The 260,920-nt window shown below is 38.1% G+C and overlaps 5 protein-coding genes and 1 long non-coding RNA gene across 30 annotated transcripts; 4 read left to right on the forward strand and 2 right to left on the reverse strand.

Moving 5' to 3' along the window:
* Positions 1-8,173: 8,173 nt before the first annotated feature.
* Positions 8,174-42,791, forward strand: FAR1 (fatty acyl-CoA reductase 1). Of its 8 annotated transcripts, none has more exons than XM_052694366.1 (13): positions 8,205-8,314; positions 16,948-16,984; positions 18,131-18,325; positions 20,200-20,375; positions 24,261-24,440; positions 26,150-26,327; positions 27,340-27,384; positions 27,499-27,617; positions 28,186-28,253; positions 29,709-29,880; positions 35,846-35,975; positions 38,061-38,188; positions 39,966-42,791. In XM_052694366.1, exons 3-13 carry the CDS (start codon positions 18,137-18,139, stop codon positions 40,126-40,128), a joined length of 1,548 nt encoding a protein of 515 aa, XP_052550326.1. In that variant the 5' UTR covers positions 8,205-8,314; positions 16,948-16,984; positions 18,131-18,136; the 3' UTR covers positions 40,129-42,791. The 8 variants fall into 8 exon arrangements, with proteins under 8 accessions (XP_052550324.1, XP_052550325.1, XP_052550331.1 ...); XM_052694367.1 differs by having other exon boundaries at positions 8,216-8,276; XM_052694369.1 differs by having other exon boundaries at positions 8,269-8,291.
* A 120-nt stretch (positions 42,792-42,911) lies between these two features.
* OVCH2 (ovochymase 2) lies at positions 42,912-83,803 on the forward strand. Of its 3 annotated transcripts, XM_052694358.1 has the most exons (22): positions 42,912-47,142; positions 64,328-64,439; positions 65,562-65,671; positions 66,444-66,535; positions 68,959-69,131; positions 69,339-69,434; positions 70,023-70,174; positions 70,836-71,031; positions 71,868-71,891; positions 72,958-73,048; positions 73,153-73,286; positions 73,569-73,709; positions 74,517-74,647; positions 75,036-75,129; positions 75,956-76,087; positions 76,497-76,577; positions 77,228-77,414; positions 78,790-78,859; positions 79,411-79,606; positions 80,020-80,171; positions 80,538-80,706; positions 81,145-83,803. In XM_052694358.1, the coding sequence occupies exons 2-22, from the start codon at positions 64,349-64,351 to the stop codon at positions 81,165-81,167; spliced, it is 2,535 nt and encodes an 844-aa protein (XP_052550318.1). In that variant the 5' UTR covers positions 42,912-47,142; positions 64,328-64,348; the 3' UTR covers positions 81,168-83,803. The 3 variants fall into 3 exon arrangements, with proteins under 3 accessions (XP_052550318.1, XP_052550316.1, XP_052550317.1); XM_052694356.1 differs by lacking the exon at positions 81,145-83,803 and having other exon boundaries at positions 80,538-80,759; XM_052694357.1 differs by lacking the exons at positions 42,912-47,142; positions 81,145-83,803 and adding an exon at positions 62,918-63,166 and having other exon boundaries at positions 80,538-80,759.
* Positions 83,804-84,484: 681 nt separating this feature from the next.
* LOC128086113 (NADH-cytochrome b5 reductase 2) lies at positions 84,485-104,940 on the forward strand. The gene is made up of 10 exons (XM_052694372.1): positions 84,485-84,763; positions 84,841-84,984; positions 85,423-85,495; positions 87,165-87,271; positions 88,274-88,403; positions 89,798-89,881; positions 90,581-90,666; positions 91,394-91,493; positions 92,149-92,350; positions 103,657-104,940. Exons 1-9 carry the CDS (start codon positions 84,500-84,502, stop codon positions 92,319-92,321), a joined length of 1,161 nt encoding a protein of 386 aa, XP_052550332.1. The 5' UTR covers positions 84,485-84,499; the 3' UTR covers positions 92,322-92,350; positions 103,657-104,940.
* PPFIBP2 (PPFIA binding protein 2) lies at positions 93,333-185,856 on the reverse strand. Of its 16 annotated transcripts, XM_052694331.1 has the most exons (28): positions 167,719-167,736; positions 167,200-167,297; positions 153,877-154,091; positions 137,464-137,556; positions 133,523-133,636; positions 125,238-125,369; positions 120,047-120,238; positions 118,204-118,296; positions 115,727-115,835; positions 114,540-114,572; positions 112,850-112,911; positions 111,480-111,555; positions 109,684-109,790; positions 109,253-109,317; positions 108,741-108,801; positions 107,105-107,146; positions 105,714-105,858; positions 103,648-103,786; positions 102,978-103,106; positions 102,276-102,426; positions 101,997-102,108; positions 101,239-101,327; positions 100,107-100,229; positions 99,327-99,452; positions 98,309-98,497; positions 97,732-97,902; positions 96,063-96,128; positions 93,333-95,457 (listed from the first exon to the last, which is right to left on the reverse strand). In XM_052694331.1, exons 2-28 carry the CDS (start codon positions 167,261-167,263, stop codon positions 95,386-95,388), a joined length of 2,970 nt encoding a protein of 989 aa, XP_052550291.1. In that variant the 5' UTR covers positions 167,264-167,297; positions 167,719-167,736; the 3' UTR covers positions 93,333-95,385. The 16 variants fall into 16 exon arrangements, with proteins under 16 accessions (XP_052550291.1, XP_052550292.1, XP_052550307.1 ...); XM_052694332.1 differs by lacking the exon at positions 167,719-167,736 and adding an exon at positions 185,740-185,856 and having other exon boundaries at positions 93,333-96,128; positions 100,101-100,229; XM_052694347.1 differs by lacking the exons at positions 114,540-114,572; positions 120,047-120,238 and having other exon boundaries at positions 167,719-167,735.
* Positions 109,786-115,866, forward strand: LOC128086122 (uncharacterized). The gene is made up of 2 exons (XR_008209243.1): positions 109,786-111,350; positions 113,571-115,866. It is a non-coding gene; the product is annotated as an uncharacterized LOC128086122 (long non-coding RNA).
* An 8,736-nt stretch (positions 185,857-194,592) lies between the features above and the next one.
* Positions 194,593-203,628, reverse strand: OLFML1 (olfactomedin like 1). The gene is made up of 3 exons (XM_052695737.1): positions 203,236-203,628; positions 201,934-202,222; positions 194,593-196,980 (listed from the first exon to the last, which is right to left on the reverse strand). Exons 1-3 carry the CDS (start codon positions 203,359-203,361, stop codon positions 196,202-196,204), a joined length of 1,194 nt encoding a protein of 397 aa, XP_052551697.1. The 5' UTR covers positions 203,362-203,628; the 3' UTR covers positions 194,593-196,201.
* Positions 203,629-260,920: the final 57,292 nt, after the last annotated feature.

Here is a 260,920-nt window from a genome sequence, read left to right on the forward strand (position 1 = left end):
ACGGTTTACAATTACAGTGACATTCAAGCTCAAATGAAGTAATCGCGCTCTGTTTCAAAGTTAATCACTTTCTGTTTCAAAGACCTTTCCAGAAATTACTATAGGCAACAAAAAAAGTACCTGCTGGAAGCAAAGAAAGTCAAAATAAGGTCTGTCCTCTGAAAAGGCTGTGATAAAATCATGTTGGATGGATTTTATTTATACCAGATTCATGCTCTAACTTCGTAAATAGTATAATCACATGCATCTTTTCCAATTTGATTTTTGGGAAGGCTCCTATTTGCCCAGTGTGTATGTTACAATAGGTTAAGTGTATGTGACAACTCAGCTGTCTAATCTTGAAAATTACCTTTTAAACTCTTTGATGCACTCTCATGCCAAGCATACTAACTTGTATGGTCTTGCGCTGCTGCTGAAGCACTGACATAAGAGTACAGATACACATTTATAAAGCCTATGCATACATGTATACATACAAATATAGATTTTTTGAAGCATTGGTAAACAACGAATAAGTGTGAAAGTCACAAAATTATTTTCTTGTTTTGCTTGTTATTTACCCACTTCTCCCATGACAGCAGCCACCTTTCTACTTGCCAGCAAATTCAGATAGTTACAACCTGAAGCCTTAAGAAAATGATACTCCATGTGAATCTGCATCTAGGGAAAGGGATGTGCTTTTTGCATAGCAAGATTATCCCATGGCAGCATCAGAGGATTGCTAACCTCACAACAGCTGCCAAGTTTGAAAAGAGTGTTGCGTTGTTAAGTCTGAGTGAACAAAGGCGCTGTTTTTGAAAACCAACAATGACAACAACACTTTGGGACCACGCCGTAGAGAGATGCTGCTATGACAAAGAGCATGGAGGGACAGGAGTACCACACCAAGCTGGCAGCTCTTTTGAACTTCTTGCACTCTCAGTACCATGCTCACTATGGAGACACATATCGCACATGGTCACACAATGGTCACATCGTAGGCAAATGTTTATCTAGCATTGTTCTGAAGATCTAATTCCAAATCCCATATAGACATACTCTATAAGGGATTTCTCTTTATCTTTCTCCCCACCACAACCAGCATCAGCAGCTCCCTGAAATAGTGTGTCTGATTGCACTTAAAATAATTATAGTGCTTTCTGAATTATATCTTTAAGGTGGAGAGCATGAGGCTTAGTGGAATAAGTAGCAAATGAACTCAAAGCTGCAGTGAACTGATACACATTGCTTATCTGATCACAAGACTATAGACAGTTCTTTGTGCTATGCCAGCAGCCCAATTTGGACAGTTGCATGGTATGTAAAGTGATGGCCAGTGATCTGGATACACCTTGTCTGCACACAGAGGTCATACCTACTAACTATTCCAGGGAAGACCTGAGCAAGCAGTTTTTTGACCAACTCTTCATTCATCTCAGGCTACAAAAAATAAAAGATGCATCTTTCTGTGGGAACTTCTGTTCTCTCTGGCTTACCCAGGCATTTCTGCTTTCTTCCTCCCCCACTGCAGATGTCTTTTGACATTCAGCATTTCCCTTCCACAGATATTCACAGGGGGATTCACAGGAGACACCTGGGTCACCATGCTGGCCATGACATCAATGTAACTTAGCAATTTCTCACCTGTGCATATTCCTTTGATGAAGAGGGACCTCAGCACTGAGTACTTCAGTCTTCTGATCTGCTTGTCATGCCAATACAGTGTTATCAAAGAAAGGGTAAAGTTCCAACAAACACCAACAAACTGCACATTTCTGAAACAGTGATAATATGACTGATGAAGTGGTGCCATTATATTTCATGACTGAAAGCATGAAATGTCTGACTTTGACCAGGGTAGACAGGAAAATATGCAAATTATTTTGAATGTAGAAAATCAGAAGCAGTCATTAAAATGAAAAGAAATGTCTTCGGAGACGGTACCATCAAGGCAACATGTTTTAAACTGTCTAATAGAACAACAGCAAAATCACAGAATGGCCAGGGTTGGAAGGGACCTCAAGGATTATGAATTCCAACCCCCTGCTACAGACAGAGCACAAAAATTATGCCACATGCAGGGCAAAAATTATGAAATAATCATTGTGAGCAATAGACAAAAGCTTATGTAATTTATGTAATTATAGAGATAGACAACTCTGTTCAGTGGTGAGTGGAGACAGGACAAGGGGAAATGGCCAGAAACTGCAGCACAGGAAGTTCTGCACCAATGTGCGCAAGAACTTCTTTACAGTGAGGTGACGGAGCACTGGAACAGGCTGCCCAGGGAGGTGGTGGAGTCTCCTTCTCTGGAGATGTTCAAGACCTGCCTGGATGCCGACCTGTGCGACCTGCTGTAGGGAACCTGCTTTGGCAGGGGGTTGGACTCGATGATCTCTGGAGGTCCCTTCCAACCCCCACAGTTCTGTGATTCTGTGATTCTGATAAGTGACTGTGCTTGTTTATGTGAACTAGATTTTGATTAAGTTTCGTACTTTCGATCTCTGCTTTTAAGTGAAGCAATGAAAATGCAATGATATTTGTATGTATTCATGCGGGAAAAAATAAGATTCTGCCATAGCTGATGGCTGAGCAGCTTAAGGCCTAAAAGACAGAATAATGCCTTGTGAAAAGACCAAGCTGTGCAAGGCCAGTATTTTTAGTGAATCTAGTCTTTCAGTGGATGTTTTTTTTTCTTCTCTTTATTTTTTATTTTATTTTGAAGAAGTTGATGCAAATGAAATATACCAATATAAATGGATTTTAAGTGAAGTCATATCTAATGACTATAAAATATATGACAGACTAGAGAAGTACCAACACTAAGTGATGGTCATCTGTTGAAAAAAAGAAGATGTCTAATAAAGTATGGAATCAGCAAGCTGAAAAAGATAGCTGAAGTGAACAATATCAGGCAGAGTACCTTTCTAGAATATTCAGGTACTCCTGAAGGCTGAAGCAAAAGAAAATTGAACGAAATTTAGTAGTACTGAGTATTAGGCAGTGAAATGAGACTGTTATGGGACTGCTGAATGCTGGAGGCTTGTTTGATGGAAATTTACACAGAAGTTGTACATGTGTATACAAATGTGATTTTATGAAGGACATGTATGCAAACGTGATTTCATGCAGCTATGAAGGATAATACCTAGAAGAAACATTTCCAGTACAGGCAAGGAAGTACCACTCAGCAGTACAAAGTTACACGTTGCTTTAATCGCTATACATTTTTATAGTCACTGGGCTAAAGAAAGATGAAATGAAGATAGAAAAAGTACAGATCAGAGCTACAAGAATGACTAGGAAAGTGGAAAGCTTCTTTCATGACAGAAGACTAAAATAAATTATTTAACTTATCAAAGCAGGTGCTGTTGCAGAATATGGTTACTCTTTATGAATTCAATAGAGAATGAATATTAATTGGGATAAATATATATTTAAAATAAAACAAATATGTAAACATTTGAAGAAATAAGGGGTATAGCATGTTCATGTTTTGTTTGGAAATTAGAATGAGATTTCTAACCATCAGAGGAAGGAAAATTTGGAGCCATCCTGTAACAGGAGATGATGCAAGCAAGACAGCTTTATTTGTGAGAATAATTATATCATAGATATATAATGTGGTCTTCTGTAAAAGCACAGGTTGGCAGATGATACTTAATAGGGAAGAGAAGATAATAAACCAATTAAGTGACCCGTGAGATCACCTGTTAAAACCGTTCTCCTACTACCATCGCTACCACAAACTAAACCGTATCTCACAGTTCCTCATCCAGGCACCTCTTGAACACTGCCAGGGACGGTGACTCCACCACCTCCCTGGGCAGCCATTCCAGTGCCTGACCACCCTTTGAGAGAAAAAGTTCTTCCTCATGTCTAACCTAAACTTCCTCTGATACACCTTGTGGCCGTTTCCTTGGGTTCTGTTTGTTGCCTGGGAGAAGAGGCCAAACCCTTCCTCATCACAGCCTCCCTTCAGGAAGTTTAGAGTGCAGTGAGGTCTCCCCTGAGCCTCCTCTTCTCCAGACTAAAGAATCCCAGCTCCCTCAGCCGCTCCTCATAAGACTTGTGCTCCAGACCCCTCACCAGTTTCGTTGCCCTTCAATGGACACTGAAACTGAACACAGTACCCAAGGTTTGGCCTCACCAATGCTGAGTACAGGGGGATGATTACCTCTCTGCTCCTGCTGGCCACAGTATTTCTAATGCAGGCCAGGATGCCGAGGTACCTCAGCAGGCTGCAGAAATAGTCTTGCATAAACATTATCAAGTTAAAACAACAGAAATGCCAAGTCCTGCACTTGGAGAGGAAGAATTTCATGCATCTGTACAGGTGGCACCAACCAAGCGGAAAGCAGATTTGCAGGAAAGGCGCTGGAGTTCTCAGTGGACTGCAAGTTGACCACGAGCCAGCAACATGCCCTCACAGCAAAGAAAGCAAACAACTTCCTGGAATGCAGTAGCAAAAGCATTGCCAGCTTGATTCTTCCCCTTTACTCAGCACAATAAGACCCTTTTGGGTCACAATACAAAAGAGACATTCTGGAGCAATTCAGTGAAGGAACATGAAGACAGTGAAGTGACTCACATGACTGACCTGTCATATTAGGGGAGGCTGAGGGAGGAGCTGCAACTGTTCAGCTTGGAGAAAGGAAGGCCCAGGGGCTATTTTAGCAACACCTATATGTTACAAAGAAGACTGAGTACCAGTGTGAAGAAGATGGAGCCAGGCTGTTCTCAGTGATGTCCAGCAACACAATGAGAGGCAATGGATACAAATTGAAACACATGGAATTGCTATTAAAGAAAAGAAAATTAAATGCATAAACAAATGAATTCAACTCCTAATGATATATTTCAAGTTACCAATCCAGTTTGAACACCTATACCTATAATGTGTAAATACATTTAGGATTAAATTTTAAAAACCACCCAGAATGAAAAATAAATATGATCAATTGATTGATTAGTAAAATACAAAAGCGCTTGACCAAACTCAGCATTATTTCTTCAGATAGTAAAATTTTACTTGTAATTCTAATCAGTTGTAATACACAGCTGAAAATAATTTCCCAGACTTTTCCTGAACCGGTTTAACTAGTTTTGGCCAGGCTCTTTTCTATGAACCTCAAATTAGGAAACAAATAGTTTTAACTATATGAATTAAAGTGTTCCGTATTTCATAATAAGCTCTGTATTTAATATCACATAATATATATATAATATCACATAATATATATAATATCACATAAAATACAGAAGCAGGTTTGCAAATTCTAGCCTATGTATCCATGACTGGAATCTGTTCATGCTCATAAGGTTGTCAACACCTTCTGTACATACATCCCAACGTAAGTATCCTATCAGCACAAGCACAAATGAAATGTTACAGAAGTGTAAATTGGCCGAACAGAAGTTGCCTGTGTTCATACACCTGGCAGCATGGAAAGTAAAAACATATGCTGACTAATCCTTTAATTAAATGGGTTGCATTATCCAAGAAGTATAACTGACACAATTAGTTCACACAAATATAGCTCACACAATTCGTTAACTTGTGATATATACATTCCTTATTTTACACAAAAAACAAACCCTTTGTAATATGTCCACATCTTAATGAAATAAAGAGACATGACAGTTTGCATACAAACAGTTATGAGGTATTTAATGATGAAGGTATGCGCAGAGATTTTCTGTACGAACAGTGTGTTCCTGTAGCATGACCGTTTGTAGTGATACTTCATGGTTTTGGTATTTGTCCTCTCTTGCTTTAGCCAGTAGCATATTTTTCAGTTTCCAAAGCAGGGAGATTGGAGAACCTATCTGGGGAGTGAAGTGTAAAATTAAAGATCAGCAAAAGTTATGAAGTTTTTACAATTTGTGGACTTGCTTATAATTGGAGAGATGCAATGAAATGCCCGTAGAAGAGTTCCTGTCAGTGAAATAACATGCAGCTATTGGTCAGAAACCAAAATGGATATAAAGATACAATCAAGGTCTCTCTGTCCATTTGCCCCCTGACTGTATGTGTTTCATACAGACACAAAACCAAGATTTGGCTTTTCAAGCTCTCCTATTTGTTTACCTATAGATTATAGATAACCTTCTGTTATACGACTTTTTTTTTTTTTGTACTAGATAACAGTTCTAAATACTTTAAAACACCTTTTGAAATACAAGCTAATGCAAACCCGTGGTAGTTTTTTTGTTTGCTTTTTGGGGTTTTTGGGGGGGCAGGTGAGAAGAGTGGTTGTTGGTGGTGGAAACTGGTAATTTACTCAGCATTCCCAGACTAGAGCATGTTTGCGTTGATGTTGCCTGATTTTTTTTCTGTAATAAAAAATTCACGTTGCTACCATGTATAACCAGTTTGGTAGGTTCCTCGAAGCAGCCATATGTTGCTGTATTTAAATGCAAATGCATCATGATACCATGATGTCACTATGATGTTTTCCTGTTCATAAATAATTTAGGAGAGATAAATTAATTGTGGCTTCAAAAGAACTGTCTGGAAGAAAATCACATAATCAGGTCGCACAGTATCCTCACAATTTTGGAGGCTTTTGAGATGCTAGAAAAGTTTAACAGCATTGTGAACTCGCATTGCATCATTGTGATAGTTGTGTTTTTCCTCTGTTCTGCCACTAAATTTGCTTTAAAGTTCTGATGCCAAAACAGTTTTATTATTATTGTTATAGATGACAATTTCCTTCCTTCCTTCCTTCCTTCCTTCCTTCCTTCCTTCCTTCCTTCCTTCCTTCCTTCCTTCCTTCCTTCCTTCCTTCCTCCCTCCCTCCCTCCCTCCCTTCCTTCCTTCTCTTTTTTTTCCTTTTTTCTTTCCCTTCCCTTCCTTCTTTCCTTCTTTTTTTCCTTCTTCTTTCCTCTCTTTTTTAAAATATATTTTCTTAAGAATACATATGCGCTGAAAGTAATCCCTCAACTGTATCTGCAGGCTCTTAGGTACTGTGGAATAGAAATGGAAGAGCTTCATCCCTGCAGTCCAAAGGCTACAGTTTGTTAGGATTTCAGTAGAACAAGAAAACCATTAGTACCATAAGGACAGCAAAGTCCTTATCACCTTAACATCTACCTTAACATCAGGACTCTGAGAAATGTGAACTCTGATCTGTGTGCCAGTTGCCTGCATTTCCTATGTGACAGCTGAACAGCTCATTGGCTTCAATGAGCAGAGTTCTCCGAGGAACACTGTTGTTGAACTACTGCCCACTAAGAGTTATGGTAAAGAGCTCAGAGTGATGTGATTCTAAATCCTCTGTCAACAAGGTATGTTTTCATACTTAGAGCAGGTTTTTACTTATATGTACTAAATCAATCATGACGGACTCATCTAAGAATGAGGAGAAAGAAACTGACTGGCTGCTGATTGTGTGAGTACACTCCCCACTCATGGCCTAGATCAGGCAGAAACTGTTTTGAAAAAGTAACATGCAGTTGCAACAGCGAAGTTGTTGTTGTGTTAAGAACAGTTCTCATACAATAATTTGTATGGATGGTAATCTGAATTAATACTGGTTGGGCAAGCTTATATTGGGTGTTTCCTAACTTTCTGAATGCGTGATTTTTTTTAAACTGTTATGCATCTCCATCCGTGCAATACTGCATTGTGAAACAGCAGCACACCGTGACAGGCACGGCACGACGGCACGCTGCCATGTGCAGCACAGCGGTATTTGGTAACGAACGGTGAGGAAAGCGCTGCACAATGGTTAGCAGAGGTGCGATGCCTATCAGTAACAGCGCGACGGTGCGGGCACTACAACATACGGCACGGCACAGGGTCTTCGGGCAGTAGCTGCACTTGCAGGTGTAATGCTCAGCGTTTGCAGGTGTAATGCTCAGCGTCTCCCTAGCAGTGCCAGGACGCGGCGTGCTGCGGCAGGGCCTCGCACGGAGGCCACCACACAAGCAGTTCGGCGCCTACCGCGACACCGCCCCAGCAGCCCCTCAGCGGCAGGCAGGTCGTCGGCAGGGAGCGCGCGCAGGCGCGCGCGCGGACATCCCTTAGCGGAGGCCCGCGCGCAACGGTGCCGAGCAGCGGCGCCGAAGAGACCGGGCGGCCATCGCGCGGCGCCGCACCCCCCGTCCCTCCGAGGCCCTGGGTGTGGCTCCCTCACGCCGCCAACCCCCGGCGTCCTCGTCCCTCCGAGCGGCGGAGCCGAGAGCCAATCGGCGGGCGGGTGCCGTGTGCGCAACGACCAACGGGAGCGGCCCTTTTAGGACCACTGTCCGGGTGAGGCGCGGGCCCAGGGAGCGCGCGCTCTGGAAGAGAGGTAGAGAGCGTCTCGGTGAGGGCCGCCGCTCGGAGCAGGTAGCGGCCGCCTCGGCTGCGGCGGGAGGTCGGGGCGGGGCCGGCGCCCCGCGCGGCCGGGGGTCGTTCCATCCCCCCGGGAGGGGCAGCCGGGTGCTTCCGGGAGGCTGCTGGCGTGGGGGGGGCAAACTGGGAGCGGGGGGCGGCACGGAGGAGGCCGCGCTTCGGGGACGCGCGATGGCCGGCTTGGGCGCTTAAAAAAAGAGGGAGGGGGGGGAAGGAAACCAAAAAATCTCCGGGCGGCTGCGCTCCCGCGTGGGCGAGACCAAAAGCCCCGGGGCGTGCGTCGGCCCGCTCCACCTGCTGCCGGGTCTCTGCCCATCGCTCCGAGAGCTGCTCGCGGGCAGCTCGGCCTCCTTCCCTCCGGAGCAGCCCCTACGGCGCTTCCCCTTTCTCGGAACCGCCGCGCTTGCGGCCGGGAAGCGGCCTCGCAGGGAGGGGTCACGGGTTTGTCGCCCTGTCGGAAAGATGTGGGGGAAGAGAACTGAAACGTTGCCTCGGTCGGCGGTCCCAGTTGCGCTGGGTCGTGCGTGAGCAAAGGGTAGCGTCAGTGTGTGCATCAGCCTCAGGCTCTGAGCTTTAGGGCCCTTGTGGGGAGGGGGGAGCGTGGATCTTCCGGAGTGAAGAAGCCCTGCTCTATAGGGATTGGCAGCAAGCCTGTAATTGAAGCCAGCTGGAATCCCATGGAAATAGAATTTAATTTCATTTAACCTACCTTTGGCACCTGAAAGGTTTTGATATTTTAATAACATTTAGTAGTAACTGAAACAGAATTAGATCACACAGCCTTTTGGATGCCTAGAGCAGCCATCTGTGCCATAGCAAGCTTAAATTTCCCCTGCTCCAGTCTCTTGCCATTTGTAATATGTTATTGAAAAATAACTTGCAGGTTATGCATTAATATGTTTCTAAGATCAGGACTTCTCACTTTTTCTGCCCTATTTTTAAATTGCTAGAAGTCACCGCTTTCTCTACCCAGAAACTTTTAAAACGGGCTATGAAAGATGAGCTGTGTGGTTCTGCAGTAGTTAGAACAAACAGTAAAATTAATATGCAAATCTAGCACCGTAACCATTTACTCTGTGTACTGGGCCTTAATGCTGGAATGCAGGGCTAATCACTTTTTACTACAGAGAGTAATTTTAACAGTAACAGCAAAGCATGTAATTATTTTCCGTCTTGTGTCTCTGATGCAGAGGTGTGTGTTTGCTGAAGACTTTTATTTTTCTGTAGTTAGAAAAAAAAAGAAAAACCCTGCTTATTCCTCCTCAGCACCCGATGCTTGAAGGAAAAAAAAAAAGAAAAGCCGTGAAGCAGAATCCAAACGTGTCTGATAGTAAATGCTTTCTACTGTCTGGTACTGGGTGTTCCTCAGATTTTGTTATAAATGTGTGGGATGTCTACTAGCTAGATGTGAGCACAGAGCATCAGTGTTAGCTTTCTGGAGTATCTCCTGATGATATATTGGAGTAATATGTGTTTTGAAATGGCTACACTTACAGATCTTCTGGAAGTTTAGAAGATGGAAATGTCTGTCTGTAGAACCTTCTAGTCCCTAAGAGGATGAGCTAAGGCTCATCTCCTGTTTCCTCATGATGGGAAAACAGTGTCCCGTGTCATCTTCCTGTTTTCAAGTTCTAACACTTGTAAGATCTTACAGTTGCAGTTCTATTGCACTGCGATTGCATGGAAGGGATCTGCAATAAGCTAAAAGGGCTAGGTGTTCCTAGCAGCTGTTTGGGAAGTTTAAGCAAGTGCTAGAAACACACTAAGAGTGGTTAAAGACACTGCTGTATCATTGCTGTGAGTTGAGGTTTTTCTGGCTTCCTAGCCTGAAATAACATGTGAGGTACTGTGTTTCCTTTGTTCTGGTGTGGCTGAAGAATTTAGTGTTTGAGGGTGGTCTGTTCACTAAAACATGCTTTATTTTGTCTGTAGGAAGCAAGAATTGCCACTGAGTAAAATGAAACAGGAAAAAAAAAAAATAGAAACTGTTATGATTAAAACTTGAACTTTGATAATTTGGTACTCTGTGGATGGAGGATGCACTTTTTGTAATACTTGAATGGCTGAGCACAATTAGTACCTTCATGTATACCCATGCTGCTTCTCCTGGTTGCTAATTTTGAGTCTTGCAGCAATCTGACTGTAACGCAGTCCTCCAGCTAAGCTTTATTTAGCCTCAGCAGTTTGGAAGTATGAAAATGGTCCTAGCGAATGCTGTCTTTCTGAGTAGAGTAGATATTCTTTTATTACTTTTTTTTATAGCTCTGAATGTTTCCAACACAGATTCTTGTGAGGCTTTTATAAAACTCTTCTTGCCTTTTCACAACTTTTCAGAAACCTTTTTCTATGTGTGACTCCATTGGCGTCCCTTATTGCTTTCTTCCTCAAGGAGTGGTTGGCTATTCTTAGCAGATCTTGCTAAACTCCCATTTTGTGTTATCTGTATGTACACACACCACACCAACTTTACCATTTCATTGTTAGCTTGATGTTTGTGGACTTGTAGGAAGTTGTGTGCAGCAAGCATAGCATATAGATCCAGGTAAAAGGTGCAAGGGTGTAAGTAGGATTTAAAAGCAGAGTGCTCAGTCATTAGATTCAGGTTTACTGCAGGGGTGGAATAAAATTCTCAGTGCTTCTAAAGTGGGAGAGGCTTTATACATCCTGTTTAAGTGGTGTTCACTTTGTCATGTTTGTGGGGTAGGTCAGCAACCTGCTGTCAGAATGTCCTCTAACTGTGTGTGTGTGTGTGTGTGTGTAAGGTATTTCTAAATGTACAAAAGCTGTGGAAAAAGCTTGCAGTTTTGTTCTACTTGTATTGGAAAAGACCATGTTAAACTTGTTTTTCATGAGTATGTGAAGTGATTAGGCTTCAGATAGAGCCTTCTGGAGCCTTCATGAAATTACTTTTGGACTTCAGAATAATTCTTAGGAACTTCTACAGGAATGTGATGGGATATAAAAGATCTTTACTGATTTGCACTGGAAAGCTATTGACTTCAATCATGTTAAAATGTTATGTTGCTTGACTGCAATTTTGTATGAGGAACTTTGACTTGTGATCTTTACTTCAGAGGCATTAGAAGTCAGCATTTGGTGCAATGTGACACTTGAGGATTTTATTGCAGAAGTATAGTTAGTGAATTAGTGTTCAGCATGCATACGTACATGTTGAATAAAGCATAGCAGGTTTTTGTTCCTGTAAGTCTCTCTTAAACTGGCTGAAGCTATTTTAGCTGAGAGAAGTCAGAGCATCGCAGAAACTGATTGTGCAGGACTTCTTGGTTTTATTGTTTAAAAAAAAAAAAAAAAAACAACCAGAAAGCATGGAAAGACCTGCAAGTGTTCATTTCTAGGACTTCAAATTTTTTATGTGATGTCTATTCTAATATTTGATTGAAACCTTCTCACTCTATACGTTGTAATTTCAAACTAATAAGAAATAAGAGATTGGTTTATGTCCTTTCTCAGTGAAATATCCTGACTGCAAATGCTATGTTAAAAACAAAAACTAATCATACGCGTTAGTGGGAGTATAGGCAGTACAGGTGGCTTATCTTGATCTAGTGATGTTTCAGAGTAATCTAGAATGCAATTTTGGGGCTGTTATTTTTTTTTTTTTTCTCCAGTCTGATTGATGTAATGAATGTAAATTCAGGTTTTAATTATCTGGACTTGTCTTACCTATGAAAGTAGATGAACTGGTGAACCTGTTTATGTTACTGTTTTTTCCCTTCCTTCCCTCTCTCTACTTATTGTTTTGTTTTCCAAAATATTTTGAGGAATCCTCACTCCCTCCCCAGTGAAATGACAGCAACAAATAACAACAGGAGCCATAATACTACTGCTGCTCAGGCTTTTCCTAATGGGTGCCAGGTCTGAATATCAAAACAACGTGCATGAAGACTAAACTGGTGCCTCCATTTCATCTTTTTGATGTAGTATCTAAGAATTCAACAGGCTTGCATTCCAGAGGGTTCTGTGGTAGTCAACTGTGAGACTGTTACTCTATCCACTAATGTTGCAGGCAGACTCCTTGGGCAGGTTTTACTAGCTTCTCAGTGTTAACTGGAAGCTGTGATTTATGCCAGTAAGAGCTATGATTTGTGGAACTACCTTGATAAGCAGCGAGACTTTATCTTGTAATGCTGTCATATCCGAAAGTGCAACCAAGACATCTGTGTTGACTGACTTAGATAAAATGATCTCAAGCTGTGGTCCTTTTCAGAGAACTCTGATTCTGCCTGTTTTTTAACTCTGCTGGACCTATTTGAAAGCTCTTTGAGCATAAGTCTTAAGAACAGTTCTTCATGAACTGGAAATACAGTATGTTGGTTGTTCTTCATCTGTACTAGTATGTGCTTCACTGCAGTAGTATGATATTCTGGACTGATGGCCTTCTGTGCAACTTTGAGGAATGAAGTTAATTATGCTGAAACATATTTTCTTTTGATGTGCACTTGAAGGACAAACTCAAATGGTAAACAGTTCAGAAAAACATGAATTTCTAATTTAATTATAAAGGGATAGTAATAGCCTTTTACTCAGTTGCATTAAACCAATGCTTAGAAGAATTTCAATTCCTTTTCAGCGGCCTTACTGTAAAAGAACTGTAATTAGAGCGAAGCTTAGGAGCTCTATTATTTTCTGGAACAGAGTGCTTACTATTAGAAAGTCATTTTTTAGTCAGCCGGTACAGAATCTCTGAATAGAGGCATAAGTGGTTCTGCATTTGCAGTGAAATCAGAACTATGGCTTGAGAAGGCATGTGAACACGCTCATAGGAAGTATCTGTATAACCACATGCATCAAATACCTCTAATGGTAAAGTTCTGCTGGTGACACTACAGGTTTGTGGACTGAAATGATCTGAAGTAGGTGTATCTTTTCTGGTAGCAGATCATCTCTAAACATTTTTGGGGTTGAGGAATAGAGCTAGTTTGATGTATCTGTAGCACAGTAATTCTCTAGTATACCTAGGGAGTGTCAACCATGTTTGCCATACTTAGTGTACAGCTTTGGGAAAGTGTGAGATACTTGCTATCTAGCATACCAGCAGACAGAATCCCAAGAACTGCTAGTTACTATTAAATTTTGAACCTGTTTCGATATTGTTTGAAAATGTAGTGGCTATAATTAGCTTCCAGACCTGGCAATATGTTTCCCAGATCCTGTAGATACAATAAATTCTCTTGTCAGGTTTATCCTGGAGATGACTGTGGCTTCTAGCTAGTGTAGAAAATAGCCTTGCAGAGAATAGGTAGGAATGTTAGTGACAGCTGTAAACACTGGTAAGTATGTTGCTTTTCTAAGTGCAGGAGAGGTCTCAAATCTTCAGATTGTGCAGTTTGGAATAGATACACTTTAAAGTGAACTTGCACCAAAAGCGGTGTCCAGCAGGAAGTACTCTGTTCCGCTGTTACAATCTCTTCTCATCTTCCAGAACAGTTATCTTTCACAGATAAGGTTTCTCAATGGGTATAACCTTGGACTGTGTAGACAAACAAACTCACCTTTGGTGATATGCTCATAGGTATTGTCCGAATAGGGGAGATCAGTGACCCTTGTGGTTGTTGAAAAGGTGGACGTAACTTTTGATAGCATTCATTGATTTACTTCTGTGGAAACAAGGCATCAGATGCAATGAGTTGTGATGTGACCCCAGCTTGTCTTTCTGGCATAATCTTGTTTAGCTGAGTTAAATATTACTTCCTTTGCTGCCTGAATCTATCCAGTTCTTAAATTTTATTCTGACTTGCTACAGTGTCCTTGAAAATGGCTGTGGAATTCCTAGATGGCACATTGGCCTCCCAGTAATGTTTTTCTGATACAAATGTGTAATTAGGGTTTTCACAAATGCTGTATTCAGATTTGATGTCTAGGTTTTATTGCCTGAATATATAACTAGGATAGAAGAAATGTCTGTCTTCCAGATTGTTTTTGTGTTACACTGTTGCTGGTTCTAGATTCAAGCAGTCACGGGAAGATGAGTTTGCCAGGCTCTATTTTGCAGAACTTTTGGTTTGTTGCTAATGCTTGAGAGTTGGGAAATAGTTATTGTCTCTTTCCTGTGACTGGATAATCTCAGTATGATTGAATTTGGAATGAGTGTCTTGCTGACCTAATGTTTGGCAGTGATTAACTAGAAAACAGGCCGTTTATCCTCAAATGAGGACATAAGTGCACACTCCTATTTGCTGGGTTTAGCATTCAGACATTCACTGGAACTGCAGAAGTCTGTCTTGGCAGATTTGAAGGCAAGTCTTTAAGCATCTTGATCTGTGTTTGGACAAATCTGAGAATTGCCCTTGTTTTGAGTGTCATAGAGACCTCTTTGAAGCAGTGAGTTAAATATTACAGTAGTTGCTCTGGAGGCAAACAGAGCTGCCGTTGTTTGCTCCATAATAGCTGTTGCTCAGTCTTGGACACAAGAATTGTTTTACAAGATGGGGGATGTTGGCTAGAATCCAGTAGGTGTTTTTTTTGGTTTGCTTTTTACTGAAGTGCTAAGGGGTGTTTGATGCCTTAAAGGGCTGCACGCTTCAGATGAGCTGGATCTTCAGCCAGCTTTGGTTTAAACCAGCACCTATGAATTCATAAGTATGTCAACATCAGTTTCTCTGTGGCATTTTTAGTGTAAGCTTCCTCGCTAAGGCCAGTTTATCTCTACAAGTCATCCAGTGATCATGCCTTTTCTACACCAAGAGTTCTTAAGAAAACTCTTAGTTATTCTTTCATCTGCCCAGTGTTTTTTTCCCTTAGCTGTTGTTACTTTCTAGCTCAAAAAGCAGTTACAAAAGTTTGGATAATTTCAAGTGTACATAAGGCAGTGTTGTATTTAACAGAAATATCTGGCATTGTTTGTAGAAGGTGAGGTCAAGAAGTCATTGAATAAGTGGTGAAAATACATATTGCTAGTTAGTAGAGAAAGTATAGCTGATTTTGTGCTGGCGACAACTCGGTTATAACATGGAAGATTGCTGACATTTCAACCTTAGGCTGAATTTGATTCTGCTGTGTTGTTTTGCAAGGTAGGTATCCTTTTTGATCTAACTCCAGCCTGCTCTGTGTTAAAAGCGGAACTCAGCTTCTTCTGGGAACTACATTTATTTCTGAACAGAATTTTGAAACATGGTTATGATATAGTACTTCCGTAGTTCAGTAGCTGGCTTTAAGCAAAGGGTAAACTGCTGAGCAGAGAAGAGCTTTAAAAGGCAACACAGCTAATGTATCATACCTGTGAGATTAAGTCCCTTCTGAGTTCAAAGGTAGTTGTTGCCAGCAACGCTGCATTAACTGGCATGTTGAGATGAGCTCTCAGAAGAGGTGGGGAAAGATAGATTGAGAGTGGGAACATTCTTTCCCACTCCTGCAGTTGAGTTGACTTTTTCTTTCTGGGAGGTTTAGCCAACCTGATCTGTGTTAGACTTTCTCCAGTCATCCTCAGATTCCATGCATGGTTTTTATCCTTGAGTCAAACACGGTGCTTCTAGGCAATTTATTCACAAGCCCAGCATTTATTCCTATAATTTGGCAGCAGCACATGCTTATTAAAAGATTAGCAGTTATCTTTTTCTAGCTGGAAACTGCAAGAGGAATACAAGTAAGAAAAGACAGAGTTAGTGTAGAAAATTGCTATGAATAAAAACTACCAAAAGCTGTAGTTGCTGGAGAGTAGAATGAGGGGAGACAGTATAGAGTTGCTCAAAGGAAATAGTTCAGTCAAGAATCCTTAAAAAGTAAACAAGAAAATCCTGTGAATGTTGGTGTTCTTGCCTCTTAAGTGCAAGTACTTGAGTATGTTTGTGTGTTTCTTCCTAGCAATCAGATTTCATCATTCTTAATCATAGCTGTAGGTCTACATGTTGTATAGCTTTGCTGTTCTGTAAAAAGTTTCAGGGGAATAACATAGGTGTTTTTTATCTGATGCAAACCCTTTGGTCAGAAGAGTGTTGTGAGACATAACTGAGGCAGGAAACTTTCTGATGTGTTCTGGCTTCTAGTTTTCATTATATCATATGACTTAAAATATTGTCAGGTTTTTCAGCCAGCTTAAAGCTGGTCCATAGCAATTGTGACTATTTCAATATTTAAATGTTGTTACCAGGTAAAAGGCATGAAAGATATGAGTAAGTAACAAGAATTCTTAAGAACTACAGTAAAATGGTATCTTGGTGACAAAATTGGTACAGTAAAGGGTGCATGAGTGCTCTCAGAGGAAACATGTCTTATCCTGTATGTAGGAACAAGCATGGAGATTTTTTTAGGAATAAATGGGATTGAATGGTATGTTCAAATAGCAAAAAATCAAGAATTTAGGCATACGTGAAGTCATAAGAAGTCTGTGATTCTGGAGCCCTGGTGAAGACAGTAGGACTATGTCTTGAATTAGATGGGAAAAAATGGCTCCAAAGGTTGTCTTACCTTGTTTTCTATTCCTTTATTGTGGGTGGTAAGTCTGCAAGTATGTGGTAAATGTGAAAGGTGGGTGTGTGGGGGGACCTATTTACAGTAAGCTGATCTCATCAGCCTTCACAGAACAAATTTTGGATGATGTCCTGTGGCCATTACAAATAGCAGTGCTTAATCTGTTCTAAACTTGCTACTGTGCCCCACAGTCCTTTTAGGTGCTTCCACAATAATTGCGGGAGTACGTGTTCCCTGGTAAGTTCCTGCCTGCTATTTAGAAACAGCAGCAACAAAAAAAAGACTACAGCACTTCAGAAGATGCATTCTCATATTCTTGAGTGATAGCTGAGGAAAGGCTTTCATTCTATTCAAGCATTCAGTGTTGCAACTCTTAACTCTTAATATTTTCAGAAACACTCTCTTTGTAGGATGTTTCTTTTAACATCATGGACAGAACGCATAAAATGTTTTCTGTAGTGTTTTGAGTGTAATGGTTGATGTTTGCAGATTTACTGTAGGAGACTACAGCTAGACTTCTGCTATATCAGCTTGCTATTTATAGCAGTTGAGTTAGATTAATACACTGTGGTGGAAATATAGCCACATGCTGTAGTCTTTTTTAGTTAAAGCTAAGCCATTTTAGGATTTTTTTTTTTAATTTATTGGTATATGGGGCTTTACAGAATGACTTGAAGTTGGCTGAGGCACAGGTTGAGGTCTTTAAGGTCATGGTCCGAAGACCACATTGAAAAAGCATTGCATTTATCTTTAGAAAGTCTTCCTATTTACAGTATCTAGAACTAGGAAAAAATCCCACATGGTTGACTGGGAGAGGAAAAAAGTAATATGTCTTCATGTAATCAATAGAAAAAGACCAGCAGATTTTATACTAAGCAATTGACTTTACCTTCTCTGTGGCCACACATCCATCCTTTGAAGACTCAGCCTGACATTGACAAGCAGTGCTGTTGACAGACAGTTCTCCCTGTCTTTTGTCAGTGTATTTTAAGTATCTACTCGTGATTGTATTTTAATGATATGACCTTTAGTTTACGTGAAACAACCACTTGTCGTGGCTGCATGGCCATGGCCATGCACATAGAGAGACTGAAAAGTGAGCTGTTTTCTTAAATGGAGTGAATCTTCAAGGAATTGAACGAACTGTGATGGGGCAGTTTTATGATCTGGAATGACTGTAGTGACTCTGTGGGACTCTGTGGAATGTGGTGGGGAGGAAAGAACAAGTTTTTAAGTACTGATTACTAGCACCAATATCTGGTAAGCTTTTTTTTTTTTTTTTTTCCAGGTATGAGGTTGAATATTTGCTTCTATGCAGTTTGTACCTTATATAAATGTGAACTTCTGGAAGTCCCACAATATATATTTCTTTTTTATCTTAAGGTCATAATGGTTTCCATACCTGAATATTATGAAGGAAAGAATGTTCTTCTGACTGGAGCTACGGGCTTCATGGGAAAAGTGCTTCTGGAAAAACTGCTCAGATCTTGTCCTAAAGTCAAAGCAGTGTATGTATTGGTAAGACCCAAAGCAGGGCAGACACCAGAAGCACGAATAGAGGAAATAACCAGCTGTAAGGTATGTATCACTTTCTCACAGCATATTTATTTGTCCTTCTGAATCTTGTTCCCATTTGGTATGAGAACAACTTTGGTTTGCCTAAAGCAAAATGCTGTTAAGTGTTTTTTATTCTAACAAACCTAAATGCTAAGACCTTATAGTGTAGTCCTATTTCAAACATTGCAATACTTGATAGCAAGCAAAGCCAATAATGGGAAATTATCCTGTATTTAAATTAAGAGTAGGTTGTTCAGCAGTATTGGGAAGTCAAATATCTGAGTTAAAACATGTTAAGAGAATGTATAATCACATGCAGGAGGTAGTGTAGCCTGGGAGTAGTATGGTTAGGTTGAGATCCTCCTTCAGATGGTCTCAAGTCATTTTTCTCCTTCTGCCTTGTTTTCTTTAATGTAAGATGGGGTTTAATGCTTGGAGTTTTGTTTTTTTTTCCGGTGTGCTGTTGGATCTACTGGTAAGCAAAGAGATCAACAGGTTGTTTTAATTGTTTTTTGAAAATAGAACAGAGATGTTTGCCTGAATAGTTTATTACAGATCTATTAGTTATTTGTATTACCATAAACCTGTGGCAACAGAGTAAAGGCACTGAAATTCTGTGCTACAGAAGCATCAAATTACTAGCTAAGTGATTTTCTCTGTAGATGTGTGGACTGAGTGAGGGTACTTTCCTCCTGAGAAGAATAGCTACTGCATGAGTGTCCCACCTTTTTGCTTTCCTGGGCCACGCTGACTGAATAGAAATAGTCTTGGGCCACATATAAAATATATAGTATAGTTAATGCATGTAAGTAACAAAACTTTTTTAAAATGTATTTTTGTATTATAAAGTAAAAAAGACAAAATCGCAAAGCTACTGGGGTATTTCACTCTAGTTCTAGTGCAGCAATGTCTTGTTCAGTGGAAGCAGTTGTGATCACAGTCTTTAAGTGCTACCTTGGGTACTTTGTCTTTTAAAGGTGAAATCTCTTGCTTGGGAAATTGATCCAAAGTTTTTACTACTAGATGCATCTTACATTCTTACTTCAGTGTTACTGCTATTGAATGGCCCATGTGCAATTAAGTAGGGCCTGTTCTGATTAAAATTTCAGGTGCATTTAGCTCCATACTCACAGTACTCTTTTGCTCAGGATAACTTGCATGCTAATTATCTGCATATTAAGCTGCATGGTTAGAATCCAGTTAACCATGAGGAGGGTGTATGATGAACACAGGTGTGGGTGAGAGATGTGGGTTGTTGGTTTTTTTTTGCTACTTAAGTAGTTGACCACCAGTTTGATAAGAATTACTCAGATACTCTAACATAATGAGGCCTTTAACCCTGTTATTTTCTCTCTTGATTGGCTAGAGAAGCAGGTAATTTTTCTGTGTTTCTTAATCTGGAAGTTCCCAAAATCTGGCATAAGTCCAGGAATATTTTTCCATAAATGTTGGATTTTTTTCAAGCTTAACAAAAGCTTTCTAAACCTAAAAATTAAAATAACTTGTGCAGGTTCGTAGTCCTCCCTGCTGCAAGGAAAGAGAGCAGTGCTAAGACTGCTGCCTAAAAAGGCTTTATGTTCTATTGTCTTGTAGAGGCTATTCCTTCTGACATTCCGAGATATCTGATTTCCAGGATAGGGATGACTATTAGAAAATTTTTATTTGAAGTCTTACTGCTTTCTGTGTAAAACATGCAGTACTTCTGGTTTTGCTGTTTTGGATAAACTAGGTACTAATGCAACACAGAGTGTGTTCTTGGGAAGTCAGTAGCATGTTGTAAGATTGCTAACTTGTTAAGATGAGTATGTAGACAAAAAGTGTGGCTTTTCAGTTATAAATCATATCTTTGTTGGCTATCAGTTTGAATTTTTGTTCCTATGTTTGTTTTTTGACAGCTCTTTGACAGGTTGAGAGAGGAGCAGCCAGACTTCAAAGAAAAAATTGTAGTGATTACAAGTGAACTTACTCAGCCTGAACTGGACCTTAGCGACCCAGTCAAGGAAAAACTTATAGAATGCATTAATATTATATTTCATTGTGCTGCTACAGTCAGATTCAATGAAACACTAAGGTGAGTCTACAATTCTGTAAGGTCTAGTGTGATAAGCTGTTGGTATTCAGAGGAAAGGATATCTTCACAGCCTTGCAAATGTAGTGGTCTGATGTGTAACTTGTTTTTCCCTGTCTGGCCAATTTAAAGATTAGTATCTGAAGTAGAATCATTTCCCTAGAACTAATATTTAGCTACTGGGTTTTATTCTTCTTTTCTTAAAGAGATGGAGGTACAGTATTTAAGTTTGCATTGTCAGAGATTAGAATTGCAGAACTCAATATGACCTTTAATACAGTGTGAAATTCTAGACACGGTGACTATTAGTGCATAGAAATGAAATGGATAATTTCCTTTTTTTTACTCTGCTGAAGGCTCCCTTATTTAACTAGAGGCCTTTGCCTAATCTTCAAAGCCCTTCTTGAATGGAAGTGGTTGAGAAGAAGCTTGGAGATACAGTTGCTTTTCTTAGTCTTCCTTCATGCATTGCTCCAATTTCTGGGAGAGCTGGAGAGGATGTAAATGAGCTGTAGCTATATAGTGTGTACTGTGTTCATTACTCATACTGGAGTTTGTGTGTAAGAGGGAATACAAACAGTTCCAGTACTTGATTTATTTCCTTGAGGAACAAAAAAGCAGATTAAATAACTTCAGAAAGTCATTCAGTAAGAAGAGTGGAAGTTTGCAGAGGTTGGAATAGGGAGAATTAGAAATCGGTTGAAAACTGCAAGTGCAATAGCTTTCATCTTGTACGGAAAGGAACTGTACTAAGGAAATAATACAATAAAGGCTCTCAAAAGCAAGAAAATTCTTCTGAAGCAGTGTATGGGAACTGCTGAGTCATGGCCTGAATCTCTGGTTGATCACCTGAGGTGAGCAATGAGTTAGGCAAAGCAGATTATAATAACAAAAAGAGAATAGATAGAAAGCTTACTCGTATCCTGGGCTCACTCACAAAACTGCAGCAGAGCAGATCTCCAGAAGAGATCCTTCCCCACTGGCAGTCAGCTCTTAAATGGGTCTAGGAGAGGTGCAGCCAGGCTCCATCCCTTCCTGCAGCACAGGTGAATTGCCTTCACTGTGCTCCCGTGGCTGACTGCTTGCTTGCCTCAGGTGATCAGTCAGAGGTTCAGGCCGTGACTCAGCAGTTTCCAAACAAACAGATATTATGATCTTGTGGTAAACAGCTCAAATTTCTATGAAGAGAATGTTGAGTTGTTAAAAATGATGGCACCACCTCTCTGAAAGTTCTGTCCTGTATACTGGAACAGTAGAAGGTAGCCCATTTTTATCACTGCTCTACTGCCTTAGAATGCTAGGGAGCTGCCAACCTGTCAGAGGCCTAAAGGAGTCTGCAGCAATTTGAAAGTCTAGTGAAATGGGCTTTTGATGTAGTTAAGCCTCTGGCAATTTCCACTCGAGGATGCAGTGCACTGTTTACACAGCAGAAAATGAACACTTATTAGGATGGGTTTGGGGCTGGAGAACCTAGCAGATGTGCCAGAATATTTCTTTTTTTTTTTAAAATCAGCCTTCATCAGATCTTTATTAAGAGGAGTAAATGATGTAAAGTGGCTTAATACCGTAACGTGGGAGTTACCTCCTTTCTGGTGGTATTACTTCCTGGGTCACTTAATGCTGGGAAGCTCACTGCCTTTCTTCCAAGGAAACTAACTTGCTGTGGCTGCACTTTCTGTTTGAGACTTCACTTGATAGAATTAATATGTTTTTAGAGGAATATAGTAGTTGCTCTTTAGTCATTATATAATAAATTGGGCAAAAACTTACATAGCATGTGCTTCTTCCAATGGGCTTCAAAATAACTTAGCTAGGGGTCAGCAGTAGGAATGAAACCAAGGAAGTGAAATACTTGAGGCTTATTTTGAAACTCTTCCTAATTTGCCTGAAAGCTGCCTGCATCACTGTACAGATATTATCATTAACTTTTTACTTGGCCCTCCTTAAAGAGGAAGTGAGGACTAAGAACAACAGAGTAACTTATTTGGAGGTAATATTTTTGAATGGTGTTTATTGCTTTAGAACAGTTCCGTGGCTGCTGTCCCCTAATGTTTCGGTGATAATATGTGATAAAGCAGCCTTAATCTTGTTTTTCCCTCCCTAAAATAAACATTTTGTTAATGTAACACTGTGGGGGAAAAGGTTTGGCAAAGCTTGATTTAGCAGCATTCTTGAATCTTAGTTGATTAGTGTGTTGTATACAAGAATGCTGGCTCCCATAGTAAGTTCTGTAGACTGAAGAGAATATCTGGAATCACAGAATCACAGAATTGTAGGGGTTGGAAGGGACCTCCAGAGATCATCGAGTCCAACCCCCCTGCCAAAGCAGGTTCCCTACAGCAGGTTGCACAGGTAGGCATCCAGGCAGGTCTTGAACATCTCCAGAGAAGGAGACTCCACCACCTCCCTGGGCAGCCTGTTCCAGTGCTCCGTCACCTCACTGTAAAGAAGTTCCTTCGCACATTGGTGCAGAACTTCGTATGCTGCAGTTTCCAGCCGTTTCCCCTTGTCCTGTCTCCACTCACCACTGAAAAGAGTCTGGCCTCGCCATTCTGCCCCCCACACCTTAGATATTTATAGACCTGGATCAGGTCCCCCCTCAGTCTCCTTTTCTCAAGGCTGAACAGACCCAGATCACTCAGCCTTTCCTCATAGCAGAGATGCTCCAGGCCCTTCACCATCTTCGTGGCCCTCCGCTGGACTCTTTCCAAGAGATCCTTGTCTTTTTTGTACTGGGGAGCCCAGAACTGGACACAGTACTCCAGATGAGGCCTCACCAGGGCAGAGTTGAGGGGGAGGATCACCTCCCTCCACCTGCTGGCCATGCTCTTTTTAATGCACCCCAGGATGCCATTGGCCTTTTTGGCCACAAGGGCACACTGCTGGCTCATGGCCAACCTGTCATCCACCAGGACACCCAGGTCCCTTTCCGCAGGGCTCCCCTCCAGCAGCTCATGCCCCAACCTGTACTGGTGCATGCAATTATTCCTCCCCAGATGCAAGACTCTACACTTGCTTTTGTTAAACCTCATCTGGTTTTTTTCTGCCCAGCTCTCCAGCCTGTCCAGGTCTTGCTGAATGGCAACACAGCCTTCAGGCGTGTCAGCCAATCCTCCCAACTTCGTATCATCAGCAAACTTGCTGAGGGTGGCCATTATCCCCTCAATGTATATAAATGTATATAAACGTATAAAACAATCACAGAAGTTGATCATTAAGGTGTTTTATGATGTGGTGCAAAATATGTAAGAGACTAGGTATATCTCTATGGCGTCCTTAAGGGTGCTGTTTTTATGAGAAGCAGTTAAGTTAGAGAGATGGAAGTATGTGGTATGGTATTTCAATCCTTTTTATTTGTTCTTCTTTTCTTTATGTAATCCTTTTGTGCTACTGAGTCTTCAGCTGTCCTACAAGAAAATGCTAGCCAAATCCAAATTATTAGCTCTCTAAGCCTTCCTCCTGAGGTGTTGACTTAACTTGAGCTAGGAAGTTTAAAGCTGCTGTTAAAATTGACAGCCATCTCATACAGTAGCTGGGTGTTCTGTTGTATCTCTTTTTCCTTTGCATCTTCTGAAAAATTTACTGTATTAGGGTTTAGCTTGAGGAAGCCAAAAGTATGCTGACTTTACCTATCTTACCAATAAGAACAGGGTAGAACTTAAAGTATCCTGAACATTGAGAGAAATTTCTACATAGACTGTGTCATATTTTTATGAGCAGAAGGTTATGATACTGTACATGGGGTAAGGAAGTAAGTCAGGAATGTTAGAAATAACACATATATCTGTCACTAGGTATTTAGGAAAGAATTAGTGGATTGACTCGTTTTTTCTTTATGCGTTTTTTGTGTATTGCTTTTTACTGATTAACTTTCTTTTTAATCAACAGAGATGCCGTTCAGTTAAATGTGCTTTCCACAAAGCAGCTCCTTTCTTTGGCACAGCAAATGACGAATCTAGAAGTATTCATGCATGTTTCCACTGCGTATGCATATTGCAATCGAAAACATATTGAGGAAATTGTTTATCCACCTCCTGTTGATCCCAAGAAGTTGATGGATTCTCTTGAGTATGTGTTATGCTTTACTAATCTAATTCAGGAATCTTTATTTGCTTTCTAGTAGTGAAGTATCAAACAGCTAAGAAAGAGAACCTAAGAAACAAGTTTGTTGTCCTGTTAATCTGAAGTATGACTGACACTACCCTTTTCTGTAAAGGAAACAAGCTGAGATTTCAAGGTCACTTAAAGCTGAGCTAGGTATGGAGTAGAGTAGTATTGAATCTTGTAAGGAAATCTTGTCATTTAAAAAAAAAAAAAGTGTTGCATGATATGGAATGGAGTCTGGAACATAATAGAGATCTCTAGGTGATAAATAATGCATTTATTCTCTAAGCCTCCAGAGTAAGTGGGGTAAACTGAGCTTCTTGTGTGCTGCCACTGGAAGGAAGTTTTTGCACTCTGTCTTATTAGCCCTGGAGCTTGTGGAATTATGTGGCTAGGCTGTCAGGAACCCCTCTGTCCCAGCTTGCTTTAGAGATGTATGATCACTTAACCCAACATTGGAGGTAATTCTGGGACTTGTAATTTTATCAGCTTTTTAGCTTATTAATGCTGGGAACCTCACTGTCCCTTTTCCAAAGAGGTTTTTGCAGAGGCTCTTCAGTACAGAAGTATAGAGTATAATAAATGAGTGAATCAGACAAGAACTTAACTAGTTTATGCTTCTTCCAGTGGACTTCAAAACATGCAGCCCTTCTCTCTTTTGCTCATGGAGTGAATTTTCCGTTTCAGTCTGTATGCTCTTTTAAAATACAAACAAGACATCACAGTAACTTTTATTATAAATAGCAAGGATTTTTTAAAAACAAGCTTTTATATTTAACTAAGCTTATAAATATACTGTCTACAGTATACCCTATGAAATGTTTGCAGAAGTGTTTTGGAACTAGCCACGTGTTCTGGTTTGGAAAAACAAGTTTCTGTTCTTAATATTTGCACTCAGAAGCTCAAGTTTTATAGTTTAATTTAAAGCCAAATGAGCATGAAAATCAGTATTAGCAGTCTTATGTAAGCTAGTGATAGTGTCAATAAACCATCCTAACTACACTGCTGTTGTAGGCTCTCATATTAAACTTTCTTCCTTAAGCTCTTCTTTCAGACCAGTTCTGTAAATATGCAGTTGTTGTTAAGAAAAATGAGTAGAAGACGGGCTTTGTTACACTTGATATTTTTCTGTCATCTTTCAAAAATTAACCTTTAGTTTAAATAAGCAAAAATCCTGTCTCTTTCATTTTCTTAAATTATATTTTGGAAGCTATAGATTTTTTTTTTTTTTTTAAAGCCAAACCCTATATAATCTGACAGCAAATTCTGATAAACAAATACTTATGGAAATGTTTTACAATTTCTAAGTTTAATGTGAAAGTATGTGACTTGCAGAATTCAGTGGGAGCTGGATTTAGCTTCAGAGACTCAAGCTGAGATTTAAAATATACAGATTTAGTGTTATCTAGTGGGGTTATTGCAGACACAGGAAATATGGAACCGAATTGTTAATTATTACCTATGTTTCTTTGCAGAATTTCTTATTTGTGTGTGTTTATGCAGGTTCTTGGGAAGTGCTTACACACTGTTTTTCCTGGGTGATATTTTGAAAAGATGGGATAGAAGTTTTACTTTCAGAAGTCTTTATTTATTTAGATTTCCTTTTTTCCTCTCACTTTCTCCAGTGAAACAGCATACATTTATTTACACTTTCTTTTATTTTGTTTCTTTAGGTGGATGGATGATAGCCTCGTAAATGATATTACTCCTAAGCTTATAGGTGACAGGCCTAACACCTACACATACACAAAAGCCTTAGCTGAATATGTAGTACAGCAAGAAGGTGCAAGACTAAACACTGCCATTATAAGGCCGTCTATTGTTGGTGCTAGCTGGAAGGAGCCTTTTCCTGTAAGTTATTGAGTTTTCATCTGTCTGTCTTGCTTGTAAACTGTAGTATGTACTGACAACTTGTGTGTGTAGTGAACTTTGTAGAAGAAAACCTTTTAGATTTCAGAGCTGTGGCTTGATTTGCTTCTGGTTAACAGCTATGATAGAAAAGACATCAAACAGGATACTTGCATGTATTGGATGTGTAGGGATGTAAATTACTTCTAAATGTGGAACAGCATACTTATGTCACAATGGGAGACACGATTTCACATGTAAAAATCTTTTGCAACCATTTTCCTTCTTGAGGGTGCTTTAACATGTCAATAGCTATGAAGTGTCACTAAGGAAAATAGGGTGTGTGGCACATAAGACAAGTGGAGTCAAAACACTGAACCAAGCTTCGTAATGGCAGGGAATGACATGCATTGTATGTATTGCTCTATACTATATATTGATATATGTATAGTATAGTATTTATGCTATATGCTTCCTCGTGTATGGGAGACACTGCTGGAGTAGCTTCAGTTCAACTAAATATTTCTTAACTACTCAATAATACGTATAATTGACACCACAAATCTGGAGTATGTATGTGTCAGAACAATTCGTACATAATGTCTAAATATTGGCTTTAAAGTTAAGTGAAAATGTTCTCTACTTGGAAAAAACAAAACAAAACACACCAAAACCCTCACAAGAGTTTGCAGTTTTGTTGGCAGCTATTGGACTGAGTTGATGGAAGTTTTCTAAAAATATAAATATAAAAATATAAATATTTGGGACATAAACGTGTAGTGCATTTTATTAACTGTAAGAAATAAGCAAATCAATAATTCACTTAAAAGGACCAGTAAAACTACAGAGACCGATTATCTGTATTATAGGATGTTATGTTACCTGATTTTACTTTGGGTGAGCTTCATTTAGGTGTATGAAAACTAATATGTCTTTTGAGTTAACTTGACAAATTTTCACTTAAAGTTGTTGACTTTGCTAACTCAAACTTCTTCCTCCCAACTGTTCACGATAGGGATGGATTGATAACTTCAATGGACCTAGTGGTCTCTTCATTGCTGTAAGTAATTTCTTAATATTAAATTACTTTAAAAATATTTAAAAATTCTTCCATTTAGAAGCTTCGTGTGTTTTACTGGTGCATTTTTTTGTCTCTTTATTTTGTTTTTTTAAGGCAGGAAAAGGAATTCTTCGAACAATGAGAGCTTCCAACGGTGCAGTAGCAGATCTTGTTCCAGTAGATGTTGTTGTCAATATGACACTGGCTGCAGCTTGGTATTCTGGAGTTAATAGGTACAGCAAGTGACAGTAAAGATTGCTAAGTGTTTTGAAGTGATGGTACTAATCATTCTGATACTTAATCAGTGTTCTGCTGTTCCCACAGGATAAAGGGCTTTAAGATTCTAACAGTGTTAGTCCATCAGTGTGTAACTTAAAGCGATGATTAGCACTTCATAGTGAAGGGGAAGATAAGACCTATGATACTACTGTATAACCTATACTTAAGTAATTCTTCCTGAGCCTTGTTGTGACCATTGTAATTTACAGTAATTAGAAAAAGCCTTCTGTGGTGGAGAAAATTGTTCACACACAGTGTGTTTGTATACACGCATATGCATATATATATATATATATATATATATGCATTAGTTAAAGATGGATTTAAATACTGGAAGAATTTAATAGGAAGCAAAAAAACTAATATGAGGCTGACAATTTGTTTTAAATAATTTATGTTACTGGTTAGGTTAACTTCAGGTATGATTTTTGGTGTTATGGCAGCTTTTTTCCTCCTCTCCCATCTTCCTTTTTAAAAACTTATTTGTTCTTTAACTTATTGGTTGTTTTTTTTCTCTTCCAGACCAAGAAATATCATGGTATATAACTGTACAACAGGTGGCACCAACCCTTTCCACTGGAGTGAAGTTGGTATGCCATGTTTTTTTAATAAACTTTAACAGAAAACTAAGGTCAAGTTGGGGAAGGGGAGGGGGGAAATCAGTAGGTCATGTTGCCTTTCTGTTGTTGAAACTAGTATAATAGCCATGCCTCTCAATTTTGCAGCGCATTGTGCTTTTTCATTCTCTTCTGTATTTTGCATGGTTTTTTTTTTTTTTATAAATACTTTTATTATGTGTGCTTGATGCTGCCGCAGCCTGATCTGTGCAGTGTGGGTAGTACACAAAGAAGAGCACTGCTGAGAGGAGAAGTAGTGATTGTGGATTTAATGCCAACCTGACTGTAAACACGTGGGTAAATAGTTCAAAATTAGAAGTACTTTGTGCAGCTGCATAATTGAGAGGTATGATAGTAGTTTGGCACTTGAAGCTTCTTGTTTCTAGCTTCAGGTTGTTTGGTTTTTTTTAATGGCTGTTTTAATTACCTGACAGTTACATGAGACTACTTAAGCAGAGGGAAAAGACATCTTTAAGAAAGCATGGGCACCTATTTTCAACTCTTAGATATTCTGACTAAAATGTAACCCATGTGCCAGGAACTCTGTAGTGGTTCTTATAATAAACACCGTGCCAGCAGGTTTACCTTGCTAAACATTTGTTAGCTCTCCAGTTTTTAGAAACAGAGTTCCTAAGGTTAGTTTATTTTCTTCTCTGTATCCTAATTACTTAAATCCATATTATTTCTCTTGACTACTTTCTTCATGCTTTTACTTACTTTTGCCCATTTTATTTATCTATATTTATAAACCTTATTGCTTCAGCTCAACTTGGAAAATTGCTGACTTCATTTATATCCTAATTTTACTGGAGTGTTACACTCTATAAGTAACAGCGTAAAATTGCAGGAGATGATTGCAAAGACCAAGTGAATTTCAAGATAACTGTTAAAGATGTGCATGTCCACCATGCACAGAATTTTCAGGTTGTCAAATTTCAGTTTCTCAAAGTCCAGTCCTAACAGCGTTTCATAAAAGTGATTGAATATGGCAACTTGTAGGAAGTGTAATTTGAAATGCGCTTGAGATGTTTGCCTAATCCTCAGTCTGTTTTCAAAAGTATTTTTATACAAGTCTAGAAAAGGCTTTATGAAATACAGAGGAATTTTTAAGTAGCTTTATGTGCTATATTATTAACTGAATTCTTGAAATCAACTTATTGTGTAGGGAAGAGGAACAGAAAGAGAGAAGCTATAGTAAAATACTACTGAAGATAAAAGCATAAAAGGCCTCTTGATAATAACATGAACCAGTTTAACAGTATCTTAAGTTAAAAGCTTAACTGTTTTAGTTTTTGTGATTTGTAGAAGAGCGAGGGTGGTTATTTGAATGGCATACTAAAGTAGGTATTGTACACTGTAATATTCTCTGAAAACCATTGAATTTTACATGGTTACTATCAAAGCTGTTACGCAACTTTTCTTTCTCAGAGTACCATGTAATTTCTACTTTCAAGAGGAATCCTCTCGAACAGGCCTTCAGACGGCCCAATGTAAATCTAACTTCCAATCACCTTTTATATCATTACTGGATTGCTGTAAGCCATAAGGCCCCAGCATTCCTGTATGATATCTACCTCAGGATTACTGGAAGAAGTCCAAGGTAATGATGACTAGCTCTGTCTTATCTGTTCCTCTGACTTTTAAACAAAGCTATGCTTGCAGTATGATGATGTATATTCATTGTCTTCTCCTGAATGCTTTGTGACTAAAACTCAGCTTTTTTTTTTATCCTTTTGTCTCTGAGAATAGGTCATTGAATTTGAAGTGAGTTTTAAACTTTCTAGCAAAAAATGAGGATGTTTTGTTGAATATTTTGTTTGGGGGGGTTGAGTAGTCAAGGTAAAAAGAATATAAAATACAGCAAATGTTCGTTCATAAACGATAAGTATTAAAAATATGTTGATCCTTATTTTTTCCTACAGCATACCACCTATATTTGAATTACAAGACAAATCCATTAGATGGTGCAGTAAGGCACCCTAGCATTGTTCTTTGTTCCAATCCTCTTTTACATCAGTATCGGACTGCAGTTCGCCATATACTGCCTGCAATTTCGTATGATGTGTTGCTCAAATTGACAGGTCATAAGCCATGGTAAGAAGGACAGGGCTAGAAGTGTCCTTGTTGGCAAGGTGGTGGAGGCTTGTGAAGAGGATGTGGCATGGGTTCTGTCTAGATTTACTAACTGTGAGCAATAACAATCCGTTGACTGCATTTCCACTCTGCAAAGTGGTTGGCATTAAGATTGTTGTTGCTTTTATAAACTGAAAATGGAAGGGAGATCACTAATAACTGCAAGTTATTCTTGTATATGATACAGACTGATCTGGTATGCTTTGTATCATCTCAACCTTCCATTCAGTTTATAGTAATTACTAGCTGGCTAACTTCTGCAGTGGTGAAAATAGCGTAATCCTGCTAAATAGGCCAACCTAGATTACATAGAAGGAATATGTGACATCACTGCAATTTGTTTCAGATTTTCCAAGCCGTATGATCTTAACTCACTGTATATATTATGTTTTCAAAAGTATTCGTCTTCAGACTCTAAAATCTCCACTGTGGTGACAGTGTATTAAGACAAGTGAGTATTCTTTCATTGTCTGTAGTCTAGGTCTGTCTTAGGAGGGGAAAAAAATCATATAACAGGTTTGGCATTGGATCAATAAAAGAAGCCATGTAAGTGGTTGGTAAGAGAAAACTTATAAACCAATCTGGATTCTTTTGTTCCCGGCCTACTCAGTGGTGTAATACAGCAGCAGTAGTGATGGGAAGCTGTGCCTGTATGGTAAGCTCCCCGTGTCATTTAAACTCTACAGATCAAACAAAGGCTTTCAGTGTGAGTTCTCAGCTGTTTTGATTCTTCAATAATATCAATATTTTTGAGTAATTTGTAGAGATTCCCCGAAAGATATGAAGATTTTATCACTTGCTAAAAATAACTGCTATAAAAACCAACCTGCTATCATACAAGCAGGAAATAATACTGCTAGAATGTTGTCAGTGTTTAATCAGTGGGATAGTAACTCAGATCCAAGGCAATAAATGTTAACACGTTGTTTAGATCGCTTTTACATTTGTAATGTTGGAAATATTGAGTCTTGTTTTTTGTTCCTCCTGGAGCTCTTATTTGGACACCAAACACACATTTTAGAACCTTACTCAGTAGTAGTGTAGTTGATGATGTGGAAAGTTTATCTTCCTGCCTGTGAAGTATTAGTGAGTTCTAGCAGTTGGTTTAGTATAGTTGTAGGTGGGCAGGCTTCCTACTGTGCACAAGATCTCCAATTTGTTGGGGAAAAAAAAAAGTTCAACTAAATTTAAAAAAAAAAAAAAAAAAAGGCTATAAAGTTTAATTTTGTTGCTTGGAGAAAAAGCTGTAAAGTTTGACACCCAGTACATTTAAAGGAATATATGTTTAATGATTCTTAATTAATTAATGTTTCTTTTTTTGTTTTTAAGCTTTTTTTTTTTTTTTTTTTTAAATGAGAGCCTGTTTTAGGACAGTGTAAGGGAACTTATTTAAATGCAAAGGAGACGTGGGGTTTTAAGTCCTAATGGGCCTCTTGTGTTATTGAATAACAGACAAAATGGAGCCAGATCTTTATTCTTGTCCAGCTTTGTTTCTAATTTCTTGGCTGTAAGTATTTTGAAACCTGTTTTAACTGGCACATTGGAGAGAACACTGGTAAAGGAGTGTACTTTTGCTGCTGTGGTCTTGTGTCTCATTGACCTCTGATTTTAATTACCAGGTGACATGCATTAGGAAACCTCTTAAGCCTTGGAAACACAATTGGAGATTGTTGAATTTGTTATACTGCTTTTAAAGAAGTAATACTTCTATAATGCGGAATGAGGAAGGGCTAGCTTAATCTCAAGTGCAACATTTATCCACCGTGATTTAGTATGAATGATTTGACTGGTATAGTAAAAAGGTGATAAAATTGGCACAAGCATTTCTGAATAACCAGCTTGACTTCACATGGTACATAGCCTACCCTCTCTCTGTCTATATACACTTCTGAGATGTTTATTGCATATGATGTAGAAAAAACTAAATAACAAAATTAACACAGATTGAACTGCACTATTGCCATACTGTCAGGATATTTGACTGTTTCTGAATAAGAGACAGTTAGCAGGTAGAACTAGATCAGACCTAGGACCACTTGCAACTAACAGATTATGCTAATAATAATTAAAAATTCCAAAAATAACCAACAAACAGAACGATTGTTTTATGAGGTTTTTTTGAAGACTTGGCTTTTTGAAGTCTTTTTGTGATATGAAATTCATCTTCTATGCAGTACTTGTAGAAGCAGTTAAAGTTTTTAGTGAGAGAGGAGATTTTTTTTAATTACTTTTGCTTCCAGTTAAGCCTTCTTCTATTTAACAGTTCTGTATTAATAACAGTTGAGGAAAATAAAGAAAAAAATGTATGTAATGTTCCTTCTAAATTTTGTGAGTGTTAAAACTACAGTAAGGATTGAATGGCATAGTGAGGATTTAATCTTTCAGATGGCTGAAGACTTTTTTTAGTTATATTTGTATATTTGTATAGTATAGTTATAGTATTGTGTAGTTATATAAATAGTGGTAATAGTCTTCACTGTCCAAGTTCGATAGCATTGTCAGTGGTTTGCTGTGTGTACTTAGTTGCATAGCACGGCTTATTTGTCGTCTAATAAACTTTAATATAAGGCGTAGTAGATGCTTCCAATTTTGTAACGTTGCATAGCACTTGTAACAGCAGAACCTTATTATAAAAAGCTCAGTATGTTTGAAATATTTAAGCACTTGAAAATAGGCACTCAAAGATCCTTCCGATTAGTCTGGAAGATTACAGCAATATTAAAGCTGTAATTGAGGGATTTTTTTCCAGCAGTTCATTTTCTGTTGCTACTTAGATGGCTGAAGAGAAAGTGGAGCTGATGAATTTGGGGAGGTGTAAAGAGAATTTTAATTAAAGCTTACTAAGATTAACATAAACCACCTTCAACGTAGTCACTGCCTCTTGGGAAGACTTTGAAGAAAAATTGTGCACTTTCAGGAATGAGAGCTGCTAGGAAAGAATTCCAGTTAGTCTTAAACATCAAAGCTTAAAGATAAATGACAACCTGTTTCATTTGACAAATGGGGAAGCTTGCTTAGTGTAGCTCAGAGAAATCTTAATTTTCTTCATCTCTAATACCTTGTGCTGAGCTTTGAATATTGACAGCACGTACATCTATTGAAGGATCAATCTGTATCTGAGTTCAGAACTTTTTAGACCTAAGTCAGTAGGTTGTATTTAAGACTTGTTCAAAATGCAGTTAAAGCCTTAAGCTGGGCTACTTTTTATTTTCTGGTGTAGAAACATGCCTCCTAGAATTGTAAATGCTTGATTTGTGTAAGTGTTGCTTCCATCTTTTAATTCTTAACATGTGATTTCTAAACCAGTTGTATTTTGTATGCATCTTGCTCAAAGGACATTAGAGACTGGCTGAAGGCAAAACTCTGGCTTGTACAGTGAATGCCTTATGTGTTGCTATACTGACTTGCTGACTGCTCTTAGTATTCAGTTCCATGTTATCAGCAGGTCTGGTTTTTCTGTCTTCAGTTTGTAAAGAAGATGTGATACAGTGTTTGCTGCCCTGACTGGTTATATTTTTTATACCAAAGAACTGTAGCTAATTGCTGTCTGCGGAACAACCTATGAACTGTATTTTTAAAAGTTCTATTAAATATTTTACGTATTCTTCTTTCAGTTATCTGTATATTCCTATTTGCAGGAGAAATATGGTGCTGTTCAAGTTTTAAAATACCTTTACCAAAAGGCCTAGTCTGCTAGAACTATTCAGGCATCCACTAAATTACTTGCTTTACTGACATGTTTGAATGTAAGAGGTTCCTTTTTTTTCTTTTTTTTAAAGTAGTTTCTTGTTGATTTAGTGCGAGTTAATAAGCTGTTGCTGAGGAGGTTGGTCTTCTGCCTTCCCTTAGCCGCAAGCTCCTGCCACTTCCCTCTTGTGAGGTCTAGCAATTCAGAGAACAGAGACATTTATTTTGGCTGATGTAACAAGAAACTAGCCCTACAAAGAAAAGGAACAGTCTCCACTGATGATATGAATCATCAGCTGATTCTGTGGTCAGTCACTAAATTCAATGTGAGAGAGGGAGAGAGGGAGAGAGAGAGAGCGAGCAAGTCTGCAGATGAGGTAAAAGAATCTTCTTTGGCTACCTGAGCGGTATGTGTTTTTATTTAGTTAGCTTCGCTATGCGGTATAACATACGCATAAGCAGATAGAATAACATTCTGTGTCTTAGAAAAAAGAGATAAAAACAATGTTTGGCCTGCACCAAACTTCAAATTTACATTTATCTGCTCAAATTTTCAGTTACACTGTTTAGCATTTTGCAGGAACACAAATTATACTGGGGAAGTGTTTGTACTTTTTGTGCATCAGATATGCTCTGCATTTTCAGTCATCTCTATCATTTTTATTAGTCCATTAAAATCAAAAAAGAGGCAGTATTAATATTCACTTAGAAGTGAGATACTGGCTGTTAATGTTAGTTGTGCAATGCAAAATATGTTGGTCAGGTGACTTTCTGAGAATATGCTGTATCTGTCCTAGAAGTATGAATGCACTTAGGCCACTTTCAGAGAAAAAGAGGTGACTTATTGCTGCTGTGAATTCTTTTGAACAAAGCTTAGCTTCAGAAAGCAATTTCCTGTTATTGCTGGGTTGTTCTGCTTTCTTAGCTTTTTCCACACACCACTTTTGTATCTGCTTAAAATGAACAGTGTGTCCTGCTATAAGGAAGCAGTTCTGTCAAATGAAAATACCTCAAGTCCCCAAAGCAAAAATGTAGTAGCATTTGGATATGTGAGTACTAACTACATACTAAAATTAAGTGACCATCTCTAGCACTGTAACGCTTGCAAAATTCCTGCATTTACAGCAGGAAAATTCTTTCACATGAGACTAAATAGCTCACTTTTTGGGTTTACTTCATATACTCTGATTAAAGGGAAACTTGCCCAAATTGATTCTTATAGCATCGTTTCTCTGTACTGTGAGTTATATTCTTGCAGAATTGCAGTCTGCATAATGAAGCATAATGGAAGGTATTTCTGCATATTTTGAAGTAACCTGGAACTGATCGCCTAAGTAGCAGGATCTGCTGTGGTCTGTCCCTTTGCTGTGGAAGCTGTAGGGGTTAAGGGGAAAAGCTGAATTTCTGTTTATTCTAATCATTGATCTTGTATTTTGTTATTGATAATAACAAAACTGTTTAAAGACTTGCATAGTGTGCCAGAGGACTAGGGAAGCTTTCTCCCTTGTTACATGAAACGTGCTCTGCACTGTGCAACTTGGTTTTAAATACTTTCATCAAGTTAATTGTTAATTTATGCTGAAGTGAAAAGCATTAAATATTATACTATGGGGTTTTTTTTTATATACTTTAATGTAGGGGAATGGAGTTAGAGAGTAATGAAACTTACTATCTTCTGGTTTGTTTTTCTTGTTTGAACTCATGTTTATTGCTGTAACCTGTGCATTCCATTCCTTGGACTGTAGGATGATGAAAACAATAACACGTCTGCATAAGGCAATGGTATTCTTAGAATACTTTACAAGCAATTCTTGGATCTGGAATACTGAAAATATGACTATGCTAATGAATCAACTAAGCCCTGAAGACAAAAAGGCAAGTAGCTGTGTGATGTGAATGGGGAAACTGAAACTGAAATGCAGGTGTACTGGTTTAAGATAAACTGAATTGGAAATACCTCTTACTGTAATGCAGAATAGAGCATGGTGCTGAATTGATTCTGGAGATTCCTGCCACGTCTTTTTGGATGTATTAGGTTGTCTGTATGTTTATCTCTTATAAGCTGAATCAGCAATGTCATAAGAGATTACAAAGGGCAGGACCTGTCGCAGAAGACATGATAGAAAAGACTTTTAGGGTGACTTGATCTTGTACTCAGGTCTTGCTCTCTGTATCAACCAAGTGATTGAGCTGTTAGGCTTGACTACACCATGAATAAAACAAGGCTTTGTTTTATTAGCACTGTCTCTTCTGAGGAATAGGAGTAGGTTTTGTTGGACTTCTTTGCTTTGTGGTTTTCAAACCAGTAACAACTTTCATACCTCAGCAAGACAGCTGCATATTTAAATCCTTTCATTTGCTGTCTGATTGAAATTGCTCCATGCAGAGGGGTAGATGTGCCACAGAAGGGATACAGAGAAGGTGGTTAAGGAAGAAGGAAAAACTGTTGTTGAGCAGAGGGTCTGAGTAAGTGTGAATGAAATTTCTCGTAAGAGCTGTCTTACTGTTCTTGCAGTCTAGCCCTTCTGCCCTTCTGGATTTTGAAGGTTAGTTTTTTCAAGGTGGAGTTTTTATGCTTAATAACAGTGCGTATATAGTTCCACTGGGTCTCTAACTATGCTTTTATAGCATAAGCTGTAGTTGATTTCTGACTTGGCCTGTTTGGTGTAATTTTGCTATGTGTCACATTTTTCAAACCATAGTCAATACAGTATTGACAGTAGTTAGCATTAGATTTCTCAGCTCTTCTCACTGTTTGAACTCTTTCTGATCTTTCACTACATTAAAGAAATTCATTACAGTGAGTGCCTATAGCATGAGCTTACAAACTGGAAGGGATTTGTCAGGGAAGGCAGTAGAACTTTCAGAAGCTATAAGCAAGCAGTCATGTTAGTTCACAATTTCACAAGACAGGCCTACTAGGCAGCTTCTTATGGAGCACTGTTTTGAGTATTTTGGTTCAGAATCTGTGAGCTTATTGTCTTTATTAGAAATTACCTGGCTATTGTGGAATCTTTTGAGATGACATAGATACCATTGAGAAACTTGAGTTGTGAATGTTCCACAATAACTTCTGTAAATGTTCATGTGGTTGTTTGTAAAACACAGCTGTACAACTTCAAGAACAGTTAAAAACTGCATTTATCAGTGAACAGAGTGTTCTTATTCTACAGCATATAAGAATTATTTCCTGGCTGAAAAAGAAACATCTAATAGAAAATAGTTACAGAGTGGGATTCTGTATGGACAGATGGAATAGCAGTGCACTTTGAAAGTGAGGGAAGAACATTACTGATGAGGAAAAGACATGATGTGATGGAAGTTCAAGAGATTGTATGGGAAGCTGGTAGTTGAGTTGCAAACAGGATCTAACTCTATATCATTCTTACAGTTAAGGAGAAGAAAACTTGAATTTATTTGCAAGGAAGTCAACTGATCATAGAATCACAGAATGGCTTGGGTTGGAAGGGATCTCAAGGATCATCAAGTTCCAACTGCCCTGCCGCATGCAGGGCCTCCAACCTCCACATTTATCACTGGACCAGGCTGCATAGGGCCTTGAATGCCTCCAGAGACACAGCATCCCCTGCCTCTCTGGGCAGCCTGTTCCAGCACCTCATCACTCTTATAGAAAAGAACTTCCCCCTGACACCCAACCTAAATCTCCCCTCCCTTAACTTAAAACCATTTCCCCTTGTCCTGCTTTTGTCTACCCTTGTAAAGAGTTGACTCCTCTCCTGTTTGTAGGCTTCTTTTAGGTACTGGATGGTTGCAGTGAGGTCACCCAGCAGCCTTCTCTTCTCCAAGCTGAGCAAGCTCAGCTTCCTCAGCCTGTCTTCAAAGGGGTAGTGCTCCAGCCCTCTGATCATCTTTGTTCTTTAAATTTTTATCAAAAATAGTATTTTTTATTTATTTTTTTTTTTTAAGGCAATTAACAGTGAAAGCTTTTGTTTTATGCAGACTTTTAATTTTGATGTTCGACAACTACATTGGGCAGAATACATGGAAAACTACTGCATGGGAACAAAGAAATATGTGTTGAATGAAGAAATGTCTGGCCTCCCTGCTGCTAGGAAACACTTAAATAAGTATGTATTCATTTTTATGGTTTTATTCTGTTTTCCTGTGTTTCTCCTGTCCACGTCAGGTTTTGCTTTTCAGTTTCGTGACTTAGCTGTTACAGCTTCTGTATAGGTCTGCTGGGTTAGTTCTGTCCTAGTTTAATTGTCTGAAGCAGTCTATAGTTTTCTTCATTCTTTTGCTGGTCTTGTATTATTCTCACTACTAGTAATTCCAGTATGTCTGGGATCATTGCTATAGTTCCAATTGCTAGTATATACTGTGTAATCTATACCTCTGATTTTTAATAAGGGTCCATTTTGGAAGGCCTAAAAAAAAGTAGACAGTTAAACAAGATCAGAATAGCTTGTGCAATCACAGAGAGTTAATACAACAATCATGGTTTACTTTGGAAGCGTGTTCTGTGGAAGCAGACAAAGGCATGTATGGACCCCACTCCAGGGCAGGAAACTTCAGTGTTCCTTCAAGATGGCTTCTCTTTGCCTCTTATCTGTGTGTTAACTCCTCCACTTAGAGTGTGTTGTTACTGTTCAGATCTTTATTGGCATAGACAGACGTTTTTCTTCTAGATGATCTTCTGAAGAGATTGACATGAATGATTTCAGTGTTGAGAATTTTGGCCAAACTTGCCTGCGCTATCCTAAGAGATGGCTGTAAAGGCCACATGTGGCATAGCAATGTGCTAATCTGGTTTTGATAAATAGTCACTTTAGTTCAGGTATGCTGTAAGTGTGAATGTCACATTTGTAGGCAGCTTATGGGAATTTTGGATTTAAATGCCATTCAGAAATGTGCTGGAGTTATTCTTTGTACAAAGGCTTATACCAAAATAACATGAGAAAATAGTCTTGGAATGCCATCTGATCATCTCAATTCTGTTTAGAGAAGGATTATGTTGCCTGAGGGTTAGACTCCAGCATATCTTTAGTCCAAGGTATTGTATTTGTCTCTTTTGTTACCATTTAACACTAAACTCTAGCTAATCTGAAGTTGAGAAGACTATTTTCAATACTGACAAGATACAGGAACCTAAGGAAACTGGCTTCTCTAGGAAACTGAGCAGAATACTTTCTTAAATATAGAAGTGGTCTTTTTTTAATTTGTGTAATATGGAAGCAGACTATATTTGCATAATTAAGCTATGTAGAGTAAGGCCTGGGCATAAGATCTAGTATGCCTGTACAGCTATGTAAGTGAGTATTTTCGTAGGGTTGCCTTAAAAATACAAATTGGCATGGTCTGCTGTATCAAAGAGGTCTCTCCTTTGTCTATGCAATTTGTGCAAATTCTGGTTTATTATGGAGTTTCTATATTTACACATGAGACAATAGCAAAAATTCCCAATTGCCCTAAATATGCAGTATGCCCTAAATATTATGTTTCCCTAATTTTTAAATATCCTTACCTGAGAAGAAGTCTAATGTTGCAGTGGACATCATGGACTGTATTTCATGAGAAATTTTCTCATGTCTCTGCTTGTTCAGTTTTAAATACACGGAGGAGTGAAGATGATAGTGTTAAATAGACTGGTTTGAATTTATGGATATTATTGAAGCAGATGTATATTTATTTAACTACAGGACTGACCTTTTAATTTTCATGTGTTTCTCTTTGAACGGTAAGCTGTGAAAAAGTCTGCTTGGTCCTCAACTGACTAGCTTCAGACACTAACTTAATATGACTGGAATAGTGTGTCTTGAGATGAGTAGATAAATGTTTTTTGTTTTCCCCTGTAGGCTGCTCTATCTTGGCTTTTACATTTTCTTTTTTTTTTTTCCTTCTTAGGTTAAGGAATATACGCTATGGATTCAATACAATTCTGGTGATCCTGATTTGGCGCATCTTTATTGCAAGATCACAAATGGCAAGAAATATCTGGTACTTTGTGGTTAGTCTGTGCTACAAGTTCCTCTCCTACTTCAGAGCCTCCAGTACTATGAGATACTGAAGAACAAGAATTTAGCATTAGGGCATCTATGCATATAGCAGCAGTCTAACTACACAAAGTCTGTTACATGTAATCATCTCACATTTTGTAAAAACATTATTTTAAATTGGAGTGCAAAATACATAGTATGGTGTATGTAAAGTTAGTTATATATCTTCCTGAAAACAGAAAATAAAATGTTCAAGTGCCAGGCTGAATTGACTTTAGGCAAGTATTTAACTTTTTAACCTGAGCAGAACATTTTAGACCACTGACCAACGTAACTGTGCAGTTTGGGACATTTTTGATTGAAATCTGCCTTAACATAATTTTATTTTTATTCCACATTGAGAAAGGTGAATATTGATACAAGATTTGCTAGTTACTGTAGACCTATTTATTTGAAATCCTGCTAAATTGCAAAGGGTTTTACAGTCGCCGCAGTGCATAAATGCTGGTGGATCTCCTGGAAAAACTATTTTTGCCACTTCTTGTCTTCTCAAAGTAAGATTGTAATGATGACTACTTGTCTTTACGAGAAAGTCCCCTCCCTTTGTTACAGAAAGGCCTTTTGTGTGATCTGGTTTTAGGTGTGATTCAGTTTCATGCTCAAAATTGACCCCATCCTACTTGAGTTTATGTCAGCATGACCAATTTGCTTTTCTGAAAGCAGAATTGATCCTATCATTGAATAGATAAAAGGAATATAGCCCTGAGGGGGGAAAAAGTGATCATTCACCATCCTTTTTTTTTTTTTTTTTCTGTTGGTAACACAGAGCCAGCACTTGATTGTTACAGTTCTGACTCCAAAACGTAAATGTATTTGAAAGGAGTTTATTATGCTTGATAGTTATTCATAGTACTGGTAACTGTAGTTGGACAAACTGTAGGGTTTTGTTGAGATATACCTGTTCGTAAATTTCTGCATGGTGTTAGTGAGTACTTCATGAATTCTTGAAATTAAGCGATGAAAAATTCCATGCATGCGTAACACCATTGCCTAAGCACTCTTTCTCATTTTTGCCCCAATAAAACCTTTGTTTTGCTGGGCAAGCAGAACAAGAAGCATCGTGCTTCAGAATGGAAATATCTTAACAGTTCTTCTATGATTTAGCTTAAATTATTAGGTTTAAATATGAAGTGTTTTGCTGCGTTTAATTCATTCTGGTAGGTAAAACTCATCAAAATAGCAAGTTGTAAGAAAAGACTGAATTCCTGTTTAAGGCAATAAGTAAAGGTCCCTTGAAATTTTTGTTACATAGAACTCTACTTAAGAACAGTCATTTTCCTCTTATTGATGCACTGACCAGCACCCTTGCCCAGTGTTTTTCATTAAAATCAGTTTATACTGTATGTTAATATGTTCTTGAATCTGCTTGAAAAAACAAATAATGACTTAATTACACAAGAGCTAAATGATACTTGCCCTTGGTAGTTGTCCTATTTGAATTAAGTATGTAAAGAACTTATTTTGCTATTCTTGTGGAAACTCCTTACTTTAAGGAGAACACCTTTCATGCAGGTGTATATCTCATTTTGAAAAGACAATGGCTTCCTTGTTGAAGCTAAGTATTCTGTAGTAAGTAGTTAAGCTGTAATTCCTTTTTAAAATGATCTGTGTATGTGTACACACACGCACACACACACACACAGCTTGTGATGAAAAGCCTAAATGGTCTAGGACCACACCTTGTGTGAGAGACCTCTGGCTGTGGCTGAAAATAAATTATGGCTTCTATGACTGAGGATGTTACACTTTAACTAATGCATTAAGTGTATTACATTTTTAGTTACCTCTCCAAGTACCTTACTAGACCTGAAAGTATGCTTAAGCGTTCCTGCACTGTAGACTTTTTCAGAGGTGCCTACAATCCAATGATGTCCTCATCTCATGTTGGCATGTGACTGAAGTTTGCAAAAAAGACAAGTACATCATTGTCCAAAAATAATTTCTGTGCAACAACTCAGTTAAAAAATTTGTTTTTCATAGTCATTTCTCCACGTGATACTTTTAACATTGATCTCTTAATAATGCAAACTATGAAGCCAATGAATTGATTATTTCTGGTTCATAGCTGCTTAGGAATCTACTCTTTTGAATATATAACTGGAGGAAAGGACACTTCACTTCTACTCTTTAAGCATTTAACAGTTTAGAAACTCAGATTTTTTTCTCTTTGGAGTCCATGGTTATCTGTTGACTATTGGTATCTTAAACTCATCAGTCATCCTATTTAATTGATGATAGATTTAGTGTCACATTTATTACGTTACTTATGTTGCTTCCTGTGGTCAGTCTGTGAAATTCTAGTTGAACGTACTGTTTTCTTTCCATATCAGGACCCTGTTCTATTGCAGTTCTTCAATGTTTGCACGTAATAAATGTTGGTCAGAAATAGACTGGAACTTTGTTTTGATACAGGAAGCTGGATTCGCTGTACTGAATAGCAAATGACAGGAGGTATTCCAATTGGTTAAGTAAGAAGAGCAATTGAAACAACATGATCATTTAACAGTTACAGGTATTAAAATTTGGGACCAGGAAAAATTATTTTCCTGTAATGTTTTTCTGCTGTAGGAACAGATGTTCAGAAACAAATGCTAAATCTGTGAGCTTTTATAAGACAAACAGAAATATTGGGTGCCTTTGTTTGTAAACCAAAAAATAAACAAATCGCTGAAAAGTGTTGTGTTGATTGTATTTTTGCCCTCTAAGTGTTTGTTATATTTCTGCATGTTTTTAGTGTAATTTGTGGAAAGTAACTGAATAGCATGAATTCTAGTTTTTATACTCATGAACATTTTTTTCCCTGATGAGTCTTTGAAAATCAAGTTAGTGACAGACTTGATTTTTTAGTAAAAAAAAGCCAAACAAAGCAACAATAAAAAACACAGAAACAAATGTCAACTTAAACTTTGGTGAGCTGATATCAAAATGCATGGTGTTTGGTCATAGAAACTTTATTTTAAACTTCAAATAGCTTTCTCTTAGCTTTTTTTTTTATTTGTAATATCAGTTACGTGTTTATTTAGATGGCTTCTTTTTCACATAGCTTAAAAGGGCACTTTGGATTGGCAGTAGCTGGCACATGGATTAATATTTCAAGGAATTCTAAGCAATCGTAGCTGTTGCAGCATTTTGATTCGGTGGTCGGTCAGGGGAAGGTAGCATTAACTTCGTGCATTACCTAAATTGTTTGTTTTTTTAACCTCCTGAGTTGCTTCAGATAACTTTGTCCACCTTTCTGTCTGGAGTTGATTGTAAGTTAAAGGCTACTTTAACAAATATGACTCACTGAGAGATAACCACTAATTATGCATTTGGCTTCTCTGGAATATGGGATAATGATGGTAATGAATGGCTTTTAAAGTGTGTGTGCGTGCGTGTGTTCTTACATCAGTTATATCCGTTAACTGCAAGAGTAATGTTTATTATCAGAAGCCTTTTATTTCATTCTAACAGAATTATTTCTTTCAGAAGGTGGTAATTTTCTAGTTATTCTAGCTTAGGAAAAACTAATATCCTCAGGTAGAAGCAAGGCCTCTTGTTTCTGTGTGGACAAGTGGGGGGGAAAAAAAGCATGGCCTTTTATTATTGAAGCACTATCAACTTTACAAATGATTCTTTGAGGAAATAAGAAATTAAAACTGTTCCTTGATTAAAATTCACCATGCACAGAAGAGAGGAATAAATCATAAGTTGTTTCTGCCTCGTAAGTTAGGGCATACAGGAGGACATAGGGGATGATCTTATCTGTGTTGTAGACCCTAGGAGGGTCAGAAAACAGTTATGTTCGTGTATTTGTCAAGAAACACCTGTTTTACTAGTTCATTTCAGTGCAAATTATTTAATGCTTAGCCACTACTAGCTTTAAGGATCACGTCTGTCTTAATTCAGATTCGAGACAGTTTCATGTACCTGAAAAATTTTATCCATATGAAACTGTATCTCAACTGTTTTTTGTTTCCTGATGAAGTGGTCTCAGAACTGGAGACATAAATAGCTTCAGGTTTAGACACCTAACTTGGATGACATTCAGCAGTCTGAAGTGAGCAGCCATGATTTCCTTTATTATATATAGGTGTTTTCTCAGTGTGATTCAGCATCATAAGGCACATGCTTAAAACAAATAAGGATTTCTCAAAAGCAGTCATACTGTAGGGTGTGAAAATGAAATAGTTAAGTGATGGGAGAGAGCTTAGTGCTGTCAGAATTTGTTCTTACTTTAACAGGAATGTGACACTGTGGCTGTATTGACACTGCATTGTCATGTGATGCGTGATTTGCGTTATATGTTATGCTTACTGTCCAAGCAGATAAATCAGACAGCAGAAATTAATTGTGACTTGAGTGGTACCTGATGACAAACTTAATGTACTTTCCTAGGACAGTGCTCATTCCAGCTTAAAGATTCAGTCTTGAACTGGGCAGGGGCAGCAGTTAATGAGATTCTTGTTTAGAGTGATGGTGTATGAGAATCTGCAGAGTCTGGAAGGTGAGATTTTCCAGTTTACAGGATAGAAATCTTGCAAGTTATTTACGTGATATAAAGGGCAGCAGATGTCCTTCAGATTCATATTATCACTCCCACACAGGATGTTTTCAAATAGGCTTTCAAATAAGCTCTTGCACTAATTTTGAACAAATTGCCCAGGCTAGAACAAGACAGCTTGGTAGCTACTGTATGTCCTCTGCAGGAAGAAATGAGCATTGTCTTGCAGTTCACTTCCTTGCTTCGTGTTCCTTCTAGGTATTTTGTTAAATGCATGTAACTCTTAAATTGTAGTACACTTAATAGTTGCATATAATTACACATTATCTGAAGTTTTCACTTAGAAGGATTTGTTTGATTTTGTTTTCCAATTAACTTTCAAATCCATTTCACCTTTTCTGTTTGATCCAGGCTCTCCCAGTTTTGATCAGATCTACTTTTAGTTGTATAAAATAAATATTTTTCAGAATGTTATGCCTAGTAACTGGGAAAAGAATTCAAGACTAATTTAGGCACAAGAAGCCCAAACTTATTGAATTGGATGAGCTTTCATTGAGTAAACTGAATTAACAACATAAGCTAATGCTCACTGATAATGTGACATCAGGTAGATCTCTTTTCGGAAGCTATGATGGAGGACTTAAAGATTTTCCACTGCATTCTGTTTATTTGCTTGCCAGGCTCTTGTCTGTAATCAACTATTTAACACTAGGTAGCGCCTTTCTCCTCTGTATCATGTTGCAAAAATGACAATCCAGAAGGCTGCTCTTGTGTTTGGATCTTAGGCTTACTCTCCCTATGCTGAGCGGGCACTTCTTCTGGGCTCCTTGGTTTCCTCCCCCACTCAGGTTCTGCCATCAGTTCCTCTGTTCTTGCTACCTACTCATTTATCTGACCGTCGCTATAGTGCTAAGCCTACTGAGATTAAAAGATTGTATGCTTTATTAATGCCAAGCACTGAATGTACTAGGGAAATGGATGGGCCACTTTTGTTTCTTAAAGAATGTTAAATTCTGTTTATTGGAAACAAATGGCAGATTTCTAACTCCTGTGTGACTACAGTGATCAGTTGAGTTATGTACTTATAAGGTCATGTGGCAGGACAGGTCCTGCATCTTTTCAATCCATGTATGTGGTTCTAAGCCACAACTAATATTTCCTTGTCAGTGACACCTGTGGTTTTCCTCTGTTAAATATTTGATTTGGAAAGAAAAACACGCAAGGTAGCTTTCACTCTTTGTGACTCTAATTTAAAACCAAGCCTATTCATTTTTAATAGGAATCTATGGCACTTAAGGACTAGTAAGTCAGTTTGTGGGTGAATTAGCTGCCACTGTGCTGTTTTCTGTGTTTCATATGGCTTCTGCATTTTAGAGCCAATGTGTATTTAGTGCCTACACATCTCTTCGAAGAGTGTGAAAGGACTTGAAAGTAGACAGAATATTAGGTTGCTGAATTTTGTTCTCCAGTAATATTCTGTGATTTGTTTATAATAGTAACAATATTAAATCTCTGATTAGAGAGAAGTAGAACACTCCATTTTTCTTCAGTGATACTGCTTTTATCTTACTCTCCACTATTAGACTGCAGAGAGAGGAAATAAGTGTTGGGGGAGTCAGTTTTTCTCAGTGGTTTTGTCTGCTTTCAGAATTATATGTAATCCTATTATTTTAATCATTCTCTTGGAAACTTGGACTTGGTGTTTCACTTGACTTTTTGAAATGTCAAGAGTTATTACCCTCTGTGTCAGCAGTGATCAGTTTAACTGGCATATAAACTGAATGGTGAATCTGGAAAGCAGATGCTCTCTTCACTCATTTCACAGGTGCTTGGCATGAAGTTTTAGTAATTGACTTTTTAATGTCAGGCATCTCTTAGGATAAGATGGATATGCAGTGGCTTGCCTGAAATCTCAGTCTCTTCAGGCACTTGATGTGGGGAGCAGAACAAAAAGCCTATCCAGAATAACCATGCTAAAAACAAAAGTCAGTGTTACCTGCATACTTAAAGTAATACTGTTTCAAAATCTGGAGATTTTGTTATCACATTTTCTGGATTTTTTTTCACAAAAGATATAAAACATAAGGTGATGACTTGCATCTCGATGAATGTTGACTGCATTTAAAGCACAAAATCTGCTTTCGGGTCATCTTAATTCTTCTTCCTACTTATGCAAGCATTGGTATTCTCCTGTTTGTGATGAATCACTGTAGAAACCCAGGTGGGAGTGTTTAGAACAGATAGTCAGCATGTGTTGTTGCAAAAGACACAGGTATTTTACATAATTAACTGCTTGGGGCATTCATGAAGAACAAGAAGCCCATCTGGGCCTTAAACCATGGTGAAAGAATGGGCTGCCAATTCAAAGTGAAATCACCTGTTGCTAATTTTCCTGCCTAGTTTGCCTTCCATTCTTTTGATGTGATCGTCAGGGTTATTTGCTATATCTTCATGATCATTCTTTAAGAAGCTTTTCCTTCATTGTTGGTGTTTCATAAGGTTCCCTAGGAAGTTAGTCTGGAGATGGAACGCAGGCTTTCAGGTAAGACAGAAGCAGGAAATAATTCAATTTCTTAGAACAGAAAAGGCTGAGCTGTTGCTCTGAATAGCAGCTTGTTTGAACTGACCCACAGTAAACTCCTTACTGATCTGTCTCTTCATCTTTTCTGTCTAATCTGTTCTCCCTTTCATGCTTACTTGTAAACAGTTGCTTCCAGGTTGTTTGCTGCTGCTGCTTCACTGCATTTAATTAAATCACTTATCCTCAAATACAGGCTCTTTGGCAACTATAGTTCTCTTGATTTAAGACAGCTTTGCTGCATACTTTTTTTTCTATTGGAGTATACATTATGTTAGCTGGTATTCAAATTCATTTCATGGTCTTTGAGTTCTGCGGGGCTTCAGGAATATTCTGCAAACTAGACTGCAGTTGGCTTCCTTTACATCATGCTTTGCCTACTCAGTGCCTCAGCATCCTTGGGTAGCAAGTTCTAAGAACAGGAATTGCTTCACCGGGGAAGCGGTGATACGAGTTCCTATGCACACAGTCACCCACCCTTGAGGTAACTTTTTTCCTCTTTTAATGTGAAATGCGTATACTGGAAAATTACTTTTTTTTTTTCAGTTATATGTAATATGCTGTCTTTTAATTGTTGGGTTTATAAGACTTCTCTAACAACATATGTGGTGCACATGGCTTCTGTTATTCCATCCCCTGGATTATTTCTCTTTTATTTACACTCACTGCAAATAGACTTTGACAGAATATGATATAGCACAAATATATGCACAGCAGATTCAAGTAGTCTTGTTTCTTCAAAAATATTACTTGGGTGTGTTGGTTAAATTATGAACATAAAATATTAATTTGCAAACATACAATAATTTGAAAAGTTTCTGAAGTGTGTAAATGTGTATATGTCTCAGCCTCCATTTGCTTGTGCATACACGTAAAGATCAATATATTTTGCTAGTTTTTCTCTACTTTTCTGGCTTGTTCAGTTACTTCTGATTTGCTGTTTTATCAGTGACTATTTCTGGAGATGAGAGGAAACACGTAAACATTGTGTAAATAGCCTTCTGGTAAAGCAGACAGTGCCTCTGATACCTTGTGTGAGATGTTAGGGACCTGGCTTTTGCCAGAACAGTCAGTGTCCTTTTGCTGCGTTGTATGAAGGAGCACTGATTCTTCTGAGGAGAACATCTGAAGCTAGTCCAGGCACAGCATTATTTTAAATTCTTTAGGGCTGCTAATTGATGCTCTTAAGCATGCATCTGTTTTCCTCTTCTAAAGGAAGCCTTTGGATCATCCACAATTGATACATGCTACAAAGATGAACAGTTAATTTATTGGGGCATCGGAACTGAAGTGCAGGGTGCACAGCTTGTCACCAATCTCTCCAGCATGTTGATACAATGTGAAGAATGGAAATAAACCTTTTATTGCAGAAATTACTTTCTGAAGCTCATCTGAAGCGTTTGGCTTTGCCAGCTTTTGAAAGTAAGCATGTGTGCATAAGATAAAAAAAAATTGAGAAGTGGGTTAGGGAAAAGTGTTATTTCATTAAAAAGGGTTAAATAAAACTTGTATAACTTGTGGTATTATTTGCACATGTTCAAAGGAAGCTGGATGAAGAATCTTCAGGTATTTCTACTGTCCGTCTCTTTAGGTTATTAGGTATGACTGCTCTTACTAAGTTATTGTGAATACTGATTTTTCCTCCTGCAGGAATTGGTTGTAGCTCATTAATAAAAATTGCTGGAAGATAGTACTTTGTGGGCTTTTTAATTCTATTCTTCCAAGGCAGTGTTTGATGGAAGATAACTATAAAGAAGACTGTAATTGAAACAATGATTGTCTGACAGGTATTGAGCCAAAAACTCCTGGCCACAGGTTGAAGTGTCTTGGAGCTGAAGTGTCTTGAATAAATGTGTACCATCAATAGGTGCACAGAGGTTAGGCTAAGTAAGATTATCACTGTGGAAAGATAATAAATGGAAAATGCTCACTGATGTTGTAGGCTTGCAATAAACTCCACAAGGAGCGATCTCCAGGAAGAGATCCTCAGTGCCAGTCAGCCCTTAAATTGGGTCTAGGAGAGGTGCAGCCAGGCTCCACTCCTTCTGGTCACACAGGTGAATTGCCTTGACCTGTGCTCCATGGCTGACTCAGTGCTTGCCTCAGGTGATCAATCAGAGGTTCAGGCTATGATTCAGCACTTCCCATACAACATGTGATGTCTAAGCTCCGTTTAGGTTTGACTGCTGTATCAATTTGAACTGTGTGCATTAATAAGCTTAACAGAAGAGCAAGGTACAGTATGGTAAGGAAATACTGCAGTTGTTGTTAGTACTTAAAGTGTAAGATTCTTTGTTTTTTTTCTGACATTACTCTTTCGCCTCTTTTAGAAGAATGGCTGTGGAGATTAGTTTTTGGAAACAGTAAGAAACAGCAGATCCCAGATCTACCTCAGCCTGGCAATTAACTTCAGGAAAAAATTAAATAAGATTCAGGAGCCTATTTACAACTCTGCATTAAGTCATCTTTATAGTCGGTATTTTTTTAAAGAAATTTAAGCTTAGCACTGAAAAGACAATACCAGCTCTTTCTGTAGTTTTGACAGGCAGTTGTAGTTGAGTTAAATAATTTCTATGACACTAGTGGACACAAGATTGAAACACTAACCCAAAATTAATCACTTTTAAATAAGTCATGTAATTTAGAGGATGATTTATTTTTGTGCAAGCCCTAGAATGTGTGTGTGTATATATACAGATATGAATGGCTTTTCAATGTCAATCTGTAGCAAAATCTTAAATGTTTCAGAGCAAGATGAGATAATTTTTGCTGCTTCACGAAAGTAAAATGTTTATAATCTGAATTTCATTTCGAGTATGTGAAATAGAGTATGCAGTTTAGAGCTATACATGGCTTTTTAATATTGAAGTTGAATTGTTAGCACAGAGACGCATGTTCATAAATTCTGCTCCAAAAAATTAAATTTGGAATGAGAGAGGATTAATACAGCCTGGAAAAAATTGAAGTGTAAGAACTATTTCCATGGTATTGTAAAGATATGTAGGATGTAGTCTATTTACCAGTGAGTTTGAATGTTATTGTAAGTGGAAGAGTGAGAAAAGAGTGGCAAGTTCAGTTACAAGGTACTTTTTTTTTTTTTTTTTTTTTTTTTTTTTTTTTGCAAATGTATGAGAACATCCTAGGAGCTTGTAACCTCACACCTTTTGAGAGGAAAATCTTTTTTTTTCCTGCAGTTTGAGTTGTTTTCTTTTAAAGCAGAGTTGAATGCACAGTGAAACAGAAATTGAAAGGGCTGTACACCACGGATAATGATATTGCTGTTGTTTGTGGGTTTATGAACTCTTAATTCATTTCAAGTGAGAGAGCAAACCAAAGAAAGAAATCTTCAAACAGAGAACCTACAGTGGACAGTTGTTACAGGCAAACTGTTAGGTAAGCAGTGATAAACAGTCTGACTGCATGCTGATGACAATTACTGTGTGCTCTGCTTTGAAAACTTAATGATATATCTGCCCTAACATTACCACTCCAGTGGTTGCTGTTTGACATTTTGCTGTTAGATGCTTGGCAATCTAGGGGCTTGGCAAACAGACTGGGCCCGATTTTGATTTTAGCTGCAGGATCACAAGCTGAAAGAGGGAACTGAGTCTTTAGGGGGTTTGAAACAAATATTGCATCATGGATGTTTCACAATGCAGAAGCATCTCTTTCATGCCTGCACACAATTAGTATCTTGTTGGAGAAGAAGGTTCTGATTAAGGGTAATTTTTCTGAGAGAGGGTAAAAATGACCAAGCAAACAGCATGGTTCAAATGTTGCTTGAGGTTGGTGGCCTATTAAAACTGTTTTGGTACCTAGACAACACTTAAGTTTATAGGCATCTTTCTTGACTTTAAGAATCATAAGCGGCTACAGAAGACTTTATGGTAGTGAAGACTGTAGCGTTTGCTGGGAAGTTGGTGTGCCCAAAGCAGTCCTGTGGCAAAATAGAGTTTTCTCTGGGCTCAATTACTCTGCCAAGGAGTCAAGGCAATTAGGGATCTTAAGGAGTTTTAGATAATAGCACTTCTGGGTGTTCAAATGGTCACAAATGAGCGTGTAAAATCATGTGCAACAGAATAGTGGCATTGCAGAAGCTCTGAATTCATATTGTTTTTTCTCTGATGAGGTTAATTTAGCTGTTGTGCTATTCTGACCTTTGCAGTGGCATTCATGCAAAGGGAAACCTAAGAAATGAAGTTCTGGCTTTAATTGTCTCCCATAATAAAATTTTGTGTAGCAAACTCAAGATATTCCAAGATGAGAATGTGAGGATGAATGAAGGTGCAAAAGAAAACATCTGAAGTTTAAGAAAACTTGAACTGAAATGTTCTCAGGGTTACTGCACACTTGTGAAGCTTAGACAGTTGGTTTGTGTATTTCAAGTTTCAATTTTTTTTTTTCTAGGAAGCAAAGGAAAAAAAAGAAAAGTAAAAATGTCTAGGCTGAAACAGCTCACAAGTAAGACTGTAAAAGCACAGAAAATCAGATTTTACATGGAAGCTTTTCTTTGTGTGCCTGGTGTTACATCCTGGTACATACGGTATGCTTTGTGGCACAGCAGTGTCAAACTTTGATTTATCTTGAGTTTAAAAATTACTCAAACACACACCTCAGTAACCAGTAGTTCCTTGCATGATTTTTTTTTTTCTTGCTTGTAACAATTGAAATGCTAGAGGCTACTTGAATTAACTCTTCATGGTCTTAGACCTGGAATCCTTCCGGTGAGATGAGGGATTGAAACTGCAGAAATCTTTTTATTTACTTTTTTGCACGTGGGACAGTTCAGGACTCCAAGGAATATATTAGTTGCATGGAAGAAATCTAAAATTCTAGAAAAACAACGTGGAAAGTAAACAGCTCTTTTCATCTTTCTGAAAAATTCTGCAAAAATGCAGAATCTGCTAGAAAGGAGTTCCTTGTTGATACATGTAATTGAATGTTAATGGCAGTTCTTCCATTTGCTGCGTTTTCTCGTTCACTGCACTGAAATGTCTCCTGTTTTCAATGTCACGATTTCAGTGCTAGGAAACCTTTTTAAAGGGTTACTCTGAGCATAAGTTGTCTCACTGATATTTAACATACCTGGGTTGCAGGTTTATCTAAGCTATCTTTTTTTTTTTTTTCCCATCATCCATCCACCACCACTGGATTTTTCTTTTTTTTATTTTGAGAAAATAAAGGCTATAGTTTCTTTTGACCTCTGTTCTGGAGAAGGCAGAAAGTTGATAAATCATGAATTACTGATCCAACCCCATGCATATTGCATAAGCGTAAGGAACAGTGCAACATCTGATGTATAGTAATTCAATATAACCTAGCACAGAGTGGCACAAAATTACAGTATTCTGCAGTATTTGTGAGCTGCAGTATTCTAGGGGTTTGACATAGCACTTTCCTACATGAAAAGCATTGCATTGTGTATGAAGTTGTGAAAGAAACACTGCTATTCAGAGTTTTTCAGCTATTTGTCTGTAGGGAGTTAGTATTTGCTGTCTAGGGTGTTTTTGTTTTTTGTAGAATTGGACAGAGATCTTGCCTGATCAGCACAGTGCTGCTCACAAATATGTGGCAAACCCCCATGGTAATGAAGTTTAAGTTGAGCATGTGAAGAAAGAACATTCACAAATTCACTGTGTTCAATCTTGTTTACATCAACTTAAGAATAAAGCTTAGTTGTTTTCATTGAAACCTGTGTCTGTATTGGTTGAATTCGTTGTTTTGAGCTTCTAATAAACATACTGACCAGTCTCCGATTTCCACATGCCACTACACCAGAAGTGCTGTGTTCTGAAGGAATTGTTGATATTAAACCTTAAATGGACAGTTTTTCAGTTGTTCTGAGTGGAAAAGAACTTAGCTGCTTAAATTAATGCTGACTGTGTGGAATGTGGTGCATCTCTGATTTAAAACAAAATGACACTTTGTCTTAAGTGTAGTGTTTTCTCTTGTGTTCTGTGATGTTCATTGAAGGCCTTTGGTTTTTTTTACTGTATTGCTTTGAAAAAATTGGCCAGTGTTGTAGTTCAGTTTTCAACATTCTGAATCTTCATGACAGCACTCAAACTCCTTTAAATTCATTTTCTTAAGATCCTAAGGCTCTTCTATCACCTTTCTGTTGCCATGTGCTGCTTGGAGCTTGTTCTGTCATTACAGATGTGATAGTGATCTTAAATCCTCAAATTCTGATGTCTGCCAATTTTTGCTGACATAGTTGTAAGTTATCCTCTCCAGCAGAGGTGAGGAGGACCTGCTGTACATTCATGTCTCCACTTCACAGCATGCATGACCACACTTGTGGTATAAGGCAGAATTTTATAGTAGCTCTTATTCTGCTCTGAGAATAGACCCAGAGTATTTGAAAGAAGCTGTATTTACCGACAGTTCAGCAGCCTTGGCATGCTCAAATACCTGTGCTTGTGCTTCCCAAAGCTCCTGTCCAAAGGAAGACCTCTAGCTGTCTTGAAATCATTAGATATTCACATATTGAGACTTCAGGGTTTTTTTTTTAATGCACTTCTGCTTGGTTTAAAAGTAAAAGCAGAGGCCTGGACTTCGTTCCAGATGCCAGTACTTGTTGCTAGTTCTTTTTGCCTCATCTCACCACAGTTATCTCAGCAAACTTGTGTTGAGTTTGCACATTGAAAAAACTGGTTATCTTGTAAGACAGATTTTTTTTTACTTCCTGAAAGTCTTATAGCTCCATCTACCATTGCAGAGATAGAGCACTTCTTTGGCTTTGGTACATGTTTGTACATCCTCTATCTTTTTCATTCCTCTGTGCTATCTCCGGGCAGTAGAATGTACTTTGCATGTTTCACTGAAGAGGAGTACTAGTTGTTCATTGCTAGTTGGCAGCAGCTAAGCAGCGAGTACCTCTGGCAGAAAATACTACATGTGGTTGTAGTGATAGAAGCAGCTAGGTAATTGGCTTCCTGGAGTAGAAAGCAAGTGGGAAAACAGGTATGTTAATGCAAAGCTAACTTCAGTTTAACGCTTCCAGGAAACTCCAAATATGTTGTGTCAGTGTACGTGCATATACTGGGTGGATCCTGCTTAGATCGAGTGGGGAGGGGAGAAGAGTTTGTGAATTACTGTCCCTTGCAGTTGGCATAGAGAATAAGATAGCAAACTGAAAAAGCCATAGAGAAATCAAAGACCAAAAACCGTTGACTGTGTCACTGTTATTTGTAACAAGGTTCCTTACAGTTACACAGTATTGCAAAGATCTTCATTTTCCTGAAGCCCTTTTTTTCTGCCATCATGAAAGCAGTGTTTTTTTTTTTTTTTTTTTTTTTTTTTTTTTTTTAAAGCAATTTAAAAAAGATTCTTTTAAAGCTTGTTAAGATGTTTTGAGCTAGATTTTTTTTCTCTCTCTGATGTTATTTTCGGTATTTCCCTGGGTTTGAAGTGATTTGGTTTTGCAAGACAAAAGTTTCCCTTGCATACTCTTATATTTCCACAGGTAACTTTGTTCTATGTGTTTGCTGCAACAGGCAATGTGAAAATCAATTACCTCTAACAGAAATGGTGTTGCTCTGCCATCTTATGGTAGAGCTGAAAACAGAACATACTGCTGGTTTTGGCTGTGTTGCAGATTTCTTTGGCTTTTTCTATGACTTTTGCAGTCTTTTGCAGAAACAGACAAATGAAAACCTCACCACCAGTAAAAACAAAAAGGAAAAAAAAAAAAAATCCTCTTTGCAGCCTTCTGCCTGGAAATCAGCCCTGACATTCTCAAATTTACCTTTCTATGGATCTGGCACAAAATGAGGAGTTTTATGAGTGTGCTGCTTTCATGGCTCTCTCCTCTCTTCTAAAAGCACCTCTCAATCTAAGTCAGAGCTGAATGCTGTCTGCCTGTTTCTATGGTTCTTCCTATGCAGTATTTTATACTGAATTTAAAAAAAAAAAAAAAAAAAAAAAGTAATAAAAGCTATTTAGTAATGGTGGCCAAGTAGGAACAAGAGCAAATAAACCATGGTTACTTTCTGCAACAGGGGAAGCTGAAAAAGAGAAAATACAGTGATTAGGGCTTCCTTCTGCTGTTTTAAGCGACTCTGACAATTCTTCTCTGACCTGCTATCATTTGGACCTGGTTCCATCTCTGTATTTTTACAGCAGTGATACCTGCAATTTTGGATGACCACTTCTGAACTTAACCAGGAATCTGTCCTGCTGAAGTGATGTGAAGTACAAATACTGCAATAGCAGCATATTCTTGCTAAATGCACTACATATTTATCTTCAGTATATTTCTTAGGAAATACACAAAAATTCATCGCAGTCCAACAGCAATTAGATAGGGCATTAATATATTTTAAGCCTATTTCTTACTGTTGTCTTAAGTTAAATGTTTCTCCCACGTACTAAAGTCAAGTGTTAAAATCTGCATTCCCTTTACTGTCTAAAAGTCAGGTAAATGGTTTTATTTTGGACCATGCATCTGCATAATAAGAGATGTAGGGTTTGTTTGGTGTAATTATGTAGCTGACTAATTCTCCCTTTATACCTTGCTCTATTATGGAATTTTGAGCCTTATTAGAAGAAAAAATATAGCATGAGCTTGCAAGCAAAAGTTTACAGAGTAAGAGCCCCTAAAGCTGGTGAGGGAGAAAGGTGGAGTAGTTGTCTTGTTGATTTGTTTCATACCAGTGGCAGAGGAGAGATTAGATGTCTTCTTTTTGCAAATGAAGAGCTATTGCACGTGTTAATTATTAGCGTGTATCTTCTTTATAGGATCAGGTGTATAATAAAAATTATAATGAAATCATAAAACAGACATGTTAAATGTCATTCTTAAGTTCTTATGTTCTGAAGTTGTTTGTGCTTCATGATAAAATGCTAAGGCCATCATAGAAATACTTAATCAGAATGAATGTTTAGACCTCGTAAATCTGTGTCCAGCGTCAGCCCAAACATGAGAGAAGCAGTGAACAAAGTGAGAGATGATACATGAATAGTTGAGTATTTGTACAAGATGTTGAATATACAACTCATACAAATGATTCCTATCATGAGAATGCAAGGGAACAAATTTTAAATCTCAAGTCTGTTATGCATACATATAAGCATATTTAAGTGGCTTAAATAATTATACTGGAAAGCATTCTACGTCACTGGTTGTGCTGAGAGGACTAAATTAGATTTTTAGGAAAAGAAAAAAAATCCCACCCTATCTAAAAAGCCTGTTTGGATGTTTTTTTTTCCTGCTAAATATGCTAAATGGGACTAGCATCATTTCAGCTGTCCTCCTCAAAGCATCGTGTGGTATGAAAGTGTGCTCGTTAACATATGTACTTGTCTTGCAATAGGAGCTGTGTGGAGGCTCGTCTTTATGCATGCAGTCACAAAGATGGATTGTGGTAAGACTGTGGGGGGATAGATGGACTTGACTGCAAAGCAGTGCAGACCAGTTAAGGCAGCTGGTGGGAATGGAGGGCCTGTTTCTCTAGCGTTGGCCATATTTCTCATACTGTTGACATGCCTGCTGAGTGAGGAGAAGAACGACTGTCTGCCCTTTGTCTTGATAATGACTAACTTGTACAAAGCCTCGTGAGCTCACATTTATTGCATTTCAGACTTCATTTTCCTGGACCTGATGAGGGTGAGAAAGGGCTAAATATAGATCCTGGAGATCTGCAGAACAAAGCCAGTAATAGCTGGTATGTTAGCTCAGCATAAGGCAGTACAATTGTGTGAAATAAATGCCTTAGTGTTCCTATGTTTGTTTTATTTACGTTTATACTGAGGAGCTCTCATTGTGCTTGGACTGTTTCATTAGAAATAAAACATTCCTGAGGGGATGCCATAGGTTTGGGAGCTAAGCAACCAGGATCCTCTGACCCGCACTGACTTGCTTAGTATGTATGGCAATCTTTGAATATTGCAAGTTATGCAACTGCATGCAGTAAACTAAGCACAGTCCTGTTCCCTTTCTCTTCCTTTGTCCTTTCCCAGTTTATCAATTATGCTGTTGATGTAATACTGAATCCTATCTGAAGAAAGCTTAGGCCTCTATCTTAACATGTGCCTTTTTTAGCGCACGCTACTACTACATTTGTTGACATTGCTCATCTTGTTAGATTTTGTTCTTGTTTATTTTGGAAGATAAAATCACTATCAGTAAGAAGGCTTAGCTTCTAAGTAAAAATGTATTTCACAGTATTATCTACTGCAGGTACAAATAACCGAGCCTATGTCTATGATACTTGTGTACTGCTGGGTTCTAAGAGCAGGAAAACAGAGCTATTGTGAAAAGTAGGAGAATGCTAGCAGGTATGGTTTCCTTTGGTTCTTGATTTCCAATTGCTTTTGTCTAGTATAGCAACTATTCTGCTTTGCTTTGCCTCATGAAGAAGAGCTTAACGCATTTCTCTTCCAAAGCTTCTCTCTATCTTTGTGTGGGAAATGTTTATATCTGGAGAACAAATGACCTGGGGAAAAAAGTCGTGGGGAATTTCTGTGGGCTTTTATTCTGCTGAGCATTCTTTTGAAGGAACTTGATATTGTACAGTTTGTTTTGTGCCCTGACGGATCGGCTCAAGAATTTAGGAGAGTGTAATAAAAGTAAAAACACTGTTTAAAGCTAACCTTTCTTGCTTTACTGCTCCCTCTGAGTTCTTGCTTTAGTTAATTAGAAGCAATAAAGCTTAACTGAGCGTCTCTCTGTGAGGCAAGAGCATTGTCCCTTTCGGTTGTGCTGTAATGGGCACACAGTAGCATGGGAGGATATGCTTAAAGCACAGAGTCTTAGAATGTAGTCTACATCTAAGGGAATCTGATAGATCAGGGTAAGGGGTGGGTGTAAGTAGTGCAAGGGTGGTAGTAACTATCCTCTTTGAGCTATGGAGATATAGGGTGACTGTACCTTCTAATTCCTGTTATCCGGCTGAAAAATTATGATGATGCTTTGTTCTTTCAAGGATCTTTACATCTTAAGAAAAAGGGCTTTGTAATTTCCAGTGTGGTGGTTGATACTTCAGTGTTGCTGGACATTTAGCTGAGATGCAATTGCTATCCAGAACCAGATAAGAAGTCATAATAAAATCCAGTTTCCTGGTTGGTTTGGGTATTTTAAACTGTAAGTGGAGAGAGGAATGGAAAAGGATGAACTGATCTGTCTAGTGCATGCATTAATTCTTCATTGTGTTGGTACAAGCATTTAATTTCTGAGTAACAGCTTTGATCAAGAAACCAGTCCAGCTATAAATGGAAATGCAGGTACATGAATAAAGATTAATATTTAGCTCTCCACACAGCTTGACCAGATCTGAGACTAGCACAAACAAAAGAGCAGCAACAAATGCTTCCATTGGAGACTGGTGCAGCTGCCCTTCTGGTAGCAACCTAAACTTATGTTAGTTTAAAGCAGCCATGAACCTACAAGAGTGTGAAAGACATCTTAATTTTTGGATCACTTGTATTTTTTTTGCATTTTCAACAGTTACTGTTTGTTGTTGGTATAGTAGCAATCAATCATTAGCACTGTTTTTATTAATAAATGGACATTCAGTAAATTCAGAAGTCTTAGATGAAAACTTGTCTCTAGCCATTTCTGAGGTACTAATTTGCTTAATTTTCAGTCAAAATTTGGCTTCCCAAAAGTGTCCTAACAACTGAAAAAACATTGGTATGAATCTTTCAGGAAAATTAATTCATAGCATTATGAGCATTTTGTAGCAAAATTTTAGTTTTCTAGTGTTTTAAACAATGTTTGCCAAACCTTGCTATATTTGTAAACCATAAAAAATAGCCTTACTAGGAGCTCCATGGTTGATGTGCGAATGTTGAGATGAGGTTCTGTTGTTTGCATTAAGCAAGAGGTCAAATTAATTTTGCAAATGAGTTTTGCTGGTCAAAAAGTACACAAAGCCCAACCACAGAAACTGAAAGTGTAATGAGATACAATGGCATGGTACTCCCAAGATGAGACTATTTGTAGAAGGGTGTTGTCAGCGCGTACTGCAACAGAAGGGGAAATATATTTGTGAGTATCTGAATTATTTAATGTTTTAATTCTGGGAAAAGAGGATTTCAAGGAGGGAATGCCTTCAGCTTTTCATAGAATCACAAGGTTGGAAATGACCTGCAAGATCAGCTACTCCAACCGTCCTTCCACTACCATTGCTGCCACAAGCTACTAAACCATATCACAGTTCCTCATCAATCCCAGCTCCTTCAGGTGCTCCTTGTAAGACTTGTGCTCCAGACCCCTCACACCAGTTTTGTTGCCCTTCTCTGGACATGCTCCAGGGCCTCGGTGCCTTTTTTGTAGTGGGGGCCCAGAACTGAACACAGTACTCAAGGTGTGGCCTCACCAGTGCTGAATACAGGGCGATGATCACCTTCCTGCTGGCCACACCATTTCTAATGCAGGCCAGGATGCCGTTGGCCCTCTTGGCCACCTGGACACACTGTTGGCTCATGTTCAGCCGAGCATCAACCAACAGCCCCAGGTCCCTTTCCTCTTCACAGTCGTCCAGCTGGTAGCCCTGGAAGTGGAAGTGCAGGACTCGGCACTTGGCCCTGTTGAACCTTATCCCATTCACCTCAGCCCAGCGATCCAGCTTATCTAGATCCCTCTGAAGGGCCTCCCTACCCTCAGGCAGATCAACACCGCCTCCCAGCTTGGTGTCATCTGCAAACTCACTGAGGATACACTCAATCCCCTCATCTAGGTCATCAATAAAGATATTAAACAAGATGGGCTGCAGTACCGAGCCCTGGGGGACACCACTTGAAACGAGTCACCAGCTGGACTTCACTCCATTCACCTCTACCCGCTGGGCACAGCCCTCTATCCAGTTCCTTACCCAAAGAAGGGTGTACCTGTCCAGGCCACGGGCAGCCAGTTTCCCCAGGAGAAGCCTGTGAGAAACCATGTCAAAGGCTTTGCTGAAGTCTAGGTAGACTGCATCAACAGCCTTTCCCTCATCTACCAGTCTGGTCACCCAGTCATAGAAGGAGATGAGGTTGGTCAAGCACGACCTGCCTTTCATGAAGCCATGCTGGCTGGGCCTGATCCCCTGGACACCACATACATGCTGTGTGATCGCACCCAAGACGATTTGCTCCATGACTTTTCCTGGTACCGAGGTCAGGCTGACAGGCCTGTCGTTCCCTGGACCCTCTTTATGGCTGTTCTTGAAGATGGGAGTCACATCAGCGAGCCTCCAATCCTCCAGGACCTCTCCAGTTAACCAGAAACGCTGATAGATGGCCGAGAGCAGCTCGGCAATCACCCCGCCAGCTCCCTCAGCACTGAGGGTGCAGCCCATCCGGTCCCATGGACTTGTGACAGTCCAGGTGGAGAAGGAGCTCTCTGACTGTCTCCACCTGAATCGCTGGAGGTATATTCTGAGTAGCATCCCAGGCTTCCAGATCAGGGCGTAAAATGCCAGGAGGTTAATTGGTTTGCCTATTAAAGGCAGATGTAAAGAAGGTGTTGAGGCCCTCATCCTTCTCCTTATCCTCAGTGGCCACATTCCCTGATGCATCAAGTGAAGGATAGAAATTCTCCTTGGTTCTTCTCTTACCGTTGGTATATTTATAAAAGGATTTCTTATTCTCTTTTACTGCAGTGGCCAATCTGAGTTCAAGTTGGGCTTTTGCCCTCTTAATTTCCTCCCTGCATACCTTATCAACTTCCTTGTAATTTCCCCAAGCAGCCTGTCCCTTCTTCCAGAGGACATAAACTCCCTTTTTCTTCCAGAGTCTCAACACTAGTTCTCGGCTCACCCACGTTGGTCTTCTCCTGCAGCTCTCCTTATGACATTCAGCCTGTTCTTGTGTCTTTAAGATTTCCATCTTGAGGAATGTCCAGGCTTCCTGGACCCCTTTACCCTTAAGAAGTGACTCCCAAGGGACCCGTGCTGCAAGTGTCCTGAACAGGTAAAAGTCCTCCCTCTGGAAGTTCAAGATAGTACTTTTGCAGGTCACCCTTCTGACATCTCCAAGAATAGAGAATTCTGCAATTTCATGGTCGCTCTGCCCAAGACAGTTCTCAATCTTCATATCTCCCACCAGTCCTTCTCTGTTAGTGAAGAGCAGATCTAGCAGGGCAACACCCCTGGAAGGCTCTCCTACCAGTTGCATTAGGAAGCAACCTTCCACACGCTCTCGAAACCTCTTGGACTGCTTCCTCTGTGCTGTGTTATATTATCAACATACATCAGGAAACTGAAGTCTGCCACAAGAACAAGTGCTGGAGATTGTGTGGCTTCTGCAAGCTGCTCATGGAATGCCTCATCCATCGCTTCATCCTGATTAGGTGGTCTATAAAAGACCCCCTACAAGATGTCACCTCTACAGGCCTTCCCACGATCCTTACCCATAGACTCTCAACTCTGTCATTCCGAACTCCAAGCTCTTCAACAACATATTAAAGACAGTCTTTAATACAAATGGCCACACCACCACCCCTCTTTCCTCCTCTATCCCTTCTGAAAGAGCTTGTTGCCATCCAATGCATGGTCTTTGAAATAAGATGAAGTCTTAGTCTGAAACAAGCGAACGTAAAGTTAATCATTCTCAGTGTGTCTGTTTTTATGTGTAATTTGTTTGTAAGTGTATTAAAATTGAATGATCTCTTTTATTATTCTTTTCAGGTCTTTGTATGCATATTAAATGCCTCTTGGTTTTACAAAAATGCTAGAATTGTGAGAGTTAAACTGGATTTTCTTGTTACATTGGAAAGAGGCATAATATGTGTCAAGTGATTGGAATTACAGTAGATCTAAATTGGTATAAAATAAATTTGTTTGAAAATTGAAATTAATGTAAAACTATCAAAATTTAAATAATTTAATCCCTATTAAAACTAAATTAAAACTAAAACTGCTTTCACTAGATTTCTATTTCCCAGGAACTACTGGATTCATAAATGTATATATATGAAAGCGTTTATAAAGCATAATATTTAATCAATTATGTTTTTTTTAAGATACAAAATTATTAATTTTATAGAATAAATAGGTTTTCTGGTTTTCTAGCAGTGGCCTTGTAACAAGTCCAGAAGATCAGTGAACCTTAAAAACACATTTTTCATTCTGGTCTTGTCAGCGGTGAAGAGCAAAGGGGTCCTTAAGGTATTCAATTACAAGGGCCCCTCTGAAAGTAATGCCTCCTATTTTATTGTGTTGGCCCATGATGCCAGAGGTGGATGTTGGTGGTATGGCAGTAGAACTAGAACCTTCCCACCAGTATTCTGTTACATGTTGTTGTGTGACAGATGGCACTGACATGGAAGTGTGAATGAAGCAAAGGTGTAGAATTGAATTCCTTCATGCATGAAGAAATGTCACCCATTGATATTTATCAACACTCTAAAATATTTATCTCTACATTTGTAGAGACCAACCAGTGAATGTGAGTGCAGTGACACACTGGGTGTTTCAACAGTGGTGATGATGAAGATAGGTCACCTCCAAGGGTATAGACTTTTACAAGCATGACATGCAGGCTTGTGTTCATTGCTGGCAAAAATGCGTAGGTAGTGATGGTGACTATATTGAAAAATGTTTTGTAGATGAATTTGCTCTATCAAATAGTGTTATTGTGCTCTTTGTATCTGTTGTAATTTCCATGGAAATAAATTATTTTTGGAATAACCTATGTGCAAAGATATGAGCTGCTAACAGGACGAGGCCAGCCCTACACTGGGATTCAGAGTAGGTGAGTGGTTGGGGATTGTCGTAAGATTTGACCTTTGCCTTTGTTTCAGGAGTGATGCTGGCAGTGCTGCTTGCCAAAGCTGTGAGTTTTAGGAGTAACAGAAGCAAGCTAGTGAGAGAAATAGGTAAATCATTGTTGTCTCTGTCTGTGCATACTGTGTGAAGATAGCTTCAGGGGGAGAAAGATTAAAAAGAATAAAATGAAAAGAACAAAGAATAGTTAGACAGGAAAGCCTGTCTCCCAGGCAAGAGACAGGTTGTACAGAACATGCCATTCTGTGCTTTTTCTTCCTGATCTCCTGGGCTGCTGCACAGTAAGTGTTGCCTCTCTGCCATAAATTTGAAATGAAATGATTGTTTCTGCATTTGCCAGTGGACCAGATGTTTGTATTTCTTATCAATGATCAGACAGGTGTTGTTTGCACAGCATCATTGCTGAGATTTTTTTCTTCTTTCTTTCACATCATCCTGTTGGATGGCATCATTCCAAGGGATGTCACTGTGGTGGATAATCAGAGAACTTTGCAGTATACAGAACTGATACTGGGGATTTGAGGCAATGTTTTCCATGACAGATTTTGTATTCTGTTGCTTCCTATGAGTTTGCTTATTTGGGGTAAAAGTTGGTTTCTGTTATCCTATTCTAAAACTGATGAGACAAAACTTTTAAGTGGCAAATTCACAAGGTATGTTATCTTATGGTTTCTATTTCAAATCTCTGACTGTAACTGCTAGTTTGTTCTTTATTTAGGATTCAGACAGCCTTCTAGGAGACTTGCACTTAATTTGCTATTAAAATGCAACTTAGTCATCCAAGTGAGTTGGAACTGGTGCTGCTGACTGCAGCAATACTGAAATATTGAAACGTTTTTAAAAAGCTAAGCCCTGACCTCCTTAATCGCTTTTAAAAAAGGAGAGATAACACTGCTTCTCTGAAGAAAAAAAAAACATACTGTGACGCAGAGAGCTATCTTTGTACAGCAAGAGCTATTTGTGTGTCTCATACAACACAGCGTGCTGTCAACCAAATTACAATCTCTTGTTGTGTTTCTCAGACTAAGAAATTGGCTAAATATAAAGTATGCAGGAAATATAAAGTATTGCCTGTTCAGGAGCTATAGAAATTGTTGGGGCAAATATCAATCGATACTTTGTTCACATGTGTTTTTCTGTGTTTAGGTCAGCCTGGTTAAGTGTTGCTAGCAGAGCACACAATATCTACTTCTGTTGTTTGAAAAACAAACTCCTAGTTTTGGGAGGGGGGTGAATTTTAGCTGGTATTTTACAGCAAAGACTTCTGTAATGAATTAAGTCTTATGAAAGAATCATGCTTCGTTACATTTGAAAAACTTACTTATGCAGTCAAGTGCTCTATGGCTGGATTAATGAGTAACTTCTACCTCAATTAGTTGATGTTCTCCTGCATTGCAATATTTGGGCTTCTTTGCCACTATAAAAACTCTCCTTGTTTTCAGACTGTCACTTCAAACCCCAAGATGTGCATTACTAACAGTGAGCTGCTGTTACTCCTCATGGGGGTTATTTGTATTACAGAGTCCCGTGCTGTATCATACACTCTTCAGAAAGGTAGGATCAAAGTTTCACATCTGGCTTTAACAATTTTCTACACGCTAAAGGTTTTGTTTGTAGGCAATGACAGCAGTGACTGCTGAAACAAAGGAGCTGCAACAGTTTCACCCAATGGGATTTTGATCCTGAGCGGTGGTAGATGAAGTACAAGGTAGTGTTAGAATAACTGGTATGGTTTTAATTCCCTGGTTTCATTCCATTCCTCTTTTTTAATTCCTTGGTTTTATTCCATTCCAAGTCTGTAAAGTAATGTTATTTTTAATGAGTAATTTTCAAGCAACTTCTGACTGATTTATTGATGATTCAGAATGAGTAAAATAAATATGAATTATAAACAACCAAATTAACTACTCTCAAAACTGCAACAGATTAATGAAGGTCCTAATTTGGCAAGTTACCTGTGGGATGCAAATGAAATATGAGTCTTTCCTTACGTTGTCTCAGATCTTAAGATCCAGAATATACTTCATTTTGGCAAAATTATTAAAATTGCAATTGTTCTCTTTCCTTTGTGAAGAATTACTGATCTACAGCAAACTAGAAAAGAAAGCACTGATTTTATGCTTCCATTTTAGATTTGCAGCTTGATTTCCTTCCTAAGTTCTGCAGACCACTTTCTTCATTGCAGAATTCTATTCTGGCTGTCAAAACAGATATGGTATCTAAAGCATTATAATCTACTCATTTCAGCAGTCCAACATATAGCAGCATGTCTGTCCGTGCAACATTCTCTTGCTTCATTACAGAGCCATACAGGTGAAACTGATACAGCTTACATAGGAATTTCTCATCCAACCAATGATGATTTTATTTTTTTCCCCCATTTTTAAACACAGGACCATATTCTTTTTGGTACAAGCTAAATCTCTGTAAAAATGTTGTCTTGTGGTCCTTTTTTTTTCTTTCCTCACTTCATATTTGCACATGGCAGTGCAGTGACTTATCCCAAGTGTGGATTTAGGCTGGGCAGCTCATTATAAACTGTGCTTCCTGCCCTAGTAGAGGCACTGCACCTGACCTATGTTTCAGGCTGTGTCTTCCAATTGTATTTTGCTCAAAAGTGGAAAAAATTAAATCTAGATTAAATCATTCCTTCTTTTTCTTGTTTTTACCTCTCAGATCCTAAGTGCGGGCAGAAAGTTCGTGAGACAAGACCATGGAGTGACTTTAACCTTTTCACTCGGATTGTTGGGGGGAACCAGGTGAAACAGGGCTCACATCCATGGCAGGTTTGCAGAAGAAAATGTGGTTTTATCTTCAGAACAAAGCCCTTCTTTCTTTGTTTTTACAGAAATGAGAAAAGAAGAAAACCGTTATACTTTGTTATACTTTGTACTTATTTCCACTTAGAATGTATCACTGAGCTCTGCTCTGTTTTTCAGTGGAGCAGAGAGGATATAGATCTGTTATGATCTATGACAAGCCTTTGCTTATCATTTATTATTTCATCATTAGTTCTGAAAAGAGTGTGTTTAGATTAGGCTGTGTAAAGAGGCACGAGTGAAACTGGTCAGAAATAAAAGAGCACCTCAGCACCCCAACCATTGTCTAGGATCACAGACTTGCAGTTTGGAAGATGGAATACCTCACGAAGCTTGGAGTTTTCAGTTTAGAATGAATTGGATAAAGACTGTGGTATAAACATCAAAGGCTCTCTCATGCTCTGATTTGCCCAGTGACCTACAAAGGAAAAATTCTCAACTTACTGGTAACCTTTACACAATCTTGAGTAATTCAGTGAATTGGTATCTATTACATGCATGTTGTTTTTATCCAGGTACAAAGTCACAACCAAGGGAGACAGCAAAGTTTAGAATCACTTATGCCCAAGGAACATGAGAATGCCATCAAAATCTGTTTGACTGAAGTGCTGCATGAACCTTAGCTATGTGAATCTTTAAAGAATACCTGCGTACACAACTCTGTCCTTTCTTTCTCAAGTGCAGTCAAAGCAGATGTAAAGATCTTGTGTATTTAACATGTCGTCTTTATGTGAAACAGGTTTCCTTGAAACGAAGAGAAAAGCATTTCTGTGGAGGCACCATTGTTTCTGCTCAGTGGGTGGTCACGGCAGCTCACTGCGTCACAGACAGGTATGGATGCGATCCATGGATCACACTGCATTGTGGAGCAGGCTGCAGGCTCAAAAAAACGTTGAGTGTAAAAGCTTGTATAATGTAGTGTCTTTTTCTGGAGATTGCTCATGGATGCTGCTCTTTCATTTGTAACTAGTATTTTCCACTTTTTATCAGGAAGGGAGAAGTACTTTTGAACATTCCATAAATAAGAATAAATGGCCTTTCAATTTGGATAGAAACTGATTTTGAAATTGTAGATCACAGAATCGCAGAATCACAGAATTGTAGGGGTTGGAAGGGACCTCCAGAGATCATCGAGTCCAACCCCCTGCCAAAGCAGGTTCCCTACAGCAGGTCGCACAGGTCGGCATCCAGGCAGGTCTTGAACATCTCCAGAGAAGGAGACTCCACCACCTCCCTGGGCAGCCTGTTCCAGTGCTCCGTCACCTCACTGTAAAGAAGTTCCTTCGCACATTTGTGCAGAACTTCCTATGCTGCAGTTTCCAGCCGTTTCCCCTTGTCCTGTCTCCACTCACCACTGAAAACAGTCTGGCCTCGCCATTCTGCCCCCCACACCTCAGATATTTATAGACCTGGATCAGGTCCCCCCTCAGCCTTCTTTTCTCAAGGCTGAACAGACCCAGTTCACTCAGCCTTTCCTCATAGCAGAGATGCTCCAGGCCCTTCACCATCTTCGTGGCCCTCCGCTGGACTCTTTCCAAGAGATCCCTGTCTTTTTTGTACTGGGGAGCCCAGAACTGGATGCAGTACTCCAGATGAGGTCTTACCAGGGCAGAGTTGAGGGGGAGGATCACCTCCCTCGACCTGCTGGCCATGCTCTTTTTAATGCATCCAGGGTCCCATTGGTCTTCTTGGCCACAAGGGCACACTGCTGGCTCATGGCCAACCTGCTGTCCACCAGGACACCCAGGTCCCACTCCACAGAGTTCCCCTCCAGCAGCTCATCTCCCAACCTGTACTGGTGCATGGAATTATTCCTCCCCCTATAGAAGTCTAATATCATGATAACCTACTTAAGATTATCAGGTGATTACAATATTTTTTTTCAGAGGTAGAAGCTGGCATTATATATTCAATTAAATGGTGAATAGTCAAGTACTGATCTCTTGCATACTGATAATTCAGCCTATGCTCTAAAAAAAAATAATTAACTAGGCAAGGTTTTGGTTGTGCCTTCACAGAGATTATAATGATCTTGTAGCCAATACTTTGTACTAATGAATCATTTGGAATTATAAATTTGATCTTTATTGGACATGGTATGTGATTCCATCTTGGTTAAACTACCCAAAAACTGAAGCTTGTGTTAACTGCAGAAAGACAGGCAGTAACTGAATTACTATGAAGCCTCTTAATACAGTAAGTCATCAGACTGATGAATAAATTTGAAGCAGAATAGTAAATTTGTCATGGTGGCTTGTTGATTTTTTTGTTTTGTTTTGGTTTGGTTTTTTGATTCCTTGCTACATGTTGGCTCTTGTGAGGCCTCATCTGGAGTACTCAGTCCAGACCTGGAGACACCAGTACAAGAAAGATGCAGAACTCTTGGAATGGGTCCAGAGGAGGGCCACTAAGATGATCAGAGGGCTGGAGCACCGCTTCTATGAAGAAGGGTTGAGGGAACTGGACTTGTTTAGTTTGGCAAAGAGAAGGCTCTGGGGAGACCTCATTGTTACCTTCCAGTACTTGAAGGGAGCATAAAAACAGGAGGGGGAATGGCTGTTTACAAGGGTGGGTAGTGATAGGACAAGGGGGAATGGTTTTAAACTGAGACACGGTTAGATTAGAAATTGGGAGGAAGTTTTTTACTCAGAGGGTGGTGACACACTGGAACAGGTTGCCCAAGGAGGCTGTGGACGTTCAATTCCTTGACGCATTCAAGACCAGGCTGGCTGTGGCTCTGGGCAGCCTGGTCTGCTGGTTGGTGACCCTGCACACAGCAGGGGGTTGGAACTGGATGAGCATTGTGGTCCTTTTCAACCCAGGCCATTCTGTGTTTCTACGATGATTCTATGTTTTGAGTTGGTACTAGGAACCCGAAGTCAGGATTCACAACATTTTTGAAACATGAACTGCGAATGCTAGAGAAGTGGTCTTAGATTTTTTTCTGTACTTCTTCCACTGGAGAAGCAGTGTGATCAATCAACTTTAAACACAAGAATAGGATCTCGTTCTTTAGCAGATCACTTAAATATAGATAGGAGTGAAGCAAATCTGATTTTTTCACTGTTCTTGTACCTCCCAGTTTCTAATGTAGGGCTGATTCAACTCGTGTTGACTGCACATATTATACTCTAAAATCTGAAGATGAACGGTATTAGATACCATTAGTAAAACTCTTCTGTTTACAAACAACTACATTTTCCCTTTCATTTTGAAGATTCTGTAGTTGAATTTTTATTTTGCAATTCTTACAGGAACCTACTCAAGTATTTGAACGTCACTGCAGGAGAGCATGACTTAAGAATCAGGGAGAATGGAGAGCAGACACTGCCTGTTAAATATATCATTAAACATCCAAACTTTGACCCACGAAGGCCGATGAACTATGACATAGCCCTTCTTAAGCTGGATGGAACCTTCAACTTCAGTAAGATCATATTTATCTGTGGCTAAAATAAAGAAGCAGCAGCACAGATAAATTATCAAATGATAGATGAAGTTTTAAATGCCATAGAAATAATTCCCTTTTTAGAAAGTGAGAAATAAAACACGGGATTTTTTGTTACTTTTTTTTTTTATTTATTTTATGATGATGCTCTTTCAAATAGTTATCAAGAAATGTCATGTATGGCAGGTTCATCAGTTTTGCCAGCATGTCTTCCTGATCCAGGTGAAAAATTTGAAGCGGGTTATATCTGCACTACTTGTGGCTGGGGCCGTTTAAGAGAGAGTAAGTTACTGGAATTTTTCTTTGACATTCTGATTTCACAGTGTTTTTGTCAGTCATTCATTCCTGTGTTCTTCCCTTTCTTAAAATGGGCAATGAATTGTGAAGCAAATCCGTTATCTGCATAGAAAGCAGATACAGATACTGTCTTCAGATCAGTGAATGTTTTCTTGTCAGATTTTCTTACTGAATTTTAGATATTTTTTTTAGAATCCTCTCTGTTCCAATATGCAGTGTTTATTTCTGAAGTTAAGAGCTTGACTGCATAAGCTGTACAGAGACCAGAAGTAACTGTCAACTGGGAATAAGCTTATAATCTCAAATTCGAATCTCTGCGGGCTTCTGTCTATCTGTTAACTGTTTCAAAATGGATCACAAAAATATATGGACCTGTATATTATGCTGGAGACACTTTGAAATTTATTCAAGTAAAACTGCTTGTATATGCAAAACTGTATGTTTATCAAAACATGCTCATAGCCATAGGAAGATATGGAGCAAGTTCTCAGTGTGTTTTTCTTTGTGTATCAGCAGTGACATTAAAAGTTCACCACTCAGTATTTCATTTTGAACAATTTTTTTTTGTTCCAGATGGAGTGCTCCCTCAGGTTTTATATGAAGTCAATCTACCAATTCTAAATAGTAGGGAATGTTCAACAGCATTGTCAACTTTAAAGAAGCCCATCCAAGGTGACACTATACTGTGTGCTGGATTTCCAGATGGAGGAAAAGATGCCTGCCAGGTCAGTTGAACAAAGAGCCTTGTGTACTTGAATTGTTTCTCAGAAACTCAAGTTTCTAAGCGCCTAAGTGAATAAATGTAATTTTGTATTCTATTTCGATGTGTGAATTCTTTAAAAGCATCTATATGGGAGAATACACTTAATTCCATGAAACTATTTTAATTATTGTGTGAATTGCACAACAGGTTCCTGACAGCAACTTCACAATGTATCCCAGTGCTGTGATGTTTAGGGCTTTTAAACTTCAAAGCACTTGATAAAAACACTGAGTAACAAATGTTCCTAGCGCAGTATGCAGGAAGTTAGAAAATACTGCCTTGGAAAACAAGGGAAAAAAAAAGAAGATTCCTTGTCTTGGGAAAATTTTAAAATGACAAAACAAACAGTCTCCTTGCTCCTTTTGTCATGAGTAAATGACAAAGAAATTCATCTCTCCTGTCATCACAATCCTGACTAAACACAATAAAAAGGAAAGTCTTTTTTTAATGTTTTTTTTTGTTTGTTTGGTTGGTTGGTTGTTCCTTTTTTTCTTCCAAATGACTTCTCCCTGTGTGGCAGGTTTATTGCTACACTACAAAAGATGACTTAACAAACTCTTCAAGGCTAGCTCAGTGGTACCCGTGCTCTTTTTGTGACCTGTGAGTTTTGGGGGTTCTTACAGGGAGACTCTGGGGGTCCTCTCTTGTGCCAACGTAAGCACGGTGCCTGGATTCTCGTTGGTGTGATTTCCTGGGGGATGGGATGTGCTCGTGGCTGGAGAGGTAATGAGAAGAAGAAACATTATGAAAGAGGGTCTCCTGGAATATTCACAGACCTCAGTGCAGTGCTTTACTGGATTCAAGAAAATATGAGTGCTGGTATTGAGTCTCTATAAAAATTTCTCTCTCACCTCTGTCGCTTTTCTGTCTCATAATCATATTTCATTTAATTTTACCGTTTTCAAGATATAGTACTCATATTTCTCCCACTAGAAACTGGCTTCAACTGATGATTAGGAAAAAAAAAAGGACCTTCGTAATGTCAAAGAAAAATGAATAGGGTTTAGTTTCTGAAAAATATGTTCTCAGTTAAAGGAAAATAAGAGAAAGGCAATGTCTTCTCTATATGAATTTACAATAATGGATCACTGAGTTTTCAAGAAAAAAAAAAACAAAGAACACCAAAATTACTATAGTAACTGAAGATTATTGGCTCCAATGAGCAGCAAAAGTGATTTGGTAAATGGAATGGGCAGTCAGTTCTCAGTTGCATTATGCTGGGTTTCACTACCCACTTTTTTACACCATAGCACTGGTGCAAAGAATCTTGACTGTTACTGCAGTCAGGCTTAGCATCTCTGTGTCCCTGGTAATAAGGTGGTAGTTGGATTCTGCTACCCTACCTTGAGATGTGTAGTTCATCAGGTATATACAGAGAGAATGCTGCTCAGACTGAGAGGCCTATACATGTATTATTAATTCTAGATGTATCTTCTCTAGAGTTGGTTATTTAGAAGCCAGCTTTGGCTGAACTTGTAATTTTGATTTCAGCCATAGTTTACTGAAGGCACGATGTCCTCAAGAATTCAAACTTTCATCAGTGCTAGCTGTATAAACCTACTATCTCACACTGTTAAAATAAAGCCTACACTGTGAGTGAGAAACTGTAATAACACTTTTTTTTTTCACTCCCTTCCCTACCCCTCTTTCACTAGATCTGAAAATGAAAAGTTCTACACGTGAGTAGTATTTTTTCAACATTTTGTATCTGCATTAGAATCTAACCAGCCTTCTCAAATAATCTCATATGTGATCTGTGAAGAAAAAAACCTATTTATAGTATGACTTATTAATACACTTTAAAATGTATACTTTAAATACATAGGGGTTTTTTTCTAGCTTAGTAAGGAATTTCCTGAAGAAAGATAGTGCATATGTGCAGGTGACTTCAAAAAGGAATTTCCCTTAAGGCAGATAAGTATAAGGCATTAATTTATTGAAATGCAAATAGAATTAATGGGGAAAAAATGTAGGACAGAACCTCAAGCAATGCATGAAATCTAATTAATGATGTTGGTTCTGTGTATGAAAGCACAGATTCTAAACAGAAAACATCAGGTAAAATTGATAGTAGTTTCTGCTCATCTGTGATGAATCTATCTACTTATCTGGTGTCTATTTCTGTGAATGGAATGTAAAAACAAACAAACAAAAAATTGTTTTCATCTATTCCTGAATATAATTTATTTAACAGCTGAGGTTATATTTTAATTCCGTGTGTGTACTTTGTTTTTGTCTTGCTGGCTTACCTTGGCAAAGAGAAGGAAAGGCAAAGAGGAGACATTTTATGGGTATCTGTGGTTTCTAGCAGTAGTCATCCAGAGAAAACCACTTTTGCTTCCTCCAGTCCCCTATTGTACTGTTGCAAAAGTGTTCTGCTGCAAAACAGCTAATAATTTTATTACAAATGGTCAGCAATAAAAGCATAATCCTGAGGTATGTGTTTTTCCTGTCCAAAAAATCCTGATACCAAAATCATCATTTAACAAATACTTTTGTTAAGGTGATAAGAAAGCACCACTGTTTTTACAGTGGCAGAGCTTGGCTTTTGCCTCTAAATTATGTGATTTAAAAGTGACTTGTTGTCATTTCAAATAGAAGAGAGGGAAGACCTAACGTAATTCTGCCATCAGAAACAAGGTACAGATGAACAGTCTTACATCCCACAATATTATCTAGATGTTTGGTGTAACAGAGGATTGTGTATGTGTCAAACCTGATTCTTGTTCTAACTCTACAATGCAGCATTTTGTAGTGTTCAGGATGGCAAGCTCCCAGACAGTGAAGGAGAATTAAATTTTCCTGGAAGTTCTGAACAGTTCTATCAAAACCATCAGTGAGTAGACAAAACACAGATTTCACCAGAAGATCTTTCTGGTACCTGTGTTGTTGTTGTTGTTTTTAATTCCAGTTTTGTGAATGGGAGCATTGTCATTACAGGTTGTGTGTATGGACTCTGTTTGTATCAGAAGGAAATTATATATTGCTTCGTTTTTCCCACTTCGATATAGAGCTGGAAACGTTTTGCGAGTATGATTCTTTATCAGTCTATTCAAAAGACAACAGACTTGTTGGTGAGTTGTTGGTTGCTGGTGAGTGAGTTTTTATTCTATAAAATAATGTCAGTGTATCCTTTCATTCGTTAGAACTGTGTCAGCATATGGATTGCTGATGTCAAGGATTTTTAAATGTGCATCTTTTATTTGTGCTAACGGATTAATTGGCAATAGGAATAGAAAGACGATTTCTTTTTCAGCTACAAAGTTTTATAAGCAAGTGCTAAAAATTGTACAGCAGAGTTTTCTCAAATGAGTGAAGACTTTAAACAGTGATTATTCTCTGAAATTTTGTTTCAGGGAAATTCTGTGGAGGAGATCTTCCATTGCCTATTTTGATTGGGTCCGACAATATAAGGCTGAAATTTGTTTCTGACAACAAGGATCATGGAACTGGTTTTTCTATGACTTATAAAGCTCTTGCACCACGTATCCATCCTGGTAAGTCTAACTCAAAGAAAGCTTCTGTGATTTTTCCTAAGCAGATGCCATTGTGAACAAGGTAAGTGTGCTTTGGCTGATGCGCGGCATTGTGGAAAAACTGAGATGCCAGTAAGAGATAGGGACAGATGCTGCTCAGAAAAAAAACCTCCTGTTACTTTGCCTCTTCCCTAAATCCTCTAGAATGATTTAATTTCCTTCTCCACTTACAGACAGTTTTAGAAATTAATAGCTAAATTTCCAGTGAAAGCTACTTTCAATTTTGCTCTGCAGAGTGGTTTATCATCACTAGGGGGCAGGTACAAGCGTCATCTCCTGAGTCTGGACAGTACTTACAAAAACAGACATCTGTTGTTTCTACTTCTGCAGCTTTTTCAGTCAGTTTAATTCCTTTATGATCTGCAAGCACAGGGAGGAATCCCCTCTGGGGGGACTTGCCACTGCTTAGCAAGAAAGTCATACCTGCTGATTCCATACCTCCACTTTCATTTCCAAATAAAATTGGCAAATGTTCTTCTGACGTGCCTGTGTCCTGCACTTCTATCACTCCCACACAGGTAACTCACTCTGCAGCACACTGCCTGTATCACAGGGGACGTGCTGTAGTCACGATTGAACGTCTCTTCTGCCTGGGAACAGATTGAAAACATTTTGTTGTGTTTTTCTTGCAGAAGGATTTGGCTTGCTGCTGTTTTCCTATTTCTGTGTGAAAGCACCACAAGAGGTTTTCTGGGTTTCTTTTTTCCCTGTTGTATGTGTGAATAGTTTAATAGGTGCCTCAATTTTTGTTTCTTGATGGATTTCTAGATTCTGGCTGTGAGTCCTTAGCTGTCCTTTTTGAAGAAGGAGTGTTGCAAAGTATGCACTATCCAGAGCACTACAGCAATCTGGCAGACTGTCAATGGATTATTTGTGCGCCAGAAGACCATGTAATAAAGGTAAAGGATGTGCCCTTCTTGTGTTTGTGGAATGAAAGTGGGCATCATTTAGTTGACAAGAAAGCGTGCAGCTAAAGACGAGCAAGATCCAGCAACATAAGCTTGAATAATGCTGTTGGACACACTTGAGAGAAATCCCTTTCTGTCCCAAAAGGCAGATAGGTTTGGACTTCTCCTTTGGGTTATAGTAAAATAGGATTTCCTGGTTTAGACTTTACCATGATGCTTTCTTCTATCAAATTTAATGTTATGTGAGGGGCCTGAACACCACAGAGATTAGACTTTAAGAGAATTCTTGAGATTATTAAAGACATTATTTAGAGCTTTGAATTCCAGTTCGTGAATTCAACAGGATTCACTTTCTTCTTCTTCTTTTTTTTTTTTAAAGCTTACATACCAGTCTTTTGAAGTAGAAGAGAGTGAAGATTGTTCTTATGATGCTGTTACTGTGTATGAAGATGTGGAAAAAGAAGAGGAAATTGGTTTGGCTTTTAATTTTGGCATACTTTGGGGACCTATTATTTCTGTGACTTTCAGTAGCCTTCTTTTACAGTGTAAACTGAAATTTACCTCCAGAGTCTCAGGTGTTGCTGCAGGTACTAGTTTCAGTACCTTGAAAGTGCTTGCTTGTATTGGTTCTTCTGTTCCTTTTATGGAGACAAAAAGTCATCTAGCAACAGTTGTGTGCATTTACATTCTATATGGAATGCAATCTGAATTCATGTCTATTTAAAAAATAAAATGGAGGGGGGAGAAGCATAAGGCTGTCATTTGTTTTTATAGTAAATAAATGATGCCAGGCAGAAAGCACCCAGGACTTCACCCTTTCAGCATCCAATTCTTCACTCAAGATGAATGTTCATGCAATTCTCATACAATGCTTAGCTGGAGATTCCTTTGGCTTACATCAAAAGAAGGAAAGACTTGTGCCACTCAAGTCTGATACTGGTACTAAGGTTAGCACTGGCAGATGTTAGTGTTTCAATGCTGACAAGGAAACCCAAGTTTCCAATGTAATCTACATGCACTGGCAACCTACGACTACAAGTGCTGCCATAATATCTTGTGAAATAATGCCAAGAGTCTCCTTGTTCTTGTGAGATAATTACTGAACAAACTGACAGAAATAGTAGAACAATTGTTCAGCCTCCATTGGCTTATCTGACCCTCTCTTGTGCACAGTTTTGGGTTTGTTTTACCCTCTCGTGTAACAACTGGAATGCACATTCTGTGTATGCACTGTTGAAAAAGGTAAATACGAAAAACTACCTTTTAATCTTGTGTGAACCTTTGCTTTCTCGTTTTTAGCTAGATCATGTGGGTTTCTCCTACCAGCGCCTGTTCTAAGCTCCTCTTCCATGATGCTGGTTGTCTTTCACTCTGATGAAACAGAGAACTTTGAAGGATTCAGAGCTACAATCACTTTTGTACATGTTACAGGTAATAGAATTCTGTAACTTGGGAGGCTGCCTCCCTAGGGCAGCAGAAAGGGCTCTGCAGTGAATAGTGATATTCAGAATGATTTTGCTCTAGGAGATTTCACCTAATGCATTGTTTCGGTGAAAAAATCTTTATTGTGATCTTCTGAAGGATTGAACAGAGGATCAGATGAGTGGGTGAAAAAAAACAATGAATCTCCCCCAAACCTCAGGGTTTGGTTTTGTGTAAAGTATTCCGGTACATTTTAAATGGTTCTTTACTACCATGTGAAGTTGTATTAACATAGATTCCCCAGGTACAAATCTATTCCTTCCACAGAAATGATTATAAAGGAAATAAAAATTATTTTGCAGTTTAAAAATATTATTCGGGACAGCCTGCTAACACAGTTGCTGTTTTCATTTGTTAGATTTAGATACCTTGGATTCTGCTGGTGTGCAAGTATTTGAAAATACGAATATGACCGAGGAAGAACTGCAGGTTACAGCAGGTTAGTCAACCTGAATTCTTATTTCTTCATGGGAATGTGAAGTACCTCTTGGACTGCAACTTAAATGCCATTTTCTCCAAATGTTTCAGAACTGCACTCTGCATTGTCTCAAGATGTTTCATTTTCGTGCCAAGGAAATAAAAAGATGCATAGTAATGTTTCTGTGTTTTAGCTTTCAAATGACAGAACCTGTTTCTCTTGTTTCCTTCAGCATCTTGAATTATTTAGAACAATACAATGACATTATTTCAGCCTGCAAGTCAAAATACACACTGCTTTATGGAAGATGAATGCAAAGACTGCAGGATAGCTGGAATTAATAACTGAAGTTTTAAAGCTTTTTTTGTTCTTGCCTCTAGTAGTTTATGAAGAATGGAATATGTTTGCATTCATTGTAGATCTGAGACTAAAACTTTTGAAGTGCCATAGGTTGCTTTCACCTCATTGATGCTCGCCTTTGGCAAAAAGCAACTCCTTGTGCTATCTCTAAACATGTGGGTAATTTCTAAGGAGAGAATTTGAAAGATGTAGAAAAAAGCATTGGGGGGGAAGCCTGGCAGTTGTGGTGTGGCTCATAAATGAGCTGTTCTTTGCCTCATCAATCTTAACCTCTAAAAAGCTTCTTGAGACATTAATCTTTTCTTTTTTAGATGATGTTTGTGGAATGCCTTCAAATCAGCCGAGATTCATCTTCAGTAGGATAATTGGAGGTGAAGAGGCTGTACCACACTCATGGCCTTGGCAGGTCAGCATACAAATTTCAGATCAACATATCTGTGGAGGAGCAGTTGTTGCCAAAGAATGGGTTGTCACAGCTGCTCACTGCTTTAATTCTAAGTAAGTACACTTGGATGAATCCTCTGGGAATGTCTGCATTACACAATGAATCTCTGCAGGGTAATATTTGTGCCCGGGGAGATTGGCACAGTATTCTTCTGCTCCATACGCGTGTACTACGATTAGTGTGGCTACCTAAGAAATAACCTACTTGGTAGGCTTGGTTTTCATTCAGATTAGTCTGCAGAATATATGTCAGGATACTTGTCATCCATCAATTATTCTTGGAGAACTTCTCTCTGGATCCTTTGTAAAGGAGCATTATTTCCTCAAGATTTTAAGAGGACACAGAAGAAGCTTTTGTGCCCAGAGTTGATGCTATTTCCTTACTAGGAAGCTATCTATCTGTTAGTTCAGATCACATGGATGTTTTTCTGTTTTTATGGACAGAAGCCAAGAAGGTACTATGTGTGACTTTCAGATTCTTTAAAATATTTTCTAAAATGCAAATTGATTATTCTTCTTGTAGGCTGAACTGACTCTTTTCCAGTTTCAAATGAATCATAAATACATTAATTTAAACTTCATATACTTTGGCTCTTAAGTCATTGAACTTTCCTTTTTTTTTTTTTTTAAATCCTCCCAGGATTGATGGTAACTCAGTATTCTGATTCAATTTTTAAGTAAGTTGCAATTACTGAAAATGAGGGTAAAATTTCAAAAGCCCCAGATGCCAAATATGCTCAGATATCTCTATTTTCTGTTGGAACTTGAAATGAAAATGCTGTTTTGAAATTTGGACTTTGGCTTTTAGGTTTCTAAATATCAATTTGCAAAATATTGTCAAGAGCATTATTGTAGTGTGGTGAAAGTATGGCTTTAAGAGCCATAGTATGGAGGATTTCTCTATTGCATGTTGCAATCACATCAGAATTTGTGTATGTGGCTTAATGTGATTTCATCAGTGAGTTACGACACCTTTCAATGTGTGAGAGGGTTTTGTTATGAAAAGAGAGGATGAAATATTTCTGTTGCATTTGTTCATATCATTTATTTGATGGTATGAGTTATTGTGCTTTAAGTGTTATCTATTTTTCTCTTTATGATAGAAACCAGCACCATCCCTGGAATGGTGCTGGCCACGATGTGGAGGCGTTGAGTTCTGCAACAGGCAGCTTCAGTCTTTATGAACCTGATCTTTCTCTTACCTCACTGTTTGAGGGATGCCATGGCCTCATCACGAGAATGTTTCATGCTCTCTTGAAGTCAGTAAGAAGATTTCCATAGATTTTCATGCGAATGTTAGCCCAGGAATATATAGGGCTTTCAACCTTATTTTGGATGGGGGAGATTATAAGAGTCTTGCATTTTAGGAATGTTGTTATAACAGCCTGAGAATGTATTTATCCCTCCTCCCCCTCTTTTTTCTTTTGAGGGAACTCTTCAGAAACTTATGGATGGTGGTCACAGGAATTCATGATCTTACAGAGCAAGAATACAGACAGGTAATTAAGGTTCAGCCTAATAATAAAATGAAAATAAATCTTGCCAAATTATTTTTAATGTAAATGCACCTCTCCGATTGCTTATGATGCAGCAGTCTTTCAATCTGAATGCTGGTCTTAATCTGCACTTGCACAACAGTTTTTATGTGACTGCCAGGGAACTTGTATCAACACAAACCTGTGTAGTCATCAGTAATGAAATCTAAACCTTGGCATCCCAAAGGGTGCTTGAGTGAAGAGTATATTGTCTCTAGTACAAAGATAGAAATAATAAGGGCTAAGGGCACAGTTTTCCTGTTTACTCAGACTGGACTAATGTTTTTCCAAGAGCCTCTGCCTACACTCGCTGAATGGAGTTTCCTGCACATTCCCTGATTCATATCTGAGAGCCGTAATCTTGACTTGTTGACGTAAGGAAGTTGGTAACTTCAACAGCTGCTTTTAGATGTTTCTTTCTCCTCAAGCATCTTGCATATATCCTGAAAATTTATAAAACCAACAGCTTAAATTCCCAAGTCATTGAGCAAATGTCAATGTCCCTACTTTCCTAGAAAAGATCAGTAAAGCAATATATTATACATCCGAGCTTTAACAAGATCACTATGGACTCTGACATTGCTTTACTGCAACTGGCTGAGCCCTTAGAATTCAACCACTATGTGCATCCTGTGTGTCTCCCTGCGAAGGAAGAAGTGGTTCAGCCCTCCAGCGTATGCATTGTCACAGGGTGGGGAGCACAGGAAGAAGGTACGTAGTCTTTGCCATTTTGAGGGTTGAGCAGACTGTGTCTGTATTTTATAGTTTGTTCCATGCTGCAACATGAATTCTATCTGTATTTTTGATTCTTGGATTCCTGGATTTCACTTACATGAGTTCAGATGGTCTTGCATGGAAATGAGTAGAAATAAAGCAATCAGTTTGAAAGGAGGAGAGTCAAGCTGTTTTCTGGAAGCCTTAAATAAGCAGACTGTATAAATGATATAATTTATATACTGTATAAAATCTAGAGATACGTAGAGGAGAGCATAGGAGAGGAGTGCTGTACTAGAAGAAAAAAGCAAAGGGAATAGGAGATATTTATCATTCTTTGTGGTAAAAGGTGAGGCGGACATTGTATCATTAATGCCTCTGCCAGTTTCTAAAATGTCTTTTATTTCAAGATAGGGAAAAGAATAAAAAGTTGCACCAGCTGGAAGTTCCCATCTTGATGCTTGAAGCATGTCAGACCTATTACATAAATCTTCCGAGTAGAGTGACTCAGAGGATGATCTGTGCTGGGTTCCCTCTGGAAGAAGGCAAGGATTCATGCACAGTAAGTGGCTTTCTAATACTTGGAGTACAGCCAGATGGATTCTGAAAAAGAGGAGTATTTAAAACTCACTATGAGCTGTTTTCTTGCAAACAGGCTGTAGATCAGGCATATCCAACCTGCAGCCATCGCTCAGCAAGAAATAACCAGCACTGTTCTATTAACTCTGCTTCAGCTGAAAGCAGGACAGGAAGTGCAGTGCAGTGCCAAACCATGTTACAGCATGGCATGTTGCCATGTTATGCTATATGGCATGTTTTATGCATGGCTAAACACGTGAGCAGCTTAGACCTATTTTTACCAAAGTTATCTTTTAAAAACTTAAAGAGTGCTTTTAGATGGTAACCACATTCCTTTGTCCTTGTACAGGGTGATTCTGGTGGCCCATTAGTTTGTCCTTCAAAAGATGGCTCAGGATTTTACACCCTTAATGGAATCACTAGCTGGGGCTTGGGCTGTGGAAGAAAGAGCTACCCAGGAGTATACACAAATGTTGGTGTTTTTGTGGACTGGATCAAGCAGAGCATTAACAGTAGCGGTATGTATGGAAACAAACAAAAACAGTTCAATGAATCTTTTGGCTATTGCTAAATACTTTGAGGCTATCTTTATTATTTATTTGAGGATACCATTTTTATACTTGGTCTGCCTAGCACTCCCTGAAATTTAAGCTGTTTAAAGTATGTCTGGTGAGCGCTCAGAAGTAGGTGAATCTAAATCAGTAGTCACTTCTGAAAACTTTATTGGTGTGTTGTTATTCATGTCTTTTGTGTTTTTCCTGCTGATGAACAGTGCTCATCACTCTATGGTTTTCATTACTGCTGCTTTGCTGCCATATTTCTTAAGGCTAGCAAAGGTGAGGAGGTGTGAAATGACACGTGGCAACAGTGAGTCCACTTTGATAAGTATACTGACAGCCTTCGATGATCTTTGCAACATCTATCCTGTTTTTTTATTTGCTTTTTTCTTTTTGTAGATCTGCCCGTTTTCATGGTGTAACTGTCAAAAGAGTTGTGATGGACTACACTGTAGAACGCTTCCAAAGTACAAATGTCACTAAAAGCAATTTGGTGAGAGCGTATTAGTTTGTGACTGCTGAAGAGATCATGGAGTGGCTGATACTTACCTTGATCAATTTACTGCTTATTTTCCTGATTGAGACCTCAACCTTACATGTGTGTTCTTGGGATATACATAAGTTACTTACAGGTTTCTGACACTGTCAATCTATACTAGAAGGAAGGATAAGTCACCACATACTGTATGTCAAGCATGCACTCAAATGCAGCCCTGGAGAAAACAAAAATCTATGCAAAATAGGCATGTATGTTAAACAACTGAAGTCAGTTATCTTTCCCTAAGGTCAGTGAGAGTGTTAGTTCTGGCTCTGAGGAGACCCAGGCAGTGGTGGTACATCTTTAAGGATCAAAATAACACTGTCTAGTGATTAGTCGTGTAAATCAATCCAATTGCTTGGAAAATAGTATTTTAATATGCACAAACGATGGTCCTTAGAAGCCTGATCTGACTGACTTGTGTATCTATTATAAGAATGATTTGACTACGTTATTTTCCTGTTACTGTAACAATTTTTCTACATGTAATTGTGCCAAAAGAATTTTGGTACTTGGGAAGGTGCCACCAAAAGCAGAATAGATATAACTGTGTTCAAAACTGCTTGGGCTTTTGGGATGTAAGGAAGGTTCAGTAGGAGAGCCTGGGTCACTCACATGAGAACCTTCTGGTCTGCCTACCTGGTGGAATCATCCATCGATGTGAATCCCCATGAAGAAGCCCAGCTTGTGTATAAGATTGTGCAAGATTTTACCATCTTGTTAGATTAGAATTCCAGTGAAAGGCATTTTTTGGGCATTAAGTGACTTGTTATCAATGTAGGAAATTCAACACAGTAAGGGCTGTGCTTGGTGCAAACACTCATCTCTATGACCCACAGCTTTTCAATAACCTGGGGTACTGAGTATGTTTCTCGTGCTTGATCTAAGGTTTCCCTTACATCAACCATGGTCCCATTTTAAATGTTTTAAATCAGTTACGTACAGTATGTTATTTTAGGTCTGTTAATCTTAGCAGTGGAAGTATTGACAGAAATCTGAAGGAAGCCTCGATGACCTGATGAAAACATTTATAGCGTGGTGTTGCTATATTCTGTTCCAAATTTCTGTATTGAAGAAAAGTTGGTGTTTTGATTAAAAAGTAACATCACCTTTTCTGGATAAGAAAACTTCCTATTTTAACAAATTGCTTGTTGTTCAAACAGAGGTGTTCAAAAAGACAGGTGGTCCAGGCCAGCAGCCTCTGGCAGCATGCAGTAACTGGCAAATGTCCTAATTAATCTATCCGTATAATCAAAGAGGTACTGTGTAATTCACACGCTTCAAAGTGAGCACATCTGCTTGTAAATAGCAATTTGTTTAATGCCTAAATGGCTGCTTGCACTCGAAATTGTGATGATAGGCTCCAATTAGATTTGCAGGCTGTGCTGTGCACGGCTGTAGGTTTAGAAACTAGATCAGTATGGATAGCATAATAGGTGACGTGAGTATAATCCTTTGACTCAATGGCCTGGAAAACAGCTAGGAGGGAAGTAAGATACCTTGTCTCTGCTGATATTAGTGGCAAAACATTTTGTGTCCAGATGTAAAGTCCTCAGTACAGGAGAGATGGGGACCTCATGAAGCATGTCCAGGGGAAGGCCACAAGAATGAAAATACTGCATGGTGAGAGGACGAATTCAAAGATGCATAAGGCATAGTTGTGTTATTGACAGAGTATGCTTGTTCCATCTCCGAGCTCTTGGAAGGGACTCCTGAAAAGGAAAGGAGGGGAAATATCCTTTGTGGTTTTTCGTTGTAGAAGTTTGTTATTGTTTGGTTCTGGGGGGAGTTGCTGTTTGCTGATGCATCAAGTGTAACTGCTAGAAGTTGGGGTGCCTCATCTCTTGGATGTGGTTCTGTTTTACTTAATGGGAACAGGAGGACTTAAAGTACCTGTGAAGTTGTTTTTCTGTTTGTTTGTTGTTCTGCTTATTAAACAAATACAAGAAATAACTAGTTTTTAAAAAGTGCAGAAAACCAACCCTAAACCAAGAAAAAGCAGCGATGGGGGAACTGCAGGTGGTATCTGCTGCACCCCTATTGAATGCAATGGACATATGGATAGATGCAGAGCTAACATCACTTAAAATGCCTTATGTGTGTTAGGAGCCCTATCTTCCTGTATTTGATTTGATTATTACAGTACTTATTTTTACTTGGCTGCATGACGCCAACCTTTTGCATTTCTGCTGGTGGTTTCTCAGGTAATCTCATTTTGCTGTTGTTATATCTTTCTAGGCTATTGAAAACTTCAAGGATCTTTTATCAATAAAAGAAGCGTGAACTGTTTTGGGATGCAAATAAAATCTGATAGAAGAAATTAAAAACAATGCTTTCAATTGAGTTAATGCAGTGGGATTGTATTTTGGCTTGGACTCTTGTGTAAATGTTGTACACTTTATTCTGACCTGTGGAACAGCACTCAGAGACTCACAGAGAATATGAATGTAAGGTAGTTTTATTAGATTTAAGGTTTATACCTTACAATATGCAGGCTCATAATACTGCAAACTGAAAAAATGCCCAATCGCTCTGGACAGTGGGTTGTTCTGTTGTTAACTAATTCCACGAATGTTTTCTTGTTTTTCACTTCTTCTTGGACCTGTGCAGTGTAGTGTTTGGTCCTTTTGTGTCTTTTGTAGTGATTGGTCCGGTTTCTTACCTGAAGGCGTTAGACCTGGAATCCCAGGTATTTTCTACTTCCCGTCGTACCACCGACAAGCGAAAGCCTTGCCCCGTTTCTAGCAAGCCCCTCCCAAGTCCCGCCTACACCGAGCAAGCCACTCCTTAATTAATTAATCTCCGCCTTTTCTAAGTAGGCCACTCCTCAATCTCCGCCTCACCTCCCTTTAGCTATTCTTATGAAATGTAAGTGTGGAGCCCCTGTTCCCGTCCCCTCTTCCCCCCCGTACACCCCTGCCTACAACCCCCCTGTACAGGGACCACGCTGGCATCTCTGCCTCCAGTCAATTCCTTAGCGGTTGCAGGAGAGCTCCCTGAGCCCTGCAATTCAAAGGTAGGCTGCTGCTGTAAAATGTCAGCAGGGCTCCCGGAGTGCTTAAAACCTGGACGTACACCTTTTGTATTGTTCTGTGTAAAATGTCTTCTTTGTAACATGGCATGGAAGGGAATTTGCAGACTTCAGGGAGGATGTTTCCGTATGAAAACAAAAGGCTGCTATCTTTGGTTGTGAACCCCCCACTGTCTGCCGACAGTATGCACTGCGCTACCTGGCCTGGAGGAGCTGACTGCTGTCGCTTTGCAGGCAGACGGCGGCACGCGGCGGCGGGCCGGAAGCCCCGCGCTGCCCACTGCGTTCTGCTGGGCACGGGGGAGGAGCAGAGCGGTGAGCGCTCGCCACGGGAAGCGCCGTACGAACACGAGGCACTGCGAGGCGGAGCCCGGAGGCAGGCGGGCGGGCGGAGAGCGGGAGAGTCGGTGCGCCTGTCGGCAGTGACCGCCGCCATGGAGCCGTTCTCGGTGAGCGGCCCGGAGCGGGGCCGGGGAGCGCGGGGGGTGGACCAGGTGTTCCCTGACCGCTGCCCTTCTCCCCGCAGGGTATCCCCGCGGTCGTCGCGTTGGTCGCGGTGGCCGCGACGGCGCTGCTGCTGCTGCTGAGAGGGGCGGGGCGGGGGCCGGGCCGCCCTGTCACGCTGCGGGACCCGCAGGCCAAATACCCCTTGCCGCTGGTGGGCAAAGAGGTGAGCGGTGGAGCGGCGGCGGGGCCCGGGGTTGCGTTACGCGGGGCGGAGCGGCGTTCCTGGTGGGTCGCTGCCGGCGCTGTGGTTTCCCAGGAGGGCCGGGCTCCTCGCTGTGTGCCTTCAAGTCCTGTCTTGGAGCTCCGTTAAACCCGAGGCTTCCGCGGAGTGGCTCCGCAGCTCGCGTTGTCCTGCCCTGCCCGACCTTTGGCCATTGGCAGCGCGGGTGCTGAGGGGGGCCGTGCAGCTGAAGGGGACAATTCCTTGATCCTAAAACTCAGAGTTGTCTAAACTTCGTTTACAAAGCTATTTGAGCTGCTCTTGCTGGCTCCTGGCTCCGTGCTAACAAAGAACGGGCTCCTAACTCACAGTGTGGGGTAGAGCTGAAATCAACAGCAGCGGTGTGTTGGCTTCATTTTGAATTTCGTGTTTTTTAAATAGGAGATCAGCCACGACACTAAGAAATTCCGGTTTGGGCTCCCTTCACCAGATCATGTCTTAGGATTACCCGTAGGTAAATACTTACAGCATTTAAATACATCTATTTTTGAGAATGAGGATTGTTAAGCTCTTGAGTTTCTGTGCTGGAATTTAGAGCTCAGCTGGAGTTGAGAGCTGCACCTGGAAGCTGCCATGTCAGAAGGAAGCGCCAACTGGGTTTCCCAAAGAGTCACATTTCAGATTTTCTTTGTGCTCTGTCCTGCTTGTGTTACATGGTGTGGTGTAGTTCAGAACAAGAAGGTGAAATGCAGGTGAAACTGAACCAGTCTGAGGAAATTAACCCCGCTCAAGATATAGGCAAAAGAGGTACCCGTCTGAGCTTTTTACAACTCACTTCTGTTCTGCTTTTCTCTCGTGCTTGAGTTTGTCAGGTGTCCTCAGGTTTTTGGCAGATGCAATCACACCCATGGATAAGGAATAGAATTCTTCTGCCTGGAAAGACTGTAACAATTGTATGCACATCCCAGTGGAAATTTATATCAAAGATGTTGCAATGTTCAGAGCTGTTTCTGTGCATGCACTGAGCTTTGACACAGATACGTGTACAGCTTCATTTCAGACTAGGATTGGCACAGTCTTCTTTCTCATACTCTGAAAGTGCGATGGCATTGAACCTTGGACCTTGAATTAATGGTAATTTATGCAGAACCGTGTTGTTGGCTGATATGGCATATGGAGCCCTGTTTGTATTGTCAGCTTTCTTGCTGTATGCATAAGTTCCAGTTCTGTGCTGTGGGCATGTCCTTCTTGCATGCACCTGATCAAGCACCAGTCTTTCTTCAGGTTCTCTTTAGGGTCATATGGGACATGGAATTGAACTAACCATGTTAAATTGGCAAATTGTAAATGCTTTGGCACGTGCTGCCTTTTATTTGGAGTTCATTCATTAGAAATTAGGAATATGATACTGGAATTGTATGGGCTGGATTCCTGCCTCCTACTTTTACCAAGATCGTTTTGCTGAAAGTCTTTCTGCTACTGCTGCTTCTGCTTTGTGTTTTTAAGTACAGATCAATGCTGCTGCTTGTGAAGCTGGGTGGCAGCAAATGCTGTGTTTTTATTAGCTAAATACCAAATCTAAATACAGAACAGAGCATCCTACAAGGCAGGTACCCTCTACAACCAAGCTGTGTAAACTGGAGAAAAAATATGGGAGTTATGGCTGTGAAGATTGTTTTTTTTTTTTTTTTGTTCAGCAATACAGATCTGGTGTGAATACATAACAACACAGGATAACACAAAATAACATCAGTTGGTGAAAGCCAAACTTTCCAGCCTTGGCCGTTTGCTTATTACCTATAGCAACCTTTGCATAACAAGAACTCCCTGGAACTGAACTAAGAGAGATTTACCCTTTCCATAATACATACAGTTCCATAATTTCTAGTGGTTGTAGAAAAATATGCGCTTCTTGTGTTGGCTCTTATTTGAAGGTGAACTGCCTGAGAATACGTGTGCATGTGTGTGCCATGAAAACAATAATGAATTATACAGCTTTTTAAAGGTCCTTTTTCCAAGCTAGATGCAGTGCTTAAGGCTACATGTTTTATCTTCCACTTGGATTGTAAAGATTAACTCCACTGTTGCTTCTGCTTTGTTTTTCTGTTTTATCGTCTTTGCCAAATAATATTTTGAAACCAGGTAATAAAAAAGCTCATTAGATTGTAATTCTTTCTCCATAGGCCAACACGTTTACCTTTCTGCAAAAATCAATGGCAATCTGGTGATCCGAGCCTATACCCCAGTTTCCAGTGATGAGACGAAAGGTTATGTTGATTTAATTATAAAGGTAAATTTTAATTTCTTTTAATACAGATGAATTGCTTACTGGAAGGAAGGGAACTATTTCATTTTAGTGAAATAGAGTTTATTTTAATTGGTTGCCTTTCAGATAGGATGACTGCATGGCAAACTCCACCTGCTCACAAATAATGAGTTGTGTATCTGTTGCATGTCACAGAGAAATAGTAGAGGCGAGGGAGATGGAGCAGGGAGCTGGCAGTACTGCAAGAACTTCTCAGTTTTTGTTTGTGTGGGCTTTTTTTTGTTTGTTTGTTTGTTTGCAATGAACAAATAGCAATTGCTCTCCCTCAGGCTGCCTTATGCTGCTATTATTACTCACTGCTGATACCTGAAAGAAGGAACATGTTAGTAAGAACTGTCTTTTGTGACCCTAGAGAGAGAGCAATTATATGTCTTAAGCATCAGAAGTTGTGCTAATGGTCTTATTGAGAAAATGGGGTAAGGAAACAAGGAAAATCTTATAAACTAGGGATGCTAGATGATTTGATCCCAGGTCTTCTGGATTTTCCAGTTGTTTTCTAAGACATTTTGCACTTAGGCAAAAAATCTGGGCTTCTTTGTTCTCTCTGTTCTTCATGTTACATATACAGTGAATGGTTATTAACTACTTAATATTTATCACGCATCTTGAAAAGCTGAAATGCTAGCATGTGGCTGAAAGCTCACAGCAAGAAAAGATGCAGTAATGCTATTTTCAGAAGGCGTGCTTACAAAAATGGGGGTAACGTAAGGTTCTTGTTGGAGAGATGGTGAAAGGAGGGTATAATCTGCTTGACACGTGTTCTAACTAGCCTGGCTGTTTGCATAGGGTGTTTTACTTACTTAGTCTGCTTACTGTTGCACAGCATGACAGGTAACTGAACAAAGAATTGTTGCAATCTTTCTTCCAAATGGTAAATGTCAGACCTGCAGTGCTGTGATCTTCAGTATATCATTCTGACTCCACGAAAGCTAATGGCTGATGTCATAGAAATGCTTGTTTTTATAGGTTTACTACAAAAATGTGAATCCTAAGTTCCCAGAAGGTGGGAAGATGTCCCAGTACCTAGACAACATGAAGATTGGAGATGTCATTGACTTCAGGGGGCCAAATGGACTGCTTGTCTACAAGGGGCCAGGTACTGTGACACAAAGTTGGGAGAGCAGAAGGGAGGAACTTAATTAGTTATTATCAGAGGCGTTTGATAAACTGTGGTTTGCAGAGAAACTACTTTGAAAAGTACAGAGAAAATCTACGCTTTCTGATCTTGCCCGAAAGCCCATCAGAGTTGCTTATGATGGGAACAGTACTTAGTGTTTGCAGAGTAATAGCTGGTTGTTGTCTTACTCCTGGGACCATGTAATTAAATCTGAAAGATCTGCTATTGCGTATTACTAAGAAGGCTGCACTGGAAATCCCTCGGATATGGACGTGGAGAGAGATGTTCCAGATACATGGCAGGTTGTAGCCTCAAATGCCCTCTGAAAATCTTGGCAGTGTTACTAAATAATTTATTAACTGCCAGCCAGCTCCATTTAGGTATTAAACTGGGTCTGAACTGGCCGGGAGGAAGTCGTCTGTTCAAAGAAATAATCTTTGAAGATGCTAGTAAAAGGCCAAAGGATTTTGTATTCATCTTGACTGAGAGGCGCTGTGCACTTAATATTCCTGCTTCAGGGGAAGCAGTGCTCAGCACTTCCCTGGATCGTGGCCTTTTACAATGAATAATACACTGATGAATCAGTTACATCTCAGAGGACTTGAGTGGTGTATGTTTTACAAACGTTCCTTTCATCTCTGATTTGGTTGCTATGAAGAGTAGTAGCTAGGAGAGCTGGTTACTAGTTATAGATTTCTTTAAAGATTATTGGAGTATGTCCAGTGTCTTTTATGTATGATACTTCTCCTGGGCTTTTCTCTTGGGTGAATACAAACTGTCTGGTTTTGTAACAGTTTTAAAGTGACGATGCACTCAGGCATAGAGCAGAAATCAGCAAGGTCTTATCACAGGACAGTAAAGGCAGTCACCTAACTGACTGCAAGCAGCACAATGATCTCCTTAAATGAAAGCAAAAGACAGAAATGAAGTTCTTGATGAAAGGATGCAAGGATTTGATTATCTTTGTGGCATCTTGCTTGATGCTGATTTAATACAACTCCTTTGAAAGTGGACACACAGAAATGGCTGGATCCATGGTGTAAATGAAGATGATGAAGGTGGCCTAATAAACTTTTCTGTCGAGGCTATGGTTACCTTTAGCTATCACCAGCTTTTGCAGTTGCTGAGTGATGTAGTCAGTGATAAGGGAATTCCTGAGTCGATCATAAATGATGCTGGGTAGCTGGGAAGATGAAGCTAAGAGTGTACAAAGGCTTCTAGCCTTTATGCTCAATGCTGTGCTGAGCACATTTAGCATGTCCAGCAGATCTGCCCTAATTGATTGGTAGGCAGTAGTAATGTATTCCCATGGAAGTTGTATCTGTTTTTGTTTAGGAGTTAACGTGTCTATAGGTTTTGAATATTTCTTTTAGGTACCTTTCTGATCAAGCCTGATAAGAAGTCTGAAGCACAGAAGAAGTTTGCAAAGCATGTGGGGATGATAGCTGGAGGAACAGGTACAACTATTCTCATCACAGCAAATGTCACTCTGGAGAATTAAGCGGTCTTCAGGGATGCTTGGGAGGAGTCTAATGCGCTATACTTTGGTAGCAGAGTGCTTCCATGAGCACTAAGCTGCTCTTTCACACTGCTTGCATGTATTTGGTGTTTGGATCCATCTGGGATAAAGAACATATTTGAAGTGTTGAGTCAGTTGTGTGTTTTAAGAGTTGTGCACTTACTGGATCTCCTCTCTTCTGACTCCTGTTACGATCAGAATCTAACTTGTATTTCTTTTTATACATGAGTGTTTGGTGACACTGAAGCATTCCGGCAGCTTGAGCTCTGTGCCGAGGGTTAGCAGCTTCTTTGTAGTTTTAGTCTCAATTTATTGTGTGACCTCAGAGAAGTCCCTTTACACAGAGCTCCAATGTCAATGACAAAAAATATTTTAGGAGAATATCCCGCAGGTGAAATCAGTGTTCTCTTATCACATCCACTAAAGACGAAAGCCCCAAAATGCACTGTGGTTTTGTTTTAATCTTCATCTATATGAAATAACAAAAACCCTTCAACTTCTGCATTTGGCACAGAGTAGAAATTCAGTGTGCAAAATAGGCTCCCACTGAAGACCAAGTGAAGTCAGCAAGAATATTGTAAGTGCAGCTTTATGTAGATTGAAATATTTGCATTTTTAACTGCTTTGTTTTGAACAGGAATAACCCCTATGTTGCAGCTGATCCATCATATCACAAGTGATCCTAAGGACTCTACAAAATGTTACCTCCTTTTTGCTAATCAGGTAAGTGTGCTGATGCATCCGTTTGTCCTTTTATGGCCCGCCTTTTTTGCTGGCTTAAGTTTTTGAAGCTGCTGTGACACAGAAAATACTGCTCTACATGCTTCATATCTTTCAGTGTCTGTCTGATCTGTAATTTTGGCTGAATGTGTATGACAAAATGTGACCTGAGATGGCGTATTTAGTATGATCAGCATAGATAGGACCAGAAAGTAGTTACTAAATAAGTTCTTATTGTACTGTCTTGGATTAAAATGATTTAAGAAGGAGAAAGTGAATTAGAAAAGTATTTGCAACTATTTACCAATACTGTATGGTGCTGTTGTAATTTCAGTGATATTTCAGTTGTTTTGAAGATGGCTCATAGTTTCATTCATACTCCGTAATTCCTGTATTGGAATAAATTGTGAACAGATTGTTGCTCCTGCTAATCTTCCTCCTTGACTGATTGCAAAGAAACAGGACTTTGTTCTGTTTAATTCTGTTAACCAGGGTTAACAGGAGCTAGTTGTGATTCAGAAGTTGTTCAGATTGACATCTTTAGAATTGTGTTTAGGTGACTATTAAGTCTCATATTTGGAAGCTCTTAATCTGTAGTGATAGTAGCCTGTCATGCAAAGGGAAAGTTTGAATGAGTTTCCATTGCATTTGTCTTGTTGCATGCTAGGTAAGCTCACAGCAGAGGCTATATTAAGGTGTTTTAGAGCTAAATAGCAGTCTCGTTTTGCAGACAGAAAAGGATATATTGCTCAGAGCTGAGCTAGAAGACATTGCTAAGAGGCATCCTGATCAGGTCACTCTCTGGTATACGCTGGACAAGCCTCCACAAGGTAGGCTACTGGTACACACTGGACGTATGCTTGCTCTTGTGAAAACTGCTGCTGTTTTCATAACAGCAGTATCTTTGTGTTGATAAATCAGTTTAAAGCACATATCTTTGTGCATTGAGATAGTGGGAAGAAAAGGATGCTTTGTTCACTTAAAGTAGCAGAGGTATTCAATGATACTGCTCCTTGAAACCACCTAGCATTTCTTTTTCACTTTTGTAACAACACTGCTGTCATCACCGAGTTTGTAACCTTACCAGTCTTTTCTAGAGTTTTCCAAATGTGTTGAGTAGCACAGGTCTGAATAATCTGCCCTTGTACTGCTGTCCTGGGTGACCTTTCTCTCCTGGAAGAAAGCCTAATTTATTCTTCATGTTTATTCCTGGCTGATATCTAATTTGTTTAAAGCTGTCATTTATTCATAGGCATTCTTGTCTGAAAGTCTGTATAGTCCCTTTTCAGCCAGATTCTTGTTATCCATGTGCTTACTGTCCTCTTTAAAAGGAACCACAGGGTTTGAGCAAAGTGAGAGATGGGTCCCTGTCTGCTTGCAGTGATGGTGGCATAGCTTCAGCTACTTTGTGACAAGAACATATGCAGTTTAAAGAGATTTCAGACTGTGCAGAGTCAGATTAATAGTTTGATGTGTTTGTTTCAGATTGGAAATACAGTTCTGGCTTTGTCACTGCAGACATGATTAAAGCCCACCTCCCTTCTCCTGGCAGTGAGACGCTCATTCTTATGTGTGGGCCGCCACCTATGATTCAGTTTGCATGTCAGCCTAACCTGGACAAACTCGGCTATCCCAAGAGCATGACATTTTCTTATTAACAGTGATGTCATCCAGCTCTTTTTCTTAAGTAAGTATTGCATATTTTCCTACAGGAACAACTGGTATGTAACTGTGCAGCATTTCTTAATTTTGTGTGTGTGTGTTTTAATGGCATAGTTTAATTTCTGTGAGTTTTAACTTCACAGTGACCTTTCTCTACTAAGAGATGTGAAATTATTTTTCAATCTAATTCATACATTAATACGAAATGTTAGACCTGCAGTTCTAAGAAAAAAATGTGTGTAAATTGAAAAGCAGGACAGTGATAAAATGAGTTGTTTGTTGACATGATACGGTATTTAGGAGAGGGCTGTAAAAACTGGAATAGGATGTGAGCACTTTGTAAGTAATTAATTCATTCTGGTGAAGGTGAGAACAAGGAACAGTGTTTTCTCAAAACGCTGTTCTGCAGCCCTTTACAAGACTTTAAACAAAATGCCAACAGTATGTCACTAAAAAGCATCTAATCAAAATTTAGGTAATATGTAATTGCTTATTACTGTAATAGTAGTTCTCATTCATGTGGAAGTTATTGAGAAGGATTCTGTAACATCATGCTGTTTTCTGATGGCCTGAGTGCTTGTTGTTGTGGCCATTCCCTTTGCTTAAGAGAAAGCACGGCTTCTTCCTTCCTATTGTAAGCCTTGCTGAGTTGGTCTTGCATTCAGCTGTACCTTTTCTGAGTATTCTTACCATGTAGCGTTGAATTTTTAGTCGTCAGTGCATGCAGTACTGCATATTCATTTTCAGAAATTAGTTCATGCTGCAATTGCTTTAAGGTCTGAAAAACCTCAAAGACAGTAGACTTGATTCTTCAGTTGCAAACAACTGTGCTTACTAAATATTTTAATTCCTCTGAAGCAAAATAAACCATTTAGTAGTTAAAGCTTGACTTAGCGAAGTTGTAGTAATAATGCAGAGGAAGTCACAGACATTCACAACTGCGATTCTGTCACTGATAAGAGATCAGCTACCTCTGTTTCTGTTAGAATCATTCCACAGTCAGGAAGTAATAGAAGAATATTCAGAATTTATTCATAACAGTCAAAGGTTTAAGCATGTATGCCTGTGTTATAACTAGGATTTCTTACTATATTAAAAAAGGAGATATTCACATCAAGCTTAGCACAACACTACAGTGAGTTATAAATACTCCCTCAAAAAAAGAAGGGAAAGCTGCTTGGAATAGCTCAGTGAGACTAAGGCTGCCCCTGCCAGAGCAGTTGTTATAGTATTATGACTAGGATGAATCTGATCAGTTAATCTGACAGGGTATTTCGTGTGTCTGTTAGTATATGCCCATACTAGTGCTGACTGCACTACATTGCCAGAGCAGAGGGGGCATGTTTAGTTTGTTCACGTGCAGATTCATGTATCGTTCCTTTGGATTTTTATTTACTTAATTCTTCAGTGACTGAAAAAAAAATCAGCCTTAATTTTAACATTTTGGGCATGCTCTGGACAGCACCTGAGATTTCCTATTTATTTTGGAAGGTTTGTGGCTAGGAGTAGCCCACCCTTGGGCTTATGTTAGTAGATAAACCAACATCTCACAGCAAGAAAGGAGGAAGTAATGCAAACCATGCATATTCATAAAAAGCCTTTTCTTTCCAGTTGGATGGATTTCTTTTTTGGCATTTCTCTGTATAAGATACAGTGTTAGTTATTAATTACCTTATTAATACATAAAAGGCATGTGCTATCAGATTGCACAAGCAGTTGCAGCTGTGAACACAACACTTTCACCCCTGAACTGCCCCTTGCGTAAGTAGGCAGAAGCTGCATTTCCCTGTCACAGTACTGCTGTCTTACCTACCTCCATGAGATTGCTACAGATTTATTTTGTCAAAAGAAACAAGTTTGCTTTACTATAGTCCTTGATGTGCCCTGGTCATGTTTTACATGTGACAGAGCAATAGTGTTGATTTCCCACTGCTAAATAAAACACTATGTGAAAATCTGCCTGTAGCTGGAATGAAAGGAGAACTGAAAGTCTAAAATAATATGACCAGTTCTTATGCAAATATCACAGTTTCTACTACCAGCTCCAATCCTAAAGGCTGTTTACAGGCATATGTTTAATTAGCTTTAACTTCTTATAGCTCTTATAACTTATTCCTTGTCTTCCTGAAAACTGTGCTGCATCTTATATCAACCAGGTATTATGCTGAGTGTTCTCTCTGAATTGTGTGGATTGTTCAGAAGGCTTATGAGCACCCTGATGCTTCCACATGTGCCTCAGTACTAACCATTTTAGACAAAACAGGAAATTACAGGAAAAGCCCTATCAACACTTCAAGGCCTACAATTTAAAGCAATCACACAGAAAATTTTGTTGCAGAGTACAGCAAGCATCATCCTAGTATTCTAGTTATATTTTGCATGAATTATTTTGCATTAGTTATTTTGATTGTGCTTTGAGTTAGCTAAAGATTTGTGAACAAGCCATCTTGATTGTCACTCTCCTGCAAGGGCTTGGTTGGATACAATTACATTTTATTTTTCCTATTCTAAACCATGCTTATTGAACAACAAAAAAGGGCAGGGTATATTCTAGTGAAAGGGGGGAGGGTCCTTCTATGGCAAAGTATCTCTGGCATGACTGCAGTAATAGTGAACCATGACAGGTGTGCTTGCCAGCACATCTGAATTGCTAGGTGGCTCTGATTAGTCCATGTGGTATAATAGAATATTAATGATTCCTGCATTACAACTTAATTATAAAAATTAAAAAAATATATATAAAACACTTTTTCTATAGCAGTACATAAACATACCATGTAAAAGATGATAAAATATAAGGGTAAAACATACTGGCTTTCCAGACTCTGCATAAAAAACAACTGTGTAGCACTTCTTTCAGCACCTCTTTTACATAATATTATGTGGAAAGAGTGCAGAGGAGTTACCTGTGAAGTGTTGCCCTGCTAGCAATACTAAATACTATGTGGTGTGTGTCACTAGAGGAAAAGAGGTAAAGCTTTTCTGTACCACAGCATCAGGCTTCTCCTGGCCTGCCCCAGGCAGGCATGAGGTATTAGTGGTCTTGGTCACGCTGAAATATCATCTCCAGTCTTCTAATGTCGGTGTTAAAAATCTGCTGTCGTTTAGCATTTCATCTTGGCTTAACATTGTCTGAAAAAAATCACAGCAGTATTAAAACAAGTAGACATAGTCTACTCTATGTCCATAGTTTAGACAAATAACTATAGTTTAGAGAAATCCAACTGTAATGAGATCAGATTCACAACAGAGGGGGTTAGAGCCACGCAAAATTAAATTGGAATCTCCCAAATGGCTGCTTTAAATAGCAAAAGTAGAAATTTTCACACAGATGTGTGGCATTGTTCATACACCTTCAGTCAATTAACTAATTTAACAAAAATGGACCAACATGGAGTCAGGAGTACATAGTTATTTATTTCCCTGTGATATTTTCTCTCTTGTACATCTTCAAGTCTTACCTCTTTGCCAGTCCTTGGGAGGGATGCCTCTTACTGTGTCACAGAGATAAAATTGGTGAAAACTTACAAGATGCTGAAGTGAAACTTAATTTCTAGTAAAAGTGATTCTTTTTTTGAGTGTCCATGCATGCATATAGCATGCAGCCAAGCTATAAAGGAGGTGCATAACAAGAGTAGTGACCCACTTACTCTTAACCACCACTAGCAATACACAAATTTCACTGAGTTGTAGCAGATTACATTTGTGACTTCAAAAGGAATAAAATTGGTACATACCGTAAGATTGCTTATGCCTTGAGAAAAAGCCCCTATTTGCTTTACTGTTCCTTCTGAGTGTTCCATCTGTAAAAGTATTCAGCAGCTAATTCAATTCAGACAGTAGGTGCAATGTTATTCACTGTACATGCATCATGGGGAGGTACCTCTGCCTTGACAAAGGGAGATGCTGTAGTTTTAAAAGCTAATTTCAGCACGTTTCCAAGTTGCATGTGAATAAAAATGTCTCCATGCTGTAGAGTGTATGAAAATGCATTAACAAAGGATTAAATCCTGATTAAGAGAACTTATTTATGGAACCTGATCTGTAATTTAGACAAGAAAAGGAATAGCATAAATAACTATCAGCCAAGAGTAATATTTTCCAGAAGATGAAACACGTAATTCCAGTAATAGAACTGCCTCCATAGGCAAGCAATAACAATCCCACCTTTGCTTACACAAAAAGGCTATCAGTACTAGGGCACTGAGGTTTTGCTGTGTGACCACACTAGAAATCAGGCTTAAGTTGAAGGCCACTCTGCTAGTGAAAAATAGAATATTTCTGTAACGTTTGAATAGCTCTGTGTTGTAAGCTGTCAGCTCAGAGTTAATGCATTTCCTTTCAACTCTTAATTGTGTAAATGGACATCCGTACTAAATTAGCGTGTATATTTGATTGTCAGGGCTTACTACTGTCACCATGTAGGAGCAGCTCTGGATTTTTACTATGGTGCACACTAAAAAAGACAACAGTTAGATAATGAAAACAAATGAGATGTTAGATGCAGTAAACCATGCAAATGACAGAATGACTTCCACAGGATTAGCGATTTTGTGGCCATTTTCTCACTGAGTTTAAAATGTTTCACTATGGTCACTGGAATTAGAAGGCTGTACCCCAGCTGCCTCTCTGTGGGTCTTGCATGTTGTCAAGTCCACGCAAGCCTCTGGTAGCTCCGTTTTTCAGGGTTTACATTCCTTTACACAAGAGCAAAGTAGAGTAGAGTTTGGTGGGTTTTAATTTTCATCATTTATGCAATGTCTGGACACAGTTTCATTAAGCAGTTCACTACTAAATGACAAAAGTGAATTATTTAAGTGTTGGTTTATTAATAATTTTGTTCATTACTGAGGCCATTGTTTCCATGTCTACTGTTTAAGCCTAACTACTTCCCATGTACATAATGAAATAATGCAGTTGGAATCCTTGATTAATCTGTTAGAAATCTATGATCCAGTTGTACTTTAATATATAACTCGATAGTTCTGTACAAATTAGTCCAAATAAACTTATCACATTAAAAACTGCCCATATAAAGAAAAAAGGTGTGTGCCATACTCAGTTTATGAAAGCCGGAAGTACAAAAGTCTTCTGTTTACTGCAGCCTCTACCTTAATTGCCAAAATACACTGACTGTGGTAGTGTAAAGGTGTCAGGTTCCTGAAAAAGGGCTTGAAGATGAATGAGTTCATTGTTATGTTGATGGAAAAAAAAAAACCAAAAAAAAAATCAAACACACCTTGACATTCTTAGTATAGAACTCTTTCAAGTGTCCATAGCCAGTACTTTCTCAATGAGTTCATGCAGATACAGCAAATACTGTTATATGCTAACATTTGATTATTTGCAAGCTTTGGAATGCAGGAAGAGGATGAGATGAGAATGGCATCAGTCTGTTTGTCCCACCTGATCCAGTTCCCTATCAGTGAGTGGACTAAGGCCTTTGTATCCAGTGTAGTTCTTCTGAGTACCATTTGTAGCACCTGGGTTTGTATCCATAGGACAAACATAGTCCGTTGATTCATCAAATTTCTTTTTTCTTAAATTTCCAAAATGTGAAAATCCAAGTTTCTTTGGCTAAAATAAAAAGAAAGCAAGGATTAAACATGAAAAATAAGGTTATTCTTTAAACATTCAATATCCTTTCCTTTTTATTTACTTAGGTACTGTAATTCTTCAAATAGATAGATTCAGAACTATATACATTGAATTGTTTACAAAGTGGGGAGTTACAGTTCATTTTAAATAAGTTTAAGTAAGTTCCCTTCTAAGAAAAGAGGAGATTGCATGCTCATTTCAGAAACAAATTTTAAAAGATAACTGCAAATTAAATGCCTTGGCATCTAGAGTTAAGAACAATGTAGCACTGCTTCTAGAACAGATCTTTCCCCACTCACATATGCAAGTTCTGTATTGTCTTTATGAGAAGTGAAGTAGTAAGGCTGAGATGCTGTGATATCTTGTTTTGAAAAGCAGCTCGTACCCGAACTTTGGCAGTGGTGGTCAGAGGTGTGTATGCTGTTGACTCCGTTATGTCCCTTTTTTCTTGCTGTGTCTCTGGCCCAATTAATACATTAAAATTGGTTGTTAGGTGGCGTCGCAGTAGGGTCTTCTGAGGTGGAATATTCAGCAGCATTGCCAGTGTGTCACCGTTGAAGCGAGGTTCAAGAATCTATTAAAATAGGGTTTTGTTTTTTTTTTTAATAATATGGTTAAATATTTACAATAGTAAATCATTATGGTCCTTAGCAGAAGGATTTCTTCATTCCAGCTGTCCACATTAGGCATTTTTAAGTCAGTAGTATTACGACTTTCACTAGGTTTGAATAGGAAATGTGTGGAGTTAGACATTAAAAAATGCAGAGTGTAACCAGACAAATGCCAAATTGTATTTATCATCAACAGGGTTGCTTTGGGGATTTTTGAGCTCTTTTTTTTTTTTTTTTTTTTTTTTTTTTACTACTGTATTATTATTCTAAAAACAAACTTAATCTTAGTACAATTTTTTTTCTATTTATTTTTTTCAAAAAATCTGCAGCACATCAGCATCACAGTATTTCAGAACTCTTGGCTTTTCTAAGCTACAAGTTGTATTTTGGATCAGAAAAACTCTTTTCAGGCAAGACAAATGTGAGTTCAAAACAGTTATTTCCTGTGGCAGGGTGTTAGCATAATTTTATTAAAACTGCTCCAAGGAACACTCAGCAATAGAGTAATTTTCTGACAGTACAGGTTGTTGTTCTCTAATGTACTGCTGTTGCTGTTAAGCATACACAGCTCAGCATTGATATCTTAACAGTTGCGTTGCTATTTAAATTTTCTTTTGTAAAATTAATATGTACAGATGCAGAAGCTTTTTAAAATGCCTGATCATGCTTTTATTTTGCAAATGTCCACTTGTGTTTCTTGCTACGTGACGAGAACAAGATAAAGTAAGGTTTGCAATACAGTCTTGTCAATTCTTCATAGATATGTAGTAGGATGTTAAAAAGAATTCTTACAATGAGGCCACCGTGCACTCCACTTCCTCGGAGGTTTGGTGCATATTCTGCCAAATCAACTGATCTGAGCCATTCCATCACTCTGTGATTGGACCACTGCACCACTTCAGAAGGTGAAACATTGCTCTGTTCAAGTAACCAGAAAAGATGGTGACAATACAGCCTGGTCTGTCACAGCGTGTTCACAAAATGAATCTTGAGTTTAGATGAAAACATTGTTCCCTTCTCAACACAGAGGAGCATTTCCTCTTTCTGTTCAAGGCATCTCTTAAACATCCTCTAATCTGGTGGTATGTATTAGTCTAGGACAGATTAAACCTATGTACAGCATCAAATTCTAAAATAAGAGTACCCATGCTAAATGTAAAAAAACCCAAACATTTTGAGAAGAGCATTATTAACAAGGCTGTCATAGTATCACTAAGAATAAGCTCTGGTAGGTAGAGTGAAAACAATATGCAGTCTTTTATAATTCAATTAAGGCAGCCAAAAAAGAGCATTTCAAATAATTCGCTCAAAAGTTGAATTAACATAACTGAGAAAGTAATTTTAAAAGAAAGATGCATAAGATTCAACTAAGTAAGTAGCTCAATCACTTGTGAACTGAGCAGGTTTTTACTATCAGAGAAGACATGTTATTTTCCAGAACAGGAATGCAATGCAGCTTCTGATTTAGAGGCAATTCCCTAAAAGCTGTGATTGAGGTATTATTGTTCATGGAGTAATAATAACAGAGTAATTAATGCTTGCATAAATGAAGTTACTTAAACATACTTTTACCTCCTCAACTGGTCGTCTGCGTAGACAGTGGGGGTTAAAACTGTTGATGTGCAGCACATGAATGGCACACTTAATACTCAGATGATGCAGCTGACTGGTGACTTTTAGAAAGAGAAGGTCGTTCTGTAAAGGAGAGAGTCTTTTAAGCAGCACAGAATACATTCAAAAATAGTACTTTTGCCAAGAAGAAAGATTTCAAGCTTTGTATGTAGTTTCTGGTTTATAGTATTGTACCATATTAACATGGTTAAAAATGGGAAGAGAGTTTATAGCCAGTTAAATAAAACCAAGGCTCATGGACAGTTTTTGATCATGCTGCAGTGGGATCACAGAAGCTAGCAACTCATACTTGGCATGGACCAGTAGAGATCATACTTCTGTGGCAAAGGTTCTGCAAGCAGCTTAGACATGGTTCTGTTTTTGACTACTGCTAAATTATGTTACTGTGATGTGATGAAAATACAAGAACATTTATCTAAACCTGGGCAGGGAAGCTGTACAGCTAACTTCCTTTAGGAGAAAGTTTTTCACTCAGAGGGTGGTGATGCACTGAACAGGTTGCCCAAGGAGGCTGTGGATGCCCCATCCCTGGAGGCATGTAAGTTCAGGCTGGATGTGGCTCTGGGCAGCCTGGTCTGCTGGTTGGTGACCCTGCACATAGCAGGGGGGTTGAAACTAGATGATCATTGTGGTCCCTTTCAACCCAGGCCATTCTATGTTTCTGTTAGTAAACCTAATGGGTATATGTATTGTATTGTTTGCTGCTAATTTGATGAGAGCTGTACAAGTTACTGGATTTGTTCTTTACCTTTAATTTACCTAATGTTGTTGATAACTTAGTGAGGCAAACAAAACATTCCAGAAGCTGTATGTAAAATAGGTCATTTTACCATCAATTATTTTGTATGATATTGAAAGAGAAACGTCTTGCAGAAGTCAACTGTAACACTGTATTACTAGTCCTAAGGTGCATAAAACAGGTAATCTTGCACTAAACAGTACATAGAAATTCCTACCTGCACTGCTTCTGGTTTGCAAAAAAAAAAACAAACCAAAAAAAAACAAAAAAAAACCTTGTAATTCTTTGCTCACTCTGAAATTCAGAGTTTGGCAAAAAAAGATTTTAGCTTACCACAGTTAAGTACTGCAACATTCTCCCATCAACTCTGGATTCGTGAAACTGGTCTTTGTACTGAGGTAAACCAATATCATCAAGCCAGCCTGTAGATAGAAGAACAATGGTGTACCCAAATTTGTATCAGTGAGAATGAAGCCAGCTTCCCCTGAGAGACTCCAGTAGCTCATTCTACCTATTCACTTTCCAAAGGACAGCCTCTTATTGGGAACCTTCCAGCAGCCAACAGCCAGCTTTGTCAACAGTACCTCTGCTGTATTTTAAGTATGTACTTTCTGCAGTGTAATTTAGCCCTTGCTAGACCGAGACCTCGCACCCCTATTTGTATTCCTTCCCCCTCAAGAAGGATGGGCTGCCTGAATCACGTGCATGTTTAAGCAGTCACCAGCCATCTTTTTAAGAGTGCTAAGTTTAAACAGGACAAGTTATTTCATGGAATGATGATTTTTGTGTTGTTCTGAACATTCAAATAGGCAGTTTTATAGTATGAACTTTCCATGGGAACTCTACTGTTCAGACTGAAGGAAAGTTGTGGAACAATTTGTGAAATGTGGATGCCATCATGAGATTATTACATGATATTTATTAAATTTTCCACCCTGTGCTGTTATACACTTGAGATTGTGCCAAAAGACCATACAGTCTATCGGAGAGAAAAATTCATCTGATGATTGATCTGAAAATACTTCTGTTTTTTGACTGCTATTTCCCTATAGTAAAGAAACACAAAATTTTCTGAAGAATTTTTCACTTACGCGTTACCCAGATATGATCGAGTTGTGCAGACTTCTCATCTTGTTTTGTGTTTATTGATTTAATGGCCAAAACTAATTTCTTCCTGTGCAGTGGATGCTTTATTCCCATTTCCTGTAATAATAACCATTAACAAATAGTTTGCTTTGCCTCTGACCCTCTTCATCTCATTAAACATCTATGAAAACATTTCAAAAATGTAGAACTGCCTATTATTGGTAGGGGCCTAGTTATACAGAAGCAACTGGAGTTTGCTTAAGTGAAACAGGTACAAATATTACCTTTTCCATGTCCTGAGGTGTTGCAGTTAACAGTGTATGGCCTGAAGTCACCCACTGCCGGGCAAAAATGACGTACTGCCCAAGACCAAAGTCCTCAAGCCAATTACAAACTCTTTCAGTACTCCACTGAGCAAATGGAGCATTGTAGTCACTGAAAAATAAAAGAACTCTTTGAAATTCATAAAGGAAAGATGATGGAAATTATGAGAGACCATCGCAAACTAGAGGAGATACTACAGGCCAGTTTCTAGCACACTTTATTCTGTGCAGTAATCAGCTCTAGCAGCCATTCTTGCAATACATGCTGTGGTGTGAGTATCCTCTTAATTTGACTGCCCAGCTTCTTTTTCTGGTCATTTGCAGCAGGGCAAGAAGAGGATAAAAGTTTCAAATAGAAATGGGAAAGGACAGAAAGAGGTAATTGCTGAATCTTCATGTCTGCAGATATTCCTACAGGAGATGATGAGAAATTTTCTAAAGACATTTTTTTGCTGCTACCTGCAGTTGAGGGAGTGCAGATAAGCAAACCGCTTGGGTTACGCTTTCTACCAGAGAAATTCTTTCCAGTTGTAGAATTCCATGTGTAATTAAGTATGTTAATGCATATTTCACAAAAGGAACATTTTACCGTTCAGTATATTTAACAATACCATATAATAATCTGTGTTAAAAAAAAAAAAAGAAAAAGAAAAAAAATGTTACTTTTTTTGGCCTTTGGTTTCCTTTGATCTGGATAACCGAGGTCCAGCTGTTGCACGGAGACCACCCCTTCGAAACTCTGCCAAACCCAGATCGTCTGCAGGGAAGTTGCCAGACTGAGTTCTTCTTATTCTTTCAAAACAAGAGTGCCAAGACAGTACTGTTAGTGTCCAGCAGCAAAGTGTTTCATACGGAAACTATAATGACAGCTGGAAACTGTATTAATCTCCCTGTAGAGCACAAACATCTGATTCAGGCAGCAGCTGATGAAGGAGCAGGCAAACACTGTCTAGACTTATCTCAGAAAAGAAAGAAAAGCTTTGCAAAGCAGCCATGACCCTTCAACTCAAATAATAATTCACAGAGGTCAGACTTGTAAATGGCTGCAGTTCTGAAGTAGATAAAAGGCACACAGTAAAACTTGGTATTCTCAACTGTCAGCATAATTACACAGGAGAACATGTTATTTCTTCCAATAGCACGGCACTCTGAACCTTTCCCTCCACTTTCCTCCAGCCGTGTATACAAAGAGACACAACTACCCATACAATCAGAGAGCTGCTTTCCCTCCTCTTCCTGAATTTTATTTTACTCTTGCTGTATCTTTTCATGAGAACCAAATGAATTCTCAGTTTGAAATGCTGTGATGAGGAACTAAAAAACATTATCTTACTTTCCCCAGATTTTCTTGATTCCTTTTGGACTCTTTCTGTTTTCTGGAGACAGTGGAGACTGTGGACCTGAATCCATTCCCAAAGAAAGAGGTGAAAGATCATCTGAAACTACTGTACCGTCCATATTCTCTGTTTCTCCTGGGTTAACAACAATAATTGTCAATAATTAGTACAAAATGTGACAGAGTTGTTATACGGCAGACTAATACTTAAATTAAAAAAATATAATAAAGTACAGATACCTATAAAAATGTTCTTGTATAAAAACAATCTTAAAAAAAAAAAAGAAGAGTAGTTGTACCTTTGATACAAGTAAAGGGTATTATAATATTGTAATTTCAGTGTATTTTAAAACCTTAATTCCTGATCTTGATCTGCTGTTGTGTTTCCTATTTTTAATACCAAAATTCATCCATCAAAATCAGTGGGAATTTTACTGTTGACTTAGTGAAAGTAAAATAAGACCAAGAATAAATATCTTTAAAAAAAAAAAAAATCCCATCTGAATGCTATACAGCTAAAGATTTTCTTTCATTTCAGTATTACACTTAAGGAGTTCAGTCTGGATTGCCCACACAGTGTCAGTATTTTACAGAGAAGACGAAGGGAGGGAAAAAGGAAAGGAAAAAATAAGCAGCAAAATTCACATTAAAAGTTTCATCTTGTTTAGATACGATACCTAGCACGGGTGCACTGACACTCCTGATGCGATCTTCCAGTCCCAAGAAGCAGAAAGTCAGATGAAGAAGCAAAGAAGATATAAATCACCAGCAAAATAAAGTTACAGAAGAGCAAAGTGGTAAGCTAGTAGTAAGCTAGAGTAAGTAGTAAGCTATTAAAAGCAGAAACAAAAAGAAAAGAAGCTGTTATGCTTGACATCAAAGGGATTGTGCATTGGTGTGCACAAGCCCCAGGAATCCTGGACCAGTCAAAGAGATAGGAATGATCATTTATATTTCATCAATTCTTTGGCAACTGTAACACATCAAGCATATACTACTGAAATAAAGCAATGTCTAAAACCATATCAAATTTCTGTGAAATACAGAACTGGAAGTATAATATACTGCATGTGGAAGAAACAAACCAGATTCTGGTAATTCAGTGCTTTTAAGAACTCATTGCTTGTTTCTAGAATAACATTCTGCTTTACAAGATTCCCCATCCTTTGATCCTGCATGTAAAAGACCTAATAGCATGGCCAATAAATTATCTGCTAACTATTAATGAGGATCTACAACCTTGTGATCACAGAAAAACTACAGAAAAAAAAAAAAAGAAAACAACAAAAACCAACAAAACAATCCACCAGCAATCTATTGAAATCTTTAAGCTATACTACTTAGTGGTCTTAGGACCATGTGACCTTACCAAACAAATGAAAAAAACCATCACCAAAAAAATCCACAAACCAGCAAACAGCTGTGACCCCACAACAATTAAAAAAAAACAGATTTTTCCCTGAAATGTGTACATTACTGTTGGTTATGCTGTAAAATGTCACACATTAAAATGTAGCGAGAAGGGAACTGGGAGACTTTTCTTTTTTAACATACAGTCTAGCATAAATGTGCGGTTTTGTTTCCTTGTTTTTTAAGAAAGGCATCAACAAGCTCAGGATCACTGCAAGTAGACAAAAAAGAGGACTTTATTCCTAATACGAATATGTTTGGATCACCAAAAATTCTAATTTTCAGTAATAGATTTTTTGGCTTTTAAGAACGCTACCTTCCAAAAAAAAAAAAAAAAACCACTAAACCAACAAAAAGTCTCTTCATTACACTGCCACTGGTATTTGCAAATTATAACATCTGGTGCAAAAAGAAACAAATGCTCTAAAGTAAATCCAGCCTTTATTCTCTAGCAAACTTATCTAAAATACTTATATATTGTTAAAGGAGCAGAGCTTTCCTCACTGAATCATCTGAACAGCTCAGTCCATTCATGTAACACAGCAGGTTACACAGTGTGCTATTTCCCCTTGTTGGTTTGCTTTTTTGCCTCTTCCGTAACCCCCATGCTGCCTCTGAGAGGCACAGATACATACTCAGATACAGATACATACTCAGGCCCTGGATGCTATTGTACTCAGTGTCATTCGTGTCAGGTGCATTTGACTCATTATATGTCCCCTGGTCTCCATTCTGCGTGGGTCGAGGAAGTTTTCCTGGCAAAGTTTGATATTTGCTGCCTTTCACAAGTGGCTTACTCTGCAGATTTGGTTTTTTAAGAGGAGAAAAAAAAATAATCACTCATTGCATTTACAGTCTGGCACACAATAATTTGAAAGTTTAGAAAAAGCATTTTGCAGTTTACAGTTCTAAATGACACCACCACCCTTCATGGTCCTTTTTACAGATACTCAATTTAAGTCTAATAATCAGCTGCCAAGAAGTTCTAGGTAAGACCCAGCCTTCTCTTCCCTTCTTTTCCCCTTCACCCAGACTTTAAATTATATTAAACAATAATATATACTGAATATTTCCTAGTTTCCTCATAAATATTTTTCTAGCCACCTCCGCTTCCTTCAGGACCCTGACACCACATAACAATTCTGTCCTTCCAAGGCTAACTTTGATAGCAGCATAAATGCATTTAGTCATTTCCCAGCCCATTCTTTGCTGTCACATTTTCCTTTACACTTCACCTAACTGCCTGTGTTTTGGCCTTACAGATGTGTCTCAGTTTAAGCCAAAGGCATTTTGATAACTCAAATTTGGTCAGACATTTTGCCCATCAGTATTAATGACATACAAAGAATCAACAATGAATTCAGGATACAGAAATTTAACTTTTGTAAAAGCTAAGTTACAGGAATAGAGAGTTTTTTTGCCGGAAAAGAAATGAGCCTGCACCTCCAATTATGGCAGAGGTGTACATTCAACATGTGATTTGAAAGCAGCACAAAAACAATTAGTATTCCCCTATTTAGTAACATCATTTAACTGTTTTGGAACACCTCGATCAAACTTGTCTGGGACAGGATAATACATAATTACTGGTCTATCCATTCTTGTTTCAAGGCCAGAAGTTATTTCAGTGATTCTATAATCACAGAGCAGATTCCTCAGTTTCAGGGACTGCGTGTCTGACCCCTGCTCCTGTTTTGCCAACTGCAGTTTCACAACTGTCCCAGCTTGTACCAAAGATTACATGAGTAGAGAAACTTCATACTACTTTTATCAAAGATTAGCACTGTGTTTCCTGATGCTGACTGACTTCCAACCTTAGATACCCAAAAAGCTTGGTTGAATAAAAAACATCACCACCATCACACAGAAAAAAGAAAAAAAAAAAACCACTACCAAAACCCAAACAACTCTTCAATCCTTACCCCCACTTTCAAATTTTGTCAGGTAGCTGGACTTTACAAACATTTTAAAAGGGAAAATGAAGTGAAAACACAGCCACGACATCACAGCAGATAAATGTTAAAAGAGTTTACAGTTAATATACCTCTTGTTCTACAACAGGCTGTACTGGTTTTCCATCTACATACTACGGAGTTGCAGGGAGAGTAATTTCAAAGTTTTATGGAAAAAAGCAACAGACAAATGTTAGTATTAATATACATACACACAACATCAACTGTACTTGATTACTATAGTGATGCTATTTAATGCTATGACAATATGTTACAAGGTCTGATATCTCCTCATTTTCATTATGCATTTAATATTAAAAGCATAGGTTCAAAAGGTTACAAAATTTGTGCCCAGTTTACGTTCTGCTTTTAAAAGGATTTCAGTATTTCGGGGCTTCTGAGGGTTTCCATTGGACGTGCATTGAGCTGGGAATGTGACATTCACATAACACTTGAAACAATGTGAAAGTGACTGACATAAGAGAACATAGGCAATGCTGTATGTATCCAGCTGAAACCATAAAAAAAGAGCTGTGGTAAAAATGAAGTGATAAAAAAAAACCAAACAAAACAGCATGAGGAGGTCAGAATCACCAGAATGTTTCATCTTACTGCTGGATGTAATTAAAATTTGAATCTTGTACAAAAAACAACTCCAGAAATGGTGTCGTTAGCACAAGTTCCACTGGACTCAGTGAAAGGAGCAAATTCTGGGCTGAGTCAGCAAAATAATCTTTGTTTTGGCTAAGTTGTGACTAATTCATATTTAGTCAATCACTTATGTGCATAGGGAGGTCTGTTTCACTAAGAACCTCGCACCTAAATGAGGGCACATAATTTAAATGCCCTGATAAACATGGGGCTCACTGGCTATGGTTGTGCCATATCTTTGATTTCAGCCTGATCTTATCATAATGACAAAGGTTTTTCAACTTAAGACAAAAATAATTTAAAAGTTATGAAAAGAAAGCAGACCTTCATAAATTCCACATGGAGTAAAGTGTTAGTTGTCATTCTGTCGGTCCTGTGTGCGACCACACTCAAATGAATGCAACATAAATTTCAAACATTTTATTTGGTGATTATCGTTTTTAGACATTTAAGAACAAATTTAATGAAATTTGAAGTAGGAAAACAATCATATTACTAGGGAATGTGGTTATTATCCTTTTTAAATGGCATTACTAAGTATGCATAATTCGTGTTAAGCCTAATTTTTGTACAGAAAATGTCAATAATAGTTTCACAGATTTTATGTGTAGAAGAAGCTTCGGTGTACACGACAAAAAATAAAACCTCTGGACCATAGCATAAGGAGATTTTGTAAATTGTGAAGTCTTAATTCTGGAATTAAGCCATAGAATTAACAACAGTGCTCCTGTTTTTAATGAAAACAGCATTGCTGTCATCTTCAATAATGCCATTTATATCAGAAGTCAAAGTTAGGGAGTAACACTCATAGTTACGTGCAAACACTCAAAAAGAAATCCTATGTAAAAATGCATGCCCATTCTCAATACTTTTTGATTGCTTTCAAGTTCTGTTGTCTTAACATTTCAGCAAACAGGAAATCAAAATTATCTTAAAAACACCTTTCTTAAACAAAATGTTATACAGTTCAACAGAATGGCTCCTCATTATCATTATAGTTATACTTCTCTTAAATTAATTTAAATTCTCTTAAATTAAAACTTTTATCATAGAAATTCTGAGTACAAATAAACCAACCTTTTCCAGGGATTCACTCTGCAAGTCTTCTAAGCTACTTGACTTTTTTTTCTGTGGAACCCTTAAAATAATAAGAGGCAAAAAGACCATAATAAATATAATATGTTACATCATAACTCTCTCATGACAGTTGTTGTATATCACAATTTCTTTGTCTAGCAGATAACTCACAAATAGATTTGTTTGTACCCTAAAACTCACAGTACTGGGTTTAAAACATAGTGCTGACATAGATGAAGTCAGAAACGTGAAAAAGACTTTTAGTCAACAATGAAAGGCAACAAGTATGGTGACCAAGTTCAAACCATAAATGACTTTTTAGAAGCTCTGAAGCAAAAGTAGATGTTAATAAAGCTCTGCAAACACCATGCAACATTAAGGGCTTTTAAAAAGGAATTTTAAAATGGAAGGAAAAAAGTTGTTGAAGTGCAGAGAGGACTAGATGCAACATTCAAACAGATTAAATAATGTAGACTTCAGACAACCTGCACAAAAAGTAAGAATAGCCTTGCCTGATTTCCGTAGTTTTGTGCGTCACTGGAGATAGCAAAGCTGGTGACAATTCTCCTGCAGAGGCCTATGCAAAATAGAAGTATCATGCCTGTAACTCTGGTGTCTTCATCTGAACCTACAGTGAGGGTGGTGAGGCACTGCCACAGGTTGCCCAAAGCTGTGGTGTAAGCCCCGTCCCTGGAGACACTCAAGGCCATGCTGGATGGGGCTCTGAACAATTCCACCTAGCAGTGGGTGCCCCTGTTCACTGCAAGGGAGTTGGACCAGGTGGCCTTTAGAGATTCCATCAAATTCTAAAGATTACCAGCAGGCACAAAAATTTAGCAAGGTCCAAACCCGTGTCTGCATTACCTCTGCTACAACAGAGAGACCAAGACAAACAACTTGAATTTACAGCAGAACCTGCTTCTAAGACATCTTTACTAAGTACCTCTGCTTTAAATACTTCTCCTTGAGGATTATTCAAAACATTCAACTTCCTTAAAGTTGCCTCAAGTTCTTCTTCACTGCCACCAGAGACAATTCTGTCCGAAGAGCCTGCAAGCATTAAAAGCAGAAATGGAGATAAACAGGTAAAAATACAACATTTAGGACTGTATTTAGGCTATCTAAATACTAGTTTCTAAATTCCACTTTTTGACTTCATCTGATGCACATAGTTCAACCTCAGCCACTTCACTCTACATGCCTCCTTAGGGCTCTGACTTGTAAGCAAGGTGATTTGTATTTGAGCAACAATACAACACAGTCATCTGTTGTGCTCTGCTCAGAATACATGAGCTGATTGTGAACCACGCTAACTCACAGTTTCATGTTCTGAGGCAAGATCAAGTTGGTACCATTTTCTTTCTCACACGATGTCACTTTATAGGAATTATGTTAGATGTCAGATGTATCATAAAGCAGTGTCCTATTCTCAGTTTGAGAATAAACATGTAAACGGTTTTTTTTTTCTGGGTATCTTGGAGTGAAGCAAGGTTTTTATTCTTGTCAAATGTAAGAGGAGGGAAAGGGCAGCAAAACTTAATGTATTAATTGCAGCTCTTTTTAGCAATATGTCATGTACAAAGAAGAAAAGCATCCTCATAACAGATTCCTTGTGATGAACACAAGTATAAAAAGCATGACATGAAGGGAAAAGTACTCCCAGATGGATGGCTGGTGGCTAATCACTGCTGCCATTCCTGAACTGAATGGGAGTGTAGAAATCTCAATATCGGATGCCATTAAAAGTTCATCATCTGCTAAGTTCTCCTGGTTTCACTTTACACTGTAAGAACTTGCTGTTTGTTACCTAATGGCCATAGAAATAAAGCATCATGCAAACATAAGGCCTATCTGTATACTTTAATTCATCTGCAGGAGATGATTAAAGTGTCATTTTAATTTTGAATCACAGATTCCAGAAGGGGATATAATGCAATCTAGCAAGACTACTTTAAACTTGTGCCTTTAGCTAACTTGACTGAACTATCCTAATTGCTTGCGTGTGTCAACAAATTATTTGTCAGCACAAGCATTCTGCTCAGTCTTCTTCACCCTTTCTTCTATAATTCCTTCTCATGCAACATCTACAGCCCTTCATTATATGGATGTAGGTGTTCTGCAGTCAAAGCCCGTTGCCCCATTGAGGTGTATAGAAAAGTATTTTAAGGAAAGCAGTGCTGACTTTGGATTGCCTTGACACATAATGAGTAGAACTGCAGAACTTCAGACCTGACAGATGAGCAGTGCACACAGCTAAACAACCAGAGCAGTCATCTCATCAACCATCATTCTTTCATATTCTATGATTCTGAATGATAAACATAAATAGCAGCAAAATTAGGCCCAAGAAGGAAATTACTAGTAACTGATGTTGAACAAAATTTAGGTAAAGTCTTACGGAATTCAGTTTCTCTGAATATTAATGTTGTAACTAAATCCTCAAATAGCCTTGATTTTTATTTATTTATTTGTTTGTTTGTTTTTTTTGCAGTGAACACAGGCTAAAAACCAGGAAGGCAACATCTACCAGCTAGAGACAAAAACACATAAGCCTGCTCAAGCAATAATGTCGCTCTCTCTACTCTTACAGCCCTCCAACACGATACAAAGGTATGGATAATGAACTATATGAACTATGTAGAATTATTCATGTATATTTTAAAGCCAACAAATAGTAGTCATAGTGGATGCAGTTTTTAAAACACTCAGAACCAGGAAATTATTCACAAGACATTCTACCTTGAGCTGCAATCATTATCTCCTTGACCCTCCTGTACTGGCTTAGCAGTAGCGTTAACTCCTCTATTCGCCGGTCCTGTGAATAGCATTAAATGAAATTTAGTTGCATATTTTCTGCCATAATTAACACAAGAAACCATTCTTAGAGTTATTGAAAAAGCTGTTGAGAGATACTCCCTTTAGGAAGAATACTTTATTTTGCAACATTACTGAGCGTAATAGCTCTGCACTGAATATTTATGAGGCTGTGGGTAAACCATCTGACGACTAATTTAAACACTACATTATCCAAATAAATCACCTTTGTTTCCCTGTGAGTATATCCAGGTATTAGCTCATAAAAACACCACCTTATGTTCCCTTCAAATGTTAAAATCTTAGACAAACTTGGAACAATTTTGCAAAGCAATGATGCTACATCTTATTTTCTAGATGTAAATTCTAGCTTTTTTAGTGTTTGAGATACTAGATACTGTCTCACTGATGCTCTCCAGAATTAACATTGCTCTGTCAGATCCCCCATTTACTGTTTTTTAGGGATGTATGTTATTGTCATTACACCTTCATTATATATGAAGGTGTCACCATCAAAGAAAAAGCTAATTACCTGGTTTGTTATCATAAAACAAGAATTAAAATTTTTTCAATTTAAGCAAGGAAAAAGTACTACAAAAATAAAGAACATTTTATGTAATCAAGTCAGTGGTACCTGAAGGTCTTGCACTTGAGTTGCCCAATTAATGGACTAACAGCATAGAGGTTAGAGAGACCAAAGGCATATTTGCTATTTCAGTGGGTTTAATTTTGCATCCCCTAGTTTTTTATTACTCCTCACACCTCTTTTTTTTTGTTTCGTTTGCTTTTAAACTCATCCTTATTTTAAACATGGCCACATTTTATTAAAAGATTTTACTTTCTTTTTATATCACAATCTGATCTGGGCATACCATTGCAGTTCAGATCAAGTTTGAAAGACTAAGAGCTACCTGTGCGACCTGGTGTAGGGAACCTGCTTTGTCAGGGGTGTTGGTCTCAATGATCCCTTCCATCCCCTACAATTCTGTGATTCTGTGAGATAAGCAAACCTTAGAGCCTTTCTCGCTCTAGCAGAAAACAAGAGATTTTGCTCATTACAGGCTTTGCTTTGCTTTCTGCTCTTCTCAGGAATCCCATGTACCTAGCAAGTTCTGTGACAAGTTAGCAAGGTCAGCCATGCTTACTATTAAAAACAACCTTCTGGCACAGTCTCATGGGATAATCCAAAAACCAGGGCACTATCATAATTAAGGGAAGCAAGTTATTCAGATCTTTACACAGATTCAAAATTATAATTTCACCTTTGTTACATAGAAAGAAGATTATTTTCTCACCTTTTCTTCATTTGCAGCCAGTAATGATTCCATTCCTATCTTCAACCGTTGTACTTCTTGATCTAAAAATGTGATCAGAAAAATTCTTTCTATATTTAATCTAAACGGTATCTATTTTGCAATACTCTCTCTTATGTTCTTACAAGTAACCCAAGCCATGTAAATTACTTTTAATTTAAAGCTTTTGAAAAGCTGAACTATTTAAAGCACCACGGAATGTGAACATGCTGGGTTTGCTTGTAACAGTCTACACAATGCTTGGGAAGATTTCATATTCCCAAATTCCCGTAAGAGAAAAAAAAAGAAACAATGAAACTTATTTTGCAAAAATGAGAGGGTGTTTGCTGTTCTGTATTTATGGAAATAAAAGTAAACATGACTGAAAATTAATTATATTCCATGTCAGAAAAATATTATCCAGTTTATGAGAAGTCATTCAAGATCCTTCTTTGAGACTTGAAAAATAGCAATAATTATTTTCATATTCTCTAATAAGGAAAATTTGTAAATATTTTTTCTGAAAATGTCTCAGTGTAAATAACTGAGTTAATGTCTGCATCAAGAAGTAATACATAATTGCCTTACACAAGATAGCAGTACAATACAGATTCAGAGGTTATTAAAAATGTTGTACTCAGTGACTGAAACTTTCTGAAAACTGACAAGTACTTAATGACATCATCCAACTTTGCTGAACCACATCCTTTGTTTTTTTCTTTAGATAATATTCGTATCAGTTCCAACCTGCTTTGAAACAAGTATACATGATGGAGACAGAACTGCGTTGACATTAGAACAGACCCATTTGTTTCACAGAACACTATGAAAAACAGATGTGGAAGGCATGAAGTCAGAGTGAGGAAGAAGTCAACAGCATAAAAAAACAGTTTAAAATGTTCTACAACTAAATGTTGGTATAAAACGTAATCAATCATTTTCCAGAACTGTAATTGTTTTCTCTGGTAGTGATTCTGAGAAATAGGCACTTTGTAATGATTACATTTTAAAACACGTAAAGGAACTTCGCAACATTTCTCTTTCAAAAAAGAACACTTAACAACACAAGGCATGCTCAGACAGCCAAATCAAAAACTGAAGCCAGCAGACAGTGGGCAAGCAATTGGAAAATGTTTAAGAAGGCGTTACAAATCACAGTGCTGCTCATTTCAGCTCATAACATAGACTTCAAAAAGACCTGGTGTTGAGGTATTGTTAAGCACACAAAGCAAACTTTACTTAGAATATATTTATAAGAATACCAACTATGGAAACAGATTTTCATTCAGACTGATTTTTATTTTTATTTTAATTTACTGCTCTGATTAAAAACAGACAAACAAACTCAAATGCTTTCCTTTGAGGAAAAAGGCTTTCAACTGAAGCCATCTTCTCAGGAATTATAAAAAGAGGTAAAGGTGAAGTGTAGGCTTTGTTAACCTTGACAATGTCAGTTTGAAGTCTCCAGCCATCTGATTAGTGAGCTTTTGATTTATTTTCTGAAGTGAAATCTTACTGAACAAGGTAAGTAGCTGTCTGCTTGCAGCAAGCAATAAAAGCAATTTCTCATGTATATTAGAATTAGACTGTCAAATCTAAACAGACATTGAATTACTGCTGCAGAATGCATTTGAGTTACAATTTGTGTGGAAGGAACAGTAAGAAAAAGCCACAAGTGAATTGCAAGGCTTACGGTTTTTTTTTAGCCTTCTCTTATAAACTTCCTCTATGGTGGTAAATGGTGGGAGTCAAATAAAATATATAGAAAAATATACAGAAAAAGCACAGATTAGATAAGGTTTGCATTTTAATGAGAATACACATTCTAGTATACTAGAAAGAACATTATTTTTCTACTTTATTTGAGAAGACTCCTGAAAATCTGATGAATTGTTACAATTTTTTTCAAAAGCATTATTACTGCTGCATACTGTCTCTTTTCAAATATAGTCTAAGTGTTTTCCTTAAGGTAGCATGAAGAATCTGTACAGACTCTTCTCCCACTGGATTCAAGCTGAATTGCACCTATCTTCAGCGTGAACTGGACAAGACACACTGCTAGAAGCTGAAAGTTGCTGAGCTCTCAACTTGTTGGCATACAGCTACCTGTCCCTTGAAATATCACAACTTGAGAACCTCATAGAAAATACAACATTCTATTAGTAGGAGAGTCTGCCCACAATACAGTGTTGTTAGAGGAAGTAATATCTAGTTAGACATGCAGTATTTCACATGCACAAACTCTGCAAATGAATAAAATCAGCGCTAGGTACATGTTAAGGTTTCACAGAACAGGACTGTCACTGCTTCCGAATAAACAACAGTCAAGTGAGCACTAAGAATGAGGGAGCACAAACCTCCTGAAGTCTCAAACAAAGGCACTATTTGTAAACAATAGGTAACATCCACAAAAAATTTAGTGCAGCTATCTGATACACCATGGTAAACCTGCACACAGATAATCCTGCACTAAGAGTCAGTATTGTGGATGAAAAAGTTCACTAATGTCATAAAGCTCACAACTGACAGAAGCTGTAGGAAGACTGTGGCATCACTGGTTGTGACCAAAGGGTAAGCAAACTGATCAATCTGTTATTCACCTCTATCAAGTATGCAGACTTAACACAGAAATCTGTGACACGGTCCAGAACAAAGGAAAGATGTGCATTAACAGATGTTTCAGAATGTTAAATCATTCCAACATTATACCTCGCTACTATTGAGACTGTTTGTCTTAAAAAATGGCAACTGTCAAGATTTCTCAAAGTAACTTTGAAGGTATACACAAAAATATATATTCCTTTTGAACAAGAACAACTCTTTGAAATTATAAATAGAATCCCAGTTGAAAAAATTTCAGTGGAATTCCCCTCCTCTTACCTCTTTCTGCAACTTCGCTATGTGATGAGGTCCTAGATAGCTGACATTGTAAGCGTTCAATTTCTGCATCTTTGAGAGCTAATTGCTCCTGAAGCTGGGCTATCTCAGCCTGAGAGTAAAACAAATTCAGAATAACATGATTATGTGTTCTCTGTGATTTTTTTCTCATGAACTAGAAGATTTGTAAACATAACACTACTTTGAATTAAGTTCTTTTCCCAGTTTGGGACATTTCATAAACACTATACAACCTGGTGTTCTTCTACAATTCCTTTCACAGAAGATCCATTTTACAGTACAATAAGCTCTCAGAGAAGAGAGGATTGTGAGACAGGTAACATTTTCAAGGATTCATGTATGTAAAGAAAATACAACACAACAAGAAAGCTTTCAATACTACACTGCTGATCATGCAATATTGACTGTGATAGGGCAACTCTTGAGTTTTGCATGAAGACCACTATAAGACAGCAAAGCATTTTTTTTTTTCATATATTGTTTTTTATTCTAGTTACTACTTCATATAACTTGGGAAAAGTGATTCTTCAGCTTAAACTACAGTGACTCATCCCTTTTTTCTGTTTATGATAAAAACTGTCAATAGCATCCTTTACTACATCAGTAACTAAGTTAAGATCTTCTTCAGCAGCCTGTAGTCCTTTACATTGAATCATTGCATTTCCACCAGCAAAAGCATCAAGAACTTGCTTCTAGTTTAAAGAAAATAATTAAAATCCACTAATGTATGACTAGTCTTTCAAAATATTAAAATAATTAAAATAAAGGCAGAAAAATGGAAGACACCGAACATCAGCTGGACAGGATAAAATATAGACTAAAATATGGACTAACACAAACTTTCTGTTTTTAAACCAAGAAAGAAGGAGGCAGCTGGATGGCAGGAAGAGTTCACCACAATCCTGCCTGCAATCCCTTGTGGAACAGAGAAATCTGCCTTGTTGCATCTCTGAGGGGCTCCTACACTTCCCAGTGACTAATGTGCTTTTTATATCCAGTCATGGAAATACTCCAATTCCTCATCTAAGAAGCTGAAGCAACAGAAAGACAAAGCTGCAGACCTCTTAATACCAGATTTGGATACGCCTCTGCTGGTCTATTTGACCTCATAGTTCTCTTAATTATTCTCTTTTCTTTTAAATTTTTCATTCCTGTCATCTCTGTAATTATTTTTCTTCTTCCTCTCTTTTTCCCTGTACTCTTTTTCTCCCTTCCTATTCTGTAACTTCTCAATAAGTGTTACTATTCATTGTTATTTTTGCTCTGTTTCTACCCTTAATCTTCATGTGTCTTGGCAGCTGACCACATGCTGCTTAACAAAATATTTTCCTCAAGACTGTTCATTGCTGACACGTCAGAGGAGACATTTTCATGGATATAAGAGCTTTTAACTTAATAAATAAATAATAATTAAAATTAGAGCAAAACATCAATATTCATCTAAGAATTCTCAAAAGAAATGTTAATACAGAAAACAGCTATGTGTCATTTCTGGATCAAGCTTTCAGCTATTACAATCACAACTCAGTTTAATAATTTAAAATGTTCTTCCACGATACAGCCACTCAGAAAAGTCAGTCATTCATACAAACAGTGATTATAGCACTGCATGTATGAAAGGTAACATGATGACAGAAGTGTTCCTTTGATCTAAAAAAGGGCTAAAAATTCAAAGTAACTAAAGTGTAACTGTTTAACAACCAGAATGTTCAACCAGAAAAAAAAACTACTGGCAAAAATGGTCAAGTGTGTCATATTAAGTTCCTCTAGATTGAATACAACAGCTTTCCAGAAGTTAAGGTCAACACAGGTGTAAGCAGATACACATGCTCTCTGATACCGTCACAAAGTCAAAGTACGTGGTCTACTGGTGTATTCTGGGTTTAACATCTAATAATCACAGAATGGAAGGGACATCGAGGATCATGAATGTCCAACCCCCTTCCACAGGCAGGGCCGCCAATATCCCTATTTAATACTAAACCAGGTTGCTCAGGGCCCCATCCAATCTGATCTTGAACACCTCTAGGGATTGGGCATCCACAACCTCTAATAAAATTCCATGGTAAGCAATACTCATCCAATTTTGCATGTTTCTTCAGTCTAGAAAGCATATTCTGCAGAGACTTGTCACCATTACACAAAGCAGGTATCTTCCCAGAACAAAATGCCTTTAAAAAACAAAAAACAAAACAAACAAAAAAAAAAAAACACCAAAAAACCCCCCAAAAAAACGAAGGTGTAGGAGACTGGAAACTGCAGGGAGGAGGGAGCAAAAGGCACAAAAAGAAGATACAAAAACTGTTCTCCAAAATACTTACTACACAGACCAAGGAAACCCTGTTTTATAGTAGGCATTGACACTGTCACAAAAGTAAATGATGATCATCAGGAAGTGCGTATATCCCTTTCTAACTGAAGTAAGTCTGTCATTAGTAAGTGCTAAGCATTCTCCTTACTTTAGTTGCCTTTAATTTCCACTCATATTGATTTCTTTCATTTTCCAGTTCTTCCACTTTAATTTTGAGGTGTCTGAGTTCCTGTAGCAAACCCTGCAAAGGAAAAACAGATAAATATAAGATTACTCAGGCAGATATTAATTCTCCATGGTTATGGATTAAAGATCATGTACTAACCATGTAGTAATGAACACTGAATTATCAGATATAAAAGCCGTGGTTTCGTCTAGCCAGATAACAACTATTTTGAAAAGAGAGATTATTCTAAGGAACAGTTTTCTCTAATTCTCTATCAGAAATTATGAGCAAATTTCTTGGTCCTATTAAGGAAGACAGCTAACGTGGGGAAAGCTGACCTTGGAGAAAATGAGCCCACAACTACAGTCTCATGCAGCATTAACTATTGCTTTTTCACTTGTTTGCTTTTGCCACCATTTCAGAAAACAAGCAGAAGCATATGAAGCTCTAACGTGAGTTATTTCTATTAAAGCGACAGTCCAAAGGAACACTTAAGCTACTTACCAAGAAAAACAATTCAGATTACATAATGCTTGTTTTCTGGCACTGAATGCCACACACGTATAGTGTGTGTATATGACTATCAATATAATACTTTCTGCATGGATGATTGCAACCTGGCAAACAGAGTTGCTGCAGAACAGAACTGCAGCAAACTCTTGTCTATTCCTCTGACAAATTTTCCCTTCTCCCTTTCCACCAGCCATATCTTAGTGTTCACTCTTGAGGACAACACAGTGACGCACTGGAACAGGTTGCCCAAGGAGGCTGTGGATGCCCCATCCCTGCAGGCATTCAAGGCCAGGCTGGATGTGGCTCCGGGCAGCCTGGTCTGTTGGTCGGCAACCCTGCACATAGCAGGGGGGTTGAAACTACATGATTGTTGTGGTCCTTTTCAACCCAGGCCATTATACGATTCTGTGATTCTCAATAGAACTTCGATGAGACCAATGAACTGAAGAATGGAAAAATTCGGAAGCAAAGCCACGTTTTGGAATCTTGTATACTACATGCATCACACAACCACAGTATTATCTTACTAATGATCATTGTGAATATTAAAAATGGACTTTTTAAAGCCAGATCAATATCATTCAACCTTCATTTTAAGCAGTTTATGCACAATAGCTTTTGTTTTGACATCTGGCATGATTTTGACCAAAAACAGCTAGGATCTACAAAGTAAATTTAAGAACGCTTTTCTCATAACTGCTGATGTCAGAATCAGTAAAAATGTGTCAGATCTGCTATGTTACAGGCACAGGGAGATAAGTTTTTATAGGATATACTTCAAATAGACTTACCTGAATCTGCATTTTATACCTGCGTTAAGCTTTTAGATATGCAGAAATGAATAATGATCAGCATTCAGAGGACTGGTTAGAATGATGTTATTGTGAGGAAAGTTAACAAACTATCAAACCATGCTACACAGCAAACAAATCTCAGCGAAGGGAAAAATAAAAAAGGCTGAGAAGGGGAAAACCAAGCCAACCAACAAAACCACACCAGTAGCATAGGCCTACAAATAAGATGCAAATAATATAAAACCTGAGAGAGGTGATGGTTCTTATGGATATCTGTGTTTATGTAGATAAGAGTGCAATGATGACCAAATTTGTCCTAGTGACTGGGTACAAGATAAGGGGGCAAGGTGTCTAGGTTTTTTTGGTTTTGTTTTAGTAAGTTTGACAACCACCTCTCTCTTACTCCTACTCATGAGAGTCAGAATGATTAATGTCACTAATTCACAACATAACCCTGGTTAACATAATTTAGTTTCTGCAAGAGAAGAGGCAATACACAGGCTGCTGCTAATGTATACCTCTTGTACATCACACTGAGAGCAATTCTTCTGGCTGACAGTCTCTACCACTGATGTTGGGCTAGACTGAGGACCATTAGGTGTCACACTGGATTTCCTATCTTGGGATTTTCTTTCTTGGATTCTACTATTAATTTCCAGCTGCAGTCTACACATCTGCTCCTGTAGCTCACTTATCAGGTTCACTACCGACTGAAAATATGGGAATAACAAAAAAAGACAGGTGAGAAATAAAAATGCAGACAATATGCAAAGAAAGTATTGGTACAGCTGCAGCACAGATAAATACAGAAAGAATATCAGAGGCAACCTAAAAAGACAACGTGTTCCCTTTCTGGTAAAACCCGAGAATGGGCTTTGTATAGAACGACAGATTAAATAGAACAGAATCTATGTTCCAGACCAATACATGACTTCTCATTTCTTCCAAATGAATTAAATTTAATGAGATTAATCTATCTCCCACAGGAGTAAAGAAGTTTTTAATGGACAAAAGACAAAGTGTATATACACATTTTTATTCTTCATTATCATACATATAAGTCTTGTTGTAATCCCAACTCTGCTGATTCAGTAACTTCAAAGCTGCACAGTGCCAGAGCATAAACTGCAAGAACCGGGCACTGCTTCAACCAGGTTAAGTATTGAATTATTCCATCTCAAGCTGCACCAGCAACCACAGACTACTTCAAATATTCATAAAGATTCTCTTTCAAAAGCTTACATGTAAGTTAGCTAAAATAAATTTACATCTATTAAATATTTTTGAAAAGCACTGTGCTTAAAATGAAATTCAGAATAGCAGCTGCAAATATTTCCCTTCCTGCATATCACTCTGAGTCAGGCTCACAACATTTGATGCTCAACTTTTCTCATCCAACAAATCTTTTACACACCTAAATGAGGATTAAACTCCTTAAAAAAACCCAAGAAGTTTAGTTGGTGCACTTGGCTTCAGCACACCAACTCTCTAGCACCCAGTGTTTTATAAGCTGAGATGCTTTTCCAGGGCTATTCAGTTAAGAAAAAGATAGTTTATTTCATATGAGCTCACCTAGACGAAACTACATCCCTTGTATTTTCAGTACTGCCACTTCGCAGCAACACAGGATATTGGTGAGGAGTGCATCCCTGCAGCTAATCCATCCTCTTAGCAGAGCACTGCAAAGCAGAACACTCTTCATACTTGCTGCATGTATAATTTAAATGCTATCCACAATCTTTCCACCTTCCATGCTTTGAATTTGTTTCTCTTCTGTCGTCATTTCCACACTCAGACACCTCACTGAGGAGCAGAGTCCTTGTGGTACATATCTATCTCCTTTCTTTTAAGCACCACTTGTCTTTGTCAGTAAGCGCCATTAAACAATTTGTTAAGCCACTGGTCAAACAAGATGCACAGACTGGTAATTGCTCTGGTTGTAGCACAGTGAGAGTTCAGAATCACAACTACTGCTGCCACTTTTCTACCTCATGTTCACAAAGGCAATGGGAAACTCTCTGCATCTACACAGACTTCCTTCAGGGAACACCTGGCAGCATACAAGTGGCAGAAAACTTTATTCTTCACTGGGATACCTTAATCTTTTCCATAAGCCTAACTCCAGAGGCAATGTATGTCTCACAGTTGTTTTCAGTTTCCAGATAGAAATGTCTCCTTTTTTGAGATTCTTTCACGGCATGATAAATTATTAATATTAAAAACCCTGTCTTAAACTTGATTCAGTTGAGGCAGCACAATCAACTGCACTGCACAGTGCTGTTTTGTCAAAGACCAGAAAGAATTACTTGGCTTGCTGACTCAAATTTCTCTGAAATGGCAAGTAATTGTGCACTAGATATTTATATCAGAAGTGTCGACACAACAGCCATAACACGATTTCCAACAGCATATAGCAAACTTCAGATCCTCAGCACAAAAAAACCAAACCCCACAAAACTTACCACATTAAAATAAAATATAGGAGGAGAGAATAAGGGCTGTTAGCAAGTTGAAATGGGCACTTATTCTTGAGGCCTCCTGGTAGCAATAGGTCATCTCTATTGCCCATGTTTGGGTAAGGCAAGCTGCAGATAATCACTTGATCACTTGGGCTGCAGATAATCATTTGATCGTGTTGCTCTCTCAAAACTTGCAAACACTGAGGAAACATATTTCCAAGATTTCTAAGTTTCCTCAGGTAAGAGAAGTTACACAAATGCCCTCGGGTGGGATCTCAGAAACCTTCACAGCAAACAAGACAACATTATTCCACATACAGGGAATTCAAGTGACAAAGGCAGGAGTGAGACCATCCACTTACAAGTAGCTATTCTCCTGGCTCCTGTGTTATAACTAAATGCCATTATAAATTTAGCATGTGCATTTGAAGAGCCAAAGACAAGTGGCATTCAGACATGAAATTAATACCTTTGAGAGCCAGATACTCAAACTCTTTGCTGCTAACTATAACTAAAACTAAACCACAGCTGCATAAGATAAACAGAAATGAATCTGATTAAGACTCATTAATATTTAGAAAAATATCTTAATTTGCTTTGTTTCTCCTCAAACCAACCAGAAAAATAATTATATGGATAAATTCTATGTGACTGGAAACAGCTGCCGTGAAATGAACTGACACAAAATTAAGAGTACAAAGGAAGTATGTTTTAGCTGACTTGTTTCACAATTTCACATCTTGTTTTAAACTTTTATTAACTTGCTATCATACTTAGAAATGGCAGTTAACCATAAATTATAATTAATGGGCACCTTAACATTTTTTGAGTTCAAGATGCCTCTGTAACACGTGGTAGGGTGAAAGCAGTACTATTCTGATAGTAAGAAAACTATGAAATCACTGTTCTGCTCACCTCTGTCAATCCTAATCTTAGTTTTGAAAGCAGCAACCAGCCAACTGCACATAAGAGAAAGGCTCTGTCACTGACAGCTTCGTCCCACTTGTATTAAAGTATTAATTGCAATTTCATTTGACATATTAGACACTGAAAGAGCCTGTTGAAGTAGCCACAACACTCAGAGATACAATTACAGGAAGATTAATTTCATTCAGCCACTATCAGTTTGGAGAACAGTGTCACCCAAGAAATTAGGTTACCCCAGATTCTTTGCTTACTTAAGAATAGATTACTCACTTGAAAGTCATAGCGAGGCACTGAAGGCTCAGAATGAATTTCAAATGACACTAAAGGCATGAAACACAAGCAGCATTTGCAGTCCAATTGTATTAAGAAAATATAATAATAAATTTCACTGTGATGTTTGAAACTATGGTTGTATTGAGAATTAACAAAATATAATTAAAAAAAGATAGTAGTAAAGGGAGCTGAAGTTGATAGAGTAAAGCATTAGAACTCAAGTAAGCATTCAGTTGAACCCCCTGTTTATCTTGAAAAATTGGATTACCATTTACTTATGGCAATCTGAAATAAATGTATAAAAGAGTTCAACAAGCAAACTGAAAATGCTTTTTATTTCTTCCAGTTTTAGTTATAAGACTCATTTTCCTTGCTTTGTATATGTAGGCTTGCAACTTTCAATAGGCCAGAAATCTAATCACTTCTCGGGGCAATCAATAATTCATAGAATACTTAACACAATGATTCTCAACTTTTCCATTAGGTTAGGATCCTTTTCCATCTCAAGAGGGCATTTCCTATCACTTAAAAATACAACAAAGCTTCCAGACCAATAAAACTAAACTTCCATCCTAGTAGGCTACACGTCCTGCTGCAGTAGCAGAAGAATTTCACAGATCACAGACTCACCTTCATCACAGCCCTAGGCCTACTCAGCACTTAGAAATACTGTCAATGCAAATGCACTGAAGAGCTTTGTTGCTTTCCAGGAATTAGACTGTGGATATCCTGAACTAATCCAAACAGCTTCTTCCTGGTACTCAACATGTAATGGGAAGTGCTAAAGGCCTCTCAGAAAGATAGCAGCTGAAAACAGGCTCCCACCTGAAGCAAGTACATGTTGCACAGACCTTTTTAGATTTCCAGGTAGTATGACACTACTCAGGCCTTCCGTACACAGGACACTAATAATTATGGGTGAAAGAGCATGAGAAGGCCATGGATAGCAAAAACAGCAGCTGGTGCCTCTCTGGCTTGTAAACTGCCAGAAAATGCTCTCTGTAAGCAATCTTTGGATCTCTAAACAAGACTTCAGAGGACAACTAAGTCAAAAAACAAACACACCCAAACTTATGTCACTGCAGGTAAATTACTTAGAAGAATACTTGATAAATGACTATTAACATTACAGAGAGCAATCTGTTTTCTAACACTGCCTGTATTACAGTTTCTTTTAAGGCAACATGGAACAGTCTTTTTTCAGTTACCGAAGCATAAATCTTGGCCAACCCACAGCCCTACTAATCCTTTCCTGCCAGGTAACCCTACCAGTTTATGTGGTCTCTCTACAGGAGATGGCACTTCATCTGAATTACTGTCTTCCATAATCCGTTACCTCTCCAGTTCCCACCTGCTGCTCACTACACAGAGGTTTCAATGGAACTGTGCTCCATCAAAAAAATAGACGTTCATTTTATTCCCATTTCATACTCTCTTCCTTAGCTAACACAGTGAAAAATAAAGCTGCGTTGATATCCCGAACTTTCCAGTTCTAAAGGAGAAAAATGATTAGAATTTCTCCCAGTGCAAGTGATTTCCAACCCCCGCCCCACTAAATATTTGTTATGTAAACACAAGGGAAAGGGATTATTTGAGGAAAATACCCTGCTCCTTGCCTGTCTCTCCCAACAATGATGAATATATTAAAATTACTGAGGGCCTCTGCATACAATTTTCTGTAGCATTCCTGATACTGCTAAACTTACCGTCTTCTCTGTCAAGAAAACATGGAAATAGATTCAAAAAGATGGCTTCAAACAGCCATGCCTGTGGAAAGGAAAGAGTTAAGTGAAAAAAAAACAGTATGCTGCTGGAATGGACTTTGTGTCTTGATTAAAGCCAAACAGCAAGCTCTGAAACATAATGAGAGAGGAAAAGAAACCACATCCCAAAAATGCATAATCATATTCCTCACTGAATTCACAGGACCAAGAGTACAGATCGGGCTCTAAGAACGAGAGGAAACTGCATGCTGTTTCCAGATCAGCAGATGTATGACCAGAGACAGAGGACAAAAAAATAATGAAAAAGAAAGAAGCAAGAAGCTCACCTCAGCTTTGTTCTGTTTCTCTTCGTATTCACTCTGTTCCTTTTCCATGCCAACAAGCTTAATCTTCAAGTCGGAAACTTCAGCCATTAAATCTAATTTCTGAGTCTCTAGTGATGTTCGACTTAGCAGCTCCTGAAAGCAAAACAGAATATTTTCCCAAGTTATTTTCATTTAAACACTGACAGAATGCTGCATGATTTGCTGGCAAACTCATAGGTCTCTACCCCTTTGTTTACACTTTCAATACAAAAGCAAAATGGTTCTCTTCTTCAAAAGCCACAATCACTACTACTTTACCATGCAAAATGTGCTTAACACTGCAAGTAGAAAAAGTAGCTAAAAGAGTTCAGAGTGATCAACTAGTTCACATGAAAGCAAATTTCTCTCTCCCTCTCCTCCTGTTGTATATACTCTGAACTGTTTGAACTCTGTTTCTCAAACTCTGCAGTTATTTTCACCTACATGTTCTCCTGTGTTAATCACTAAACCACTGTCCTCCTCCTCACTTCAACACAACGTCTGGCACAGAGTCAATCCCTGTGCAAAACACAAAATCAGAGAACAGTACTAAGGCTGAACTAACACAGTGCTACATAATGCCATAAAGACCTTCAGATGACACATTACAGAATGATTGACTACTTTCTAAAACACTCAGACTAAGCCATGTCTTAGTATTATAATGCAAAGTTCTACAACATTTTATCACGTGTTATTCAGCACAGGATGTACTGAAGCACAAGCACTGAACCAAAACCGAGTACCAGTGGGAAGCAATATTTCTGCTGTCAAGCTAACAGTACTTGAAAAGTTAATACTGTATAGCAGTTAGTAACTTCACAAGAATACCAACTTTGGAGGGAACAGTACTGAATGAGAAATGGTGTGACATAAATGGAACCTGAGTGCAATGTCTAAACTGACTAACACCATAAGCTAGAAAACAACCGACCATGCTTGTGTGCCCTGAGCTCAGTTTTCAGATTGCAGAAATAGGCACACTTGGTGGAGACGATATCACCGTCTTTGGAAAACATTCCACATTCACCTTTATTGCAACTTTCAGTTTCCAAGAAAGCCAAAACCAGAACATACTATCCAAAATTGCCTCTCTTGGTCTCTAATTTCAAAATGAGAAATCCATTCAGAACTTTAAGTCTTACAGAACATTCAATACCTAACTTTCCAAGTGCCTAACTTCTTCTGTAAAAGATCTTAGGTTTCAGAATAGAGGCAGGTTGCTCCCAAAGCCACAGAATGTGTCTTGTCTTTCACATCACTGTTGCTGCTGCTCAGACGCACCACCCACTGCACCTTACTTTGCCAACATCCACCATTTGATCTCCATAAACATTCTGCCAGTATTGACAAACATCAGTCAGTACCAATTTTTTTTCATGGAAGAATTCAGTAACACACTTGTGCTCCTCCTGCACTTCCATGTCAGACACCATTCTGTCAGACTGTCCCTCTGCTGCCATCTGTCACACAGCAACAACCTCTACTATCATCCCACCAAAATCCGCCTCTGATGTCATGAGCCAACGTGATAAAATAGAAGGCATTTTTAGAGCATTCTTCATGTATACTAATTTTTAGCTTGTTTTGTATTTTTAATTAGATGGTAATCCATAACTGACATTGATGTTTTGGTCATATTAAGCATACTGACAAATTTCAGTAGATTCCACTTTGGATTACATGGAAAGTGATTTAGAATTTGCATACTTATTCTGGATCTGTACTAATGCTACTGAGAGTTCAGGAGCTGCCCTTTTGATCAGCACCCTTTTCTCATGTCTTCCTTCTACCAAGCTATGTAATGTGTTGCATTACCACCCTTTGGAGCCAAGGAAGCCACAAACCTTATTTTAAAAATGATGCCGTTAAAGATCACTTGGAACCCAAATCTGCTTTACATGTACATTGTTTTAGTCTGCTGGGGAATACTGCCCAAATTAGAAATGGTACTGAACTCGCAACTGCATTACAACACCATTTATCTAAGCCACCCACTATTCCCAGTGTCATGCCCACTCCTGCTGACACTGACAATGGGATTTGTGTATGGGTGGAAAAATAAACAAACGTAACCCACCCCCACCTTTTTTTTTTTTTTTTTTTTTTTGACCTTGAACAGAATAAGTTAAGTAACAATCAAGATCATTCAGTTCTAAAAATCAGCCACCTAGTGAAACCCCAGAGCTAGCTAAACTCTACTAATATGATTTCAAAAACAATTATAAAACAAACAAACAAACAAAAACCCTTAACATTCCAGGAATACAGGACTACTTCTCCACTATCTTGGACAAATTCCAGAGGAATATTCCAGCCTAGACTGGAATGGGCTCTGTGCAGCTGGTAACACAGAAGACTTGCAGAGATTAATATACAGCTGAGATATAAATGAGAATTTGTATATGGAAATAGGGACAAAACATCAAAGAGACTGGCAGGATGGGGTGACTTTAGCCTCACTGACAGGCTCTATTCACTGTTGAACTGAAATAACATTTAGACTACTCTTTTTTTTCTTTGACATTGATGTAGCATTTGATGATGCAAGGGGAAGATTTCTTAATAAGTCAAGGAGACAGCATCCATCTAGACATTTTCAACAACAGAGCTCCTTTGAGGTACTGTCTGGTATTAATGCTTAGTTTTTCAATAGACTCCTAAATTAAATTTGTTTGTGCAACAAAGAGTAATACCTCAGTCCTCTCCTGAGTTCCACAGCTCCATGTGAACAGTAAAGGTGCTAACTGGGATGACTGAGCATGAAGGCAGCTTCTATTTATTGATTTTTTTAAACTCAAAATCTTAGTTTGTTCTGAAGATGGACGATTGGATCCTCATCTCGTGTAAACTGGCATAAATCTCTTGCCTTAAAATAGACAAAATAGCTAGCTATCCCTGGTTTGTTTTCAGTGGATTTACACTGATTTAAAACAGCTGACAATTTATCTTGCATCTAGAGTGCCTAACTTTTGCTTTGAAAGAAAGTGCCATTTTAAGTAACTGTCCCCTCTTGAAATGGATAGAACATCTGGAAGCAATTATTTTCCTCTTCAAGCAGATGCTCAGAGAGAACAACTCATTAGAGAATGTGACCCATTTTGCTACAGAGAAATTATAGTGTATTTCAGTGGTAAGATGCAACATGAAGCCATCCAGAATAAATATGAATTGAAAGAAAAGAAAATACAAATTTAAGTTATTGGTTTTAAAGTAAAAAAAAGATAATGTAAGAGAGGGAAAATTGTAATTTGGCTGTAGTAGCTTTAGGAGGATCTTAAAGATCAGACGTATAGAACAGAAACAGAATGCATACTATGAAACCTTATGTATAATAAGCATGTTACTTGTTTTTCATTTAGTAAGTACTGCACGTATAATTTATTTCCCTGTAGCTCTTTTTCTGAAAAATCAACTTTAAAAATTAAGGAAAAAACTACTTTAGAGTAGGATAGTCACAAAGATGGTTTTGCAGAACCTGCAATCTGTGTACATCAGATGGATCAATGCCAAACTACTTCCAAACAACTGTATTTTTAAAATTCACACTGTATATTTTTTATTTAATCATGCTTTTTTTTTTTTTTTCAATATTCTCAGTGAAACTGAAGCATGTAATATGTGTCACTTTCAGATTTTGTTGGCTTGGAAATACGTATTTCTCATAAAGCTGCTTATAAAATTTAACATTTAACATTTAACATTTAAATTTAACATCATAGAAAATAACTTAGAAAGAAGCACTGCTCTGTTCTAGGCTGTCTGTTGCAAACACAGTAAATTACAGAATATTTAGCAGTCTCCAAAACAGAAAAAAAGGATCAGGCTACACTGATTCATAAATCATAAATAAGATTTTAGTCAAGTGGACAAAAAGCACCCCAAAATCCCATTTTGCACTTGTACAAAATACAACAGTCAAAAATGTCTTAATTCTCATATTCATTAAAGCAGTCGAGAGAGAGAGAGAGAGAGAGAGAGAGAGAGAGAGAGAGGCAGACCCACCTACCTGGTAAGCAAAATTCAGCAAGAACCACTGCCAGAGAAGACCGTACTTTTTGAGTGCTGTGTGTCAGCTGTGGTGGAAATAAGATATTTAACTGAAAACACAGCTGACAGCAATGTACGTGTGTAATTGCTATGAAATGGTGCAAGTCAGTAGCCGAGAGTGAATTACAGCCCTCCAATTCATCGTTTGTCTATTATATAGTTAAGCATCAGAAAGAATTTCCCAGCACACTGACGGTTTGAACAGTCCTTTGCGTACATCTGACAATCAGATGTGCCTGTAGCTGTTAAATAGCAAAATGGTGTATTGCTCACCTGTATAGATAAGCTGCAGTTGAGAGCACGCTCTAAAAATCTCAAGCCTTCTAACTAGAGCAGCACAGAACACATTTCAAACTCTGAAACACTAAGCCAGCAGCTGGCAAGAAGTTACTGCATGTTATAAACAAGTGCTGAAATTCATTTAAGATCAGATAACTCAGGCAATTGAAAGCTGAAGGAATGAACCTTGCCAGCCAGCAAAGTTCCTGAGAAGCAAACAGATATATACCAGATTTAAACTGGGCAAAAAAGATAGGATTCTTGCTTCTTCGAGTACAAGACAACAGAAAACCAGAATAGGTTCATGTTAAAACACACTGAATTCAAGTTTTTACTCTTTTATAACTCCTCCTCGCATTCCTTTAATCCAGTGTTTTTTAAAAAGAGTCTCCACTGTGCCTCACCAAGTCTTTGTCTAGCACACATTCACCTGCTATGTACACCCAGGTAGAAGCTGGCCATAAAATTACATCAGAGAGAAGGAAAGCACTGAAATTAACTCCTGTTTGCATTTAATAATTTCAGTTTCCATGTGTTTAAGACAGAAAGAACCCTAAGGCCAAGTCCTTTGTACTCTGCAACAGAATTTACTTCATGGAAGACAATTAGGTTTATGCAATGCAGCCATCTGACCGGTCCTTCAGGATTTGGTGCAGGTCTGATATAAGACAGACACTGCCACACAGATCAGTATTTTGGCAAAATAAACATAGAACTTCAATGGCAACAAGTATCTGTTAAACCAATCAAGTGCAGAACAGAAATAGCAAAGAGTGTTTTTACTTGTGGTAATTACTATACCAAATGCACATAAACTGTGGAAGTGAAATCTGTAAGTGCAGACTTTTCAAAATGAACTAGCACAACTGACAAGAGCAACAACACTAATTTCAAAGCACCGGTGCATTTACATCATGCATGGCTGGTTCTTTCGGATATGGGCCAATATAAGCTACTTTATAGAGCAAAATTTACTTTTGCTTTCCAATCACGTTCAACAATTTGTATACAGTACAAATATATTAGAAATGGATTGTCATAGTATAAGTATTTTTTTTTAAGATAATTCTAGAAATAGGATTGTGTTTTATTATTAGAGACAAATTCTTCTCTATCTAAGGTGCAAGGGAGCTAACAATTCACACAGCAGTTCCATATCTTTTACAAGCCTGATGGTAAGACTTGATGGCAAAATTGGAAGGTAACTCACAGAGATCAAACTGGGGTCTTGTTCCCAGACAGCCTCCAGAAAGTTGTCTCTTATCTTTGAGTATGACTGAAGGACAAGGAAACATTTTTCTTACAGCATAATACAAGGATACCTAAGAATGTATCAAGTTTTGCCATTAACTTTCACAAGACAGTCCTACATTGTTTTAAAGAAATTGCAAATGTCTTCAAGACAGAAAACGTTGTTTCTTAGAGTCTGTAGTAGTGCAAGTATTCTTATGTAAGCAAAATGTTGAGTTTGATACTGTAGTATTACAAGTCAGGGAAACATACAGGTGATATTTTCTTCAGCTGCAGCTCTATAAACAGCTAGGTCAAATGAGCATCCACACCTACCTTGACTTCTTCTGTGAGCTGGTTCAATTCAGTAACACAGAAGAAAAAAACACAACAAAAAAAAGCCGAACATCCTCTTCTTTTTATAACCCTCCCTGCTTTCTATCCAGTCACTGGGTCAAAATTATGAAAAATAATGAAAGTGAATACAAAAAAAGTTGTAGAAGCACATGGACAAGGACAAGAAAAAGAACAGAACAATGAAGCTTTTTTTTTTTTTAGTAGGAAACTGCTAGATGATATCAACTAATTTCCTCTGTGCTTTCAGTAAGAACTATTGCTCCTTCCTCTTAGAGAGATGAAGAATCACAATTTCTCCCAAAGAACCTGCAATCTCTGTTGCTGCTATTCAGCATTTAAGATGCCCACTCTAAATGCTGAACAACCGTTTTATGTAATTCAGATAAAGTTTGTTCTAGCTGCATTTGAAAAGTCGCCATGATAGCTTTGTAGCTGAGTTCAAAACAACTGCATAAATCATAAGCCAGAAGGATTTTAGCCAGTAACCCCACCCGTACAAAGTGGGCAAGTCTCTGCTAGCATAGATTTAGCAAAAACTATTTTGCAGGGGAGCGTTGCATACCCTTCTGTTCTGGTACCACCAAATATCTTGTTATGTAACTTCACTAAATTATCTGAATAAAGTGCATTAGTCTTTAGTGCAGCATTTTGGGGGCAGAATTTTGTAACATTTCTTATAGTTCCCAAATTCAAAAGATATGGCTATCCTGGACTCATGTATACTGCTTCCCAAATAAGTAAATATGCTGTGCCTACTTATACTACATATAGCAGTTAGCCTAGTTATATATAAAAAAAAAACCAAACACACATTAAACACATGGCAATGAAAGGCAATTATTTTCATTCATTTTCCCATTTAGAAGCAGCAGTTGACTTAAGTTCACAAAGGTAAGAATCAATGTAGTTCAATAGATTCTAAAAAAACAAGCAGATCCTAGTAAGATTGGATTTACAATGCACCTCAAGAGAATAACAGAAGTCTTCCTGGAAAGCAGGACTACCTATACCCATAGTTAAGACTGGATGATTATTTCTTATTACAAACAAGTTAGTTTACTGTAAAAATAAATACTGTTTGATTGCCCTTGAAAGACCAGAAAGAAGCTTTTTTTTTCTTTTTCTTTTTTTTTTTTTTTTTTTTTAACTGGAAAAACGTAACATCAACATTAATATTTTTCATTTATTTGCTAACTACCATGGGCTTTTGTACAGAACACTGGAAACCTTTGGCTAACAAGATCTCGTTTAGATTAAAATAGGAACTTTCTACACTCTACTCCATCTTCCTGAAGTTTGAAAACATTTCCGTAATTCAAATAGTTACTGTTCTTTGAATTTCACTTCAGATATCTAAATTAAACATATCTGCTGGTTATATTTTCTAAAATGTCCCCTCCCTCCTTTAAGTAAAGCATAAAACTTTTCTCAGTTGTAAGCATTTTGGGGTGCAACAGTTGTGTGAGACCAATTTTGTTTTCTTTTGGTGAAGAGCTTTAACTGCAAGAGGTTTAGGATACACATTTACCAGATGGAACACTACATCCTGCACATTCCTGCTCTAGATTTTAAAGGCTTTTTATAGTTTTAAATTTATTTTCAATATCCATGTACTGTATTACCAGCAGATTATCTGCATATGTAGTAACTTGTCTTGATAGAGACCCAAGACTGCACATGGAAAGTTCTTTCATGTCCACAGACTTGTCAGCTCCACAGTAACATGAAATGTAAGACACTTATTATTCATTCATTCTCCTCAATATATACCATGAAACAACAGCAATGACTTAAACCACGTAGCTTGAAATTACTGATTGAAATAATGAAAAGTATCTTCATATACTTTTTGATTTTTCAAAAATAAAGGAAACACTCCTAAATAAAGCAAAAATCATTAAAGAACCAACTTTGATACAATAATTCATTTCAATGCACTAATTGTTCAGCTTTAAAGATATAGAAAAACTGAAACTATTTAAGTAAGACAACTTAATTCTGTAACTGCTACATACAGTACGTACTCATAACCTGTCTAACCAGTTACTCAACCACATCCAAATTTAGTTCGTCAGCACAGTACAAACAATACCCAATAGTTTCATTTTACATGCTGCCACATACGGCATTATGCAACCAGCCAATAAAACATTTCTGCAACAGGAAAACAAAGAAATATTTATTGCAAAAAAGTAGTTTGCAAAGTAGCAAGAACACAATAAAAAGAGGCAATTCTTTTTCTGTTTTCTCTTGCTACCAAAGGCACTCCCACATGCAGGCAAACAGAGAATGTATGTTCTCATCTTTCTCAAAGGAGATTATGCAAAAACCTTTCCAATCTAGCTCTTTACCTGTTGAAGCATTTCTTCTGTAGCATTCAGTTTCAACTGATGTCCCTCAAGACAGATTTCTAAGTCCCGTATTTTCTCTCCTTGAGCTTCTACCTGGTCTGTAAGAACGCTCACCTGTAATAAGAGAAGAGAAACACAATGATACTGAACTGACAGTAAATAAGTTTGAATTACCTTGTACAATGAACATTCAAATGCACATTTTTACAATGAATTCCCTTTTCAAGTCCCCAGTTGTTTCATACACTTTCATAACTTGCTCTATTGAAATAAACAACACTCCATTCTCATGTACAAATAGTTTGATTCAACTCCTGCCTGCTTAAATTGGTTTTGTTGGCTTTTTTTTTTTTTTTTTTTTTTTTTTTTTTTAGTATATAGAAGAACATTTCTAGAAGAGCTAGAAGACTACTTACAGGTAGCCTGAGTCAATTCATGTACAAGTCTGAACAATCAGAAAACAGTAAACAAGAACATAGTACACTGAAAATATTTTAAGTGGTATAGAAACACACATTGCTATTTCAGGTTCTATTGGTACTTTGTTTCCTGAGCAGGTAAATGATAAAACTGCTCATTTGGAATCTAACTGATTAATTGACTTCTTACAAGAAGAGAAAAATAGCTTACCTATAACAAAGCATGTCGAACTTACAAAGAATGCAGTAAGTAAAAGGCATGTTTTAGCAGAGGCAAAGTTCTATTAAAAAAAAAAAAATTCCCAGGTTTTGCAAGCCAAAACATGAAATCAAAAGAAGTGAGATACAGACAACAAATCCCAGGAAAAAGAAACAATAAGCCATACTGGTAAAGAACTGTGGGAATACTGGCTTGTGAAACTTAGGAAAATTAAACGCAGCACAACATTAGAAAGATGTGAAAAAGCAATGTTAATTCCTATGTTAAGCAGCACATACACTCCACGTATTATTTTTGTTATTAATTTATATTAAAACAGTTTCCACCACAGACAACTTTGATTACTCTAGAAAATGTTACCTCAATCAAAAAAAGAAATTATTATCAAGTTTGTATACTCTAAAATGTTTTAACAAAAATTTACCTATGCTCTCACATCCAACTCTGGAGTACCTCTGCTTAAAATCAATAACTATCCATTTTTTGGTTTTACCTATTTTTGTTTTTTACCTAAGCACAATGACAATGCTAGCTGGGAGAGGAATGCAGAAAAGTAGAGTGTTTTATTTTGATGTCTTTAAAATCAGCTGGTCCTAGAGAAGAGCACAGATGGATACAGAACAAGAGAAGACAGGAAGGAGCAGGTGGAGGGAGATCATGATATTTTGCCACTCTTGCCAAGAAGGGCACTAAGACACATCTGAGCTGGCAGGGAGAAAGTAACTCCACAAAAGAAAGTTTGTTGCTTACCAACTTTTTAAAATTTTGCTTGCATTACAAGGGTAATGGAACACAGAAAACCCTGAGAGGTCAGAAAGCAAGAAGAAGCAAACTCAAGCCCCTCCTTCAATCTAATGCAGTTTCCAGAGAAAGAAAACAAGCTTGACAGAGGGATTGAGGTAAAGTTCCACCCAGTATTGTAACCTGCAAGAAAAGTTGTGTGTATTAAATGTGACCTGCAAACCCATTTTGTAAAAGCTTAGCTTTAGAAACATTCTGTTGGATATTCCAATGCTAGGCTGAGATACATTAGCTACTTTAAGCTCATATTTTCCCCTCCATTTAAGATCACACCTGCCAGACTCTTCTGGGAATTAGTAAGCAGCACACGGAGTACAACCTCAGTCAGTGTACATTGCACTAGCAAGTCCATCTTGCCTTAGCAGTGCAGCACATACAGAAGACCTGATTATCTGACCATAGGTAATATGTTTTCTTTGAATATCTATAATGGGGTATATTGTGTTCAAGAAATATTTAAACATTGTACCTAGGGACGTGCTTTAGTGGGAAATATTGGTGATAGGCAGACAGTTGGACTGGATGATCTTGGAGGAATTTTTCAACCATGGTGATTCTGAACAATTGGCCAAATTTAAAATGGTATAAAGGTTTAAAATATCTTAGAAACAAGATATTTGTAGGAAAAACAAACTAACAGAAAAAACATAAACAATAAGAACCAGATAGCTCAAAACCTAGCCCAATTCTGTACCTTTGCATCCTCTTATTTTTGTTATTCATGTTCAACTGATAGAGAATTAGAACACCATGAGAAGTCCACCAGTGCAGAATGACCATAAACAGCTGGCTGCATGGCTTGAACTACAACCAAAATGCGTATATGCATATGTATATGTGATGACACAGGGTACAAAGGACCCCTTCAGGGCCAAGGCCACAGATACTTTAATTGAACCCTATGCTTCTGCATGAACAGCTGGGTTTGGTCAATGTTGCTTCAATTATGTGTATGCGTGCAAGTGTGAGAAATGAGTGTACTGTGTGAAAAGTTGTTTGTTCAAAATAGAATCAATGTGCTTCACTCAACTACAACTTGATCCACAAAAGGTAATCTAATAAATATAAGTTGCAGTGATGTCTCCCGTACTAGAAAAAAAAAAACAGGAATTAAGGAAATATAAACATTTAAGTTCTAACTAGAAAAACTTATTTTTCACCCAGGATTTGTTTTGTTGAATTTTTACTTCATAATGGCAGTTTTCATGTAATTGTAACTAAGCTTCAAGAGTGTGTCTTACAAATAATTTTTTGTTTATTTAACAACTGTGAGAATTCTGCAAACTTCTGTAAACAGTGAAGTGTGAAAAGAACATAAAAGATAAAATATATTCACAGAAACTAACAACAGAAAGGAGAACACTTACCCAGTTAATTCAAGTTGTTTCTTTTTTAATGTGTGCATACACATACACACATACTCTTATGATGTCCTTTCACAAGTGTGCAGTGAATAAATATGCAAAACCATTTAAAGAACATCCAGCTTCAGTTTTAAAATCATGCAGTGCAATTCCATAACAGTGAGGATATTCAAGCAAAAAAAAAAATCATTATTTGTACAATATGCATTTTTCCCAGAAAGAAAACATACGTGGAACAGAAATCTATTTGAAAGCAGGTTGGCGTGGTAAACTGAGAAATGGGAAACTTGGAAGAAGTTTGCATTTTTATTGTCATTTTTTTAATTCTCTGTTTTCACTGTCTCCTAATCTTTTTGATGATGCAGAGTATACAACATACAAGTATGAAAAACATCACTTCTGTCCACCTGTGATTTATCAAAAACATTCAATTTCTGATTTTTATTCCTGAGATTTACAAATCCTCCAGTGATGACCAAACCAACATCCATATGGGGTGTGTTGTTTTGCTTTTGAATTCCTTTTTGTCAAGATGCTGAATAGCTTCTCATATTACAACCTATCCATCCTCATAAATGGTAGCATGAAGAGACAAGTTACCCAGAGGAATGATAACACTGATGTGGCACACTTTTCCTAATTGAATTTTAAGGACTTTTATGGAGAAGAAAGTAAGGGAGGACGTGTTGTCTAGGAACTTGATGGTATACAATATGTTTAATTTTTCTCCTCCTTGAAGAATTTCAGTCTTGCAACTCAAAAAAAAAATAGAAAGAAAAAAAAAAAAAAAGTGGCGTGCAGAATCTAAAAGGTAACCAGCATAACCCAGCAAACCTAGTATGAAATCTACTACAGCAGCATTAAGACCATGGAAAAAAAATTTTGTAACACTGTCAACTTTCTTAGTCATTCTTCTTATTGCTGCTACTCCCTTCTCCTCCACTCAGTTACCTCACCATGAGACAAACTACATTAATTAAACAAATAATAAATTAACTCCTGACTAAATATCAGGAGTTTTTTTTTTCAATTTTCATTTGCTGACATGTTAACATTTGTACCACAGAAAATACGCTATCACTCAGCTTCTATTCACTGAATGTCAACTACATAGACAATGTTTTCTTTAAAACATACCTGCAGTATGAGAGACTCTTTATCACCTTCTAATCGTGCCAATCTTTCTTGATAGGTTTCATTATTAGTAGATGAATGATGATTCACCTGTGACTAGAGAGAAAAGGGCAGTATGAATTTTTGCAGTTAATATTAAAATTTCAAGCAGTAGTTCATAAAAATTGATATAGTTTTCATAATGCAAAACACAGCAAAAAGTTTGTCTACATACCAAATCTTTACTTTGTACACGTTAAGCCTTCTGAATGTGCATTTTTTAGCTGGATTTTGAATACTTACTCTTTTCCAGCACTTAGTAATTGTATAGGAATAACTTTGTTATTTTCCAGCAAATTACTGGGGTTTTTTTAGAAGATGCCAGTTTACCAAGATAAAAACAAAACACTGTTTACACTATTTGGACTCAACAGTATTTTGCCAAGGTCAAGGAATTTTGATATTTATTTATAAATACCTGCCATATGTATCACCCTATTCCTAGAAATTTACTGAAAGAAAAGTAAAAATTCTTTTCTAATAACTAACAAATAATTTCAATCACTAAATTCCCATCAGGAACTATTCTGGTTACATAATTACTTACATATTTCTAAACATCTCTGAAGAGCGAGACCACCTAATGCTTGGCCTATTCCTAAAAATTATATCTCATTTTCTACAGATTTTAATACACCAGAGACAAACACCCCAATAATAATAAAATAAATTCTTACAACAAGACAAAGACATATCTGCAGATTTTTAAACAACAACAACACCAAAAAAAAAAAAAAAAAAAAAAAAAAGAAAAACAAAACAAACTTTGGAAGAGTTCATAGTTCCATGGTTCATCATGCATCTGGAAGCTTTACGTAATTGCAGGACTGGAACTGCTTGCTTAAAGTACCCAGTTGTAATATTACCCCATAATGGTTCATTTCCCTATTGCAGGCAATGCTTTTCTGCCTCGAAATAAAGCATGTTTTGGTTACATCAGCTTTTCAGCTAACATAAGAATCCAGCTACAGTGTTGCCTGTATCTGCGCTAGTTTGCAGCACGCTACTCAATTACAGTTGCATGTACAGCAGCAGCGGGAGGATTGTCATCTGTGTGAACTCTGTTCTTTTCCAACCAAACAAGTTTATCTATTTTTTTTCCATAGTTTCCTGATCTCAGCTGAGGTTTAGAAGCCTAACTGTAAAAGAGACCATGAAAATAAACATAGCACTAATTTACGCAAAGCAAGGAGTAGTTACCAATCAAATGCCAAAACACACTTTTCAAACTATGAAATACTGAACTATGTATAAGTTTAGCATCTTTAGTAGTTAAGCTATGATAACCTTCGTCTCTGATGTTTTTGAAAGTATTTTAATCAAATATATACATCAACAAACAGGACTGAGACATATCTGAAGAAATAATCTGATTCGTTATTCTGCCTTGGAACAGATGATTATTTGCAATTCTTGTTTTGTCTGCTTCTAAAATCTCCAGAAATGAAAACAGGTACCAGTCTTCACAGGTAATCAAACACCATCAATTTAACTTAGGTCCTATGTATTAAGCTGCATGGTCTTACAGACTTAAATAACTTTTGTAGTACTATAACAAAAAGAAGGAATCCTTGTAAGTAAGCACGATTTATTTCTGTATGTCTGTGTAGGCAATCCTTCGATCACGGCTATAAATCCTCAATCACACTGCCAGCGATTTTGCTTTAAACTATGTGAAGAGCGAAGCCCTTTAGACCAGAAATCTTTACCCTCGGCAGCTAGGTTTCCATTACAGCCAAACACTCCTCTCCATCTCATTACAAGATTTTCCCAACAGACAGCCCACAGCCTTCCCCAGCATGTCTCTGACCCATACACCATGATAGGGGAAGACACAACTTCAAGCACCTAGGGTACAACAGCAGACTTCTAGGCAAGAGAAGATTCTCTGAACAACAAAAGCCAGCAGTGAAAACCACTCAGTCAGGCAGATCTTTGCACCTGTTATGCTGTTGTAATTTGTTATTTTCCTATGCTAAATGTAACCAATCATGTAATTATTCCCCTGCTCCCTTTACAAGCACAGCGTTATTGCCAACACACTTTTACATAAGCAATCCATCATCAGCATAAACTACAGTTCAACATTTTATATAATCAGTGATTGAGAATTAATTCAACGACAAATAAAGCAAAAATTTCACTGCACTCACATATATCAAATATGCAGCCCCAATGATGTCTGCAGCACTGACTGATAAGGAAATATCCTATGTTGGAACTTCAATACTCAATACCCATGTAAGACCCAGTAGATCACACACCATTGTGAGCACGGAGAAGGAAAAAAATACCAACCCTGTCCACAGGTCAGACAGAACGCTCAGATAAGTACAGGACAGTACAGTAGACAGAAAATGGCCTGCTTAAAAAAAAAAAAGTGGCTGATTGACACACAACAGTTGTTTAAGACTTTGGAAGTCTTTGTGGCATGCATAAAGACAAGATAAAAAATGTAACATGAACCAAGGCCATCTGTGCATGGTTGGAGTGCATTCAGCAGTTGTGAAAGACAGTACTGAGATAAAACTAAGTATAGTTACATATCACACGTATCGGCAGGACCCAAGTATAGGACACAACACTGAAGTCAAGACTAGACAGCAAATCAGGGTAGGAAATCACAAACACACACTAAACTTATGTAATCACATGATCGAAAGGTTGAATCACCAAGATTTTCTATAAAGATGTTACTCCAGAAAAAGTAGAAAATTAAAAACCATTCCTTGAGCTTCACAATTTATAGCTAAATGTGTTAAATATATTTCTTGCAATGAAAGAATTGGTAGCATAATACATAATAAACTTTCTGATAACGTGATGAAGAAATAGAAGGAAATATATGTTCAGTCAAGGTGATTGGAACAGTTACAACTGCTGCAGTGCTGCAAACAAGAAGTCAAGTATACAGCCTACGTGCTCTGTTAAGACAGAAACTGCAAAGCAGTTTCTTGAAGCACCTATACTACACTCTCCATAAAGAACCTGGGTATTCTTTAGTGCTCCGACTGCATCAGATACAAATACAAAATATTTCCTTGAACAATTTAAAACCAACCATTTCTTCCACTTTTGGAAAGAAAAAAAAAAAGAAATTTTTGCATGTCAACACCTACTTCAACTTCTTATTCATCTGAAGTTTCCAGGTCTATCTTGAAAATGCTCTTTTACCTCTAACTTGGACATAACACTGATATGTGCTGGAAAATTGAGCATTTAAGTATCTTTTACGTGATCCAGGAACTACAGAATCCTATTCCAAGAAAAAGGCTCAAACATTATGATTATGATACCATAAATAAATCAGAATATAGATCATGATTCAACAGCTTCAGGTCAAAATAAAGATAAGCAGCAATAAATACAGCAAGAGTATGGCAAGAAAGGCAGGACATCTGATCAACTAGTTAGCTTAATTTTCAATAGCCTTCTCAGATAGGAGCTCAGAGTCCAGCAAGTGAGGAATTTTATGGTTTCTTCCATAGTTTTATTATTTTTTCCGTGTTGTTTTAACAGGATGCAGCATACTGTCAGAACTGAACAACCACCACTGTTTAGAGTTTCTGTACAGATGTTCTAGTCTGAAGTTTCTGAAACAAACTTGTTGAATCATGACAGACTGTAGGAGTAAGTCCCTTAAAGGAAGCACACTTCCAAGATAATGGAATTGAACAGAGGCCAATTTATGTTCTCCTCATGTGTTAAGTTTAATCTCCAAGAATTTCCAACACAGCTAATTTTAAAACTTCTGAAGTTGATCAGCCAGCTGTTACACAATTATTTTTCACTAATGTCTGGGTCTCATATTGGGTTATAGAAGAAAAAGAAGTTGAGAAAAGAAACTTGGCAGTCAGCTAGACTGGTGATTTGTAAGCTTTTTCAATAAGTCACTTGCCTCACAGAAAACAGATAATGGCAAAACCATCCTTTCCTCTTATTCAGTCACACGAATCAACTTCAGTTCCACTGATAATTGAATCAGATGCTTACAGCAACTGGAGCGCTTGCATTAGTAGGAAAGATTAGGGACAAACTTGATAAATTGTCTGCTGTTGCAGTTTAGAAGCTGAGAACAAGGAGTGTAGCCAGCACAGTTCAACCAGCCAGTTTTCCACAAACTACTAAGAGCACAAAGACTGCAGGAAAAATGTAGACTACAGACATTTTTCAGTCTATTTGGAGTTGATAATATTTAGAAGAATATGGACTTCCCCACTCCCCCCCTCCACTGTTTTGGGTCAGCAAAACTGATACTGTGTTACAGTTTTTGCTGTTGCAATATTGAGTCAGAAAACACAAAGAGTGAGTAACCAACAAAGGAAACACTTTGATTTTGGCACGTATGTATTAATATAAATTTAATTTATTCTTTCGATACCTGAGATATATGCCCATGTGAATCTATGTACATTCACTCAGTGTACTTGAGGAGGGAGAGATGGCTGGAATGGGATTTCTGGATTTTGCCTTTCACCTGAAAGCAGAAGTAACAACTGGATTTTCTGTTTTCTCCTGTTCCTTTCTGACTAAAGGAAAGTGAAAATCAAGCTAAAACAGCTAAGAGCACGCAGTACAAAGGTAGGTAAATTTATACAGTCCTTAAAATCAAAGAAATTTCACCAAACATTTACACTTTTATCAGGAGAACTCCTAATGCTAGTACTTAAAGGAAGATGTCCATATGCAAGTCATGACGTTCATCCTCAATATCATCAGCTTAAGTGATACAGCACGAGCTCAACCGCGTCACCTTTTGCTAGTAGAGATTATGTATAGTAGTCAGAACCACTAATATCAGGTCAACCATCGGCTCAGCCGTGTGAAGACTTCAAAAGGAAAGTCCAAAGTAAGCTGCAAGAGTTATCAGGTGTTTTGATTTCACATGAAGGCATTTCTTTCAAAATGAAAAGCCTTAGCACTTCAGTGTTTTTTGGACAAGAGATTCTCCATTTTGCTACACTCCATCCGCTGCAGTTCAAATAGCTCAGTTAACTTACAATTTAATTAGAGACCCATTACACCATTTAGTTCTGTAATGAAACACAGTAATTTTTTTTTAATTATACCTATATACCCATGCACAAAATTTGGGCTATGTCATTTTTATTCAGAATAGTGTGCTCCCAGTTAAGGTCAGACAGCAGGATAAGAAAGCAACAGGGCCAAAAAGGAAACTGTGTGGGAAACCTTTAACCCAAATCCCTTGGGAGAACCAAAGCAAACCCACGTTAAAGACAACAATTCACCATTTGGGAGGCAGGGAAGAGAAGAGTTTTAGGCACTTTGGATTCCAACAGAAACTTAACAGCAGCAGATTTATGCTTAGATCTTGTAAAATAACATCAACTACCTACAAAATGCTTCCCACAAACTGCCAACCAACTACCTTATGAGAATGATGCTGCTGTCTTAGCTGCAATGATATAAGTGCCCTATATACATACAAAAAATTTTTCATATCCTTCTAGAAAGAGACAACTTCAAGACATGCTTCTTTTGTTATTTCCCATCACCTACTTAACTAGGCTTTATGCCTCACTAACCAGATGTCTTTGAACATCTGAATCACTAACAAATGAAACCAGTGTGGTATCATGTTGCTACGGCAGGTACCATTCAGACCTAGGCCAGAATAAACAGATCAGATAGTTCTGACGTTACGACCACAATATCGTATGCCATAAAGTGCAACATAGCTGTGCTCATCAAAGAGTTATGCCTTCGGTATTAGGCAAAATATTGTCAACAGAGAAAGTGAGAAATTTTACTACTACTGCAGGCAATAATATATATACACATTTACTGTTAAAAGATAGAAAAATTAAAATATAAAAAAGCAGTAAACAAAGGAAATCTGTGATTCATATGTATTTTCTCTTTTTTTTTTTCTCTCTCTGCTCTTTTATTTTTGTACCGACACTGCACATATGTACAGCCTATTCTTGGCAAACCACTTTTCACAGATCATTTTAACATCAAGAAAGCCTAATGGAAAGTCTTGAAGCGTGGCAACACTTTATTCAGATTTGACCTAAATATTGCCTTGTCTCTCCCGTTGCTGCATGGTGCTTCTGTACATATTGTGTTACAAGATTACTGATTAAAACCACATCCTTTGTTCTATGCATCTGAAAATTGTAGTTTTATTCCTTATTTTCCCCTGCCTGGATTCACCATTATTTATTTAACAACTGTTTGCTGCCCTAATACAGTCCAAGCCAAAAAACACCATGCAAATATGGCATGACAGACTGACTGCAACATCAAAATTGATCCTGGTTTCTGAAGTGACTTCTCTTAATGATGAAATTGGAGCCAGTTCTAGCATATTTCACCAGAGTTTATGAGAGTCTTTTGCAATTACTCTCTGTTAAGCGCCACTCATTAGTCTGGAGCAAAAAGCAACGGTATTTAATCACAAGGCCTTGGATCCTTAATGCTACCACAGTGCCAGACATGAGATGCTAGGATTCTGGAATATGGAAATCAAATAAATAACCTTGATTATTTTTATTTTTTTACAAGATCACTTATCAAATAAACTTTGTATCACAGTGCTCAAAGTTCTCCCGGGAACTACGAAAGATTGTTTTCAGTTCTCCTGCACCCCATATATATTCAACCCCTAACAGCGCCTGCAAGGAAAAGAACCAATACTGATATTCTCCTTTATGTATCTTACATAAAAAGAATTAAGTGCAATCATTTAGTTATGCAAAACAGTTTGTACTATATTTGAATACAATGTCTTTCAAAAAGGTACCATCTGTGAACATTTCTGCATGACACCATGACACATTCTTCTCTGAAGCGACTTCTTTCTCACTGTTTTATCATTCTCAGTGCACAGAGAATGCAACTCAGTTTGATAATAGCACACCTCAGCCTTTTGCCAGCAAATCTATCTTTTGGATATTAATAAGGAAGCAGAGGTGGCAGATATATCATATTTAAAACATCATTTAAATAACAAAGTAATGTGATCTCAAAAACCACTAAAGAGTTATCTAGTTTTAACTATACAAAACACAAATTAAACTTATAGTGTAATGTTCCCAACTGCTACTTCCTGTTGTCTCTTCTTCACTCACCCACTCAATTCCCCATTTAATCCCCTCCCCATCCATACTCCAGAAACACAAAGAGTTTTGAGGAAGAGATCTAAATATTTTGTAAGTAAACTGAACTTCAACATTCCCAAGCTTTTGTTAAAGACTTGAATATCACAAATATTTTACATTCAAAGAAGCTACCCAAGTTAAAGTTCCTGTTCACATTTAGCACAGATATTCACCTACATTTTATGTTTACGCAGCCAGTTAAAAATAGTGTGCACATATGTATGCATGTGTTTTTAATCAAGGGCCATGCAGAAGCACTAACATAAATAGCGTGCATGGAATTTATAACAAAAGTACACAGTTAAAATAGATTTTTTATAAGTATAATGGCAAGATGTACTGCTCACATGATATACAGTTAAATCAATATTGCAATTTAATAGAACAGTTTACTGTGAAGGAACTATTCACATCCCATTTTAAAAATCATAAAAACTGAAAAGTAAATAGTTAGAACCTAAGAAACTTAGAAGCAAAGACTAGATGATTTTTCCAAGATGATCAGACTTTTTTTTTTTTTAATTTTGCAGGAAAACAAAAATTAATCTCCTTCTATTACGCAGTTAATTCATGTTCAGATTCACATTCATCACAAGAATGAGGATATTAGCACTGCCTTTTAAAAAAGCATAATTTAATCAGAGAACTGTGAGCAGGAAAAAAAAATACCACCATTTTTATTCAAAACAAAAGCACACTAAAAGATCTCAGGCAGTTACAGCAGTGAAAAATTAAGCGAAGAACCAGTGCAAATGTTCCTTAATTTTAAACCACAATGTGATAAACAATGTATTCTAATTTTTTGCCATACACTCCAATGTATGCTATGCTTTGCTATATTACAACCTCAGGAAATCACGAGCGCGTACTAGAGCCTATTGCCGTTTGTTCACAGACTGACTCTAGAGTTTTGTTTTTAAAGACATAGACAGCTGATCGTCCCCCTGCACAGCCTCCCCCCCATCAAGCTTCCTCCTCCTGCTTGAAGAAAAGTCCCTAATTCCTTTCTCACAAAGGAACTTACATTATTTCAGGTCTGAGGCACTCCGTGCGTTTCCTTCCGCAAAGCTGAGAATTCTGACTTAGATTGGTAACATGCATTTACAAAGACAAATCAAAGAACAGCAAATCACTTACCCGCTTTAGCCACGTGAAGTGCTTGTAAATATCAATCTCACCATCCATGCTTTGGGCCCATCTCAGCAGTCACGTTCCCAGGGCTAAAAGAAACTTTTGGAAGCAAGCGCGCTGCTTTGTTCTACAGGATATAGCTGTGACTTCTTCCCCTTTAAACCCATCTACTTCTAAATTCTTGAACGTGTGTACACATTTCAAGTTAAATCTACTGCCTCTGTCCCACAGTCTTATCCCAAACACTTCTCACAGATGTATATATAATGCACAACTGTATAAACTTCAGACTCTCCCCCAAACATCTGTTTTTTTAAACAGCAGATCTGGTTAGCAACCAGAACAATGTAAATCTAAAAACACTAAAAATATAACTTGCTAAACGGTCTTTAAAAAGGGATCTTTCAAGAACAGTATAAATCTGCAGAAACTATTCACTTTTAGCGCTGAATAACAACCTAAAATTATTAAGCTGTCACTGTGAAACTATTTTCAAGTAATGCTTTCCCTGGCTTTCTGCTTCAAGAGTGGCTGGAATTCATTACAAAGACCCCCTATTTCCTGTCTCTGTTTTACTCCCTGTTTATCGTAACACTACTCAGCCTTCTCAGTTTATTTCAGGCCCTGACTAAACCTAAAAATAAGTTATGCTCTTTGAATTAGTGGCCTGTCCTCACAAAAGACATTATAAAAAAGGAGAAATTCAAGGACGAGTCAGTGGATAATCTGATTATTCCATAAATAGTGCCAGGAAGGCAGTTTTCCATCTTAACTAAAGATGATGATACCCTTTTTAAGATTTTTGTCTGCTTTTGCTGAAACCTCGTGGAATGGCAACTTTTCAAACTTGCAATACAGAGATTAATGCATATGCAAAGCAACATTCTGGCAAAGAAGGGATCTTTAAAAATACTCCCTGTTACTGTGGGGTCCTCTAGTGCCTCTGCACAGTACTTATGACTACACTCTAACCTTTCCCAACAAACTTCAGTTTCTTGATATGTTCCACTATTAAAAATGGCTTTGGTCTTAAACTGTAAAACTGTTCCATATACAAACACAATGTATTGGGCAATGCCTGTTAACACCAAAATGCTGCAGTCCCTTAGGATTTTTTGTGATGATCTCAGAATATTTATTTTGCTCCACTTTTTTTTTTTTTTCCTTTCAGTTCCTACAGCCAAATACATTCATGCATTTAAGACAAAGTGCAAGAACATGGAGCCAGGACCAAAGTTGCCCATCACACTAACAGTATATGCAAAGAATTTGAAGTCTGAAACTGCATAATGCTCTGAAAAGCAGTTCTTAAAGGGATCTATCATACTTAGCCATCTATCTACCCTTCAAACTGGAAATCCTAGATAAAGGAGTTTCTGCAAAGAGTTTTACTATTTCAAATATTCTCGATCCTTCTGACCAGTGCATGTCTTTTTTGGATCTTCCAAGTGACAAGCAGAGAAGGATACAAACCTAGACTACCAGCCTTCTTTGAGTACTGGACAATAATAAATATATGAAGTTCTGTGACAAGTAAAATGTGAAAGGTTTTTAAAAAGTTAGTACTACAAGTCTTCTAAAGATGCTAGAGTAACTAAAATTGGCAGAAAATGGAACAAGATAAAAGAACTTTTCTAAAAGTGAACCATGCCCTGAGACAGCACCTGAAAAGAACTCAACTTTCTCTGTACATCAAACATACTTATTCTATGCCAATTGTACAAGTTTTTATGCTATGATAACATTAGTGAGAGCAGCTCTTTCTTGGATAGAAATCATTTGAGATGCACTCAGTACAGGACATTTCTCTGTGTCTGATAGCATCTGTCATAATTGACTAAGGGGGTTCTCTTAAGATTAAAATATGAAATCCCTAGGGGTGCTTTTATTTCCCAGAAAATGAGTTATCTGATTATAAAGAATAGCAAATGCATCAGACTTTCTCACATTATGGTGTATATACATACACATATATATATGTGTATATTTATACACATACTGTGTACAGCCAATTACAGAATCCCATATCCATATTTAATCCAGCTCAAAACACAGGTTGCAAGACTTATTTCAGGCTTATTTAGCAAACTGGGGGAAAGTACTCTGTACTCTCTTAAGACGCTCCACAACATATTACGTCTTAATGATTTTGCTTTACAGCAGAGAGAAAAAAAAAACAAAAAACCAAAAAACACTGAAAGAAAATTGTATTCTTCCACTTACAAGTACCTCAGTGTAGCATCTGCAGCTAGGCAAGTATCAATTTTTCCTGTTAAAAGTATTTTAAATCACAAACGTACCTTATTTTTGCCTTGTCACTTGTTCTGGATTTCATGCAAAGGTCTCTTGATTTTGTTACAGTCATTCTTCCTGATTAAGAGGTAAACGTGCCTGAATTTTCTGCATCTTATCAGCTATGAATGTTGACAACATACATTCCAGACAGTCACGTGTTCCCTTTCAGCCTGTCACCTGCTTGCTGAACTTTATGTCCTGCTTGAGCTTTGGCCTGAAAAAGTTTCAGGCACCAAATGAATTCAAATCCAAATTTGCTTAGAATTTCTCTGGAAAAACAGGTTATTTCCTCTGGGCAGTGTGAAAGCATGGAAAATATGTTGCAATGTGAGGATTGCTTCATCGGGTTAGTGCTGTGTTTAAGGAAAAAAAAAAAAGCAAGTGAAGGAAATGCATGTTTACGCATAGTTCTTCACTGAGCACTGACTTTTCGTTGAACGGAGAGCTAAATATCAAACCAAATAAAATAAAATCAGCCCCCAACATCACTGTAATGCCAATACCCTCATCTAAATAAGTCAAAGAGAGAGAATGATCTAGCTGTTCACTCAGTATTAAGTTTTCCTTCATCCATTACTCTACATCCATTACTTCCTGATCCTTATGTTTGAACTGGCTTGGAAGCAAAGGGATTAGAAACACATTATATCTGGGAAAATGTCCTCAACATGCCAAATTCACACACCTCTCATTGCTATGATGCAGAAAAACGTGAGAACTGGAGAGCGAGGAGAAAGAAAATATGAGAATGCACCTGCACGAGAATACAGGTAAAAAAAGAAATAGCAACAGAAATCCTTTTTATATACTGAGGAAAGTTAAGCATTTCAGTTCAGAGTCTTAATAATTACTAATTGACAATTTCTAAAGGACAGAGCTAGATAAAACTTATTGAAACAAACAAACAAACAAGGCCTACTTCATTCTCTACATGAACATATTTGCTTTAATTGTAATAAACAAATGAAATCAGCATCTTGGGAAAGACCATGAAAAACATTATGTGGACAAGCTCAGCTATTTACAAAGACAAGAAACGTGCCAGCCTACTGTAAGCTACTTCATAAATGTGAAGTGTAAAAATAACTGTAACTTGTTTTTCTTTCTGAAATATCACAAAACCTGAAAACGTTTAGTTGTGTTTGAACTGAACATCTTTGTTGACTGTTGCATTATTGCCTACTGTGTAGGTATTTTATAGAATTACATTTTTACACTAAAGTTTGTTACATTAATGCAGTATACCATATTTAAAACAATGAAAAGCAATGCAGCCAGAAATGAAGTGACAGAACACAACGTCAAGTAAAAAACCGTTACCACCCATAACATTAGCTACAAAACTAAAGACAAACGTGATACTCTGTGACTTAGTGCAAAGCCACTGAAGACAACAGCTGAAAGAGTCCTAGGCAAACGGAGTCCTAGATAATGTAAATGAATCATATTCATCCTTTTGAAGGCTAGCATGCAATTTCTGCATACAATCATTAATTCCTACGAGGAGGCTTGTAGTCCCTCTGACAATATCAAGGTATCAGATAGCCCATATGGGTAAGAATTGCCCTCAAGGGCTAAACTTCATAGCGTGTCACCAGGCTACCTTGAAATATTGGAACATTTAACATAAAAACAAGTCTTGATATTATAACCAGAATACTGTCTCTCATTCATGAGTGCTGAAAGCCTATGGCCATAACACAGTTCTGTTTAATTGCTTCTGGTCATTGTAATTGAAAGTTGACTCTATTAAGTATTATTGGTCATTACATGGTTGCAAGAAACTGCAGAAAACTAACCTCAATACATCATTTTAAGAAAAAGACCTAGACCTACTTGCTGCAAAGGTATTTTCAACTTGCTTTAATTCTTTGTGCAGAATCGATTTTCCTATCTATGAAAAACAGCTAACACAGAATTACACAGAATAGCCAGAATTGGAAGGGATCTCAAGGATCATGACTCTCCAACCCCCTTGCCACACGCAGGGCCACCAACCTCCCCACTTCATACTAGACCAGACTGCACAGGGCCGCATCCAACCTGGCCTTGAACACCTCCAGGGACAGGGCATCCACAACCACTCTATGCAGCCTGTGCCAGCACCTCACCACTCTCTGTAAAGAACTTCTCCCTGACATCCAACCTAAATCTTCCCTTCTTAATAATAATATCTCTAATAATAATAATAATACAATGAACTTCGCTGACAGAAAATATGAAACTGACTCCCAGACAAGCAACAAGGGAATGTTAAATAATAATAATAATAAATCAATTCATCCTGGCTTAGGTAAATTCCATGCAAGCCATTTACACCTTCCTTCCCAGTAGTTCCAAGGCATTCTCTAGTATTCATAAAGAGTAGGCATGAAGTATATTGCTGCTTCCTGTGTGCTGAGAATTACTCTAACATGTTTGAGGAAGTCAGAAGACCAGACCAGCCTGTTCAGGGCTTCCTTTCATCACTAACTCATTGAAAAGGAGCTGGAGCACAGCAGAGGACTGGGTCACTCAAAATTCAACTGGAACAACTGCTGAGAAAACATATCCATCTAGTATTTCAAACTGGAAATAATATACATAAATGCATACAGAATAATGGCTTGGCTATACCATCCCAAGCAGACTTTGCTGGTATATTTTCAATTTAGCATGTGCCAACGCCACTTGGTAACGGGAAGATTCAGCTATATATAGCTCTGTCATGACTCTCAACATTTGAGTCCTGCAGTCAAACCTACCAGGAGATAGATGTACTGGATTTAACTGACATTGCTCACAACATATTCTCTTCCCATTCAGCTGTTGTTGATGAGTCCTACTGCTGCATACATGTAATTCTTCTGTTTTTAGTAGCAATAACTTACATTCCAATTAAATATTTATACAGTACACTTCTAAAGACTTCTTGTAACAACAGTTCATATACAAGAAATATACAATTATTTTTTCTTTTAACTAGCAGAGGATATTACTACTATACTCCATCTTTATAAAAGTATTTGTTCGAGTCTGTCTTGAGGTATCTTGCCCTGAGGAGAATGACCAGGGGGTCCTGATGGACAAAAAGCTGGACATGAGCCAGCAGTGTGCTCTTGCCATCCAGAAGGCCAATGGTATCCTGGGCTGCACCAAAAGAAGGGTGATCAGAGGGAGGGGATTTTGCCTCTTGAGAGGCCCCATCTGGAGTACTGTGTCCAAATCTGGGGATCCCAGTACAGGAAGGACTTGGAGCTGTTGGACTTGGTCCAGAGGAGGGCCTAAGATGATCAGAGGATCGGAGCACCTCTGCACCTCTCCTATGAAGAGGCATTGAGGGAGCTGGACCTGTTTAGCGTGGAGAAAAAAAAGGCTCCAGGGAGACCTCATTACAGACTTCCAGTATTTAAAAGCAGCTTACAAGCCAGAGGGAGATTGATCTTTTCCACAGCCTGATAATGATAGGACAGAATGGCTTGAAACTATTTAAAAGAGAGGAGATTTAGGTTAGATGTTAGGAAGGAATTCTTTTCTCAGAGGGTGGTGAGGTACTGGAACAGCTTGCCCAAAGAAAGGATTCCCCATCCCTGGAGGTATTTTGAGGCCAGGCTGGATGGGATCCTGGACAGCTTGATCTAGCGATTGGCAACCTTGCCTGTGGCAGGGGGTTGGAACTAGATCATCTTTAAGGTCCCCTCCAACATAAGCAATTCTATAATTCTCTCCCCTTTCTGTTTCCTCAAATTTAGTGCCTTCAAAAAAAGATTTTCAGAATTAAGCTTCTAAGAAAAAACATCATGAGGAAGATACTCAAGATTTCTCATGAAGCAGCATTTTAAGGATAAAGCTACACAGTGAAGTGGCTGAAATTTAACATAAACACTCCACTAGAAGTAAGATCAGGTTTTACAATCATGAAAATAATGGTTTTCACCTATTTTTAAAATTATTTTAGGACCTCTGTAAGAACACTAGAGTTCTCCTTTGTACTCAAAGAAGTGATCAACAAAGATGAATTAATAAATGAACAGTGTAGACAGTCAAAGTTCTAAAATAAAACTGTACCTAAATGTATTCTCCCACAGCTCATTAATTCAAACATAGCCCGTTGTTACTGCAACAGTTAATTTTTAATGCTGAAATTACTATCTACTTCATGATATGTCCTGTGGTTGTTAGCAGTACTAAAATATTTATTAAGAAGCAGTGAAACCACACACAAAATGGTTTTATGTATTTGAAGTTTCCTTGAAAATTCTTTTAAATGTCTTATGACAATCATCCTCTTCTTTGTTGTTCAGTTTTCAAGGCCAAAGAATTTACAAACATAAAGCATGTACAGAGACTGCATGAATGCACTTGGAGGCACAAATTTTTAGTATAGTTCTTAAGTAGTAAAAAAGCTACTATTACTGAAGCTTTATTCCATTTTTGTTTCATCAAAAGAAAACCGCTTTTCTAACATCACAAAAATTATTATATCCTCATTCCATTCTATGTAGTAACCACCTAAATTCAATGCTACTTCATCTATCTCAAATCAATGTTGTTGAGGTTAATACAGTACAGCTGAGTGCAAATTCAATATCTTGACGTTCAGAGATACCAGACTACAGAAATTCAAAAAGGAGCCTTTGCAGAATACACAAATTTGCAATATGTGGAAATTTTAGTTCCACAAAAAAGTACAAAATCCAGCTCCACTTGAAACACTCTATCACCACCAGAGATCCCATTAAAAATAAATAAAATTAACGCCCTCCAATGACAGAATAAGCAAAGTAATGTCAGATGTGAAACAAATCCTGAAGTTTTCCTACCTTAGACACAACTAAATTTTCCCACATATTTGGTATATGTAACAGAATTGTTAAGAAACATTTGGTGATACTTAATATCTAATAATGGTACTAAATGATAGAATTAATGGAAGGCAAGACTCAATAATGACATCCAACTCTCGGCTCCACACAGGACTACCAAAAATTTTAAAACATGGAAGTTTTGTGCATGCTTATAGTTTTTTTGTTTGTTTGTTTGTTTGTTTTAACTGTAAAGAAAAAGTGCACATTCTAAGATTGAGCTTAGTGGATGTTTTGTATTTAAAAAAAATAATAAAAAATTACACCTACTATGCTGAAATCCCCTCATGCATACAGATGTCCTTAAAATAAGTGTAGAACTTGTCCATACAAAACAGGGCAAAATATTTTAAGAACACAGTGGTCTCAACATACTGTGCTATAAGATCTGCTCCTCATCTGGATACGGTTCAGTCCTTTCAATAAAGCCAAATGTTAATTCCCTATCTATCCCAACATAAACATCTCTCACTCAGAAGCTAATGCTCTTTTCGTTTACCATCATTGCCTGGTGTAGAATATACCTTGGAGTTTCAGAATACCAACAAGCAAAAGGATAAAGAATCATGCATCTTATTCCTATTTCTTACTTCATCAGACAACATCACTGAATTCCAAATTGATAGATTTAAAAATGATAAGCTTTATTTATATACACACTCATATGTTATCTTCAGGAAAGAATGAATATCCACAACAGAAACAAATAAAAGCAAAAAAAATGTCACAGAAAAGTTCACTTTAAGCTTTGCTTTTATTACATCCAACACAACCTAAGGCCTATCAACTATTCATACTCCTGTGTTCATTTAGTCATCACCTCATAAAGTGGTGATATCAACAGCTTTTTATGATTACTTAATATCTGCTGCAGTTCTCTCAGACAGATTTCAGTCATTATAAAAGTCACTGAAGCATGAGAATACTTGACTTAAGGCTGTTTACAAACAAACAAAATGATAAAGTTAGAAGTAAATACTCACCAGATTCTCTTCAAACCACTCCCGTATACATATTGCTGTGGCCCCTGGAATTTGATTTCGCAGTGCTTCTTTCTCTTGAGGATCCTCTAACATTTCCAAAGCCATCTTTAGATCTTCCAGGAGATGCAAAATTTGAAATGTGCCCAAATATACTGATGGAGCAGGTGACACAATATCATAAGCACAATTAGCATACTCTGCAGCTGACTTCGTACCTAAAAGAAGCGAAAACAGGAAAGTCTTATTTCAAGTGACAAATATTTAGCTCTACACACTGCTATATTTGGACTTCAAATATTGACAAGTTTAGATACTCCCAGTAAGACTTAGAAATAAAGCAGTTATTAGTTAAATAATGAACACTTTAGAATTAAACATCAGAGCAATGTACAAGCATATTTCAACCTAGACAACATTTACAATGTCTCTTAAATTACAGACTCCAAACTTCACCACAAATCACCTGTAATTTTCCATGGTTACCATGAGATGTCACTAACTTCTCAGCTACACAGAAGTCTCCACACAGAGCAGTGTTTCTCAAGCAAAACAAGCAAGATTCGCTCAGCCCTTTGACAAGAAACTTAAATGAAAATAACCTGTATTACCAGAAATGGAAAAATATGTAACCTCAAACAGGTTTAAAGCACTTTTCACTGAGAACAAACTACCCAAAGTTCTGAGAACTTTGTGAGCTCTCCAAATTACAGAAAACTCTAAAACCCAGCCACTCGCTGATATCCTTTCAGCATCAAACATCTTTCCTCAGAAACATATCTCATGAAATGAAGAATTATAAATTATAATATTTTTGAATCTTTGGTTTTAATACCCTGTTTAGCGAGCTATCTTTTTTTCAGTTCTGAGTTTCATTTGACACCGTTTGGTTTACTTAACAAATACTCAGATGGAAAACTTGTAAAACTTGTAAAGCTTGTATTGGCTTTACTTTTTATGGTTTATTTTATTATATATTTAGTTCATTGCTCCACGTACATAACAGATTGCACTCATGTATGAATTCATGCCCGTTCTCTTGCATAAACAATCCCATGTTTTCTCTTATTTGACTTCATGGGAGATACTTACAAAATAAAAGGATTGAGAAGAGGACAGTAACATTTTACATATGTATGCTGTACTGCATCATTGATCCATACAAGGTGATCAAAATCATTTCCAAAGATTTTTCCACTCTATCCTCTTTTTACCATCACTTTCACCTTATACTTAAGTTGGAAGAGGAAGAGAAGTCTTCATCAAGTTTTGAAAATTACTGGCTAAGATTTTTTTTCCCTGAGCAGCTGTATTTAATTTGAAACACAGACATATGACTAATCCAAGTTTCCCTCTTCTGTGCACACTACTTTGCATTAATCAATGTTCTTTCATCTGTTATGGTTGTTTATCAGCTCTGATTTGAACACTACATGTTGTTTGAATCCAGTGAATCTAATGGTATTTTACATATAGCGCTATATATATATAATTTAGTAAATATAGCTCACAAATGCATTAACATTATGTCCTGGTATACTTGAGTATCTTCTGAACCTAGATGGGCTTTTTGCCAGAACACTAATTGATCATTTGATCCTAACACTGCTTTCCCATCTCAGTGAGTCATCGATCCAAGAAAGCATTTCGTCTCTCATTTTGTGAATGCTAAACTTCACAATAATCTTAAGGGAAATCTAAATAATATTAACCAGATGTTCTTCAATTACTGCTTTGATGACTGTGATCTACCAGATCACTTACCTGTGCAGATGACTGCGTCATTTTAATTCTACTGTTCTATTTATGTGTTGTTTGAATCAAAACAGTGCAAAGGCATCCTTGGACATTTCTAAGATTCAGCAACACTCAGTAGTATTGGCTGTCAGATAGGTTGTTTTCTTTGTTTGTTTTAAAGCAACACATTTATCTTCATTACCTGACTATTTAATATAATTCTAAGCTCTTTTCAAACATTTAGTCCTATTCACTTGTGTTACATATAGGTTTATTTTGATAAGTGTAAGAACTCATTTTCTGTCTAAGACTGCAGCCAAGATAATATTTCTCTTCAATATCCAGTTCTAAGACTGCTAAAGACAACAATTTTACCTCCTAAATCAATTTGTCTTCCAGATTTTTTTTCCTTTTAAGAGAATCATCTGCTTTACTGAATTTGATTATTCTAACCAATAAAATATATATTCTTGTTTATTTAATCCTCCTCAATACCTATGCAAGCTGTTTATTTACTTCCTAATGCAATTTAATCTAGCACAGTATGAACTAAAAACAGAAGTTTGCAAATTATGTACAACAGGAACTTACATCATATAACATCTTAAATCTTTTCATTTGGCCAGAGAAGTCAATTCTTATTTTCCTAAAGAGATACACACAAGCTGAAATCAGAAATAGCGTTGCCAGCAGAAGAAGTGAAGTGATTGTGCCTCAGTACTCAACCTGGTGAGGACAAACCTTGAATGCTGCGTTCAGTTTTAGGCCACTCACTACAAGAAAGAATTTGAGGTCCTGGAGCATGTGGGGCAATGAAGGGCAATGAAGCTGTGAGAGGTCTGGAACATGAGTGCTATGAGGAGCAGCTGAGGGAGCAGGGATTTTTTAGTCTAGAGAAGAGGAGGCTCAGGGGAGACCTTATAGCCCTCTACAAGTACCTGAAAGGAAGTTGTGGTGAGGTGGGGTTGTCTCTTCTCCCATGTAGCTAGCAGTAGGACTAGATCTGCAGACGATGCTTCAAGATAAATACAGATTTAAAGCAAATGTCCTGGGTTTAAATTGATTATGTTAGCAGCTCAGACAGTTTACACAGGCAATGTAAAGCCAAACTGTACAAACCACTGTAGCTTGCTTGTGGAAAGTACTGGTAACATCTTCTCTTACCCAACTAAACACCTCACTGCTTATCACATCTTGCTTCCATTCTCTGATTACAATGGTGACATGACACATAATTACTATCATATCCACCTTCTTCAAAAAACAATTTAAAATTCTGTAGGAAAGTTGTGATTGTTCAATTCAGTATTTTACTTGTGAAAGCTTCCTATTTTACTGCTTAGATTCAAGTGGATCATAAGCTTGCTTCTCTTATTTGCTCTCCATATAGTTTCATATTAAATAGATTACATACAGTTCGACAGAAGGACAAGAACACATCCTGAAAAATTAAGTGCGTAGGAGTAAGTACATCAATTTGCATTAGTTTAAATCTTCACATCATCACACTGCAAAATACATTAAACTTTATCTCCAGACAGTAAGAAACTGGATCTCTTTGCTGACTGAAAAAAAAAAAAGGAAAAAAAAAAAAGGAAAAAAAAAAAAAGGAACGCCGCAGTGCAAACAAACTTCTAGATGTTACCAGTAAACTCTACCCTTAACAGCAATTGGTATGCATCTGACTTCAGTATAGGCAACTGATGAAGGGAAGAATATGGTTCAGTCACTAGAATTTTATTGATAGTCAAGAGAAATGAGTGTAGTTCTGAACTAAAAAAAAAAAACAAAGCAGCAACCTCACTGTATGATTTTCAGCAAGTCAGAGTGTTCCTGTATCTTTTTTTTTTTTTCCCAAGGCCAAAAAAGGACACAGGGGAATCTTTTGTCATTATATTTATATGAAGTTCAACATGATGGTATTCTAGGGCATCACAATTAATCATGATGAATGTATACCTTAAAGAGGGAAAATAATAAAGGAGGAAAAAAAAAAGTAGTGGATAAAGACAAGCTGCTCAATTCTCACTTTCACATACAGCCAGTGGATGAAGAGGTTAAAGTGTACTACTTTCTAGAAAGAATAAGAGAACTATTAAAAGAAAAAAAAACAACTTCAAGTTACATGTTTGGGTTACACATTGACCATGGAAGCACACTGTGTGTTCAGAGTTACTTTCAGTTAGCTGAATGGTTTCAAAGAAAAGTCCCTTTTGGGCAAATACATAACCTATTCAGAGAACAACACTGTTTGCAGCATGTGAAAATAAATTACTAAACAGTACTATTGTATTAATATTTACTACTGTAAACAGTACAATAAAAATCAGAAAACCTTGCCAGTTTGAAAATCCATTCTCTTCAGCTTCTATTATAGACATTCATCTGTCATTCATTATCACTTTTAGCAGTAAAAACTGTTTCTCATCTCTCATTCTCCCTTGCCCCTTTACTTCTTCTCAGCTGCATTCATCAGTATGATCTGTTCTCTCTAGTATATGTATCTATTCTCTCAGTATAAGTTTATTCTCTCTAAAACTGCCTGAATATGGTAATATTAAGCTCAACAATTAGTGGTTTACAAAGAGATTTTTCCTGAAACTGCTGATTTTTTTAGTGCAGAAAACAGTTAAAGAAAACATTAAAAAAAAGTTACCTCAAAAAATCCAAACCAAACAAACTGACCTTCAACAACAGACACCCCTCTATTCCCAAAATAAAACCAGCAGAACCCAAAAGCTAATTCTAAAGTGGGGTACAGATTGCTTCCTATAAACCTGAAATACACAAATAATTGAGTTTTATCATTTATTCTAATCACCTTTGGACAAAGTTATAAACATTTACTCTGGCTTTTTAGTCAATCATTGTTGCACTGCTACAATTTTTTTTTTACCTGAGTTTTTACTCAATGAGTATATAGGTTGTCCAAGTTCTTCCTCTCTCCTTCAACTCTGCAAAGTATAATTCCCTTTTGAAGCATGGGTCTTCTCTTTTTCTCACGAAGCCCTGAAAACTTGAATTTATGTAAACTAGCAGTAAAGTTTTGACGAGACAAAATTCAGACTTCTCACTCCTAAGTCTTCTCTCAAAGGAGTGGAGAGGTAACTCACACAATCCTTTCTTTTAATACAATAATGCAAAATACATCACAAATGTTGTATTTTGAATCATAGCTTGCATTAGCTGATCCTTAAATGTCTGCTTTTAGATCTTTAACTACAGTGAACAGCAACAGTTAAACTGGATTAGCAGGAAGCCCTAGAATAGTTTCCAAAGCTAGAAGTGTAGATTATGGCTATAGGTCATAATCAGATGCAAGTTTCATGTAGCTTGGATGATTTTCAGCTGAGCTTTATTTACAACCACTTGTGGAATACTTTAGACAATTTTCAAGAGCGGTCTATAATTTCGTATGCAAATCATCTACTCAACCCTTTTCCTTTTACATGCTTATAGATTTCAAGCAGTGATGCTCAGCACGTTACATATGGTACACACAACTGCAACAAAGATCTCCCTTATCTGGAAACACAAGCCAAGCAGCCTTACAGGTGGTAGAGAAAGGAGGATGGATTCTGCAGTAACAGAGCAAATTTAGCAAAGGTAGGAAAACACAAATCTTAATGTTGTATTTGAGGTCAAGTATCAATAGCACAGGAAAAACACAATCAACACATTTCATTAAAAGACAAAGAAATATTTCCATCAATTTCTTCACTTCTCAAACATTTCTCCATAGGCATTTACACACACACACTCACAAAGAGTGCATTTAGAGCCAAAGAAACCATTAGTCAATTAAAAGTGTTGCAAGTCAACAACTACCTCTCTTTTTAGCATAAAAATTCTACAATGGCTGTAGCAGCTAGTGGTAACACTAAATAATGTTCAATGACAAGATACATCTCTGCAATCAGGAGGAAAATATCTGCATCCAGTCTGGTTAAAAAATAAAAGCATAATTTCATAAAAATCATTCAAAAAATTAATACTTTTTTGAATCAATTTCATCACCTAAAGTAGAAAACAGAACAGCTATGATTCTGCACTTAAAGAAATTCTGTTTGATAGAAGTTGCTCCAATCTACCTCTTAGAAATCTGTCTAACAACCAAATGAGTCATATACTGAAGAATAGATAATGCCCTATAAACCACAAAAAAACCTCTGTGTCTCAAATTTTCAATTATATGGGGCTATGGCCGTCATGGTTGAACTGCCTTTCTTTGCTACATACTGTATTGGCAGTTATTTACATTTCTCTGTCTTTTCCAGCCTTTGCTACTATGCCAGTGGAATTTGACAACATCATACTCTGAAGCCAGTTTCAATCCTTTCTCTTCAAGCCAAACTTTCTGAAACTTTTCATGGCAAGCTGCAGAACATCTTGTCTACCAGTTTGAACTTTAGCTAGAACGTGGTTTTAACATCAGAGACAAGTAATTAAATACTGTTAGGCAATTTCCTCCACTCCACACTGGCATAACAACTCCATTAATCCTTCTAAAGAATTACTCTAGGAGAGCAATACTTCCAAATCTATTACACTAATAGAAATTTTAGCACATATGGACTATTCTCACATGAATTCCATCTCGTGCTGTTCCATGGACATGCTATATCTGCCTTGAGTTAAATTACGCCAAAACTTAATACAAATACCTATGATGCATGGATTTTGTTTTGCATAAACACAATGCAGTACTGCAGTTCAGGTATGTTGTTATTGGTACCCAGTCATTATGTGGTTCTTGTTTTATATTGACAGTCCTGCTTCTCAGTACTCGGAGACAAAAAATATTCCTGTTATAAAGTTTTCTACATTTTGAATTAAATCAAGAATTTGCAAGAGATCGTCTAAATCTGCTGTTTTGCTGAAAAGGCAGGACCACATTCAAGGGAAATCAAAGACCAACTTGATCATAAAGGACAGCTTTGTCTTTTACACATGCAGATGTTTAAAGTTGTTTTAAGTTGATTGTTTATAGCAAAATTCTCAATGCCTGTCAGCTCCATCATATTTTTGGAGTATTCACCTGTTTACAGAGAGATTCCATCAGCATTACAAAGAGTATCTTGGCCCTCTATCTTGTGAGATACCCACACCCAAATCTGTGAGAAAAAATGCTTACAATAGTGAGAATATGGGAAGCATGTTTGGGACAGCAGCCCAAATAGCTATAACAATTTCTTGCAAGGTTAAGCACTCAAAATTGAGGAAATTCCGAACTTTAAGTTGCTCTGGCAACCTTGAGTAAGGAATGAGTAGACAACACCTCACAAGTGCAATGATCACTCTAGATGCGATGATTTTCGTATGTCTTTAACCATATACCAAAACTGCATTTGAGCAGTTATATAAGGTCATGCTTAAAAGCTACAGTGTATGTAAAAGCCTGACAAAATACAGCAGCAAAAAAATATAAAAGTTTGTGAGTTTACTTCCTCTATGATGGTTAACAAACACAAAAGAAAGATCAGAGAGTCGGTGTGAAAAATTACAGATTAAGCACATAAGCAGTTAGATTTTTTAAAGGTTTAGAAGATTCAAAATTGTTATACATCTGTTACTGCTAACAACTTCTAAGACATTATTAATTAGCTTTCCTAAGGTCAAGTATCTGAAGCTAAACCCTAGCATCTAACAAGCTATAACAAAGGTTACAAAATGAGCACACAAAATGAGTATTTCTAATTTTATTCATTATTATTAATTTTCCTCTAATATTAAGGATAATTGAAGGTCACCTTTTTCATCTTCTCTAACCCTCTTACTATCTTGATATACATTTTTACGAGATAGTTAACGATAGGAAACTATTTATTCCTCTATCAAAGACCTGATTTCAAGTCATCTACAATTTCATTTCCTTTTGAATATCTCTACTGCTATACGATCTATGCATATTTTCTAGCCAACGGATTCAAAATGTCACTGTACTATACAGAATATTGTAAAATTTCTAAAATGCTCACCTTAATTAATATCTAGAAGTAACAAGGAAAACAAGTACTGTAGATATAGCATCGCTTTTGCTCAGAAACAAAAGCCTAAATTATTGAACATGAACAAGAAGTAAAAAGGGAAATACAGTAATAATAATTGAAGCATAAAACATTAATACTATTACAATTTATCTAGAAAATGTAAGAAAACCACTGCAGTTGCTGCTTCAAGCTATAAAGAAACGAATTGCTCATTATTTCAATTATTCTGTTCCTGTCATCACTGCTTCAACTATAGTTTGTGTTAATTTGATATTGGAAATGAAATTCTACACAAATCCCTGTCCTACAAGTTATAACTAAATTATACACTGTTACTATAGAAATTAAACTTTGAATGTAAAAATTGTGTGACAAAATCATAAAAATAAAAAGCCATCTGGTAGTATATAAAACCGAAAATGGTAGGGTCCATTCTCTATTCACTCTTCACAATCACAAGAGGCTTGCACTGCCTGTCAGCTGCATGTCACCCAGCATGCATTTCAGATACAACATCCCTTCAGAACAGAGCACAAAAAAATGGAATTAAGTGCTCTCTGTCTGGTCTGGACAACTTCAAATCCTTATGAAGCAGAACAGAGAATTCTATCTTCTTCATTTAAAGTGCTGCATGACTAGTGCTTACATTCTGAACCAATCCTCTGAGTGAATACCTGATTGTTCATGGGTGAAGCATAAGGTCCTTAAGAAATCTTTCATTTTCTACTATTTAAGTAGAAACTCAGTGAAAACCTTACTCTACAAAACCTAAAATCCACTCAAAGGGGTTCAAATACATGTGTCAATATTTTTTGTCAATTTCTGCATTTTCAATCCAATTTCTGATCACCTAACTAGAGCTCACTTCGTAATCCAACACACACCAAGTAAGATCGCATAGCTCTGGAGCTTGAGCTCTTTCATTTCTGTACTCCAATTAAGATGGGTCAGAAGTTGTAGTACGCAGCCAAGGTGATGGCTGAATGCGAGTGGACTGCCCTTGGAGAGAAGGGAATTGAAATACTAACAAACTTTTAGAATCACTTTGGTCCGTTAATCTTTCAGTACTAATACTGAAATATCAGTACACACCCATGTGATAATACACTTACATTATTCATTATTTTTCATTAAGTAATAACTGCTGGAGCTTCTGTTAAAATTACAATAATTACACTGATTAACCACTGAATTTAAAGAGATTCTGGATCTACGGAGGATTATAGTATTGTGACATTAATTTTTACACTTTACACTTATGACAGCTGTTCACAAAAAAAAAAAAATGCATGTCCAAATTATACAGAAATATTTTGAAAAACTAAAGTAAAATAAAAACTATTTTAATTCATTATGATTTATTGAAAAAAAAAATTAAACGAAGTTTATAATCCTGTGGAGAAACACTTTTTAATGGATGGGGTACAAACCAAAGAAATGAGAAAGTAATGACTTGGGCAAGACACAGATGGACACGATGTCATAAATGTGGTCTACAAGTAAAGAATATGTAAACAGATTTGACATATGAATGCTTCCTTTAAAAACTCCCTCTGTTTCAAGTGCAAAGCATTCTGGCTAATGGATAAGTCATGTTCATTGACAATCACATTAGTCCTTTTTGCTATTTTAGCCAAATAGGGGTAATCATTTAGCATGCCTAATTTATATAGCTAAGAGGGTGGGTATCAGTAAAGATGTACTGAAGCATTAAAGACTTGGGAACACTCACTTATCTGTCAAATTTGATCAAGCCCAAAGAAATTTAATTTGTTAATCTTGTTTTACAATCCTACTCTCATGCACTCTAAACTCTAATATATTTTGTATTGCACTGAGATGCACAATCTACTTAAGACTTTTGATTTCCATTAACCAGAATCATCCGATAGGTATGCTAGCATTTGAAGTAAGTACTTTTACTTCCACAATTAAGAAGGCTAAAACTAGGATTACAAATCTATAAATATTTGTATTGTGTTTGCATGCCCAGTTCTTTCCTCAAAATGTTAGAACAGGGCCTTGTGCTGTAATAACTTCAGCTATTACAAGAATTCATGGTTTTCTTACTAAAAAAATTTTTTTACTTGCATGTGTATACATATATATCTAAATGTATATTTGTATACATATACATGTACACACCTCCCATACTCAAACTTCAAAAGTTAAACACTTCTAGACTTTTCAGTTCCCTGAAGCAATGATTAATGATCATTTTATGCCTGAAGCAAAGGTTTCTGAGGTCACAAAGAAAACACAGCTCTTCCTAGTACCCATTCAGGCCTTATTCTAAGGGATACCTCTTTTTCCAACTACTTTTCCATAGTCATGAAATTTAGGCTTAGTCTTTGAATCCAGTGCTGCCTAGATTGTGTCCAGACACCATGGATCTATGACCTGAAAAAACTTTCAGCAGATGATTTTTACTATCTCCAGTCTGATGAAATAGCTCGGAACAACTGACTTTTGCTGTTTCTAGACTACTCTAAAAGCACCTATGTTGGTGCAGATAATTTCTCCAATATTTGCATCACATAGTATTTATAAATCTGCAGTTAGAAAAATTCTTGTTTGTTTATTAACAGTCCCCACCCTGAAGGAGTTCTGTACATTATTTCCTTTCTCACTACATTAAAGAGAATATTCCTGTTTTCCAGACCCTCCCCAGATTGCATACAGAAGCCTAGTGGATTGAATTAGAGAGAATCAAACTTGGATAGTAACCATGTTCCTCAATTTGAGGCAAATTGGGATAATCACCAGTACCCAAATACAGGCTCCAGCAGACATATTCAGTCTCTCAATCATACCAGAATATGTGATAAGCAGTTCTGGAACACACAGAACATTAGCTGGAAAAGAATGACCAGAAAAAACTTCAGTTATCCTATCTTAAAATCACTTTCCTAATTCTAGTAATGGAAAACAATAATTAACATAAACAATTCTCCAAACTATTTGAGTTTTGTGTTACAACTAAAAATAAAGGAACAAAGTAATATTGTTTGGTTGGTATGGGTAGATATTCTGAAATCACATCAATTCAGTTAACATTCTGAAATCAAATCAATTAACATTGATGAGATCTGACAATGCGTGACTGGAAATCTTATTTTTTCACCATTATATACCTTAATATTATCCTATGTTCCACATAATACTGAATATAACTGGAAATTAGAAAAAAAATTAAGTAATGTCAAAGTCAACTCTCCTGACGCTGTCAATTTACTCACAACGCTGTGGAAACATATAACCAGCACATCTAAGTCTTTTTGGTTTAGTCTGGGAATCAACACCACCTACTTGAGGCAATCTCAAGTATGAGTACAAACTGGGAAGAGAACTTACTAAGAGCAGCCCTGAGGGGAAGGGCTCAGGGGTCTTTGTGGATGAAAAGGGGATTGGAACTGGATGGCCCCTAAGGTCCCTTCCAACTCAAGCCATTTTCTGATTCTAGAAAAACAGCTGTGAATGAGATGTGCAAAGCACCAACTGAAACAGATTATTTCTTACAAACTAACTCTACATACGAAAAACATGTCTAACTCTTTATTTTGATGAGCAACAACACCACTACAAAACAGCTGTGAATGGGGTGTGCAACCCACTGATAAATGCAGATTATTTCTTACATCACGTGTTTTGCTTCTCTGTATCATTATCTCCATAATCATGACAGCTTAGCAGAGGGTATAAAACTAATGCTGGTAGGCGGCCTGGAACTATGTAATTCTAGAGAATATTTATCAGGATGAAACCCTAAAAAGTTATGGTCTTTAAAAGGAATGGGGGAAAGAAAATTAAAAAAAAAAAAGTGAAGTCTAGCTCAATTATTTTTCTATCAAACTAGTAGAAGTATGTGATTATTTAATACAGTCAAATATTGCCATGCTGTCACGTATTGTCATATATTTAATGGATTACCTTTCAATACCATAGGGGAAAACAAACAAACAAACAAACAGAAAAGTAAACAACTATTATATTACCCAGAACTGACCTTGCAGCAACGGTTTTACAGAGCTGCTAGTCATGGAAATGCTATTGAGTAGCAATGTTATCTTTGTGAAAAAACTACATAGCTAGTATGTCTTGGAAGGGAATATGCAATGGTATCTTCAGGCAAAACAAAAGTTCTCTAAACAACATATATTCAATATATTCAAGGAAGTAGACCTCTTTGTTGTCTAAGGGCATCATATCGATCACATGAGGAAATACTAAACAACTTGAAATATTTTTTTGGAGCTTGCTTCCAACACAGAAGATTGAAATTGATGAAAATCTTAGGAAGAAGCCTGAAAATCATCAAAATCACGTTAACTTTTCCAACACCTTCCGTTAGAAGAAAACATACCACAACTCCTGGGAGAAAATCAGTATGTAATCTTAGAAAGTTAGAAATCTCCTATTTAAACTTCTTTGTTCTCCTGGAAGATATAAATTTTCTGAAGAAAACCTACCCTAAGAAAACAGAAAATATTCAGAAAAATGAAAGATACATTCATCAAATGTTATCACCACTGCATGTTAGGAAATGAATCAATTATCTCAGAAGAAAGAAAAGAAAAAATAAAAATATCCAGAAGTACGCAGATAATTTAGGAGCACACGGGCCTCAGTGTTGCTTTGGCTCTTTTAAAGCATTAGCTTTAAAAAAGGCACAGCATGGGCGTCATTATTTAAATTTGAAAACATTTAGTAGATGATTTTCCATCCTGCAAAAGTGAGATCACAGCCCTACCCAGATGCCTCTTCCAGGAGCTCATGCTGAACGCTGTGTGACCACAAACCCCAAGGGTACTGAGTCCTAACCATAGAATTACCTTCTCTTCTTAGATGCAGCAATGTTGAGACAAGAAGTTTTAATTGCTTTACCATAAGAGAATCAAAAGACAGCAAATTCTGTCTTGCATCATACCCCTTTCTGGCAGGAAACTATGTAAAAATAAAGTTCTAATTTCACTCCTGGATATGAATGCTAACAAAAAGAGCTATACATTCTAAATTATTAGGCCGTAAACATTATCATGAATAAGTTATTTCATACACACACACAGAGAAAACTACATGGTTTATGAATACATTCTAATGTACTTGTGTGTAAGATAGAGATATATACTATCCAGATAACTGAATACATTGGTGAAAACTTCACATTTTTCAACAAACACACAGAAATACAAAAACAAAGAAACAAAAATCTAGCATATACTATTTTACAATAAACTAAATGACCAAGCAAACTATAAATGTAAGTTTTCAAACTAGTCATTGCAATTATTTTCTACAAAATTTCAACAAAATTCAAAGTAACCACAGGAAATAGGATTTCTTGAAGTTATCATGTAACACTAGAACAAATTAAATCTCTTATTTCCATAGTTATATGTCTGAGAAGGAATTATACGCTTTCTTCGGTTATATTACTTAAAATTTTCTTCACATAAATACTGAACCATAAAAACTTGTGTGTCACAGGGAACTTGGCAAACTGAGACAAATAATTAAAAACAGAAAATTCATAGGGGGTAAAAAGATGAACAAGGTTAAATATAAAAATAATCTGTTGTAAATAATGCTGTATTTATACCTGCAATTATGTCATCCATCTGCTCCAAAGCCGCTTCAAGCATATGACTAGCATCAGAAGCCATGATCTGCAATTTGTTGAGACCTTTACTTTTCCAGCTGAAAGACAGATGAAATCACATGTAATATACCCCACCCAACCAGACAGAAAATATATAATAAAACAGTGAAACATGTTACACCATGCAAACAAAACTGCACACTATCAGAAATTCAGCTTTGTAATACAAAAACTAACAAATTGTTCCTATTCCTGATAGGAGATGTGGATTTCTGAGGTTCTCATTTATTCAATTTTTTCTTAAGGTTCTTTACTAAAACAAGGTAATACACATGGGAACAAAACCAAACAAATCTCAGACACTGGAAATCTGAGATTTGCCTGCTCCTCATTATTAGAAACAATTTTCTATATCAAAGCTCTATATTTTCAACCTTTAGCACCACAAGAAGAGGGTTTCAATAAATGAGCAAATATAAGTGGCTTTTACTGTTTCTGAAAAAAAAAATTGAAGCTCACCTATAAGCCAAATGTCTGAGCTGTGATTTGACTGTTGCTACAAGAGTAAAGAGTTAATGCATACAAACCCGGCGCTGGCTCAACCCCAACAGTAATTATATCCAACATTTTTCACTTCTGACCCTTACATTACAGCACCCCAAGATCAGCCATTCTGAAATCGGTATTTATCATACTAACTGTCTTCTTCTAAATGTATGCAACAATCTCTGGTGTTCATTCAGTGACACTTTTTGGCACTGGCCACCACAACCAGTGACATGACAAATAGCTAAACTATCTACATTTACTCCTAGTTAGATACTTCCTAAATCCTAAGGAATCCTAAATCCTAAATCACCTGAATCAGAAGCCAGAGGATAAGACCAGATTTAAAATAAAAATCATTTAATTGTAATCATTTTATTGTCATTTCTAATGCACCACCAGAAAAGAAAATCCCTTAAAGTACACTTAAGGCTGACTCCATATTACTGCATCATAAGAAACACTGAAAATCAGTAATAAGACTAACGTAATGGAAAAATAATTAGTAGCAATTAAAATTGTTTTCTTTGTTTATAAATTACAAGCCCTAAGACAAAGTAGTGGTGAAAAAAACACACAAGGCTACAAAGAAAACTAATTTGTTAGTAACTTCTATGTTATCAGTGGTCCGTGTGTGCTACATCCACTCTGGTCAACACGTTCAACCATTATCTAAAAGGGACAACTGCAGGAATTAATGTCTGAAATCACTAGATTCTAATTTGAGCTCTGCCATTTAGCTTGTCATAATGGTTAAGCTGTTATCTAATTTCAGATCAAAGAGATTCAAAGAGCAGCACAATAATGCCATATTAAAAAAAAAAAAAAAAAGGAAAGAACAATCCTTAGTTTCACTCAAGGCAAACATCTATGAGAATAAATGTTGGTTCTGTCTTTCCATTTTTGTCTAAATAATAATTCAAGTATGAAAATGCTAAATGTAACTGAATTTCATCTAATCTCTATAGCAACTGACCCGAATGCTTCATTTAATGATATTGAAAATAATGCAAATTATCCTCAGAATAATCCTGAAAGTCCCTATGTCAGCTGATATAAAGTCAAAACACTGGAACGCTTACATGTGAACATTTCAGACACTTCCTCTGATTCTGTTGCATCAGTTCTTTAATTTGGGTAGATTTCCATCTTTTGTTATCATATTTATCTGCCAGTAGCTTAGCAGATTCATTAAAAACATTAGAGATACCCAGTTCTTAACTGCAGTAAGTCACCTTCCTTGCAATTTTTCCTCCCACCTCAAAGCAACGGTAACACGGGCCACAGTCACCTCAGTGAGAAAAAATCCACCTGTGGTAAGCAGCTGCCAAAGAGGTGCCTACGCTACCTTGCTGTTTGCGTGGATGTGGAAGAGAAGAGCCACTCCTCCACAGATCCATGGCCACCAGCTGCGCTGGTAAATCAGGCCAGCAGACTGACTCAAATATGAAGGAAGAAAAAAGTGAAAAATACTAAAAGCAGTGCAGAGTTTCTACCACTTGGATATGCTGCATGCTCTTCTTTGTTCTCTTAGTTAAGCCACGTGCTTTAAAGTAGGTAGAGAACTGCACACTTATTATTAACAAACTACTGTTTTTTAAAAACATCAAATATTGTTTTCAACCATCTAGACTAAATAACCTACAGAAAACACTGAAATATTACAAACTTAAAATTTTACTTATAGAAAAGCTTGCTATTAAGATCTTGAGGTAAACCAGAAAGTTTTGTTGAAAAATAGCCCAAAAACTTTCTCCTATCTCCTCCCAGCCTCCACACCCCTCTTGTTTTCTCACCTGTATCTGCAGTGCATTTGCTGCTTAACTGCATCAAACTAGAGTAAAATCTGCTGACCAAACAACCCTTCATTAAATAAAGTAACATGCCTTGCTCCAGAGTGGTAATGTAATATTACTTGCTTGACATCTTTTTCTAGACAGACCTGTTGCTTCTGCTTCAGGCAAATCTTATTTTCCCAGACACTCCCTCCTTCAGTTTGACTGTTCAGATCATTACTATGAAACTGCTTGTTAAATCTCATACTCCCTCAGTTACAATTTCTGATCTAGTTCTATAAAAGTCCCTGAAACTGTGGATTTTTTTTTTTTTTTAATTATTATTATTGTTAAATAGCATTAAACAAGACACCTGTATCAACCTCAAAGCATGCTGAGAGCCTAAATGGGATTTGTCTATTTGCTGGTATTATAACTGCAATTCTTTTTATAGCTTTCATTCCTAATGACACCAACACATGCAAAACACCATGACTTATCTACATATATAAATACATATATTTTGAAAAATAGTTTTTGCTCAGTTTAGCAAAGCTGAAAAAAACTTCTATAATACTACAGTAAAAGCTTTAACACTAGCAAATGCTAAACTTCTTAACATTATATTAACTTGCACAGCAGTAAAATACAAGAACCAATCTACTCACCTTTCCACGTCCTTAAGAAGAATTAACTTTCTCCTCTGATGACTAAAAGCTGCTAGCTATTAACAGCCAAAATTTTACTGTTAAGCAGATGGAACTCTAAATTGTTATCAACTCTTCTAAGCCACACACTTACAATATTTTAGAGCTCGGTCCACAGATAAAGAAACTGCAACCCTGTTTGTCATAATTACCTAAGTAATAAGATCTTCCAGGAAGTGCAGAGCAAACTGGTCTGCGTGCACTAAATTCATTCTCTCAACTAGCTTTACCCTGTAAATCCCAACATGAGATTTGCATTTCAAATAAAGATTTCTCATAAAACTAACTTGCTTAGAGCCTGTACACTTTGCAAATTTCTGATCCTAGCTTCTGTACATAAGCCTATAGTTTACTGTGTCCAAAAAGAACATAATACTTAACAGATGCATTGGCAATTATGAAAAGCCTTAATTAAAACTGAATCTTCCATAACTATTCAGAGATTAGAGTGAGTATTTAGGCAACTCTTATTTACAGTCTTTTTCGTTGTTTACTCCAAATAACAAAACTATAAATGTTATCAGTTGTGGAGGGGGTGGGGCTTTTAACAAGAGCTCTAGATCTTCTTAATATAACTTAATATCAGTGCTCTGGGCAGCCTTATAATTCCTCCTCTGTATAGAAAACACAGCTAATAATTAAATACCATCACTTTCCTCGCCCCTATTTCCCCCCTCTTTTTTTTATTTTTATTTTCCTCTAGGATAAATAAACACATGTTTGCAAACCGTATCAAAGATTCACACTGAAATATCCCTTTGCTCTGTACATGATGGTACAATGAAAGACAAGTGTCTTAGCTAAGGCTCAGAAGTCCTCCGCACATTCAGCTGCAGGACAACTCGAGGGCTGGAATGAGCATATGAGCACAATTTCCATCCCCACTATTTCCCACCTTGCTTCTCCCCCAGTCACCCACAGTACTGCACACAGTCACCCCACAGACCTACAATTGCTGATTCATCTCTCCAGCTTGGCTCAGGAGTTTTCATGTAGCCATCAAATACAGAAGTCCTATTTGGGTGCTGGCCTTTTAAAACCTAGCATACCTCTCTAATTAAGTTAATTCTTACTTCTAAATAACTGTCCACAGCTGCTGATATAGAATTTCTGACAATCCCTAGAATGGCAACCTCATGAAACACTACTTATACAGCATCCTCTGAGACTATGCACCCCAAATCATGTTAATCCGGGTTAAAATTAAATTGAAGTTGTTCATATAAACACTACCTGCTCTATTTCCTCTTTGTGTGCTTATTGAAAAGACAGAAGGGTAAATTGAACTCTTCCTCATTCATTACTCTTTAGGAAATAAACAAAAACAAGATTAAAGCTTTTTGGTTTTTTTTTAATAGAGCAAATAAAATGGAAATACAGATCCTTTTTCAGCTAGAAAGTGTAAAGGCTCCACCAAGGGAGCGGGGGCAGAAATTGGGGGGGGGGGGGTGCAGAGGGAAAGCTCTAGGCAAGCGTAGATTTGCACAAGTTGCACAGAAACAGAATCATTTCCAGCCTGTGGAAGAAGAAAAGCACTGGGAAAGTCAGCACACTGCTGAGACTCCCTCTCTGAAATGATATCCTTAGATTGAGCACTGTGCTAGTACAATACCTCTATGAGGAAATGAGCTAAGTTTGTTACCTAAGTAAATGAGTTAAACTAACTTAGATAGGCAGGCATATAAAACCACCATACTGTATACTGCTGAGAAAAGTTAGGGAATAAAAACTACACCACTTCTAAATATACTGTGCAAAATACTTTGAAAATAAAGAGAACTGAGCGTAGTTAAACTTATTGCATTACAATGTAACCAAGTCAAAAAAGCAAAAATCTGTTTTCAAGAATAAATTAGCTAATCAAAGTCTAAATTTAAACACTGTATGTAGTGAAAAGAAAAAGGGAAAAAAGGAAAAGGTAAAATGAAAGTACCGTTAAGTATCTTGTAAATGTTTTTGCTGATTCTTTATGACACTTAAAGAACACAGATCAGCTCATAGCACCTCCTCCACAAGACACAGGCGGTGTGTTACAGTTGTTACTGGTACTGGAACTGCATTTCCTAACTCATGTTTGTGCAAGGACTCATCCTTATGTATAAAAGCTGACACTGACAGAATGGCATGAGAAAAGTGGAGTTTCTTCAGTGCCTCCCTACAGTAGTTTTATCAGCTGCAGAAAGCTTGGTCAGTTTGTTTTTTTAAAGAAATCTCTCATAAATCTTTAAAAACACTTCACCATTTCATTTTAAATTGTTATCAGACACTTTAAGCTTTACCTCTTTTACACACAGTAGCAAGGAAAATTTTGTAGCTTCTGACTTTGCAAATCTTAAAATAAAAGTTGCATTCAACATGAATTATTATATTAAATGAAAATAAAACCCTATTTTTATTCAGCTGTCATCTAACTAATTCAAATTTCTAGCTTGTAAAAATTAAAAACTGAGCACCACCACATGTTCCAGTTTCCTTTCATGAAGGTCAGTATTTCAATCAAGCCTTATGCAAGCTACTGAACTCCAAACCCCATGCCTGCAAAACTCCTTTCTACTACTCCTCTAAAGAAGAAAAACAAAGCCAGAAAGTATGCAAGATTTGGAAACCTTAAATGAGAAGAGAAATAATGAATGATTCTGTCAAAGTTAATTCATGGTGCAGTACACTGAAAGATTATAAACTGCAATAAAACACAGCATTAATTCTTTTCCTAGAGTAAAAAAATGAGATTTTGGCAAAAATCTGGGCTGTGTTAAAAGAGGATTGGCCAGCAGAGAGAGGGAGGCGATCACCCCCCTCTGCTCAGCTCTTGTGAGGCCCCCATCTGGAGTACTACTGGAACCCCACTATAGAAAAGATGCAGAACTCTTGGAGGAGGGCACTAAGATGATCAGCAGGCAGGAGAACCTCTCCTATGAAGAAAGGTTGAGGGAACTGGGCTTGTTTGGCTTGGAGAAGAGAAGGCTCCGAGGAGACTTCATTGTGGCCTTCCAATACTTGAAGGGAGCATAGAAACAGGAGGGGGAAAGACTGTTTATGAGGTGGACAGTGATAGGACAAGGGGGAAGAATTTTAAACAGAGACAGAAGGGATTTAGGTTAGATACTAGGAGGAAGTTTTTCACTCAGAGGGTGGTGATGCACTGGAACAGGTTGCCCAGAGAGGCTGTGGATGCCCCATCCCTGGAGGCATTCAAGGCCAGGCTGGATGTGGCTCTGGGCAGCCTGGTCTGCTGGTTGGTGACCCTGCACATAGCAGGGAGTTGAAACTAGATGATCATTGTGGTCCTTTTCAACCCAGGCCATTCTGTGATTCTATTAAAGACTTATTGAGAGAAAGTATAAGATTAACAAGAGCATTACAAGATTTCCTCAATAGACATTCTAAAATCTCAGACAAGCTACAATGCTGGAAAAAAAAAAAAAATAAAACTAATTCTTAAAATCTTGGGGACTGGGAAAAAAGAAAGTGTCTTGTGGCTTATAAATACTTCTTATGTTTTTTCAAATGTCTGATAAGATGTGGCTATCACAACCTACTGGATCAGGCCAGTCCCTTCAAACACCAATGTTCACGGTTTGCTTGCCTTCCTGCATTTCAGTAAGTTTTGTAAATAGAAATTCTTGCTAAGCTCTTATGGAAACAACTCTGCAAAATAAGCATTATTAACAAAAGCTCATTTATTAATCAATTAGATTTATGTCCATACATTTCTCTAGGGCTACAAGAGTAAGTAAGGGCACTATGAAATAGATTTTGCATTAATTCTACTGTAACTGATATAATTTGGAATGTTAGTCTGAAAGTGTTCCATTGAAGGAGGCTAGAACTAAAAAGAGGTCCAATACCTCAAATCTACCCACACTGCCTTTCCGTTTCTTTCACTTGCTTAATATACACAGCATATCATTCTAGAAATCAGCTGCTTTGTCAACAAAGACACTCCTCAGCCATCTGGGCCTGTACAATTCTTGGTCCTAAACTTTTACTGTATTCAAGACAGGTGGCCACCAAATTTACATGGCCAAAAGCAGAGAATTGTTATGTATTTTTTGAACAATACAACACCATAAGAACAGTCACGCTGGCTTTGACTAGAAGTCTGCCTGTCCCAGTGCTCTGTCTCTAATGATGTTCAGTGCAACGCAGGCGTGGAGTCATCAGTCCCCTGCTCTACCTTTCCCAATAACCAGAGAGAATGAGACTTTTAAAATCACAAACTGCATAGGGATCATCATGTTTCACAGATGTTGAAGGACCAGTCTTCCGTGGATTTATCCAATTTCTTTTTGACTCATTTTTGAGTGCTCTTTTCAGTGAATGCTCCTATATTACCAAGAGAGTGCGTATAGCTGCCCACTTTCCATGCCACTATTTTTAGTACCTTCCCAGCCCTATTCCACTTTCTCTCCTATAATATCCCCATTTATCTGAGGAGCAAATCTCTCCTCAGAATCAAACCAATCCATACCTTCTGACTCACTCAATGAGGTGAACGAGACTATGTGTGGCATTCAAGTTTCCAACCTTTAGAAAAATGACACAAAAGAAATACATGATGCATGATACGTGACTGTGAACGCTTCCACACAGAGTAAAAGCAACAGATTTTTACAGAAACAACTCCACTCTGGAGGATTAAAAGAATGGAAAGTGCTAAGTATTGCTTAAAATGAATGGATGAAGTAGGAGAGGGTTGCTAAAGGACACTAATGGATACTGAGACATGTGAGATTCCTTTGTGTTGCACAAAACAGAACAAATAGGAAGATTATCAGAAGAAAACTGACTCCCTGCAATCAAAATAAAGAATTTTCAACCACAAGATTTTCCAGGTAAAAAAAGCTCAGGTTCAGGTTAGGCCGCACAGAGAAACAGTCCAACATGGATGCAACACAACTACTTCTGAATATTTCTCATTATCAAGTGATCTACTTGCGCATCATCTGGGCTATAAAGCTCTGTTCTGAATTTCCCTCAACTTTATCAATGTGATAACAAAAACTTTTGTGAAGTCTGAACTCAGTTTTAGACAAAATTTAAAAAGAGACAGCTTTTTTGATCTTGTGAAATCAAATGCTTCCCCTCACTGAAACAATTTGTGCAGTACTTCAAGAGGTTTAACACGGCCCACCCCGCATCTGTGAGTGTATGTGCTGAGTTCACATAGGCAGGAACTGACCAGTATCAAGTACTTCTACTTTCAAGTACGTTTCAGGTTCAGTAGTTATTTTAGGGAAAGTGACTGTGGGAAACAGAGGAAAAAGTCATACTCCTAGAAACAGCAAACAATTTAAATGATTCGGCTTGGGTTAAAAACATTCCAACTAAGAATAACAAATGGGTCAGTATGGAAAGGACCATATGCCAATATTACTCATCACACCACTGAAAATATAAATTTTACAGCTGCATCAGTTTCATGACTATGAGTATTTTAATTTCAATTCTTTCCTGGAGATTAATGAAAATAAGGGAAAAGTTGTCCTCATGATTTTCTACCTCTGAGTAAAGAAAATGTACAACCAGGAACTAAAATTTATCCACAGCATGTTAAAATCCTGATCTTTCTATTTATTTTACTCCTTTCTATTCAGAATCTCCTAGCAGAAATGGCCAATGAGTAAGGAAGTATCTGTATCAGGTATAATGCCACAGCTGATTTCTAAATTAAAGAATGGTGCATTCTGTCACACTGACTTTTCATACTTAATGGATTAACCTAATTTTCTAATTATGAGTGAAGTAATTATTTAGGGAAGCAATGTTACACATCAATAACTTGACATCCAAAAGCAACATTCAATATTTTTAAAATCCACAGTCCAGAGAACCTTGTAATATCTCCTAGTTGAAGAAACATTATTACAGGTGGCAACGAAAATGTGTTATCCTTTATTCCTGTTTACTCAGCAGACCCTAGAAAGAACACGAATACCAGGATGACTAGAGACAGATTAAGCACCCCTGAAAATAGAAACTGACTTTAGAGGGAAGAAGCAGCAGCCCACAACAAACATGTGACCAGATACGTAGGTCTCCTCAATGAGCTGTTCTATGGAGAAGCTGTATTTTCTCCCTGGAAAATGCATTTAGCTAGGAAAGGACCTTAATAGTGTCATAACGTTGAAAACACTCAAGTGCTCAGCTTTTCTATTTCACTTTCATCTGTGCAAGCTATTAGTGTTCCCACTTTATTGCCATAGCTGGAATGCTTCATGTAACCAAATATCCAGTTTTGACTATGTGGCATGATCTTTTTATAGCTTAAAAACGAGCTCTGAAGTGACAAGCACTGTGCTTCCGTGCAGTAGATACATCCGATAGAACATGAAACAAAAGAGAACCTGGAAATGTTTTTACATTGCACCTTTTATAATCAGTCGTGCCAGGCGTTTTTAAGATCCTACCAACGAAGTTCCTACACATCACATCACGCTGCGCCTGTGGAGCGTTTCAAGGAATTCAACCGGATTCATTTTTCAAATAAATATATTACTTACATTTTAATAGTGACCAAGAAATATTTGCCAAAACAGAAACTATAGTCTAAAAATTGTTCCACCACGTGCTACTACCAGCCCAACCAAAAATTCTTTCATAGGGTTGAAATAAATTTAAAAAACTGCAGTTAGGGTGAATGCTGGAGTAGAAGAGTAATTGAAGCAGTAAGTTGTTAGGGTTACTGTCTCTGAAATAAAATCTTTGAACTGACATAGAAGAGAAATGAAACAGAACCATTTACTTTACACGACCTGAATGTCACTGGAGCAGAGCCAGGAATATCCCGAACAGCAATGAACACCTGAGGGGATACTTAGTGTCAGGCTTTTACATATCCTGTCTCACTTGGGAGCATTTCATGTTTCACTTTTGATCCTATTTCAAAAAAGCGATGGAGTTTCTTGAAGTAATAACTGCATTGTGTATTTAACTGTTTGATAATGCCTTCATAGAGATCTTTTCACTGCAATAACCACAGTGCTAAAAACTTCAGCTTTGAGCTAGCAAAGTTCTCCAATTCCTACCAGCTACCACCTGATTTGTCTTCATTGTCTTGGCTTCTTCTCTCGTCTAATTGGCGACAGAACTAGAGGAAACGGCTTCAAGCTGCAGCAGGGGAGATTCAGGCTGGACATTAGGAAATACTGCTTTTCTGAAAGAGTGGTCAGGCACTGGAATGTGTACCCAGGGAGGTGGTGGATTCACTGACCCTGGAGGTGTTCAAGGAACATTTGGATTTTGTATTGAGGGACGTGGTTTAGTGAGAACTTTTGGTGTTAGGTGGATGGTTGGACTGGATGATATTGAAGGTCTTTTCCAACCCTGGTATTTCTGTGATTCATGAAAAATTCCTCACAAGTTTCTTGCACCTGTGGCCAAGTGACGGTGCGTAAGTATCAACATGATAATAATATTAAAAAAAAAAAAGAAAAACACAAAAATTATTCAAAACATCCATCCATTGAGTGAAATTTATTTTTCTCTTTTTAAGTATAAGGACCACAATTAGAGTTCAGTGTCTTTTTTGAGACTGTTCAGATTGTTCAACAACTGGGTAGAAGCCTTACCATAGATTACCATATTGGTAATTGTGACAATGTGATACTAATTTTATAAGTAAAATTTGATTTGCTATTATATGATTCAGCCCACTGTGTTTCAGTGGTCCTTAAAAACTCCAAGTGGAAATATAAGAGACAGTTCTATTCTTGGCACAAATAGAAGAAGAATCCACGTGCTTGTGACAAAAAATACTGGACTACTGACCTGCCATGAGGAAATTGTTTATTTTCCATTAGCTGTCATTGATACGGTATCGTTTTGGCCCATGACAGGAACAGTTCTTTTTATTTGATTATTTAAGAAAAGCAAATCAAGGACACTCACTACAAAATTAATTTTTACCACCAAGCCACCTAGCACATCAGTTTTATCAGTCTCTACTAATTTGGAAGCTCTGTTTCTGAGTATCCTAATCCGGATTTCAAAGGACATGAGCAGGCACTTGCTCATTTACCAAAAAATGACAAGTGAATCCAAACCAAATTCATTCTAGTTGTACAGGAACAGTTGAGCCACAGCCTAAACCACTGATTGAGCACCTGGGAAAGGACCCGGTCAGCCTTGAGAGCACAGGTGAAAGCAATTCAGCTGTGTGACTGGAAGGGGGGGAGGGTGGCTGCACCGCTCTTAGATCCCACTTAAGGGCTGACTGCCATGGGAGAATAATCTCTTTCTGGAGCTTTCCCCTGTGAACCTAGAATCTTCTGATATGGGTAAGCAATTTTCTTCCCTTATAGCATCTTTCTATTGTGCCAATCCTTCTGTCATTATAGCTCTGGTGAAACACCTTTTCCCATCGTATTCATCTGTCCAATTGCTACACCAGTGCATGAATTTCCTTCCTGTACAAAACAATCTGTTCTGAACACACGCACAGCTCTCTCCATTTTCACAGCCCAAGCAGTTAGTGAAGCGAGAGCCAGATAAGGCATCATTCACAGTCCACAAACCAAATCGAACGTGTTAACGAATTTCCTAACTAGCGGAGAATGCAGTCAAAGCAAAACAGATTCAGACCAACAATTCTTGCAACAATTTTCTAATCCTTAGCCTCATATAAAGCTCTTACAAAATGCAGCGTGCACCGGAGAGAGTACTGGTAAGTAACTGGTAGGGAGTACATTAAAATTTCTTTCACAACATACTACATGATTTTCTGTAAAGCAGGCCAGAACAGACCTTTTTCTTGCAAGAACTGCAAAATAACAACACGTTTCTTCCAGTAAGAAAGAGTTCCACACAATGTGATTTTCCTTTTGCATACTTGAGGTTTGCCAGATCAGACCTTAAACTGTTTTTTCCACCTTTGGGTAAAATTACTGCTTCAGGTACATGTTTGTGTGTGTGCAGTAAGAGCATTTAATGCAGAGTTAACAAGGGTAACACGAGCCCATGTCTGAGTACACGTGCTAAAGCTCCTTCCACATTTCCTTCAGTCTTGCTGTTTCTAGAGTTGTTAATACATGCCCTGAACACATCCCAGGACACAGTGACTAGTTTTGCCATTTTTTTTTCTGTTGATGTACTACATGACCATAAATCTTCCAATGAAACTGTTTAGGGAGTGATGGTATGAACAATGGAAAATGACTCACGCTTGTGTGATTTTTCATTTGCACCCTCACTGCAAAGCGTATGAAGAAGTACTATCAGAAATAAGCCAAAGTACAATTTTGTACCTTATGTTGCACACAAAATCTTGAGATGCATGAAGAAAAGGAATAAACACAATTTCACATAAGAGCTCATTAATTTGTAACTCATAAGAACAGTCCTATGAAGCATATGGGAACACCATCCCAGAATAACTGAATTACAGAGTTGAAGTTAAGAGGTTGGAAGGAACCTCTGAGAATCACCTACTTCAACTCCCAGGACCTTGTTTGTAATAGCACAAATGTTAATGTTGGTTGCAATGTCACTAAGGTGCTGCAAGTTGAGTACGCAGGTAATTTAACAGAAACTCAGCTATGAATTACAGAGGAATAGCATATTTTAATTATAAGATGGAGAACTCTCATGCAATGATGCTTTAATGCATCCTTTAAACACAGTGAATCCAATCCCTGTGAAATGCAGAAACTCTGTTCTCCAGGATGGTTTATTGTTTTGTGTTGTTGTTTTTAATAAACTATTTAGGAATAGGGTTTACCTATCCACTGTCTTCGATAGAGATATTTTTTTTCCTCTTGTGTAGTGAAACATCAGAGTATTTCGATTTGGAAGCCAAATGCATTACATACCTTAATTTATCATCACAGAAATACATCAATAAATCTTACTGCAATGTCATTAAACTAAGATGTTCTCATTATTCATTATAAAGCAGATGTTACAAACTGCACTGCATTTAGCAGAATAAAAATGCCAATGACTATATTACAGGGACAGATTGGCAAATATTTTCCCTTGTTAAACTATGACTTCTGAAAACATACCATGGGTAGTAAATAGTACAGATGGGAAATTATTATTATTATTTTTAATATAAACAGAGACAGAAACAAGAAGGTATCTCCAGGTAAATCATCTCTGAATTTGGAGGACAACCAGATTTGTTTTCAGAAGCAGATAAAGTAAAACATCCATTGCCATTCCATTAGTGCTTGAAATCCAGAGTAGAATTAAGCAGCTTAAATATGTCTCTTGTCAGTTGTTTCTGTAGCATAAAGACAGAGCCAGTAAGTGACTCATTCACCAAATATTCATACAGCATACATCACTGCTTTGAAGAAAACAAGACTCACATTCAGCATTTGATAAGCAACTACATGAATCTGTCTTGTGTCATACAGTGTATCTTACCTTTGATTCCCCTTAACACATTTCACTTCTCAAGCTGTAATGCTATAATGGGATGGAAAGTATCACGATAATAACAGGGTGGCAAAGTCTCTGGCGACAGCAAACGAGGATGAGCCCAAATACAGCAGCCACAGATACAGAAATGAAGGAAAAGACCTGCTTACAACTTGAAGGCCTCAGGCAGGGATCTCTGGCAAGAGACACCATCACCTTCGCTGCCAGCCCTGAAAGGAGGTCTGACAAGGGGTGGATCCTCCACCCTTCCAGTCGCTCAGGTGTGCTGCTTGCACCTGAGCTCCCCCTCCCATCAGGTGCTCCATCACTGATTCAGGCTGTGACTTAGCATTTGCTTTACACAAGTCTAGTTCTAGATTTTGTTGAAGGAAACCCAGGCCTGCTGATCTGTTTTCTCCACATTCACGTCTGCTTCAGGACTTCACCAGCTTACCACTACATCTTTTGGTAATATGTAAAGATTTCTCTTAGAATTAATAGTTCACACTTCTGTCATTTTACATCTCCAGCATTCACATCCATTATTTTCTAGTCCAAACATGATGTCCACCACATGCTGTCTTGTCACCATTCGGTTTCATGTTATTTCTTCTCTCCAAACTAGGAAAAACTGCATTTTCAGCAGTATTCAGCCCTCAACTTTGATCCTCACATCACATTTCAGCTGGATATTTCAGTAAAACAGCATACATTTTATGTGGATATAATACAAAATAAGAATATATTTTATATAGTAATGGCTCCCCGTTATCTTGATTTTCTGCTGAATGATCTACAAATTTTTACTGTCCACTTTAATGGTCTGGGCAAAACACATAAGACTAATTTTGAAGAGCATCTTCATTATCTCTTTACTTTGAAATGTAAGTATAAGACTGCACACTTTCCAATTCTCTGTATAGAAGTGTGTTACTGGTCCTGTACAGAATGTACTCTGCTTCATTGGCAGGAGAGAAGAAAACAAACAAACCCTTAAGAAACAAATAACGAAAGAAAACAAAACAAAACAAAATATACAAAGTGTCAGAATAATTTTATATTTAATCAGTTACTATTTGGAACTTTTGACAGTGACTCCTAGAAATTGAATCTCTTCCCTGATGAGTTTCATTCAGAATATGTCACAACTATAAAGGCAGGAAACTACTCTCAGTTCAGTACACATAAGGAACTACTTAGTAAATAAGCTGCCTCACAATTTCAGCAAGAAAGCTAACTTCAAAGTGAAAAAGAACTGGGGCCTTATGAATTAATCCTTTGTGAAAAATCAGAATAATATTCTTTTTCTCTTTTTGAAAGAGAATGCTGAAAGGTATATTCTAAAGAGATCACTGTGGATTTTACGTATATATACATATGTATATGCAGGAAGCTTAATAGGAAAACTACATGTTAGGACTGTCTTATGTATGTGAAGATATCTATGGGAGATTTTTCTTCTTTAATCAGTATGAAAACACACAGCTCTTTCTCCTCAGCATCTTTAGCTCATAGGTCTTCCAGAAATACTAATAAGCTACACAATACCCATAACAATCTTGCTTTACAGATGATCAAAGTGAATTTTAAAATCCAGGTTGTTGTTAAAGTCCTTTAAAAAACTACACTGTAACTTGGCAGACACGCAGTATAAACAAAATCCACAAACTGAACTACACTGATAACAGTGCTGTTAAGATTAACTTTTCTTTCAGAAAAGAATTACCTTTTTTATTTAACTTCTTTGTTCTCTACATCAGTGGATTGCCAAATAAGAGCAAAGTGCTATTGGGAATTAGCACCTTGGGATTATAGTAAATAAGTCCCATGAGATAGAGCGATAAAAACCAAGTAATTATAGTGTTACAAGGTCACAAAAGACTTGTAATAAAAACATTGTGTTAAAAAATACAGGCAGAGGCATCGAGCTGTGAAAGTACTCTTATATTGTTTCTTCAGTGTGCATCCATTTAAAATCAAAAGAAATAAGAAACACTGTGCTGCATGAAAGGCTGTCAGGAAAGAATTCAAGCCATCATAGTTTATCAGATGCATCTCATCACCTCAGAGCGGGTGAGTCCAGAGGAGGGCCACAGAAATGATCCAAGGGATGGAACACCTCCCCTGCGAGGACAGGCAGAGAGAACTGGGGCTGTTCAGCCTGCAGAAGACAAGGCTCCGGGGAGACATGAGAGCAGCCTTTCAATATCTAAAGGGAGACAATATGAAGGAAGGGGACAGACTCTTTATCAGGATCAGTTGTGACAGGACAGGTGGAAATGGCTTCAAACTAAAAGAGGGGAGATTTAGATAAGCTTTTTGGTTTGTTTGTTGGTTTTTTTTATGATAAGGGTGGCAAGGCACTGGGACAGGTTGCTCAGAGATGTGATGAAAGCCCCACCTTCAGAGATGTTCAAGGTCAGGCTGGACAGGACTCTGAGCACCTGATCTAGCTGTGGATGTCTTTGTTCATTGCAGGGAGCTGGACTAGATGGCCTTTAAGGGTTCCTTCTAACTCAAAAGGTTCTCTGAACCTACTCCATCTACTGAAGTATGGTAACTGATCGTGGTAACTGGTACCTCCAAGGCCAGCATTGCTGGCTAAACTTTATCCGGGAGCTTGAGAATGAGAATTTGAAGATTATATCATAAGAAGTTTACTGAACTCTGAGTGTAAGGGAGGAAATAGAGATTATAAACATCTCCACAGATTTGCACAATGAAATCTCACTAATATACAAGCAATTTTTAAAATTCTTCTCTACTACCATATGTTGTGTTTTTTTACATTACTATTCCTACACTAGTAGTTAGTTCTGGAAAGTTCAGAAAAGACTTGCCTGGGATAGCTTGTTGAATTATAATGTTTGTGTCTATACTGAGTGATCATTATCACAGAACGTATTTCCTTCTGCATAATTTCTCTGCTTTGATAAGCAGTAAATCCTCTGAAGCATACCACAGACATCTAAAGCCACACAGAGGCTCTACATTACCTATGCGAGCCATTAGTTTTCCTAATCTTTCCAGGTCAAGGCCCTCATTTGTTTGAGATGAAAGACAATTCAAAACATTTTTCCTCCCTATCTCTAGTAAAGTGAACTAAGTTTATGAATAGTCTAATAAGAGTGAGAACAGTATCTAGGGATGAGGGCTTTAAGGTTCTGTTGTTTTGTCTTGTTAAAAAGAGAGAGCTGGGAAACAAAGCAAACTGTAAATAAGCGACAAATGAGAGCTAAAGCAAAGCTGCAAGAAGTAAAAAAAGTAAAAACAAAAATTAAAAAATAGAGTAGATCAGCTCCTTGAGGGTTGTCCCTCCCCTCCCCCCACTTTTGCACTCACAACATCATCTCCTCTGCTTTCCTCCTTTGTTATCAAAGCTTTCACTTACTCTCTTCCATCTGTTCTCTGTACATCTTCCACTCATACACACTTCACCGCAGCAAGACGTGCTGTAATGGCTTAGATCCTGCACAGATGATCTAGAGCAGCAGACACTCAGTGGAACAAAACGTGATAGGGGAAAGGGTAGAAAAAAGCCACTCTTTCGCCCTGCTTTGGATCTCTCTCAAACTACAGACTGGAGAAGAATTGATTCAAGAACCCAGGATGCTCTACTTATGCCTTTCCTGCATCCTTAATGTCCTTGCATCCAGCATAATCCTAACACAGATAAGGTAGCTGGAGTGACAAAGATGGCAGCAGCAACGTCCTCTGCAATCATTCCTTCAATTCCTTTCTGAGATAGAAGATAAAAGCTTCAAGGGAACAATGCTCCCAGCCCAATTCCTACCATGCTTCAGCCCAACAGGAGACTAATGAGATTAATCAGTTCCTGCCCCCTCCTTTTAATTTGATGTTTCCCATAGGGCAGAGTCCTAGATATATGACAGATAAATGCTATTTTGTCAAGCCTCTAGATTATTACCTGGCGTGACAAATGAAGCATTTAAGATTTGGGAAGGGACGCTATTGCTAGTTTGAGAGTTATAGGCACATCATGAATGTCAACAACAGATACAAACATTAGCTATTTATGGCAAGATTAATCTTGAGTTCAGCTAAAGTCTCATTTTGGGGCCTTGACATCATTTTTCTCTCTCCCATATTCATATGTCCAAGCTTGTTCAGGTTTATCCTTATTTGACCTTTCCCTCTTCTGCTATTATAGGTTCTCCTTCAAGCATTTCTCCATTAGGAAAATGCAATGAAGCTTGCAGAGCAGATCCAAGTCCAAGTCAGGAACACAAGCAAAGCGTATCAGTATATCTGGAAGGCTGAGATTCAGCCTTCTTCACTCCCCCAATCTACTCCCTCCAGATTTCCATACGAGTTTCAGAATGAAGCTCTTCATGCACCTGCTCACATACTGCTACTCCTTGTTTAAAAAAGAACAGAAAAGTCAGGCAGAAAAACACCCCTCACTGTTCCCTCTCCTATCGAACCCCTGCAATTGAAAATCATCATAAAGACTACGGAAATACCATGTGTTGTGCATGCAAATCGCCCGGAGCACACGCTGCACTCCACCCGCAGGCGGTCAGATCCACCAGGCTGCCACTTGAACATCTCACACCGCTCCACACAAAACCAAACGCAAGTTGGCACCTAAAAGCATACGGTCACTTATCACCCTCACAGGTGCAGAAAGGGAGATGCTTTCATCTTATCAGCGTGACAGCACGAGCGGTGAGCCCTCGGACGGGGATCACTTGTCATCCCACGCACTGCCCTCCGTTCTCCCGCACACCGCCAGTCCCGTCTCCCAGCTGCTCCTTCACAGCGGCCCCCCCTCCCGAGGCGGCTTTTCGCTCGGGGCCGCGGCTGCGCCCGCCTGTCACCACCGACAGCGTTTCCAAGCTCCATGTCAGCGCAACAGTTTATTTATTGAACCGCCGCTGCAGCTCTAGTTTCAAAACTTCTCTCCCTGCGAGAATAAACACCGCAGGACCTCAAAACCGCATCTATTTAAAAACCTTTTCGAACAGCACGGAGCCCTTAACTCTTCACACCGTTAAGAACACACTTCAAAGGAGAAGCGGCAAGCACTGCAGCCCCATCCGCGGCAGCGCTCCCGGAATATTTCCTGATAAAAACCAGCCGAACCGCCCCAGAAAGAGCCGGCAGCCCCCGCCCCGCTGACTTACCTCCAGCCGCCGCCTCACCACCGAGCCCACGCCGGCAGCGCCCGCATCTACAGCCCGCCCATCAAGCAGTGCCCGCCCGGGGGACCGACCTGCGCGGTGGCGCAGCTGGAGCTCGCGCCTCGCTCCCTTCACGAGCACGAGGAGCGGTACCGCGATAACTTTTCCGGTCATGTTCCCGCCCAGACAGGTCACCCGTTGAGGCGCTTACGCGGCTCTGTCACGGTGTGCTTTTGCCGGGCACCTCTGCTTACACGGGCTTTACAAGGAGCCGACCGGGCAGTGGTAAGCGTTTAGCAGAAAGTAAAGAGTTTCGAGTGCTTATAATAAAAACGCACGCCTTTTGCTCTTTGTGGAGCATTTCCATTTCAGCAGGCCTCTTGCAGCCTCACCTCTGTGATACTGTTCACTTCCAGCTAGATAGCCTAAGCTTATTTAACACACCTGATGCTTTCATATGATTACGTTACTTCCAATTTTATTTTCCCAATTTTATTGTAGATAATACCCAACTGTAGATTATACCCAATTTTATGTAGAAACATTTACGCAGAATCACAGCACTGTAGGTGAAGGAAGACATGGCCTAGTCCAGTCCCTGTACCAAACCAGCCTCTCTATGCTAGGTTTCATAGGAAAGCATTGAGATAGGTCTTCAGTATCTCCAGAGAAAAAGCCCACAACCTCTTCCCATTTCCCCTGGGCCCTGTGAATAGCTGCATACAATTTCAGTATTTTCTTTAAGCTTATGCATAATGTTGAGACTTTGAGTCATGGAACAGATTTTCCTAGTAAAGAATTGGATCTCAGTGTCAAAGCAAACATGCCCAAAAGTGGGGAAGAGAGAAAATGGGAGGCAGAAATCCTTTTCAAACATCTCTGAACATGCTAAAGAATAATTAAAATTGGCAAGAATCCAGAGGCTGGGTTTGGCTTGCTTTTGAATTTTTCTTTGTCTACCTCTCAGTTTTGAGGTAATCATATTAAATAGGTCATATGGAGGTGTGGTCAACTTTATAATGTTTGATAGCGCATATCTTTCACAATGTGGATAGCAAAAACTATTACTATAGCACTGCTTGTTGCAGTATTGTTTCACTGTCAGTGGAGTTTGGATCCTCCTGGGCAAATCCCAGAAATTTTTTCAACACCATTTTTTCTTCTTTTCCCCAGCTAGCCTTGCTGACTAGTTAGGGATGTGCCCAGGTGACTTTCCACATGATGAAAGCACCATCTGGGAACTCACATACCCCTTTACAGCTATGTAGCTTTGTTACCTCCTCTCTTGTTCACAGCTGAGCTGGAATTGTTGAGGCCCTGCTGGTACATCCCCAGGGCATGGCCCAACCTGAGTTTTGTGAAGGGACAGGACTTGGAACAGAGGCTGTGCAATTACTGCTGCTCACTTGGGTAGCAGTGAAGGGTAGAAGCACAGAATTTGAGTGGCACAAAGTGCAAAATACAAAATGGCATCCTGCCATTGCTGCAGAATTCACTTGTTATCATTTTACATCATTATCTATGATGCATGGTTTGCTCACACTTACACAACATACCATTGGAGAGAATCCAAATTTTGGGCTAACTTTAGTGTGTTGTTCCTGTCTATACTAAGTTGTGTTGAATGCCATTTTCAAAAAAGTGGTTTAATTCTATGTCTCTCCCTCACTGTAGCAGTTTGCAGAGGCTCTACTTCAGCTGTCCTGGCCTATTACCAGGCTAATTACCATTCCATAAGTCCCTTCTTCAGTAAGAGTGGTTTCTTTCTGCAGTAGTGCAGACATATTACTGTCACAAAGCTAGCACTGTGTCAAGTCTTTGCATCTCATATTTAACAATGAAGCTCATTCAGGGAAAGCAGAATCATCCTCATCAAAAAAGACCTATGAAAAAAACAAGCAGGGAACCCGGAAGAGAACACTGCTGGATAGTGCTTTAAGGACTGTTTTCATTTCTTCCATGTTTGAAATCAGTGCAGAGATGTCTGTCAGCTCCCAGGTGTTGCTCTTTAACAATTTGTCTCACCAAGATATAATTACCATGGCACTGCAGTCCAGATTGCTGTTATGTTTGCTGAAATGTTTTTGAAAATCTTAAAATTAGGGTTTATTAAAGAGAGTAATTACCTTCCAGAAATGTAGATAAAATTCAGTCCCAAGAATTCTAGTTTTTTTTAACCAACTACTTAAGAGTACTTAGAAGAGATGTCCCCCTTCATGTAGTTTCTTTTTTTCTTTTCTTCCCAGAAGATAATTAAAATAAAGGTTAGCCACAATGTAATTTCAGTTCTTTCCCTGAATCACAACAGTCATTCGCAGGCTGTGTTTTATATGAAACATCAACATTAAAACATAAAGCATAAATATCAAGATGCAGGACTGGAAACTACGTGCACAGTGTAACTTCTTGTCTCTGAAAAAAGAACCAGTTTTTTAAATACTCAGAGGTTTCCTTTCATGTAAATTTGGTCAAATAAGCTGCAGACTGGAAATCATGGAGTAGACAATCCTTCCCCATTGACTCCATACAGCTAATCCATAATGTTTCATTAGAAAACTTACCCTGCCTTATCTTTAAGAGAGATTTGTTGCCAGGTATGTTACCAGTTTTCTCTGCACAGGTGGAAAGCATTCTCGCACTCTTTGAAATGTTTTTAAACATATGTCCATTGAAAATGAGTAAGATTTGTTGCTTTCTTTTCTTTTTTTTTTTTTTTTTTTTTTCTCCTGTTTTCCTGGCATTATTTAGTAGACTTAAGGTAAAATATTTTAGATGAGAGTTTAAATAAAAATAGTTTGTCTCTGCATAAAATTAATCTTGAAGTCTTACTGGACAAGTAGAGATATTTGTATAACACCAAACTTACTATTTTTTCCCCTCTATTTAGAACACCATCTTTTCAATTATCTTTTGTTAAGGCAGATGAAATACATTAATTTTGATTGCTTTGCATATAGTTTTCCTAGAGAATACTAAAGATTTTTTTTCCAGTCTTCTGTTTATATTCCAAAAATTTTAAATGGGCAGTTCATGAAATGCTTCTAGAAATGTACCATTACTTTCATTCAGCATTTTAAAACACATTTAAAAGAGCCATTGATCTGGCCACTAGTTGGGATTTTCTGTCAGACAGCTGTAACTACCTAAGTTTTGCCAGTAGCGCTACAAGGTCCTAGCTCCACCTAGCGTTCATCTTTTAGAAGAGGTATGAACGATCTCGAGAAAGTGCTCAGAACGAACAAATCTTGGCTGCCAGGTGATGGCTCAGTCTGTATGATTTGTAGCTATTTAAGGGTTGGCAATCCTACCGTAGTACGTGAAATGTGCTCAGTGGAGGGCAGGTGCAGCTTTTTCAGGCAGGCACGGCTGTTCAAAACATCTGCCTCCAAGTTCATTCTCACCATCAGGCAGAGGCCCTCTTAATATAGATTGGAAAATGAAACTTTTACTCTAAGCTGCTCTGAGCTCACACATAGAGACTACGTTACCACATAAACTGTTATTCCATTTCCTATATACCGAGGCCATTTGGAGTCATGGGACTCACTTTGTCAAACTGAACTCTCAGTGCTGTGCAATTTGGTGTTTGTTCAGATTTGTTTGAATTTTTTTTGCATGGTGGAAAAAGAATACATGCTAGAAGGTAATTTCAATATCAAAACATTGTTAAGCGGTTTCTTTAGCACGAATATCCACAGTTCTATTAAGCACTGGCAAATGTTTCCAGCTAGCATTTAGGCTTGAGTCAAGTAAGATATACCTTCTGTGACTATTTAAAAGTTTTCTTCTTTAATCCTCTAGCTTCAAACATAGGAGAGCCCATAACAACAGGATAATTCCAAGTTTGTCTTACCTGCATATTTTGATGTGGAAGGCGAAGGTCTGTCTTTATTCTTTTTCCAGACAGCACTCTTGATCACTTCTGACTTTGATGGTTGTGACCCTGCAGTTCTTTGTCTCACTATCATACAGATGCAGAAGCTATCACTTTCTCTTTGTTTTAGAGAAAATCCTCAAACACCTACAGTATATTTCATTTGGTATCACAATTCATTTAGTCTGGTATAGCAAAATATATTTTACTTAGCTACAAAAGCAAACCACGATGTGAATCTTGTTGCAGCTCCCAGGCAGTAAAGATTAGCTTTTAAGCTTTCACCTGACCTCTGGTTTTGCAAGAGCAGGCAAGGTCAGTTAGTGCGACTCAGCTGAGGTGCAATAACTCAGTCACATGCCTGAGCTCTCAGATTGTTTACTGTTCAGCTTTCTTTTGTTCGTATTTTCTGATGTTTGCTAAAATATGTCTCCACAGAGTAAAGAAACAGTACTTTCTATGGAAATTTTAGAAAGATCAGGCAATATGTCAGGTATAATGAAGTCTTTGGCTGATACATGTCTTAAAATTATCTTAAAGTTCAGCCTGCCAGCAGTTACTAAAATCTACCACAGGAGAACTCCAACAAGTCTACATCTGATCTCCAACAGAAAGGTAGTAGGTCTCTAGTTATAATCGTTGCCTTGGATCCAGTAATTGATAACCTGCAAGTGTGTGCCTTAGCATGAGTAGCTTGGAAGTTTTTAGTGATTAGCCATGACTGATATTTAAAAGGAAATCCTAGATTTTCAGATTCCTTGGGGGCTTGTCACCTGTACCATACAAAATGTACATTTCCTGTCGTAGTGGAAATGCTAAGTCATGGCCTGAACCAGTGATTGAGCACCTGGTGGGAAGGCAGGGCCACTCCAGGAGAGCTGAGCTGCATGCAGTGCATTTGAGAGACTGGAAGGGTTGGAGCCAGGATCCACCTCTTCCCAGACCTCCCTTAAGTGTTGGCAGTGGAGGTGAGGGTATCTTGCTTCAGATCTCTGTGTACATGAGGTCTTCTGAGTGCTAGTGGCTTCCGTCCCTTATTTGTGTCCCTGACTGTTGTATTTGATACAATACAATCAAAAGTGAGCCAATCCTCACTTGCTGGTTTTTCTGAAATTGAAGCTCGCACATGAAATGTGTATTTTTCTCTCTATTGCACTGCAGAATTTCAGCAGTTCATATATATATATTTTTTAAAAGCTAATGTCTTTAGTGTGTTTGTTCTGTCTTCAAACAGTAGGCCTTACTGATAAGTGTCTACATCTTGGTAACCATGACTAGCTTTTTGGAAATAAAAGGAAATATATGTTAAGTTTTTATGTTTAAATTAACTGCTATAGGAAACTGAACATATAGTAAAAAAAACCTGCTACAAACACTTAAATTTTATTTATATTACCCATAAACTTCAAAACTAGTTGTTAAGAAACTAGACTTCAGACTTTATAGCATATCTGATATAAATTGGGAAGAATTAGTGAGGGTTGGTAACGTCAGCCATATGAAAAACTTCCTTTCTTCTGTAGGGCCAAAACAAATCACCTTACTGTTTTCACTCTAATTAGAGTGCATATCTAATGTACTTGATGGCTTCTGCAAGATACACAGATCTCATTTTAAAGTTGTGAGGAAACCTGTGTTGCAGGTGACTTCTGAATCTTGTGATTTCACACTGATTGCAGCTACACATAAGGTTATGAATATGCTCATATCTGCTTAATAATTCAAACTGTTTCTTCTGTGCTATGCCTTTATTTCTGTAAGTTCAAATGGAAATCTGAAAGGAGCACCTGAGTATCAACCACTTACTAGTGCAATAATAAACGTATTCTTGTTGCTGTTGCTTAAGGTGGTGACTTTCTGTATGTAGATTGAATTGTGACTCACGTGTTCAACCTGGGAAATAATTCAGTTTTTCTTATTGCATACAGGTTTTTCTTTCTGCAAATATTTATGTGCTTTTCAGCAGATAAGACTTGCCTTTGGGTTCCTTTAAAAAACACAATTGTAATGTTCAGTAATAAAGGCTAGTTCATGATTCACCAAGAATCTAAAATGCTGAATTTATTCATTACAATTGTATAAACATGCACAAAGAAAAGACATATTTGCTTCCCTGAAGTAATGGGATGAACAGGGATATGAATTCAGCTTTGAACTTTCCTTGCTTGTGTACCACTAGCTATCAGAATTCTATTCCTGTGGATGTAGCACATTCCTTTTCAAAAAGTATTCATGTCTTGTTTATGAACATTCTTTGTTGTTTTTCTTGGACAGTCAGCCATCTGGTGTTTGATTGTTTTGTGAGAGAAAAAACAAGTTCATCTGCATAGGCATGGTCAAGGATGAAAAGTAAATGTGGTTGTTATGAATAAGAACAGTTGAATTCAATGTAGTGAGTAACATTAGGTAAATATAGCAGCAGACATAGTAATCTGCATATACACTTCACCAAACAGTTTGGTTTACATGGAGTATGTTTAACCTGCTATTTCTTTGCCTTATAGCCCTTTTAAAGGGAGTCACTAAAGCTATGGCTTGCGAAATCAGCTACAGTTTAATTGTGCCACCTGCATTTCGGTGCTATATCTGATAAACCTGTAGGGGTTTATGTTGCAGGAGTAGCTGGATGATTGTGCGTTGGAAAAAATGTTTTCTTTCTGACTGTAAGATAAGCTTAAGTTGAACAGTTGTACAGTGTGGATCTGGGAGTTGGCATTAGTGATCCTTGGGGGTCCCTTCCATCTTGGGAGGTTCAATTTCACATGCAAACCTGTAGAGGTATGAATTGAAAGTTTTATCTTTGTGTGTCTGTGTGCTCTTGCTTTTTTTTCCTGTTTGTATGTGCATTTGTGCTTGTCAAAACAGAAATATACAAGTTGATAATACACAACAATAATAATAGGTAACAGTATACAACATTTTAAATGAACTTAAAATTACTTGGGTAGAACAAACGTACATCCTTTATATCTATGGAAGAATTTTTAAAACAGAACAAAACAAACAAACAAAAAACCAAAAAAAGACACCTGGAGAAAAAAAAGCAAACATACAAACAAACAAAAAAAAATCCATTGTTTTTTGTATGTTTCATGAGAAAAACAAAATTCAAAATACGTAACGTAAGATGATATTATAAATTTAAGAACTTAATTTTGGTATTTGAAACTTTTTTTCTCGTTGTAGTGACCAATTCCAAAATGGTGGATTCAATACATGTAGTGAAAATGTGGAGTCATCACCTGAAGCAGTGATTGAGCACCTGGTGGGAAGGCAGAGCCAACCTAGGGCAGCTCAGGTGCAAGCAATGCACTGCATGCCTGGAAGGGATGGAGCCAGCACCCACCTCTTCTCAGACCTCACTGAAGGGCTGGCAGTGGAGGTGAGGACATCTCATCTGGAGATCCCTGCATACCTGAGGACCTTGCAAGCCTTCTAAAGGTAAGCAGTTTCTTTCTCTTATTTCTGTGCCTACTGCAATCGCATTTAAGCAGATCCTTGCTTACTGTAGCTGAAGACCTTGTTGCTCTGCTATCTCATGCTTCCTATTATGTTGTAATATATAAATTGCTTATGCTAAAAAAAATTACTGAAGTGCTTTTTAGACCTTTTTAGGAGTTAACACTTTGCATAGTGATGTATGCTCTGAGCATACTGCAGTTCCAATTGGCTCTGCAATTGAAATCACTGAATGCAGATGACCACTTCTTATGTGGACTCAGGAAAGAAGCTAAGACTTAAGGATTTAAATCAGTTTTTTTTTTTGTTTGTTTTTTTTTAAACCTATTCAAAATACAAACCAGCAAAATAACCCCAACAACCAGAAAACCAAACCTACAACTTTTGTGTACAAGTTGCTTCTACCAACTGCAGATGTGGCACTGGAAAGTTGCTTACATCTTGTAGATACATTAAAATTGCTTGTGGACAAATACATGTGGAAGCAAAAAGCCAAAGTAAACCTCTGCAACTCCTAGAGGGAAAAGCGTCTTATCTACATGAGAAAATACCATTTTCAATTTGAATACGTGCACAGGAAATTACACTGACACTTTGCCTTCTAATCTTCTGTTATGGTAAATGGGCAGTGATAGTGGAAGCAGTTTAGGACTAGGCCTTTAAAGTAAAAATCAATTGGGCAGACTCATGAAAAAAGAAGTCTTTAGTGATCTTGAGACAGAGAGAGTCCCTCTGGCACGAATCGTTAAAGCACAGTTAAAAGTGCGCAGTGTTCTTATGCTCTTTTTTGGTACTTCTGTGAGATTGGCAATAGGTTTGTTTAACTCTCTGGTCGAAGAAAGCTACTTTTGTGGTCTTATTCTAGATGTGAAGGAAATGGATGGGGTTGTATTATAAATATAGCATGAAAAAAACGAACAGAATTTATGTTTTAAGGAGAATGATCTAGTGGCTCGCTTGTAAATTATTGGAGTAAATTCCCTGGGAAGAACACAGAGTCCAAGTTATTAAAGGCCTTACAAATAGTTGAAGCAGACTTACTCAGTGATGTTTCCTTCTGTTCTCTTTCCTTGTGTTTGCACACAAACAGTCAGCAAATCAACATCACTACTAACATCTGCAAATTACAGATATTTTACCATTCTTATATTTCTCAAGTTAGAAGTCTTGAAACTTTGCCACTCCTTGTGAATAAACCTCGATTTCAAAATGTGCCAATGCTTTTAGTCTCTTTTTCATGTGATGTGAAATAACCTCGCGACACTCATCCATGCAGGGCCTACTTCTCAAAATTAGGCCATCTATGGATTTATTATGGAGTTTGGATTTCCCAGGCAGCAAGGTTCGGAGACTGCCTACCCTGAGTTTTTGAGGGTTGTTGATTGATAAAACCATCTTGAATATGGAATAATAATGAAGTGTGCTGTACTCTACACACTGTTACACAGAGAGAACCTTCAGGAATGCCTTTACTGAAAGAGCAAGCTTAATTCATATTTATGTCAAAAGCCTTTATTTGTTAAGTCAAGATTACACATCCTTTTACAGTAAGGATATCAAAGCATTACAGGGGTGGTTAATACTTTATTTTGCATGTGTAACTTCACAGATGAGGAATAAAAGGCTAAATAATGCAATATGCCTTTCACCTATGGTCACACAGCAAATCATATCCAGCCCTCCTTGTTCTAAGTCTGTCTGTAACTGCTCCTTGTGGCCTCTACAACATGAAATTAATGCTGTAGTCATTAAGACTGTTTAGAATGATATTTTCTCTTGCTAAAATCAGACCAATATTATTGTAATTTCTCAGTCCATACGCTTTTAGCTGTGTTCTGGAACTCCTTTACAAAATAATTCCCTGATTTTTGTTCTGTGCAAGCGCCTTTTAAGCAGATCAGCACTTTCAGTGTAAAGAACAAAATGGGTTCTCTATGGATTGATTTTCTAGTACTTTTTTTGTGTAATGAACATCCAGTTAAAATCCGAAAGCTAAAGCCAAAATCTCTATTTTCCTAGGTTCCAGCGCGTGTATTTTGTTTTTTGTTGGGTTGTTGTGTTTGGTTTTTTTTGAAGCAAATGAAGCTGTATTTCTGTGGAGTTCCTAGCAAAGGGGAGCAAGTGATGTGCACTCATTTGCACTACTTGGGCTCATCTTGTCCACACTTTCTGTACGGATATTTTGCTGGAGTCAGAGGATAGGAAAGAAAGACTTAGCTGTGAACAATAGAAATGTTTGGGAATATTGAAAAAGTACCTCAGAGGTAGATGCTGACAGTGGAAGGAAAGCAATTACTGCTGAGTAAAACAATTAAACAGCATGTGGTTCAGAACAGATACGGGAGTGTTCCCTCCTACAAATAAACAGTAATACACTGAAAAAAGTTGCAAAGTGGCAAATTGAAGCTGATAAGTGAGAATATCTATCCGCAATTAATGTGTTTGTTAGACCAAACGTGGCCTGGGCAGCTACGCAGGCAATAAAAATTTTGAAAAAAATTTCACAAAAAATTTTCCTTGGGAATAGGCTAGAAAATCAGTTTTTAGAAATAGCCTCGATATGATGTGCAGGAAGATTGTGTGTTAAACATAAGGCATGTGTTTGCAAGGATGTATACTGCTTTGCTTTGCAAAATGATAAATCTTTGCTGTTAGATCACTATAAATAGCTCCTCCAGTACCATGTGATTTTTTTTTTTATGGTCCTTTTGATAAAGATTTCTTTTTTGCAGTGAACTGAGATACCAAAGGCAGTAAAATAGTTTGTGTTTGATAGGAAGGGCTTAATTGATTTCCCATGACAATGAAGCAGAAAGCATAGTTTTAATAGGAGTAGAACATGTCAGAGATGTGTTTGTGTGTATGTATACACACCCATTTTATTTTTACCGTGCTGTTTAAGACTAGTTTGTATGCATTCATATGGTACTAATTCATGAGTTAATTCTTATTTATGGATACATATTTTTAAATGGACGCTAACTTAAGATTGCTGGCATGCGTAAGCCTTAATTTATGTGAAAGAAATGAAAATTGTAGCAGATGGTCGTTATTGTTCATCAAAATTATATTAATTCCACACTGATGTGAGACTGTTAGCTTTTAGATGTGTTTGAAAAGTTAGTCAAGATTCTAAGCTTTTTTCTGGTTTTGAAGCTTATAAATAATCTGGGATCCGTCACCCCAGGCAAGGAGCAGCTTTTCCTTGGGATCATAATGAATAGTGGAATGGCTACCCTGACGTTTTGGAAAATGCAATACTGGTATTTCATATGTATTTGCAGTACCCAAAACATCATATACACATTGTATGCGAGAGGTGCCTCCACTAGGAAAGTTGTACACCACATAGAGTGTGTTGCATGCCATGAAAGCTGCTTCAGCATCCTTGCTGCTGCATGTTGTATCCCAAGTGTGTTCCACTGACATGGTTATGTGGTTGATTTTGGTAATTACAAGGTTTCCTCCAATCTCTGGTTCTGCATGGATTGCCCAGAGCCCTTGCTCATCAATAGCAAAATCTATTTTTGTAGATGGAGAAAGTTGATAGGCAGGAATTCTTCCAGCCCCTGGCAGAAGCATATAGTCAACTATATTTCTTTTCTGGATATTGAATTTAATTATTTCATTTAAGGAGCCGTGTCTGTGATAGAACAGAAAACCCTGATAAATAATGTGGCCAGTCCCTTCCCAGGGAAATGGCAGGATGACTCTGCGAGCTTTTAGTGTATGATTGCTTTCCATGAAAGTCATGATGTTCGCAAATTCAAAAATAACATTATTCACAGTACCATTTAATAAATAAATCTTTGTGTGCTTCTTGCCAGGATCTTTCATCCAAGAACCATGCTTATCTCCAGTCTTCTTGACTATCTTTAGGGACTTTACACTTGTAAGCATGTAGTCACAACCTGTAAATAAATACCCAAAGGCAAAAAAATCAAGTTAGAATATTTGAATTTTATAGTTTCCCTTCTTTGAATTATTTACTTTCTTTTTAACCAACCTAGATGCCAAGGTGAGTATATCAATAAAAGTGGCATCTATGTGGCCACTGTGAAATATGTGGCTATGCTAAATAGTGCTGAACCTAACTTTATTGTATATTTGACATCTCCTACCAAAGAAACAGCAAACCTTCAGCTACACGTGCTGCTTTATTAGACTGGAGTTACTCAAAAGTCATTCAGTTCATGTACCTGATAGAAAGTTAGTGTGGATAACATAGTAGTGATTTCCTGATTACTGTCATCTATTCTCTTATAGGGCTGTAATTTTGACTTCAATTAGATCAGCGCAAGAAAATAATCAAATTTATTTCCTATTGAAAGTACACAGGCTGAAATCTATCCTCCTGATAAGTGATCTGTGCATGTGTATACATATTTAGGAATTCTCTTATCCTCTGTTAGCTTCTTTTTCTGTTAGCTGCGTGTGCAGTTCACACCATGGATGGAAGGGTTGCCATCCTGAGGGGCCTGAATAGGCTTTTAAAGTGTGCACGTAAATTCTTAATGACATTTAACAAGGTCAAATACAAGGTGTTACACTTGGGATTGACTTTGAGCCAGATGTGCATACAGGCTGGGAGAAGAACTCACTGAGAACAGGTCTGTCATGAAGAGCTTCATCCTGATGGATGAAAAGCTGGACTTTTTACATGGTCTTATAGTAATGTGACAAGGGAGAATGACTAAAAGAGAGGAGGTTAGGTTAGATGTTATAAAGAAATTTCTTAGAGAGTGGTGAAACACTGGAACAGGATGCCCAGAGAAGTTGTGTATGCCCCATTTCAGGCCAGATTGGATGGGATCCTGGGTAGCCCAATCTAGTGGCTGGCAACCCATGGCAGAGGAGGCTGGAACTAGATGATCTTTATGTCCCCTCTAACCTAAGATGTTCTGTGATTTTTCTTTTTTTTTCTTTTTTTTTTTTTTTTTGCTTTAATGATGCGAAGACAAAGAGAACAAATGTAGTTTGTGTTACTGATTCTTATGCTAGAAGCATGACTGTGGAATCAAGGATAAAGCAAGTGAGCTTTCAACAAGGAAGGCTAAAGGCCTGCTTGGAATTGTATCATTCAAAGGATGTCAAGGATAATAAAGGCTTTTTAAAGTGTGTTCATAGAAGAAGGAGGACTATGGAAAATGTATGTGAATGAGGTGGATGCCCAGGTGATGGGGATGTTGAGAAGATGGAGATACTGAATGCCTTCTTTGCTTCAGTCTTTACTACTAACGTTGCTCTTCAAGAGTCCCAGACCCAGAGGTAAGGGAGAGAGTCTGGGGGTTGGACTTCCCTTGGTCCATGTGGATCTAATCAGAGAGCCAAAATCATGGAGTTGCAAATCCGTGAGCCCCATCACTCACATGTGATGAGGGAGCTGGCATAAATGACTGGCAAAACACTCTGTCATCTTTGAAATGTCTTGGAGAATGGGAAAAGTGTGTGAGGACTGGAGGATAGTCAGTGTCACACCAGTCTTCAAACAGGTCAAAGTATGGATCTGGGCAACTACTCCCTGGATGGAGCAACTTGTTCTGAATGCCATCATCAAGCAATTAGAGAAGAAGGTTGTCAGGAGTTAGTCAACATGGATTCACCAAGGGGAAACCATGTTTGACTGAACTGACAGCTTTCTATAATGTCATCACCAGCAGGGTAGATGGGGGGAGAGCAGTGGATGTGCTGTGTATCTCGACTTCAGCAAGGTATCTGACAGTCTCCCGCAACATCCTTGTAATGAAGATTAGAAAGTGTGGGATAGATATGAGTGGAGTTGAGAGTGGCTATGAACTGTGGGTTGAGAACTGGCTGACTGACAGAGCTCAGAGGGTTGTCATCAGCAGTGCAGAGTCTGGTTGGAGGTCTGTAACTAGCAGTGTTCCCCACTGCAACTAGGGTTGGTGCTGGGTCAGGTCTTGTTCAGCATCATCGTCAAATACCTAGAGGAAAGAGTAGAGTCTAGCCTTGATAAGTTTACTGGTGATACAAAGCTGGAAGGAGTGTCGACACTGGGAGGCTGTGCTGCCATTCAGTGAGACTTGGACAAGAGTAGAGAGCTGGTTAGAGAGGAATCTGACGTGGGCTCATCAAGACCAAGGTTCCACAAGGGTCTTGCACCTGGGTAGGGAGGGATAACTGCATGCGTCAGTAAGGTTGGAGGCTGGCCTGCTAGAGAGAAGCTCTGCGGAGAAGAACTTGGGCATCTTAGCGTACAGCAGATTGGCAGTGAGCAGGCAGTGTGCTCTTATCACTAAGAGGACCACCAGTAGAACAAGGAGCAGTGGGCAGAATTGGAAGAACATAAAGTTCTGCACTAACACAAGGAAGAGCTTCTTTACTGGCAGAGGGACAGAGTCCTGGAATAGGCTGCCCGGAGAGGTTGTGGAGTCTCTTTTCCTGGAGATATTCAAGAACCACCCAGATGCTTGCCTGTGTGACCTACTGTAAGAAACTTGCCTTAGCAGGGGGGTTGGACTTGATGATCTCTAGAGGTCCCTACCAACTCCTACAATTCTGTGATAGTTTTGGCTTTGTTTTTTGTATGCTTTTTGCACAGTTTAAGACCAAGAAGCACTAAGCTTGTGAAGACCTAGGTGTTCAGAATATTTTATTGGGTACTGTCTTTCTGGGGGGAAAAAAATTCTTCTGCAGAACATATTAACAGGCTTGTTTACCAAAGGCGTTCAAATTACATGAGACACTATTTGAAGTTTAACCAATTGCCTTTAATTAAGTGCAGCCATTTTAGTAAACAGAACAAATAAAGCCTTAAGGCAGGAAGTTCTGGCAGCAGATAAAATGGAGAAAGCAAAAAACAGTTCCCTTACTGGCCTGATGTGAACCTATTGAAGTCATTGGCAAGATTCCATTTGCCTTTAGAAATCAAGCATTATGTCATTTGTGTGTACTGATATCCTCTACAAAAGCATTCCTATATTATTGCAGCTAAAGCATTGACTTTTTGCTGGAAGTCCCTTACACTGGTTGCAGTTTTCTCCAGCAATCTATAACAGCTTTCCTGAAACTATTGTTTATTGATTAGATGCATTAAAATAACTAAAATATTGAGTAGGTATTATATCTATACTAGTACTAGTATCTATATCTAGTAGTGCTATATCTATAGTACTAGTATCTATACTAGTACTATATCTAGTAGGTATTAGCAATGCATTCCTCATCTACAGGAGAAATATACCAAATAACTGGATTACTGCCTGACATCTATGAAGGGTTTCTCCTTGTTATCTCAAATTGGCTTTCCTAACATCTTGCTGGATGGAACTAAGGAACTGACAAGCACAATGAGCAGAAAGTACGCCAAAAATTTTCCTTATTGTCCACTGATACCTTCCAGGCCTGCTATTAACGAGCTTTATAATATGCAGAAGAGAATTTACCAGTTCCACCCAAAGCAGGGCAAAACAGAATAGGGTATCAACTACTGAATGTAAAAATAATCGTTCTGTATACATACGTACCTGTGTGTATACATATGTGTTTATATAATAGAACAGATATAGTATTCATCTTCAAGTGTGTATGAGCTTGAACCAAAGCTAGTTGGTTCAAAGCTATTTTTAACTTTTATTTATTTAAAATTGCCAATCTCAGAGTGCTTCAGCAAAACGAAAAACCCAGACTTCTGGGTCCTGTATGGTAACAGAGACAGAGTTACTGTTGCTGGGGTCGTGATTGTCTTGCTCCTAAGTACTTTAAAATCTACACAGTGAGTTGTTTCCCTGTCAGTGGGGCAAGCATTAACAGAAAGTTACTGTGAACTGCAGCAATAAAATTAAAAGTAATAAAATGTAAAAAGAGATTTTTCCTCCTCAGAAACTCTCAGAAAAATGATTTTCCAGGTGTCCTTACCACAGACAACTTAAAATTCTCTAATGTTCAGAAAAACGTACATCTGGAAAGAAAGAAGTCTTGATATTCACATCTCTCAAACACTATAGTAATAGAGTTTAGAAGCAGATTTGGTGGTCACTTCTTTACCATCTCTATTAATGCTCCGTTGCTGGAAAAGCTTAAAGAGGTGTGAACTTATTTGTAAAATTAATTCAGCACATTTCTTTTGAAGCTAGTGGAATTGTGTAATTGATGCTAGAGATCTTTCACCTAGCAGCTTAAAAGAATTGTCTATCTCCTGTAGCTGTTCTTGCTACATTTGAACAAAAATGGAACAGACTACATCAAGTAGATGTAAATTATATATTGTGTACATATCATTAATTAAAATAAAGATGCTTTATAATGATCAAATTTAGTTTGTTTGGGGACAGTCGTACGTTGCATATATTCTTCATAATGGATACCTTACACTTAACTTTCTAGAATTGAACTTTGCTCGTAGCTAATCCATTGTGCTCTCTTGATGAAGTACACAGTGGGGGAGATGGATAAAAAAGTAACAGAAGAGGGCACCAAAATAGAAGGAAAACGTAGTACTGAATTAAGTTTTATTAACTTAAGTTCACTTTTAAAGCTTTGATTTCTTGCCAGTACAAAAAAAAAAAAAAAAAAAAAAGACCAACATTGATTCCTCAGTGCAGTGGAAATGCAGTGGCATTTGCTCAATTGTTGTGGGATTTTGCAAGAACAAGGGGTTTTATGTTGTTGTTTTTGTTTTTTGTTTTAATTTTCTAGTAAAAGTTTTCAAGAAGTAAATCTGATATATCATAAGTATATGCAAAATAAATATTTGGACTGTTCTTCCCTATGTCCCCCTCCCACACATATAAAACATCTACATTTTCTTTTGAAGATTAGTATTTACATGTGAAAATCATATTATATTTGGTATTCATATAACTTGTGAAAATCTATTATCCCTGCAAGTGAAGTGCTCTTACTTGCATTAAGCATGACTTTAAGTTTCCTTTTTTCTTCTGCTTCTTCCAACAGCTGCTGTTTCACGAGGTCTTCATCTACTTCTACGCATGTCTTAGAATCTCTCACAGATCCAAAATAGTCAATGTCCCTCTGTGCTCGTTCAACTCTTGTTAGCAAATTCTCTACTTCATCTTTAACCTCAGTCTTGTAACTGTTCAGTCCTGACAGACGTGACAGTACCAACTTTGCAAAGTCTTGAAATTCTTCAACATAGTCCAGTATGTCTTGGTTGCATTTCTCCAGTCTGTTCTTGAGAAAGAGTTTACATAGAAACACATATTCTGTATAGATGTCAGTCTCATTTACTTAATTTCTGCTATCTGCTCCTTTACAGTTCCACCCTCTATTTGAAAACATTGGTCTGTTGCTGCTTATGTGCATGGAGAGTACGAATAGCCAGAGTCTTAAGGACAATGATCTCTGCCTACTTGCTTTCCTGAGACTCTTCCTGTAGGATTACTGGTGAAGCAGTCTTAAAAACTTTTTCTGTAGGAAATCTACAAGCTTGAACATTCCACATAAACAGCCCTCTTCTGACCAGAGTCCTGCTTAGCATGGTTATGGGAAGATGGAAATTCTGTTACAAGGTAGTTTTTTTGATCAAAGTTTAGGCTGTATTTAAAAAAAAAAAAAAAAAAAAAAGTACAGGATTGGGTGAATTTAGATTTAGCTGTCCGTAGAAGACTTATAATTCTGCAAATTTTATGAGGCACTGATATTTTCATATAGTTTAAGGCAAGTACCTGTTTCTGTCTTGCAGCTGCAAGAGGAATATTTCAAATCCTAATTCAAGGATTTGTTCTATACAAATGTATCTTAAATTACTCTCTTGACCAGGTTTATCTTTACACAGAAATTTATTGCGTATTGTTTTCTGTCTCCTTAGTAAGTGACAGCAATTCTAGTGGTAACAGTATGATTATACCATTTCTTCAGATGGACTGACTCCATCTGATGTTTAACTGATGTTAAACACTTGCATATTTGGCTAAGTTGCACTGATTGTGTTAAAAACAAACAAGTGATGATGCTGTAAAATATAACGCCATGAAATGGTGCAATAAATAATAACTGGGAGTCATTATAGTTAAAAGTTTAGCAACAGTTTTGCTAAACTGTACTTATTTGGAAAAGCTAGAAACTTATCTTCCTGATACTGATTAGAATACAAACACTTCAGTATTTATCCTCTCTCACCCCCCTCAATGCACTTTCAAATCCGTATTTAGGCAGTATCACATAATGATGTAGGTAGCACATACCTCTAAAGATAGGATACGCTGGTCTATGTAGTTCATCAGTGCTGCATCTTGCATTACATATTGGGCCTCTCCCAGGATATTTTTGAGGAATGGAACTAATAAAAAATGAAGTCCCACGATGATCATTGCTTAATAAAATCTTGAAGGGAAAAAATATTGAATTATGTTGTACGTAAAGAGAGCAATTCTCACTGCCACTCCAGAATTAAATTGAATAGCTGTCTGATGCCACAACGTGGAAAATAATGAGGCTACAGCTATTAAGAAGACTTAAAATGGCTGTTGCAGTTCAGTTTATCATTTAAAAAAAAAGTTGTGGAGCAGAAACTGAAAGCTGTATTTCTAGAAGCCAGATGACTGCTTTCCAGTTTGTGATCCTATGATCAATCCCAGATGTTCAGTACTGAGTCATATAAAGCCTGTAAGCCAAATTTCATTAAATACAAATAAAAATAATTTCTTTCCCCTCCTTTTTCCTCCCATTTGCCTTCCCATGTAACCAGAACTGTGCAGGATAAACTTGGTGTAAATCAATGCAGCTTCAAAGTCACTGAAATGCTTTTTTTCCTTCATAGGGAGATCTGATGCATAATCATTTATTTCAACAACCATAGTTGTTACTATGAGATAATCTAAAGCCTTTTTTTCACTTCTGGTATTCAGCCTATTTACAGCAGGACTGAAAATCATAAATTGAAAATAAAAATCATTTCCCCTTCTTGTTCCTCTTTTCTCTTGTTTCTGAAACTAAAATCAGTACCCTTAACACAGTTCATTGTCATTATAATAGAGCCCTTTAAAGACCTCTTCTTTTAGAATAATAATTGTCTTTTCAAACTTGCTTAATTTAAAGAAGTATTGCATTTAAGGAATTTTTAAATTTCTTCTTTTTAAAAGCTTTCATTGCTGAGCGCCTTGTCTGGAGAGAGACATGACAAAGCTAATATTGAATTCCTTAGGAAACCACATGTTAGGACTTTAGAAAGGTCCTTTTGTATCTGAAGCCAAACTGGACGTCTCTGTTTCTCTTTCTGAGAAATCCCCACCTCTTCACTTTTTCTTTCCATTTTTATTTCTTTGCAGGTTTTGTTTCTTAAAATTTATGCAGCTTTCCTTTGGCTTCTGACTGTCCTGTGTTTACATAAGCATGCAAGTGTTGACAGAAAACATTAAAAACTTACCACGATAGGCATATTGAATCTTCATTTCCTTGTTTGTTGCAAGTTACAGTTATATATATTTTACGAGCAGAAATGCATCTTTTTTTTTTTTTTTCTTGTAATTTTGCTTTTTCCCAAGAGGCACAAACAATTTGCCAGTTCATATTTAAAGGCAAATACTTGTTTTTCATCTCAGTGCTATTTCATTACACTGCAGAACTCCTGCTAGGAAAGATAGACAGCTTGCATGTGGGATTCTTGCGAAGTACTTCAGGAAGCATGTATTCTGCCTTGATTACGTTCTCTAGAACGTCTTGACGAAGCACACTATCATCTTTTTCACAAACTGATCAGCCTCAGCACTGGGGGAGTACAAACAAAAGAGAGATCTCCTTTCTCACTTCCAGAGTAAATCTGGAATAGGGGCAGATTATCTACAAAGCAAAATATCTTGACTGATAAATGTCCTGTATATGGACATACTAAATATCCTCAAGAGTGCTGCAGAAGGAACTAGATTTTTTTAGTGTTACTTCATGTTGTCTCAGGATTACCAATGTGGCAAGAGACTAGAAGCTTCCAGGGGTTTTTGTTAACAAGATATTGCTGTGCTTGTAAAGATGTTATGTCATGGTAAATGGCAGCGATGGTCTGTGACAGATGAAGTTTTCTTGGAGCATATGCTATGGCTTCTGGTAAAGAACTGGACATAATTTTTCTTTCAGTTAATGCTTCCCAGTTTTGCTCTGCCTAGAGGTATCACTGGAAAATATATTTATATGTATATTATCTGTATAGGTTAAATATATTTTTGATAACCATTTAAAGCAGGACTGGCTTGGCAGGCCAGGGAAGACTTAGTCTCAATACACAGGATGCTGTATGCTAACAGCAGAAAGAGTTTTCTTGTCTCAGGGAATAGTTTTTCTCTTGTAAGTCATTTGTGGAACAGGTTTATTATTACTGTCTGGATTTCCCAGGAAAACTTCTAAAAGGAAACAAGTATGTTGATGTAAGTATGTATGCCTTTTTTAATCTTGTCCTTTTTCACTCTGGACAAGATAATATTCTTAAGTTGATGCTTTAAGTTAAGCTTTTATATATCATAGCAAAATATGATTGGCTTCAGAAACAGTTTGTTTCTGGCATCTCGGTTGAACCAGAGCACTGGCATAGTAAGTTAGGCACTTTGCAGTTACATGAATCACTGTATGGTACTTGCAAATGCTGTTGCCTGCTCCTCTTGGCTGTAAAGGCAAAGTTCAACGCTGAATTCCTATTCTGACTAGGGTTATTTCTATTTCATTACTACTTTGATTTGTATATCTTGAAGACTGGTTCACGTTGCTGTTAAAAATACATAAAATGTCAATGTCTGAATTCCACCAGAAGTGGAATCTGTTCTACTATAGAAAGTATCAGGAGTGATGCTGCTGGTATGTGCTACAGCAATGAGGACTTTGAGATTTGGGCTTCCAGTAGGTGGCTCTCAAGCCTTTAGAATTGGAAGGGAAATTTCACTGAAACACACTATTTCTAAAATCTTTCAATGAGATAAAATTTACAGGAAGAAATATTATTCAGGTGATCTAAAATGACAGAACCGCAAATGGAGAACTATTAGTAAGTCAGATGCTAGTAGGCTTTAGCAATTTGCTGAACTGACAAGTTCTCAAGTCTTTTGGGTATGAGCCTTCTGAAGTGCTGAAAGCCAGCGCCTTGTGGAACTGACAGGAGCTTCAGAAGACCAGTATGGGCAGGAAAAACTGCTAATCCCAGAGGAGTGTTCTAAAAATGAGATCACTAGGGCAAAATAAATCCCTTTTTCCTTTGGAGCTGATTAAATAATCCACAGAATTTGATCTGAACACAGGTCATTAAACAATCTTAAGTTTAAATCAACCATGTATAATTACTTTGAACAGAGTCTTGATTCGTCTGTTGTAAACTTAAGAGTTAACTTGTGTTGACCAGAGATTGTTCTCTGTACTTGGGAAGCTTAAGTTTCTATTACCTCGAAATAAGCAAACTTGGAATTACACACAGTGATGTTAAAACTGATGTTAAGGTTTTCACAGCTTTGGGCTTGCTTCATAGTGCGAATGCTCTCACTGAAGTTTGCTTTTCTTGGATGTTAAGTGCCTTAACAGAAGGAGTACAGAAATAGTAAAAATTGCTTCGAATTCGAGTATTTACAGAAAATGATCACAACAGTCATTCAGCAAAGTTCAGCTTAGAATGCACATTGTTCTTGTCTTTCTTGGGTTATATTTATTTTTGTAATTTACTGTAGGCAAGATGCATAACTTCTGTTTGTTAAAGTCAGATTAAAGCTTACCTGCATGAGAACCAGGAAAGATATTTTTAAAAATGTAGATGCATCCAATTTTATTTATTTGTAGGTGTAGTAGGCATCAACATTATGCCACTTCATGGTATCTTAGTGGTATCTCATGGTATCTCCTGCATTTATCACTGCATTGAAGAGGTATGTAGGCACGCAGGTTACGTACCCATTGCAAAGAGGGGGGCTCCATATGTACCTGGGAAAACTATTAAAACGAAGTAAGTACCTTTCCATTTGAGAGCACTGCATGTTACTGTCAGAAAAATGTTTACTGATGAGTAACATACTTCTGTATGTTCACTGTACTTCACTGGTGAATGTGAAGAGAATGTGTAACAGAGTGATGTGCTGTGAGACTACAGCAGTGAATTCAGGACTCCTCAGTTGTATTGTTCAAAACCATGTCTTTGTTCCTACATTAAATTCCCAAGTGATTGCTGATGACATGTTCAGCAATTCTGGTGATAGTTATGGTACCAGAAACTTGAGCTGAATACAATGGAGTTCTGCTAGCAAGCGTCTAATTAAATCTAGCCCAAACCTAAAAGATAAGGAAAATGTCTATGAATCCAGGGGAGCTAGGACAGAAAAGGCCCTGAAGGGGCCGTGTAGAAGTTGATGGAGATCACTGAAACTTGTTGCATTATTTTTATATTGCTAATAAAGATGAGTCCGATAGAATAAGAGTTTGAGAAGAGGCTCATTATTTTTGTAGCTAGTTGAAATCCAAGCAGGGGCGAAGCCTGTACTCAAGATTGAGTCTTAACAGCAAGAGAGTGTCTATTTTATGAATCATAGAATCACAGAATGGGCAGGGTTGGAAGGGACCTCAAGGATCATGAATCTCCAACCCCCCTTGCCACATGCAAGGCCCAAGTGCAAAACTCTGCACTTTGCCGTGTTGAACCTCATCAGGTTCCCCCAGGCCCACCTTTCCAGCCTCTCGAGGTCCCTCTGAATGGCATCCCTTCCTTCCACCGTGCCAACCACACCACTCAGCTTGGTGTCGTCAGCAAATTGCTGAGGGTGCACTCGATTCCATCGATGCCACTGATGAAGTTGTTAAGAGCACCGGTCCCAAGACAGACCCCTGGGGACGCCACTCGTTACTGGCCTCCACCTGGACACAGAGCCATTGATGACCACCCTCTGTGTGTGCCTTTTAACCAGTTTCTTATCCATTGATGGGTCCACCCATCAAATCCACATCCCTCCAGTTTAGAGATAAGGGTTTTGTTGGGGACTGTGTCAAAGACCCGTGTAAAATGTGGAAAAGTCCGAGTACAAAGAAGGAAATGGCTTACTCTTGTTTTTTATATCTGCTTACACGCAGTAGAATCCTGAAGTTTCAATGGAAGATAAATGAGGCTTTCTCTGGTCTCACATATGTATGCAGTACTCTTCTGATTTTTACTCATGGAAAAGTTGGTTAAATCTTTACTCTGTTGCAGAATACTTTTCATATTGATGAAGTTAGCATTAAGAGTTGTATTCAGGGAGTGAATCAGAGGCATATTCTGACTTTCAATTAAGCACCGCAGGTATAGTTTTCCATCTCTTTCTAATCTGTTAGGAAAGATAGATTTAACCAATTCAATATTTTGGTTTTCTAATTTTTATTTCTTCCAACCTATTTATGATACCAATTATCCTTGATTCATGCTGCAGAACCTAAACAAAATGAACTGCTGGTAATGTTAGAAGCAGAGAGAGCTGAGCCAGTAAGTATAGAATGACAAACAGAAGCATGCTTTTTTGATACACATTAGTTCAGAGTGTGTGTCAGGTAGACCAGAAGAGCAGTCAGCTGTACAACTCTTAAAATAGACATTTTTTTCAAAGCCTCATTTCAAGACAGTCATATTTTCATTTATTGTAGGTTTCATGTTATGCTGCTCCCTATATCTGAAAATGAATTAAAAAAAAAAAACATTCCCAAAAGTCTCCAGATTAGAAAAATCAGTAAGAATGAACTCTAGGCATAACACTTATGCAGTAAATGGATTTTGTAGCCTTTGTTCTCTCTCTAAGGTTAGAGCTACTATATTTGAAAGACTGTGTTTCAGATGGGTTGGTCCTGGTGGCAGATCATGATGAACAATAAGGCAGAATGTACTATGCTGATAGAAAAGTGCATAAACATTTTAAATTGTCACAAATAATATGTAACTTTTTCTTTTAAAATCTTTAGAAATCAGACTGTTGTTTAGTGGCTTTATCGTTGTAATACTGAATCCATTCCTCGAGCTTTGTTATTTCACCAAAATAAATTACCTGTCCGGGCAAAAGGTCAGATATCTGTGGCAACATATAACACTGTGCAGTGTTGTATCAAATGGGTTTGATCTGTTCTCTTTGACCTGTCAGGGCTCAGTGCACACTGAATTGGTACGGTTTGAAATATGAGTTTTCTGCTCAAAACAACCAAACTTGTCACAGAAATATGCAGTACAGTTTTTTCTTGGGGGAGGTGGTCATGGTGGTATGGAGGACAAGAACCACTTGCCTTAAGAAGAAAGATTAAAAAGGGTGAATCAATAGGGAGTAATACACAGTATGTGGTTAAAATTTTCCATCTCTCTGCCCTCAGTTGGCCAGACTGTCAAAAACTAAATCTATTAACTGATTAAAATAAAAATTCAGCACCACCATTGTGGCCTTTTACTAGGTTGCAGGGGGGGAAAGAACCAACTGTTCTGCCCTGCAAGCCATCTAGCTTGGCTGTTTGTTTCTCTGAGTAGATAGGGCATGACTAACTCGTCCATATGCTCAAACATAAAATTCCTGCTGTGGTTCTCCGCAACACAGGACAAGCAGCATCTGTACATAAGGGATATATTTTATGCACTTTGAATCGCAGTAGTCCTCCAATGGGGACATATTTGTTCCTGACACTTGGGAGCTAGCACACTACTGTATCTTTAGGTCTGCTGGTGTAACAGCAAGATACTCTCTTTTCTGTTCGTGATATGTGAGTAAGTCATCCGAATGCTCTGCCATGAACTCATTGTCTGCTCTGTGCACTTGTATTTCTGGCAGATATATTGCACAGTCTCTGTGGAATAGTTGTTGTAGAGGGCCAGGAAAGCGGTTGGGTTAATTTTGAGACTAGCCTTCCTAGTCTGAGGCAAGCAATTACTGCAGTTACTCCCACGTTCTGGGCTGCTGTGGCAGAATTAAACAGAGAAGTTATCTTCTGATGAGATTGCTAATGTTAATCCATTAATAAGTATTAAATTTATATACTTTCAGATTGATAAAGTTGTCTATTCGTTTCTCTCTGTAAAGTGATTTTAAAAGGTGATAAAATTCCAAGGGACAAATTGGGCTTATCAACTAGCTTCTGTGGTTTTCTTCCTGATCTTTTGTTACAAGGTACTTCCTGAACTCTAAGGCACATCTCACTGAGGTCACGCAGAAATAAATACAACATATGAGGGAAAAATCCTATGGCATATTTCTGTAGAGGCTACAGAGTTCAGTCTTTAATTCTGGTCTTTATGTTTCTTTTATTTGGACTCCCTTTTAAATGAATACTATACCATCTGTCCATGTTTGACATGTGCCAGGTATTGGGAAGTATAGATAGTTGTGATTATTTTGAATGGTATCTGAGTGCGACCATTTATTATACGTACTGTGGTAGCCAAATTTGTTACACAGCTGAAGGTGTACTGTGGCTAATTATGGACTTCAATCTGACTGTCTTTTTCTGTCTCCATGCAAAACCATATATTTCTGTCCTGCTTCTGCATTTGTTTCACGTAGGGAACAGGAATCATCACCTTTAGTTGTCTTTTCTCATTAATTAGCTATTTTTCTTTATTATTTTTTTAAATGTCATGATTGTTTTGCAAATAGCTACTCCTTCCAAAACAGCTGAATCCCGCTCAACCCTGGTTTTCTCTGTTTGTCAGAGGTATCTATACAAGTATGCAGAAAAAAAAAAACTTGGACTTAACTGGAAACTGATATTTGTATGGGAATTGTTACTTCACACGTGTTGAAAGCTGAGAGCTTTTCCTTCTAGAGCTAGGTGCTTCCAGATCTATCCCCATGTAGCAGTTTTATCTTGAGAATTTTATCTTGAGTCTCAAGTGCACGAATGTGATATACAACATATGGAGAAATACACAGGTTAACCTTTAGCTCCTTATTAGATTTTTACCTAATAAATACGCTCATACATAGCCTTACAGAGAAAATATTAGGGAGTTAAAGATGAGTCAAAAGAAAGCAATGCGGAATCTGCCAGCCTTGGTATGCACCTGTAGCCCTACCATATAACAGGCCCAAAGCTGCAAACGTGCTGTTTTTTGTGGGGAGCCCAGATGCTGCTACTGGAAAATGTCTCAGCTTGACATCATTGGCCAGATGGTCAAACCTGAGCCCTGCGTATATTGTAATGCATGCAGATAATTCTGCCAAGTGTAGAAAAATAGAAATACAATCCAGAGACTGTCAGCAGTTAGAAAGAATTGCAACAAATTCTTGCACGAACAGCCAACAGACATTATGTTACTGGTGACTGTTCCTGTTGTATGTGTGACCCAATTATGAGATCTCGGCCTTGGCCCAAGGTAGTCCTGACCTTCAGTAGCAGCTTCATGTTAGGACAGGGAGGTGCTTGGCTTAGGAGGGAGATAACAGGCTGCTACTGAAAATGGATGTCATTGATTCCATTTTCTTCTGTTTCAGTGTATAATAACATATTGAAACTGTCCACAAGTTAAGCTAACCTGTCTGACTTGGAAATTGAAACAGGAACAGTTTATGATATCCTATAGGAGTGGAAACTGAAAACACTGTCTCTTAAAACCTGTTCTTTTCAACAGCATTTCAAGTTTATATGCATTTTTCGCGCTGTTGAGGGACATGGTTTAGTGGGAGCTATTGGTAATAGGCGAACGGTGGACTGGATGATCTTTTAGGTCTTTTCCAACCTTGGTGATTCTATGATCTATGATTCCATGACTCCAGCCAGCCAAGGCAGGCAGGCAGGGATCAGGAAGGGGCTGTGACGCCAGCCAGGATGGAAAATAATAAAATAAAGAAATAAAAAATGAATTGGTCTTGTCTAATAACAAGTCAACTTCTCGGAGTGGGTGCAGATGAGGGCCGATAAGATGATCAGAGGGCTGGAGCACCTCTCCTAAGCAGAAAGGTTGAAGGAACTGGGCTTGTTTAGCTTGGAGAAGAGAAGGCTCCAGGGCCTTGCAGTACTTGAGGGGAGCGTAGAAAGAGGAGGGGAATGGCTGATCATGAGGGTCGCAGTGCTAGGACAAGGGGGAATGGTCTCGTTGGAAATATCCAAGTCATCTTGTCAGGACGGGATCTCTGATAAAGCAGAATTGATTCGCGATTGCAGTGGCGGCGTCCCGCAAGCAGCAGCGCGCCTATGGACACGCCGTGACAGCCTTTAGACCCTGTTTGCTCCCCCTTGCCTCCCCCCTGCCCTGTTTCCCCACTGGCTGGGTACTCCAGGTGCACAACCTTATCAGAAGGTTGACATTTGCATTGACTTGTGAAGTGATTTGTTACCTGGTGTCAGTCAGCAGCCATCCTGTTGTTTCCAAGACGTCTCGGTGCTCTCCTTGTCCTGTTGATGCGGCGACTTTCTTTAAAGTCTTCGTTGAACAAAGAGCACTGGGGGATGATGCCAGGCCTTCCCATGTCTCTTCAGGCGCTTCCTCGGGCAGGCCATCACTTGTTGTCTGGTTTGCTCTCGTGCAGGATATTCTTGCGGTGTGTCTGACAAAATATACATCTCTACACCTCTATACAGAGTGTGCCTTCCTGGGAAGGTTCGTCTGGAGGATCAGTGACGTAAACTTCTCCAGCTCTGGAGCCCTCTTTTGGACACTCTCTCCTAGCATCTCATGGAATGGCAGCCCAAGCTGCACCCAGCGCTGGAGGCGAGGCCGCACGGCGCAGCGCAGAGCGGGACAGCCGCTTCCCTCGCCTGGCAGTGCTGGGCCTGACGCAGCCCAGGGAACGGTTGAGCCTTCTGACTGCCAGGCGCACTGCCGGCTCAGATTCCATTGGCCGTCAAACCAGATCCCTTTTGCCAGGCTGCGCTCCAGAACTTCCCCCCTGATGTCTGCACACAGAGCCAGGGCAGCCCATCCCAGGTGCAGAACCCAGCGCTCGCCCTTCTTCGTGCAGATGGGAACACCCTCATTTTGTCCAGATCTCAAGGCAAGGCCTCTTTATCCTCAAGGAGGTCCAAACTCCTCCCAGCTTAGCATCATCCACAAATTGATGGATACAACTAACAGATCTTTATTGGAATCAACAGTAAAAACAAGATAGAGAAACGGCCTTAAAATGGAGCCCTGCAGAATCCCAGTGGTGACACATAGGGCAACTGTCAAGACAAAGCCACCCAGTCCTCCAGGGCAGCCATGTTTTAGATGTCAAGGGACATTCCAAGGCATAGATAGCCAAGGCTTTATGATGCCATGAGCCACCTCCCTGACAAAAGCCCTAAATATGGGAAACCTGGCAACAGAACACCAGCCAAGGCAGGCAGGCAGGGGTCGCGACTCCAGCCAGCCAGCCAAGGCAGGCAGGCAGGGGCCACGACTCCAGCCAGCCAGCCGAGGCAGGCAGGCAGGGGCCGTGACTCCAGCCAGCCAGCCAAGGCAGGCAGGCAGGGACCGCGACTCCAGCCAGCCAGGCAAGGCAGGCAGGCAGGGGCCGGGACTCCAGCCAGCCAGGCAAGAAAGGCAGGCAGGGGCCACGACTTCAGCCAGCCAGCCAAGGCAGGCAGGCAGGGGCCGGGACTCCAGCCAGCCAGCCAAGGCAGGCAGGCAGGGGCCACGACTCCAGCCAGCCAGCCAGCCAAGGCAGGCAGGCAGGGGCCACGACTTCAGCCAGCCAGGCAAGGCAGGCAGGCAGGGGCCGGGACTCCAGCCAGCCAGGCAGGGCAGGCAGGCAGGGGCCGGGACTCCAGCCAGCCAGGCAGGGCAGGCAGGCAGGGGCGGGACTCCAGCCAGCCAGGCAAGGCAGACAGGCAGGGGCCACGACTCCAGCCAGCCAGCCAAGGCAGGCAGGCAGGGGCCACGACTCCAGCCAGCCAGCCAAGGCAGGCAGGCAGGGGCCGCGACTCCAGCCAGCCAGCCAAGGCAGGCAGGGGCCACGACTCCAGCCAGGCAAGGCAGGCAGGCAGGGGCCGGGACTCCAGCCAGCCAGCCAAGGCAGGCAGGCAGGGGCTACGACTCCAGCCAGCCAGCCAAGGCAGGCAGGCAGGGGCTACGACTCCAGCCAGCCAGGCAAGGCAGGCAGGCAGGGGCCACGACTCCAGCCAGCCAGCCAAGGCAGGCAGGCAGGGGCTACGACTCCAGCCAGCCAGGCAAGGCAGGCAGGCAGGGGCCGGGACTCCAGCCAGCCAGGCAAGAAAGGCAGGCAGGGGCCACGACTCCAGCCAGCCAGGCAAGGCAGGCAGGCAGGGGCCTCGACTCCAGCCAGCCAGGCAAGGCAGGCAGGCAGGGGCCGCGACTCCAGCCAGCCAGGCAAGGCAGGCAGGCAGGGGCCGCGACTCCAGCCAGCCAGCCAAGGCAAGCAGGCAGGGGCTACGACTCCAGCCAGCCAGCCAAGGCAGGCAGGCAGGGGCCGGGACTCCAGCCAGCCAGCCAAGGCAGGCAGGGGCCACGACTCCAGCCAGCCAGCCAAGGCAGGCAGGCAGGGGTCGCGACTCCAGCCAGCCAGCCAAGGCAGGCAGGGGCCACGACTCCAGCCAGCCAGGCAAGGCAGGCAGGCAGGGGCCACGACTCCAGCCAGCCAGCCGAGGCAGGCAGGCAGGGGCCGGGACTCCAGCCAGCCAGCCAAGGCAGGCAGGCAGGGGCTACGACTCCAGCCAGCCAGGCAAGGCAGGCAGGCAGGGGCCACGACTCCAGCCAGCCAGCCAAGGCAGGCAGGCAGGGGCCGGGACTCCAGCCAGCCAGCCAAGGCAGGCAGGCAGGGGCTACGACTCCAGCCAGCCAGGCAAGGCAGGCAGGCAGGGGCCGGGACTCCAGCCAGCCAGACAAGAAAGGCAGGCAGGGGCCACGACTCCAGCCAGCCAGGCAAGGCGGGCAGGCAGGGGCCACGACTCCAGCCAGCCAGCCAAGGCAGGCAGGCAGGGGCCGCGACTCCAGCCAGCCAGGCAAGGCAGGCAGGCAGGGGCCGGGACTCCAGCCAGCCAGGCAAGGCAGGCAGGCAGGGGCCGCGACTCCAGCCAGCCAGCCAAGGCAAGCAGGCAGGGACCATGACTCCAGCCAGCCAGGCCAAGGCAGGCAGGCAGGGGCCACGACTCCAGCCAGCCAGGCAAGGCAGGCAGGCAGGGGCTACGACTCCAGCCAGCCAGCCAAGGCAGGCAGGCAGGGGCCGGGACTCCAGCCAGCCAGGCAAGGCAGGCAGGCAGGGACCACAAGTCCAGCCGACACAAGCAGGGACCACGACTCCAGCTGACGCAAGCAGGGACCACAAGTCCAGCCGTCCCAAGTAGGGGCCACGACTCCAGCCAGCCAGCCAAGGCAGGCAGGCAGGGGCAGGAAGGGGCTGTGACGCCAGCCAGGATGCAAAATAATAAAATAAAGAAATAAAAAATGAATTGGTCTTGTCTAATAACAAGTCAGCGCTCCTTGTTGACTGGTGAGGTCCCAGAAGACTGGAGGCTTGCCAACGTGACTCCCATTTTCAAGAAGGGTCGTAAGGAGGATCCGGGGAACTACAGGCCTGTTAGCCTGACCTCGGTGCCAGGGAAGGTTATGGAGCAGATTGTCTTGAGGGAGATCATGCGGCATGTGCGGGATGAGCGGGGCATCAGGCCTAGCCAGCATGGGTTCGTGAAGGGCAGGTCCTGCTTGACCAACCTGATCTCCTTCTATGACCTAGTGACCCATCTGGTGGACTGGGGAAAGGCTGTTGATGTTGTAGTCTAAGTCTACTTAGACTTCAGCAAAGCCTTTGACACTGTCTCCCACAATATTCTCCTGCAAAAGCTGGCAGCCCGAGGTTTGGATGGGTGCACTGTTGGCTGGGTAAGGAGCTGGCTGAAGGGCTGGGCACAGAGAGTGGTGGTGAATGGAGTCAAATCCAGCTGGCAACCGGTTGTGAGTGTTGTTCCCCAGGGGTCAGTGCTGGGCCTGTCCTCTTCAATATCTTTATGGATGACCTCGATGTGGGCATCGAGTGCACCCTCAGTAAATTCGCTGATGACACCAAATTGGCTGGAAGTGTGGATCTGCCTGGGGGTAGCGAGGCCCTACAGAGGGATCTGGACAGGCTGGAGAGCTGGGCTGAAGTCAATGGGATGAGGTTCAACAAGGCCAAATGCCGGGTCCTGCACTTCGGCTACAACAACCCCAGGCGACACTACAGGCTTGGGGCGGTGTGGCTGCAGGACTGCGTAGAGGAAATGGACCTGGGGGTATTGATTGATGGTCGGCTGAACATGAGCCGACAGTGTGCCCAGGTGGCCAAGAAGGCCAATGGCATCCTGGCTTGCATCAGAAACAGTGTTGCAAGCAGGAGCAGAGAGGTGATTGTTCCCCTGTATTCAGCACTGGTGAGGCCGCACCTCGAGTACTGTGTCCAGTTTTGGGCCCCTCACTGCAAGAAAGATATTGGGGCCCTGGAACGTGTTCAAAGGAGGGCAACAAAGCTGGTGAGGGGTCTGGAACACAGGCCTTATGAGGAGAGGCTGAAGGAGCTGGGAATGTTCAGCCTGGAGAAGAGGAGGCTCAGGGGAGACCTCATTGCTCTCTATAACTTCCTGAAGGGAGGCTGTAGTGAGCTGGGGGTTGGCCTCTTCTCTTGTGTCATTAGTGATAGGACCAGAGGGAATGGCTTCAAGCTACGGCAGGGGAGATTCAGGCTGGACATGAGGAAGTATTACTTTTCAGAAAGGGTGGTCAGGCACTGGAATGGATGCCCAGGGAGGTGGTGGAGTCACCGAGCCTGGGGGTGTTCAAGGAAAGGCTGGATGCTGTTTTGAGGGACATGGTTTAGTAGGAGCTATTGGGAATAGGTGAACGGTTGGACTGGATGATCTCTTAGGTCTTTTCCAACCTTGGTGATTCTATGATTCTATGATTTCTCTCCTGCTCTAAGTTATTGAGGTCTTCAGTGCGCTAAGTGCAACTTAATGGTAGTTACAGGTCTTTGTAAGATGGATAGTGGCTCTACCTGAATAGTCTGGTAAAACAGAAGTCTTATTTTTTTTTCTTGAAGTTGCTGAAATGAGTTGAAACTCATTTTAGTTCTATCCTCTAAACTTTCTCTGGTTTCTCTGCTTTATTAAGCAGTTATATTTTTCCTGCTAACTGCATTTCAGTCAGAAACACGATAGGTGAAATGTATTCTGGATGAAAGGTGCTGTAGATTAGATTACTGTTATGAGACTTCTATCCAAAGCAGTTACTAGGGATACAATTGTATACTTAGGAGTCTTTTTAACCTACCTGATTACCTAGTGCTTTCAGTCTACAACTGAGATAATAAACATTAAAAGCATTGCAAAGATTTTAGAATTCTAGTTAAGCAAACATTATATTGACTTTTGTTCTTAATGCTCAGAATACTCAGAAGTCGTGCTATCTCAATTACTTTTGCAATGAACATCATCCCATGAGAAATTTCAAATCCCCTACAATCTAACAGAATTTAGGCAGAATGGAAAATACACACGGAGAAATCATTTTGCCCAGCTGGGCTTTGGCACACACTAACTCTTAGAGAAAAATTTTAATTTCATTCACAACACCGAGAGTGATTCCTTGGAGTTATAATGGCCAGTTTATGCTGAATGAGAAATACAGTTTCTTCAACTACGCCATTGGTGTGACATACTGCTTCTCTCTACAACAGTGTCCTTGATATTGTAGAATATGGCTGGCTGCAGCAATGCTGTATCAGATGGGATTTACTCAGAGTGGTGGTGGGGGGAAGGATGTTCTACAACCTTATAGTCAACATTACAATCAAGCATGAAATGAGAATGAAAATCTAGTGTTTTAAGCTTAGCATTGCCTATCAAGAGAGATAATTAGTGATTAGTTAATGAGAACATGCGGCTAAGTATCATAAATATATGTGAACAATGACTGAACAGGTTATATGGATGTGAGGGAAAAACTCCTCAAAATGACATAGAAGAGTGTGAAGATAGCTTGTGCTGGATTTAGGTCCTTACAGAAAACAATGCTTGGAGTGATATTTTTAAAAATAATTTATATTTATTTTAATAAGAAACTTTATAAAGCGAGGAAACACTTCTAAGACTGTGAAATATTTCCAGTAGCAGTGTGTGGAAACAGCGACTACATTTGACTTCATGGGGATGGTTATCCACCATTACTTTTTCAGAAGAATCCCATTAAGTTGAAACTTGCTTCTCTGCAGAGGGTCAACTTAATTCCTATTTATGCCCTTGAAATAAATGACATTTATTCTAGGGCCTGGCATTACCTTCAGCTTTCATGTTCATTTTGTCTTGGTTTTGACATTTTCAGGTGGTGCAGTTTAGTCAGGAATGTTTCAACATAGAAGCAGTTCTTCTGTCCTGCAGCTTTCTACAAGCCTTGAGTATCTCAAGAAGCAAGGTGAGGAACTTCTGCAGACTTGCAGAAGACTTGCAGGTTCCCATCATTGTTTTACTTGCTTATTCATATTCTTGAGAATGATGCAGCTAGAAATAACTCCAAACTGTATCATTATGCCAGTAGGTTAGTATTAAAAAAAAGCTGTTTTTTTTTTTTAAATAGTGTCCAAAACAGAATGATTTTTAAAACTGAACTTTAAAGCCACTTTTATGCATACATGTTTTAGAATGTCTTGAAGCTTCACATGTTCTGATGTTTTTTCTTCACTTTCATAGCTGCTTGTAATATTAACTATATGCTCATAAATAAAAAAGCAGCTTTCTTGCCCGAAGGAAGTTTATTGTGTTTGTAAAAGATTGGTTCAGGGAGTTGAATTTCACTGGACTACACATACTTGGAGGAGCAGACATAAATTTTGCAACTGCAAGCGTGGTTAAATCTTTTATTTATATAGTAATGTACCTTTCATACTGCCAGAAAATAGTGAGCAGAATGTACTTCTGGTGCATCTGTCTTAATGTAAGGAAAATCTGCCAGTTTACAATTTCCAAACAAATTGTTGTAATATCAAATACCATTCTTCAGCATGAGATCTTGAGAACTAAATTAAACAAGTCCTCTCTTACTATAAATAGGCAAATGTGTTTTGATAAGTTAGTTTCAAAAGAAAACACCTTAATCGTATGCAAAATATTATGGAAAAATATGAATTGTGAAAGTCTACTTAATTACTACTGGCAAACAGAGGGAGCTGGACAGATTGTGGTTTTAATTTTCAGCACTGCCTATGGGGCTAAAGAATCTGCTCTCCCAAAACTGTTCATAATGCATCTGATGTAACTGTGCCATCTCAGATTTCTGAAATGCATGAATTTTGGAGTAAATTGCAACAAAAAGAGTAAACTTGGGCATAGATCTGTCATTACTGTTCCTTTAACTCTATATGCTTGGCCTATTTGCATATACATGGATACACACTAACTAATTTAGAAGTAAGCATTGTGTGTTTGAAAGCTTGCTCAAGTGATTGTTGGGAGGTTGTTTTTTTCTATTCACAGTTGCACCACTTGATCTAATTAAAGGTATTATGTCTCCCAGTAAACCTGTTCACACAAATGCAGCTGTGACAGCATTAGTTATATTTGCCATCTTTTGCACATACACTGCAGCCAGTTTGTGTGGAAGGGTAAAAGAAGACAAAATTTGATGCATTAGCTGACCAAGTACATGTTAGTATTTAGACTATTTAAATTTATATTTAATTTCAAGTAATTTATTTATATTTTTGGAAGTTTTGTATTTATTTTTAGCTATTAAGAATAGATGCAGAAGATGCATAACAGAAGTGAGGACTAGGAAAGCAACTTGTTTGTTTCTTGGCAAATATATGAGCTACTTTGAAGTTCCATTTGGCATTCAAAGCTCTGCCCGTGAATAAAATTCCAAAAGGCTATTTCTTCACAGCTTTCTGGATAGAATAGTTTTCAGATCATTAGTAGAATAGGAATTTTTTTTTACTGCTTAATCTGAATAATAAATATGCAGATCAATTTACTACTCATCCTTGGCAAAACAATTTCACCAGTTTCAGCTACATCCTACAGCTGTTCTTTGAAGGCTGTGTTATGCAATGTTTTGACAGCAAGAATTGCCAGCAGCAGATTCAAAAGGCATTCAGTAGCTCTATTCTTATATGACATATAATTTATTACTTTTCTAATGGCTTCTATAACAAACTAATATGCAAGTCCATTCTATGTTACATTTAATGTCCCTGAAGACAAAGAATATATATATATATTTTTTTTGCTTATATATGTAACAGTATTTATCATATAAATTCACAACTGATTGAAGGAAAAGGCATCAAATCTCATGCAAGATTTTTGTATTACATGAATTTAAGTGTAGTTAGTGGCACGGCATGGAATCAGTGACATGATAACCAAAGCTTATGAGCTTTGGAAATGATGCTTTTCAGACTTCCAAGAATGCACTATCTTTCTACTTTAAGTGTATTACAGATGAAGAGTACATGATGTAGGAATCAGGCAGGAGACATAGCCCTGAAACAACAGAACAATAGAGAAAAGGTTGTTTGCTTTTTCAGGGCTGGGTTGTCCATTTGCTATGGCTTTGTTTAGACTTTGCACGGCAATCCTTTTATTATCTGCCAGTGTATGCTGTCCTTTCTGTTTGTGCAACTGGACCTAATTGTGGACTCTAGGCACGGGCTGCACCAGGACCTGGGTTTGAGTGTTTATGTGCTACCACTGCATTTTTATGTTCAGTTTCATTTGCTGCCTTGCTTCCTTTCAGAAAAAGCTGATTAGCCAAGTCAGGCTGTCCTATGGGCTCTTTTTGCTGCCAGTTGGATCAACTTGATGTATCAAGTGGTCCCATGTAGGAGTTTAGATTACTATAAAAATTCTGGCTTTAGATAGAATGTTCTGCTGTTAAGCCAGGAAGAATAGCCTCTTTCTTCTCTTGCTTTTAAAGTTTTACTACAGATCTTTGATCTGTTTTCTTTTTTTTCCCCCTTATTTAGGGAATATTGTAGACTATTCAGAGTAGAATATCCATCATGGGATTGATCCTGATGATCTTTTTCCCTTTCAGGTGTCCTTCAAACTAATTTGGACAAAAATAAACACAAGAATTTTCTGTCCCGAGTGCCTCAGACGTTATTGGTCACTAACTGCCACAAATGGGTGCTTTGTCATTTGGCTTCTTCAAGTGAGGAGGATAAAAAATGAGTGCTGTCTGTTGAAAACACTCTAAATAGCTTAATAGCCATTATCCTAGGCAGTACATTTTACTCTCCATTTTGTCTTGATTCCAAAACATGACTTTATCTTTCACATTTGTGGAATACTTTTCCAGATTTGCAGTCTCAAGAAATGAAGGTGCCTTCCTGTACCCAGAATAACTCCCACAAATCTGTCTGAGAAAGTGTTTTAGAAATCACCAATATAAATCATTAAATACTTGTGCTAGGGGGATGTACATCACCACCTATGAAGTGAATGATGTTTCTTTTTAGTGTCTGGTCTGAACAGATAAGAATATATTGGTGCTATGATGATGAAGTTATGATCTTTAATTACTATTATTTTTTACTGTGATATGTGAAAATATGACCTGTTCCTATGGAAGGTGAATGCATAATATTCTAATGTGGTAGAAAGTAGTTAATTCCAGATCAAGCAACTTTCTCAGAATTTTACATGGCATGGGTGCCAATATGTGCAGTGGGTGTATGCTCATAGCTTTGAGGCTAAAAGTATTTTATGGACATTAATTGTGAAATTGTGAAGAGTACTCAGTAACAAATAAGGGAGGAAAAATTAGTTGTAATTCACCTTTTTCTGAGATTGGAAATATAAATATCTGGAAGTGAGCATGTTAAGAACAAGTTCTAGTTGTGGAAGTATTTATTACAATCTAGGGATATTAATTACTTCATTTTTTAAATTTAGAAGTTAGCCCCCAAGGCTTGACTTTAAACTCACATTTTGAAAACTAGAACATAAAAACTGTATTCCTAATTTAAGGCACTTTGTAGAATGTGCTAGTGTTCAAATAAGAAGACAGTTACTGCCTTGAAAGAAGACTGCACAATTCAGTTTTCTCTCTGAAGCACTTCAAATTTACAGGAATTAAAGCTGCAGTTCACAGATAGCAACTACTTTTGAAAGATTGGGTGCCTTGGAAGCTATCTGAAGCAAGAATTTCTCATTTTAAGCCATATTAACCAGTTTTTGACACAATGCTTAATTTCTGTGCTACTTCATCAGGTCCTGTAGAGGGACTTTGTGTGATTTTTCATCCTAAGTTCATTAACCTACTACTTACCCTAGGCTGGCACCAAATAGCAATGGCTCCATGTTAGTTGAAACTGTAAAATGGGTTGGCTCACAGATGCACCTGCATAAACAGCTGTATGCATACACATTTTATCAGATGCCCAAGTGTTGACGCTCTGTTTAAACACTTGGGGTCATCCAAATCATCTAGGATCTCATATAGAGTATGGAGTAATTTTTATGGACTCATTCCAACAACACACTTTTTCTCTCTATTCAAAAGTAATGTTGTAGCTTACATGGCTCTCTGAAGAGAAAGAATTTGAGTTGGCAGAAACAAAACATCCTTGAGAGAAAGCTAGCATCAAAACATAAAATTATGTTTTATGTAGTTGTATTGTTTGAGGCTGTAGCTAGTATCAGCTCTGAAAAGGCAGTCTGTACAAGCTGGGTTATATAAATATTTTGTTGGGAGGTGCACTAATTTACGTACAGAATGAACGAAGTGATTGAGTGCCTGAACCTCAAGCATAGAAAAATGCCTTAAAATGGTACTACGTGCTGGAACAGCAGAGGCAGCAGCAGCAGACTGCTCTGTGTGCATTATTTACACCAATCTATTGGTGCGTTGATCATCTGCATGCCATTAGAGGACTGAATGATTGCTTTACTGTATGACCAGATGTTATATTTGAAGACCATTAATCAAATTTCCTAAGGCAGAAGAAACATTAGGCAATTAATTAAGTTATAATACCGGTCTTGTAAGAGGCTTCTGACTATACTAATTAATCAAGTCAAGTTAGAAGGTTTTGTTCAAGGAGCTCTGAACTGCTCTCTGATAGCCTTCGGAGAAAAGAGCTCTGAATTTCGCAGGTATGTAAACTATTTGAAATGCATTCATCTTGCATTCATGTCTACTGCTGTGATGGATTTGATCTTATAAAGGCATGATGAAGTCAAGATGTTTTCTTGAAGGGCTGCTCTAATGAGCCTCAGAAGGAAGATCTTCCTGGTGAGGTGGAGGAAAATTGTTTGAATTTTGAAGATTAAGCCAGGCTTCCATTTTGGTTGTTCGTTTTGGGAGAATGTGGAGAGACTACACTGTTAGGAAGGGCTCACTTTTATTTATTAATGCAACAATGTTCATGGCTGCAAGAGAGCCTATGGGAGCTTATCTGTATATTTTGCTATGAGTCACTGTCAATAATGAACAGCACCAAATTTCGTCTTAGCTGAAGATCCTCAGTGCTGTAGGAGCATACTACATATTTTTCTCATGATAACAACCTCCACTTGGTGCTGAAAATAAAAAGAACAACTTTGTTACCATTTTATTTATTTGAAAGCATTTGAAATCAGCTCTAAATGTAACTATCATTCTTCTGTATGTGGTCTGAAGGACCTGGGTAGATGTTTAAGAAACTTGCTATGATCAGTTATAAAGGAAATAACAAAAACTTGAAAATAGAAGCTCAGATGATTTGAAGACTGTTTAAGAGAAGTAACCGTTAGCTGTGAAAATAAGTAAGAAAAGATCTATTTTGACACCTTATAAGCTATAGCAGTCGGGAGAATTCGTCTGAAAAAGTTACAACTATTTCATTAACTTTTAGTACACAAAGAAGTGTATTTGTTTCCTAGGTCACCGGTGCACATTTTGGCTGACTTCTGGCCTGACTGGAAAAGCATATAAGCATTCTCTGGCACATACCAGAGGATAGGCCTTTATAGGAGATAAAAAAAAAGTTCATTTATCAGTAAGACCTACAGGCTCTTGAAAATAGAGAGCCTGTAGATGTGAAAAATTAAGGAGCAAAAAGTTTGAATGCTGTAGAAGATCACTGACACCTCAAGTGACAAAATGTGGTTTTGACAGACTGAGTAAGAGAAGAGATCAAGAACTGTGTTCTGTGGGTTTTGTGTGGTGAATTGTGGCTGCAAACTAAAAAAGTATCTGTGAACTCAGTCAAGTTAAACAAATACTAATTGGAACTAAAGGGCAAATTTCTGGCTCTCATATAATTTTTCCAAAAAAGACAGTCTTAAAAATAAAATATCATATGATGGTTAGGGGCAAGATTCTGAAATAAAAGAACATGACAGAAGCTAACTTTACTATTAGCTTGGGAAAGCTGTAAGGCATATGTTTCCATAGAGGCAAAAATGATGGGTTAGTGTAAGTGCTGGACCTGTCTTTCCTTATTGCCTAGAATAGAGTTCCTTGGCAATGCATTGAACAGGCAGGTGCCAACCTCATGAAATCATCTAATCAACCAATAAATGAGGCAGGGAAGGTATCACTGTAACTGATTATATATGGAAAAACAAATCACATATATATACATGTATGTGGGGGGAAAAAAAAGCTTATATAAGGTGTTGGAAAACTGTAATGTTTTTACTTGTTTTTTTGGAGTACACATTAAGGTGACGGGGATTTTTGGTGTTTACTTATGTACTACAAGATTAAAATATTAGGCAAAAGGTTAAATAGTATTTGGAAGAAACTCAGATGTATCACTTAGTACCAACAATATATCATCCATATCCCTGTCTGATGGAAGTGTGAGATTATTCTTAGCATTTTCAAATTTCAGGTTTGTCTCTCTTGAGTCCTTGCAGGGTCTTTCTTCTCTTATGAATCTTCTAAGTATTTCTAAATGTGAGCTTCCAGAGAACAAAATAAACTGAGAGAAGAGACTGTCACCTGGGTTCTAGTGTCATAGATTCATTTCATCATTCTTAATTTTCTTCTCGAGGCGGATGGCAGGATGGTGTTATGCTGAAGGGAGATCCTATGTAGCATAGTAAACTTGTTTATTAAGTAATATTCCAGCTTCCCCGGGGGAAGTTGTGTATGTCACATTAATTCATGTGTAGGGAATTTTACTTAGATAAAAAAATAGGAATTAAATCAGTTTTGATATAGGACTTATATTTCAGATACCAATATTTATGAACAAGCTCAAACAGCAACTTTGCTATTGCAGAGTTTTTAGTTTATATAGTTAGAATAGGAGAAAGCAAGCCTTTTTTACACAGAGCTAGTACTGCTTATTCTGTCTAGTATTTAGCAATTGTAGATTTTCTAGACTCACTCAACTTTCTTATAAGTCATATCTTTGATGAATTAAGTATGAGACTGACAGTGAACAGGCCTGATCACTTCGGTTGCCATTAATGTTGTGTCTTTGTTTGGGCATCTAGGTCTGCAGTATTTCAAACTTAGAAACATGCTACTGCTGCATTTGAGGAAGCATATCACTCAAAACATGCAAGTCTGAAATGAGAGAGGATTGCACCAGAATATCACTGGTAAGGAAATTTCTTTCATACCTTGTTAAAACTGTCTATTATATAGTTTGCTCCAATTAATTTTTATATGTTGATTTTCTTAAAGATTGTGCACAATACATTTGTGTTACGAAACTGAATGAAAGATAAAATGTAGTGTATGAAGAAAAAGCATTCATTATTTCACACTGAGTTATTTATTTTCATAATTTTGTACTAATCTTTCCTCCACTGAAATATGTGATGTACTCTGGAATGGAATATTGGTCAGGCTACATGAGCAGTGTTGACATACGCATAAAGCAGTTTTAATTTTATTGTTCAGAAAAGCATACATTATTTTCTAACATCCATGATCCAGTACTTTTTACTGAAGCACAGACTCCAAATATTGTTATTTCTTTGAAGCCCTCAGGAGCAATTTATTGTTCTTTTTGTTTATATGTTTCTGGGGAGCTGGTGAGGGTGAAGTGAAGAGAGTACAGGGAAAATAAAATCTTCAATTCACATGACTGGGACCAAAGTATTAGGCTTTCTCATACTGTTTCTGCATTAAAACTGTTATAACATATTGATCCTGTTAGTTTCTACTTCTTCTCTGATGCTCTATTTATAGAGCATACTTGACTTCATTACTCTACGTTCCAGTTGAATTTGTTTATTTTACTGTAAGCAGTAAGCTTGTTCACATATCCTAGAAATATGAGATGCTAGTGCATTTCAAATCTGTATGAGTGGTTACTTGAAATCAACAATCATAATACAGGTAAACATTTCTATCCAACACATGCAGATATATACCTGAGCCTCACTGAATTAATAAAGATGGGTCATGTCAATACATACATGCTTCATTCAGTGTTTGGAACTTACAGACTTAGACACATCCATTCTTTATCCATTTACCAAAAGAGTGTAAGTTGAAGTGTGTACATAATAAGCTTTCTAATGCCATGTCTATCTGTGGGTCTGTGATTACCTACCTGTGGGTAGATGATTACCTATTAAGTCATGACTCAATTTCAAGCCAGTTTCTTGCTTCATTCCTTGCTTTCCACGAAAAAGGAATACTTAAAGATTAGAAGTCACCTGAGGCTCTGCTCAGCCTATGTAATGAATTGCATCAGGGATCATGTCTATCTTGTGGCTGTATGGAGTAAGGCCACTCAGGTGTTCAACGATAAGAGTATGTAATCAACCTTCTAATACAGAATTAGCGTAGCTACTTTTGTGGAAATTTGGACTTTTGAGGAAAATGCCTTCAGAAAAGCCTAAATAAATACATGGTTAGATAATAAGTAATTCCAGTGGGGACGTTTTTTTCAGAATATAAGCTTATGATTTTCAGCACAGTCATCAGAGAATTCTTATGTAATTAAAGATTGGAATAATCATGCCCAAATGAATCTACTGCTATTTACTACTCTTCCTTCAGTATCTTCCATTATTCTGCAGGTGTTTACCTAAGATTCTTCTCAGAGCCCTTACTTCAGTATGAATTGTAATTAAATTTAGATATGTGAAATTGCTTTGCTTTAATTTTCTTCAATGACATCATTTACACAATTTATTATTTGTCTCTTCTTAACTTGCATCTCTTCTCCATTTTGCTACAGATAAAATTATTTAGTGCAGTAACTGATATAGAAGCTGAACTTTACTGGATATCATGCATGCAAAGACAACTGTGATAGTTAACATTGTGCTTGAAGTTTGAAATGTGAATGGCATAAGGCCCAAGTTCACTTTAGACACAAGTCACATTGGTTCATTTCCATGTTTAGCAAGTCAGCTAATAGATCTCAAATATTTTCCTTTCTCATGAGGTGTCAGATTTGTACAATATGTAGTGTTCATATCTTTTTCAGTAGGAGGAAGCATGGTGCAAGAGAGTGTAGAAATCCCAGCTCACGCATTGGCTTTCTCGTGATTTTGGCATATAATTTTGTTTTGATCTCTCATTATCTTTCACAGAAATCTGTGCGTATCACAGATATTATAACAAGAAAAACATGGAAATAGATCTCTACAGGGAAAAATGTGCTTTGCTTTGGTAGATCTCTTTATAGTTTTTATCTGGTGTAAACTATGCAGGTTATTTTAGAGTAAACGATATCTTGTTTCTCAGTCACCTGGCCTTTTATCATGATGACTTTTAGGTGCTTTTTTCAGCTTTTGTCTGAATGTAGCAGCTGAGATTCCATGGGCTTTTTTTTTCATTTGGGCAAGCAGAAATCTCCCTTATTCAGTGCCTATGCAGCACTGAAGTTTGACTCCAAATTCAGCACCCATAAACACTGTGTGTTCTTATGAGGCAGAGGACAAAAAATTTTCTAAGGTGAGGAAAATTTGAAGTCATTCATGATATTCTGTCACTGGAGAAAAAAGTAGTGCCAACAGCCTATAATTTATCATAAAACTAGAAACAACCTTTGAATAATTGATCTCATTAAATAGAGGCTTGTCATTATGGTAACATCATCCTAGTTGATGCAGAAAACCAAACAAGGTCGTAAAACAGCAATTATGAGACACCAGAGTGTGTGAGTTGGGTAAGAAAGTAGTCTTTTGGGAAGTGATTGTTGGCAGGTTTCCCAGGGAACTGCTATTCCAGAGATGCTTGATTTCCCCTAAACCTCTTGCAGTCCACGAAGCCCAGTAATTGTCTGTTTTACTGAATGAACACTCAGTAAGATTCATTCATCAAATCCGTACTGAGTTAGGAGATTCCTTTCTAAAACTGTTACATTCAGGGACTGACTTTATCCTTAGGGATTTGGTTATGATAGTGAAACCTTTTAATGTTCAGAAGTTTTGAATGATGTGATCATAGTGCATTTATGTAGTACACAATATATGCAAAAACGTGGCAGATTTTGAAGCCGGTGCTTTTGAAGAGCCCATCAGAGAGAAAAGCATGCAAGAGATGGAAGATAAGGGCTATTGTTAGTATGGAAAAACTACTTTGCTGTTCTATAGACTTTTGTTATGTTTCAATTTATCACACTTACTGAGAGATCATTAATTATAATTAAAAAGAACCGCAAGCTTTTAACTGTGTGGATTATTTGGGTATTTATGAGGGCAAAATTATATCACTTCTTTTCTGTTCCTTAGCTCGTTAACTTTCTTGTGTTCTATCTTCAGTTTCAAATCACAAAAAATTTGGAAGTTGCTGTATTGCTGTAAGTTACAGGTAGATTACCAGTTGCTTTGCTAAAATGCTGCCTGTCAGGCACATAAGTTTCTCTGCTAATTTTGTGCAGAAATATTAATTCATGTAGGAAAAGAAAGAATAGTGACCAGAGTTCTGGCGTGAGAGTAAAGAATGTTGCCACTGATCTCTTGTGGGACCTGGACAAATCTACGATTCTTGAATTTGGCTACATATACAGAATAGCAATATTTGAACAACTTATTGTCTTGCAGTCCTAAAGGTCTTATATAGACATGAATGCATTTTTTTTTTCTTTCTCTATTAATATATACTACATTTAAGCCTTGCCTTGTTATAGTTTTTAATCTGGTCATCTGTATAGAACTGCTGTGTGTGTAATGAAGTCAACGTGTATTTCACTGTACAAACTTCCACAGGAGAAGAAAATCTAAGTGTCTAGGTTAGAGTAAGTTGAATAGTGTTGCTTTAGTCCTTTAATGAGCTGTTTTATTTACTGTTGCAAGCAGCTTTTAAAGGAACAGATACAAGGATTGTGTGGCAATTTGGAGATCTCACAGGTGCTTTTTGAAAACTTGGAAGTTAACCAGCGTTTCATAAAGCTCAGTGCATCAGTGTTAATGCTGAGATATCCAAGTGTGCAGCTGGAACCCCTTCTGCCCTCATTATCAGGATCCTAGGTAGCCAAATTTAAGAAGCAGGAGTAACTCCTTATTCCTTATGGAAGTGAACAGCAGCATTCACAGGTTTTTCAGAGGGATAACATTTATCTAAACATTTTTCTGCCTTCCAGCTAACAAGTCTGTGTTTCAGAAGTTTTAACACAAGTTTATCTCAGCTTTAGGACATTCTTAAACTAACAAATTCAAGGCTCAAGACTACTACTAGTCATCACACATAGCTTCATCCTCTGTTTAACCTCATTCAAAATACACGATGATTTGTAGTAACAAAATCAATAGTTATTTTGATGATCTTAGATGATCAATACTTACTCATTGTTAAAATGTTCTGCATTAAAACTTCTAAAACTAGCATGTAAGACAACTTGTTCATGTGCAAATGTTATTCCTTGTTAACAAAAATGTTTGGATTTTAACTTTCTTATATGTTTATAGAATACCTGGTTTTATATGTAAACTATCAGGAGTTTTTCCTATGAGAAAATGTTCATTCCAAGAGCATAAAGATGTCAGTTCTATCAAATTAAATAGTGTGGGGAACACCAATGGGTATTGAACCTTTGTTGTCTGTATTGTCATAGTTTAAAAAAAGGCCTTTTGCTCCATTTTAGTCTGAGCTCACTGCCTGTACCAAGGCGTGGTTTAAAGCCAGCACTGTCTGTGGAATTTCTGCAGTCAGCTGTTAAAATGTGGCCTGTTTTGGAGAGGAACACAGTTTAAGAGAGTGAGTGTGAACCATTCCATGTCAGTTAAGATACAGTAAGCCAATGCAATATCTCTCTTATCAGTTTTTAAAATTCAATTAAGTGTTATTTATTAAACAAAAAACAAAAACCCAAAACCAAACAAAAATAAGAGGCATTTACTGAAATGACTCAAGAAAAACTTTATTTGAATGTGTTTGAAAAAAGTTTTTGCCATTTTAGATTTTTTAGATTTTTCAAAATGCTGAGTACCCTCAGCTCTCCCAGTAGTCAGGTGGGGTTTATGCACAGCCCCCAGTTGAAGAGCTCTGAGATGCGTGGCTATAATAGATGCATGGAAGTATTGACCTAGACAAGAGCAGATACGCAGACATGACATGAAAATCAGTGGAACCATGCCAAAGCTGCTTAGGTAAAACAAGGGTACAGACACTGAACTAGATATCTGTAGGTATTTTATGGTAATAACAGAAAGATGCAGACAGATGAAGAATAGCAAAGCTCTGCTAATTTAAAATGTTGTTGCAAAGAAGAATAAATACCTTTGCTTTTAGGATTTTGAGATTTTTTTTGTGCACTGTGAAGTCAGATTCTGGAATAAGGCAGAGCCTCCACCTCCAGGGGATGGAGCGGGATCCTAAATATAGCTGAGTCTGGAAAGTATTTGGATGGCACTAGATTAGGGAATGTGTTATGAGGTTTCCATACATAAATAAAAGACGAATGCAATTAGTGCTCACCATAGGAAATTTCCTTCTGTGTGACCTGAATTCATGGATTTTTTCTATGGTTTTCAGCAGATGTGTCATCAAGTGCCTTTTGAATATCAAGCAGTTGGAATGAGCTGTCATAATCAGCTCCATAGCCTTTTATAACCATCTTTGGCATATGAAGAGCTAACAGCTCCATAGTCAGCCATAGCTGTTGTCATTGAATGCCGCATTTATTTTATGTGATGTTTCCAATTTATTTGTAATTTGCTGAGTTCTGATCTTGAAAATGCTTACAATTGCTTCTTTTCATATAAACGCTAGGACAGCTTTTGGGATAGGTCTTGGTTTTGGGGACAGAAATTCCATTTTTATGACAATTTTTTTATTTATGGAAATAATGCCAATCTTTTACGTTTTCTACTATAATGGATGAAGGTGAAATTTATTGCAAGGGATACCCACAGTGTTTTGGGGTTTTTTTTCAGCATGAAAAGCAGTGAACTTCAGTTTCTGATATCTGCTCTAGGTTCATTGGCTCTAATAAAGCATTTCTTTTTCCACATAACGCTGCTGGATGTAGTTCTGTACAGTGCTGTTAAATAATAATTTTAGACTTGCTAGGGATGTCCATAAATTTTTTATGCCTGTAATAATACTTTTAAAATAACAGACTGACCAAAACCTTTGGTCATGCTTTACCAAACATACTTATTTTGCTCTGACTGTTAAGAAACAATCAAATCCAGGTAAATCTAGAATGGCTATGGGAAAAGAAATTGTAAATAATTTGCCAGTCTGTAAGAAACAATGTGCATAATATATATAAATAATGATGACTCAGTCCTATGATATTATAAAGCCTTGATACTAGATTATGCTTTTTAGATATTGAACTCAGTGACTTTTTATGGCAACAAATCTTGTCTTCGTGATAAGTATCGTACCCTAGCTAGTATGATTTTGATGTTTTTTTGAGGACAGAACCAGAAACTCCTGTAGTAGTATTAAGTAAATGGAGATACAAGACAGTACAGAGGACAACATTGAACGTTAGAAGCTTGGATCTGAATGGTGAAGATAAAATGGCTTTTGATAAGTTCATTTTGAAGTGCAGTAATTTTATGTGCTTCTTTTCAGATTCTGTCAGTGAAAAATTTCTTAGTCTTGCCTAGTTTTTGGGCAAGCTGGTGATCATAAATATATTCGTAAATAAAATAAAGTGCTTGTGGCAAGACCTCAAATTGGCCAGCACTCATCTGCCTGGGAGTTCTATTGCTAATGCACTGCCCCAGCACTGTTTTCATCCAAACACAATTCCACTGACTTTAGAGAAATGAAGAAATGTTCTTCCAACACAATACTAGAGGTACAGACCTGATTTTTTTTTTTTTTTTCATTTGTATTTCATTTCTACTTTCAATAGCAAGTAAAGTTTTGTTTCTGGAAAGGATTCATGTTGACAGATGCTCTAAATTATTAGCATTTATTTTATTTCATTGGCTTTTGTGCTCCCTACAAGTTTCCTTTCTTAATTCTGCTCCTTTGAAAACTGCAGAATCTCTTCAAAAATATTTCCTGTGAGTTACAACCTGTAAGTTAAGCTATAATTCTTTCCTGCATAAGCATATTTCTATATGTATGGGAACTGCTGAATGATGGCCTGAACCTCTGACTGATCACCTGAGGCGAGCAAGCAGTCAGCCATGGGAGCACAGTGAAGGCAATTCACCTGTGCTGCTGGAAGGGATGGAGCCTGGCTGCACCTCTCCTAGACCCATTTAAGAGCTGACTGCCAGTGCGGAAGGATCTCTTCTGGAGATCTGCTCTGCTGGAGTTTTGTAAGTGAGCCCAGGATATGGGTAAGCTTTCTATCTATTCTCTTTTTGTTATCATAATCTGCTCTGCCAAACTTTCTTGCTTATTTCATAATTATGACATCTTTATATTCATTGACCATATGCTACAATATCTTTACTATTTAAACGTGGATTCATTTTACTGTTGTGTTACAGTCAACTGATTATGTATTGTTTAAAAAAAAAAAAAAAGAAACAAAAACCTGCAAGCCAGCTCAGAAGGCCTCATCTCTGAATCTTGGTGAGGAGTGAGCATCCCTGATCTTGTAGGGGGTGTTCTATAAATTTTTGCCTGCTCTCCTGCTCTCTGTTTATTTAGCTTTGAAAATGTTTATCCCAAACGCTGTGAGGTTTGGCAGCATTCTTGTGTTGTTTTTTTTTTTTTTTTTTTTTTGTTTTTCAGTCATAAGCTCCAGACTAAATGTATTTATGGTTGTGTCATGAAGCCCATATTACTAATTCCTCTGCCTTGCCTCCAACACTACCTAGTGGGAATTCTAGATGAATTGCTAAGATAATTTTGATTAAAAACTTAAAGAATATATATTTTTAACTGTTGGAAACCTGATGGCACTGACACTGGAGCACTGAAAGCAATGTGTAGTATTTAAGAATAAATCTGGTAGGAGCAGTGGCTGTTGGAACACAAAAGGCCTGGGAAAGACAGTTAGCAGAGGGAATGTATACCTGGGATGCTGAAGTTAGGGGTCCATCTAGTTTATTTCTTCCTACCAGAAGGAGACTTTTGCATCAGAAACAAGTATCCACAGAGAAGTGTTGAACTTACAGCTGAATTTTGCAAGATGTTTCAACGTTTGCAAGAATGTTGAAACATTTCTTGTGCCAGCTGAGCAAAACATCTTGACATGTGATTAGTTTAAAAAAAAACCTGAAGTTCTTTTTGTATCTGTGTGTGGGTGGATCAGGACTGCAAGTCAGAACCTTGCAGAGTTCCTCCCTTCCTCCCTTCCTTCCTCCCTTTCTTCCTTATAGAGCATTACTTCACAAATCAACAAAAACAAGTGATCAAAAAAAAAAAATGATGATACACTGTATGAAGTCAATTAAGGATTGTGAAGTATACAGAGACTCCAATATGACTTATCCAAGTAGTCCTTCCATTACTTTTAGAAACAGAACTGTAAGTAATGGGAAGATGAGTTAGATACCCAAAAAAGTTCTGCCTTAATGAAATACATCCTGAAGTTTTGGTTCACTTAAATTCTGCTATTCCAAAGCCTTCTCTAGTAATTTAATTACCTAAAGGCTTTCAAGGTTTTTTCATCTTCTGGACAATGAGGGCTTTGAGATTGCTCATATCTATCTCCAGTTTTTGTTGTTGAACTTAAGGACCAAACTTAATTTTAAGGGGGGGGGGGAAGAAAAGGGAACATACAGCTGAAAATAATGAGAAATGATCAGATGAGAAGCTTATTTTGAAGATATGGGAATGTGTATTTGACTAAATATGTGCTATAAATAATTCTGTATCTGTTGCATAAATCATACTGTGTATCAGTTGTAAGGTAGCCTGAGGCTTCTGTAAGTGTTACTCTGCATGTGTGCCTTGCAAAGACCCGAGAAAGCAGCAAAGGTTTTGCATTTTATTAAAGCTTTACACAACGCTGATAGATTTCAAGCCTGCTGGGGCAAGAGTTTGTCCTTAAATGACTTTCTCAAGTGATTTTGTAATGTAATTTGAGCATCTTTTCTTTGGCTACGTTTTCTAAACGTTTTACATGATAACAGGTAATCGTGTTTGTGTAGGTAGGCAATTGGTAACATCTGTTTGTTTATTTATTTATTTTGAGTAAATGAACCACGGTGCATCATCATCTCAGAGGTATGCTTATCCAGCTCAAGTACTGTAAAGGTAATGTTCTAAGGAAACTAGAGAGGTAGATTTTTGTTTTACTTTGTTTATACCTAGTCAAGATTCTGTATGTAATATGTCCGGGATTCAGGCAGCTGAGGAGATAATTCATGTAGTGTGTACTGAAAATATACTGAGCACTGTAAGTAAGCGCTGTAAGGTCTAGAATCCAGTGTTCTGATCTCACTTCTACTTATTTGTACACAGAATCAGTGGAACATCGTACAGTTTTTACTATTCTGTTTGAGCAGCATCTGCCATGTTAAGAAAAGCTCAGCAAACTGCAAGTCACAGTTAGTTTGGGTAATTTATCTGATTAACTAAAAAAAAAAAAAAAATTATATTAACTTTTTTTTTGAGGAGCTATAAAAATACAGAAGGAGCTCATATCAAAATCTAAGTTCTATAGCAGGGAAATGCAGAGGCAGTCTTAACTCAGCTGCTGAAACATGCTTGAGCTAAAATCTTTACCTATTTTTTTTCTGGTTAAGAACCAGAAAAACTCAAAACCCTGACTTAAAAATTTGTCTGGTGGCAGCAGTGCACTGTGTAAAGTTAAGATCCTCTTAGTCTTTCTTGCACATCGTTCTCTCAGGCTTTGTTGATTTTTATAAACATGGTTCTGCAATTAAGAAATACATTTGTCCTCTATTCTTCAAAATTATGCCACTGTATTTTTAATTTAAGTATCCTGCTCAGTCTTTTAAAAGAAATCACAGTAGAAGAATAATTAAAAATTAAAAATATGAAAATATTTAAAAAAATACCTTTAAGCAGTGTTACAGTAGATATTACAGTGGCCCTTTAAAATTTCTGTATCAATGCTGTACACTTTGGTTTGCTGCACTGCTCCTTCCTTTATCAGTTCCTTCAGCTTTCCAGAATGAGGGTAGAATTATGCACTAACGGTACTCGGGGGGCCTCTGCTAGTCTTTGATATAATCTTTTCTGGGTCAGATTAATAATTCATACAATATTTCCCTATGAAAAAAGATGCTGCCTGTCATCTCCTGTCATCTTTCTAAGGCTGATTTCAGCTCTCTAACAGGGTGAAGACCAGATAAGTTCATTTGAAAATTAAGCTTGAGAAAAAGGATAATTACTAGGTTATGTGAACAGGCACCACGTAAAGGACTCTTTTAACTTGGATGTGGGTTGTTTCTTTTTTATCTTCATCTATTAGTCTCCAGAGCAACTACTTGTGGAAAATGATGGAAGATCTGTTACAGGAGGCATGTATGATGCAGTTGATAATGCCTGATGGGAGAAAAAAATCACTGCATAAAACTGCAACAGTTTTATGCAAGAGCATAGGTACAAATAAATTTTGTGGCCTTTTTGAGAAAGGGATGCATTTCCAATAAACTTTGAGTGGTTTCTTTAGGCTATTTTACTACTCTTAACTTTTTTTACTATTCACTTTGAGATGAGAAAATGGAAAAGAAAACAAGAGGGAGAGAGATGGATCTCTGATCTAAGGAGAAAAAAATGATCCCTTTACCTCCATTTTTAATTGAGGGAGGAAACCCATATCAAGGAGGACTCAGGTATTTCATAAAAATGGATTTGAACTGAGAAATTCAGAACATAAGGTGGAGCCCACAGTTTATAGTTGTTTACATTTTCCCACATTTTTTCTCAGTTACACTCAGTTTGTCTTTATTAATCATGATTTATTTGCTATACATTTACCTGTTGCCTACTTTCAAAGAGCAAAAAAGCAACGCGTAGCTTGAAAATCTCACATTTCTTACTTTGAAATGAGGTTAAAGGAAAGCTGTGGAATAGGACTGAGGGGAACCTCCCTATATAATATCCATGGCTTGATTATTCATAGAATTGTAGAATGATCTGGGTTGAAAAGGACCTCAAAGATCATCTAGTTTCAACACCCTGCTGTGGGCAGGGTTGCCAACTTTCAGATCAGGCTGCCCAGAGCCAAAGCCAGCCTGCATTCCTTGCAACAGAGGTGAGAAATAGACAAAGAAATGATTGCCCAGCTCATGATACGGCAAAGCTGGTTGAGAATCTTGATATATTATTGATTTTTTTTATGTGTGGGGAAATTGTCTTGCTTCCCTGCTTCAGAATGTGAGAGGGCCCCTGGCGCAGTGCTTGCTATAAGTCCTTTAGGAGATATGTTGAAAAATTGGAAGAGGAATTTGAAAACCAGGGATAAGGATAAACAGAAGGTGATTAAGTATTGTGCTATTGTATGGCCTGAAGAGCCGATTGTAAGGGAATCAGTATTTTGGCCAAAATACAGGTCTGATGAAGAGTTGTCAGGCTTCAAATGTGCACGTAAACAGTAAAATTCTTTTATTATTTTATTGCTTTGTTTTGCTTTGGAGGAGGAGTCCGCATATGCTGCTTGTTGGATTTGGGGAGTACAGTAGTTAATCATGGCTAGACAAAATTATGTAGATAAGGAAGAAGAGAGAAGCCCCAGGTGGGATCTTTGAAGCTGTTTACTCCTTCTCTAGGATTAAACTTGCTTGCTTTCCTCTATGGAATGGCATTCTCCCCCTTTCTCCCTCACCATCCTGGCCTTGAGTCAAGTCTTGTAACTACAAGAGGGAGGCTGGAGACAGCTGACAGAGTGGAGGGTATTGGCTCAGATCAGCCCCTTAAAAGCCCACCTGAACCGAGCTCTGCAATTAGCGCTAATGCTGAAAAGAAAAAGGTCCGCCAGTTTGAGAAAGAATTGAAACAATGCAAAAGGGACATTATAGATTCTCCTTTCTCTAAATCTAACTCCATTAATCCCACTAATACTTCCATGTGTCCTCTTGATGAAGTTCCAGTGTTATCAGGAGACATGATATGTAAACTCCCTACTTACTAGTGGAGAGGTGAGAAATTTTAAAAGGGAAATGAAATCTTTAATGAAAGATCCTATTGGATTAGTAGAACAGATTGATCAATTATTGGTCACCTTTAGCTTATACTGTGACTTCGTTTAACTGGGAATACCTTAAGAACAGGGGTAGAGGGATCAGGAATAGTTTTACTTTCTGAGACTACTGAATTAAAATGTGAAGATAAAATAGTCACAGGGCAATTGTTGTATGTGCCAGAAGCAGGGACCAATTCACTGGCGAGAAATTTAACAGTTAAATTAGGATTGCAGTTGAAAACTTGTGAAACAGATATAAAGGTGTTAATGAATTTGTTAACAGCTGATGATGAAAAAGAAATAAATCCAAAGGTGTGGGCAGGGGAAGGAAACTGGGGTGTACTCACTATTACTCCCTCAAAAATAATTGTCCAAGGAGGGAGTAAAGCTGTGAAACAGCAACAATATCCCATACCTTTAGAAAGGATAATGGGTCTAAAGCCTGTAATACAAACATTAGTTAAGGATGGTCTTCTGGAACTCTGTGTGTCACCCTATAACACTCCAAATATTCCAGTACAGAAGGCAGATGGTACCTATCAGCTGGTACAAGATCTAAGAAAAATTAATGAAGTAGTTCTCAAGCAACACCTCCTGGTTCCTAACCCCTATACTCTAATGAGTCAGATTTCCACACAGACATAAATGGTTCAGTGTAATAGACTTAAAAGATGCTTTCTGGACCTGCACTTTAGACTCGGAGAGTCGAGATATTTTTGCCCTTCAATGAGAAGACCCAGAAATGGGACGAAAGTAGCAATATAGGTGGATTGCTTTACTCAAGGGTTCACAGAATCACTTAATGTATTTATATTATTATTTCATATTATGTTATTATTTCATATTATATTATTATTTCATATTATATTATTATTTCATATTATATTATTATTTCATATTATATTATTATTTCATATCATATTATTTTAACTAATTAAGTGCTACAGAAAGTTTTGGAAAAACTTCAGGTTGAAGAGGGGGTAAAGTTGTTACAGTACGTGGATGATTTGCTGATTTGTGGAACAGAGGAGTCTAAAGTAAAAGAGACTACAAGTAAACTTCTGGATTTCTTGGGGAGCACGGGCTAAAGATGTTTAAAAAGAAACTGTAGTATGTGGAAAAAGAAGTCAGATACCTTGGGTATGTAATTTCTGAAGGGAAAATTAATTCTGAAAGAATTCAGGGCATTATGCAGCTTCCTCTGCCCAAGACAAATAGGGAGTTGCAAAAATTTCTAGGTCTAAATGGTACTGTAAACTGTAAGTAGAAGCATATGTACAAAACAAACAAACAAAAAACAAAGAGATTGTATCTAAAACTATCAGAGGGAGAACCCAACATATTAAAATAGATGAAAGAGGGAAAAGAATTAGTATTGAAACAGGACTTAATCACAGCATCTGTGTTAGAACTGCCTGCCTTAAAGAAATAATTTCACCTTTTTATAACTGTTAGTGAAGAAGCTGCTCTAGGAGTTCTAACACAAGAATAGGGAGATGAAAGGAAACCTATTGTATACTTGCCTAAGCTATTAGATCATGTATCTCAAGGTTAGCCCAAATGTGTCCAGGTGGTAGTAGCAACTGCCTTATTGGTAGAAGAGAGTATGTGTGTACTCCTCAGGGGTGTAAGGAGCAAATTGTTGAGTTGTTGATAACACATTTCCCCTCTGAAGAGATTGCTCCACATTTTGAGGCATGATTGCTATTGGGGGGAAAAAGAAAAGGAACGAGGGCAGGACTCCATTCTTTGACCTCTTAGAAAAGCATGGTGCCAAACCTTCCCTCATGAAGTTGCAGTGGGCATAGAGTAATTGGTCCAACTTGGAGTTGTGGATCATATAAATTCTCTCCACAAGCAAACTCATATGGGGGAGGGAAAGGGAAAATGAATCATTTGTGCAGTCCTAAGAACTGCTCTTACTTCTACCATACAGATCTGCAACAAACAGCACATGGCAGAAACCCAAATTGGTCTGTCCCTGCAGGAATTGGTTACATACCTACAGGACACAGACAGAAAAAGAACAACATTCAGAAGTCCTCCTTCAGCAAGCACTTAGAGAACAGTTGGTAAATGAGAGGTAGATTAATGCTTCCCCAGGTAGTGACTTTTATCTAGGAGAAAATCTGGAGGATGCGAGAGCCCAAAAAGACAAGTCAGAAAACCTGGTGACCCTTCTCTGCCCTCCGATAGAAATTGGGCATGCATATGAAAAGAGTGAAGGTGGATACTCTTATATTAGTATCAGGGAGGTCCCCTACACCAAGCTGGCCAAATTCAAGAAAGATTTTGGTCACGCCCCTAGGAAATCTGAGAGAGATTATGTGTGCAAGATGCCACTAACAGATCCTGTTAACTGAAAAGGAATCAGAGGGTTATTGGGGACCTGGAATAATTTTCACCACTGACAACCATTGTACCCCGTGGTCCCTTACTCAAAGAGCTGCTTATTGGGATGATTACTCCCCTGGACAACTGGTGTTGATTGATTTGTTGCACATTGGTCCTGTGCCTTTAACCCTCAAACCCTCTTAACAAATACATTTGAAAGGCTCAAGAAGATCAAGGAAAAATGCACAAACTTAACTATTTGGATTTCACCCGCCTTCCATCTTTGGTTCATTTTGGACCAAGAAAGTTTTGTTTTGTTTCCTTTTCCAGTTATGGTTTCTCTAACCTTGGTTCCTCTGGAAACAGGAAGTTCTTTCTCTTTCATTTTCCAGATGCTAACAAATGCTGATCCTGTTGTTGTGCTTCACGATGTTTCCTTCTCACCCTGCTCCTTTTTCTGGGATTCCTGTGGTATCATTAATGCCACTGTTTTGTCCAGGCGCCGTCTTCAGATAATATTTGTAATTGCTTATGCTGACTCTATCACATTCACTGGCTGGTCACAGTCCCATGCCCATATTAGGCATACTGGGTGTGTGGGACTGAATTCTAATCCTAACAGAGGCTTAACCCTTTCAACCATGGTTAAGCATGGTGATGAAATGTATTCAGGAAATGAATGAGGCCAGATTAGTAATGGCTGACTCCTGCAACTCTGGGGAGATGCAGGATAAAGAATAAAAGCAGGATGTCAGATGAACAAGTGATCTATGCACCCCTGCAATCTTCCCTATCAACACTGGAAACCAATCAGCAGTTCTTTCCTAATGTATTATCTCAATAGGAGTTAATTGTAGATGCACTTGCCAGAACTCAAAGTAATGTCTTCTTAGCTCTTAGTTGTAGATGGTAAAGGAAACATTTTACCCACTGAAATTTCAAAGGTGATTTGGGTCAATGCAAACAAATTTGAAAGAGAATCATAGAATGACAAGGTTGGAAACGACCTGCAAGATCATCTAGTCCTACTGTCCTCCCATTACCATTGCTACCACAAGCACTTAGCCATATCTCGTAGCTCCTCATCCAGACACCTCATGAATGCTGCCAGGGATGGAGACTCCGCCACCTCCCTGGGCAGCCATTCCAGTGCCTGACCACTCTCTGAGAGAAATAGGTCTTCCTTATGTCTAACCTAAACCTCCTCTGGTGCAACTTGTGGCCGTTTCCTTGGGTCCTGTTTGTTGCCTGGGAGAAGAGGCCAAACCCCTCCTCATCACAGCCTCCCTTCAGGAGGTCGTAGAGTGCAATGAGGTCTCCCCTGGGCCTCCTCTTCTCCAGATAAACAATCCCAGTTCCCTCAGCCTCTCCTCATAAGACTTGTGCTCCAGACCCCTCACCAGTTTCGTTGCCTTTCTCTGGACACGCTCCAGGGCCTCATTGTCTTTTTTTTGTAGTGAGGGGCCATGAGAATTTCAATCTTAGTGGCGTGTAATTGATTTTACTTATGGTCCTGTTATTAAATTTGCCACAGCTTTTGTTCTAACAATGCGCAATGCTTTGTATATACCATATACCCAGTCATTGCACTGGGTCTGAATCACAATGGGGTTACGCCCTACTTATTAGAACACGTAGTATGGGCCCAATAAATTGAAAACAAATGGCAAACTGTTGATGTTAGTTTGTGTGTTGTATGGGATCAACAAGGATTTATTTGTCAGAGTAATACCATCAAGACTCAAGACATTTGTATTGACAATGACCAAAATATTTGCCAGTTTTAGAGGCAAATATTTAGACATGATGCCCCTGATAACTGGACTATAACGGGATTGTCAGGCCCAAAGAGTTCCAAGATAGAATGGGCACCCTATCTGCCAAAATGCAGCTATGTAAGTCAATGAGATGTCACTGATCAACTTGCTGCCTCTCTACAGACCAGTGAGACATTGCCGGATTCCCTGGTGGTGACTATCTCTGCTCTGTAAACCATTTGCTAGTATTTCTTTCTTTATTATTGTTAACTCCCCCATCTTCCCCACATCCTTAGAACCTGTAATGCTGATTATGCTCTGATTTAAGATTTACTGCCTGTTCTTACTGGGATGAATTGTAAAAGGGTGAAGAAATTGTTCTTCTTAATAATCAAAATATATATTAGAGTATGAAGAATAGCAAGATGATTAATTTTGATAAATTATTATCAATGATCAGATTGGGTTAGTGAGGTAGTTTTTTTATATAGAAGTGTTTCATAGTCTCGTGCAAAAACACAAAAGGGTAAAAAGAAAAATGGGGGATTGTGAGAGGTAGATTGTGGTTTTGCAGTGGAAATGTCCAGTATTTCTGTACGTAGTGTAGGGTAATTTGCCTTTCACAAAGAAAGTTGCTGAACAGAAGTTGAGACTGGGGCGTTCTGACCTACGTAAAATTGGCACAGACACTAGGTAAGGTAATTATAATAGGATAGGGAGAGTCTGGTACAGGACAGAAGTAGCATGCAGATTGTTGAAAACACTGCCCTCCTATCACCATAAAACGTACAGAACATACCCAAAGACAACGGGTTGGTAACAGGCATTGTATGGAAGCGTAACATAGCTATGGAAGTGTAATGTAGCAGCAGTGTTGGAAAACTGTGAGCCTGGGATGCTCAACCAATGAGTGCCAGGAGAGGCTTTACCTGCACTGGACCCAGCGTATATAACAGAGTGGATTTCGCTGACTAGTTGCACAATTTCTACCTTGTCATAGGGGGTGAGCGCCCATTATTGCAATAACAAATGAAATGCCCTTCACAGAGATCTTTGCCTGATTGGAAATTTTTGATCTTGAGTGTGTTTCTCACAAGAATAACAGAATAAATCTGTTATGTGACATATACGCTGTACTAGAAAAAATGAATTTCTTTTTATTCTTTTAGAATCATGCTCTAAACTGATCCTGGTAAGGAAGGAGAAGTCTTCTGCTTAAAAGGTGGTCATGATTAATAATATTGCTGAAGATTTGGTAATTCAGCTTCATGCTAAGTCTTGCTGTCCAATTCTAAATTGATCTTGGTGCACTCTAAATTGAATCAAGTAGCTGAAACATGATTAATGCTGAAGTTTGAAGATCAAATCTTGATGATCTCTTAGGAAGATAAATGAACATATAGAAGAGTAATAAAGCTAATACTTTCCTTAGAGAACTAGTGATAACTGTCGTCTTCCTTCCACATTCCATCACCCTAGGAAAGATTAATTTCTAAAATATTAGTAAGGATTACAGCATAAAATAGACTGTTATGGGAGAGGCGTAGTGCTTCTGTCTTTTCAAATGATATGGTGTGATTAAATTATAGGCAGAGACAAAAACTGCATTATAGCAATGTACAAAAGTATAGGGGGATAGATAAATTATTCGAAGGCACACATTTCAAGAATGTTGTGCAATCGACATAGAATGACAGTATAACATGTAAGGTAAGTATTAATGGCAAAGACATTTGTGCATAGATTTAAAGGTCTAATCACATATTGTAAGTACTAAACTGTCTCCAGCTTTGCCAAGATTGAAATGGCATCTGAGAGAAAGACCCAAGGAGGTAGATGAGGAGATAATCTGTTATGGTGTCTCAGCAGAACACAGGATTTATTTTGAAGACTAAAACTGTCTCATTTTAACCATCAGCACCTTATTAATGTGTGCTGGAATTAAAGGTATCCTTTACCATAATTTGCAAAGCCTTGGTTTAGGGAGAATTGTCAGCATATGCTCTGTTCTCATCTCTGATTATCTTTTATCTGCTCTTAAATTCCTACTGCACTTGAAAAACAAAAAATGAATGTCACAAAGCTTGTCCTGCCTGTTTTGCATCCTTTAATGATTTCTTTAAGATAGGAGAATCCCATCATCCTCAGATTTAAAAGCTTTCTAGAGGTGTTTAACTTGTACATGTTTGTCTCATACAACACCACTACTGGTCTACTATTTGCGTTCTGCCTGTCTCAACTTGCTACAAAAGGAAGGTTCATGTTTGTAATAGTAAAGGAGGCTGTAGGTCAGATCCCTAACGATTCACTCATACCATTTCTCTCTGTGTGCTTTCTGGACTGGAACAGCTGTAGTTTTGTATCTACAATCCTCTGTGTCTGTTAGTTAATATCTGTGAATAATAACAACTTTCATCACTGTACATTCAACACTAGAAAAGCACAGAGCTCTCTCTACTGTTTTGCTCTTTCTGGTACAAATATTTACGTGGTATTTCCTGTGTGATGCAATATATTACCAATATCACTTAAAATACAGCAAATTACTACTGTATAGAGTTATTGAGGTCAGTAGAGCTTCTGAATACGTTATTAAAATATTTTATGTAAAAATGCAAATGTGATCAGAATAAATTCAACCTTTTTTACTTCATCAGAGGGTAGTAACAGGCTATGATTGAATTCAAGCCTCTTGACATCAATCACAGAAATGAAATTAGTTAGCTTAGACTGCAACTTTTTTCCAGTGTATTTTACTCAAAGTTGAATAGTTTATAGAAATGCATAAAAACGTGTACTAAAAATGTAATTCTTTTATGTAAAGTGGCAATGTCAATAAATGTATGAGCTAACTAGTTATTCTTAGGTTTAATATCTGGAATAACTCTATTCATTGTTCAGAATATTGGATCCACTTTCAGAAGAGTTTGATTATAGGTATAATACCATCCTACGTTTCAGTAAAAAGAAAATGAACAAATAAACCAGAAAAATCCAGATAAGAAAACAAACAAACCTTTAACCTTTTCGCAGGTTTTTTTGCACGAAATTCAATTAACAAAAATCAAGAAAAACTAATTAGTGCATGTCCACTGTTCATGCTTTCACAAGCCATCTCCAGTTTTCTGATAGGCAGAGGCACAATCTGGAGAACATGAAAGAACAGGGAGATGCCGTTGGACTCTGAGTCGCAATGATTCATCCCCTGCTTGTTTCAATAACTGGACTATTCTTTATTTCTCATCTTTGTTATTTCTCATCACATCTCTTACTTGCAATTTTTTGTAGGTTACACATGCCCAATTTATTTTATTTATGCAAATGTTGAGGTTTTCATTTTAATTTTTTTCCCTGAGAACAAAGTTGTCTCTCTTCCCTTGTTTGTCTTCCTTTCATTTTTCTAAAAGCTAGATAATATGTACCATAAATTAAATATATATTAATTTAATAAGCTTTTATACGTTAGATTACTGTACTTCATGGGTGAGTGGGTGTAGGTGTAAGAGAAAATGATCAGCACCCAATTATGCCAGTGTTTTCAGGATGAAAAAACATCTGATTTTGACACTGGAGAAAGCCACCTCCTCTGTATAATTGCTAGGAAATACAAAAAAAAAAAAAAAAAAAAACCAACAAAACAACAGCAACAAAAAAGCATCATTTAAAACAGGAGGTATAATTCATTTTGGAACATATGTTTTCATTAAAAGACAGTTCCATTAAAGAGGATATACAAAATGCAGTGACAGAATTAGTCACCGTTCTACTCAGTACATCATTTTAATCTTCTGTGAATTATATTAAAAGAAATATTTTTCCCGTATTAATGGTGAATGTACTGGTCTGTATCTGTGGTATCTCAGGACTTTGCTTTCATTGGTGAAATTGGCTTTGATCAGATCTGTCCTGAGAGTAAAATATTTAGTAGGTTCATACCGTGTTACCATACATATGCATTTTACTTGAAGAAATAATTGAGAAATGTGTCAAAGGCAAGCATAGATCAGTCAGCAAATCCAGCACATCATCTGTGCAATCATTCCTTTCACAGACTCAGCTCAGCTTCCTTGGAAGTATGCTGTATCAGTGGGTGGTGAGACAGAAATGGAGCTGAGAACTCCACAGGGGAAATGACAGCTATTACTGATGTTTAACTGGATACAGTTGCCTCTGAGTCAGGCATGTGCATGATATTCATAGAGAAGAAGCTAGCAGCTATCAAAGTATAACACAACATATTTTCACTCTCTAATGAATTTTCACAAAACAATGTGGCTTTCTTTAGTACTGAGCAGTTAGCTCTCTATTTGACTAACTTACTGAAACTTTCTCCAGTGCATGTTTTTTTAAACTTGAAGTGGTAATTATCAATATGGAATGCTGTAATACAGTGCAACATAAGCTGCTTAAGATGATGGATTAGTCACAGCAGGCCGGAGTAAAGGCAGGCTTACGGATCCTTACACTGTAATGTGTACAGTTCATTGTTACTTTTGGGCAAGATTTGTTGTTAAACAACTGTGTAATGTCATTACTGACAATCTTCTCAGATTGTTTGCACTTCAAATTTAATAAGTGTAAAATAAAGAAGTATTTTCTTGCATGTGATCTTGAAATACTTTGTAATATGGCATTAGCCCAATGCACAAATGGGAAGTTTATTCATGCTGCTTCTAAGTGGAATTCTCTGCAGACATGTTCACTCTATATGCAGAGTTTTAGTCTCTGGTCTCTTCAGTATGATGTATCAGATTTTCTTAAAGAGACAAATGGGGAAAATAAGTTCAAATTGCCATTATAATAAAAATCTAATGAGTTGTATACTTGTTTTATCTATATTAAATTATCTTATCGATATTAAATCATATCAAATTGTGATTGCAAGCACTTGTCCTGCTGGTTGATTTCAACTATCCACACATCTGCTTGAAAAGTAACATGGTGAGCTGTAGGCAATCTAAGAGGCTCTTGGAGTGTACTGAGGATAACTACTTGAGTCATGTATAGATGGCCCCACTGGGTTGGGGGAGGTACAGTATTGGACCTGTTGCTCACCAGTGCAAATGGATGGATTGGTGATGCCAGGAATGGAGGCTGCCTGGGCTGTATTGACCACACTATGTTTGGGGTTCATGCATCTGAGGAGCATAGGATGTGTCAAAGAGTAAAATCAGGTCACTAAATTTTAGGAAAGTTAACTTCCAGCTCTTCAGGGAGTTAGTCAACAAAGCACCTGTTATTGTGGGCAAAGAAGTAGAGCAGAGCTGGCAGATCTTTAAGGAAGCTTTCCTCAGGTGTATGGAGTCAGGAAAGGAAGGCAAGAAACTGGTTGAACTGTTACCTGCTAGTCAAACTGAAGAGCAAGAAGAAAATACGCAGGCAGTGGAAACAGAGGCTCCTCTTTAAATACTTTCACTGCTATTAGGTCACCTCAGAGCCTTCACTTCTCCAGGCTGAACACCCCAGCTCTTTCAGCCTGTCCTCACAGGAGATGTTCCATCCACTGGATCGTTTTTGTAGCCCTGCACTGGATGTGCTGCAACAGGTCCGTGTCTCCCCTCTACAGAGTACTTTACATCTGGATGCAGTACTCCAAGTGAGGCCTCACCAGTGCAGAATAAAGGGCAGGATCGCCTCCCTGGAGCAGCTGGCCATAATTCTGCTGATACAGCCCAGGATACGGTTGACTTTCTGGGCTGTGAAGGCACATTCCTAGCTTCAGCTTCCCATCCACCAGTACCCCCAGATTCTTTCTGGCAGGGCTGTACTCAATCCTTTCATCCCCAGCTTGTTTTGGTAGTAGAGATTACCTCGACCCATGTGCAAGACCTTGCACTTGGATTTGTTGACCCTCATGAGGTTCTCCTGGACCCACTGCTCAAGCCTATTTTGGTCCCTCTGGATGGCATCCTGTCCCTTTTGCTGTTGACTGCATTCCTTCCTTTGATGAATAAGTTCAGATGATTAATGGAAGGTACAAGTGATTAGAAATATGAAGAGTAGATCTAACAGTCACAGATAGCAAACTTCATCTGAAGTGTTAAAAGCACATAACTTTTAGCCTGTGTGATTACTCTCCGGAGGTTTCTGTTGGAAGCAATCATTTTCCAAAAATCCTTGCTAATAATTATGTCAACAGATCTGTAGTTCAACACAGAGATGTATGTTTAAAAGCTATCAGAATTACTTCTATACAACCCATAATGAAGAAAAGATGCAAAGATATTTTGGAGGCTGCAGATCTGAACTTCAGTCTCTGCTCATGAACAGGGAATACTGTCCAGAACAAGAGTGCTTATCTGCTGAAAATACACTCACTTATGCAACATGAAAATATGTTATTTATAATCGTGAAATTTACATAAAATCTTAGTGCTTTGTCCTGGTTTTATCCATATTCTAGATCATGACATCATCTGACAGGTTGTTGTCATGATATGGAATACTGTTATCTCTTCTTGTCTTAATTAGGTCAGTTTTTTTTCCTTCTCCCTGAAAAGGAGACAGGTGAAAGGGATCTTTTTCCCCTCTTTCCCCCCATCGCATGTGAAATCATAACATGCTTATTCTACACTATACGTATTTTATAGTACTGAATACACTATACTAATAGTACTGAATAGTCTTCTATGAACATCATTGCTTGCTCATTTTAAATGTACATTCTTCTAAAGGTTTTTCCTCCTAATACTTAAAGGGAGTTTATAAACAGGAAGGAGATCGGCTTTTTATGTGCTCTAATAGGGAAGTGTTTTTAAATTAAAGAGGGGAGATTTAGATTAGATATTAGGAGGATATTTTTTACTCACAGGGCGATAAGGCACTAGATCAGATTGACCAGAGAGTCTGTTGATGCCCCATGCCCCGTTTCTGAAGGTGTTTAATGCTAAGTTGGATGTGCCCCTCGTTGACCTGATCTCTAGTGGCTGGCAACTCTACCCATGCCAGGGATTTGGAACTGAATGGTCTTTAAGGTTTCTTCCAACTCAAACCATTGTGATTTAGTTCCTCTTATGTGTTTACGCTGGTGTCCTTACTAAATTTGTGTCCAGGTGGCACGGTGCAAGAAATGTAGTTGACAGTGCACATCTTAGAACTGCAGGATCATTGAAATTGCAAGGGACCTCTTGGTAATCTAGTCCAATCATTGTTTTTTAAAAACCTAAGTTACTAATTTTATAAATGTGGAAGTTGCAAAACACTTCCAAGGAATGGTCATTAGCACATGAGATTTGACACTTTTAGTGGTGTAATGTTTTTCTGTTGCCCTTTGTAGCATCCTGTTGAAGAAGGATTGTGAATCATAGGCTGAAAATTAGCAAGCAGTAATTTTTGAGGTAACATCTAAGCAAGTGTAGAGCACATTTTTTTTGCTAGGAGCAGCTCATGTTGTAGAAAATTAATTTGCATGGTTGCAAAATCAGAACCGATTGAAGAAAAGGGAGATTTCTTTGCTAAGTAATAGTATTTTTTAATTCAATGTTAAAAAGATCAAAGCTGAGCATTTCTCTTTTGTAAATACAAATATTAGAATAAAAAAATCATTACTTTTGAATGCACAACAAAATAGACTGTGTGGAAAAATGCTGCTTTTCTGAAAGAGTGGCCAGGGACTGGAACGGGCTGCCCAGGGAGGTGGTGGAGTCACCGACCCTGGAGGTGTTCAAGGAGCGTTTTGATTTTGTGTGGAGGGACATCGTTTGGTGAGTACTATTGGTGATAGGTGGATGGTTGGACTGGATGATCTTGAAGGTCTTTACCAACCTTGGTGATTCTGTGATTCTGTGAAAAAATACTGCAAGCACAAATAATTATTTCAGCAGATCACTACATTACTCCATTATTACATACTCCACTACATTACCTTTTGGTGTAATTAGTGTTTCAAAGCCATTCTACTGTGGGAATACAAGAAAAACTGTTCAGAGCAGCAGCTGTGGAGTAAGATAAGCAGCATGAGAACCAAGGACTCCTCTAGAAGAAGAAAGAACGTCTCACGGCTCTGATTGGAGAGGCGACTGCACGAATGGTTGAAAAGTGTTTTGTAGAATGCTCTGTTGACGTGTAAAGGTGGATGGGAAAGTCATAAGGGTGGATGGGAAAGCTAGAGAAAGAAAACTTGTGAAGGTATGTAAGTGATGCAAGAACTTGTAATAGACGATTTGGATCGTTCGCATCTGAGTCTGTGCATCAGATGCTGCATCCTGTAGGCTAATTGTTTGCTTAAGACCCAAGGCAACTCTGTCTCCATGGCAACTGTTCTTTACTTTTTTATTTAGAAAACTGTACATGCTTCATACTTTACATATTGTTGGGTGTACTGAATAAGTTTAATAGTAACTTTTCCTTTGACTTAGTTGTTGCAGTGGCAATTCAACTGATTCTGAATGCTTTTTATCAGTGTAGTTTTCATGTAATTTAGCAGAGGTTTCTCAGCCGTGATAGTGATTGACAACATCACCAAAAGCAAACACATTTTATGATCCATGTTATATCACTCGTACCTGCTGTTTCATTCGCTATAAAGTGTTGGAGAATCAGGACTAATAAACTGATACTGAGAAGGGACTCAAGTTAATAAATGAAAAAATATAAACCTGAAAAAGTTCTCTCCAGTGTTCAGGCTGGCATGTCCAGGAAATGAACGCCAAAAGTATATTTGTCTTCCAGACTGAATTACTGAAGACAACTCATTTCACCTCTGACTCAGTTCATAGTGGAAAGAGTGGTTTTTGTTGTTGTTTTTGGTTTGGTGTTGTTTTTTTTTTCCAAAGTACTTCCAAAAGTACAAAGTACTTTTTTTTTCCAAAGTACTGTGCTTTTGAAAACAGATGCTCGATATTTTTCTCTCACTGTGAGTACTAACTTGCTTTTTTGAAATATTTTAGCTTTCATCAATTCTTGCCCAATAGAGGTTATGCTAATGACTCCAAGACTGGCCTTTTGAGCCACCTTAGTCAAGACATTTTTGCTAGGACTTCTTGTATGCTTTTCTATAAAGTTAGTTAAAATTATTAAAATCAAATTAAAATTTGTGCCAACACAGCTCATATCATGTGAGTTTTAACTGGTCAGGAAGGGTTATATTTTCCCTGTGCAGGCTTCTAGAAAGGAATGTTATAAACTGAATGAAAGGAAATAACGAAGAATAACTACCAGCCTGGTGATGGTTCTGGAGCTCATGCCAGGACTTAATCAAAATGAATTATCTGTTTGGGAAGGCAGGCGTTGTGAGATGCGAGCAGTTCCAGGCAAATAACTGTCAAGAATGTTTTAGATGTAGTTGATTCACTTGAACAAGTGATGGGCCAGAGATCTCCCCTACAGCTATAGTTTTATGGCATTTTTCAGTAAGGTAGGATTTTTTTTGTAAGTTATTCATTTTTATTTTTAAAACTATTGCTTTAGCATTTACTAAAAACTTTTTTCCCTTTCCTTTTTCTTTCAAAGTTTTCAGGTTAGTGTGTGTGAATGAACTGTACTTACTGATAGGCTTAAATGGAAGCAGTCTGATGCTTTGTGGAATCAAAGACCGTCCCTTCAGTGCCATGTCCTGCTGCCTTTGCACTCTACTTGAGAAAGATGAGACTTGATGTGGTGGTGACTAACCCTGCTGCTATTGTTGTGGTAGTGTTCAGATGCATCAGTGAAGAATATTATGAAGAATGCTTCCTATTGTTCCTATTGTTTGGAGTTTTGGAGCATTAAAAATGCTTTGTTACCTTGTTCAAGAATAATACAGTTCAGATACTAATACAGAGAAAACATTTCAAACAGCTTACTGTGACCAAGAATAATGCAACTCAGACACCTAATACAGGGAAAACATTTCCCAAGCAGTTTTGTGTATACATCACTGGTCCAGACTAAACATCTCAAAATAATCACACACATATATATAATTTATAACTTTTTTTTTTTTAAACCGGAAAGTATACAGACACCCTTCTCCCAGCTGCAATGCAACCAATTCAGGTATCAGTAGCAAATGATAATAGCAAACTGTGCATCTATCTTCAAGCTCATATTAATAAACTTCAGACTTCTGTAACAGCTGTAAAGGAGTATAGAGGAAAGCAGAACAAGACTTCCTTTGTGTATTCCTGGATGCCAGTTGATTGCAGTGCATTTATTAAAGGAGCTAAACAACTTGCTGTGTTTGTTTTTTTTGCATATATAGTGCAATTATAAATGTGCACATTTCCCTGAAACTGAGCACATATTAGTTCTTAAACAGTTTGAAGGACAAAGAAGTATTGGCTTAAATTTTAATTAACATGTTCTTATTTTATTATAAAATAAGTTATTATAAAAACAGTTATTATAAAAACAAATCAAGAAGATTTTATGGATTGAATTCGTTCCATTCATATTGCTTTCTCTAAAACCTAGCAGCAATAGCCTTAGTGGTATTTACTTGATGTTTACTTGCAGTAACATCAAAGAGATGACCTCTAATTTTCTAGGAATTAAGCAAATATAAATTAAACAACAGTCCTTGCTTCCCTAAATCTCTCCAATCTTTTAATGATAAATGATATGTTCTTACAGAAGGTGTTTCTTATCTTCGGCTTCTCCATCTCTAAAGTCTTCCTTTGGATCAAGAATTAAGGCTTCAACTCTTGTTTTTATAAAAAAAAAAAAAACACAAGCTAACCAAAACACAATGTTTTCAGAACTCTTAGGCCTCTTGGAGAAGTCCAGTGAAAATGAGGAAAATGCATGCAGTTTGTCTGAGGAATGACCGTAAAAATAAGAATACTAACTATACACCTCTTAAATGCTAATCTCTGCAATACCTGGAAGAAAATACGTGTCTGCTTTGCATTGCATCCTCAGTGTTCCTGTTAGAAAAGATAACAATAGAGAATCTCCTTTCAGAATTAATATCCATTTTAGATACTTCTGGCAATTGTAGTGAACTCTACAGCTACACAAGTGCTTTGTCCTTTAATTATACAGGATATTTCCAAACGGAAAGTAAAAAAAGTTAAAAAAGTAAAAAAAACCTGTAAACGAAAATGAAGAACATTCAAGAAGGCATAATCATATCCTAATAGCAATTTTAACTTCTTTGGCCAAAATGAAGTCTCAGAACACTGAGTTGAGTAAACATGCTCTTGCATTGTGTTGAGCCCTCTTGGCTTAGTGTGAAATGAATAGAAGTTGAATAGTCACTGAAAATGTTTCTCAAGTAATACTTGCATCAGGTACAGTGCTTGAAGCAAAGGATTTACATCTCAGATAAAACATGAATATTTAAGGCATAAAGTGCAACTGTTATTGTCATATAATCTAAATTAAAAAATAATTGAACTGAAGTTAGAGATACTGAGTAAGCTGATGATACTGTATAACTTACTATAAGCAAAAACCTGGGTGAAATAGAAATAATAGCTAATAGTAGAATAGTTAATTAGCACTTATGTTACAGTATTCATGATCTTTGTGTAACGTCCCTATAGACTGAAGTACCTTTACCTATTAATTCTCCAGGTCAAAGAAAAGAACAAAACTGTGGTGTTGTTGATATCTAACAGACATTGGTGATCTTTCATCATTTATTTACAGATAGTCGCAAAAATTAGAAAGTTTTGCTAACAAATATAAAAAAGCAGATCTGTGCAGCATCTATTTCATTTTATTGTCTAGTGCTGTATTGACCCATCTGTCAGCACAGTATTGAACTTTGAGGCAGCAACAGTAGGAGGATTGTAAAGAATGAAAATAGAAAATGCAGAGAAGAGAACAAAGAGGTGCGCTTTATTTTCCTAATAATTTTATTGATTTTCCATTCCTTTCTTGCATGTGCTATAGTGCTGAGTTTGTAGGACTGCAATTAATTGATTAATAACCTTAAAAATAAATAGGCTTGTTTTTGTTAATTGTTTGATGAAGTTTATGAAAGAAAATATGTGGTAACATCACCATGTAGACCAGGGCAGCCTAGTCTAGTAGATGTTGATGATGCCTATGACAGGGGGTTGAAACTAGATGATCATTATGGTCCTTTTCATCCCAGGCCATTCTGTGATTCTATGATCTGGTTTCTGGCTTGGAAACAGCCTCTATTTTACATTTGGTTTATTGCTGCTAATCCATGTGTGAATATACACCGACGCATTTACCATATATCGTACAGACTAATTGGCACGGCTATTATTTAAGGAAGATGAGAAGTTCAGCATTATTGCAGTTTTTTAGCATCAGAGATAATGGAAGCTAAGAATATTTGCTGGGAAAAGAAAGACCAGAGAGATTGAGGTGCAGGTTTATCTTTGGAGACAAGAAAGACTGAAGATGTGCGAAAGTAAAGCAGCATTGAACACCATTTATCCTTTTATTAAGAAGAGTAGTTTGGATTTGATATCCTTGAAATAACATGAGATATTTTGTTACAGTTTCATTTCTAAACATCTCCGTGATTCTGCTTTCTGGCTGATTTGTTTTGGAGCCTTTGAAGTTCTTCGTTGACAACTCATTGAATTGTCAGGATTTTTTCCACATCATTGCCTTAATTCTAGTACTGTCTCTTTTTTTTTTTTTTTCATCATATATTCTTCTCTCCAACTCTCATACTGTTGTCTTTTTTCCCCCCATCTCTTGCTGCATTTCTTGTTATTTCTTATTTGAAATAAACATCTCTATCTGATAAAAAATCACAGGCATGTTTTGCATTTTTGCTTTTTTCAAACATAGCCATTTGTTCTAAATAGTGTGCGGAAATCCAAGTCTTGTGGTTTAAGGTTATCAAATGAATTCCTGGATATTCAATAGGAAAATGATTATTTCTCTGTGTTACTCAAAATTAAAAAGACTGCCAGTAACGTAGCAAGATAAACAGTAAGACCATTATGAAATTAATATGAGATGATAGCACACTGAAACAAAGAACTGTTAACTAAAGCTGGTAAAATATATAGGTCCCTCTGAAATTAATGCCTCCTACTTATTTCCATGGAACCTGAAACATATAAGGAGAACAATAACTGTTTGATAGGGGAAATTCTCATCTACAGAACACTCTTCTCTTTCAACACAGTTGCCACTATTAGCTATGCATTTCCAGCAGCAGTGAACAAGAGACTGTGTGCTACGCTCGTGAAAATCTGCATGTCCATCTGGAATATGGCTTGTTGCTCTTGCCTCTGCTGACAGACTCTATCCATCTTCACTGCTCTCACATGCACTGTTTAGCCTTCATAACATTCAGCAGGTGTCAACGGGTGCAATTTTTTCCACAAGAAGGAATTCAGTGATGCACCTTTGCTTCATTGGCACCTTCAGGTCAGACAGGATTCTGTCAGATCGCCACTCTGCTGCCATCTGTCACAATGCAGCAAGATGGAACTTCAACCTCTACGGTTGAACCACCAACATCCACCTCTGACATTGAGGGCTGACATAATAAAGCAGGAGACATCATTTTTGAAGCAATCCTCATAAAGAAATCTTAAAGCTGGGACTGTATTTAGTTTTATTTTGTGTGTGTGTATGTGTGTGTGTTAGTTCAAAATTTAGGTATATATATTTTTTTACTTATCTCTAGAATAAGTAGGAAATATTTCAAATAAATACTATTTATTTTATTATAGACATATTCTGAATGTTTTCAGCAACAAGAGTAGTTTAAAATCTGGCTCCTGGTTCTATTGCACTTACCTGGGACAAGTTTTTAAGAAGTGTTGAGTAATCTTGAGCTGCATTCTTGTGTTGAAGAGGGACTTATGTTTAGCCCTTTCTGCAAATCTTATGTGCTTCTTCCCCTAAGTATATATTCCCAGCTTGGCACAATAATAGTGGAAGCACACTAAATCAGTTAAGACTGTTAATTTGCTTTAAAAAGAATTCTGATAGATGAAATTCTCCTCAGGCTCCATGCCTAGGGGCTTCAGATGCAGAAAGATCCAAAAAATGAGGGAGGGGGTTTTACAGCTGAGAGAACAAGGCTAGTGTAAAGATTTGTTAGAAATATTAATTGCTGCTTTTTCAGTGGTGTCCATAGACTGCTTTGGTAGGTTAGGGGGAAATTATTTCCATTTACTAATACAGGATAAGTGGGCAAGAAAGTTCTTTAGTCTTCCTGTGATTGCAATGTAACTCTAGGCTGAAAATGCAAGTGAATTAATTGTGGAATGACTGCTTAATAATAATAGAGCTATTATCATTAGTTTGCATGGTAAGTCACATTTATTAACTCATGAATGATAAGTCCTAGGGAAAGTTATTACTTTGCTGTTCAATCCTGTCATTCCTGTCTCTGATGGCAGGAAGCAACAGAGTACAGATGTTGAATAGTTGAAAACTGTGAGGTGGGAGGAACTGCCTGTGATTCATGGTGGATCTGAAAGAGAAAGTTAATATTTTCCTTTGCTACCATACAGTTTTTCTACTGTACTGAAATCTGTGAGTATCATTTTTCTATCCAGAAAGGATGATTTGCACACTACCAAGTTAATGCCAAGTTAACAATCTCCTTAAAGGAGGATTTTGTTTTTGAACTGTTGAACAAAAAGAAGCACAGTGTTCCTTGTAAATTTCCTAGCTCACTTTGCCCTGTATTCAGGCTCTTGTATTTTATTTATAAAATGAAATATAGATCTATACCACGTGCTCCAACTTGCTATTTTATAAACTGAAGCAAATATTAAACTAGGAGTTCTTTCCTCACTGTGGTCAATGGCAGTTATTCCCAATACTGTGAGTAAGTGTGAGAATAGACCAGAAAGATGTTTGCTTGAATCAAATGAAGGTATAGTAGATAATTCTTTCAAGAAGTTGCAGCTTATTTGAAACACTTGGTTTGTCTTATGAGAGAAGCTGTATGCAGTCATTGTTTGCATGAAAATGCACTAAAACTTGTCCAGCTCATTTTAATGAGTCACTGAGGGACCGTATTAATGCCTTCATCTGTTAGGTTGTATGTGAAGCAAGGGACTGCAATATTCAAGTTCAGTGCTCTGAAACAGAATGCAAATGTCCAATAGAGACTGTTCATGGCAATTAGGAAACAGTAACAGTTGTTTGAAAGACAGAGACTACATGTTAGTTTAGACTAGAAGTCTTACAAAAAAGATAATGGAATGCTTTCTTTGGAAATAGGATGAAATCTGTTATCATTTTGTGGTTTTTCTGTTTCTCAACAGGTATGTGTACATCCAAAAACTAACTATTAAAGTAGGGCTTTAATTCTGTCACTTCAAAGAACTATCCCTGATGATACAGATAAATCTTGTAGTTGTGGCCATCACAAGGTTCCAGCAGAGCCCGAAAACATCATGGAAACCACTATGGGAGTTCTGCATCCACTGCAGACTTGAAGCTGAACAGAAAAGATAGAGTTTATCAGACAGTCACAAGCTCAAAAATCATAGATAATATGAAGATCATGTGAAAATTACTCGAAGTCTAGAAGTAGCAAATGTGGATAAGTTAATATACGCTGTGCTCTCTGAACACTCAGTTCTTTCAATGTCATCTCAAACTATGTGAAATGTGGGACATTCCTTCAGTGACTTGGTTCTATCTGTGATTTTAAGGAAAAATGCTGATCAACAAGTGTGAAAACACACTTCAACTCTAAATATATGAAGTTTTATGTTACTGGTGGTATCAGAACAGATTTAAACACATAGAAAGGCATTTGGGTGAAGTTTAGGTGCCTAAATCCAAAGATGCAGTTCAGAATATTTTTACTGTATCAGGATATTCACTTACAGTTTGCAAATGTATTAGATCTATGAGAATCTAAGGTCTTAAGTTTCTCACCAAAACTATATGCGGCTGAAGATGTGAAAGATGTGAATGACCTGTTATATTTTATATGAAGAAAGCAGTGAACAAAATACAGCAACAGTCTTGCTGGTCATAGCTGGTCATTGCACCCAGATCATGACTGACTCTTTCTGTTAACATCTCTGGACATTCCCCCCCACTTACTTAGCTGCTCTGTTTCACCCAATTTCATCTATTCAAACTTGAGATGAATAGAAGGTATCACCACAATCTTCACAGACCTTATTGTTTAGTCTATTACCACATCAGTTAGTGGCTTTATATTTCTTTTGGGAGGTAGCAGCTGGAAGATTTGAAACCTCTCAGGTGAAAAAAAACTTGTTGATAACTACTGTGATTTTAGTTCCCTACTATATACTAACTAAAGTTTTAAAAAAGAATATGACCACTTATTCACATCAGAAGTTCATATTTTTTTCGTAGCATTTGGTTACATCTAGATCGTATCTACCATTGCTACAAAATTTATTTTATGCCTGGCTTGTTTGACTCACTTCCAATTAGCATCCCATTGTGAAGTAGGTATCAACCTAACACATCACTACAAAATCTGTTTGCATGAGAACACTGAAAATCATCCACTACAACCTCCTTCGTATTTGTCTAATGTTGTATTTGCTGTGATATTTCACAGGTGAAAATATTTAGCTCTGGTTTACAGAGAGGGAAATGGAGGTGTGGGTTTATGACTAAGACTTGAGGAAACCAACACTAAATGGAGGAACAGAAGCCTGTTCCAATACTGCCAACCTGTCCACTTCATCCTAGCAGAAGTGAAAACATCTAATTAGATTCTAGTTGAAGCTATGGGTGGACAATAGCTTATAAGACAACACTGAGTCTGACCTCATTATATAAATACCAGAGGGCTTCTATAAGATGGGCTGAGATCTGGAGCTAAACTTGGAGTCTGACATCGACAATGCAGTTTCAGTGAGAGAAAGAGTTAGAAATACTTGGAGCTGTACTCCTTGGAAATGATCTCTCTTTGAGTTATTTTTTCCAAAGATAATATTTAAGGCTTAGACCTTCAAATACATTCACATTTGTATGAGTAGTCTTGTTTGAATAAATTAGCCATGCAAAGTCATCCTGTACAGGTGTTATTCTGGGGGAATTTTCGACTGTAATAAGCAGTGAGAAGGACAACATTACTTCTTGTTGAGAGGATAATGAAAAATAACAGATCCTTTGGAATGTATTTTACTAGAGAAGACATGATGAGTGAGAGAAATTTTTAACAAATTCTATGTTTCTAGGAGAGGAACACTCTTCTAGTGGGAAATACAGATACTCAGGGAAAACTCTTTAAGTATGTGTTGGCAAAGGATTTACAAGGAAGCAGAGGAAAGAGGTAATCACTTGTGAAAGGATGAATGAAACAATATTATTTTGGAGACAGAAAACAGGCCTACACAAAACTTTCCTTGGTATTTCCCATACATTCTGTACTTTTCATCTTACTGTAGCTTGAAGAAAATTAACTTTGCTTTTATTTCCAGAACAGAAATCATTGCACAGGGAAGGAATACATAGAGTAGAAAGCACAAAAGAAAATATTAGGGATCAAAGGTAATACTTAGATCATAATGATTTGTTTATTTAAATGATGCTGGAATTCATTCTTCCAGTTCAGTAAAGGCCAAATATTTGTCTTTTGAAGATATAATAGATTTTATTATAATGATTATTATTATTATTATTACTGTTTTTTCTTAAAATATAACTCAGGACAGTTTGCCTGTTTTGGGGGAGGATCTTAGAGCAACTCAGATTAAAAAGACTGGGCAGCTTGAATCTGTGATTCTGAGTATTAATGGCCCCTGATGATGGAGCCGGATGTGCAAAAATGAAACATGATTATGCATTAGGTTGTTCTTGGCAATACCAAAATAGTTAAAATTACAGTTTGAGTTCTTTCCCCGTGTTTATGCAGATAGCTGGTGTCTCTTCTTATCTGCATTATCTAAATCTCACTTGCTTTCCAGATGTTTAGGGCATTGATTCTTCAACAAGTGCTCTGAAAAGAAATTAGGCATTTTTTTCCTCATGTCTAGTGGGTGGACCTCTCAGAATTACCAAAGCATAAGTAATACAGCATAACTAAGCATAACTAAGCAATAATAATGATCATGTGAAATTAGAAATAGTTCTTAGAAGTTTTGCTGTTTTAATAAATCAGGATACAGCTGTAAATGACAATGTCAGTGCTTCTTGGTATGGGCCAGGTTACACATAGCACATAAGTCTTAGTTAATCAAATAACAGAGTGGTTAACATTGGGAAGGACCTCTGATCCACTTATGACTGGTTCTGTTCCTATTTCTGTGCTTGAGGTTTGTGTTTAAGCATTTGTGCGGGTCTCTGGAGAATGTTTGAGACGAATAATTTCTTATGAATTAGGTTTGCAATAACAAAGCAGTTGTTCCAGCTGACAGACAACAGAAATGTATTGACTACCCTTTGTAATTATTTTACTCATGTAGCTGTACAACATGGGTTAGATAGCTGAAAACCTGGACCAGCAGGCCAGCTGACTTCCCAGGCTGTCTTTATCATGCTGCTGAACAGTAGAGTCACTAGGTGTATTTTAAGTTAATTAGCAAAATGTTAGCATAATTGTAATTTCTTGATAGATCGCTTTCTGCAATCGAATTGCAGCACAGTCAATAAAATAACACTAAGGGAAATTGGATAATATTTCCATTTCTAAATACGTTCCTTTGGCCATCAGTAAAGAGATGTAGAATTCTTTACATTGGAGAATAAGAACTCTGGCAGAGACTGTGTTTAAGACATTACACCATAAGGGAGGAAGGAGGAAATGGAATAAAAGGTCTCACACAGCTTTCCTAGCAGCTTTAAGGCTCTGAGTGTTCCTCTAGTCTGCTGGTTCTTTCTGTAAGTTCCCAAAAGGGAACACTAGGTTCTCCACAGACTCCCTGTAGAGCATCCACAGCATTATGCTATTTCTGAGACATCACATTTGGCATAGCAGTTTTGTCAATAAGTGGAAAAAGATGAGGAAGAAATCAAGCATGTTTTTGAGGTTCTTCAGAAATACACGAGCACCTTGAGTTTGTCTGCAAAACAAGTCATGGCCAGTACAAATATAATTTAATCTCATATTTCTGCTATCATGCTGCTGGTCCTTTTTCTTTGGTATGTATGTCAGAAAGAGCAGGGCTTGGAAGTTTAATGACTGTCAGATATGTGTAACTAGTTACATGACAAAAAATGTCATCAGTGACAGTAGAAAGTAGGAAGCCTGGTCAAAATTCTGAAGTGCAAAAGCTGTACTACCAGACTGAAGTTGCAGTGTCAAGAGGAGCTGGTATTTTTGCAATACCCTACAAAATTCAGCATTACACAGAGGTTTGAGTTGAATTTAGCTTTATGCCACCTACCAGCAGGGATTAAACAATACTTGATTTCAGCCCTCAATTAGCTATGTGGCAATTGTACATCCTTTCATTAAGAAAAGAGATGAAAGGCTTTGCTAGCAGCCCTGATCTCCATAGGAAAAGTATGCTTATCTTGATTCAGTCAATAATTGTGGTGATGTTTTTTTACTTGAAAACAAGTATTTGTAGATTCAGGAATCCGGGAATCTGTGAAATTCTGTTTATGAACAGGATTAGATGGTAATGACTTAATTGATGTTTGAGCATGTAGACAAACTATCCATACCAAATCCTTTCAAT

The sequence above is a fragment of the Tympanuchus pallidicinctus genome, unplaced genomic scaffold (genome assembly GCF_026119805.1).
Source record: "Tympanuchus pallidicinctus isolate F22 unplaced genomic scaffold, pur_lepc_1.0 scaffold3, whole genome shotgun sequence".
NCBI lineage: Eukaryota > Metazoa > Chordata > Aves > Galliformes > Phasianidae > Tympanuchus > Tympanuchus pallidicinctus.

Coding starts and splice junctions, on each gene's coding strand:
- PPFIBP2 (XM_052694332.1), bottom strand. CDS start 167,263: ATGGCTTCTGATGCTAGTCATATGCTTGAAGCGGCTTTGGAGCAGATG. Junction 107,147..108,740: donor AGAGTGAATCCCTGGAAAAG/GTTGGTTTATTT, acceptor GCAACTCCGTAG/TATGTAGATGGAAAACCAGT. Junction 103,787..105,713: donor CAATAGCATCCAGGGCCTGA/GTATGTATCTGT, acceptor TTGTTAACCCAG/GAGAAACAGAGAATATGGAC.
- LOC128086113 (XM_052694372.1), top strand. CDS start 84,500: ATGCACTGCGCTACCTGGCCTGGAGGAGCTGACTGCTGTCGCTTTGCA. Junction 84,985..85,422: donor TGCCGCTGGTGGGCAAAGAG/GTGAGCGGTGGA, acceptor TTTTTTAAATAG/GAGATCAGCCACGACACTAA. Junction 89,882..90,580: donor GATGATAGCTGGAGGAACAG/GTACAACTATTC, acceptor TGTTTTGAACAG/GAATAACCCCTATGTTGCAG.
- OVCH2 (XM_052694356.1), top strand. CDS start 64,349: ATGTGCATTACTAACAGTGAGCTGCTGTTACTCCTCATGGGGGTTATT. Junction 70,175..70,835: donor GAGGAAAAGATGCCTGCCAG/GTCAGTTGAACA, acceptor GGGTTCTTACAG/GGAGACTCTGGGGGTCCTCT. Junction 77,415..78,789: donor GCTCACTGCTTTAATTCTAA/GTAAGTACACTT, acceptor TTTTCTTTTGAG/GGAACTCTTCAGAAACTTAT.
- OLFML1 (XM_052695737.1), bottom strand. CDS start 203,361: ATGATCATCGTGGGACTTCATTTTTTATTAGTTCCATTCCTCAAAAAT. Junction 202,223..203,235: donor AGCGTATCCTATCTTTAGAG/GTATGTGCTACC, acceptor CTCTTTCTCAAG/AACAGACTGGAGAAATGCAA. Junction 196,981..201,933: donor TAAAGTCATGCTTAATGCAA/GTAAGAGCACTT, acceptor ATTTATTTACAG/GTTGTGACTACATGCTTACA.
- FAR1 (XM_052694364.1), top strand. CDS start 18,137: ATGGTTTCCATACCTGAATATTATGAAGGAAAGAATGTTCTTCTGACT. Junction 24,441..26,149: donor AAGTTGATGGATTCTCTTGA/GTATGTGTTATG, acceptor TTGTTTCTTTAG/GTGGATGGATGATAGCCTCG. Junction 26,328..27,339: donor GCTGGAAGGAGCCTTTTCCT/GTAAGTTATTGA, acceptor TGTTCACGATAG/GGATGGATTGATAACTTCAA.